Raw genomic sequence first — 237,755 nt, 5'->3', positions numbered from 1 at the left:
GCTACTTAAGCATCGATAAACCTCTTCTTTAATAAGTGACATTTTTTCCCCTGGCAGTTTCACATTCAGGAACAAATCCCAAGTTAATAGTATATGATAACTACATTTTCATTTTTGAGCTGTTGATCCTTTTCAGAAGTCATCTCTATAACTGAGAAATTAAAACATGATTATAGTCTCATTAATGAAAAAGTAGTATGATGAAGAGTCCTTTCCAGTGGTGTACAGGTTCAAGTTTTAGACAGCAATAGTATTTAACCGGGAGAGCATACTGAATATTTAAAGATGTAGTGTAATAGAAACACTTGTTTAACATGTAGACTGACGTGTTCAAGGTCACATTTACAAAGCTAAATAATTTAGTAGCTCTTGAAATAAAATTTTTATAGCTTTCTTTTCTACTGGAAAAGTTATTAATTAGATGTATGCCACCCCATTAGGCTGACTTCCAAAAGGAATGAATACAGGTCCACTTGTAAAATTTGTCCATTAAAGTTCCTTTTTGGTGGATTAGGGCTTAACTCTTAGATATTTATCCCTATTCACTTTAATGCTGCCAAAGATCAGTACTTGCCGTTCAGGAATTTGCTGTTTAGCCTGTCCGTAGTTTCCTAAAGATGGGAGATTATGTAGATTACTACTTAAAAATATATTTTTCTAAGTGTGAAAAAGTTTAAGATGCGCTACTGGTCCTATGAATTTTTATTTCAATGTGTTAATTATCTCTATAGCATAACAGACCCCTCGCAGGTTTCTGAAAATCTCAGTCTGGTTCAACCTGACGTGAAGACTCCTGACACCTATTTTTAATGCCCAACACGTTGTAAATACTGAAAACAGAAAATGGCTGAACTGTATCACAGAAAGCCTAACCAGTGATTGAACATGGTCAGTTTTAAAGCTCTGAATAGTACCTGTGTCTGAAGACTGATTAAGGCATTAAGAAGCTTGATACATAAGATCATATTCACATCAATGGATTCTCCTAAATTAAGCCCAATTTTAGAATATACTAATATTAAATGTCTATTCATGTGTAATAGAAAGAGCCATTCAATAAATTAAAGAAATTCCCCTGAACCACCACTCCCACTCACCCCTTCCACCTTTGAACCTGTTGCAGTTTCAAATCTTCCTTCTGAGCCAAAGCTTCCCAGCTTTTGGCTAAAGAGAAATTACATTTCTATTACAGTACATGTAGAAACACTAATTACAGCCTTAGGTAAGTGATACAGATATAGGACAAAAATGCCTCTGCTGAATTCTCCAAGTAGCCAGCGTTAATGTCTGGTCAGCTTCACAACTAAAACTCGCATTGATCTGAAGTAGTTCTCCCGCCACCCGCCTTGTTTATTCCAGCCATCAGCTAAGGGAAGGTGAATAACCATGACAGGTTATGAAGATTTTGACACAGAGAAATACTTTCGTGTGCAGTATTTTAAGCTCCTGAATTTGTCACCTGAGGCTCTGGCCCCTTCAGTCCTGTTTTTGTACAGAAATACGTGACAAGAGTGCACCACACCTGGTAGCCACCTTGTTCCTTCCCTCGTTACAATGCTTTTTTGATGGTGGTTCATTTTAAAAATTTGTTGGGTAACTTGGTCTAGAGTTAACGTTAGCTTGCCCATAAACCACAGCAGCTAAAAGGTAACACTGAACTCTTAAATGTGTTTCCAGGCAGTGTTTATTAAATGGTAAAACATATCTGACTTTAGCATGTAACTGACTTGTAAAATGGCTGAACCAAACCACTTAGGCCCCATTTCCCATTTATGTTCTTTGTAATGGAATTAGGAATGTCATTTATAGTGATACTAGAAGTCTGAATTTCTAGAAATACACCGTAAGATGCTTTACTTCTTTGTAGAAGGAATTTAAGTAGCACTGGAATGAACAAATGCCTTAAATTCAGAGGAGTCCACTTTTTAGAATGAAGCAGAATGGTCATTTCACCCCAGCCTAACTTCGTGAGAGCTCTGTGTTCTCCTGTGCACTGTCTTTCCTCTTTCAATGTTTCAAGTTTTTTCTTAGGAACTGGCTCAGCAAAGTGCAACTTACAAATGGTTTAATAACTGGTTAATTCTTTCTTCCCCCAGTGGAAAAGCAATGACCACAAAAACAACTGCTCGTTTATATGCTCTTAATCATGGACTTTTTTACACATGTTATCCCTCAGACACATAACTTACAAGTCAATGAACTTTTTTTTCCACAGTTAATTTGATCATGAGAGTGTTTGAGTCTTTATCTCTTTTGCATTAATTCGATCTGTTCTAACCAACTTCTAGCTTATTTTTTAAAAAACTGCTGTACATCAAGTCCTTAAGATCAGTGATCCATTGGTTATTTAATTCTAAAGCATCTGACACTTTTGCCTTAACTATTTCAAAAATCACACACAGAAGACTATGTATTGATTCAGTAGTCCAAAAGTTTAGTCCTGTTTTGCAGTTTACCCATCAGATTTCTGTAATTAGTCATTTAAAATATACTATTTGAATCTAATTTTTACATTTAAAAATTTCCTGTGGTTCTGAAAATGTTATTTTTCAGAATGTGAGATATATGTACAGTTATGATCTTGTGAGCTCAAAGTATGTTTTCTGATACCTTCTGTATATAGCATTGTAAAAAAAAAATTTTGTATAATTTTGTGATAATGCAGCCCCAAAATATTTATTTAAAAAGTGTATGTTAATAGTAAATGAAAGCATTTTAAGGAACTGTTCGATCTTTTTTGCATTTGTCATTCCATTTTAACCCAACCCATCCTATCCCAGAAGGTAAGAACCAACCATCCATTGAAGCAGCACTCAACCCAAGACACCTGTATGATCATGCTTTCAAACTCAATTCACTTAAAATTAAAAAGCAGGACTGAATGACTATTTTATGCTGCCTCCACACTTTGGGCCGCCACTCTGTTTTCACAGTGGATAATCCTTGGGAAAAGGGAACAAAATCCAGTGTTTTAGAATAAGGATGCTCCTCTCTCTCAACACAGAGCAAACTACAGCCCCGCACTGCCACTGTCACCACGGGGTAAATGCGGATACTTGAAATAGCAGTCAGGGTGCAAACACGCCTCCAATGTTTTAATAGAATGTAGCTTTTCCTTGAACGGTCTTTCCACAGTCAAATAACACCCAATGTTAAAACCACTTAATAAACTTACAAACTTGAAAAATTAGACACTTCAGATAGGCAATAAACTTCATATTATGAAAGCAATATATTCCAAGTTTCAAAGGTTTGACAAGTTTTGCAGAATATGTTCACCAGTAGATGGAAATTCCAGTCTTCTGCCAAGTAGGACAGTCATTCACTGAGTAAACAAAAAATTTTAATTAACTGCTTTATGTTCATACATACCCAGCTAAGGAGTATTTTCACACAATATTTGTTCTACAGATTACAATATGTAAATACCAGATTTTTAAAAAATTATATAAAAGCTACATAAAAGATAATGATGGCATGTATTTAAATTTATAGGCCATACTAAAGCTTTCTGAAACTCTCTTCCAATGATTGATATTACTAATGCCAAGAAAACTGACGTGAGATTTGTAAGCAGTGTATATACAGAAGGTAAATCTGATCTGGAGATACCTAGGTGGATAAGCAATCACTGGTAAAACGGAAGTTGGAAACATTTTCCAAGGACCCTGTATAATTGAAACAGGTGAGAAAAATCAAAGTGATCATTTCCCCCTAATCTGTAGACTTACAAATCTAAGAAACCATTAGAAAGACTTTTAATTTTTACCTGGTTTGAGGTCGAATCCATTTCAAGGCATGTCGTGGTGGCACAGTAATGGTGGGATGATAAAATGTGCAGTCGGGTCTTGTACACTGAGTGTTAAACCTGCAGTGCTAAATACAAACAACAATCTCAACATCTGCAAAGCTAATACCAGTAAAAACAGGGCAACACGAGAGAAACATTTAATGGGGCAAGAGATACAGATATTTTAATACTAAAACCCTGACAAATGACCCCCTTCTCCAACACAAAATTCTAGTCAAAGATTTCAAAAGGAACCTCAGGATACAATACAGACTTCTAATCACCCCGCACACTGGCCCAACATCCCTTCCATCCATCGTACCCCGGACGCCTTCATGCACAGCCGGCCGCAGCCGGGGGAAACGATGGCCAGGGCGCGCATTCCCGCTGACCGCCCGGACAGGGGGAGACATGCCGATCGTCACACACAGAACATTACAGCCATCAGCGGAAGTACTACTGGACCTCATCATCTCAGTTTCTGACACGAGGTGGAATGTTTTAGAATAAGGATGCTCCTCTCTCTCAAAAAAACCCCACCCACATGCTTAAGCGTAGAGCAGAACGGAAACTAAGCAAAGGGAAGCTTCCCCCCGAAAGCCTAGAATATTAACCTCTGTTTCAGACCTCTTATCTTAAGGGACCAGCTGGGGGCTCATACAACTAAGAACCTCAACGTCTTAAAGACCATAACATTAACTCTAACAAAAACAGAGACTGGGAGATGGGGGGTAGGGGGCAGGGGAAGACCATGGACATACAAGATACCCAATTTGCTAGTGCTTTTACAGGCCTCAGAATGGAAAAGTTCCCACTAAATCATTTTTGGGAAAATGAAAATTCTTACTTTTGGATGATAGAAGGGACATTCCATTTTCTTACAAGCAGGGAAATAACGGCACAGTTGACTACTAGAAGGTGATGCTGGTGTTGCAACTGCTGACAAAAATAAGAAGATTGATCAAATTTGGCAAAATAATTTGTAATGCAATATACTGATGTTTTTATGAAAACCATTTTAAAAATATGAGAAGATTTATATATTCATAAGATAAAATACTTCAGAATGGTACCAAATAGGCACATTTGCTCTTTAAAAAGACTGGTTAGGTTAATGGATTCTGGCATGATAATTTATAAAACTCTTACCTTTTTTTTTCTTTAAAACAGTTTATAATCACAAAATATTTTCCATTTTTTACCTACTAGAGTAGTGCACAATGTCACTAACCTGGTTTTGGAGGCAGTACTGGAATTCTTCTACTCATGTGAGTGAAGGGACAATCTGGCTTAGTACATTTTGCATCATATTTACAATTTGGATGAACAAATAAACATTTTTCAGCAAATTTACAATTGGGGAAGGCTCTATAAAACAAAAACATTTTTCACATTTATTCTCAGTGCATGATTAGTTTTGTTTTTCGGTTTTTTGTTGGTTTTTTTTTTTTGTAGAGGCTCCTTACTCTCTCTCACTACTTGTTTTGAGAAACAGAACAGAAACGAGGGAAACTCAATTTTTTCTTAAACTAAGCTCTATGTTCAACTTGGGACTTGAAATCACAACCCAGAAATCAAGAACTGCATGCTCTACCGACTGAGCCAAACAGATGTCCAGGAAGCTCAATTTTTAAATGAGGCCAGGGCGCCTGGGTGGCTCAGTGGGTTAAAGCCTCTGCCTTCAGGTCGGGTCATGATCCCATGATCAGGGTCCTGGGATCGAGCCCCCATCGGGCTCTCTGCTCAGCAGGTAGTCTGCTTCCCCCTCTCTCTCTGCCTACTTGTAATCTCCATCTGTCAAATAAATAAAAAAAATCTTAAAAAAAAAAAATGAGGCCAGGTTTGGGGTGCCTCGGTGGCTCAGTCAGTTAAGCTTCTGCTTTTGGCTCAGTTCAAGATCCCAGGGTCCTAGGATCAACCCCTGCATCAGGCTCCCTGCTCAATAGGGAGTCTGCTTCTCCCTCTCCCTCTGCCCTTTCTCAAATGAATAAATAAAAAATTAAGAATTAAAAAAAAAGTAAAAAGAAAAAATGAGGCCAGATTTCAAAAAAGGACACAGTAATCTATTCCGAAGTCTAAGGCAGTAACAGATTTTCAACTCAAACCATGACCCTGAAAGACAAAAGGGTTTTTTGTGTTAAAAATCAGACCATTTCCCCTGTTAGATACTTTATGAAGTGAACTCAATCTACTGAGCATAATATATGTACAACGCACTGCTCCAAAAAGACTCATTCTGTGGTCTCCCTCCATGTACATCCATATTATTCTTACACCCAAACTCCCTTAAAGGAGTCAAAACATGGAGTTCTGTTTTGTTTTTATCTAAAAGCCATCCTCAAAGGTCATGCCATCAAGTCCAAAATGTTCTGTCATTAACTGTAACTAATTTTGTCCCCAGTGCCTTGGCAGTTGTGGATATGGACATGGACGTGAACACGATGCACTCAAACCAGCGCAGTTAGAGAACTCTCTCCTTAAATGTACAGAAGCCTTCTCTCATCTCCCTGCTCCCCTAAACACACACACATGTATTACACATGGATGCTATTCTGGGAGGGCAACCATGAAGTGTCATTGCATTTAGTTATACGAATCAACCATGTCCACAGAAAAGAAAAACAAACAGAATAAGATCTAAGATCTAGAAATTAACCCAAAGATCAGAATCAGCTTGCTGCAGCTACTACTCACTTGCACGGTGAAACAGGATGATGGTAAGCACACTCATCCCCATTTTTACAGGCAGGCCAGTACTTGCAACGCTCCAGAAGTTTTTCGGGTTTCTGGACCACACTCAGTTCACTCATCTCAGCTAAAAAGGGGAAAAAAGTTAAAAGTATCTCATTAATTAAGATCAATTCAGTACATGGCACCTTTAATACATTTCCCTCAAAACCCAGTCTTAAAATCTTATGTTCTTCTATGTCACAATCATACAAAACAGTTCAATATTCTAGTTAACGGAGGTAAGAGCCTGCTAGAAAAGGTCAGCAGGAAGGGGACTGCAGTTCTCACTGTGAGAGGCAAACCAGATAGAGACACTGCAACTACAGCCAGAGTTCTCACCCTAAACTCCAATGCTCAATATTATTTCAGAGATGAATTAAAATATGAGAGAGAAGGTGAGAGAGAGGAAAGAACGTCCAAGTAGGGAACCAATAAAATGAAATGAAAACTGCAAACACAAGGTGAAAAACAATGTGAACCAGGGCACCTGGGTGACTCAGTCAGTTAAGCATCCAACTTTGGCTCAGGTCATGATCTTGGGGTCCTGGAATCAAGCCTACCAGGGAGTTGGATTGAGGATTATTTCTCCCTCTCCACCTGCCCCTCCCCCTCCTCATATTCTCTCAAATAAATCAAACTTAAAAAAAAAAAAAAAAGAATGTGAACAAATACAAATATGTTCAGACATTGTAAGAGATACATACACAAAAGTATTCGCACTCACTGAGGTATACACAGTTTGTTGTTAAGTCCACGTGGTAAACTCACATCAGTATGAGGAAAAGTTTTTTGCTTACAGTGGGTTACAATGGGCCATTACCTACAGCGACCCACTAGATCACCCATCAGTGAGTCTGGCTGGGTGTGAGATGACTGGTGACCGACAGCCTTGGTGAGGGGAAGTAAAGGCAGGTAAAAGCAAGAGGAGAGCAAGTGTATGCATCATCCATAGGGCTCACTGCCTGCTACTCCCTTGCGAGGTCATGTCCAATGACAATGTCAATTACTAGAGTGTGGGAAAGTGGGCCCCATGTTGCCAGACTGTTTCCTGATTCAGAGAAAGCAAAAAACCATTTCATATGACATACAAAGTTTAAATCCGGGCAACTAATGCCCATGTAAAATGTAAAAAAGCCTAATAAATTCACACCCAAAGGCGATAATGACCTGCCAACTTCTGGACCAAGACATCCTAGCTTAAAAAGAACAAAAAAGAAAAAGAAAGGAAAAAAAAACAAGCATCATGGGTGTTACAAATTAGGATTCACATTCCTAATTATAAAAGCAAATATCACTTCAACCACATTGCTCTAGTCCTCTTGCCTGAGCTCAGGCCAGTTCAAATTTGGCTCTGTAACTTAGCTGAGCTAGAGACTTTGGACAAGTCTCACCTAGTACCTCAACTTCAGTTTCCTTATCAAAGCAAAAAGAAAATAATGTCTTCCTTAGAGTCTTGTAATTGAATGGAAACAAAAATACAAAGTAGGCAACCAATCAAAACGTAACAGGGCAGCAGCTTACTGAGAACTTACTGATCTAGTGACCCAACCTCAGTCCTCATCACAGGAGAACATCCTGGATCCCAGACAGGAGGACCATCAAAGAGGCACCTGGGTGGCCCAGTCAGTTAAGTGTCTGCCTTCAGCTCATGTCATGATCCCAGGGTCTGGGGAATCGAGCCCTGCACCAGGCTTCCTGCTTAGTGGGGAGTCTGCTTCTGCCTCTGCCCCTCCCCTCTGCTCATGCTGTCTCAAATAAATAAAATCTTGAAAATAAAATTTTAAAAAACCCACAACTATGTCTAATATATAGCTTTCCATGCTACTTTTAAAATAGTAAATAGCTCCAGGATATAAAGGCATCCTTAGTCTCCAATAAAATCCTTGCATGCAGTTTTCTCCAGTTTTAAGTCTTTCTGATATCCTGCCTACAGGAAATGTGTCTTACCCTCCTCCTAAAGAACATACTTTAGACTATGATATACACGTGGAAACCCACGCCAAATGAAAGAAGTTAACAGAATACCCAAGAGCAGATTGGCTGGAAAATGAGGTAGATAGATACTCGTGGGCAGTATTAAAGAAGTTAAATACTTCATAAGGAAACATGATCTTCCTAATGGAAATGTCATATAATCAGAGGTCTTGATTCTGGTTTACCCCCAACATTATAACCTCATAAGCCATTAAAACTTTTCCTGTTTTAAGTTTTAAGATGAGGCAAATTCACTTTTTATTCCAAGCTATAAACTTGCACTGCCATTCGGGGGGGAGGGGGAGTGCTGTTGTTAGCATCCTTGAAACACTGGACAAAAACTCAGCAAAAGCAATCACCAAGTTTCAAATTCCCTGGATGGAGGGGAAGAGTAAGAAAGACCAGAGCCTCTCTGTGACTGTTATTCAGTCTCTTGGGCCTCACTTACATTCTAACCACTACAAAGCTTCATTCTTGAGCAGCAGCTAAACGCTGAGAGTCCCAGATCAAAGCACTGGCACAGGAGGCTCCCCGCTCATCCGCCTGGCCTCCAGAAGGGCTAAGGCACTTGTGAAACCAAGACAAGAAGTCTAATGTGTTATTTACTGGGGGCACTGCAAGGACATATACACCAATAAAGCCTAATATGGACATCTGCATTTAAACAAAGTACGACCCTAACTTCTTCTCTCACGTGAGACAAAATATACAGGGTCAGAAATCTATACTGCATAACTATGGTAATTCTTTTTTTTTTTTTTTTAAAGATTTTATTTATTTATTTGACAGAGAGAAATCACAAGTAGATGGAGAGGCAGGCAGAGAGAGAGAGAGAGGGAAGCAGGCTCTCTGCTGAGCAGGGAGCCCGATGCGGGACTCCAACCCAGGACTCTGAGATCATGACCTAAGCCGAAGGCAGCAGCTTAACCCACTGAGCCACCCAGGCGCCCAATTATGGTAATTCTTAACCACCTCTGTTACCATTTACAAATTTTTTCTTCCTTTTTATAGGGTCAGACTTCCAATTCCCTCCACCAACCCAAACTAGGACATTTGGGGATGCCTGGGTGGCTCAGTGGGTCAAGCCTCTGCCTTCGGCTCAGGTCATGATCACAGGGTCCTGGGATCAAGCCCTGCATCGGGCTCTCTGCTCAGCAGGGAACCTGCTTCCCCCCACTCCGCCTGCCTCTCTGCCTACTTGTGATCTGTCAAATAAAATCTTAAAAACAAAACAACAGCAAAAAAACCTAGGACATTACATTATTAACTCAGCCTAAAAGTATTCAGCTCAACAGCAGTATCTCCTCACTCACTCATGATCTCCCTCTAAAGGCTATTATCTTTTTAGGACCTGAAAAAGGTACTGACTGCATCTTCATGTCTCTGCCAAGACTGACTTGGAAAAATACCAAAACGCATTACTGTTTTTTCTTTTGATACTATTCTTTTTTAAGTTTTAATAATTGTCTCCCCTCCCAATGAAGGAGTTTTTCAACATTTTACAAGGTACAAGGAACGTGACTACCATTCTCTTGTCACAAATGAAAAGGTCCAGCAGTATGTGCACCTGACAGTAGGTCTGGGGAGAGAACGATCCATCTGCCTAAAAGCAGGCTGTTATCTGAGGAGTTCATCTCGTTCCTACTAAATACTATTAATTAATTTAAACATAAGGCTTTGCTAAACTTCCAAGCAGTATCTTGATAGATTAGGTGAGAAACTCCTTTTAAGGGAATTTCAAAGAGGTATGAACAGAATCAAAATGCAAATTCATTTTTCTGCCAATTATAAGAGACTATTACTGTTACAACAAAAGGAAAGTAACAAGTGTAGTTTCTAAAGGGAGAAAGGAAGCAAGGTATGAAGAATGACGGCTGAGCCTTTCATAAGCATGGTTCCGAGGTACTTTGGCTCTCAGGGCTAAAGCCGACCGTAGCACGGGAGCCGGGAGCCCATACAGAACACACGGACGACAGTCTCACATGAACTCATTTTGTCTGAGAGAAGAAAAAAGGCCGCTACTGAATTATGAGAAAGAGCAAGGCCTCTACCCAGAATGCATCCCAGGTAGAGAGACCGGGCCCAGATTCCCTGCACAATGACAGCACCCTGGAAAGGGAAAATCTGAGCTCTCAACACACCATTTGGAAAGCTACCATCTGGGTCATCGAGCTGCCTGCTCGTCAAGTGCAAGTGCTGTGGGTGGAGGAGACCTCTGAGTCCCTTGTTTGAGGCTGCAGTTTGGTTTACAGGTTTCACTCCTTCAAAGCACATGTCCTCCTCTTGATCTGACATGTATCCTGGGGGGCTGGGGACACCATCCAGCGTCACTATAAACTTGGGACTTGCAGGTTTATCTGGTTGTACAAGATCTCTGCCAGACAGATAGAAAATACCATAGAATTAGGGAAACAAACACAAAACGCTGAGCCTCCTACAGTGCTCTTCAGCAGAACTATCGCTCCCTTACTTGGTGGTGGTCTCTTCAGTAGGAAAAAACCAAACACACAAACTCGGTAGGCCTTCCAGGAATGGCCTGCTTGGCTCCCGCCAACACACCACGGCGATGGCCAGTTGCTGTGGCGGCATCACCAGTGACCCTCCAGGCTGCACTAAGGACAATCTCCCCTCCACCCTGAACATCATCATCCACTGGATCTCCATAGGGTCACATGGAAATAAACTGGAAAATCCGCATCTACGCTCAGATCACATAGCCAGCAGTTCCGTATTTACACTGATTTTATTATCGGTACATCTGTTCCTTCATAGAATATTTAGTCCATTTTCTAAGGGAGGCATCACCCCAACCCAATCTGCTAATTCTCTGCGCAGAGATTTCCTGATGTGATCACGTGACTTTTAAATTTCATTTCCTGAATGTGCTTTAAGGAAAGAATCTTATTTACAAAGCTAAATCATACATGGACTTCTTTGCAAGTTAACGGATTTCTGAACAAGAAAGAGGAACTGGGATTTCTGAAAACTGAATGGGCTTACTATTTATGCATGGCCTAATGACTGACCCAATAAAAGCACTCTGCACTGGGGGCAAGGACGGGAGGAGGGGAGCTGGGAACGAACAGTTAAGCTGCACTATCTCATCAACACAAAAAAGCTACACAAGAAAAAGAAACCATCTACCGTGTCTGCATAAGGTGTCCTGAAAGTACCCGAAGGGTATCTGCAGTCTTCATCCCCGACTCTTGGTTTGGTGCCACTACTATTTCCTCAGACAGCTTTGGCTTCTTCAGAATAAATGATCTTGTGTCTGCATGGACCATGGATTCCATGTCATAGTAATCTGAGCCAAAAAAATTGGCCATAAATGTTTACTTCTGAATATACCTTGCATTCCCAACATCACACATGTGAGAAGAACGTCAACCTTTTATATAATTTGTAATATTTTCAAAGGAAAATCACAATAGTTCTACCCAGGAATAGCGCTACAATTCTGTGCCAAACACCTTTTCAAGAAGTATTCCTTTCCTCATAACAGCCCATTACATAAGCCTTCTAATCAATACTCCCTGCCTACAGTACAGAACGGTTTTTATGTGAGACATCTAATGGGATATGAACAATATAAACTTACTCTAAGTACAACAGTATCTTCTAAAATTATAAACAAAACCCCTCATATTCCCTCAAACCATGATACTGAGGCTGCTTAAAAATTTTTCTCAAAATTTTCTTTTGTTCATTTTGCACAGTACCACTGAGAGAGAACACGTTCTGACGAAAACAATTCATCAGGTGTAATTTCTGTCTGGTTGTACTGAGAAGACTGTATTGGAAAGGAATTAAGATGAATGGGCATTTTAAAAAAATACAGCAAAGCAAACAATGACCTTCAGGGCAAATAGCCACAGTTCATGCCATCTATAATATGCTTCTTAACCCTATTTCATAAAATATGCCAAGAGCCCAGACTGGAGACAGCTGACCTATCGATATATGCCATCAATTGACAAGTTAATGAGTTGCACTTCTCTTAAGGTTAATAGGCAAATAAGAGATGAAAATCCACAGGATGTCCATTCATGTTCATTCAACTGAACAAATCCAAAACCTGAGAACTGAACACTGAGCTGGGTACAAAGAAGAAAAAAGTAGAAAGGTAGATGTGCAAACAATTTCAAAACAGCACACCCAAAAAGCTAATCCTAAGAGAGTAAGTACAAGGTTTTGGCAAGAATACAGGAAACCACTCCAGCTGAGCAATCAAGACAAAGGCTACAGACGAAGGACAATTGAAGACGTTGAAGTAAATGAGCAGGAGTAACCAGAGCGGGGAGCGAGGAGCCAGACAATAAACAGAGCGTTGCAGGCAAAGAAAACCGCATGGAAAAAGGCAAAGGCTTTCATGAGACACAAGGAATCTAAGACCTGCTGAGACACAAGGAATCTAAGACCTGCTGAGAAATGTGGTGTGGCTGAGGGCTGTGGCTGGGGTGGGGTGAGTGGCAGGGAAGGCTGAGGCATAAAGGATCTTGTATGTGTGTCAATGGCTTTGGATTCTGATCTAGAAGTGTTCAAGAATTATGAGAGGTTTCTAAGGAGGGAAATGATACAATCAGACTGGTTTTTAGAACAGGCAGAATTAAGAATGGACTGTAGTCCGAGAACTCAATTACCAGGCAGTTGCCCAGAGGAGACAGTGAGGCTCCAAATTAAGATTCTCAACTCTGCCCTCCTGGAACCCACACACAAGGGAGAGAAGATACACCGCACACACCTCAGCAGCACCAGCACCTCACAGCAGCTGCATGTCCAAGTCCCAGCCTAGGAATGAGGCTGAGCATGCCGGCCCCTGTGAGGGCCGGAGAGCATGAAGACGCAGATGGAGCAGAGTGGTAGACGAGAAAGCGGACACAGGAGAGAGAGGACAGGAGAAAGAACAGATTTAAAAGGGGGCAGGATAAATTTCAATTTTATATTTATTTAGTATGAAGTCTTTGTGGGGCTCTCAGATGTTTAGAAGTTGAAATGAGAGAGAAATAAGAGAAGCGCTGAAGGTAAAAGAAGTGTTCCATCAAAGCACATATATAGCGCTGCCACGTCTCACGAAGAGCCTGAAAAGGATACTTCCCTCCTCTGACCAACATGCAACTCGCTGTTCTTCAGTGACTCTCAGAGGGCTCCCAGCTAGCAAAGGTAGACTCGACAATTTAGTCCAAGGCTGCTGCCCTCCTTCTTACCATCCAGCCCTTTACGAGGCAAAGCAGTTCTACCAGTTTGTATCTTGGGAGAATATAAAAAGATGAAAATAATGCTAAGGGTAGGACACACGATGAAATGATCATTTTAAGCGTTAATAGAGGAGGAGAAGAGATGCTACAGGAGAATGACATGGAATTACAGAAGAGACATCATGAAGTCCTGGAAGCCAAACAAAGACTTAAGAAAACATGGGAACGACATGTCATATGCTATAGAGTTTAGCAAAGTGGGCACTGAAAACAGCTTTTCATTCCACTAAGCCACTAGTCACCTCTGCAAGATTTACGTTATCACCTGGGTCAAAGAGAAGCAGACAGATGTGAGAGTTAGTGACATCTTCTGGGTACAGACCACAGGCTGAATCCATGCATTTGGTTTCCTCCTAAAACCCCACTAAAATGTCAACAAAGGGTTAATTTATTGGAAGATAAACTCACAAAGAAAATAACTGTTTAAGAGCAGACATCCAGATTTTCAAAGTGAAAAACTAAGATCTTCAAAAGCCAAGTCTTAAGCCAATAATGAAGTAATTCAGTGTGGATCCGAAGATTCTCCAAAGGCTGGGTAACCAACCGGCAGCACAGGGGACCTTGGAAAAAAGGGGAAGTCAAGGCCGAACCAGGTGTGTTCAAGTGTCCATTCCAGAAGCAATTATGTCTTCTTAAACTCAGAATCTGTTTTCTTCATTTCTGATCCCTATCACACCCATTCCCCAACCTATCTATATTCAAGTCTTTTGGAATAACTGGGAGACATGCTTTCCCATTGGTCAATGTTGGAGAGGCCTACAAATGAAGCATCATGGTCTTTGACAGAATAGTGCTACAACAAAACAAGCTAAATGTATACTATTAAAATTTTTAAAAGCATTTAGATTTCCTGATAACCCTTTGACTATTTTCTCCCTTGGAGAAGAGTGGAGCTTAAGACTCCTGAAAAGGTCAAAACAGAGAGTCTTTGGAACAAGGAATGCCAGCCACACAGAAAGAAGTACCATTTTGAAAACAGGGAGGCGGTCTTAAGCAAACATCACATGGTAACTGAAGTTGAAGTGCCTCCCCCAGCCCCTTTTCCTCACCTAGCTCCCAGAACACTGGCAGCCAATCCACTACTTTGAAAGATCTTTCTTTGGAGAAGCGAACCACTGCAAGAGGAAAAGCCTAAAGACAGTAACCTCGGGGTGCTCCTGTATTAGACAAGAAAAATGACTTTCCATTGTAGAATCTATATTCAAATGTGAAGTCAAAAGCCCACCACCCTGACTAATGAACCCAGAATGCCAATTAGCTTTCCCACTCATAAATATAAGACAATCAAGGATCCTCAGACACCTGAGGAAAACCTATCACAAAAGACAGCAACTGAAACAAACAACTTGGAGAAAATAAGACTAAGAAGGGAGGGGAAAAAATACCCCAAAATATCTTTAATATCCTCAGAGAAATAAGAGCGTTGCATACATATGAAACAAAGTCAGTATGTGAAAAATAAAAGGAATATGCAGAAACAAGAGGGCTCTCACAAATAAAAACCATCACAAGAGGTAAGCCAAGAAAGCAGTACATGCAGTACCTCATAAGCCTCATAGAACTAGATGCTTCAAACTGTACATGCACCATGGAAAAAAAGAAAAGTTAAAGAAACAAAAAAAGAATGTGCAAGTCCCAATGAAATGGATACAACATACACAGAGCCTAGCTGCCAAACATTTTGAAATACCCTAATGTGGGAAGCAGAATGGAATGTGGAGAGATGACAGGGCAAAATCAAGGATGGAGAGTATCTAACACTTTGACAGAAGAAAGGAGAAGCCAGGAGAGAGGCAAAGACTGAAACTATAGGAGTGTGGGGCTACTCCAGTCTTCAACAACTGGGGAGGATCTGGTGTCTAGGTGGAACCCTGAGAGAGGACAAGTTCCTCTTTCTGAGACAGAGCTAGGTGGGGTAAGGGGATATACCTACTGACTCTGGAGGCCTGACCAAAGGAGTAGAAGAGCCACAGGGAGGGGTCAAGGCACCAGAAATTCCAACAACGGGTAGGGATAGGGGAAACAGAAAAAAAGAAGGTTTCCAAATTTAAGATCGCAGGTACCCAATGACTCCCTTCATGTAGGCAACGAACATTTACTGGGGACTGTACATGCATCTGGCAGAGGCTGGGCACTGGAGAATGTGGAGAATGCAGAGATAAGTAAGGCAATCACCCCCTGTCCTGAAGTAGGCCCTGGCATATATGTCTAGGCTGGGCAAAGGGGGGGGGCAGGCAAAAAATTAAGCTACGGGGGCTCTAAGAACAACATGTTCTTGGTGTGGCCCTGGTAAGGAGATTCTAAAGTGAAATAAGTGAGAATAAGGCTGAAAAGACAACAGGACAGTAAAGCAGGGCAAAACATTGTAAAGTAGGGTAGAAAGGAGAGAGGGTAGGGATTTGAGTTGTCTCTAAAGCAGGGGAGTGACAGCCAGAAAATTCCAGAGACTCAGGTGAAACGGCACCAAAGCAAGAAAGTTTTTGAATGAGACGAAAAATACAAACACCATAAAACATGAAGAAAATGCAGATCTTGTCTCCTGGCCCTAAAATATTTTTCACAATCTAAATATAGCATCTTAGGGCAGGATCTAAGATATACAAGATACATTAAATGAAGTGTAAGAAATGGAAACAGCAACTGAAAAATGCTAGATTACAACGAAAATTTACGATTATTACCAACCTTGACTGATCTGTAGAGTTTCTGCCATTACTGGGTCAATTTGCAGTCGGGATAACAACTGCCTCTGTTGAGTTCCTAGAATAACAGATTTTAAAACGTAATTTACTAAACTTAAAAAACAATCCCAGCATGTGTGTTTCCCAAATACGAAGCCTGAAATAATCTTTATGGGTTTTTAACTTAAAAATAATTTATTAGCTTCAACAATGCAATTTAATAATACTTATAGACCAAAGGTCTGTAAGAGAAAAACCTATACTCCGAGTTAAACCAAAAACGGCAATGCAGGGCATTCCTAGTTCTCCCTTTGTCTGGAAGCTAGTTTTCCTGGACTGGAACAAAGCCTGGGAATAAAGGTAAAAGGCTGGAAAAACCAGGAGGTGGTGCTGTGTGGACCCAGAGCTTGAGCCATAACTGACAGGTGACAGCCAAGTGCAGTATCAAAATGAGAAAACTCTCCCTTCACCATCTGGCCGCGCACCATTACAACTCATCCCCAACCCTAGAATTGCAAAGCGAAACACAGCGGAGTTATCTGTGCGGAGTTATCTGATCATAGAATTCCCAAAAGACAAACTAGAAGCTTAGATAGACAAAGAAAATTATAAATAAGTATGACATTTAAAAGGTCTGGAGTCTAGGTCCTACATGAGCAAGAAAACAATCATCTGGGTGGTTGAGTGGGTTATGCATCTGCCTTTGGGTCAGGTCATGATCCCAACATTCTAGAATCAAGCCCTACACTGGGCTCCCTGCTCAGCAGGGAGTCTGCTTCTCCCCATCTGTGTTCTCTCACTCACTGTCAAATAAATAAGTAAAATCTTAAAAAGAAAATAATCTGAATCTCCTGTAAGATATTCGCTAGAGTATTTATGATGTCTTTAAAAAGTTCATAACTTCCTCAGTTACACTGCAAATTAAAACAAAACAGTGACACAGAACTGATCTTCTCTATCTTCAATATGAAGGCTGGGAGGATGTCGTATTTCTCCAAACATCCCCTCCTCCACAGTGCTTAGGAGGTATTAGGTACTCACTTGCAGATTTATTTATTTAAGATTTTACTGGGGGGTTGAGGGAAGCAAGAGAGAGAGAACATAAGCAGGAAGAAGGGGCAAAGGGAGAGGGAGAAGAAGGCTCCCTGCCTGACCTGAAGACAGATGCTTAACGGACTGAGCCACCCAAGCACCCCTCACTTGCAGATTTTAAAAAAGTGTTATTAAAAAAAAAAAATTAAGTCCTATCAACAATGCATTAAAATAATTATTCACCATGATCAAGTGGCATTTATTCCACAGATACAATGATGATTCAATATCCGCAAATCAATCAACACGGCACACCAAATTAACAAAATAAAAGGCTAAGTAAGAACTGCGAATTCTTGGTGGTTCAGTCGTTAAGGTCTGCCTTCAGCTTAGGTCATGATTTCAGGGTCCTGGGATTGAGGCCCACACTGGGCTTCCTGCTTATCTCTCTCCCACTGCCTCTGCTTGAGTTCCCTCTCTCTCTGTGTCTCTCTGTCAAATAAATAAATAAAATCTTTGTAAAAAGAAAAAATGAGGATTCTTTCGATACACGCAGAAAGAGCATTTGACAAAATTCAACACCCATTTAAACTCTCAATAAAGCGGGTTTAGAGGGAACATACCTCAACATAATGTAAGACACATATAATAAAACCACAGCTAACATCATACTCATAACATCGTAAGATCAGGAACAAGACAAGGATGTTCATTCTCGCCACCTTTATTCAATATAGTACTGGAAGTCCCAGCCACAGCAATCAGACAAGAAATAAAAGGCATCCAAATTGGAAAGGAAATTAAGAAACAGAAAAAACCAAAACAACAACAACAAAACCCCCCAGAGATGACATATATACGCAAAACCCCTAAAGACTCCACCAAAAAACTATCAGAAGAAATGAATTCACTCAAGTTGCAGGAAGGACACAAAATTGAAATATAGAAATATGTTGTGTATAGAAATACACAAATAACAAAGTAGCAGAAACAGAAATTAAGAAAAGGAGATAAAAGAAACTGGAGAGGACACAAATAAATGAAAAGATACAACATGCTCATGGACTGGAAAAAATAATACTGTTAAAACGTGCATATTAACCGAATAACCTATGATTAAAAAAAAAAAAGGCATGAGGGACGCCTGGCTGGGTGTGTAGGAAGAGCATGTAACTCTGAATCTTGGGGTTGTGGATTCAAGCTCCATTTTGGGTATAAGGACTACTTAAAAAAATAAGAACTTTAAAAGAAAGGCAGGAATCTACAGCAGGAGAGAGTCTCTTTGATAAATGGTATTGAAAATATGGACAGCTACATGAGAGAATTAATTAAACTGGACCATTTTCTCACGCCATATGCAAAAATAAACTCAAAATGAATTAATGTAATGTAAAATTTAAGACCTGAAATCATAAAACTCCTCAACAAAAATACAGGTAGTAAACTCTTGGCTATCACTCTCAGCAGTATTTCTCTAAATTAGTCAACTTAGGCAAGAACAACAAAAGGAAAGCAAACTAAAATAACTTCTGCATAGTGAAGGAAACCATCAATACAATAAATAGGTAACTTACTGAATGGAGGGAGATATTTCCAAATGATATATCCAATAAGGAATTAATATTCAAAATATAAAAAGAACTCATAAAATACTTAAAAAAAAACAAAAAAAACAAAAAACAAACAACAAACAAACAAACAAACACAATCAGATCTAAAATGGGCAGAGGGGGTGCCTAGGTCGCTAAGTTGGTTAAGTGTCTTGTCTGTGACTCCGGTTAGGATCTTTCTGTTCATCCCTCTCCCGCTGCCCCCCCCCCCCAACCTCATGCAAGCACACGTGCACACACACACTCTCAAATAGATATAATCTTGGGGGGAAAAAAGGGGAAGAGCAAAGGACTTGAAAAATTCGACATTTCTGAAGATTTTACTTATTTATTTAAGAGAACAAGAGAGAGCGCACACTGCAAGTAGTGGGTAAAAACAGAGGAGAAGCACTGGAGCAGGGGGAGGAAGGAGGAAAGAATCTCAAGCAGACTCCACACTCTCCCCATGCTGGGCACAGAACCTGACTCCGGGCTTGACCCTAACTGAGATCATGACCTGAGCCAAAACGAAGAGTCGGATGCTTAACTGACTGAGCCACCCAGGCGCCCCACTGACATTTTTAAAAAGAGAATGAGATAGGTAACACATGAAAAAATGTTCAATATTTTTTATTCATCAAAAAATTCAAAAAATAAATAAATTAATTAATTAATTTAAAAAAATTCAAATTAATGGCCTTGGGTGGCTCAGTCGATAAAGTGTCTGACTTCAGCTTAGGTCATGATTTTGTAGTCTTGGGATAAAGCTCCAGGTAAGGCTTCCTGCTCAGCAGGAAGGCTAAAGCTCCTTCCCCCTCTGGCCCTTCCCCAACTTATGCTTGCGCTTGCTCGCTCTCAAATAAATATTTTTTAAACTGCAAATTACCATAATGAGGTATCACTTCACACCTGTAAAAATGGCTAGTATCCCTAATACAAAAAAAAAAACAAGTCTTGGCAAGAATTTTAATTAAGTCTTTCTTAACAAGAAAAGGGAACTCTTATGCACTGTTTTTGGGAACATAAGTTGATGCAGCCACCTGGAAAACAATAAGGAAGTTACTAAAAAAGTTAAAATAGAATACCATAGGATCCAGTAATTCCACTTCTGGGTATTTGCTCCAAGAAAATTAAAACACAAATTTTAAAAGATATACACACCCTTATGTCTACTATGGTATTAATTATAATAACCAAGATACAGAAGCAATCTCAGTGTGCACTGAGAGATGAATAAAGATATGATACACACAAGGAGTATTACTCAACCATAAAAAGAATAAAATCTTGCCATTTGCAACAACACAGATCAACTTAGAGGCAGGGTACTATGCTACTATGAAAGAAGAGAAAAACAAGTATCATGTTATTTCTACTGATATGTGGCATCTAAAAAATAATAAAAATGAACACAAGACAAAAACAGACTCATAAATACAGAGAACTAGTGGTTGCAGTGGAGAGGAGCAAATAGATTAAGAGAACTAAGAGGAACAAACTTCTGGTTATAGTCAGAGATGTAAAGCACAGCATAGGGAATGTAGTAAAATATTTTAATAACTTCATATGGGGGGAGCGCCTGGGTAGCTCAGTCCATGATCCCAGGGTCCTAGGACCAAGCCCTGCATCAGGGTCTCTGCTCAGAAAGAGTCCTGCTTTTCCTTTCCCACCCACCCTTATGTTCCCTCTTGCTATCTCTGTCAAATAAATAAATAAAATCTTTAAAAATAATTACTTTGTATGGTAACAGATGGTAAACTATACTCAGCGTGAGAACTTCATAATGTGTATATAAATGTTGAATAACTATACACACCTAAAACTAATATAATACTGTCACCTACACTTCAGTTTAGAATAAACTTTTAAAAAGTAGGGACACCTCAGCACAGTCGGTTAAATCTCCAACTCTTGGTTTCAGCTCAGGTCATCATCTCAGGGTCATGGGATCAAGCCCCAAATCAGGCTTTGCACTCAGTGCAGAGTCGGCTTGGGATTCTCTCTGTCCCTCTCCTGCTATCTCGCTCTCCAAAATAAATCTTTTAAAAAAAATCTTAAAAAGTAAAACAAAAGTGGTACGGTACAGTGCAGAAAGGGATGTGACTGATAGGGTTCCAAATACTGAAATGTTAGGAGGATGCCAGAATACTAATTTTTAGTGTACTTATTACTAGTAGTTCCATGAGAACAGCCTTTGCTCACTCAGTACATTAGCTGGCAATCAAATGCCATGTTTCATTAAAAGGGGTTTTTCAACTTTATTTTTAAAATTTTAATTTTAAGTAATCTCTACATACAATGTGGGGCTAAACATATGACCCCCAAATCTAGAGTCACATGCTTAACCAACTGAGCCAACCAAGGTACCTGGGGTTTTCAATTTTAAATGCTCAATTCAAAATTCTATCAATTATTTTCTTTTAAAATATGTTATATTGGGGCGCCTGGGTGGCTCAGTGGGTTAAAGCCTCTGCCTTCAGCGCAGGTCATGATCCCAGGGTCCTGGGATCGAGCCCCACATCGGGCTCTCTGCTCGGCCGGGAGCCTGCTTCTCCTTCTTTATCTCTTTGCCTGCCTCTCTGCCTACTTGTGATCTGCCTGTCAAATAAATAAATAAAATCCTTAAAAAAATAAAAAGATAGGGCGCCTGGGTGGCTCAGTGGGTTAAGCCGCTGCCTTCGGCTCAGGTCATGATCTCAGGGTCCTGGGATCGAGTCCCGCATCGGGCTCTCTGCTCAGCAGGGAGCCTGCTTCCTCCTCTCTCTCTCTGCCTGCCTCTCTGCCTACTTGTAATCTCTCTCTGTCAAATAAATAAATAAATCTTAAAAAAAAAATAAATAAAAATAAAAAATAAAAAGATAAAAAAAAAATACATTACTCTTAAATGGTATGTCAAAAAAGGTTAATCCTTGCAAATTATCGTGGTAAAAACACAGTAAATCCCAATGAACTGATCTGAAATGAAGGAGTCATTTGGTCAGGTTGTACTCCTGTAAGACAGCTTGGAAAACTAACACATATTAGGATTACTGGAAGAAGCTCTTTCAATTCTAATACTACAATAGGTCTCTTTAATACAATGAATAATGAAAGAATTACACATTTTAAAAATACTTTGATGAAACAGATACATGAAAGAGGACCATTCTCTCCCATTTCAAGTTTTGCTTCTCTTTGTTCACCTCTCCCTTTAAAACATAATTTTAAAGAGATCCACTAAAGAGAATTATGGTAATTTCTAAGCTTCTAAGTTAATCACGTGGACTCCAAATTTGTCATTAGAGATACATCAGAAATTCAGGTTTTGTGACTTGCTGCCTCCATATGTGAACTAATCAAGTCACATAAAAAGACACAGATCCAAGGGTGAGTTACCTAGAAGATATCAAATACTAAACATTTACCTTTCTCAATGTTTCTAAGGAAGCCAATTATTTTTACATCAGTAGTCCTTGACTGTGATTCAAAATCTACTTCTTCTTGAAGATCTTCGAACTGTTTATTGCACTCAGATGTTGATGTTGAACATTCATTCATTTTAACCTCCAAAGATGAAATTTTTGCTTCATTCTGTGACACTCTAACATTTAGATCAAAAAGATTTGCTTCTACTGTCAAAATTGCGGCTTTCATTCCCTTAATTTCATTGATATCAGTTGATATTTTCCTTAAAAGATGGGAAATATTGTCTAGCTCATTCAGTGAACAAGAACTTGTTACAGAACCTAAGTCAATTGGCCCAGGTGAGAAGAAAATCGGTAAAGATGGTGATGGAAACCTTGAAGACATTTTCTCAAAATTCTCTCTCCCTCTTAATATTTCATAACTTTTCCTTCACAGCCCATTAAATTGTCTCATCAAAAATAAAAACAGTGATTAAGGCTTCTAATTTAAAAAGTATTAAGAGTTAGTAACATTTTAAAACCTACAAGTAAAAAGATAGGATTGTACATTTCTGGAGTCAGAACGCAAACTAAATTTGAAAATGCTAAACAAGCCAGACCAATGTTCTCTTTGCTACAACTAAGAAGCCTTAATTAATATGAAGCCCCCTATATCCTGTAAGTCCTACTTAATGCTCCTCTCCAAACAATAAACCCTATTATTGCATAAGAAATAATTCTGGCTTCTGATTGGCTGAAAGCAGACAAGTGGACACAAAGAATTTTCTATTATTTACCTCACATGACAAGAAGCACTGAAGATCTGAAGTAAAAATTAATAAAATGACATTAAGTACCTTATACCTGGATATGATGTGAAATTTAATGGACTTTTTGTCCCTTCATCTATTAAACCATAATTTTCAGGCTTCTATTATTTTTAAATTGTTTTATCTAGAACCCAGAGTTTCATTTACCCTTGAAAATAGTATACAGCTGTTATTTAGCACTTCCTTTCTAGGGGAAGGGTAGGGGGATAACTGGACCCACAATCACAGACAAATCTCTTTTAAAATACATGGAAATAATGCAATTCTGCTGCATGGATACGGTATGTTAGGAATTTACAGATAAGAGAAATGAGGACTTGACCTTGTTCAGTGATAGACTATTATTAGGTAAGTGATTTTCTCCACAGTGAGAGTTATCTTTTAATTTTTAGAGTATACTCTGAAACACCAAATTTTTAATTTAATGTCCTATTTATCTTTATTTTTTTTTAATTTTTAAAAAATTTTTTTACTTGACATAGGACAGAGCACGAGAGAGGAATCACAAGTAAAAGAAGTGGGAGAGGGAGTAGCAGGCTTCCCGCTGAGCAGGGAACCTGATGTGGGACTCATCCCAGGATCCCGGGATCATGACCTGAGCCAAAAACAGATACCCAAGGACTGAGCAACCCAGGCACCCCTAAATTATCTTTTTCTTTGGATGCTTGTGCTTTTGGTCTCATAATCTAAGAAACCATTGCCTAATCCAAGCTCATTTAGGTTTACACCTATTTCTTCCCTAAGAGTTTTATGAAATTAGCTCTTACACGTAAGCCTTTGATCCATTTTTTAGTTTATGTAAAGTGAGGGTCCAACTTCATTCTCTGCATGTGGATATTCAGTTGTCCAATGCTTTTTGCTGAAAAGCCAATCTATTCCCCACTGAACTGTCTTGGCAACCTTACTGAAAACCAACTTAATCAGGGCACCTCGGTGGCTCAGTCGTTAAGCGTCTGCCTTTGGCTCGGTTATGATCCCAGGGTCCTTGAACTGAGACCCGCATCAGGCTCCTTGCTCTGAGGGAAGCCTTACTTTTCCCTCTCCCACTCTCCCTGCTTGTGTTCTCTCTCTCGCTGTGTCTCTCACTGTCAAATAAATAAATAAAATGTAAAAAAACAAAAACAAAAACAAAAACAAAACTTAAGATAAACGTGTTGGTTTATTACCAGATGCTCAATTTGATTTTACAGATCTGTCTGTATATCCTTATGCTAGTACCAGTCAATTATAGCTTTGTAGGAAGTTTTGCAGTTAGAAAATTTAAGTCCTCTAATTTTCTTTTTCAGTGGTTTTGGCTATTCCAGGTCCTTTTCATTTCTATATGTATCTTAGGATCACTTTGCCAATTTCTGTGAAAGCCCCAGAAGGATTTCAACATGGACTGAGTTGAACTCATAAATCAATTTGGAGAGGACCACCATCTTTTTTATCTTTTTAAATATTTTTTTTTATTTGAGAGAGAGATCACAAGTAGGCAGAGAAGCAGGCAGAGGGGTAAGGGGAAGTAGCCCCCTGCCGCTGAGCAGAGAGCCCAATGCAAAGCTCAATCCCAGGACCCCGGGATCATGACCTGAACCAAAGGTAGAGGCTTAACCCACTAAGACACCCAGCCGCCCCAAGGAGCACCATCTTAACAATATTAAAGTCTTCCGGTTCATGAATTTTCATGAAAGGTCTCTTTCCATGGCTTTAGTTAAAGAAAGGTCATTTTTACTTTGGTTTACTAGCTGCAAAAAAGCTGCAAAGTATAAGCATGTAAGATGGGGGACATGACTCCCAACAGCCCTACAGAAGAATTCTTATAATGAATTTTTTTTTGTTTGTTTTTTTTGGTTTCCCAGTTAAATAGATGTTTATAGTAACAGGAAAAAGAAAAACTGCTGAAACTTACAAAAGAATCTTTATTCACTACTCCACTGTATCTATAAATTTAACCTGATTTTTTAAGATCTTTAGAAAAAAATATTTTTCAAAATTTACAAGGCTTTGGATTCATATAGAATTAAGAGCCCTAGCTGCCAGACAAGACATCTACAGCATAAACCATAAGAAGGAGCAGCACATCCTCAGCCAAAAGCCACCTGAAAACCAGCAGGTTCACTAGAGGGCAGCAAACAACACATCAAAGAGAAAAGCAGGACTGGAGTCTTAGCAGCAGATGAGTAACAACAAGGCTACAAAAAAACTCATTTGGTTTCTGTCATCACCCTCTATACCCAGCCCAACATTAGAATGCAGAAAAAGATCCCTTCATGGATTCCAATGTAAATATCTATCAGCAGAAGACAATTACATATTTTAAGGAAATCGGAGTACAAAAAGGTTAAGGTCACTTAGTAAGTGGCATAGCCTGGATTAATAACACTGAAGCAGTCGGACTCCCTCAGTCCATACTAATAATCACGCCATTATACTTTTCTCCATTACATATTAAGTGAAATAAAACATGTCACAGAGAAATTCATGTGATGCTATTTTATATGTACATATATGGTAGGTGCATATAAATATACATATAATTGTACTTTACAGAGAACGGACATACATGTACATACATATAAAAAAAATGCCAAGGAGACTACAGATATACACCAAACTGGTCTTTTTTTAAGATTTTATTTATTTATTTGATAGAAAGGGAGAGGAGAAGCAGGCTCCCCGCCAAGCAGAGAGCCCGATGCAGAGACTGATCCCAGGGCCCTGGGATCATGGATCATGACCTGAGCTGAAGGCAGATGCTTAACCAACTGAGTCACCCAGTGCCCCTACACCAAACTGTTTTAAGTGAAGTGCTTATCTCCGAGGAAGGCAAGGGACAGAACCAAAGGGAGATTTTCATTTTTCTGAATACAAAAACTCCTCTCTTTATTAAGACTCCTTCACAAAAAGCTTCCAGTCCAGCAGGACACACTGAGCATATGTATACACACCTCATTCTGCATAGTCCATAAAAATGAAGTAAAGAACTTAAAAATTACAATCTCCTAATACATACAACAGTGACTCCAAACTGGGTTTCTAACATTACCCACTAAGGTACAGGAAGAAAATAGCCAAATAACCAAATATTTTAGAAATATTTTTATCTCTATCCTTAGAATCCTATTTTTACACATTCTTACATACCAGTAACAGCGTAGACATATTTAAGTCAAATACATACAGAGTGTAGTAGCAATAAATGATTCCAGTACACAAAAAATTATATCATCAGAAAAAGCAGATCACTGATTTAGAGGTGTGAATTAGGAAGGGGATCATAGATGAGTTTTCAACAATCTCTGGAAAACAGAAAATATATGGACAAATACTGCCTGTGAGGCAGAGCAGAAAAGCCAAAATGAGATGCTGGGAAAGCTGCAACTGAGATAGATGCAAGGCCGACTGACACATTCATTAAGACAAAAGGATTTAGGGGAGCCTGGTAGGGATGTGTGGATGGCTCAGTTGGTGAAACATCTGCCTTCAGCTCAGGTCATGATCCCAGAGTCCTGAGATCCAGCCCTACATCGGGCTCCCTGCTCAGTGGGGAGTCTGCTTCTCCCTCTCCTTCTGCTTCTGCTCTCCGCTTGTGCTTGGTCTCAAACAAAAAAATAAAATCTTTAAAAAAAAAAAAAAGACAAAAGGATTCAGTGAGCTCCTACTATATGTCAGGCACTGTTTTAGCCACTCAATCACAGCAATGAGTAACACATAAATCCCTGGTCAGAGAACTTGTACTCTGGTGGGGAGGGGAAGGAGACGGGAGCTCAAAAACAAACAAAAAAAGCCCTCAAAATGTATGTAAAGCAGAACATGTTTTGTATTGATGATCTGAGGGGATAAAAATATCTAAACTATGAAAACACAAAATACGTATAACATAAGAAGTGCTGTGGCAAAAATAAAGATTTAGAAGAGTGGGTAAAGGAGTAGGGGGCTAGGGAAGGCTTCACGAAGACAACTTTTGAGTGAGTTATGTGGACCTATGGAAAAAAATATTCCAGGGAAAGGGTGAAAGCATCTCAGACATGCTCTTCTTTGAACGCTCTGAAAGAGAAATACAGCAAGTATGTCCGGGGGATATCAAGGAGAAGCAAATGGAGGGAAGGAAAAGGCTAATAGGTGATAAGATCAGGGAGGAATCTTACTTTTAGTTGGAGTGTAATGGGGAGCACCAGTAGGTTCTGAGAAGGGGAGCAGCATGATCTCACTTACAGTTTAAAAGGATCACTTGCCAATCGGAGAAAGACAGCTATCATACGATCTCCCTGATATGAGGAAGTGGAGATACAACGTTGGGGGTTTGGGGGGTAGGAAAAGAATAAATGAAACAAGATGGGATCAGGAGGGAGACAAAACACAAGAGACTCTTAATCTCAGAAAAGTGTGCAAACCTGGCGATTCACAGACCTTGTACACCTGGGACTAATAATACATTATATGTTTATTAAAAAAAAAAAAAAAAGGATCACTTGCTACTGTGTGGAACAAACTGTAGGAGGACAAGTTTGAAAGCAGACAGACCAGTAAGGACACTATTCCAATAATCCAGGTAAGTCATGGATGATGGCTTAACCTAGGGTAGAGGGAGAGGCAATGAGAAACAGTGAATTTAAATATACTCTGAAGGTAGAAGCAGACAGAATTTGCTAAAGGTGGAGGGAAGAAGGAAGGTAAAAGAAGAAAGACAAAGAGGAAAGCAAAGACAGAGGCAAGGAAGAATGGCCTTAAGTTTCAAAGAAAGAACAGCATTAAGTTTCTGGCCTGATCAACTGGAAAGGTGGTGCTGTGCTGTTAACTAAAATGAGGAAGACTGTAGGAAAAACAGAATGGAAGAAAAAATTGTTAGTAGTTATGTTTTAGACAAGTTTAATTTATTACATATCCAAAAAAAAAAAAAAAGTAGAATAAGCAGCTGGAGGAGAATTAGGAATTCAGATGCAAAGCCCTGGCTGGAGATACCCACTTGGGAATCAACAATCTGGAGATACTTAACCTGGATGAAATGAACAAAGAGGGGCATCCAAGACTGTGAGAAGTGAGGAGCAAAGAAGACTACAAAGGATGTTCAATAGAAAACAAGGGTTTGCAAATGAGACGGCCACGCATTTTCTAAAAATTCAAACGTTTTGGGGTGGTTCCCTGACTCAGTCAGTAGAGTGTAAGACTCCTGCTCTCCGGGTCAGGAGTTCAAGGCTCATTTTGGGCATGGAGCCTACTTTAAAGAAATTTTTTTCAAATGTTTTAAGAACAAGGAACTCGGAAAATTATCTGGGGAGAATCTTAGATAGCTATTGGGAGGGTAAGAACCTCCAGATCTGCTTCTAATTTCAAGGCCACCTGCAGGTCCTTGTCTGCTTTATTTAAAATAAAACATGCCCACAGCAAAGCTTGGCCCACACAATTCCAGGTAAGCCTCTTTACTGACTTTTCTTAAATGAGGAACTCACATGTTTACAAACATTTTTGAAAAGAGCCTGCAAATAAAAGGGAAAAACAAAAAAACAAAAAACAAAAACTGACTCTGGAAAACCATCAATTAGGACACAAAATATAATTCTTTAAAAAGAAAAAAAAATCCTGTAATTATATTCTTTTGACAAATTTGAAATATTATATCCACAAAACAAGATACATAAACAGACCAAGAAAGACCTTGCAGACATTTTTAAAATATAATTTTAAAAACTTAAATTCATTTAAAAAAGGAAACCAAAAACAAAAATGGGGGAGGGGCACCTGGGTGGCTCAGTGGGTTAAGCCTCTGCATTCAGCTCAGGTCATGATCCCAGGGTTCTGGGATCGAGCCCCGCATCCGGCTCTCTGCTCAGCAGGGAGACTGCTTTCTCATCTCTCTCTGCCTGCCTCTGCCTACTTGTGATATCTCTCTCTGTCAAATAAATAAATAAAATCTTAAAAAAAAAACAAAAAACGGGGGAGAGGCAAAAGTCAAGTCAATAAAATATGCCAAAGAAGAATAAGATCAGACAAAAATGAGGAGAAAATAAAAGCAGGAATTTAATTTCCAAAAGAGAAAAAAATTTTAAAGAAATAATTTAAAGAGAATTTCCCACACTAAAAACACGAATTTTCAAATTTAAGAAGTGCACAAAGTATTTGGCCCGAAAGTGACTAAATAGCATCTTTTTTTTTTGAAGTTTACCACAGTAAAAAAAACACACAGAAACACACAGAAAATCCTAAAACCCTCCAGAAAAATAAATCCCTCGTATTCTATAATGGAATAAGAATCACATGGGCAACCAACTCCTCAGCATAAACATTAGAAGCTTCAAGATAATGAACCCATGTCTTCAAAGTTTTGAGAAAAATTCAACTTAGAATTTTGTACCTATCCAAAGTATCAAGTAAAAGGGTATCTTTAGATTTCTAAGTACTCATACTTTTTAAGTTTCTTCATGATGTGATAACAGAATGAGAATATACTGAGAAGACAGTGGGATCCAGAAAATGCAGAGCAAACTCAGGGGAGGAGTTAAGTCCTGGAATGACAGTCTTGAAGCAGATCTAGAGAGCAACCAGTTAGATGAGCGAGAGGACAGACGCTCTGGAATGAAGGTACCTAAGAAAAAAGTGGAACTCAAAGACTTAGTATAAAATGACAAATTTTTAGACCATAATGAAGGTAGGCAATACAATACAAAAAGGGGGGGGGGTAGGGGAAAGAACTTCAGGAAAACAAAAAATTGTTCAAGAGCAGAAAAATTAAACTTATCTAAGGAATCCCTAGCAAACAGCTATAGACAAAAATGTAAATCTGGCCCTCTAATGAATTCGTTTTTTTTAAAAGAAGATTTTCATTTATTTATTTAGAGAGAGTAAGAATGCATGCTCACACTTGAGCAGGGTGACAGGCAAAGGGAGATGAGAAAATCTTTTTTTTTTTTTTAAAGATTTTATTTATTTATTTGACAGAGAGAGATCACAAGTAGGCAGAGAGGCAGGCAGAGAGAGAGAGGAGGAAGCAGGCTCCTGCTGAGCAGAGAGCCCGATGCGGGACTCGATCCCAGGACCCTGAGATCATGACCTGAGCCGAAGGCAGCGGCTTACCCACCGAGCCACCCAGGCGCCCGAGATGAGAAAATCTTAAGCAGGTTTCCTGCCTAGTATGGAGCCTGATGCGGGGTTTGACCTCATGACCCTGAGATCACGCCGTGAGTGTAAATTTAGAGTCTGATGCTTAATCGACTAGCCACCCAGGCACCCCTTTATTTAGTCCTAATAATGTAAATACACTCTTTATTGGTCTCAACTTTTACTTTGTTATTTTTTCTTTTCAGTGTTCCAGAATTTATTGTTTATGCACCACACCCAGTGCTCCATGCGATATGTGCCCTCCATAATACCCACCACCAGGCTCACCCAACTCCCCACCCCCTGGTTCTCAACTTTTAGAGCCAACTTACAAAGCATAGTAGTCTTAACGAGGAAAGCAAAACAAAAGGTGTACTTGATCATCTTTGGCAATATAAAAGTACAGAGTTTAGAGCACCTGGGTGGCTCAGCTGGTTAAGCATCTGACTCCTGATTTTGACTCAGGCTACCATCTCAGGGTCGTGAGATAGAGCCCCACTATGCGGGGTGTGGAACCTGCTTAAGATTCTCTCTGTTCCTCCCTCTGCACACCCCCCAAAAAAGTACAGAATTTAGAAGGTGTGGTAAGGAAAGATGTATTAAGAGTTTAAAAAGGGGGGTGCCTGGGTGGCTCAGTGGGTTAAGCCTCTGCCTTCGGCTCAGGTTATAATCCCAGGGTCATGGTATCAAGCCCTGAATCCAGCTCTCTGCTCAGCAAGGAGCCTACTTCCCCCTCTCTCTCTGCCTGCCTCTCTGCCTACTTGTGCTCTCTGTCAAATAAATAAATAAAATCGTAAAAAAAAAAAAAAAAAAAAAAAAGTTTAAAAAGGGACATAAATATCCTTATCTTTTGGAAATCAAAGTATACTGAAACAGGGGCATCTGGGTGGCTCAGCTAAGCATCCAACTCTTAATTTCACCTCAGATCATAATCTCAGGGTCATGAGATTGAGTCCTTATGTTGGACTCCGAGCTCAGCACAGAGTCTGCTTGTCCCTCTCTCTCCCTCTGCTTGCATTTTCTCTCCTAAAATAAATAAATAAAATCTAAAAACTAAAACAAACAAACAAACAAAAAACCAAAGCATACTGAATTATAGTAATCACACAAAAAGTAAATATTTAGATATATTATTTAAAATGACAAAACCAGGGACGCCTGCATGGCTCAGTTGGTTAAGCAGCTGCCTTCGGCTGGGGTCGTGATCCCAGTATCCTGGGATCGAGTCCCACATCGGGACTCGATGCAGGGAGCCTGCTTCTCCCTCTGCCTGCCACTCTGCCTGCCTGTGCTCATCCTCTCTGACAAATAAATAAATAAAATCTTAAAAAAAATAAAATAAAATGACAAAAACAGGGACACCTGGGTGGCTCAGTGGGTTAAAGCCTCTGCCTTTGGCTCGGGTCATGATCCCAGGGTCCTGGGATCGAGACCCACATCAGGCTCTCTGCTCTGCGGGGAGCCTGCTTCCTCCCCTCTCTCTGCCTGCCTCTCTGCCTACTTGAGATCTCTGTCAAATAAATAAAATCTTAAAAAAAAAATGACAAAAATAAGTAAATGAACCAAAAATACTGATTTTACTTTATGAGCTTGAAAAGCAGGGAAAAGTGTGAGTTAAATCCTGATACACCATAGCAAAAAAACAAGAAATATCATCTACTGTTAGTGAATGAAAAAAATTGTTATAAAGCATATTATGGGATATGGAGAAAATTAAAGACATAAACACAAGCATTTAAAAGTGGCAGCCATCTGGGAAGAACCAATGTAGAGAAGAATGAAGCAAAGAACGATGCTTTTTATTTTTAAATTTCCTACACTATTTGATGAGTTTCTAATCTATCAACAAGCATTACAAAGATTTGTTTTTCCAATTTTTCTATGGTAAACATATATTTCATATGTAAAATATTTTATTTAAATGTTTTTTATACAACATATACAAAATAGGAAAACCAAAGGAAATCCATGCCTAGATACATCGTAGTGAAACTGCAGAACATCAAAGACAAAGAGAAGATCTTGAAAGCAGCCAGAGAAAGGACAGATCACCTACAAAGGAACGACAGACAATTAGAATGACAGAAGTCCATTCAACAATAATGGAAGCCAGAAGACAATGGCATAATACATACAAGGTGCTGAGAACAAAGAACTGTTGTTATCCAGCAAAATTACTGCACAAGAACAAGGAGGGAAAAAACACAGATAAATAGCCTCTTGGCAAATTTAGAGCAAAAGACCTATTCTTAAAGCAACTGTCAAAGAATACACTTCAAAAATACTTCAAAACATTGAAGATGATGATCCTCAAGTAACATTCAAGGTGTGAGAACAAAAACTGATAAACATGTAGGTAAAATCAGAATAAACACTGGGTGAGTAAAATAATAATAGTGCCCAACTTGTGCATTTAAAAAATAACAAAAATGAAAAACTGGAAACATAATGTAAGCCAGAAAGGTAAAGCCTGGAGCTAAGGTATTCTACAGTTAATTTACTTTGGAAATCGGGTCAGAACATTAGCTTCTGGAATATGCAATTAAATTTACATGGTAAGATTTTGGTGCTAACCACTGGATAAACAGAAATGGAGTGTTTAAACTAGTTAAAAAAAAAATACAGAGCTGAGGCAATCAATAATAGTTACTAATGAATCTTAAAGGCAATGAGGAGGAAAAAACAAAAGGCCAATATGAATCAAAAAAGAAGGGTGCCTGGGTGGCTCAGTTGGTTAAGCTTCTGCTTTCAGCTCAGGTCGTAATCCCAGGGTCCTGGGATCAAGCCTCTATCGGGGGTCCCTGCTCACTAGGGAGCCTGCATCCTCTCTCTGCCTGTCACTCCCCCTGCTTGAGCTCTCATTCTGTCAAATAAATCAATCAATCTTTGGCAAAAAAAGAAAAAAAAAAGAAAGAAAAGATGACAGAACTATGAATGGTTTAAACTTTCCAGTAACAGGCAAACTCAGATTGGGTTAAAAAAAAGACAAAAAAAAAATCTAGGGGCGCCTTGGTGGTTCAGTCAGTTAAGGGTCTGACTCTTGATTCTGGCTTAGGTCATGACCTCAGGGTCCTGAGATCAAGCCACATATTGGGTTCCACACTCAGCACAGAGTCTGCTTGTCCCTCTCCCTCGGCTCCCCCCAGAATAAATAAAATCTTTACAAACAAACAAACAACAAGCTAGCTTTGTAATATTTAAGAGATATATATGCCTAAAGCATTAAAGGTCTGAAAAAACCTGACAACTAAGGCATGGAAAACACTGATAGAAATATAACGAAATTAAAATAAATTTGTCCTCATAAGACAATCTCAAGACCTTCTCTCAATTATTGTTAAGTCAAGCAAATCAAAAACTCATTAAGGTCGAGATTTGAACAACATAACCACAGAGCTGTATCTATTCAATGCAAAATTCTGAATCCAACAATTACAGCCCACTTTCTTTCAAAATGCAATGGAAGAAGTGCAAAATTAATTCTTAACAATTTTCAAAAAATATGCATTACACAGATCACACTGAAACAATTCAATCAAATCAAGAATATATAATAAAAGAGCGAAAGTCAGAAACAAATCCTCCATATACTGTAAATTACAAACACTTTCAAATAGCTCATGGGTCAAAGGTGAAGATCATATTAGGAATTAAAGATACTCTGATTGATAATGAAAACATTATATATCAGAATTTGTGATTTGCAACAGAAGTGGCACCTCAAGAAAAATTTACAGCTTAAATGTTTACATCTGAAAAGACAAGCAGAGATAAATTAATAATTAAAAATATAGGTGGATATATTAAAAATAAGAACAGAACCAAAGAAACAGAAAACCAAGGCATCAAAGGAGAATCGATAAAGCCAGAATTATCACTGTTAAGTCTTAGAACGCATTAGCAAAATAAACTTCTGGTGACAGACTAATCCAAGACAGAAAGAGAAATAGCATGAATACTGTGAGGTCGGTAGGCTAATAAAAGTAGAGACCAGAGAGAGGAAAAAAACACTAACTCATGCCAATACATGTATACATATTTAGATTTTAAAAAACATGTTACAAAGCTGTAAAACACAAAGCTTTAAAAACATGTCACAAAACTGTAATAGTAAGTATGGTAATTAATTGCTATTTGCAGAATGTCACTTTGTACTTGCGAATAAACCAATTCACTAAGAGCAGTAAGTCCTCATGAGATGTACTTGATACCATTTCAAATTTTTAACCTTTTACTTTAAAACAAAACAGAGAACAATACAGAGAACGACACAAAACAAACAGTAGCTTAATGAATTTTATAAGGCAAAACATCCTTACAGCCACCATTCAGGTCTAGAAAATAGAACTGTGCCGCCCACCCCAGAAACTGTCCCATATATGCTCCGTCTCAATCAGTCCTTCCCTAAAGGGGAAGGACTTTTTATGCCTTTTATAATAACCTAAAATTTCTTTGCGGCTCATAAATATGCATCCCTAGACACTACAGTTTAACCTTGCTTATTTTGTCTCTTAATGCAGAATTCTCAGGCTATTTGACCTATATGGCATCCCAGATACTGTTCTTTGCCTGTTGCACACTCATGATGACAAGCAACATATTCCTCTGGCCTCTGTACTTCCTGCAAGCTGAATGCCAGATCAGAACCCTGATCACCCAAGTTCAAATCCTCTGGCAAGTAGACTAAGGTAGTTTGGGGTTTTTTGGTGCAAAAATGGTGATTTTATTACAGCATGGGGAAAGGACCTGTGGGCAGAAAGAGATGCTGCCAAGACTGAGGTAGTTTTATTCTTTCCTCTGGAGGCATGAAATAACTGTTTTTCACTTTTTTAGTAGCCATTAATGATCAGTGCCTAGATTAATTCACTGACTTGGGGGGAGAACCCCAACAAGCTATAATTCTATCATTCTGTTTTCACTTATTAGCTGGAGGAATTTCTTTAAAAATCCTTTTTCTAGGGGTACCTGGTTGGCTCAGTCTGAAGAATGCAACTCTTGATCTCAGGGTCATGAGTTCAAGCTCCACTTTGGGCACAGTATATTTAAAACAACAACAACAACAACAAAAACCTTCCTCACTAACTACATAAATGATTGCAAATGTCTGCTTTTGGTTGCAGCTATTCAACTCTGAATATAGTACAAAAGCAGCCACAGACAATATATACATGAATGGGCAAGGGTTGGTCCAATAACTATTCACAAAAGCAGATGTTAACTCCTATACTATTTGACTATACAGGGACACCATTCTTTAACACAAAAACAGCATAAATGCTCAATAATTTACCCAGTTTTCAAGACAATGAATTAGTATCTATTATCCTCCAGAAGGTGACCAATGAAAGGTCTACTTTTTTTTTTAAAGATTTTATTTATTTATTTGACAGAGAGAGATCACAAGTAAGCAGAGAGGCAGGCAGAGAGTGAGGAAGGGAAGCAGGCTCCCTGCTGAGCAGAGAGCCCGATGCGGGACTCGATACCAGGACCCTGAGGACTGGAGCCAAAGGCAGCGGCTTAACCCTACTTTAAAAAAAATATGAAATCATGGGGGCTCACCTGATCAAGCATCTGCCTTCAGCTCAAGGCATGATCCCAGAGTCCTGGGATCAAGTCCCACATCAGGCTCTCTGCTTAGCAGGGAGTCTGCTTATCCCTCTAACCCTCCTTCTGCTCATACTCTCTAAAATACATAAAATATATTAAAAAATATATATGAAATCAAGTTTGATGTACTTCATGATGTTTGATGGACTTCAACACACTGCAATTCTTACCCTTACTGAAGCTCAAATGCTTTCTAGTTGCTCTTTACAAAATACTGATCGGCTCATTTATACTTTCTAGTTAATGTATTTGGCTGTTTTGGAATTTTCCTGTTCTCATGTCCATCATTTATTGGATTTGCACATAATGCTGCATGGCAAAATGCAAAATACAAGGATCTTTTTTTTTTAAAGAGAGAATGAAGGGACACACAGAAGGGAATCATTAAGGCCTCATGAAACAGATTTGAAATGAACCTGAAACAGTTTCAAGAACATAGTTAAGAAGGAATGAAAAAATGTATGCCAGCATTAGAAAAGTGTGAGTCAGAAATAACATGACAAGCATTCAGTTTTGGCGAGGTTTTTTAAAATTTAGATCTCAATAGAAAAGAAACAGATGTAAACAAGGACCTTTCTTGATAGAACAGAAGAGGTTCTTGACTGGAAAGGCCCAGAGACCAGCTATCCAAACTGACTAAAGGCCAAGCTGATGGCATCAGTCCCAGATAATGCATGAGATGGAAACATCATAATGCTCTCAAGAAGAAATCACATGATTAAAGCACACCTTGACATGACAGGAAAAGTGTCTGTACTGAAGATGGGGTAGTGTGGTTGAGAGAAAGGAAGTAGAAAGATCAGCTGAAAGCTAACTGCAGTTAACCAGCAACAAAAGAATAAAGTAGGGCCACTGGGACAACTGGCCAGGTGAAAGAAAGGATGCTAAGAAGTGTCCCAGTTCAGGAGAACAGGGGTACAATTAAACAAAAAGAAGAAAAAATGCAGATATCTATGTATCTCTAAGTAGAAACTTTCTCAGGACCAGCAAAACACTGGTAATTATTAAGGCTAGATAACTGGGTTCATGGGAATTCATCGCACTGTTCTTCCCACTTTTAATAACATTAAAAATTTCTGGGGCGCCTGGATGGCTCAGCGGGTTAAGCCTCTAAGCCTTTGGCCCAGGTCATGATCTCAGGATCCTGGGATCGAGCCCTGCATCAGGCTCTCTGCTCAACAGGGAGCCTACCTCCCCCTCTCTCTCTCTGCCTGCCTCTCTGCCCACTTATGATCTATCTCTGTCAAATAAATAAATAAAATCTTAAAAAAAAAATTAAAAATTTCTGTAATAAAAAGACTTAAGATCCTAAAATGTGCAGGCTTATTAGACTTTTCTCTCAGCCCCTCCTCCTTCTCTCTTTGGGCCTAACGAGCACTTTTCTCACACAACTAACATTTCACAAACACCCACTGGCAAATCTTTAGTGCCTCATGAAAAAAAAAAAAGTGTAGTAACAGAGAATGACATATCATTTAAATTATTACCTTGGTTCTTTTCTATATTATCTCCCTTTGTCTCCTCTTCTTTAATGGGGGTACTTATTCTGGGGGTCCTGCTTTGGCCCTGGACCATTTCTGCCAGCAATTCTTCTTGAGAAGTTCGAGTTCTGGGAGCAACTGGAAGTGTCTGTTTCTGTGAGACTTTTTAAAAGGAAAAAAGATGGGAAATGTAGATGCAATAATACATCAAAACTGAGCAGTGAATATATCCTATTAAATATAAATGCCTCCTTGGGTTTAGAACAAATGAAAAATTTGAAATGGTTCACAGGTAACATCTTTTTTTCTTCTAATATTCCAGAGAGATATATACCTGACTTCATCTATACATTTTAAACCACATGCCATAAATACACTGCCAGACATTTTTAACCAAATGTAATTTAAATTTTGCTTCATTATCACATAACAACTTCAAATTATAATTTACATACTACAGGTCAAAAATGAATATCAATGTTATTTCTCAAAAGTACATGAGCAATCTCCCACTATTATAAAAACAGGGGGGTGCCGGGTGGCTTAGTCGGTTAAGCATCTGACTCGATTCTGGCTTAGGTCATGATCCCAGGGTCCTGGGATCAAGACCAACATAAAGGTTTTTGCTCAGTGGACAGCTTGTTTCTCCCACTCCCCTCTCTCCCTGCTCATGCTCTCTAATAAAATCTGGAAAAAAAAAAAAAAAAGAAATTTATTTAGGTTAGGTCTAGTTTTGGCCTTAGCCGGATAGTCCTCATATGCAAAAGCTGTTTATGTTCAAAGTTAAGTTAGAAATGAGAAGAGGACAGATACCTATGAGGTTCAAAAGCTGGTAACTTAAAATCTACTTCACTTTAGGAAAGGGTGACATAAAGAGATACAAAAGAAACAGCAGAAAAATGCTAAACAAATGGTCATCAAATCCATAGCAAAAACAAAATAAAAATTTTTAGAGGGGGCAAGTATCAATTTTTATTAATTGAAAGTTTTGCACACTAGCTTCAGCACATTGGGCAGAACAGAATTTATGACAATATGGCACCCATCATTTAGTTTGCATTTCGGAACAAGTTTTCTGTAAGATCAGACTATATGTGACTTATCTCCTTTTCTTATCCTTTAAAAACATGCAATACCTTTACATTCTCATAAAATAATTCAGTACTTCCACTAGGACTGGGGCAGGAACATCACAAATGAGTCAATTCTCTGCCTTATATTCCATTAATGGGGAAAAAAAAGCCAATCTGCTCATGCACTAGCCAAATTTGTCTAACTCTGACTCTTAATATCCAACTGCGCTCCCTTTTATACGTCATAAATCCTATCAAATGTTGACTCCAATGACATGAATATGAAAGTCCCACCTTTATCAAAACTCCCTATAAAAATTTTATTAAATATTTCACACATAATATGAAGGGAATAAAAGGCACTACACAGTTGATCAAAGAACTAAATTACACTGACAACTGGGGTTTCTCAAAATGATCTGTTAAAACCATTCTTCTCCGAAACTTCTTGGTTCTGACATCTGGCAAGTGTCTTTATTATACAACTTGGGAAGCAATCAATGCAAGCTTCAAGAGTCAAAGAAAACTCAATGTAAACATAATACATTTGAAATTACCTGTAGAATAGTTAGTTGTTTTTGTTACAGATTCTTGAGCTTCAGATATAGCCTTCAAAATTAGGTTCTTGTTAGCTTGTTTAGAAGGTGGGAGTGAAGGTCTAAAAAACAGAAGTATATTAAATTTTAGATATGAGTTCTTTTATGCTAGCCATCCGTTGGGCCTTTACTACAGCCTTCCCTTAGATTCTGTACAGAACAGCTGTACATTTTTAAGAAATGTCAACTAGACTGGAACATTTTAACCTTTTAAAATAATGAATCTGGATCACCCCCTCACCAGCCCCACCATATTACAGTTTTTATTCTCTGTAATCTTCTCCAATTTTAAGCAATTTCTCTTTTATTAATCTGCTTCTCAAAAACCAATAGAAAAGTCTTACATACTATTAAAATTTTATTTTTATGATATCCTCTTCAAGAAAACCAGAAGATTCCATCAGGCAATTAAAAATTAATTTACAGACAATGGTCAAGGTACCTCCTTTCAGGCTTTGCTGGCACTGACACACTGCTGGAGATGCTTCCTGTACGAGACCCACAATCATCATCTTCCTCCTCCTCTTCTCCATCATGATTGAATTTTTTTACTTTAACAACTGAACTTACCACAGGCAACTTTCTCTTGCGAAAGTTTTCTTCCTGCAAGCAGATAAATTTACGCTTACCTAGTCTCAGAAAAAAAAACAAAGTTCCATCACAGTGTTTTTTTTTTCCCTCAAGAAAAAGCCAATCATGGGGCGCCTGGGTGGCTCAGTGGGTTAATGCCTCTGCCTTCGGCTCAGGTCATGATCCCAGGGTCCTGGGATCGAGCCCCGCATCGGGCTCTTTGCTCAGCCAGGAGCCTGCTTCCTCCTCTCTCTGCCTGCCTCTCTGCTTACTTGTGATCTCTCTCTGTCAAATAAATAAATAAAATCTTTAAAATAAATAAATAAATAAATAAAAATAAAAAGCCAATCATACTGAGAATTCACAAGCTACTTCCTGGTTTCTTATAAAAATGTAACTATTATCCTAAGAGCCAATCATTAGCTGTAACAAAAAATAACGCTTTACATTCATGCATAAACAGCAGCATATAGCACTGTTGAAACTAATAAAATGGAATTACTTCATTGTTCCTAAGTAACTGCCATGGAAAATCTAAAATTGACCTAAAATTCCCCCGAAATTATAAGGTAAGGTTATAGCTATCTCAAATGCTGGCATCCCAGGAAAGTAAACAAGATGTAAACTATCTGTAGAAGCCAATCGTGAAGAGGAAAATCTGGTGTAGTATGTTAAGTAGCACAGAAATCAGTCTAAAATAAACTTGCAATATTTGTTTAGTTATTTCACATATATTCAGTACTAAGAAACACCAATTTTCAGTCTAAGAAGCCAGAATTTAAAAGTATATGCAGGGGTGCCTCGCCAGATCAGTTAGCAGAGCATGTGATTCTTGATCTCAGGGTTTTGAGAGTTCAAGCCCCATGATGGGAATGCAGCCTAACTTCAAAAAATAAAAAAACTTTTAAAATGTAATAACAACAAAAAAAGTATATACAAACCTCAATACTCATTTTTTCTGAGTTGTTTCTGAAAAAGGGACTGTAAGTCTCTTCTAAACTGTTAAGCACTTCCGGTTCACACAAACGTCCAGTTTCATATACCCGGCTGTTCTGTATATCAGATTGCTTGGCAGCATGAATACTGTTTTGCTGCTGCTGAAATTGCAACCTGTTTAAATGAGCACCACTATCTGCATTTCGACTTGCAGGTGGTCGATAAATTTCAATAGAAGGGCGAGAAGAACCATATGTAAGTGTCACTGTAGGTTTTTTCTGAGATAAGGGATTCTCCTGCACAAAATTGAGGTCTTCATCAATGAGATCATCTGGTTCTGGTTTAATATCAATCACATCTTCAGAGGGTGCTGGCTCCCTCAGAGGCTTCACAGTTGACATTAATCGGGTTGCAGCTCCATCATCATAAGTCTGTCTATTTTTAAAAACACACACACACAAAATTATAACCAACTTAGAGCAGTAACTTCAAATACTTAAATTTTAATGAAAAAGTTTACTCTTTATGTACTCCATTAAAAACTACTTCTTTTTTTTTAAGATTTTATTTATTTATTTGACAGAGAGAACACAAGTAGGCAGAGCAGCAGGCAGAGGAAGAGGGAAAAGCAGGCTCTCCGCTGAGCAGGGAACCTGATGTGGGGCTTGATCCCAGGACCCTGGCATCATGACCTGAGCTGAAGGCAGATGCTTAACCGACTGAGCCACCCAGGCGCCCCTAAAAACTACTTTAAAAGTACTTTTTAAAAAAAACCTTACATATTTGAGGTAAAAGACAATCATACGTAGGTCTTAACCATTACCTTATTTAAAAAAAAAAAAGGGCGCCTGGGTAGCTCAGTGGGTTAAAGCCTCTGCCTTCAGCTCAGGTCATGATCCCAGGGTCCTGGGATTGAGTCCTGAGTCAGGCTCTCTGCTCAGCGGGGAGCCTGATTCCTCCTCTCTCTCTGTCTGCCTCTCTGCCTACTTGTGATCTCTGTCAAATAAATAAATTAAAAAATCTTTAAAAAAAAAAAAAGAAAGAAAGAAACAAAGAAAAAAATTGCTTACAACCACCTCAGTATTTCCAAAAATTTCTGAAAACAAAAATTGAAAGATCTAAACACTAATATCAAGGTCACATACACATACTTACCTACCCACAGCAGGTCTACACAGGACTCTTACCTGACAGTAGTGGTTTTCTGCTCTTGTGAACTAGTAGAAACCCTGGAATCTCTTTTTTCAGGTCTACTGCTAGCAACTGCAAGAGGTGGCACTGCAGCTTCATGCCTTCTCTCATCTCCCCGACTGAAACAGCTCTTGTTTGAAGACACATTATTGTCAAAGATGTTAGTATCAGAAGACTTAAGACTGGAAGGGTCTGGAAAGAGAAATACATGGTCCTTTTAAGCTGTTTTTATTACTTTACTTTGAACCTTTCCCCTGTTCATCACCAATTTAAAAGCAGTATGTGTTCTTCCACAATGTTTTTAATGGCTGAACATTACTCCACAGATAATCAGTATAATAATTAATTCAATTTACTATTACTGAATTTCTCAGTAATTTTCCATTATAAAACATTAAAACATCCTTGGGGCACCTGGGCAGCTCAGTCAGTTGAGCAACCAAGTAGTGATTTCAGCTCAGGTCTTGATCTCATGGGCAGTGGGACTGAGCCCTATGTCAGACTCTGTGCTTATTAGCACAGTCTGCTTGAGATCCTCTCCCTCTGCACTCCCCCACATTATCATGCATGCACACTCTCTCTTTTTCAAATAAATAAATAAATCTTTAAAACTAAATAAATCAAAGGTGCCTGCATGGCTCAGTTGGTTAAGCATCTGCCTTCAGCTCAGGTCATGATCCCAGGGTTCTGGGATCCAGGCCTGCATCTGTCTTCTTGCTCAGTGGGGAGCCTGCTTCTCTCTCTCCCTCTGCCTGCTGCTCGCCTTACTTGTGCGCTCGCTGTCAAATAAATACATAAAATCTTAAAAAAAAAGTAAATAAACCAATAAAAACATCCTTGAAGCTGAAACACTGCACAAATTCACAATTCTTTCCTTAATTTTCCTTCCCTTGTTTAATTATCTTTAAGTTATATTCAATTTCTTGCTCTTGAATTCACCGTTCATGCACCTCCTAAGAAAGTCCCAAGAAACTATTATTTTCAAATTTATGGAATTTTTTCCAATGCAGCATTAAATGACTTTAGAAAATAAACATTAGCACCTGGGTGCCTCAGTCAACTGGTTAACTGTCCACTTTCAGCTGAGGTCACAATCTGAGACCCCCCCCCCACATCAGGCTCCCTGCCCAGCAGAGTCTACTTCTCCCTCTCCCACTCCCTCCCTGCTCATGCTCTCACTCTCTCTCAAATAAATAAGATCTTTAAAAAAAAAAAAAAAACACAAAAAATGCTATAGTAAATTCCAAAAACTTTTTTTAAAGATTTTTATTTATTTATTTGGCAGAGAGAGACACAGTGAGAGAGGGAACACAAGCAGGGGGAGAGGGAGAAGCAGGCTTCCCACCAAGCAGGGAGCCTGATGGGGGGCTCAGTTCCAGGACCCTGGGATCATGACCTGAGCCAAAGGCAGATACTTAATGACTAAGCCACCCAGGTGCCCCAAATTCCAAATGTTTTAATGAATCTTACCAGTTGTCACAGAGCGAAGTTTATCTAACACACCATGAAGCCTAAAATTAAAAAAAATATATATATTAAATCTTCATCTAATCAAGAAAAGATTTTATTTCAACGATCACTTGAAATTTGATGACATTACAGACTCTACCTTCAGATACAAATATTGATAAATGGTACTAAACTGTATTTAATGGACAAAGTTAAAGAAATGCCACATTTTTAAAAAAGGCTTATATGAGTATTCTAGAAGTAAATTAAAAAATCATATTTTTTATCATTGTTTTGAACATCTATCTTCTGTCCAAATAAGGGAAAAGATATTATTTGACCAGTCTTCATCTACAAAGAATGTAATTTTGTTTTAAAGATTCCATGTAGCTTATGGTAAAAGACGAAGTAACACAGATATGTAATATAGCTTATTGTTACAATTCCTTAAGCAGAGTTTAAGTTTATTTTATTTATTTATATGGTTTCTGAAAACAGCTTAATTCTGAGAAATAAAAAACTTGAAAATAATATCAAAACATATCACCTCATTACTAATGCTGTAAACAAGCACAGGTTACAACCTTGTTTATAACACAGACTATCTTAGTAGTTTATGTACAAAGTAATTTTGCCTTACAATCCCTTCCAAGAGGCCATTCCTTCTGAAAATACCAGAAATATCTATCTCATTATAATGTTTCACCCAGCACCCAGTCACATGCTACTGTCCCCTTGGACACAATTACTACAAGGCTCCAAACAATCATGATGGTCCATTTCAGGCTGATGTCAATGAAACTTAACCAGGGAAATAAAGTGCCCAAATAGAGACAAGTTAACTTGCATCAGTATACATTATGGAATTTATGGCAAGATGAGAAAACTGAGTTTGATTTTAAATTCAAATTCATTCAGTCCTTTATGTAAGAAATTAATCCAAAGTGTTCCATCAAGTTATCTGAGAAAGGATCTCTATCTAGGTCAATCTTCCACAGTATACTACTGGGACTCAAACCCAAAGCGATGCCAAGGCTGAACCAAAAGTCAAGTCATAAAACACGTATACAAAACAAAACAAACACCTGGAGTGCAGAACAGCTTTTTTAAAAAAAGGTACTCATGCTAACTTCATGATAACTTCCCCAGTCAAAAGTACCACGGCACCATGGTCTGCGCTCACTCTCTCTCTCTCTCTCTCTCTCTTTTTTTTTTAATAACTTCTGGGGACTAAGTGTAAAGAGTGGGTTAGGGAACCACTCTGCAGTAGTTGGCTATACCAAAAAATTTTGAGGATCAACCACTGAACTTAATGTCATACAAAACTATGTAATCTAAACACAGAGAATTCTGCATGGAATTTCAAGAAAACTTCACAAGACCTGCAAAGCATATAGTGGCCCACAGGGGCAAAAACAACTTTTAGATAAATTTTAGCTTAAAAATAAGAAGCTTCATATGCCTCTTTAGTGTGTCCTACTATCTCTCCCAGTCTCTTGACATTCAAAATAAGCAGGCCACTCTGCTCACTCAATTTTTGCTCCATTATCAACCTGTGCTGTAACTGGTGGTTCCCAGAGTGAGGGCACTTATAGGAGAACTTCCTGATCTATTCTCAGTCACACATTATCCTCCCCTCCACCCTCACTCTACCTCAAACCTGCCTTCTTAAATTGAATCTTGTGCTTTTAGTCAGTATTCTCAACTAAGAGGCACTATTTGGTTTGAAAAAGAACACTGAAAATTATAACATGAATTTATATTTGAACATAAAATTTTCTTTTTAAAATTCCAAAACTTTAGAAAGTTCCAAATTTTTAAAAATGATTTGAAATTTTGTCCAAAAACTTCGCCCCCTAAAGCAATTTAGGAAGTCAACCCAGCCCCCAAAATATATGCAACTGGTTTTGGTTGGGGGAAGGGAGTAAGATGCAAAAGAATACAAAAGAACCATAGTAACTACAGTTAACATTGACTAAGGACTTGCTGTGGGACAGGCACACAGCTACAAGTACATTACCATGTATTATTTCATTTAATCCTTGCAACAGTCCTATAAACGGGATTTATTAATCCCATTTTACAAACTGAAAAACCAAGGCAAAAGGCAGATTCAGGATTTAACCTCAGGAGTCTGGCTGCAGAAGCTGTGCTCTCCTGGCTCACTATCTGCCTCTCCACAGTGAATCTGACTCTCCTGTCAAGAACCTCTTTTCAGACAATACGTATTCTGACTTGTGCCAAACTTTGGTCTAAGGGGTAAAAATTCAGAAACATACCATACGGTGAATCGAACTGTGTTGTTCCCTAGAAATAGGGACAGGTCCTCTGTCATTTGGTCCTGACTTTTCTTGTTGGCCACCATCACCATAATGTAATCAGGAAGTTCTTCATCTAGTTAAAAGGAAAAGTATATAAAAACTTTTTTATGTTTTCCTCAACATTGTCTTCTACTTAAAAGTTATGCTCTTGAAAATATAGATATAGCTCTAAAAATTAATATCTCAGCTCTACTAGAATTATGTTGGACAACAAAGTATAGTCTTTTTCCCCTCTTCATTACATAGGTATTTTAATTACTAGAAGAATGGGAATTAGGAATAACTAACAAATACTTACAAAACTAGGTATTCTGAATTACAGTATCAAACTTGAGTGTATTCATTGCCTTTTAATCCTTTTAATAATGCTTATCAATTTCAGAGCTTTTAAAAAGCATATGGACATGCCTCAAGAGTAACTGAGTTTGTCTAGTTTTGTGTTTATGTTTCAAAATGATATTCATTTCTCAAGAGAACATCTTCATCTTCAGTGAAGGCAGATTTCTATTATCTCAGGGTAACCAATTTGCACCAACAGCCAATAAACTAAAACCACCCAAAAACTCTACAACATTCAAAAAATTTAATCTTAGGGGCCCCTAGGTGGATCAGTCATTAAGTGTCTGCCTTCAGCTCAGGTCATGATCCTAGGATTCTGGGATGGAGCCCCGCACCGCATCAGACTCTGATGGGAAGCCTGTGGGAAGCCTGCTTCTCCCTCTCCCACTCCCCCTGCTTGTGCTCCCTCTCTCACTGTGTCTCTGTCGAATAAATAAGATATTTTAAAAACTTAATCTTAAATTTAAATAATTTCAACTTCATTTACTGTTTTACCCTCACATACACTCCTAACACAATGATTATGAAGGTGAGGTCTAGGACCAAAAACAAAACCAACACAGTAAGAAGGTAAGGAAGCAAAAGCGATTATCAAGAACTCCAATCCCCACCAAAAAAATTCCTTCAGATTTCTTCAATACCTTAAAGATTCATATTTCTAAGTAAGCAGAAAGGTTCAATTCAGAAGTACTATCAGACCAAAAAGAGTACTATCAGACATTTGTTTCAAGGAGAATTATCAAAAATCCAGTTAAAGAAAAGCACAAATATACTCAGCCCAATACAGAAATGGAGAGAGAAATCTTTATTTTTTACTGCTCTAATAGTATGAATATACAATTTACTTACTCATTTTATGTCTTTGGATATTTAGATCTCTTGCAATTTTACTAACAACAACAACAACAACAACAAAATGTTGCAAATAAATTTTAGAAGTCTAGGTGGCAACCCTGCCTCTGAAGAGTTAAAAAAAATCCAGGGGCTATGGGCTATGAAAGCTGCTCTGTTTTACATCATGACATACCTAGAGAACGGTAATATTTGTAGGGTGCACTGGAGTGAAGAAGAAAATTACTCACAGACAGTCAAAGTAAACCAGCCACTTCTGCCTCACCAAACATACCCAGCCACCCCAAGTGCTAAGAAAAATCTAATCTCAACAGACTGAAAAGTTTTCCTGATGTCCAGTATACTAATGTGCAGGTAACACTAGATAAGCAGCTGCTATAGGGGAGAGATTCTCAAATTTAGTTGCACATCAGAATCTACTGGGAGCTTTAAATAATCTGCTTATATCCAAGCTGCACCCCAATTAAATTAGAATATTGGACAGGAGGATCAAGACATCAGTGCTTTTTATTTATTTTATTGAGGTACAATTAACATACAATATTTTATTAGTTTCAGGTGTACAACATAGTGATTGGACACTCTGTATGTCACTCAAAGCTCACCACAGTAAGTGCAGTTACCATCTGTCACCATACAATATTATTACAAAACTGATTATACTCCCTGTACTGTACTTTTCATCTTTGACTTATTTTATAACTAGATCTCTTAATCCCCTTTATCTAGTTCACCCATCCCTGACCTACCTCCCCTCTGATAACCACCAATTTGTTCTGTGGATCTTTGAAACTGGGTTGGTTTTAGTTTAGTTTAGTTTTTTAACAGATTTTATTTATTTATTTGACACACAGAGAGATCACAAGAAGGCAGAGAGGCAGGCAGAAGAGAGGGGGAAGCAGGCTCCTTGCCAAGCAGAGAGCCCAATGTGGGGCTCAATCCCAGGACCCTGGGATCATGACCTAAGCTGAAGGCGGAGGCTTAACCCACTAAGCCAACCAGGCACCCCTTAGTTTTGTTTTTTACTTTATTTTTTATTTAAGTACTCTCTACACCCAACGGGGGGCTTGAACTCATGACCCTGAGATCAAGAATCACATGCTCTACGGACTCAACCAGCCAGGTGCCCATTTTGTTTTTCAGATTCTACATTTAAGAAAATCATATGAGGGCGCTTGGGTGGCTCAGTGGCTTAAGCCGCTGCCTTCGGCTCAGGTCATGATCTCAGGGTCCTGGGATCGAGTCCCGCATAGGGCTCTCTGCTCAGCGGGGAGCCTGCTTCCCTCTCTCTCTCTCTCTGCCTGCCTCTCTGTCTGCTTGTGATCTCTGTCAAATAAACAAATAAAATCTTTAAAAAAAGAAAATCATATGGTATTTGTCTTTCTGTGTGGTTTATTTCACTCAGAAAGTGAAATATATTTATATATTATATTTATATTATATATTTATTATATATATAAAACATATTTATATTAATAAATATAATACTCTCTAGGTCCATCCATGTTGTTGTAAACAGTTAAGATCTCATTGTTTTTTTATAGCTGAGTAACGTTCCATTATAAACACACACACACACACACACACACACATATCTTATCTTCTTTATACAGCCACCTATCACTGGGCTGCACTTGGGCTGCTTCCATATCTTGGCTATTGTAAATAATGCTACAATTTAACATAGAAGAGCATATTATCTTTTTGAATCAGTGGTTTTGTTTTCTTTGGGTAAATACCCAATAGTGGAATTACTGGATATGGTACTTATATTTTTAATTTTTTATTTTATTTTTATTTATTTTTTTTTGCCCCCCCCCGTTTCTATTTATTTTTTTTTTAAGATTTTATTTATTTATTTGACAGAGAGAGAGATCACAAGTAGGCAGAGAGGCAGGCAGAAAGAGAGGAGGAAGCAGGCTCCCCGCTGAGTAGAGAGCCCGATGCAGGGCTTGATCCCAGTACCCCGAGATCATGACCTGAGCCGAAGGGAGCGGCTCAACCCAATGTGCCAGCCAGGCGCCCCTATTTTTAATTTTTTAAAAGATTTTTTTTAATTTATTTGACAGAGAGAAGTAACACAAGCAGAGGGAGAGGGAGAAGGGGAAGCAGGCTCTCTGCTGAGCAGGAAGCCCAATGCGGGGCTTGATCCCACAACCCCGGATAATGACCTGAGCTGAAGGCAGACACTTAATGACTGAGCCACCCAAGTGCCCCATTTTTAATTTTTTAAAAAGATTTTATTTAGGGGTGCCTGGGTGGTTCTTTTTTTTTTTTTTTTTTTAAAGATTTTATTTACTTATCTAACAGAGAGAGAGAAAGTACAAGCAGGGGGAGCAGCAGGGAGAATACAACATGGGGCTCAATCCCAGGACCCTAGATCATGACCTGAGCTGAAGCAGATGCTCAACCAACTAAGCCACCCAGGCATGCCTATTTTTAATTTTTCGAGGAACCTCCATATTGTTTTCCATAGTGGCTGCACCAGTTTACAATGGAAAGAGGGTCCCCTTTTCTCTACATTCTTGCTATGTTCTTGTCTCTTTGATTCCACCAACCATTTTGACAGGTGTAAAGTGATATATGTAGATTTGATTTGCATTTCCCTGATGATTACTATGTAGCATCCTTTCATGTATCTGTTGGCCATCTGTTTATCTTCTTTGGAAAAATGTTCAGGTCCTCTATCCATTTTTTAAAAAGATTTTTTTTCTTTTTGGTGTGAAGTTGTATAAGTTGTTTATACATTTTGGATATGGACCCCTTATAAGATGTATTATTCACAAATATCTTCTCAGATTCAGTAGGCTGCTTTTTTGTTTTGTTGGAGAAATCTGAATATTTAATAAAATCATGCAATATGTTGTGAGGGAATGTAAGTGAGAACAAGAAGCCAGTCATTTATTTTTTTGTAGAGTATCAAAAGGTTCCCACTGTTTCTGGCAATTGTAGCAAGTAAACCTGGCAGCTTATTTATGCAAAGTGTACCTAATATGGACTACTATTGGTTAACTAAGGAAAGGTCAACAAAAAAAGTTAGAATGCTTTGCCAGCCTTCACAGATTTTCTCTCTCACAATGTCAATGATGAAAATGTGCTTTCCTGGGTGCCTCCGTCAGTTAAACATCAGCCTTCAGCTCAGGTCTTGATCCCAGGGTCCTGGGACCAAGTACTGCATCTGGCTTCCTGCTCAGCTGGGAACCTGCTTCTCCCTTTTCACCCTGCTGCTCCTGGTGCTGGTGCATGCCCTCTATTTTTCTGTCAAATAAACAGATAAAATCAAGAAAGAAAGAAGAGAGGAGAGAGAAAGACAGACCAAAAAAAAAAAGGAAAGGAAAGGAGAAGAGAAAAGAAAATGTGCTTTCTTGTCACTATTTTCTAACATTCTATTGTGAGATCAGTGGCTGTTCCCATACAGAGTCAAGGCAGCAAAAGTTGGGAAGGAGGGATAAAAAGGAGCCCTAGGGAACTTCTGGGAGTAATGAATATGTTCATTAATCTGATTATCATGTGTATTTGTCAAGACTTAGCAAACTGTACACTTTAAATTTGCAGTTTAATATGCCAGTAATAATGTACCAATTATATCTCAACAAAGCCACTGGAAATTCATATACTATTTCCTCAGTATACAAAACAGAAAAAAAATAATCTAATGAAAAATTAATGCATTCATGATACACTTCCACAGAATTCAGATTTCTCAATTTTATTTGAAATCTATACTGGGGGGAAAAGTGTTTTGGAGATTTATGTAAGTTCAGTCTTCTAAAATGTGAATGAAATTGTCAACTATACTCAAAAACATTTTTTAAATAAAAAATAACAGGAATGAAAGACTGCTGTGAATCATAATCACCTTCCCACTGAAGTGCTCCATTTTAAGCAAACAACAAATGAGAAGTTATCACTATTAAGAGTTGTTTCACCTTTGCATCCCACCCAATACTGTGAAAAGATATCCAAGTGTTCATTAAATACTTAGTGCTTCCATAACCTTAAGTTTTCAGGACTCTTTCTTATGCAAAGAGAAAGATTAGAAAATCATCCTTTTCAAAAAGACAATGATGTATGTATATACAATTAGGTAGCTAATTGTAAACCTAAATTCATAAGATATGCTTTTATTTCAAACACAGTAATTGTAACCAGTTTTTCTACTTAATCAACACTTAACAAAAAAAAAGGGGGGGGGGTCGCGCCTGGGTGGCTCAGTGGGTTAAAGCCTCTGCCTTCGGCTCAGGTCATGATCCCAGGGTTCTGGGATTGAGCCCCGAATCGGGCTCTCTGCTCAGCAGGGAGCCTGCTTTCCTTCCTCTCTCTCTGCCTGCCTCTCTGCCTACTGGTGATCTGTCAAGTAAATTTAAAAAAAAAGAATCACTTTCTGCTAGGCTTTTGGGACATCACAAATACTAAAGTCTCGGCCCTCAAGAAATGTCCAGGCAAGAAGCAGACACAAGTTGAAAAGTCATGCTCATGTGTCAATCACTGGAACAGATTTCATGGAGTTCTGGAGGAGCACCAAGGGAGTGACTCCTATGCCTTTATCAGCATCAAGGACACAGAAGACCTGAGTTCTTTGGTATTAATTCTGCTACTGACCAGCTCTACTACTCCTGACTCCATTTTTTTTTTTTTTAAAGATTTTATTTATTTATTTGACAGAGAGAAATCACAAGTAGATGGAGAGGCAGGCAGAGAGAGAGGGAAGCAGGCTCTCCACCGAGCAGAGAGCCCGATGTGGGACTCGATCCCAGGACTCTGAGATCATGACCTGAGCCGAAGGCAGCGGCTTAACCCACTGAGCCACCCAGGCGCCCCCATTTTTTTTTTTTTTTAAATAAAAGATCTTATTTTGACAGAGACAGAGAGAGCGCGCGCATGCGTTCGCACGCACACAAGGAGGGGCGTCAGCAGAGGGAGAGGGAGAAGCAGTTTCCCACTGAGCAGGGAGCCCGCTAGGATCCATCACAGAAGCTAGGATCCATCACAGAACGTTGGAATTATGACCTGAGCTGAAGGTAGACATTTAACTGACTGAGCCACCCAGGCGTCCCTCCACCTGTTCAGTTGTAAAGGGAGTAACACTACCTGCCATTCTCACTTAGCACTGTGTTCAGTTACAAGTGGAATTATATGAAAATATCCTAAAAATCATATACTTTTTAAAAACTATTTATATTTTTGCTATAATTTCATTTCATATTAAACAACATTAAGCTTATAAACCAATTTTCAATAGACTCATAATTCTTGGTTTGAGATTTTTGATAAACGATAGGAATCATCAGTAAGACTGAACTTAGACTCAATTAACACATGTTTGTTTCATGTGTTAAAACTAAAAAGTTTACACTAGATGTTTTCTGTAGATTTCTTTTTGAACCAAACAAGTTTCTGACACATAGCTGGTATCCAGTAAGTGCTGAACAAATAAAAGAATAAATCAATTCTGATTCAGCTTCAGCTTTACTTCTGAGCCTCAATTCTCTTACCTGTAAAAGACTTTAGAAGAATCTTGACAACAAATAATTTATAAAAAGTGCCCAGCATGTGGTAAATAAGTAATTCTCAAACTGCTGGGTCTCAGGTTCACTTTCTGCTCTGATGACCCATGGCAGGTCAGTCAGTTAAGCTTCCAGCTCTTAATTTCGGCTCAGGTCATGATCTCAAGGTCCTTAGATTGAGCCCTTTATTTGGCTCCATACTGAATGCTTGGGATTCTCTCTCTCCTGCCTCTGCTCCTTCCCCAGCTCACACATACAAGCTCGCTCATTCTCTCTCTCAAAATAAGTACATAATATCTTAAAAAATACTGATGATCCCAAAGAGCGTTCATGTAAACTATATACTGATAATTACCATGCTAGAAAAACTGAGAATGTTAAAGTCTTATTTAAAATAACATACCTAGGGGCGCCTGGGTGGCTCAGTGGGTTAAAGCCTCTGCCTTTGGCTCAAGTCATGATCTCAGGGTCCTGGGATAGAGTCCTGCATCGGGCTCTTTGCTTAGCAGGGAGCCTGTTCCCCCACCCCTCACCCCGGCCTGCCTCTCTGCCTACTTGTGATCTGTCAAATATATAAATAAAATCCTTTAAAAAAATAAAATAAAAAATAACATACCTCTCACATGTTAATAAACCCATGTATAATGACATGTTTTTATAAAAAATAACTAAATTTTCCAAAAAATTAAAGTAAAACTAGTTATATTTTTTAACTTTCTTAATATGTGGTTTTTAAAGACAGCTAAATTCAGTTTCCACTTCTGCATTTAATCTGTTATGATATGCTGCTCTAACTGAAGAATATGACAAAAATCTAGCCTCAAAAATACACAGTTGGAAAAGGAAGTATAGCTGACCCGTGAACATGGGAGTTCGAACTGACTGGGTCCAATTATACCTGGAATTTTCTCTTCCTTATGACTTGTGCTATCTTCTTTTTTCTAGCTTACTTTCTATAAAAATACAGCATAGAACATACATAACATAAAAAATATGTGTAAATGGACTATTTACGATACCAGTAAGACTTCTCTGATTATCAGTAGGCTATTAGTAGGCAATGTGGAGGGCAGTCAAAAGTTATACTCATATTTTCAGTTGTGCCAGGGAGAAGAGTGTCCAGCAGCCATAACCCCTAAGTTGTTCAAGGGTCAACTGTATTTTAAAAGCATTTTCAGATAATGTGGACATTCTTCTGGGATACTACATCAAAACTTAACAAGTGGTAGTTTCTTAAAGGTCAGCAGCAATATGGAAATTAAAACTCTACCTATCGGGGCCCCTGGGTGGCTCAGTGGGTTAAGCATCTGCCTTTGGCTCAGGTCATGATCCCAGGGTCCTGGGACCAAGTCCCGCATTGGGCTCCCTCTGTCTGCCTCTCCCCCTTATTGTATTCTTTCTCTATTTCAAAGAAATAAAGAAAATCAATTTTTTTAAAAAAAGCTTCCTTTAAAAAAAAGAAAAACTCTACCAATCACCTTTTTGTACCTTCTTACGTGAAAATTCATCCTCTACTTTTAATCTTTCTCCCTTGTATAATTTTGTAACATAGTGCATTGATCATTTGAAAAAATACTGGTTCAGGGAGCTATACAAATCCCTAGCATGCTGATACAATTCATTACAAGATACAAAAGAATCATTTGTTAATGTCATCATCAGATTCTTTTTAAGTACTCTGAAGCTTTCAAGTTCATGAAGGCAGACACAAACTTTTCAAAATTCCAATTTTATTTGAAAGCTCAACTCTTGTCGTTTGTAACAAAGTGTCCCAGTTCTTTTCCTCTGTTCACTTAAAAGAAAATGTCTGCCAAATATACAAGTGTATGTCTAGCTAGCTTGTCAGTGTTAGGAGATAAAAATGATGTTCCAAGAAAAAGGTGTTTAATTCAATCACACAAATCCTTCCCCTTTAGAATAACCAACCCGTTTTAATATACAGAAGTACTTCATGAGTGACTCCTATTTTCTCACATCACACATTTAAAAGATGTAGTCAAGGACCAAGATTTTAAAAAATATTTTTACTGCTTTACTAATTATATTAAGTGAAACTGGCTTTTTAAAATAATTCCCAGGGGAGGAGGTGATAGAGTTCAGCGTGAGATCGCCATTCACACTAAGGTACCATCAGTTTAACTCACCACTGCTTTTGCATAATCCAAATCGCAGCCCAGTGAAAACAGCAAACACCCTTTCAGTATTAAAAAAAAAAACAGTTTTGACTTCAGAGACCCTTGGCATCTCTCAACACCTTGAGAACCACTGCAGTAAATTTTTACAGGAGGCACCAGCTTTGGAGCCAAACAGATCCAAATCTCAATCCATAAAGCACTGCTCAAGTGAGCACTCCAAGTCTCAGCTTCCTTGCTTGTACAAGTTGGGGTATTACCGCTCACCACCTTCCAGTGTTCTCCTGGATATCATCAGGACCTAACTAACGCATAGACAGTGGTTAAGCACGGTGCCTGACCCAAAGTAAACACTCAAATTAGAAATCATAAAAGCATCAAGAGAGAACACATTACTGTGCGTGGTAAGAGAAAAAAGAAACGGACAGGAAAAAAGAAACGTGGAAAAAAAAAAAAAACTCACTGAACTGTGACAGAGGCACATGCCGGGTAATACTCATATACAAAATAAGTTCTGAAACAAGAACATCAAGAGAAAAGGAAAAACAGTAGGAATCAGATAAACATTATGGAAAACAGGGCAGAGCCTCAACAATCTTAAAAGCACCATATAAAAAGGCGGGGGTGGGGGGCAAGGTTGCACACAGAGCTTTCAAGAAAAGACGGTAAGGAAAAGAACCGCAGAGAATCCGATCTGAAAGGAAAACCGCGTCTCTCCAAAGTACGAAGGGGGAAAAAAATGCATTCACTAAAATTCATTTAGCAGCAAAGTGTAAATTCTATTACGCTGACGACAACAACAAAACTTACCAACGTAAGCTCCTAATTCTTGTAATTTCCCCTTAATGGCACTCTGAGGGAAGAGAAAGAAACGTGCGTTGTGAGGAAGGCGGAAAACCACCCGGCTCCGTAACGCCGAGGGAACTTGGCAGCTGCGCGCACCTCCCGCCCCCTCGTCGCCCAGGTGGGGGCGGGGAGGCGCCCGGGTCCCCGCCCCCGCCCCCGTCCCCCGTCCCCGCGGCGCCCCTCCGGCCGCGGCCGAGCGCGCCTCTCGCCCGGCGCTCCACGCCTCCTTCCGCTGCCGGCGGCTTACTCCAGCCGCGGCCCCGCTCTTCCGCCGCGCTCTCGGAGGCCCGTCTGCCCGAGGCGCCCCAGGCCGAGGAGGAGCCGTTCGCCCACCCCGCGGCTCGCAGTAGAGCCCCCGCCGGCGACTAGGCCGCGGCGTCCAGGCCGGGCCCACAGTCCCCGTTACTCCTGACAACCGTGCGCCCGCCCGCCCGCTGAGGCCCGGCTTCCCGCCCCCGCCCGACGCGGGCCTCACCCGGATCTTGCGGCTGATCTCGGTGCCGATTTCCATGGCTCCCCGACGGGCGGCGGGCTCAGCACTGCGCGGCGCTTCGCTTACCCAGAGCCCCGCGCCCGCCCCCAGTCCGCAGTTTCGCCGCCGCAGCCGCCAGCCGCCAGCGCAGCTCCGGGCCGCGCGATCTGCGTGACCCGCCCCCACCGGCCCGGCGCGCCAGAGCGAGCGGAGCCGAGCGCGCCTGCGCCTGGGCCTGCGCCTGCGCGCACCTGGGCCCACGGAAACTGTCTCGGGCGGCCTCTGCTGGCGGCAGGGAGAGCAGCGGCGGAAGGATTCCCAGCGTTTCTCACCGCGGCTCCCCGCACCTGAGCAGCTCTCCCTTTTCCTCGCCCCCACTTACTCATTTTAAGCTCTGTGGAAAATAAAGAAGAAGTAAACCTAGCGTGAAGATCCCTGGCTTTGCTATGGTATCTGAGTTAGAATCCGGCTTTCACTTGCTTTTAGTGTGTTAATGGTCTACATTTAAATCTTTAAATCTTAAACATTTAAATCTTAAATCTTAGTCCTTAGTTTTCTTAGCTGTAAGATAGACAGTCTCCTAGCGGTTGCACTATACTTACACTTGGAGGGAACCGACTATCCAGCTCAAGAGAACCTATTATTCAGTCCTCTTTTTTTCTTTTTGAAAAGATTTTATTTACTTATTTGAGTGTGTGTGTGTGAGAGAGAGAGCGCGCGCGAGAGCAGAGGGGAGGGCAGAAAGAGAGGGAGAGAGAGAATCTCAAGCCAACTCCACTGAGCAGGGAGCTGGCGTCGAGCTTCATTCCAGCACCGGAGATGAAACCCAGAGCTGAATGCCCAACCGAGTCACCAGAGCACCCCAGTCACAGCCCTTTCTAATGATTCCACAAGTACTGCTTCCCTTCAATCTGGTTCTTCCTTCCCACCCCCCACCCTCTCCAACCCTTCAAACCCCCTCCCACTCCCCAAGTTCTACAGTCACTCTCCTGCTCCTTCCTTTCTGACATCCTTCCTTTAGCAATGCTCATTATTCTCGGGATTTCAGCTGTCATCTCTGTGCTGAGAACAACCAAATCTTCTGTCAGACCTGACTTTTCCCCTAAACCCCACTCCCAAATTCCAGATGACTCCAGGCATTTGTATTTCCCCCAAATTCAGCACATCAAAACTTATATCTTCATTATCTCCTGTCCCCCACTCATATTAGTTTATATTCCTGACATCCCCGTTTCTATCAATAACAGCTTGTTATCACCTGTCCGTGATCACAAAATCTCGGAATAACCAGAGAGATCTCCCTTCTCCCCCATATCCACTGAATCTGCAAATGGTCCCTATAAGCTATCCATTGCTTAATGGATAAACTAAACTAAACTTAGCAGCTTAAAACACACGAATTTATCATCTCATGCTTTCAATGAGTCAGGAATGTGAGCACAGTCTGAGTCCTCAAGTCCGGCTCTCACAAGGCTGCTGTTGAGGTGTCAGTCTCATTTGGAGGCTTGACAGAGGAAAACTCCACTTTTAAGCTCATTGGTGGTGTTAGCAGAATTCTCTTGCAACTTTACCAGGGAGGGACCCAGGTTTTCCTGTTTGTCTTCAGGCTACTCTCAGGCCATAGAGGTTGCCCACAGTTCCTTTTCTTGTGCTTCAACATCGCTACTTACTTAAGTTCTCCAAGACAGTCTCTCAGCTCAGGGAAGGAGGGCCCAGTTCCTCTTCTTCTTAGGGCTTTCACTCTATTTTGTACCTTAGGGCCACCCAGGGCCTGACCCCCCAAGTCAAGTGATTCAGGGGCTAATTGCATGTGCAACCCCACCCCCCTTTTCTTTTTAGGATATTCATTAACTAAAAGCAAGTCACAGGTGCTGCCCACTCTCAGGGGGAGGGGATTATAGAGGCTGTGAACAGCAGGGGCAGGAATCATGTAGCCACCTAGGCTCTGTCAGTCACATGGCCCTTTATCACATAATCATTTTTTTTTTCTTCTGAATTCCTATAGCATCTATGTAGGAGCTACTAGTATGACACTTAATATACCCTCTGTAATATTAATTGTGTGTATGTCCTCTCTAACAAAATGACAAACTCTTGTAGTTCTGCATTTCTCCAAAATTTCTTTAGGATGCTAGGCACATAGGAAACACTTATGAAAGATTTGTAGGATAAAATAAATGACCTAAATTAACAAAAACATTCCTCATGGATTAATCCAACCATCATGCCCTCATCCAACATTGATGAGAAGCAGTGGAGCAAAGTGACTGAGTACAAGGACACCGGAGCCAGCCTGTCTAGGTTTGAATCCCAGCCCTGCTACTCCCTCCTAAACCTTAGGCAAGTTGCTTAGCCTCTCTGTGTCTCAGTTTCCTCACCTGTGACATGCGTATGATAGCAGTTTCTCCTTCATAAGGTTATGAGAATGAAATAAATTAATATTTGCATTTTAAACTACTTGGCTCACAGCAGCACTGTTTGTTGATTAAAAATTAAATGCCTTCTAAGAGCCAGATACTGTGCTGGGAGCCAGAGCACAAAGATGAGCAAGACAGAATCCCTGTTTTCATGACACTCACGATCCAAAAGCTAGTACATTATTTCTATTTCTTTATCCAGCATTTCAGAACTAAGAATGAAGAAAACACAGGTTTTTGAATCCATTACTGATTACAAAATCCTTAGTCAATATTTAGATAATATTGAAAGAACATTTTACAGAGAATAGAAAATGTTTTCATTAAAAATGTATTTGGAACAGGGAAACTTTTATTAAAATGTATTCAAGGGCACTTGGGGGGCTCAGTGTGTTGAGTGGTTAAGTGTCTGCCTTCTTTTGGCTCAGGTCATGATCCCAGAGTCTGGGGATTGAGCCCTGAGAGCCCTCAGCAGGGAGCCTGCTTCTCCCTCTCCCTCTGTCTTCCCCACACCCCTTATGCGTGGGCGCCCTCTTTCTCTCTCTCTCAAATAAGGAAATCCTTTAAAAATGTACTCAAGAAAGGGTTGACTTTCAGAGCAATACATTTAAAACTATGGAAGAAGAGATTTGCAAGCTGCTTAAGAATGCAGACATTTATAATAAGAAAAGAAGTTGAAAAGAAATTCTTTTACTTAAAAAAAAAAAAGTTGCGGGGTGGGGGCGGGGAGCACCTGTTTGGCTCAGTCAGTAGAACATGTGATTCTTGATCTCTGGGTTATAAGTTCAAGCCCCACTTTGGACCTAAAGCTCACTTTAAAAAAAAAAAAAATAGAATTCACCCCCTCTGCCTCTTCCTCATGGTCTCTTTTCTGGCTTGTGTTCTCTCTCCCTATCTCTCTCAAATAAATAAAAACTAAAACAAGCGGGGGGCGAGTGGTGGCTCCGCGGGCGAATCCTCTGCTTTCCGCTCAGGTTATGATCTCAGGATCCTCGGATCTAGCCCTGCATCAGGCTCTCTGCTCAGCAGGGAGCCTACCTCCCCTTCTCCCTCTGCCTGACTCTCTGCCTACTTCTGATCTCTCTCTCTTTGTCAAATAAATAAATAAAATATTAAAAAAAAAATCCACACATTCGGATCTCAGGAGGAGTTACAGTGTCTGGATCACAGGGGGCAACCTGCTAAACCAATGGTTTTCAGTGGTCCAGCACTATTCAAGGTGCTTCTCTGGAAGATGCAGTTTCATAAACCACATCATATCCAGAAGAAGATGATCATGATGATGACCAGAAAGAAACAATTAAAGGAACTAAGGGTATTTAGCTTGAAAAAGACTAAGCTGAACCAGGAGAATTCTTCTCTGGCATGGAAAGGCTCTCCAGTTCAGGAGGAATGACCTATTTTTCTAAAGGGGATAGAATGAAGATTAGAGGGACCCTGGGTGGCCCATTGGATTAAACATCTCCCTTTGGCTCAGGTCGTGATCCCAGGGTTCTGGGATGGAGTCCCTTGTCAGGCTCCCTGCTCAATGGAGAGCCTGGTTCTCCCTGCCCTCTGCCTTCCTCTATTTGTGTGCACACACTCTCGCTCCTGCACTATCTCAAATAAATAAAATCTTTTTTTTTTTTTAAGATTTTATTTATTTATTTGACAGAGATCACAAGTAGGCAGAGAGGCAGGCAGAGAGAGAGAGAAGGAAGCAGGCTCCCTGCTGAGCAGAGAGCCCGATGTGGGACTCTGAGATCATGACCTGAGCCGAAGGCAGAGGCTTTAACCCACTGAGCCACCCAGGCGCCCCACAAATAAATAAAATCTTAAAAAAATAAAAAAGAATTTAAAAAATGTGGACTAGATTTCAACAAACCACAATGCAGGCTAAGAGGGTTCTGGGTTGTCTTTTAAAGAGAGAAGATGACTAATAAGAGTATTAGTTTTGAAGTGAAAGGGGCCTGAGCCCAACTTCATGGAGCCTTGAGTCCTCTAACATTGGCCTCTTTGTATCTCCAGCCTCCTCTCAGGGCAGCATCCCAGCTGGACGTTGCACATGCACATCCTTGCAAGCCTGTGCGTGTGTGTGTGTATGTGTGTGTGTGCACGTGCGCAAGGCAGAGCAGAGGCAGGGTTTGGGGGTGGGTTCCTTCAGCCTGAAATGCTTTTCTCTTCTTTTCCTTGAGTTCTTAGTGAGCTTTTTCATCTGTCCTTCCAGAGTCAGTTAGAAGCTGATCACAGTCATAAACCAGACACGACTATCTCCCTTAAAATATTAATATATTAAAATATTAATATATTTTAATTAACATATTAATATATTCCCCTACTGTAATACGTATGCATATATATATATATATATATATATACACACACACACATATATATGTAGTATTAGAATGTGTGTGTGTGTGCGTGCGCACGCTCATGCGCCACACACTAAGTCTCCGAGGACAGAGCCATGCATCTCATTTGTCTTTTGCTCTTCCTATCCCTTCCCTCTGGGAATCACTATCTCTATGTGGTGGGAGGAGGGGGTCAGTCATTCAGTTCAGGTTCTTGCATAAAATGATAATTTGCATAGGTAGACTACTCACCAAGCTATCAAAGGAGATTAATTTCTTTTTTAAGATTTTATTTTTTTAAGTAATCTGTACACCCAATGCAGGAGCTCAAACTCACAACCCCAAGACGGGGTCACATGCTCTACCAACTGAGCCAGTCAGGTGCACCCTGAATTTCCTAACTCCTAAGAAAATATTAGTCAGTGCACCACTAAGATCACAATTTCCTTTCCTTTTATTGATTATCTTATTTAGTTCAGGACTTTCTTTCTTGAATTTTATTTTTTAGGATTTTATTTTTAACTAATCTCTACACCCAGCTTGGAGCTCAAACTTATAACCCTGAGATCAAGAGTCTCATGCTCTACCAATGACTGAGACAGGCACCCCTTAAATTCTAATTTATTTATTTTATTAAAAATTATCTTTATGTGGATAAATATTTAAACTATGCCACTTTCTAGGTAACAAGAGGAGGTAAAGATACAGATATCTAATGGCTTATTTATCTACAGAGTATCTCTAAATAGATACAGAAGGTTTTGGTAAACCCTGGTTACTGGTAAGAGGAGAGCTGCCTGTCCAGCAGTGGGGGCAGGAAGGAGATTTTCTCTTATACCTACCTTTTTATACCTTTTGGGGTTGAACCTTACAAATTCCTTCTCTTCATTCAGACATAAATCAATAATTTTAAGTCTGATGCTTTGAAGGGGCTGTTCATGAGGCTTATTATGGGGGGGTTAATGTCAAATTAACATGGTTGAGGGAAAATAGAGTTTAAGTCCTTGTTTAGCAAATGACACTGGAGCAGTGTGAGTGAGGAAGTTCAAATTTGTTGTCTAATATCCCTTGGGTTTTATGATCACTTTCTATTTTTAAAATTCTTTTATATTCTTCCCGATTCAATTAACACATTTTTATTTAGTGCCTACTCTCTGCCAGTAGTTGTCCTAGGAATTCTAGGAGATATAAAAGAAGCCTGCATGAAATAGTTTTTAAAGCTCTTGCCAAGTGTGGAGATCACTGTGGGATGGTGTGGCTAGGAAGCTGTCTTGAAAGCAGAGAGTCTTGAATTGACACTTGGAGAACAGAGACTCAGACAAATGAAGTGTGGGGGAGGGGAAGGAGCAGGGAGTGCTATGGGCCAGAGAAATAGCTTGACTGGGGCATTCAAGGGGAAGAGAGGAATTGAGGATGGCCAGAGAGGCTAGAGCAGCTTAGAAAGGCCCTAAAGGACTGGCAGAAAAGCTAGCCTTGGGGGTCCATTGGGAGTGATAGACCGAGACAGAGAGAGAGGTAAGCTTGGTATTTGCATGTAAAGGAGAGAGAACTGAGAAACCAGATGCAAGACCACCCTTGTTGCAATAATCCGGATGTAAAATGATGAAGGTTTGGATTAGAATTGTGGGAAGGGGGTAGGAGGCAGAGAGGAAAGAAACCCTGCAAAGGAGGAAATACCAGTCCTTGATGGTAGGCTGGAGATGAGAAAGGGAGAGGGGTCTCAAATCATTTCAATTTTTCTAGCCCAGGAGACCAGAACAGTGACTCTTTCCTTTCTTCACACGCAACTTGACCCCTCATGGTGTCCTATTGAAATATCAATTACAAACAGAATTAATTTAATTTTTCTATCAGAAACACGTGTAGTCTTACTTGCTTTTAGCTCCATCACCTGCCTTGAATCTTGGCGGGCTTTGTTCTCCCAGAGCACTCATACCTGTGGGACGCATGTGTGGTGTGTAGGTGAGTGCATCTTCCGGTTGACCAGAAGTCCTCTGTGTGCAGGGCCCATGACCTAAGCAGAGTAAGTACTCAATCAGTGGCTGCTGTTGATGAAAATGAGAGAGTTAAATAAAAATCTAACACCAAAAAGCTTTCCAGAAACGGTATTTTTAAAAAATCATTTAAATTAAAATTTGCCAAATAAAAGCTTCCCTGCTCCAAACACTCAAACCACATCCCAGGGATCAAACAACCCTATTGCGATGCTGTTAGGGTCACACAGTTTCATTCCTCCCCCTAAGGGCTGCTGCAATTCAGTAATAATAATGCAGCTTAAAAATACAGTATCGTGGGGCGCCTGGGTGGCTCAGTTGGTTAAAGCCTCTACCTTTGGCTCAGGTCATGATCTCAGGGTCCTGGGATGGAGCCCCGCATCGGGCTCTCTTGGCTTGGCGGGGAGCCTACGCGCCCCCCCGCCCCCGCCGTCTACTTGTGATCTCTCTCTCTCTGTGTCAAATAAATAAAATCTTTAAAAAAACAAATACAGTATCGTGTAATAATAAACACTGCTAATGGGGTCTAGAGTTAAATGAAACACTTCACATATATCTTACAGTTAATAGACAGTGATTATTACTATTTTCCCCTTTAGAAAAGAGGAAGCAGGCACAGAGAGGTTGGCGCGTTTACCCAGCTAGAAATTGTTGGCGCTGAGATTCGAACCTGGACAACTTGACCACGGAGTCTCCATCTCTAATAAGCTCTACTCTGTACTGCATATGCATACACTTACAGAGACCGAGAGATTATTTGAGGCAGATCAGCCTTTGGGGGGGGGGGGGAGAAGGGGACTTTCCCACCCAGCACTTAAGAGTGTTTTTCTTTTTTCGGGGTATATCTTCAGATGTAAGCATGGAAGTAAGAAATAGAATATGCGAATTGTTTTCAGAAAGGTACAAGAGTAAAGGAATAACTCCAGCAATAATAGCAGTTTACCGACCCTTTACCTGGAACCGAAATAATATCCCCCTCCCCTCCTTTTTATTAAGAGCCTTGCTTTATTTGGAAACTCTTAAAATAAGTGGTCATATGATTAAAAAAAGCAGCGGCGCGCCCCCTCCCCGGCGGCCGGGCGCAGCTGTCCGCACCTCCCCCGCGCCCCGCCGCTCGCATTCCAACTCTCTGAGGTCACGGGCCGCCGCCGCCTCCCCGGATCCGCCCGCCTGCCCGCCCGGCCCAGGGGGAGGGACGCACGGCCCCGGCCGCTCCGCTGCTCCGGCCGCGCGTCCCGTGCTTGTCTGTTCGTCGGTCCGTCCGTCTGTCCTCCTGCCGCTCCGGCCCCCGCCCGGTTCCTTTGTGCGGCGCTCCCGACCGGTCCCACCTCCAGGCCTCTCCCGTCACCACCGCCGCCGCCGCCGGACTCTGCCCAGGGGAATGGTCTGCGGGCCGAGGTTTTGGAGACAGGAAGTGAGGCGCGCGAGCCCCATGAGCGCGTCGCGGCGCGGGCTGGCGTGCGGGCGCGGCTGTGGCTGCCGCGCGGCGGGACCCCGGGAGGCGGGCCGCTGAGCGGGGCGCGCGGCCCCGAGGATGCGGGAGCGGGAGCAGGTGAGGGCGTGGGGCCCCGGCCGGCGGGCGGGCGCTGGGGCCGAGCGGTGGGGTGTGTCCGCCTGCGGGGACCCCGGAGCGCGTCGGCCAGCCCTGGAGTCCCGGAGGATGGGTCCCGGCTTCCAGACCCGTGGCAGGAGCGTAACAAAGAGAAAAGTCTTCCTTTCCAGGTTCTCCGTCATCTAGTTGAGGTCCTTTCTAAAGGGGGTCTTGAACTTCTATTCTGAACTCCTTGGCTGATGGTTGCGGCTTAATTCTGGATCAGGGGTTTAACACTCTTAGGCATATTTGTGCCTCTCGGTATATTAAATGCGAAATTGGGCAGATAACTTTGGCGAGAAGGCAAGCAGGGAAGGATTGTTTGGTGATGACTTGTTTTTGGAGTAAAGAGTGTTTACTCTGGAAAAAAAAGAATTCTTGGGTCTACAAATTCCGACTTGTGATTTCTGCAAATCCTGAATAGATTGGCCGCTCTTGGCGTGCACGTCTTCTTTTTTGCTGAGAAAGCCTTATAATAATAGCGTATACTCGCACACACACTGAAAACACTCCGTGTTTTCTGACAACCGCTGTATGTCTAATGAGTTGCTGACAGATTTTTTTTTTTTTAACTTTGGGATATGACAATAATTTTACTGATAGTAGTTGTCTGTCTTGTTTCTAGGGTATTTTATTCTTGAGTATCTACGCATATTGTCCGTGAGAAATATATTTGATACTATAGATCTATATATTACTCTAAAGATGTCATATACTCTGTGATTATTTTAAACTATCACTGGCAAGATTACAAGTGGGGGAGGATCTTGGCATTAAGGAGGGAAATGACAGGATTCAGAGTTACAGTGTATTTTGAGAAACTTTTGAAAGGGGATGTGAAAACATTAAAATGAATTAACAAGTGTCTCAGACTACCTTTTGAAAAGTGGAACAGAATTTAACATGTATCTCTTATTGCATAACTGAATGGTTTTGTAGAGAAAGTATTTGGTAGTTTTTTCCTTCAAAAGCGAATTATGAATTACCTGTTTAGTAGACAAGTTATAATTTCAGAACTTTCAAATTATTCCAGACCCCCCTAAAAGGCAACTTCTATTTCTACTCCATTTGAACATTAGCAATTTTGGCATGATTTGATAGTGAAAACTACATAACAAAATTAAAAGGTATAAATCATTGATAATTTTTCTAAATTATTAAACAGTATTATATTAACACAGTAGGTTTTATATAAATAAGCAAAAAGCAAGCTGTTCTAGTGCACAGATCTTGGGGGGAAAATGCATCCTGATATCCACACCCACATTCACACCCCAACTTTTTCTATTATATTATAAAATACCTAAATAAAGAGAAAACATTGGCTTTTCTTTATCTCTGATGCAGTAAAACATTTCAAATCTCAGAAACTGAAAGTTTTACTCTGCATTTGCTTAATCAGAGCTTAAGTTAATAATTAAGTTATATAGTATAATACTTACTGCCTTCAAGGCATCGGTCTATCTTTGTAATGAAGAGTCTACCATACCTGAACATTTAATACAATTACTCATCTTTCCTCTGTAGAAATGCAGTATCTTGTCTCTTCGTCACACTAATTTTGTTACCATAACTTGTATGTAAAATTGGAATCCACCACCTCATCTCATGGAAGGTATTTAATAGAATATGCGGTGTGGTATGTTATATACATATAATCTTTTAACATTTGTATTATACAAACCCTGATAGCTTATTAGACAATTTTCTAGTCAAAAGCTTATTAAAGTTCTCATTTCTTTTTCTTTTGTTTTTTTAGAAAGATTTTATTTATTTGACAGAGATCAGAAGTAGGCAGAGAGAGGGGGAAGCGGGCTTCCTGATGAGCAGAGCCTGGTATAGGGCTACATCCCAGGGTCATGCGATCATGACCTGAGCTGAAGGCAGAGGCTTAACTCACTGAGCCACCCAGGCACCCTATCTCATTTCTTGATTTTTTTTTTTTTTTCCATTTTGCCTCAACTAATTTATAAACTGACAGAGCAAAGAGCATTGGAAACTGCAGGTGGAGACCATATCTTTTAAAGATATTTATATTACCTCCTTTATGCTTTTACTTATAGAAGGTACTCAGCAAAAATGCTGTTTAGAACAGCAATTTAAGTAGTCCTAGTTTTTTTCCTTTGGCCTTCTTCCTCTGGTCCTTGTTTTTAACTTTTACTTTTCTGGCTATCAGGGCATAACCAGAACCCCAAAGGCAAAAAAAACCCAAACCAAAACACAAACAACAAAAGCAAGGAACACAGAAACAGAGAAAACCCTGGTGCGGTCCTTACTAGAGATAACAGCCGTGTATGTAATTATAGCATGCATGTAATCTCCTTAAGGACAGCGACGGCTTAGGGTTCGTCTTAGATTTCTCGCACTGCCCGCTACGCTGCCTTGTACTCAGAGACACAAATACACTTTTGTGGAATGGAGCTACAAAATGTTAACTTTGGCAAAGCCTAGTGAAATGGCTACACGCAATTCTCTAGCTCTACCTACTCCAGCCCTGTGTGCCCCATCATCTCTGAAACCGAGACGCAGTCAGGAGAGCGGAACAGAGCGGAGGACCGGGAACGAGGCCCCCGGGATCCATTTCCCAGCTCAGCCCAGCCCCGCGTGAGGCTGAGAAAGCCGCTTCTTTCGAGGCCTGGGTTCTGGGTTTCCCAGACGAGAGGGCAGGGGGTAGACCCGGCCCCTCCGCGCGGTTCCCCGCCCAAGTTCAGGGTAGTCAGCCTCCGCCGAGCCTCGCTCAACGATACGTCTTCTGGGGCAGCCTCTATTCAGAAACAACAAAAACGAAAAAAACCCGAATGGGTGGGAACCCTCCCGGGATTTTGTTGACTCGTTAAGGGCGGGGGGGGGCGTGGGGGAACCACCCAGTGTAAAAACCTCCAGCCGCCGCTCACGCTCAGTTTGCTCCAGCCCAGGAGTTACCATCAGCACGTGTGTTTAAAAACGTTGTGAATCACGCATGGGCGGGAGTGGGTGGGGAGGGGGTCCTGAGGTTCCAAACCGGGAGCCAAACGGACGCCGCCCAGACCCCTCCACCTCCCGTAGGTCTCGAGCTGGGTTCTTTAAACAGTCCCTCCGGGGGCAGCGGGGGGCAGCGGGGGGCCAGTCCTTGGCTAGCGCGTCCGTCCGGAAACGCGGCGGCGAACGAACGAGAGTTCCGGGATATCTGAGGCTGCGCGTTGGCCCGGCAACGCCGCGGGCTTTTCGGCCGGGAGGACGCTGGGGGGGGGGGGGGGGAGTCGGAGCCCGAGTTCTCTGCTGTTCCCTGGCTTCATGGGCTTGCTGAGCCCGGTCCGCCCCTTGTTAATCCGGAATGGCGTTTAAGTCTTCGCCCGCCTCGGCCTCTGGGCCGCGGCCCTCCGTAGGTGAAGGCCCACCGCCTCTTAGGCGTCCCCACCCGTTGGCAAACCGGGCCACCCTTTTCAGAATTTCCCTGCTTTTGGTGGTAATCGGGTAACAAGCACTTGTAGGGTCTTTATGATTTGTTAATCAGCCCATCAATTTGGTGATGTTAATGTTTCTAAAGCAGAAACGGCCCTACACGTGCTTGTTAAGCGTTTCACCCCGCTTGAACCCCACAGCTGCCATATGTTCCCGGGGATGATTCCTCCCCTGTGGGGTCAGGGTTCATGGGTCTAATGGGGTTTGGACTTTTACCGAGCGCTTCTCGAGGTGTTTTGCAGTTATCGCCCTTAAGGACTGAAGAACCCCGACAGTTGGCGTCTTAGGGAGCCAAAAAGTTCACTGTAAAAACCAAAACTTCAGCGTCGAAGCTCTAATGCCAGCTACTAAGTTTGGCGGTTGGGCAGTGCCAGCCGCTGTCCTGTCCGGTTTAATCCCGAAGATGGCTGTAGGTGGTGATCGCTATTTGTAGGGTTCAATGAGGGGTGGAGTCTGGCCCAGGGGCTAAGGCAGTGCCATGATAAACTTCCTCACTGCCTCCCAGATCCTGTTCCTGCCCTCTTTTTCCAGGAGAGAGGGAGAGCTTCGTCTTTGGGTACCTCTTTCCTGATTTTTATTTTTAAAAAAACTCAGGCGGCGGGGGGTGGGGTGGAGTAAAAATAAAAACTCCGTTTGGGAAGTTGCTATTGCCCCTGTAACTGGTGTTCCTCTTTTCCTCAGCACTGGCGTGGATGCTCCCTTCACCCGGCCTTCGGGGACTCCGTTGCTGTTTGATGGCGGCAGCCGCTGCTGGGTGAGCAGCCGGAGACTGTACCGTACTCCTCCCGTGGGGACAGGATCGCTTTCTCCCGCCGTCGCCACCGCCGCACGGGTGGCGGTGCTTTTCCCTCTTGACCTCTCCGCCACGCTCCAAGGGACAAGAAGATGCCACTGCCGTTTGGATTGAAACTAAAACGCACCCGGCGCTACACGGTGTCCAGCAAGAGCTGCTTGGTTGCCCGGATCCAGCTGCTCAATAACGAGTTTGTGGAGTTCACGCTGTCTGTGGAGAGCACTGGCCAGGAGAGCCTGGAAGCTGTGGCCCAAAGACTGGAGCTGCGGGAGGTGAGCCCCTCTCAAAAGGCTGCAGGCTTCTCTAGTCTGCCTTCGTGCCTTCTTCCTTCCCATTTTTTTCTTTTTAAGACTTTATTTATTTGACAGAGAGATCACAAGTAGGCAGAGAGGCAGGCAGAGAGAGAGAGGGGGAAGCAGGCTCCCCGCTGAGCAGAGAGCCCCATGCAGGCCTCGATCTCAGGACCCTGGCATCATGACCTGAGCCGAATGCAGAGGCTTTAACCCACTGAGCCACCCAGGCGCCCCTTCCCAGATATTTTAATGCATGCTGGCTCTTTGTTTTCCAAGTAGGTCCCTGGCGGTGATGTCTGAGTCTGCAAGCCTCTCTCTGTGAAGAAGGAATTCAGAGCAAAGGGTCTTTCTTTGGGTGTGCCCCTTAAGATCCCTACTAGTGCTTGAGTTTTGAAAGTGCTTATATTTGTTCCCTTAAACTATAATCCAAAATCAAATAGTAATGCATTTTTTTTTAAAGATTTTTATTTATTTATTTGAAAGAGAGAGAGAAACATGAGCAGAGGGAAGGGGCAGAGGGAGAGGGAGAAACAGACTCCAGTGGGGAGCCTGATCTCAGGCTTGATCCTAGGACCTTGAGATCTGACCTGAGCTGAAGGCAGACGCCTAACTAACTGAGCCACCCAGGTGCCCCCCAAGTTTTCCTTTTTTAATATAATCCCGAATGTGTCATCCTGATCTAGTACAGTTTACTGATTTCAATTATTCATTCAACATTCATTGACTGTTTTGCACAGACCAGCAAGCCAAGATTGTAAAGACTTATTGTCTGAGTTTGAATTCTGGTTTCCTCACCAACTGGTTGTTTAACCTTGGATGAGTTATGTGACTCTCTGGGCTGCAGTTTCCTCATCTGAATCATGGGGATAACAGTGGTGCCTGATGCTCAAGAGTGGTTGTGTGATTTAAAGTGCATGTAAAACCAACAAACCAACACCTTTTTTTTTTTTTTTTTTAAAGATTATGTATTATTTTAGTAGTCTTTGTACCCAGGGTGAAGCTTGAAACCACAACCCTAAGATCAAGAGTCTCATGCTCTTCTCTCTGAACCAGCTATGTGCCCCAAAGCCAAAGCTTCTAAGAACAGACTGTTATAGTTATCATAGGGAGGTTTGCCCTGGAAAAACCCCTAATCTCATTTGTAGGATGTTGTAGAATCCTCAAGGACCCAAATAATGTCTTAAATTTAAAATGCTGTATAAGGCCTGTGAAGAAAAGGGCTCTAATTAAATGTTAGGGCCCTTCCTATCTTTGGCTACTTGACTCTGGGGTAAGAGAAAGATGGAGGAACTGGTTATTCCCTGTAAATGCCTACGTCGTATTCCTAACTGGAAGTCCCATTATTGTAGTTCAAAGAAAGTCAGAAATAGATAAACTGTATCCCTGGTGACTATTCAGAATCATTTGATTATTTGATATTAAAGACCTGTTAAGTGCCAAGGACATATGTAGGAGGCGCTTATGCTAATTGACACCAGTAAGGAGACAGGCTGATTCATGCTGCGATAGGGAAAGTAGAGGGTGCCATAGACAATAGGGACAGGTAGCAGAGGGGAAAGGGATGGTGCACGGTAGTCTTGCCCAAGGGTGGAAAAGACTGTTCTGATAAAGGAGCTGCAGACATGAGGCCAGCGATCTACCTGGAGCTTTAGGTGGGGAGAGGAAAGGCTGAGAACAGGGCCACATAATGCCAGGTTTGGGGTTTGTCCTGAAAGTAGTAGGGAAGTTAGTGAAGGATTTTACTTTATCTTATTTATTTTATTTATTTTTAAGTAATCTCTACACCCGACGTGGGGCTTGAACGCATGACCCCAAAGTGAAGAGTTTCATGCTTCTCTGACTGAGCCAGCCAGGTGCCCCATTAGTGAAGGATTTTAAGCAGGAGGTTTGGTATGATTGTTTTTGTGAAGAGTAGGTCTTCTGGAGAATGAGTAGAAAGGAGTAGTTGTTGTGCTGCAAATGGTAGTCCCTTGGATCTGGATGGGGATGGAGAGAAGTAGCTGGAATCTGCAGCAATTTAGGACCTACCTGCCAAGTGTGTAGAAACACTAGCCAGAGGGTCCAAGCTGATACTCAGGTTTCCAGTAAATGGTGGAGCCTGTAACTCAGAGAGGAAGCATAAAAGGAAGAGCAGGTTTGAAGGGGTAGGGAGAGTTGTGTGGTGAGATCAGTTCTGGAAGTGCACAGAGATGCCTTTTGGAGATGTTGAGCAGGCAGAGGCCTATGTGGGCTTGGAGCTCAGCTGGGGGGAAGGATTTGGGAATCATCAGCCTAGGTCAGTTCATCAAAGCTGGGAGAGGGCATGAGGCTGTCTAGGAAAGAGAAAGAAGATGTAGCAGACCCCTGGGTTTGAATAGAGGAGGCTGAGCCTTAGGAAGGAGCTGGAATAATGGAGCACCAAGGAGAAAGTAAACCAGGAGAGCCGGCCTCAGTGACCAGCCCTGCCTGTTCTGCTTCCATCACCAATTTTCCTTTTTTAAAATATTGGTTCTTTTTTCATGTTCATTTCTTCTTTCTTCACATACCAGGTCTGCGTACAGACACTGTAGAATCAACTCCTTGAGGAACTGTCATTAATTTATTTTTGTACCCAGGGTACCAGGCCTGGAATGTGCTCAATAAATACAGGCTGGACTGAACCCACAAGCATTGCTTTCCTTCTCTGTTAGTCAATAAGTCCAGAGAAGTGAGGCGCCTGGGTGGCTCAGTGGGTTAAAGCCTCTGCCTTCGGCTCAGGTCATGATCCCAGGGTCCTGGGATGGAGCCCCACATCAGGCTCTCTGCTCAGCGGAGAGCCTGCTTCCCCCACCCCTCTCTCTGCCTGCCTCTATGCCTACTTGTGATCTCTGCCTGTCAAATAAATAAGTAAAATCTTAAAAAAAAAAAGTCCAGAGAAGTTATCATCGCTTGTTTGAGGTTACTCTCACCAGGAACAAGCACCTTCATAAAGCTGTGGGTATCTAATGAGACTGATTTTTTTTTTTTTTAAGATTTTATTTATTTATTTGACAGAGAGAGAGAGATCACAAGTAGGCAGAGCAGCAGGCAGAGAGAGAGGGGAAAGCAGGCTCCCTACTGAACAGAGAGCCAGATGTGAAGGTCTGGGGCTCGATGCTAGGACCCTGAGATCACGACCTGAGCGGGTGGCAGAGACTCAACCCAGTGAGCCACCCAGGTGCCCCATGAGACTGATTTTTAACCAAAGAGTAGAGTGCTTTGAGATGGGATAGGCGTGAACTGTGGGAAGTGTCCTGCCCTTGGACAGATTATCCCAGCATTTCCAGTATTTAATGACAGTCATGGTTAGGAAGTTAGTCTATATAGCAGACTCTTCCTTGTAAAGCTCTAGAAGCTCTGCTCTGTCGCATATAAACAGATGGCTCAAGCCCCAGGCCTAATCTAACCGAATGACCCAATGACGATTCAGAACATCTCTGAGTCAGGGTGACACCTGTTCTGCCTTTGTGGCCACACATACGAGATTCATACCAAGAGCTGTTGGTATGTTGTTATCTTGCTCTCTTCTCTCATCAGTCAGACTCAGAATCATCATAGTATGTAAATTTGGCTGATAGGCTCTGCTGCTTGCCCACATTTCAGTTGGGGTAGAAAAAGTCTTTATTGGCTTAATCGATTCCTATTTTAGTTCTGTAATAAAAATTATAAAGGCTATACATAACCCTTCACAGCAGTGCCCAGAGGCTTTAGCTAGTATTATATCCCTAGTATTTTATTTCTTAAGCTGGTTGTGTGAGTGTATGTTTGTTAGTCTTCATATTTTTTTTGAATGTCTAAGATATTTTATGATACATTAAGAAACTACAAACTGGTTATTGTACTTATATCCAATTTAGTTAACTTAGATGAACTTTTTTTTTTAAGATTTTATTTATTTGAGAGACAGAGTGCACGTGAGAGCTCACAAACTGGGGAGCAGCAGAGGGAGAGAGAGAAGCAGGCTCCCTGCTGAGAAGGGAGCCTGATGCAGGACTTGATCCCAGGACCCTGAGATCATGACCTGAGCCAAAGGCTGATGCTTAACCAAATGAGGCACCCAGGTGTGCCTGTATGAACTTTTTCTAAATTCACCATAGTTGAGTGGTGAAGAGTAACTTTCAAAAATGAAGGAACGTTACCCCCACAGAAAAATATTGCTGTTCATTATAACAACAGCCTCAGAGCTGTTGAAATTCTCTGCATATTATTCATTCTGAGTTTCATGACACGTTTTCAAGAGAGATTGTGAAAGCCTTTGTAGAATTTAAGGAGAATTAGAAAATTTTCTCTCCAGTTTGGAAGGTATATGTTACAGAGCTTGATGGCGGTAGTGAGACCAGAGGGTGTCAGCTGGGCAGGGTCACCTTGATGTAATCAACACAGTTTAGAGTGAGGTGCTTCAACTTAAAAACCAGTCCCGGTGGGAAGCCTGGGTGGTTCAGTTGGTTAACTGTCTGCTCTTGTCTGCCTTCGGTTCAGGTCAAATTGATCCCTGCATCAGACTGCTTGCTTCTCCCTCTCCCTGCCGCTCTGCCTACCTTTGCACACACATGCTCGCTCACTTTCTCTGTCAAATAAATAAATAAATAATCTTGGAGCTCCTGGGTGGCTCAGTGGGTTAAAGCCTCTGTCTTTGGCTCAGGTCACGATCCCAGGGTCCTGGTATCGAGCCCTGCATCGGGCTCTCTGCTTAGCAGGGAGCCTGCTACCTCCTCTCTCTCTGCCTGCCTCTCTGCCTACTCTCTCTCTGTCAAATAAAATCTTTAAAAAAGAAAAATAAATAAGTAAATAAATAATCCTAAAAAAAGAAAAACCAACAAATAAAAACCTATTGTCTTTGGGAGTAAGACCTGTGCTACCCCAGCTGACTGAGAAAGATTTATAAAAGCAGGATGCCATTTAATAATTTGCAATGAGAAATGGAACCACCAAGGACCCCAAGTATATGTGTTCCCTGGCCAGGCCATGTTCTCCCTGTAGGCAGGCCACATGGGAGCCAGAGCTAACTAGAAGTTGCTTGGTGAGCATGGACCCAGAGAGTGAAGCTGCTCTGAAAACTTTCCTTCTCTTCTTAAGGGGAAGGGTGTTGCCTCCAGGACCAGACAAGTTCCTTTGAGTTTGGGTATCCTTTCTGGGCAGTCCTTAGTTGGGTACTGCTTGTATTTGCCTCTTGAGAAGAATCTTTAATAGAGTGGTTAAGACATTTGTAAGTTGAAACAGAAAAACTTGAGTTTGGACCCTAGTGCTGCCATTTATCAGTTATGCGACCGATTAGCTATGTGATCCAGTCCAAGTGATACACAGCATCATCACATAATTCATAAATCAACCATATCAACCATCCTGTCCACTTTATGCACATCTCTCCTTCATTTATAACAGTTCACATAGGTAGAGATTTTTTATCTGCAAAAAACCAACATGAGACTGAAAAAGGAACTTTTACAATAAAAACATTTTTTTTCCCCCAAAGATTTTATTTATTGGAGAGAGAGAGAAAGAGTGAGAGCATGGGCGGTGGGGGAGAGTCAGAAGGAGAAGCACACTCCCTACTGAGCAGGGAGACCACTGCTGGCCTCAGTCTGATCCCGGGACTCCAGAATCATCACCTGAGCTGAAGGCAGTTGCTTAACCAACTGAGCCACCCAGGTGTCCCAGGAAAAACATTTTTTAAAAAGTGATTTTGTTCAATTACATTTGGAATTGAATTTTTCAGGTCCACTGTTTTTCATCTGTGGACTGGGGATAATAGTAATAGAGGTACCTACCTGGTGGTGGCTGTGAGGATTCAGTATTACATGAAAAACATTTAGTGGAGGACTTGGTATGTGAAAAGCTCTCAGCAAGGGTGACTGTTCATTTCTGTTGCTGTAATTCGTGACTCCCATTTCCATGTTGTGGTAACTGACTAACTTCTCTTCAGACTGATTCTTTTGTAAATATCTTGTGTTCTCTTAGTAAATGGAAAAAGCAGTGTTTGTTCATAAAATGTTCTTAGAGTAAAAACAAGTATAGTGGCCATTGGTAATTGCAATTTTCATGTTACTAAACAGTTAAAATTTTAGTGTACCATTGTAATTTAGCATCATATTTGAACGTCTTTTTCATGCCACTTGATATTGATTTGTATGGGGTCACTGCCTCAATGCCCTCCCCCTCAAAAACAACAGAACTTTAGTAGGTTTTTACTTCGCTATTAGCCTATTTCTTCCCACTTATTGTCAGCCTATGATTAGAAACAAACAAAACAAGACTTATGAAATTTTGTATTAAGGTTTTTTTTTTCTCTAGGGTATGTCTTTCTGAAGGATTCTTTATATATATATATATATATATATTTTTTTTTTTAAGATTTTATTTATTTGACAGAGAGAGACATAGCGAGAGAGGGAACATAAGCAGGGAGAGAGGGAGAGGAAGAAGCAGACTTTCTGCCGACCAAGGAGTCTGATGTGGGGCTCGATTCCAGGACCCTGGAATCATGACCTGAGCCGAAGGCAGACACTTAACAACTGAGCCACTCAGGTGCCCCATTATTTTATTTTATTTTTTAAAGTAAGCTCCATGCTGGGCCTGGAGACCAATGCAGGGCTTGAACTCAAAATGCTGAGATTGAGTCAGATGCTTAACCAGCTGAGCCACCCACGTGTCCCTAAGCATTCTTATTTTTACCCTAAGCATTCTCTTTAAATCTTGTATTACATTTGATAATCATATTTTTGTCATGTTGTCATGGGTCTTAATTAGATTCATTGCAAATTATTATTTCTTGTACAGAGTAACTTCCTTTATCATAAAGTCTTTCTTTATGCAGCTTAATTCACATGTGGTTGGTGGGTTTTTTTTTTTTTTTTAAATTTTTTAAGATTTTAAATGTCCAGTTAGGAAATGGAACTTAAAACACCCTGGAAGCTTTTTTTTTTTTTCTCTAAAATCATCTCTATGCCCAACATGGAGCTCAAACTGAGGACTTGAGATCAAGAGTCACATACCTTAGGACTGAACCAGCCAGGTGCCCCAAGCCTAGAGGCTTTTAAAACAAAAACACAAACTTTATTTATTAGGTAATCCCTATCCCCAAAATGGGGCTTGGACTCATGACCCTACGATCACGACTCACCTGGTCTACCTACTGAGCCAGGCAGGAGCCTCTTCTAAAAGTCTTCTGAAGATGACTTTCATGTTTTTGCTGTGATACATTATGTGTTAGTTTTATAACACACTGGCTACTTCTGAGTGTTGTGTGTGTGTATAGGGAAAGGGGGATTCTCACTGGCTGCATAAGTAGTGCACATACATAACTACAGTTTTATCTTTTTTTTTTTTTTTAAAGATTTCATTGATTTATTTATTTGACAGAGGGAGAGAGAGCACAAGTAGGCAGAGAGGCCAGCAGAGAGAGGGGTGGGGGAACAGACTCCCTGCTGAGCAGAGTCAGATGCAGGGCCCAATCCCAGGACCCTGAGATCAACACCTGAGCTGAAGGCAGAGACTTAACCCACTGAGCCACCCAGGTACCCCCATAACTACAGTTTTAAAGTTGAGATCAATACTAAGCCATTTGGTAGAAAATCAAGCAAAATTTACAAGTTTTTCCTGTGGCCTCTCATTTTAAGATTATAATTAGGCTTTAATATTTGGTTGTTCTGTGGTGGTTTATCACAGATGTTCAGAAAAAATTTTTTAATTGTATTTGAATTGTATCACACATATGTCAAGATTTTATTCTTTAGAATGTAAGCTCTATCAGAGTAGGACTGTTTCAACACCTGTGTCTGTAATAGTGCCTTGTACCTTACAGTACGTTGTTGCTGAATAAATGTCTACTTAGTTTAAAAACTAAGGTTCTTGTTTTGAATTTACATTGATAAGCATAGGCAGCCACTCAGTTAAGTCAGCCTTTATTTGTTGTATGATTTTATTTGCTGCAGAGAGTTGAACATTTACAAAGCTTTAACCATAGGTAGAAAAGTACCTTTTTCTTGAGAATTTTCTTTCTTTTTCACTTTGTGGTTTCTTCTGAAACACTTAGAAAATGATCAGGTTTTAGGGACTCACTGAGGTAACATTGCTATATGAAGGGAGTGTTAACTTCTTTTGAATAGAGTGTTCCTGTAATGTTTTCTGGCTGATGGGGAAACTTTTTGGCTAAGGGACTTGTTGGTGTAGAGAGAGATCAAGTATATAATGCAAACCATTACTCTAAAGCACAACTTTAGAAAGTGTTCTTGGCCATCAGAGTGTTTTATTTTAAATTAGTGTCTTAGGTATTCCAAATATCCACTGACCTTATCTTGACTGTTATCTGAGTAGACCTCAAGAATTTCATGCGTATTTCCTTTTGCACTAGTTGTTTTCAGTTGGTCTCTAAAAATAAACTGGAGTATGTGTATGGTGAAAAAGTACAATACCTGCAAACTTTTCAGCCTTTTGGGCTGAATATTTATTTATTCAGGTATGTAGGTTATAAATCAGATAAAATTGGTGTGTAGATAAGTATCAGTAAATATCTCTGGTTAGATCTGTTGGACCATCTGAAGCAAATGTAAATTTTAGATTGACCTCTTCACCTAGATAAAGAAAGCTTTCCAAAATCCAAAACTGATTAAAATGAGCAAGGGTTGGGGGGCCTGGGTGGCTCAACTGGTTAAGCCTCTGCCTTCGGCTTGGGTCGTGATCTCAGGGTCCTGGGATCGAGCCCTGCGTCTGGCTCTCTGCTCAGCAGGGAGCCTGCTTCCTCCCCTCTCTTTCTCTCTGCCTGCCTCTCTGCCTACTTGTGATGTCTCTCTATGTCAAATAAATAAATGAAATCTTTTTAAAAAAATGAGCAAGGATTTTTCTTGATTTTTAGGTTTTCTGTTACTTTTTTTTTTTAAAGATTTATTTATTTTAAGGAGAATGTGACTTAGTGGGCGGAAGCAAAGAGGGGCAGAGGGAGAAAGAGAATCTCAAGCAGACTCTCCACTGAGTGTGGAGCCCAACACATGGGCTCAGTCTCACAGCCCTGAGATCATGACCCAGGCCAAACTCAAGAGTCTCTTCCTTAACAGACGGAGCCACTCAGGTGCTCCAGATTCTCTGTTACTTTTTTCATCTGGTCATGATATTTAAGACCTGATGAAAGGGGTCTAATATAAGGGTGCCTGGCTGGCTCAGTTGGAAGAAGATATGACTCTTTTTTTTTTTTTTTTTAATTTTTATTTATTTATTTGACAGAAAGAGATCACAAGTAGGCAGAGAGAGAGGGAAGCAGGCTCCCTGCTGAGCAGAGAGCCCGATGTGGGACTCGATCCCAGGACCCTGAGATCATGACCTGAGCTGAAGGCAGCAGCTTAACCCACTGAGCCACCCAGGCGCCCCAAGATGTGACTCTTGATCTTGGGGTCATGGGTTTGAGCCCCATGTTGGGTGTAGAGATTAATAAAAAAAAAAGAAAGAAAGTTAAGAAAAAGCCCAACTATATAAATAAGTAGAGGAATTATTAATACAAACATGTAAATGTTACCTATTTTAATACAAGTAGCATCACACAAGTTATTATGGAATTTAGAAACCTGTTTACTTAAAGTGGATTAACCTGTTTACTTAAAGTGGTTATTATAATAACCAACTTTATTTCTAATAAATTTAAGGGCTGATAGTCTGTGATTTTTTCTCCCAGTATTGGATTTTTCACTTCAGAGATGTTAGAGAGGCCCTTGAGTCTGCCACATTCATGTAGTCTCATCACCATATAGAATTAAGCATAAATTTACTCTTGTGCAGAGTTTTGTGAGTTGAATTATAAAATGGTGGACCTAGGGAACTGATGGTGTTTTGGGGGCTCTCACTAAGTTCTGTCATTGCCTTTCATGTATAAAGTTTCAGATTTCATTCCTTATAATACCGAAAGTTTTAGTGGCTTTCTGCTGCTCTCCTTCTGGATGGATAAACATTATTGTGCTGGAAGCTTAATATGCCTTATCGCATTTAATCCTCACATGGAATTAGGCATTACCTTCCCATTTTAAAATGTAGAAACAGAAGTTCTGAAAAATTGAATGATTGTTTTGCTAATCTGGGTTATCACACAGCTAATAAGTAAAAGAGTCAGAATTTGAGTTTGTATCTATCAGAATGCTTGAACTTTGACTTTTAAAGTTATAGTGGTCTTGGACTCCTTTAGAATCTGACAAAAATGCAGAGTTTTGCATACAGTTTCAGGTGGTTCATGGATACCCTCTCTACCAGTTAACTTATGAGCCAAGCTGTGGGCCTAAAAGCCTCTCATAGATGAAGCAGTCTTTCCCCTGCTCTCAGTTTAACAGGACCTTTCTTCTCTGATCTTTCCTTCTCCAGATGAAGGTGCTGGAAGAATAGAACATTTTTGAACAATTCAAGACCTTCGTATTTTGAGGGAGAATAATTTGCCTCTTAAGTATCCTTCTCCCCACCTGCACCCACAAATGTCCTTTTTGAATGGTCTTGATCTTCAAATCTCAGGAAAGGACATTTGAGGTATTTGTTTCCTCACTGGGACATCTTACTCCTTTTTTTTTTCTTTTTAAGATTTTATTTTTAGGTCATCTCTACACCCAACACGGGGTTTGAACTTACAACCCCACGATCAAGAGTTGCATGCTCCCACCAACTGAGCCAGCCAGGCACTCCAGGGACACCTTATTCTTGAGGGAAAATCTCCTTTCAAGGAGGAAAAGGAGGAGGTTGTGAGTGGGAATGCCTTCCTTATATCTCTTATGGTAGATCCACACCCGTCTTCCTTACCAGGTAGTACCTTTGTGCCCAAGTAATAGGTGTGTGATAGTTTTTATTGAACAGGATGACTCATACTAATACTTCTACTTATGCATTAGCCAAATTCACTGGCCAGTCGTTGAGCCCTGTATTTCATTCTTCTTATCAGAAACATACCTTGTGTTGTGGGGTTTTTTTTTTCCCCTATTAAGAAGTCCTTTGTTCATATCACTTTTTTTTTTTTTTTTTTTTAAAAGTAACTCCATGCCCAGCGTGGAACTCAGTGCAGGTCTTGAACTCCTGACCCTGAAATCAAGACTTGAGCTGAGGTCAAGAGTCAGACGCTTAACCAACTGTACCACCCAGGCACTCCTCATATCACTTTTTTAACAGTATGTTGGTTTAGCAAATATTTTCCTGTTTGGTTCTCCACAGTTTGTTCATAAATAAATATCACTTACATTTATTTTTTGATGGACTGACAGAATATCCAGAGGCAATTTAAATTCTCATGACTTAGCCTAAAATGCTAATTTCACTAGAAGAAACGATGTATGTCGCAAATCATATATGAGAAGTAGCAACGTGTATTAGGCATAACTTTTCCATGCAGGGTTTGTGTACCTTTCTGTAGTAGATTGCCCTGGTGAGATCACTAAAATGAATGTAGGGCTTAGACTTATAACTAGGACAGCGTAATTACATCATTTTGAATGAGCTTTAACTGAGCAGGCAAAGAAAGTGTACAAGGATTTAATGCTGGTTGGTAGCAGCTCATTTTCTTTGTGAATATAAAAACAATTTGCCTTTGTTCAGCTGTGTTATGGTTGGCTTAGACTTTGACTTGACAAATTCATTTTGATGTCAAGTGAATTTTCAGCCAATTGAACTTTGTACCATTAGATTCAATTGTAGTTGGCAAAGTGAGGTTATGTGGGCAACAAGGAGGACTTTTGGTGCCACATGAACTTGGGTTCAGATCCCTGTACACTACCTGTGTGAACCAAGCAAACCAACTTAACGTCTCTGGATTTTGTTTCTTCTGTGTGTGAGATGGTAACACATTAATAGTAAGAATGATAGCTGTTTACTGGGTACTGACTAGATGCCAGGCACTGTACTAGATGCTTTACCTATGTTTACTTTATCCCGGAGTATAATGGACTTCCTTCCTTCTCCCACCATCTCAGAGATGGAGTGGGCCAAAGATGGACAGCATCCAGACCAAGGGGGGAGGTCCTGATGAGGACATTTATTAACTGGCAACTCTGAGAGTTAGGATATCCATTATAATATTCTTTCTTTTCTTCCCAGAGTTTGGTGTGAATCATCTAGAAAAGAACCTTAATTATCATTCACCCCTGTTTCACACTTACAGATAATATTTAATCAGATACGTATTTGACTTGTTTTTAATTTAATGACTGGTACTTGTTTTGAAGTTAGATTTATGTTTGAATGGCAATGTAAGGAAAATAACACATAAATTCTGTATTACACTATGATAACATAGAGAAAAATGAATCCTGTTTAATAATGAAGACTACATCTAAAATTATACAGTGTTTGTGGGCGCCTGGGTGGCTCAGTGGGTTAAGCCGCTGCCTTCAGCTCAGGTCATGATCTCAGGGTCCTGTGATGGAGTCCCGCATCTAGGCTCTCTGCTTAGCCTGCTTCTCTGTCTACTTGTGATCTCTCTCTGTAAAATAAATAAATAAAATTAAAAAAAAATTATACAGTATTTGTATAATACATCACCCACTACTAGAATGCAGACTTCACTGTATACTACTCTTAGTCTTAGTCCCTGGCTGGGGCAACTAGCAGTAACAGTCCCAACTAGAGTTCAGGTCTTCCACCCCTGGTTTAGCATTTTTCCATCAACATTGCACTGCATTTCCATTAAGCCATTGTCATTTTCCTAAAGAAAAGCAATCCGTGTTGGCATTTTCTTTCTTTCTTTTTTAAAGATTTTATTTATTCAAGAGAGAATGAGAAAGAGAGAGAGTGCACACATGAGGGGGAAAGGTCAGAGGGAGATGCACTCTCCCTGCTGAGCAGGGAGCCCAATGTGGGACTCCATTCTGGGACTCCAAGATCATGACCTGAGCTGAAGGCAGTTGCTTAACCGACTGAACCACCCAGGCGCCCTCTTTATTTATTTGAGAGAGAGCGAGGGTGAGAGAGCATAAGCAGGGAGAGTGGCAGAGGGAGTAGCAGAGGGAGAGGGAGAAGTCTCCCCTGAGCAGGGAGCTGATGTAGGGCTAGATCGTAGGACCCCGAAATCGTGTCTTGGGCCAAAGGCAGAGGCTTAACTGACTGAGTTACCCAGGAGCCCGAAGTGTTGGTATTTTCTAATAACTTACTTACTTACTTTATTTTATTTTATTTTTTTTTATAGTTTTTTTTTTTTTAAAGATTTTATTTATTTATTTGACAGAGAGAAATCACAAGTAGATGGAGAGGCAGGCAGAGAGAGAGAGAGGAGGAAGCAGGCTCCATGCCAAGCAGAGAGCCCGATGCGGGACTCGATCCCAGGACCCTGAGATCATGACCCGAGCCGAAGGCAGCGGCTTAACCCACTGAGCCACCCAGGCGCCCCTACTTACTTTATTTTAAAAAATATTTTATTTATTTGTTTGACAGAGAAAGATCACAAGTAGGCAGAGAGGCAGGCAGAGAGAGAGGAGGAAGCAGGCTCCCCGATGAGCAGAGAGCCTGATGCAGGGCTCGATCCCAGGACCCTGAGATCATGACCCAAGCCGAAGGCAGAGGCTTAACCCACTGAGCCACCCAGGTGCCCCACTAATAACTTATTTTGACAGGAAATAATTTATTTTAAAATTTTAAAAAATTGTTTCTAATTATTTTTTAAAAATTTTTAAAAGGATTTTATTTATTTGTCAGAGAGAAAGAGAGAGCACACAAGCAAGGGGAGAGACAGGCAGAGGGAGAAGCAGTCTCCCCACTGAGCAATAAGCCTGATGTGGGAATTGATCCCAGGAACATGGGATCATGACCTGAGCCAAAGGCAGTTACTAAACTGACCCACCCAGACATCCCATCTAATAATTCATTTTAAAAGGAAAGAAAGAAACGGGGCGCCTGGGTGGCTCAGTGGGTTAAGCCTCTGCCTTCAGCCCAGGTCATGATCCCGGGGTCCTGGGATCGAGCCCCGCATCGGGCTCTCTGCTCAGCATGGAGCCTGCTTCCTCCTCCTTCTCTGCCTGCCTCCCTGTCTACTTGTGATCTCTCTCTCCCTCTGTCAAATAAATAAATAAGACCTTTAAAAAAAAAAAAAAAGAAAGAAAAAGAACAAGAAAAGTTACCAAAAACAAAACCTAGTTAGTGAAGGAAATAGTTAAGTATAGAATTTCCTATACTAAAGAAGATGTAATACGAAATTTTCTACTGTTTAAGGGAGCTTGCACACTGTGGTAAGAGGAGCTAATATTACTTGAGCCCTTGTTTTGTGTGAAACATTTTTTAAGTGTTTTGAATATTTTTGCTTATTTTGGTCCTCAGCAATCCTTTGAGGGAGGCATTATTACATTCCTCTCCACTTTCCAAATGGTAACACAGGTGTTAAGTAACTTTGCTCATGCTTCCAGGGCAGAAACCACAACTGGAGTAGCTCTTCTGGCTCCTCTTTGATCAGCAGCTTTCTTCCCAGCCTGTTACTGGGCAAGTGACAGGTGGCCTGCCATGGAGTTCGTGCTTCTAAGGACAGCTTGGCATAGGGCAGCCTCCCAAATCTGATGGAGACTGCCTTGAGATATTTGTTATCATTTATTTTAATTACTACAATTTTCTCTTTTGCTGAAAATATGTTTTTGAAGTTACATCAGGCACAGAAAGATAAGCCTGAGAACAAACACACATCTTATAATTAGGCCAGCGAGACACCGTGGGGAATGCCTGAAGTGCTGAGGGCAGAGCTGTTTGATAGGGAGCCTTCCGTGAACCTGTTCCCTGGCAGAGCCGGCAGTATCAGGCTGATGAAATGGACCCCAGGAGAATTCTCTGCTGAGTGATTTTCCAAAGCAGTAGCTGGTTGCTCTGCTGTTGTTGGAACTGGGGGGGCTTCTTGAGTCTGAATCTGCATCCAAACAAGAAAAAGTGGAAGAAGCAGTGGGCCTGTCGCCATGCTTGCTGCATTCTCTGATGGAGCTGAATCGCTGTGATTTAGCCGCTGTGCATGCAGGTGTGGTTCCACCTGTTCAAAGCATCTCACACCACCCAAGCATTTCCACTCTATTTGTGAATCGTGAGCACTGTAAATTGTTACTCCATTTTAATTCCTCTTCTGCAGGTCATGATTATCTTTATTGTCTGTCTTTCCATTGAGACTTTTATTATTTCTTAAGTATAAAATAATTGGACATGGGATAATGAATAGAGAAACTCCATTATCCTTAATACCACATACATATTTATAGCCAGATCATTCTCTTCTACAATAACAAAAGTATCTTACTTCATGCATATTAAATAGCACTTCTCAGAATAAAATGTAACCGGCATGATGGTATTTAAACAACTTAAAAATATAGAGTGTATATTTATGAGTTATATACCTTTACTTAGTGCCTTGGTCCTCAATGAAGAACATAATTTAAAAGGAAATCCATTAAATCCTTAAGTGTGGCCTTTGTTAAGGGGAACCTTATAAATAAAAAAGGGGAAAAAATCACTTTCTATGTCAAAAAAAGGAAATGGTTTTGCTCTTGGAGCATTTGTTTAAATGGAAGAAGTATTTGCTGTAACTAGAAAATCACCTTATAAAATATGTTATTTCATGTATGATGAACAATTATTTCATGTATGATGAAGGCATGAGTTTTGAACTTTGATTAATGAAGAAAACAAGTAGAGTTTTTAAGAAGCCTGGGAGTTTATTCATGTGTATCTGTTTAGGATTTTAACCACAAGAGCAATTTTCTTGATTTTATAATCTTCAGATCTTTCATGGTAATACTAATTAAGCACAGTGGAACTGTTGTGCATTTTATTTTATTTTTTAAGGTAGTGGAAAATTGTTGGCAAATATTCTGTCAGGCAATACAAATGAACATTGATTTGATTCTTCATTAAAATGTATTTAGGCCCATACTCATTTATAGTTCTAAAATCGAATTCCCTTTATCTCTCTATGGTTCTACCTTCCCCACATCACAACCATATCTAGAAAACAGGATACAACAATAATTTCAACCTGATGAAAGTGAATGTTAGAAAAATAAGCAGCTATTTCAGTTTCAGTTCTTCCTTTTTTTCAGTTCTTCCTTTTCACTTTTATATTGTACAGTTACAACTTCTAGAAATATTGCTCACAGTACTCACTGTCTGGCAAGACAAGATAGAAAAAATAAGAGGAGTTCAGGAAAATATTAAAAACATTTTTAGGGTGCCTGGGTGGCTCAGTGGGTTAAGCTGCTGCCTTCGGCTCAGGTCATGATCTCAGGTGTCCTGGGATCGAGTCCCGCATGGGGCTCTCTGCTCATCAGGGAGCCTGCTTCCTCCTCTCTCTCTCTCTCTCTGCCTGCCTCTTCGACTACTTGTGATTTCTCTCTGTCAAATAAATAAATAAAATTAAAAAAAAAAAACATTTTTAATCCCCTGGGAATTAGTTGGGATAAGATATAGATATAGATATAGATCAGATCATTCTTTCTCTCTTTCTCACTCTCAAATAAATTAAAAAAATTCTTTTAAGATTTTTATTTATTTATTTGACAGCAGGATAGCGCAGGCAGGGGGAGCAGCAGAGGGAGAGGGGGAAGCAGGCCCTGTGCTGAGCAGGGAGCTTGATGTGGGGCTTGATCCAGGACTCTGGGATCATGACCTGAGCTGAAGGCAGTCGCTTAACCAACTGAGCCACCCAGGCACCCCTAAATGAATTAAATCTTAAGAAAAAAAGACAGTCCATTTTTTTAGAAAGTATAGTATGATATATTTTTCAAAGTTTGTTTGTTTGCTTTTTGTAATCTCTACATCCAAATTCAGGACCCTGAGATCAAGAGTCACATGCTCACTCTTCTGACTGAGCCAGCGAGTTGCCTCACAGTATAACATAATTTTAGAAGAATGATTTTACTGTATTTGGGGATCACTATATTCTTCCTAGCATCTCATTGCCCAGGATAGTAAATAGAAAATATATGAGAGGTCATCTATGTAAATAGTGATTCCATTTCATGCTTTAGACTTTCTTTCATTATATCCCTAAAATTAGCTTATCATTTAACTCTTTTCCTAAAAGTTAGATGCTGCAATAACAACAAAGATCTGGCCATTCGAGGAATTCAGTTACTTGAACTTCAGTTTAGTAAAAATTTGAGTGTAATGAGAAGACCAAAATGTACTTTTGATTGTTCTTTTTTTTAGTCCTCATATGTGCTAGAGTATAGTGATCTTGTGTGTTATCACCTTAACCATAAAAATAGATAATATGTTATTTGACTAAGGACAGAAGAAAATGGAAGAAAATTAAACAGACAAGGGAAAAAACACTGTCTGTTTATGGCACCGTGACCACCATACTCTGTCAAAAGGAAGAGGTACAATGCTTCATTATTTATGGCACACTCAGCGTAGAGGTAAGCTCCAGGCTTGAATTAGGTTAATACTTGTTAACTACCCTTGTTAGATGATCTCTACCTCGGACAGGCTTTATCTAGATCTATCTCCTCTCATCACTTTCCTGATGAAAAGTCTTCTGACTTCTGCCTAGTCTAAGAAAAGCATCAGGATAAAATTATAGTTGCAATTTTATATGGGATTAACTTTTATCAAACTTAGTGCATCAGTGGCTTAAAAAACCTTCCAGCTAAATCGTGTGTCCCTTTGCTCTGCTTTAAAAATAGTACAACTAAAAGACTCTTAAAATAATTAGACAAGAAATGACTGGAGGATTAGAAAAGGGTTTACATTCTGACAAGATGTGGACCTGCTTATAATAGCTTGGGTCTCTTTAGATGACTGTGATTTGGGGGACACCTTTTACCCAAGCTCAAAAATGTGTAAACTGTCTTTCCCTCTGAACAAAAAGCTTAATTATCAAATCACCTTGTTCTCAGGGTAAATATTTGGTCATTTAAAGGAAGTCAGCCATATAGTGTCTGAAAAGATGGCAAGTTTTGTAAATGTAACTTTTGTTTTTACTGTAATTTACACAGCAGACACAAGTATCTGTATCATTTTAGGGGAGTAGCTGTGAAAACTTTTAAATAACAAGGGATTATTGCTGACATGTTCAGAACAAAATAGGAAAGAAAGGGTGAGGGTAAAAGTATTCGACAGTGGAGAAGTTTTACAAAAATCTGTTTGGTGGGGCACCTGGGTGGCTCAGTGGTTTAAGCCTCTGCCTTCGGCTCAGGTCATGATCTCAGGGTCCTGGAATTGAGCCCCGTGTTGGGCTATCTGCTCAGCGGAGAGCCTGCTTCCCCCTCCCTTTCTCTGCCTGCCTCTCAGCCTACTTATGATCTCTGTCTGTCAAATAAATAAATAAAATATTAAAAAAAACCAAACCTGTTCAGTGATAATTGAGCATTGATCTAGAGGATGCAAGAATGCTTTACTGGAATTCAGTGGTTTAGGATCTTTACTGGAAAGAGTTTGCCAAAGGTTAGATCAGCTTCCTCTGTCAACAGTGAGAGTAGAGAGAGCTGTGGAGAGACACTACGTGGAGGTGAAGTTTCTTATCAAGGCAAGGTACCGGGAAGTAAGATAAGGAGCCTGTGTGAGGCTTGAACCAAAAGCCAATAATTAAAGACTGGTTTATGAGGAAATTTTTATTATAATTAAACCAAGCCTATTAATAAGACAGGGCATGGATAACCCGAAGATTTGGACTCAACAGAAGACACATGATTCTGGGAAAGTATCCTAGACCAAGAAACAATTGGTAATAATAGTTGAAATTCAAGGCACATGGGGCTTGTCTGTACTAAGGTTATATTTCTTTTAATAAAGGAAAAAAAGAACTAAAAAACATGTCTTAACTTTAAATTAAGGAAGTAAATTAAGGAAGAAGGGGGCCTGGATGGCTCATTTAAGTGTCTGCCTTTGACTCAGGTCATGATCTCAGGGTTGTGGGATGAAGACCTACTTTCTGGTCTGTGCTCAGCTGGGAGTCTGCTTGAAGATTTCCTCTCCCTCTGCCCCCCCCCCCCCACCCAACTCATGCTTGTGCGCTCTCTCTCTCAAATCTTTTTTTTTCCCCTCAAATAAATCTTTTTAAAAAGATAAATAAAGGAAGAAATTTGGCAATTATTTGGTCAGTCATATTTTCAAGGAAGAAGCATGCTTGACTCAAGTTTTGTTTTATTTTCTCAGTCACACCTGGAGAGATCCTATCTGCTGAGTTAATGTACTCAGAGCAAATGTAACAGGAATGCTTTTAACTTTTATCAGTACAGTGATAACAGCAAAGTTCACCACTATTTTCTGAAGAAGGCAGGGCACATGTTATTTTCCCTATGAAGAAACAGACTCAGGGACTGGCTCACTCAGGAGGGGGTAAGGGGCGGAGCCAGGACTTGGAGGTGGAGCCTTGTGACATAAGTAGAGCGCTCTTGGCGTTATGTGGAGCTAGTGGCTGCTATTGGAATTGCAGGCATAGCCCATTAGAGAAAATCTAAATAACCACAGGTACCAAAACAGCAAAAGTTGAAATCTCTTTCATGGCTTTGGAAAATGCAGTTGCACTTATAAGTGAAGTAATAAAATTGCAATTAATTGGCTAAAGTCTGTGAAGTTGTAACATACAATAAATTATTTTTCTAATCACTTTTGGGAAATAAAGCAATCTTCATAACTTTGCCCCAAAACCAAGATTTATTTTTTCGCTCAAACAACTTTTTTAAAAAGATTTATTTTCTAGAGAAAGCATGAGTGGGGGAGGGGGAATGTGTTGGCAAAGAGAGAATCCTCAAGGAGACTCCCTTTTGAGCATGGGAACTGGTGGAAGGCACTATCCTAGGACCCTGAGATCAGTACCTGAGCCGAAATGGAGAGTCAGCTGTCCCACCGACTGAGCCACCCAGGTGCCCCCAAACAACTATTTTTAATGCCAGTCTTTGGAAGGATTTATAAACTTCTCTATTCATCTTAAAAGAAAAACTGTGGGGCGCCTGGGTGGCTCAGTGGGTTAAGCCTCTGCCTTCGGCTCAGGTCATGATCTTAGGGTCCTGGGATCGAGCCCCACATCGGGCTCTCTGCTCAGCAGGGAGCCTGCTTCCCCCCTCTCTCTGCCTGCCTCTTTGCTTCCTTGTGATCTTTCTCTCTCACATAAATGAATAAAATCTTAAAAAAAAAAAAAGAAAAACTGTGGTTGTGGTTAAATACATGACTAATGTTTACAATTTGTTCCTTTGATAAATAATTCCAGACTACAATGCTTTTGTGATTCTTTATAACTTCTCTTTAAAGGTTTTTTGTTGGTATGTATGCGCTCTCTCTTGCTGGAGAAGGTATTACCCATCATTTCCTGCTGCTGTCAACATGCTATTTAATTAACCCTTTTTCCTTTAATTTATCATCTTTTAACCTACTTTGAATTGGATAACCAGTTCACTTAACTAATTGAAAACATGGAATAAGAAAAAGAAAAGTTCATAAAGGAGAACAGAAATTTCTTTTCTGTTGGGGACATATACTTAATAATTGACTCTTGTCATTACACACTTTTTTGCCTATTCTTTGTTAATTCAGTTATGTTCAGAGAGTTGGTGTTTCCAGATATTGTCTAAAATCTACAAAATCTTGACCTAAGTATTGGTATTGGGAAATAGGAAATATTAACTCCTGGCTAGAGCCATCTGTTTCTGGCTCATTTTTTTCCTTAGACTTTTTCAAGTGAAATGAATTTGATATATTTGAAGATTTAAAAAGTAAGGTTTTAAAATTCTGTACTTGATTTTAATTGAGTATATCTTAACTTTAAAAAAAATTTTGTGGGAAAAAAAAAAAAAACTTTTGTGGGGGCGCCTAGGTTGCTCAGTGGGTCCTGGGATCGAGCCCCACATCAGGCTCTCTGCTCAGCGGGGAGCCTGCTTCCCTTCCTCTCTCTCTGCCTGCCTCTCTGCCTACTTGTGATCTCTCGCTGTCAAATAAATAAATAAAATCTTAAAAAAAAATTTTTTTGTGGACTGAAATTCACATAACAGAAAATTCACCACTTTAAATAATTCAGTGACATTGAATACATTCACAGCACCTCTATCTAGTTCCAAAACATTTTCATTACCTTAAAAGGAAACCCTGTACCTATTAAACAGTGAATTCCCTCCCCTTCTATCAACCACCAGTTAACTTTCTGTGACTGTGGATTTATCTATTCTGTATATTTCATTTAAATGGAATCATAAAGTAGGACGCCTGGCTGCCTTAGTAGAGCATGTGACTCCTGATCTTGGGTCATGAGTTCAAGCCCCATGTTGGGTACAGCATACTTTAAAAATAAATAAATAAATAAATAAATAAATAAATAAATAACAAGCCTACATCTTTAAAAATAAATAAGTAATTGGAATCATACAATGCGACCTTATATGCCTGGTTTCTTCCACTTAATGTTTTTGAGGTTCATCCATATGGTAGCATGCATCCACTTCAGTTTTTTTTTTTTTTGGCTGAATAATATTCCACTGTATGTCTGTTGCACAATTCATTTATCCTTTCTTCTGTGGGTGGACATTAGGTTGTTTCCACTTTTTGGCTATTTCTTATATTCCTAGTATGAATATGCATGTGCCTGTTTTCATTCCTTTTTGGTTTATATCTAGGAGTGAGATTGCTGGGTCATATGATGATGATGATTGCATGTTTACCTTTTGAGGACTGCATGTTTTCCATAGTGGCTGAACCCACTAGCAATGTATAAGTTCTCCAATTTCTCCACAGTCTCACCAACACTTTGTATTTTTTAAATTATAGCCAGCCTAATGGGTATGGAGTAGTATCTTATTGTGGTTCTAAACTGCATTTTCCCAGTGACTAAGAATGTTGAACATCTTTTCATGTACTTACTGGCTATTTGCTTATGTTCTTTGGAGAAGTATCTTCACATCATTCGCCTATTTTATAATTGAGTCGTCTGGCTTTTTTTTTTTTTTTTAAGATTTTATTTATTTATTTAACAGTGAGACAGAGAGAGAACATGAGAGGGGAGAACGTCAGAGGGAGACGCAGACTCCTTGCGGAGCAGGGAGCCTGATGCAGGACTCGCTCCCGGGACTCTGGGATCATGACCTGAGCCGAAGGCAGTCACTTAACCAACTGAGCCACCCAGGCACCTGAGTTGTCTGGCTTCTTATTGTAGAAGAGTTCTTCATCTATCCAGATACTAGACCCTTAATCAAATATGATTTGCAAATATTTTCTCCCATTCTGTAGTTGTCTTTTTACTTTCTTGATTTGGTTCTTTGATAAACATAGTCTTAAATTTTGAAAAAGTCAGATTTATCCATTTTTTTCCTTTTTTGCTCATACTTTTGGTGTCATATATAAGAATCCATTCCCAAATTCAAGATCATGAAGATTTACCTCTGTTTTCTTCTAAAGAATTTTACAGTTTTGTTCTTATTATTTATGTTATTGGTTCAGTTTGATTAATTTTTTATATACTGTGTGAAGTAGGGTCTAACTTCATTGTTTTGCATTTTTTGTTTGTTTTGAGGGAGAAAATGTGTACCTGTGAGTAGGAGAGGGACAGAGAGAGAGGGAGAGAATCCCGAGCAGGCTCCGTTTCCAGCATAGAGCTTGATGCAGGGCTTGACCTCATCACCCCAAGACCATGACCTGAGCCGAAATCAAAGAGTTGGCTGCTCAACCTACTGAGCCACGCAGGCACCCCTTTTGTTTTACATGTTGATCTTTGGTTGTCTTAAAACCATTTGTTGAAGAGATTCTTCTTTCTCCACTGAATGGTCTTAGCATTCTTGCTGAAAATCTGTTGACCATGGATGCACAGGTTTATTTCTGGACTCAATTTTATAACATTTATCTTTGTGTCTCTATTATACCAGTACCTCACTATTTTGATTAAGGTAGCTTTATAGTAACTTTTAAAATCAGAAAATAGGAGTTTTCCAGCTTTATTCTTTTTCATTATTGGTTTGGCTACTCAAGGCCCCTGGTAATTCCATATGAGCTCGAGAATTGGCTTTCTCTGAAAAAAGGGCTTGCATTTGAATCTGTAGATCACTTTGGATAGTTTTGCCATCTTAACAATATTAAGTGTTACAGTTTATGAACACAGGATGTCTTTTCATTTAATTTCTTTCAGCAGTGAAGGGGTGCTTGGCTGGCTCAGTCAGGAAAGCATGTGACTCTTGATCTCAGGCTCATGAGTTCAAGCCCCACATTGGACATGGAGCCTTCCTAAAAAACAATAGCAATAATTTCTTTCAGCCACGTTTTATATTGTTCAGTATACAAACTTTCTCACTTCATTTATTTTTAGATTTTTTATTCCTTTGGATGCTATTATAAATGAAATCTTTTTTTTTTCATTTAACCAATAACTCTTAAAAGCTTTATTGAAATAGAATTCACATAGCATACAATTCGCCCCTTAAAGCATGCAATTCGGTGGTTTTTTGCATATTCAGAGTTGTGTATCCATCACCACCATCAGTTTTAGAATGTTAAATGAAATCATTTTTTTGAATTTCTCTTTAAATTTTGCAATTCCTGATGTGTAGAATCCATACTGATTTGTACATGTTGGTTTTGTACCCTTCAGCTTTGCTGAGTTTATTAGTTCTAGTTTTTTTTTTAATATTTTATTTATTTGACAGAGAGAGAGAGATCACAAGTAGGCAGAGAGGCAGACAGAGAGAGAGGGAGAAACAGGCTCCCTGCTGAGCAGAGAGCCTGATGTGGGGCTCGATCCTAGGACCCCAAGATTGTGACCTGAGCTGAAGGGAGAGGTTTAACCCTCTAAGCCACCAAGGTGCCCCAGCTCTAGTCTTTTTTGTGTCAATTCAGAAAACTATGTATTTTCCCTTCATATTAATAATATGTTACATTGATTCTTTTGTATGTTGAACTACTCTTGCATTTCTGGGATAAATCCCACTTGTTTGTGGTATATGATCATTTTGATATGTTGTTTAATTCAGTTCATGTCTATTACATCTGTATTTATAAAAGATACTAGCCTATAGTTTTCTAATGGTGTCTTTTTTTTTTTTTTTAGATTTTATTTATTTATTTGACAGACAGAGATCACAAGTAGGCAGAGAGAGGAGGAAGTAGTCTCCCTGCCAAGCAGAGAGCCCGATGCGAGGCTCGATCCCAGGACCCTGGGATCATGACCTGAGCCGAAGGCAGAGGCTTTAACCCACTGAGCCACCCAGGCACCCTCTAATGGTGTCTTTTGTCTATCTGGGGCATGAGGATAATGCTGTCCTATAGATGAGGTAGGGAGTATTCTCCCCTCTTCTTTGATCCCCCCACTTTGTTTATTGGATGGATTTTAAATTATTTTGGAAAACTAATTATCCAGATGCTCAAGATTGTTATCTGAGACAAAGACCCCAAAATGGACTTGTACAGAAAATGTTATGCCTGATGAGAATTTAATGACATTTTGTTGCTCAAACTCTACCTATCCATCTTAGAAACAAACTGTATTGTAGTCATAAAATCTCAGGCAATCAGTTCATTATATATGTGTAGAAATTGTAAGGAAGCACTGAATCCAAGGATTATGGTGTTATGAGATTTTAGTTACCCATATGTATGTACACATTTCTAGTGACAATTTTATTAATTCATTATTTTTTAAAAATAAGTTATTTATTTGAGAACGAGCGAAAGCAAGAAAGATCACAGAGGGAGAGGGAGATGCAGACTCACCACTGAGTAGAGAGCCCAAAGTGGGGCTCGATCCTAGGACCCTGGGACCATGACCTGAGCCAAAGGCAGACACTTTGACTGAGCCACCCAGGCATCCCTCTAGTGGCAATTTTAGAAATATAATACCTCCTTGGAATATTTAACAAGATATAAACGTGATTTTGGCTAGGCTTAACTACTTCTTTTTTTTTTTTTTTTAAGATTTTATTTATTTATTTGACAGAGAGAGATTACAAGCAGGCAGAGAGAGAGAGGAGGAAGCAGGCTCCCTGCTGAGCAGAGAGCCCGATGCAGGACTCGATCCCAACTACTTCTTAAATAGAACTTGAACACAGGAGCAAGTATCAAAGCAAATACTTTACTACATATAATCAGTTAATGTTCAAATGTCCAAAATCTTAGACTTTCCACAAATATAATAGCTGATCAGCAAATAATTTGGTATATCTATTATTTTCAGCCATTTGTACAATTAGATAAAGTCCTTGCTACTCTTTCATAAGATATATACTTCATAAAAAACTAATTATGGTGTAATTTTACAAATGTATTTCCCTTTCTATTTGATTTTCTATCTATATGTGACATGAGTATAAATGCATTGCTAAAATAAACTTTTAGCATATTTTAAGAATTAGTTTCTTTTAGAAGGTACTTTTTTAGAATGCCACTAGATCATTCAGGTTTTCTTCTTTTAATTATCTCATGATTGGTTCACAAGGAACAACAACAAATTATATAGTGAACCTATAGTGTTTTTGCCTGTGTTGTTTTTTAAGTAGGTTCCATGCCCAATGTGGGGCTTGAACTCATGATCCTGAGATCAAGAGCCACATGCCTACCAACTGAGCTAGCCAGGCACCTCTATAGTAAACTTACAGTTTTATAACTATTTAGATATTTGTGTTTGGAGCATTGAAGTCCAACTATATTTTAGGGGAAAGGGAATATATACAAAGAGTATTTTTAAGACGTTTTAATTTTGGTTAAAAGTGACATACCATTGTGACCCAAATAGTTTTAGATCCTAAGGGATGCCCAGCTTTCTGGTTTAATGGCAAAAAATAAGTATTTGTAGAATTAAGTTCATGGCAATAGTATGTGTTATAGACCGAACAAAGTACATTCAATCCAATTCTTTTTTTTTTTTTAAGTTTTTATTTATTTATTTGGCAGAGAGACACAGAGCAAGAGAGAGAGCACAAGCGGGGAGACTGGGAGAGGAAACAGACTCTCCGCTGAGCAGGAAGCCGGATGTGGGGCTCGATCCCAGCCGAAGGCAGAAGCCCAACAACTGAGCCATGCAGGCACCCTACATTCAATCCAATTCTAAGATGAAACACAAAACATAAATACAATTAACAAAATGTGTTGTAATCAGTCCATATAAATGGAAGTAATTAGAAAATTATTTTGGGGGGGTGTATAATTTATTTTGCTGATGTTTAGTGGAGTGGGTAAAACTAAATAATCATTGGAAAATACGGTGGCTTTTCGGGGCACCTGGGTGGCTCAGTTGGTTAAGTGTCTAACTCTCGATTTCAGCTCAGGAGGTGATCTCAGGGCTGTGAGACTGCTTCCTGTGTTGACTCCGCACTCAGCAGGGAGTCTGGTGGAGATTCTTTCTCTCCCTCTCCCTGTAATGCTCTGCCCCTGCTCTCTCTCTCTCTCTCTAAAATAAATAAGTAAAATCTTTTTAGGGATGCGTCGGTGGCTCAGTTCGTTAAGTGTCTGCCTTCAGCTCAGGTCATGATCCTTAGGGTCCTGGGATTGAGACAGGCGTTGGGCTCGCTGCCCAGGGGGGAGCCTCCTTCTCCCTCTCTTCCCCATTTGTGCTCTCTCTTGCTATCTCTGTCTCTCTCTCCCTCAAATAAATAAATAAAAACCTAAAAAAAATAGTGGTTTTCTAGTGGCAAACACATTCATTTAAGTTTGGTATTGTGTTCCCACGATGGAAGTGTGAAGGAGATATTACTTACACTTATTATTACCCCCTTTTACATTTGGGAAAATGGAATTGGTCTGATTGACTTTTCTACCTCCCAGTTTAGCAAGTGACAATTAGTAATTAAACCCAGGACTTCAGACTTTAAGTATCAGTTTTTTTGTTAAATGAGACTTTCTTTTCTTTAAGTTGCAGTTAAAAGAAAGAAGTAATCGTATCCATTTTCTATAAATGTAATAGATACTCTGTCCTTACAGATAACATGTAATTCATTTTATAAACACAATTATAACTTCAGAAAATAGTTCACAGTAAGAGGCAGACTTTCTGCTGTATTAAAGTGTGTGTGGCTTTTCAAAAGTTGACTTCTGTGCAGCTTCTCAAGGATAGGTTGTTCATACACCAGTTCCTGTATAACTCGAGGGGGGCAGTGTGCTGTAGTGCAATGGTTTTCACCCACCAATGGGCATAGGAATTACTTGGGAGTTGAATAGCTCTGGAGAGCTCAAGAAGCTCTCCAGGTAGTTCTGATAGAAGTGGTCCAGGGACAATCCTTAGACAAACACTGGCTTTAGAGTTTCACACACACATATCTGTTTCATGAGGTAGTGGTGGTGATTTGATATATGATATTATTGTCCTTCTTGGGACAAAACCTGGTACATAGGAAATGTTCAGAATATTTCATTCATATATATGGCTTGGGTGACAACTAGGAAGCCAGGGAATACTCGTTCTTTCAGCAAAATTTACTGAATTCCTGCACCATTCTGGGTCTTTGGTTACAAAGGGGGAATGGACACATTCCTCACTTTCGTCGAGTTTGTTTGATTAAGAGACTCATTTTAAAGCTATAGTTCTTCCTTTGTAAAAAGTTGTAAGATGAAATGAATATTAAGAATGTTTGTATACTCTTTTGACCTGTAAATTAAAAAAGTCATTTTTTATTTTAATGAGGATTATAGGTTAAAAATATAGCCTGAATATTATTTCTTGTTTTATTGTTGCTCTAAAGCTGTATTTTCCAATACAGTGCCACTAGAGACTTGCAGCTATTTAATTTAAGTCAATTAAAATTAAATAACATTAAATATTTATTTCCTCAGCTGCACTAACCACATTCCAGGTGCTCGATAGCCACAGGCAGCTAGTGGCTGCTATATTGGGAGACAGAATATTTCCATCATCATAGAAAGTTCTGTTTGGCTGTGTTGCTCTAGAGTCTAGAACAAAGTAGGGAATTTTTCCAGTTGCCTTGATCTGTAAACTGATTTTGAGATAAATATTAGCAGTGTCCTGAGGCTGTCATTTTAATGCTTAAGTGCATTAATAACCTTTTCAGCTTGACCAAGCCCAGAGCTAGTATCAATTTCCCTGAACAGTTTCATTATACAGCAAGTGCAATCTAAGTGCTAATATCTGGGCATTTTTTTAAACCTTCAAGTGATATCTTATTGCTCTATGTAGAGCTTTTTGTGTATTTTTGTATATGTGAGAATTTACCACTGTAAAGTTATGATTGCGTTAAATTTGTATCTAATAAATTTGGGGGGGCAAAGAAGAGTTGCATTTGTACCTATATTTCTAGAATTTACAATATTTACATGAAATAATTTATGTATAGAAGCCAAATTCAAGAGTAGTAAGAAGTTGGATTAACACTATCTGATCAGTATTCTATATAAAACCCCACTTGTACTTATAAAATACCAATTATGATACATTTAGTATTTTGACAATTTTAAAACTAAACATTTATTCAGTATATGTTATTTTTTTGTTGTTAAAACTCTGTAAAATGGTGTAGCACCTGCTACATTCTGATGTCTAGGCATCATTTTTCTAATGCATTTTTCTGTGCAGAGTTCAAAAAACAGTCTGCAAGAGTAGTTGACTTTTCACCTCTTTTTCCTGCATGTATCTAGATATATATGGGGGTGTGTGTATGTCTTGTGTCTTTCTTTGGGTTTTGGTATTGTCCCTTTTTAAGAAGAGAAGGAATAGGAGACTGATGTCATTTGGTCCCAGGTCACGGACCAGAGCAGTGAGAATAGGCATTCTCTCGTACACGTCTGCCTCCATCAGTGACTCTCCCTCTTTCCAGATCACTTACTTCAGCCTCTGGTACCACAACAAGCAAAACCAGCGCCGGTGGGTAGATCTGGAAAAACCTCTCAAGAAGCAGCTGGATAAACACGCCGTGGAACCGACCGTCTATTTTGGAGTGGTGTTTTATGTGCCTTCGGTTTCTCAGCTGCAGCAGGAGATTACCAGGTGAGAAATTCTCTGTTTTTAGGAAACATTCTTAATGAGATGAAAAAAGGGACACCGAGGGACACTGAGGTTAAGGTCAGGAGATCAGACTAACCGTGGCCTCCAGCGCCCATGTGCAGCCACATGATTAAATGGCGGCCACGGTCTGTGGTTGTCTGAGGGCTTCCTTGCGCAGAGCAAGAGTTTCAGTTTCGCACAGACTGGCCATTAAAGGGGAAGATGATGTTTTTCTCTGGGCTGTGCACTCCTCTTGTAGTGCTGTCCTCTTCAAATTTGTTCGTTTGTTTGTTTCTGGTCTTCGTAATGCTGAAACGAGAGGAGATTTTAGAAAGTTTCAGAATCTGTATTCTTTCCTCAGGGAAGTGTGCAGAAGGGTTCTTAAAGTTCTCCGACTGCAGGTGCTGTGTATTTTGTAGATAGTTGGGAGGGTACAAGAAGAGGCCAGTAAGTGCACTTAGAAGGGATCAAGGCAGAAACGGAAGAGCATATTCAGGAGTGGGATAGAGGAACGAAATGTTTGTTTTTTTCTTGAAGACAAACCAAAAAACAAGGAATAAAATTTGGGATCCATGAGTTTTTCTTTCAAGTTCTCCCAAATCCACCACTACCTTATCTTTGGAACCCTATTTAATATTACTTTTCAGCCAAGCTGGGCTACTTTCAGTGCCCTGAACATGCCGCATGCCTTTTCATCTTTGGGTTCTAGATCTTTTGTATTTATGTACTGGAATCCTACTCATCCTCTGAATTTTAGTTTAAAAGGCACCTCCTCCCTGAAGTTTCTGTGGTCCCTAGGCTGGAATGAGCTTTGCCTTCTCTGGACTGCCCTACAGTTGGCTTGTACTTGTGTTAGATGGAAGTTGTTACAGCCTTTTGTTATAGTTATTTGTGTACATATGTTATCTTTTTCTTGGATTTTAAACCTCTGTTTTCTTTAGCTTTACCTTTCGTACAGTATCTAACACAGTGCCGTGTAGATAGTGAGAACCTGGTACTGCCCTGTGTTTGTGTAATGTTCTTTTGGAGTACTGAGTTTGCCAGTTAATTATTGCAAGAAGATAGAAAACCAAAGAAGCAAGAATCAGGTAGTAGGGATAAATATGCACTGACTATAAAATTGAGATGGGATAAAAATATTGATGAGAGAAGTAGAACCAAGGAGGAAAAATAACTGATCACTGACTCATTTATTTAAACATTCATTGAGTATATAATATGGTGTGATGTTAAGAACTAGCTTCCTTACCTGGGAGATGAATATACAAGTGAATAGGCTTTAATCCTACCCTGGAGGAGTCACTCAGAGTCCTGTGGAACTGACAGCCCATGTAGATAAACAATTACAGTTTATTATGATGATAAATGCTTTAATTAACGCTAGATTCCTAGGGGTGGGGCAGGTGGGGGGAACAAGAACTTCAAGAGGAATTTTCTAGTTAGAGGGATTAGCTTGTGCAGAGTAGGGGAGAGAATGAAAGTCACTGATGTTTTCCAGAAATTTCAGATATTACCTGGAACAGGGAGAGGAGATTTGAAAAATAGGTATGTCCTAGTCATAAAGTCATGGTACTCTGAGGAAAGACATTTTTGAATTTTAATGGAATGGAAAGATGACATTTGTGTTTTACCAATGTCACCCATCATGGAAGGCAGCTTAGAGGTGGCAATATAGTTAGGAGACCAGTTAGGTAGGTACATGCTATAAACTAGACAGGAAGGAGAGGGAGGGCCTGGTAGATGCAGTCAGTAGGAGTGCACAGCGATGAGGTGGAAGAGAGCCTGTTAGAGAAGTTGTTGATGAAGTTTGGCTGCATGTAACAAAAGCCGTAAATATCTTTCATTTCTTAAAGGAAGTCCAGGGGTCAGCCACACCGAGCTTATACTGCTCCACAAAGTCTTCAGGGACCCATGTTCTTTCTTACTGTTCTGCGTTGCTCAGCATGTTCTTTCCATTCGCTACGGAATCTCGTCAGAGAATTCTAGAGAAGGTCTAGCTCTCACATTCGTACTCCAGGCAGCAAAAGGATAAAATGGGTTCTACTCTCAGCTAAGTCATGTTCCTTTAAGACGCCTTCTCAGTTCCTCAGTCACACTAGCCACATTTTAATCCTCAGTAGCCACATGTGGCTAATGGCTCCCATATTGGACAGGACAGATAGACATCACTTTTATCACTGCAGGAAGTTCCTTAGACAACACTGCCCTGAACCTAACAGTTCACAGGAAAAATCAGAGACCAGATGAACATGTTAAATAATTCTACAAGAGTGCAATCAGACAAATCCAGAATGTAGGGAATTCTATATGACCCATCACACTATTTTGAATACAAATGACATGAACATAAAGAGGAGGAATTTTTCTTTTCAAAATTAAGAGAGAACTGTCAATCGAATGTGGCCTGTGGAACTTTTTTTTTTTTTTAAAGATTGTATTTATTTATTTGAGAGAGAGACAGAGAGAGCATGAGAGGGAAGGTCAGAGGGAGAAGCAGACTCCTGGTGGAGCTGGGAGCCTAATGTGGGACTCGATCCCAGGACTCTGGGATCATGACCTGAGCCAAAGGCAGTCGCTCCACCAACTGAGCCACCCAGGTGCCCTGGAACTTGTTTAGATACTGATTTTTTTTTTTTTTTTAGCTGTAAAAATAGATTTTTGAAGGGCGCCTGGCTGGCTCATCCAGTAGAGCATGTATGTGACTCTTGACCTCAGGGTTATAAGTTCAAGCTCCATGTTGAGTGTAGAGATTACTTAAAAATAAAATATTTAAAAAATGCATTTTTGAGGCAATCACAACAATTGCATATGGACCAGGTACTGGGTAACTTTAGGACATTGTTGCCCATTTTATTGGACATGTTAAAAACGTGTGTGTGTGTGTGTGTGTGTTCTTTTTAAAAGCTTACCTTTTACGGATATCTACTAAAATATTTTAAGTACGTGCTGTGATATCTGAGATTTGATGTAAAACGCTTGGGTGGGGAAGGGGAGACGGTAGAAGAACAGGGCATGGGTCAAGTTGATGTTTGAGGCTGTGTGATAAGGATGTGTGGGTTCACTCTATATGTTTCCAAAATTCCATAATAAAACTTAAAACATAAAACCTTCACATTAGCCTTCTAATACTAGCCTAAGAAAAACAAGTGAAGGAAAAAGACTACATTTCTATATATATTATTTGAAATTTCTATTGGGGAGAATGGGGCAACCTATTTATTATAATTACTCAATGTAATATTTCTTGTGTAAAAATATTTTATATTAGAAAGTTGATAATTTGGTAAGATTTAGATAAAACATCTATTTAGTTTTAATCAGCATTTGACTTTGGGCAAATTTATGGAATGCTTGCTTAGAATTAAGATGTGCAGTTTCTTGAATTCAGAACTTTTTGTAAGGAATAAAAGTTTGCATGTTACATTTTATTGCTGCGCTGTATTTTAATTCTTTTTATGATAAACATTGAAAAAATATATTTGTAAACCATCCTTAGCCTCACCAACATATTATCATTTTAACAAAAAGTGTTCACAGAAACTGATAATGCTTTTGAAGTAAAATTTCTTGGCCCTTTCATGTAAATACTTAAATATATACATACCTGTATGCATATACACATACATGTATATAAACATATATAGAGATATATGCATATCCATATATATCATATACCCTGCTTGCTTCCATTAAAGGATTTTGGGAACAAAACAATGAGATAATAATAAAAGCAACCATTTCCCTTTCTTACTCAATGTCAGGCATTGTTCTAAGCCCTTTATATTTAATCATTCACTTAATCCTCACGAGTCCTACAAAGTAGGTATTATTGTCCAGTTTGTAGTTGAAGAAACCAAGACACAGAAAGGCTAAATATTTTGCCCAGGGTTATACTGCCAGTATGGAGCTGGGATTTAATTTAATTTAATTTAATTTTTTAAGTTTTTTTTTTATTTATTTACTTGACAGACAGATCACAGGCAGGCAGAGAGAGAGGGGAAAGCAGGCTCCCCGCTGAGCAGAGAGCCCGATGTGGGGCTCAATCCCAGGACCCTGGGATCATGCTTTAACCCACTGAGCCACCCAGGCGCCCCTGGAGCTGGGATTTTAAACTCAAGAAGGCTGCCTTCTGAGTCTTTGCTCTCAAGCATTGTATTCATATGGACTCCAGGATAAAAAAAAAACCTAAAGAAATGTAATAAAAATACTAGAAAAGTCCTTAACTGGAGATTTGTGACAGTTAAAGACATGCACTTTGAGGCCGTCCTGACCTGGATTCAAACTGCAGCTGAGGCTACCTTTGCGGATGTGAGCATATCCCTTCATGTCTGAGCTTTGGCACAAATAGCTGCCATTATATGGTGGAGCTGGTAGTTAAGAGGGTAATGAGAGGGGAAGCAGTGTGCCTGTGCCTGGGTTCTAACTCCGAGCTTCATGGCAGTCAAGGCAAAAGAAGGAATATTCTGAGTCCCATCATCCTTTATCTGATAAAAAGCATATCAGTTTGCAAACATGACAGATTTTCTTTTTTTTTCTTCTTTTTTTAAAAATTAACATATAATGTATTATTTGCCTCAGGGGTACATGTCCATGAATCATCAGTCTTATACACTTCATGGCACTCACCATAGCACATACCCTTCCCAATGTCCATCACCTAGCTACCCCATCCCTAACCCCCACACCCCCAGCAACTCTCAGTTTGTTTCCTGAGATTAAGAGTCTGTTACGGTTTGAATGTGACAGATTTTCTTGGTGTATCACTCAAAAGGAAATTTCAGGTGGGATTTTATAGAAAAGACATTGAACCGGCAATGAACATTTGAGAGTAAATGGAATCAACTCTTATAATAAAAAATTGTAATACAAGGCAAAAACAAAAAACAACAACAAAAAAAACACACCAAAAAATAGCACATGTCTGTGGGAGACTAAATAAATTTGGTCCAGGTATGTTGCTTCCCATGATTTGGTTTAAGGAAAGAACCTGGATTATTTAGAGTGGTGTATGTTCAAGAGATAGACTTCTCTCAGTACAATCTTCTTTAAATAGGCTTCTGGAAGGAGCTGCTTCATAGAAGGTGTGAAGTTTTCTTCTTTGACAAGATCCCAGAGCTATCAGCGTTCTGCTTCTCAGTTGAGGGAAATGGATCGATTCTGCTACTAGCAGGCAGAAGGGGATCAGTTGGATCCATATTCTTATCTGAATGGATGGTGTTTTGGTGAGGTTTTTGGGTAACAAAGAATGGAGACCTCAGAGCTAGCTAAAATAAAAGAAGATGATAGTATGATAAAAGGAGATGAAATGATGAAAGGGGAATTCTAGTACCAACAGCGACTAGGTTGTACTTCACAGATGCCAAATCTGGGAGACATCCTGGATTCAAGATGGCTCTACTGTACAGGCAGAGCATTGGTGGATCTTCATCCACCATTGTACCCCAGCATCTAGAACAATGCTTGACGTGTAGTAGGCCCTAGGAATTACAGGTTAAATGAATACATAAAAGGAAGGCAGCATAAGTCACTGTAGAACTTTGTCAGAATAGAGTCGTGATACAGATGAAACACTGCTGACCCTGCGAAGGGGTGACCATACCCCTTTTTTACTGGTGATCATTAAAACCACAGATTTGCCCAACTTCATTCAACATGCTACACTGGGGAGCTGGAATTTCACTAGATCTGCTTGACTAAACTTGTGCTGGTGATTTGTGCCCCAGAGGTTGAAAGTGTAAACAGAAGTAAACCCACATTACAAGAATATTAAGAAAGCATCATAGCAGCTGTTCTTTTGGAGAGTCCATCAAAAAATATTTTAATAAGAGCCTGATCTGAAATATCAGGAAGCATTTTCTCTTGGTTTTACTATTTAGGGCTAGGGAACCTCTATCAGAACAAGTAATTTCTATCAGAGTCTTGTATTACTGCGTTACTAGTCAGAGTTTTTAAAGTAAAGATTGGCCATGGATTGTCTGTGTCTCCAACTAAACAGAGCAAAATGTAGGAACTGTCTTACAGGGCATTAGAAAGGAGACCAATTGTCTTCTGGGTGGTTGTAGCTTTGAAATAACTACAGTTAAGCATAAGGGACTCAAGAAATTGCTTACATTGTGTGTGTGTATGTGCCCACATGCATGCCCGTGTATGTGTGTGTAGGTATAGATATGGTCAGCGGTATTCTTGCCATTTTTTGAAGCCATCTGGGGTTAAGGTTTTCTTTGACTAGTTTATGATCCTCTACCAAATTACTGTAGAATGCATTGCCTCTCCACTGGAGGTCATATTGATATTGACTTTTTAAAATTGACTTTTTTGTAGGTATCAGTATTATCTGCAGCTGAAGAAAGATATCTTGGAAGGAAACATTCCTTGTACATTAGAACAAGCAATTCAGCTAGCAGGCTTGGCTGTTCAAGGTAAATAATGACAGTTGATGATGTAATACATATATCAGATTAAGATGTGTGTTATAACCAGGGCGCGTGGCTGCCTTAGTCAGTGGAGCACGGGACTCTTGATCTCAGAGTTGTAAGTTAAAGCCCCATGTTGGGTGTGGACATTACTTTAAAAAAAAAAGATCTTTAAAGAAAAAAATGTGTGTTGGGGCGCCTGGGTGGCTCAGTCAGTTAAGCGTCTGCCTTTAGCTCGGGTCATGATCCTGGAGTCCTGGGAGATGTGGCCCCTTGTCTGGCTCCAGGCTTAGCAGGAAGTCTGCTTCTCCCTCTCCCTGTGCCCCATCCAACTGCTCATGTCCTCTCGCGCACTCTCTCTCTCCCTTGCTCTCTCTCTCAAATGGATAAATAAAATCCTTTAAAAAATGTGTGTTATAACAAAACCAGCAAGGGATTCTTAAAGTTACTGACTTCCTATAGTAGTGTTTATGTATTGGTGAAATCAGTTTTCTTGCAGGAAAAAATGAATTTGGGTTACTTCTGTGAAATAAGAGACTTTGGAAGGGTAAGCCTGGTAGCATATGTCAACAGTGCAAACAGACCACCATTAGAGAAACACACACACACAGTTCAAGGATTTTTTTTTTTTTAAGATTTTATTTATTTATTCGACAGAGAGATTACAAGTAGGCAGAGAGGCAGGCAGAGAGAGAGGAGGAAGCAGGCTCCCTGCTGAGCAGAGAGCCCGTTGCGGGACTCGATCCCAGGACCCTGAGATCATGACCTGAGCCGAAGGCAGCGGCTTAACCCACTGAGCCACCCAGGCGCCCCACAGTTCAAGGATTTGATCTAAAGCTAACTAATATTTAGTTCAAGGGCTTGATCTATATCTAACTAGTATTTTAGGAAGTGAGATTGATGAAGTTATGTTTACTTACACTTTTTTTCTTTAAAGATACGTATATTAATTTTTTCTGAGAGAGAGGTGAGGGGGGCAGAGGGAGAGAATCCTCAAACAGATTCCCTGCTTAGTGAGGAGCCTGATGCAGGGCTCAATCTTAGGGCTCCGAGATCATGACCTGAGCTGAAATCAACAATTGGGTGCTTAACTGACGAGCCACCTGGGACCCTTCTGTTCACTTATACTCTAAGTATACCTCATTTATTGGGTTTCTTTCTTATGCACTTGTCCTGGATTATAGGGCATTATCAATCATAATAGATAAAGTTTTGCATTTCACAAACAATTTTGAATTGTTTGGTTCTGTTATTTTTCATGTCTAGTCAATATGTATTGACCTGTATTATATATACTTTGGGAAGACTTATCATGGGGCATTATTTCAAATGATAACTGGCATTTAATCTTGGAAACTAAAACTTAATCAGAATAATCACTGGCTTTAAGAGTTTTTCATAAGCTCTTTGCTGAGCTGTCTTTTTTTTTTTTTTAAATAACAAACAATCTCTAAATAAATACATCTGAAGTGATACATCTTGAAGTGATGTGATTCCATTCCCTAGAGGTGATCATTGCTATGAACAGTTTGGTTTCTTTCTGACATCTTTCTATGCATAAATAAGTAAGCACATGTGATTATAGGGCAGATTTTGTTTCTTTGTTAATTATTAGAAATGAGATCATAATACATGCAGTTTGTAACTTATTTTTTCATTTTATTAGTAGGCATTTTTCCAAGTCAAACACAGGAATCTACCTAATTAATATTTTTTAAAAAGATTTTTAAAATACACACTTTATATAGCTGTAAGGCATATTTGACCTCTAAATCATAAGTGTACTATCTATATTCTGCATATTGAATTTAGTTGTGCATGCTTCCTGTGCAAATTAAATGTAATTGACATGAATATTTGTCATTTTGTATAGCTGATTTTGGTGACTTTGATCAATATGAATCCCAGGACTTTCTTCAGAAATTTGCCTTGTTTCCAGTGGTAAGAACTTCTTTTGACACTGGGGTTTTTATAAATAGTTTATTTCCATTTCCTTAATAACCCCTGAAATGAAGTCCGTATGGTAGACTGGCTAGGCTGGAATAGGGCTAAAACAGTTGACTCTTATAAACAACTCAAGTGTAAATGCTTCCCTTGTTGTAGTCACCAGTCTTTGTAAACCCACAGAGAGGGAAGGTGTGCATTCCCTGGGCTGCAGCCAGAGAGATTTGTTTTGTGCTTGGGTGTGAGTCTAAGAGAGAGATTCCCTTCCACCTTCTGAGGAACCACGCAGAGGTTTTGCTTTTTCCTGAAGGCTCAAGACCTCACAGTTCTGTGGCAATGAGTGTGGCTTCTCAGTAGCAGTGTAAAAAGTAGACGGCAGGGAGACAGCGCTGTCTACTTTTTAAAGGCACGACGGATGTGACCGACAGGAGAACCGCATTGGAACAACCAAGGGAGGTGGCACATGCTCTTCTGAGCATTCACACAGCCAGCCAGGGAGTGCCCAGGCTGTGCGGGGCTCGCAACTGGCCGATGGGCATTGCCAGCCTGAAAGAACGCAGCTGGAACCTCTCCGGGAGGAACTGGGAGGGCACGGCGGGCAGGGCGGGTGTTTGGCTCCTGAGCAGAAGCTGCTTCGCTCCTTAGCAAGATCATGAGCACCGGCTTCAGCAGAGCCCCCCACAGACCGACACTAGTCCGACTGCTGCCCGAGAGCGAGGAGAGCCACGAACAGTCAGTGGCTCGTTCACACACTTCACATACTTACGGCTGTGTGTTCTCTTCAGGGGTGGCTACAAGATGAAAAAGTATTGGAAGAAGCAACCCAAAAAGTGGCCTTACTGCATCAGAAATACAGGTAACGCTAAGAAATAAGAAATGGCGAGCGTCCGGAAGCACAGCGGGGCTGCGGGTGAACTCGGTGTTGGCACAGGGACCCTTGGCGCTTTACCGCTGCTGCCGCCGGGACTGCGATGCGGGGGTGGGGCGCGGGGGGGGGGGGCTGCCCCGAGCAGGTCCGGGCATCAGCTCGCCTAGTAGCGGTGTTTACCGGCGAGGATGCGGGGAGAAGTGGAAGCCGTAGTCGGCTTCACTCCCTGTGGTGAAGGGTTTGGTGGTAACATAGTCCATGTGGGTTAGTGCAATCCAGGGAGGCTTGTTTCCTTTGATGGTGCAGCACCCATGGGGTCTTTCTCCTCCGTCCCCCACCGCACCCGTTCCCGACCCCCCCCCCCCCCCCCCCCCCCGCCCACCTTGGAAGCTTATCGCCCTGACCCGCGCTTCTGGGTCGGTAAGGACTTTCTTTGGTCATGCATCTGGGTGTGTCGTCTATGAGAAAAAGCCTCCCCCCAGAGAATGCTAGTCTTTGTCTGAACCAAGTACCACACAGTTCCATTCCATTCCATTCCTATAACCATTCTTTAAGGTAAATGATACTCTTCTTACAGATTGGAGAAACCAAGCTCAAAAAGACTAGATCACTTGCCCACAGTTACATGGGGTAGAGATGGGATTTGAACCTAGGTCTGTCTGATTATATCCTATTGTTTATCCCCTTGCATTAAAAATAACCTTTGGATGGGGCACCTGGGTGCCTCCGTGGGTTAAAGCCTTTGCCTTCGGCTCAGGTCATGATCCCAGAGTCCTGGGATCAAGCCCCACATTGGGCTCTCTGCTTGGCAGGAAGCCTGCTTCTCTCTCTCTCTCTCTCTGCCTGCCTCTCTGCCTACTTGTGATCTCTGTCTGTCAAATAAATAAATAAAATCTTAAAAAAAAGGATAACCTATGGTCTTTAGTCTCTCGCCCCTCAAATCTATATAGTTGCTCACTAAAGATTAATCTTAAAATATCACTTTCTTTTCATCTCCCTTCCTTTCCTTCCCAAGTGTTCATGACTCTTCTCTGGCTTTCCCCTAGCCTGAGTTCATTAGCGCTGCAATTAAAGGCTTCCCCCAAGTTGGTCACATCCTGCCTTTCTAGCTTCGTTTTTTGCTGTCCCAAATGAACCTTTTTTTCCCCTGACTAGTATAATAGATCCTTCAGGCACACATCACCCTATCTCTTGTTACTTGCATGTACTCATTTGTGCATCTTTTTAAAAAAGAAGTTTAGGAGGTGCCTGGGTGGCTCAGGCGGTTAAGCAACTATCTTTCATGCTCATGTTGTGATCCTAGGGTTCTGGGATTGAACCTTGCCTCCAGCTCCCTGCTCAGCAGGGAACCTGCTTCCTCCCCTCCCCCCTGCTCGTTCACAGACTCTGTCTGAAAAAAATAAATAAAACCTTAAAAAAAAATAAAAAGATAGCTTAGTACTATTGCTCTGTATGAGGCAGGATGCTGTGGCATGAAGATAAATAGAATTCCCTGCCATCATAGAATGTATCCCTGCTTTGGAGTTTAAGGGGTGGGCTGGACGACCTAGCGGGATAGTAATTATAAACTAACAATGTGATATGAGCGCAGTGGGGAAAGTATGCATAGAATGTGCTGGGTCTGCACTGAGCAGGGGCATCTGACTTAGACCCAGGGAAATCATGGGGGCTGACAGAGGAGTGATACACAGGTCAACTCTTCCATGATAATTAGGGATTGATCAGGTGCACGGGTGAATGACAGGTGTGCTGGAAAGAGGGATGCGTGTGCGCAGAGGTCAGGAGGCATGAGGGAGCACCATGGCTTGGTTGCCATGTGGGCTGCCTTGTGGATGTGGAGGAGCAGCAGAGTGAGGCCGGGAAGGTGAGTCTCTGTCTCTGTATAGTTGAGCCCCACGTGGCCTTCCTGCCTATCCTTGTCATTTATAGTCTTTTAACCCTTATTTCCTGGATCAGTCATTTGGCATTTAGCACATGAGGCTTAGTATTGCCTAATATTTTGGATAATGAGCAGTTACTGAATGGTTTAGAATGAATTCCAGCTTTCAGTGAAGATTTTTGCGGAGTTTTATTCCCTGTGTCCCCCTTGCCTGCCTGAAGTACAGGAAGAGGATCTTTATGACTAACCCTTAGCAGGCAGCACTGTGCTATGCACGTAGCTGGTTTTCAGTCGATGTTGACGGATTGGTATAACGAATTTCAGATGCCTAAAAACCAAAATGTTTGTGGAGGTCTAATGCAAAATTGGTATGTAGCCTTTTAGAATTGCCTTTTGTTCTTTTTTCCATTTTTGGTTTGGTGATTGATCTCACATCTTTTGGGTTGCAGGAGGCTCACTGCTCCTGATGCAGAAATGCTGTACATGCAGGAGGTAGAGAGAATGGACGGCTATGGAGAAGAGAGTTACCCCGCGAAGGTGAGCATAGCCCGGAGGCCGGGCCTCTCCAGATTAATGTTGAGAGCTTTGAGAGGATAGCGGGGAGGCCCGGGGACACCCTTCCGTGCAGAGGCTGGAGATGTGCAGAAGCCTGCATACTTGAAAGCGAGATCCTGTGACCAAAATGTCACAGTGAAACACATTCCTGTTTGGCAGTTTGTTCTTTGAAATGCTCTTGAAGTAGAGTTCCTTAAGGAGCCCAGGGCTTTCTATTTTCATATCTATTGACAAGGTGATGCCTTGATTTCTTTCAGACTTTGCCCTCCAGGGTAGGTCTTCTGAGCATCTTCTGTCTGGGAAACCAGCCCAGGGAGCTGGGCGTGGTTGTCACAGCTGTTGTGCGGCTGGTGCCGGACTGCTGCTTTCTGTGCTTTCTCCTTCCAGGATAGCCAAGGCAGTGACATATGCATTGGAGCGTGTCTTGAAGGGATCTTTGTGAAACACAAGAACGGAAGGCCTCCTGTGGTATTTAGGTACTTTTCTTATGTCCTTCTGTGCGCGGTGCGTGGCTCCTCCTGGTGACAGGTTTTAGTACCTCAACTAGTAATGGCCCACAAGTCTCTCCCCGAGTCTCACTAGGAAATGGAAAGATGCCCTTCCGAGAATAAAATAACCCCCGACTGCAGTGGTCCTTTCATGAGCCACTTTATTGAAAATCAAATGTGTGGAAAACTGCTTGTGAGGATGGCCTGCTTATGAAATGCTTTAGGTGTCTGACCCTTTTCTTACCATATGGAGGCCATTCTTTGTTTCGATGTGAGTTTTTAATTCCAGCTCCAGCTTCTAGGACTGTCTGTTTGTGGAAATCTGGGCCTTTTTCTGACTCTAGTTATGTACCAAAAATTCCTTAAATATCAACTTTTAAGAAAATTTCTTTCTTTCTTTCTTTTTTTTTTTTTTTTTTTTGGTTAAGCTAAGTTCAAATACTTTTGTATAATGTTCTTTTTTTCCCCCTGATTGTAAAAATGTGATACTAGTCATTTGTGGAAATCTTAGAATGTATGTAGTGAGAAAGAAGAAAAGGAGGTTCTACGGAAATATGCCAATAGTGGCTGACCCCAAAAGTGAAATTTCAGGGGCGCCTGGGTGGCTCAGGGGTTAAGCCGCTGCCTTCGGCTCAGGTCATGATCCCAGGGTCCTAGGATCGAGCCCCGCATCGGGCTCTCTGCTCAGCAGGGAGCCTGCTTCCTCCTCTCTCTCTCTGCCTGCCTCTCTGCCTACTTACGATCTCTGTCTGTCAAATAAATAAATAAAATCTTTAAAAAAAAAAAAAAAGTGAAATTTCAGGTGGTTTAAATTTCTGGGTTCCAAATTATATCTTAAAGATAGCAAATTGGATCATGTTGCTCAGTCCCTCCTTTTTCATTCCTTAAAGTCCATCCCCTAGAAGATCCAAAGTGTCATTTCACAGAAATAGTTCCAATTTTACTCTGAGAGCCTGTTTATTTTGATTCTATTCCTGATGAAAAATTAAAAGTTTATATTGTTTTTGTAGAGCAGTAAAATATTATACCCTTTTTGGTTCTGAGTTCCTTTATATTTAACGATTTACTGAGTGCTCGTGCTAAGTGCTCTCTGTGTGTTTTCTCATGTGGTCTTCACAGCGCTGAGCAGAGGATAATTGAGACTTGGAAAACTAAGTGATTTGCTTCAGGTCACCCAGTTACTAACTGGCAGTTAAAAAACTCCAGTTTTCCACTTCGGGTGGCTCTTAACCACTGTGTTAAATGGCTTCTTTTATGAAAAAGAACTTAATTCCCCACAACTCAAGCTCTCTAAAAACCATCCTGACTGTTTCTTCTTGAGAACTGGTTTTTTCCTTTGAAGATTTTTTTTTTTTCCTAAGCTGACATTTTTTATTTCTTTTGCTTTACTGCTGGCTTTGGGGCTCAGAATTCTCCATAGCAATTATGACCATGGAGAGTGTACCTGGCTTGAGGAGCAGACACCCAGTCCTAGACCATCTTGCCCTGGGTTGGGCAGTACTCCTCATTTAAGTCTTCCCAACTTGTGACTTGGGGACAGGGGCCAGAGAAGGATCTGGACTACACCAGATTGGGCAGGACTAATGAAAACTGAAGCCAATCAGCCAACTTCTATCTCACTGGATAGGAGTTTTTAAAATTGCCTTCTTTTGTGTGATGCCAAAAACCTTTAGGTTTAACAATTAAACATTGAGGGGCACCTGGCTGGTTCAGTCGGTAGAACATGTGACTCGTGATCTCGGGCTGTAAGCTCGAGTCCCATGTTGGATATAGATATTACTTAAAAATAAAATCTTAAAAAAAACCACAACGAACATTGGATCACTGCAAATTAATTTTATTTATTTAAATAAATTTAGAAGAAATAAACCCAATGTAATGGAGAAGGATAAAGAAGAGTAAATTTTTTGTTTCAGACACATTTTTCCCTTTCATAAAATCATATAGTTATGTAATAAAATATTAACATGTAAAATCTAAATGTCAAATACAGTTAAAAAATATAAGACAGGAGTTTGAATCCCAGTAAACTCATCCAGAGCAGTTCATGCTTTGGGTTCTTGGCATTTGAACTTTTCACCTTCAGGCTTTTAGAGCCCCAGTCCTCCACCTTTGTGCCTCACTTTTGCCTTGTATACCTGCAGAACTTAATGATGCTTGCTTGCCTCTCTCTTCTCTCTCACCCACCCTCCAACTGTGTCCATTTGAGGGAAGCCCTGTACTGCACCTCACTGATCTTAGTATCCTGGGGACCTAACACAGTTTCTGGCATTGCCTATAATGGGTGCCCTTGAAGATGTTTGTTGAATGAATGAAGGAGGCATTGACAACCAGATAAGATAGGGACCTTTGATCCAACTAATCTGGTAAATGAGGATAAAGAGATCTTACATATTTAAGTACTCTTTGCCTTTACTTAGTCTACGTATATTTACTTTTTGCTATTGTCACTTCAGTGAGAAGATGCATGTTAGCTGATTAAAACAACTGTTTTCTTTCTAAAATCATTAACAAATGTTAGCTTGACAACCTCAAGCTTGAAAAGGAAAATCATATATGCTATCTTCCAGGTAGAACTCACATTGCTGTTTTCAATTTGTTGTTCTTTAGGTGGCATGATATTGCTAACATGTCCCACAATAAGTCCTTCTTTGCATTAGAGCTGGCCAATAAAGAGGAGACCATCCAGTTTCAAACTGTGAGTAAACATTAAGAATCTATGTGGAATGTTCTTCCTAAAAGTTAACAGGTTAGCATTTCTTTGTGTGTGTTGGGGGAGGGAGGTGACATTAAAATTGTAATACATAATACTTACATAAAATGTAAAATTTTATAGCATTTTGCTTAATAGCCCTTGGAAAAAGTAGTTGCTTAGTCAATACTATTGAATGAATGAGTCCTTGGATAAATACTATCTAGTATGATGATTTTTAAATTAAACGTAAGGGACTAAATAGGTGAGAAAGTAAGCACTGATACCTTAATTTCCATTGCTAAGCGAAGGGCTCTGTAGAAATACTATTTCACAGTTACTCAGTTTTGCTCTTGACAAAAGCAGTATTAAGTCACTGACTCAAATATCTTGTTTCAAATTGTCTTTGCCTATCTTTGTCAAAATAAAAGTTGATTATTTTCATAATTTTAAAATTTCGACGTTACTTTCAAACAGTTTCATGGAAGAGTCAAACCTTAGAATGGTGTTCTTTGTTTTTGTTTTTGTTTTCGGTCTTCTTATTTTAAATTCCAAGTATGGCATTTGTATGTTAGGCACAGCATTGGAAAATGAAAGAACCACAATGTGTTTAAAGTGACTTCGATATACTATATCCCGCAATTATGTCTTGTCCTCAAACTCTGCATCAAGTCATAAATGTGTTCTCATTTACTTTGTGCAATATTTCCTTTGCTAGGAAGACATGGAAACCGCCAAGTACGTGTGGAGACTCTGTGTTGCACGACACAAATTCTACAGACTGAATCAGTGCAGCCTGTGAGTAGAGTCTATCCGTGGAAATGGTAGGAAATAAGGAGGTTAGGCATTTTTAACTCGAGCTTATGGTATCCTCTCGAAAAGCAAATTTTGTAGAAAAGAATAGTTTTATGACATTACTAACACAAACTCGGCTTTTTCCTGTTAAAATAACTCTCAAAAACATTTTCGTTTTACCTTCAGAATTGCTTCTAATAACAACAGATACATGCCTCTAAGATCTTCACCTGTTTACTAACATCACTAATCCTTGATAGTTAAAAAGAGAATGTTCTTTTTTTTAATCGGCATTTTGAGTAATTAAAGATTATTCAGCTTGTCAAGCTGTTTGAAGAATTTATACCTTTTCTTCCTAATGTGCCTTGTTCTTGGTCCCCATGGGTTTTCCCCTTTGTGCTGGGTCGTTCCGATCAGCATGCAGTCCTGCTGTACTAAGTCGCCCATTAAAAACACTGTCCATTCCACGTGCCATTGAGCCACGGCTGCATAGCTCTGCTCTCCCGTAGGGCACATTTCTGCATAGGGGTCGTTCGCGTATGCTTACTTTCTCCCACCTTGCTTCCCCTAGCTGCCACATACTGACATTGCTTGTCATAGTGTCAGTGGCTTTCATCCTGTGGTCCTTTCAGCACTTAACCCCCGGCCACCCCTTCCTTCCTGCTGCACCCTGCCCCTCGTCGGCTGCCAGGACCCCACCTCTCTTGCTTTTCCTCTTTCTAGGCTGTTCCTTCTCAGCTTTGCTGGTTTAATCCTCAGACTACTTCCACGCCTTCCTCCTTCCCCTTGTACAGGCTTACAAGTAGTGCATCTGGTTTTATTTCTAGCTCAGTCTTCTCCCTGAGCACAGCTGACTGCCTGTTGACCTCTCCACTTGGGGACCTAAGAGGCATCTCAGACGTGATAATGTCTCAACCCAAACTTGATGCCCTTTTCCTCTTCCTGGCCCCAAATCTGCTTCTTCCCTACTCTTTCCCATTCCATAAATGGCAGCACTCCATATTCACTCCACTAAGTAGGCCCTAAACCTACTTAATTCCATCGTGACTTCTGTTTCCTTCATCCCACATCCAGTTTATCAGCAAACTCTGCCTTCGAAATGTATCTGAAATCTGACCACTTTTACCACCTCCTCTGCTAACAATGTGATGCGAAGCCGCCAGTGTTTCTCCTCTGTAGGATTGCTGGAGCCTTCTGACGCTCTTCCCATGTCTGCGCCTGCCCTGCCTACAGCTTGTTTCCAGATGTCAGCCAGACTGGTCTTAGTTGAATATGGGTCAGATCTCTCACCCTTAAAACCCTACACTGGCAAGACCATCTGAGATCTGGTCCCTGCCTGGTTCCCACCTTGTTTCCTTTATACCCTCCTCCTGCTCACCCTCTGCCAGCCACATTAGGATCCTTTCAGGTCTGTGAACATGTTTTGTCCTCAGGGACACTGTGCTTGCCCCTTCCTCAGCCTGAAATGCTCTTCCTTCCCATGCCTCATTCTCCCACTGTGTCCGTCGTCGTGTGATCAGAGGGAGCCTGGCTGCCCCAGGTACTCCCTCCCTGCCCGCTGCCTGTCTCTGTCCTTCCCCTTGCCCTGATTTATTCTTCCTAGTACTTGTATATTTGCTTGCTTACTTGTTTATTGCCTGACTCTCTTCTCAGCAGGTAAGCCCCACAGCAATGCGGGGGGCAGGCACTCTGGTTAGTCCCTGTGTTCCCAGTGCTGAGCAAGGGGCTGGCCTGCAGTAGGCCTTGGTGAATTTGTTGAAGAAATGCATGTTAAGAGATCTGATTGGGGATGTCCGTGGTGCTGGAGAAGCCCTTAGAAGAAGGGCTCCTAACCCAGAACTGCCAAGCTAGGAAAGGCTTCCCAGTAGATGGCATCTACCTTGAGATGTGGAAAGTTTCACTCCATATCCACAACCTTCCTTTAAGCTGCTCTCTCCCCCCTGGTGCATTGTGGCGGCCTCCTGTCTGGCTCCCCTACCCCATCTCCCCTGACTCCAGCCAGTTTTCTTGATGGATGAGCAAAAGAAACTTCACCGAAGTTCTAGCTCAGAACCACATCTGAGCCTGTCCCCTTCCGCACCCTTCCTTAGCTGTGGCGTGAAGTGCAAGAGTCCTGTGATCCTCCCCTGGGCTCATCTGCCCAGCTGACCCCTGGCCCCAGCCCCGGCGCCCACAGTCCTTACAACGCGATGTCTTGCTGGAATGCGCTCTCCCCCCTTCTCTGGCAGACTTTTTGTGGTTTGTCGTGATCGGTGCAAGTGGGGCTGTCCTGGAGGCCACCAGCATATAGTTTGCTTCATTCTTTGTCCCATTCTCAAAGTACTGGTGGTTTCCTACCACTTCCATAACAATGATCTGATTCCCTGGATACTTTCTCTGGGCCAAGCATTATGCGGAGAGCTTTTATCTCCTTTCCTCTTTATAGTTGCCTGATTTGTACAGTTACTACTGCCATTTTGTAGACCAAGGTATGGGGGTGTAGAGGCCTGCAATGTCATGGCCGCTGTGCAGCCGGCGCTCCCCGCACCACATGGGGCTGCGGGCGTGGCACATGCCTGCTGTCCTGTGTGGACCAGGCATTTGTGTCTGCCAGTGTCCCAGTGGCCACCAGGGCACCTGGCACCTAAGGCTTAGTGAGTGATGGAAGCCTGAGACGGTGCTGGGTGTCAGAGGGGAGGAGAGAGAGCCGTTTGCTCCTTGTTGATTTCCTTTTACCACTGATTGTAAATTGAGGAAAAAAAACATCTGAACAGGACATTTGTCCCTTCAGGCCAAGAAGGAAGAGGAAAGGCTGTGGGAATACTTTCTATTTTATAAGTACCAAAGGTGTGAAGAAAACTTGGTTAAGAATAACCGTGCAAAGGGCAGGCCTATTTTTGGGACTCAGGAAGGAAAAGAAATAATCCGGGATGACCCTATGGGAGAACAAGCCAGCAATCAGCCTCTAGCCCCAGTCCTCCTTTTCCCTTTGAAAACTTCCTCCCCCAACTGTGCTTTCCTCTGGGTCGGCTGCTGGTCTGCGGATGGGATTTGGGAGCGCACTACCCAACAGGGAGGAGGAGCCCTGCTTTCTTTGTGGGTGTGGGAAGCCCTCTCTGAGGGTGGCGCTCTCAGGTCAGAGTGCCTTTGTGTGTGAACGCGCTTCCCCTGGGGGCCAGATTCCGTGGTGCTAGGAGTCCAGGCCAGTCACATTTGGGGCTCTCCTGGGCTGGCCTGGTTATCTGAGAACGTGTGACACTATTCTTAGGCAGAAGCGGTGTTCTGAGGTTCAGGCAGTCCATAGCACTCTGGAGGGGCACGGCCTTTCCTAAGTGTGAGGATCTTCGTAGTGTTGGACCCTTAGAACCTCAGTTACCTCTTCTGAAAAAGAATGGGGTATCAAAGCAATCATTTTGAATAGACCCAAAATATCATCTCTTGCCAGTAGGCATCCATATTGATTAGTGGTTAACGCCTTTTTTTTTTTTCTTAGGATTTTATTTATTTGAGAGAGCTAGAGGCAGCATAAGCAGGGGGAGAAGCAGAGGGAGAGAGAGAGGGGGATATGCAGACTCTCTGCTGAGCAGGGAGCCTGACGAGGGGCACGATCCCAGGACCCTGGGATCGTGACCTGAGCCGAAGGTCAAAGCTTAACCAACTGAGCCACCCAGGCGTCCCCTCAATGCCTTTTTTTTTTTACAGATTTTTCTTTTCTTTTCTTTTCTTTTTTTTTTTAAAGATTTTATTTATTTATTTGACAGACAAAGATCACAAGCAGGCAGAGAGGCAGGCAGAGAGAGAGAGAGAGAGGGAAACAAGCTCCCTGCTGAGCAGAGAGCCCGACGCGGGACTCGATCCCAGGACCCCGAGATCACGACCCGAGCCGAAGGCAGCGGCTTAACTGAGCCACCCAGGCGCCCCCCTCAATGCCTTTTTTAAAGGAGTTTTTTGTTTGTTTGTTTGTTTTTTGCAAATCACCACTTGCCAATGATTATAAAGTTCAGATGGAAAAGAAATCAATTCACTTATAGAAGTCTAAGCTTTGTAATATTGCTGTTTCTTGCTAAATAAGAATATAACCACATTATTATGATCTTCAGCTTCATTATTATGGTCTATATAAAGAAAACACAAGGGCCTCCTGGGTGGCTCAGTCAGTTAAGCAGCTGACTGAGCTTAGGTTGTGATATGGGTCCTGGGATTGAGCTGCACTTGGCCTGTGTGTTCCAATTTTATGATCTTTTTTTTAAGGCTCTCAACCTAGACTGTTCAGTCACATTTAGTATAACGATCCTGGAATATTAGTAGATTTGTTCTCATGGTCCAGATGGGTCATTTTAGAGTGTGATGGGCATTTAATGAAACTGTAGCAAGCCTGAAATTGGATAGTAGATTCTGGATAGCTGGATCAGCCTGGGGTACCTGGTGGCCTAGGAGATGGTTCTACTTGTATAGAAGACTTTGTTCCTAGAGTGTCCGTTTCCACACCCCCTCAGTCCTGACATATAATTCAGTGGTGTTTGGGATGGCCTTGGTGTGACTCATCCAAACTTCACCCAGATGACCATATTTTAGAATTTATAAAATGACATGATCCATCATAAATCTTGCCCCCTCCCTCCACTTTTTTAAAGAAGGTACTTTATGTTTTTAATTTTTTTAAAGATTTTATTTATTTGACAGACAGAGATCACAAGTAGGCAGAGAGGCAGGCAGAGAGGAGGAAGCAGGCTCCCTACTGAGCAGAGAGCCCGATTCAGGGCTCCATCCCAGGACCCTGGGATCATGACCTGAGCCGAAGGCAGAGGCTTTAACCCAATGAGCCACCCAGGCGCCCCGAGAAGGTCCTTTAAATAACAGTATCATCTTATGTCACCCAAGCCTTACAAATGTGAGAAGAAAAATATTAATATTCCTTTAGAGTTGGCTTAGGAATCACAGGTGATAAGTTCAGTTTGTTTGATCAGATAATGTCTTCCAAACCTTAGAATTGGTCCTGCTGTAATCAGCTTCTCTAACATATATGAGAAAAAGACTAGGAGAGAAAGTGAATCTTGGGGAGGAATGTACCCCCCCAATCTGCAAAGCCATGTGATCAAGGTTTCAGGAGACTTTATCTAGAGGGAAAGCTGAATTTCAGTCACTAGCAGGTGAGAGGGTTGGTGTGTGCCCACGCTGGAGGAGGCCCTTCATGGAGGGAGAATGGGGCTGCCCCTTCTTGTAGGCCCACCGCAGCGTTTAAAGAGACTAGAGGAGGGGCGCCTGGGTGGCTCAGTTGGTTGAGCGTCTGGCTCTTGATTTTGGCTCAGGTCATGATCTCAGGGTTCTGGGATGGAGCCCGTCTTGGGGGTAGGGGTGGGGAGGTGTCCCTGCTCAGTGGCGAGTCTGCTTGTCTCCCTCTGCTCCTACCCCCCCCCACTCTTTCGCTTGTACTGTCTCTCTAATAAATAAATAAATAAATCTTTAAAAAGAAAATAAACGGACAGGAGAAGGCCTGGGAGGAAATAGAGTAGCCCCTATCCCATCAGAGAAGGTCGCTGAGACTAATGTTTTCTAGGTATTTCCACCATCCAATACATTTTTTTGTTGATCAGAATCTCTTCACTAGCTATAAATCTGTGAGAAAAGAAGCTCACAAAACAAAGTTGAAACAACTCTTAGAAATAGCTTCACTATAGGGGCGCATGGGTGGCTCAGGGCGTTAAGCCTCTGCCTTTGGCTTAGGTCATGATCTCAGGGTCCTGGGATCGAGTCCTGCATCGGGCTCTCTGCTCGGTGGGGAGCCTGTTCCCCCCTCCCCCTCTGCCTTCCTCTCTGCCTACTTGTGATCTCTCTCTCTGTCAAATAAATAAAATCTTTAAAAAAAAAAAAAAAGAAAAAGAAATAGCTTCACTGTAAATGCTCAGTAATTAGCATCCACTTCCGTCGTCACTCACTGTATCACTTGTTTGCTCAACAGACATTCGAGGCCTTCCTTGTGTGCCGGGCACCAGTGATACCATTATATCCTCTTTTTTTTCTCCTTCAAGATTTTATTTATCTATATGACAGACTGAGATCACAAGTAGGCAGAGGGGGGTCAGACAAATAACAGACTGCTGGGAGCCTGTGCTTGGTTAATCTGACACACAGGCCTGGTTCAAGTGCTCATTCCTGTACTCCCTGGTCACGTGACCAAGAGTCCTTTCCTTAGCCTAAGTATTGGTTTCCTCATCTGGAAAACCAGGATAGTAACTGGCATCCCTTCTGGTGTGTTCAGATTCTGTGAGATCATCATGTTCCATCCTTAGCCCTGTTTAAGTAGAAGTCATACTTAACTCTGCTGGGGCTAGCCACCTTTAGCCCTTGTCTTCTCCAGGGCGCACATTCCAGTGATTTTTGTGCCTACGAGTTCTTCAGCTGTCTCATTTTTAGCAGCACCCGTCGACACAGTAACTGCCCAGAAAGTCTGGAAAACACCCACCAGCGGTTAGACTGTGTGGTCTTAGAGGCTCAGATTAGAAGTGCTGGTCTCCCCTAAGCTGCAGTTACAAGAACAGCGGCAGGAAGAAGGAGGAGGCAGGTATTAGAACCGATGGCGAGGCTGCTGAGCTGAGCAGTCTGGCAGGAGAAAAAGGTGTTTGTGTTTAGTAAGACGTGGCTCTGCCGTGGACAGTGTCGCCCCTGCACTTCCGGCTCGGGCGCCAAAATAGATGACGTGTGTGGGAGATACTGCCTTTGCTTCCAAGCTCTGCATCTTTGCATTCTGAGCTCAACACATTTAAGTTTTATTTTTGCCCCAGGCTGGGCAGGTCTGGACATGTTGATGGGGTATTATTTTGTTGACAGCCCTTCCTTCTCATTTCTGAATTTTGAATGTATAGTACTTTTTTATTTTTTATTTTTAGAGAGAGAGCATGTGTGAGTAGGAGGTGGGGAGGCTCAGAGAGGGGAAGGAGAGAGAGACTCTTAAGCAGGCCCTCTGCCCAGCACGGAGCCTGACGCGGGGCTTGATCTCACGACGCTGAGCTCATGAACTGAGCTGAAATCAAGAGTTGGCCGCCCAACGGACTGACCCACTCAGGCACCCAGGTTGAGTTTATAGTAATTTAGAAGTTCAGTCCGTTTGGACTAAATATAAACTTCAAAGAACTCAGTTTTGCCTAAACCTAGCCCTGACCTGGAGAATAAGCAGCAGCAAAGGAAACCTCAAGGCTGCAAAATGATGCCTTCAGATTCTGGGCATTGATTTTAAGAACTATTTTTAATGTACAGTTAAGGAGCAGTTAACAAAACAAAACGCAGTGCCTGGGTGCACCGTCCCACCTCCCACCACTAAGGAGGCCTCAGTTAGGACCCACAGAGCTTTACCGATGGATACAGGTGTTTTTGCAGCCTAATAGAATTAACATCCATTTTGTTATTGTTGAGTGACATAAATTCTGGCAGATGGAATGTTCTTTGGAAAAGAGACACTTACTCTTGAGCAACAGCCTCAACACATTATGATGATGATGAAAGGAAATTATTACAAAAAGCTTTGAATTAGAAAAGGTCACCTAATAAAACAAATTGTAGTCAGCTGATGTTAAGTTCCTGATAAATACTCAGTTTTGTTTTTTCCTTTGTAATTTCTATTACTGCTTTTGAGTTTAGATATATCTTCAGCCTATGATATATAATAGAATTCACTTATATTTTCTGTAAGTTTACTTATGACTTCATATTTAAATTTTTAGTTTTTAAATCCATCTGCTATGTGTTTTCTTATGTAGCATTATATGAAACTTGAACTTCTTATAGATGGTCCATTGTACCAATAACCTGTCTTTCTCTCTGCTAAGCTGGAAGATCACCTTTATCACATAATCAGTTTTTATTTTGGGGTAGACCATTTTTCAGATGGCTCTTCTGTTCCCTTATTCTAACACTTTGTTACTGAGTCAGTACCAACTGAGTTTCATTCCAGCCCAATATTTTGTGATCATTTAAAATTTTTTATTTTTTAAAGATTTTACTTATTTATTTGACAGAGATCACAAGTAGGCAGAGAAAGAGGAAGGGAAGCAGGCACCCCGCGGAGCAGAGAGCCCGATGAGGGACTCAATCCCAAGACCCCGGGATCATGACCCGAGCCAAAGGCAGAGGCTTTAACCCACTGAGCCACCCAGGCACCCCTGGTGATCATTTTTAATCAGAGATGATAAGCACTAGTTTTATTTTGTCTTAAGTCTTCTCAAAATAAGCTAATTTTCAGGTTTTGAATATAAGGTACTAGTGGGAAACTCCTGGGTGGCTCAGTCGGTTAAGCGTCCGCCTTCACCTCAGGTCATGATCCCAGGGTGCTGGGATCAAGCCCCACATCGGCTTCCTGTGCAGGAAGCCTGCTTCTCCCTCTGCCCACCCCCTACCTCACTGGCTTGTGTTCCCTCTCTCTCTGACAAATAAATAAAATCTTAAAAAATAATCATAATAAGGTACTAGTGGTTAGAATGCTAAGAATCATGTTAATTTAGGAGGTGTAAGGCTTGATTAATATTATAGTTCATTTGCTGATTAAACAGGTTGAGTGTTCACTTTATGAGTATGGGTTTTTTAGTAATCAGTCCTTAGAAGACTATAACCAAAAGTCACCCAAAAAAAGCACTTGGGGAAAATACAAAGTCATCAACAAAGCCAAGAATCCTATGTGTTTAAGTTCAAGATTTTATATGAAATAAACTGCACACAAGAACAACAAAATCCTGTCTCTGTTTAAAAATGGTTAAAATAGGGGCGCCTGGGTGGCTCAGTGGGCTAAAGCCTCTGCCTTCAGTTCAGGTCGTGATCCCAGGGTCATGGGATCGGGCCCGCGTCAGGCTCTCTGCTCAACGGGGAAGCTGTTTCCCCCTCTCTCTCTCTGCCTGTCTCTCTGCCTGCTTGTGATCTCTGCCTGTCAAATAAATAAATAAATTCAAAAATGGTTAAAATTACACATGAGCTATTTTGTCTCTTGTTCCTTTTTTATGTAATTATTTATTCAAAGATGAAACTTGATGGGAGTCGTTTAAAATCTCAAATTATCTGATAAATGTCAGTCCACACTTCTTAATAGCCTCCTTGCTTTCTTTATTGTTGTTTATTGTTGTTACTGTTGTTTTTTAAGTCAGCTCCATGGGAAGCATGGAGCCCAGGGCAGGACCTGAACTCATGACCAACTGAGCCACCTACAGGCCCCTCATTGCTTTCTAAAAAATACATTTAAAACCAATCAGAGAGAAGTTCTTGCAAAGAAAAGTAAATTGGTTTATCATTGGCCCACTGAACCAAATCTACTTTTTTGCTTTCTCTTAGTTCCTTACAGGAAATCTAGTTTCTTAAGTTACCGAAGTTATAAATTTTTTTTTTAAGATTTAATTTATTTATTTGACAGAGAGAGATCACAAGTAGGCAGAGAGGCAGGTGGGGGGGTGCAGGGAAGCAGGCTCCCCACTGAGCAGAGAGCCCGATGTAGGGGCTTGATCCCAGGACCTTGAGATCATGACGGGGGCCGAAGGCAGAGGCTTAACCCATTGAGCCATCCAGGCGCCCCTATAAATTTCTTTCTTTTTTTTTTTTTTAAGATTTTATTTATTTGTCAGAGAGAGAGTGCGAGCGAAAGTGAGCACAGGCAGACAGAGTGGAAGGCAGAGTCAGAGGGAGAAGCAGGCTCCCTGCCGAGCAAGGAGCCCGATGTGGGACTCGATCCCAGGACGCTGGGATCATGACCTGAGCCGAAGGCAGCTGCTTAACCAACTGAGCCACCCAGGCGTCCCCTATAAATTTATTTCTTGATTATGTTTGTAGTGTGTAGTAATGAGGATTTTTTTTTTTTAAGATTTTTTTATTTATTTATTTGACAGAGAGAGATCACAAGTAGGCAGAGAGGCAGGCAGAGAGAGAGAGAGAGAGAGAGAGGAGGAAGCAGGCTCCCTGCTGAGCAGAGAGCCCGATGCGGGTCTCGATCCCAGGACCCTGAGATCATGACCTGAGCCGAAGGCAGCGGCTTAACCCACTGAGCCACCCAGGCGCCCATGAGGATTTTAACTAAAGGCATTTCCCATTGCTTCAGGCTTCTGGCAGTGGATGGTCACCCCTCAGGACTGTTAATAGAGGTGGTCAGTGCTGACCAAGCCCCCAGGAGAGACACATTTGCACTGAGTCTTACTTCCCTGGGATGTTTGCCCCTTTTCCTCTCTGCATATGCTCATTCTGAGGTTTTACCTGGATAGACCAGGAAAAGGTAAACCTGCCCATCCTCTGCTTGTCCAGGCAGAGTTTGCAGGGTCAGACCCTGGAGAGTGGGCGGAAGGGGTCTGGGCAGCCACTAAGGGTGGAGGCCCCAAGTGAGGACAGAGTCTCCTTTTCTCTAATTCATGACTGGATTAGTTTGCCGTCTACTTGGTTTAACAGATTTATTATTTTACCTTCTTATTAATTTATTTTGGCAGAATTAGGAAAACTACATGTATGTATGTCTCAATGACATGTCTTATTTTTATAGGCAAACTCAGACTGTCACAGTGAACCCAATTAGGAGGAGGTCGTCTTCAAGGGTGTCCCTGGTAAGAAAGAAGGAAAAATGTAATTGCTTTTTTTCTTTTAGTGTTATCTTCCTTAATAAGAGATACTTTTGATAGTACTAATTTTTAGTTTGGACCACAAAAGTGTGCCTGGTATTTGATTGTCTTTATCCAAAGAAATGGTTAGAAATTAACCAATTTTCTATAGGCTGACCCTAATATTTATGTAATAATTTATTTTATTATTCATATTTAAATATTAGGTCCAACCTAATGCTTAAATTTTTTGACTATTAGTGAAGAGCAATCAGAAGGTAGTAGATATGTAAAATGCTAGCTAATTTTGCCTGGCTAAATTAAATACACTACATAAAAGCTTTTCATATTCTTATGTTTACATAAGAATTCAGGAAACTTTGTCTATTCCTTCTCGCTCTTAACTTTTTGGGTACAGCTTGTTTTCTTGTGATCTCTGTTGTCTGATACTAGTGCGTAGGCCTTGGCATTGTCATTCTGGGAGACACTGAAAGTGACAGATATCGTAAGAGCTGTAGGGTCTTCATGTTTATTTTCTATATAATGTATTTAACTTCCCGAGGAGTTTTTTAATGGACAGAAAGAAACCAGCAGAGACTTACTTTACATATATTATGTAGGCAGCAATGTGTTTTAACCCTGTTTCCAACTTTCCATTCCTTAGCCTAAGCCCCAGCCCTATGTGATGCCTCCCCCACCCCAGCGGCATTATAATGGACATTATACAGAACCATACACTTCCTCCCAAGGTAAAGTACACTATTTCTGAAATGCCGTACAAAATTATTACAATTTGAATAAACCTATGAAGACTAGGAAATCTTGGAGCCAGGATAGTTTTTGGCTGATTACAACCAAATCGCTTTCATGATTATAGCCATCCTGGATCCACAGAAGCAGCAGCCGTTAGATTCCATTCCTCGAAAATGTGTAGCAATATTCAGTATCAAATTCTGATGCTCAGATGATCCCAAGTTTGGCCCTCCTTTTCAGCCAACTCCTTTGTCCTGCTGGCACTCCCCCATTAGCCTTTGAATGTTTCCTTGCTTTCCAGTGCAAGATATCCCAGGCTCGTTTTGGTTTTTTTTTTTTTTTAAAGATTTTATTTATTTGTTAGAGAGAGAGATACAGAGCGCAAGCACAGGCAGACAGAGTGGCAGGCTAGAGACAGAGGGAGAAGCAGGCTCCCTGCCGAGCAAGGAGCCTGATGTGGGACTCGATCCCAGGATGCTGGGATCATGACCTGAGCCGAAAGCAGCCGCTTAACCAACTGAGCCACCCAGGCGTCCCTCGTTTTGGTTTTTTTCCTGCACGAGAACTTCCCATTGTAAGGGTTTAAACATTCCGTTTTTATTTTTCGCTCGGTTAGTGTAGGGAGCTGTATTTAAGACCATGCCTCCCCAGCTGAACCTCAAGCATTCGTTCCACAAACATTTACTCTCTCCTCTACGGGCAAATCCTTGCTGCAGAGGCCAAGGAGATTTAATGTTGAGAAGTAGTTGCACATCTTAAGAAGCTTAGCAGCTAATAGGTGGGGGATAAGACTAGCACACAAATAACTTAAATGCAAAGAGAACATGATTGTTTTGAGGAGAGAGAGCCAGCAGTTATGTGACAAAAGACCCTCATGTTGAGAAGGGCTTTCTAGAAAGAGGAGAGGGAGGCGGGCAGTTGATGGGGATTGCTGCCCCTGGTTTTGGGAGACAGTGAACGCGACGGCACAGATTGAGGAAGGGGCATTAGGGAGGGGCGTGGTACAGTTGGACTTCACGTAAGGAACTGGGAGAAGCCATGTGTGAAGGACCAGAGGTGGTTTGTGACATCATGCTCTGGGCCTTCCGTGCACAGATGAGAATTTCCATGCAATGGGGTCGGCAGGTGGGCAGTAGGGGAGCCATGCTTCAGGGTGTGGGTCCCCTGAGGGTGCACCGTGGGGTGGGGGTGTTTTCTTGCTTCATCACAGCAGGCTCGCTGTGCCCCGTGATTGCCTCCTTCTGCGCCCCAAGCCCCACGCGCCGCTGGGTAAAGGCTATTCTCTCTGCCGTGTTAGTCTGCACGTATCCTAAGACTTTTTCCTTGGCTCTCTCTTCCAACTATGGCTTGCGTTCATTTTCCCTTCCCTTTTCCAGCTGCTGCTTCTGAGAGTAGTGCCCGTGTGGGTGGTGACCTGCTCACTCCCTCTGACTGTGCTTTGCTGCCCCAGCTGCCCTCTCAATCCCTGGCACCCCCCACATCCTCTTCACTTTTGAAAAATCTCTTGTCAGCGCCCTGGTTCTCCTCCCCCTGTGCTGTCAGTGGCGGTCCCTGTCTGGGGAAGTCTGCCTGGTGTCCTTCTTCCCTCCCTTCGCAGGCTCCCACAGCAGTCCCGTCCACATTTCGGGTTTCGGCAGGGGTGGCTGTCACATCTGTGTTTCCCATGTGTCGTCACTCCTGGGCTGCAGCCTCACATCGCCATCTGTCCCACAGGTGACAGGTTAGGGAGCCACTGTACCGAAAGCCCTCGGCGGGGGTCCTGGCTTATGGTGTTAGCTATTAGAGCTTGCTGAAAATGAAAATGTTAGATTTGCGCTCATGCTGTGCTCCACAAGCCCGTCCCTTTCCCCTTCGTCCTTATTTCATCTTTGCAGTGACGTCACTCCCCTGGTCACTTGGATTCCAAAGTGCATGCAATTTTGCTTTTCTTTGCTTTTTCCCCCCTCAGCACACAGTCAGTCACACGTGCTCTTGCCTCTAACTCCATATAATATGCCTTCCGTCTGTCCCGCTGCTCCTGGTTCAGTCCAGCCTTACCGACTAGCGGTGGCTCCACATCTTGCACCCCGCCCTCCCCGGTTTACCTGATACGTGGGTGCCAGGCTCTTCCCCTCTCCCCGATGACTATTCCCTTGCCTGGTGTTGCACACTCTCCACAGTGCTTCCCAATGCTCCTCTTCCAGTCTTCCTTCCCACTGCTCTCTTACCCGTCTCCAGCTCCCCGACACTCCAGCCAAACCGAGGAAGCCCTCCAGAAGTCCCACCAGAAGCGTCTCCTGTCCCGGCCAGTGCTGCCCTGTCACCCAGAATGCCCTTTGTCCTTATAGACGCCACGGCGCACTCCCGCCAGCGTGCTTCCGTCCCATCCAGGTGGGCTGGATTGGGCTGTGGGGACGCTCAGCAGCTCACGTGGCAAAGGTGACTTCTGCTCAGATCCCTGGCCACCCTGGACTGGCAGGAGGGCTCTGCTCCACATCTGCCTGCCTTGGGCGTTCTGGCTAGAGGAGCCTCTTCCATCTGGAATGTTGGTCAGGGTGGGAGTGAGGAGGGAGCATGGAAACTGGTTGGCAACCCTCTGCTGTCTTTCCCTTGACCGCTGCTAGTCAGTGACTATGCCTGACTGACACCCGGGGGTGCAGATGGGTAATCCTGTGCACACTGGCTACTGCCGAAGCTGGTCATGCCTTCCCCACCCCCACAGACTGCCTGAATGCTGTGTCCTCCGTGGGCTTGTTCTTGACCCCATCGACCTAGCCCAAGCTGGAAGTAATCCTTCCCTCCTCCCCTGTGGGCTCTTGTCACACTGAGTTTCATAGTGTAACTTGTCCTTGAACTGTGGTGGTGGTATACATCTCACTGGATTCCAGTCATCTTTTCCTCCCATCAACAGTCTTTCTCACACATGGGCTCACAAAGGGATGGTTTACTGGGTGTAGGGAGGAGCCAGGAGGGGCGGGTACTATGCCTGTGCCAATAGGCCGGGGTCAGGACCTGAGCTGTGGTGGCAGTGAGAAGGGGGAACTCCAGGGACTCCGAGATAGCCGAGCCTTCCAGGTGTGGGAGCAGTACCAGGACCAGGAAGCTTCAGGGTCTGCAGGAACAATGCAGTAATGCACTGAGCCCCGTTTATTCCTGGCTTGCGTGCCGCCTGCATAACATCCACACGCTCAGCCGTGATATATTCACTTTGATCATCACTAGTCACGTAAACCATTACATGGCTCTTGAATCCCAGAAAGAATACTTTTGAAAGGCAGCTGATCTCTGAAGGACCTGACTGCTGCTCTTTGAGGTGTCAGGAATCACCCTCAGTAGTGATGGTGTTTCTGGTGAACTACAGATCCGACAGAAGAAATGCGCCTCCTTCCAGCCCCACCAGGCACACAGGCAGCCACTGTACATTAGACGGTGCTCCCAGTTCTGCTGCCTGGGGATCCCCATCCCACTGGAGTGTGGGGGCCAGAGTGGAGGGGGGCAGGTGTGAATGGTTTCTGGCCTTGGTAAGGTTTACGGCAACTGATGATATCGTTGGACCTAGGGAAGTAGAGCCTGTGGAGCTATTGTTTTTGTCTTCACCCTAGAAGAACCGGTACGGAAAACCCAGAATCCTAGTTAAGGAGGTTTTTGCAGGTGGTTGGTGCTTGAACTAGCTCAGCACCAGCAAGTCCCACATCTGTACCAGGGGAGAGAGCAGTTCGTGGTCCAATGCCTTGAACAGTATCTCTGCCTCCAGCCACCCAGATTTCCAGAAAGTGTTTCAATTCTACCAAAACACATGTTTTTGATTTTCAAAAAAAGACAATATTTTATAATCATCTGTACTCTTAATATTGGATTTTGATTTGGTTAATCTTTATTGGGGCCCAAATCCCGAATACCAGCTTTAGGGTAGGCAAACTATCACCATGCTATAGATGCGGAAGCCAGGACTCTGGGAAATGATATGCCCAGTCATTCAGGGAGTCTGGGTAAGGCCAGGTCATTTCTGCATGGATTTTTGTAAGCTACACTGAAAGTGTGATCAACATTCAGGGCCTGTCTCAGTATTTGCCTAGAGTCATTGGTGCGATTTATACATCTTAAAATCTCATTTTAAAATACATTTTAAATGTGCTTGATTCCCAGATAACCTCTTTGCCACCAATCAGAATGGATACTATTGTCATTCTCTGACAAGTCTGGATCGAGCCCAGATTGACCTCAATGGTCGGATCCGAAACGGCAGTGTATACAGTGCGCACAGCACGAACTCCCTGAACAACCCGCAGCCCTACCTGCAGCCCTCCCCCATGTCCTCTAACCCGAGCATCACCGGCAGTGACGTCATGAGACCCGACTACGTGCCGTCACACCGGCACAGCGCCCTGATCCCCCCGTCCTACCGCCCAACCCCAGATTACGAGACGGTGATGAAGCAGCTCAACAGAGGAATGGTGCACGCCGAGAGACAGAGCCACTCGCTGCGAAACCTCAACATCGGCAGCTCGTACGCCTACAGTAGGCCCGACGCGCTGGTCTACAGCCAGCCGGAGATTCGGGAGCATGCCCACTTCGCCTCCCCGCAGTCGGCCCACTACCCGTTCAGCCTGAACTACAGCTTCCACAGCCCGTCTCCATACCCGCACCCCGCTGAGCGGCGGCCCGTAGTGGGTGCCGTCAGTGTGCCCGAGCTGACCAACGTGCAGCTGCAGGCGCAGGACTACCCGGCCCCCAACATCATGCGGACGCAGGTGTATCGCCCACCCCCGCCCTACCCGCCCCCGCGGCCTGCCAACAGCACCCCGGACCTGTCCCGCCACCTGTACATCAGCAGCAGCAACCCCGACCTCATCACCCGGCGCGTGCACCACTCGGTGCAGACGTTCCAGGAGGCCAGCCTGCCCGTGGCGCACTCCCTGCAGGAGGTCAGCGAGCCGCTCACGGCCGCCCGGCGCGCGCACCTGCACAAGAGGAACAGCATCGAGGTGGCCGGACTGGCGCACAGCCTCGAAGGCCTGAGGCTCAAGGAGCGCACCCTGTCGGCGTCGGCCGCGGACCCGCCACCCAGGCCCGTCTCGGCTGGCTCCCAGCACGGCGGCTGCCCCGACAGGGCTGAGCGGCGTCCAGCGGACGAGCGGGGAGGCCTGGGCTATGGCCACAAGAAGTCTCTCTCTGACGCCACCATGCTGATCCACAGCAGCGAGGACGAGGAGGACCTGGACGAGGAGATGGCCTCGCTGGCGGTGCCCTTTCCCCACGCCCGTGTGCCCCGGGGCCACCACTCCCCGGAGCCCCCGCCGGGCCCCTCCCGCGGCCCCTGTGCTCTCACCCCTTCCGCGCCAGGCCCGGGCCCCGTGCATGGCCGCGAGCCTGTGCCCCAGCTTGGGGAGGCCGGCGGGCCCCGCAGAGAGGGGCTGCTCACGCCCTCCATGTCCGAGTCCGACCTCACCACGTCGGGGCGCTACCGAGCCAGGAGAGACTCCCTGAAGCAGCGGCCGGTATCCGACCTCCTCTCGGGGAAGAAGAACGTCGTGGAAGGCCTTCCGCCGCTAGGGGTAAGCCGTGCGCCGCTGTGCGCCATCGGGCCGCGGGGGGCCTCCCAGCGTCTTCCCTCTGACTCTTGTTTCTTCCAGCTTTTCACCCCCCCCCCCCCCCACCCCGCCATTCTCTCTATTGTATTTGGAACACTTTAATTATCCACGGAAATAAGGGGGATCGATTAGAATTGTAGCTTGTTTGCTGGAGTGAAGAAGTGGACTGGGGAGGGCCCGGCGGGCTGGAGTGGGAGGAAGGAAGGAGGGGTTTAGCAAGCTGCCTTAAGGAAAAGGAGGTGAGGTTTGGCGGGTTTGAGGTCAGGTGGTTTTGTTAGCCCCGCGTTAGAACCGCCGGTGTGGTGAGTGGTGATGCCGGTGCCGGGCGTTGTTCCGTTTGCCGTGTGGTGTCAGAGTGAAGCCTCCCCCGACGGAGGTGTTGCTGATGTCGGAGTGTGTGGCTCCAGCTCCAGTGGCCGGCCATGATCTCTGAGGGCCGCGGGGCAATTCTGGAGTTGGGAAGGTGGCACTTTGTCAAGACAAACACTCCAGAGCTCCGGGTCTCTTTAAAAGAAAGATTAAGTGAATTGAGAGCCCAAAGCCCAGAGTTCCTTGTAGAAAATGCAACTCTTTGATGCTCATTATAGTAAATAACCATGAGTTGCACTCTTATTTATTTGAAGCAAAACATAAAAGAACATAATATCATCTCTAGCGGCCGGCCATTCCTTGAGGATTTACAGAGTTCCGAGGTGTATCCAGCATACAACAGGCCTATTGTTCCTTCAGAAGAGAAAGCAGACTCTGAGATGTTAAGTAACTTTTCCAAGGTCACACAGCTAGTGGTTGACTGAACTGGAAATTTAAACCCATGTTTATCCCTGCAAACTACTCTCTTATCTTCTACACTGTATTGCATTGAGGTATATTGTATATATTATTTTATTAAGTAGTTTTTGCTTGTCTAGCTGTTTTCTGTCTTTTCACTGAAACTTTTAAAGTCCCCAAGCACTGGCCACACGTTTGTGCCTTTACCATTTCAGTATGGCCACTGTCCTCTTTCGGCATTGCTCAGGTTTCTAGCTCCTCCTTTACCCAAGTCTCCTTGCCTGGAGCCCTGCCCTCTGATTGAGCTAAAGTGATTAATCAGTCTCTGCATTCTGTCTCCACCTTACTCTCAGCACCCTAGGAGCTAGAACTCCTCATCTCTGAGAGTCTGCATACTCAGACTTGAGGACCCATCACAACTATAGTATTATCTTCATAAACTGGAATAAAATTCATGCAGTTTTACAGTGTGTATGAAATTGATTAGTAGATGTACACTGAAACCACTTACAATAGTGCTGTCGATTTAAGTGTGTTTGCTTTTAGTGAATCTGGGGTTTGCATTTTAAGCTTAATTTTTCTTGGGCTTATATTCTGACCTACCTGAACAGTAAAGACCAGTGTCCTCTGGAGTGGAAGGTGTGGACTCATGATCAATGATTCAGGGTGGGAACAGGGTACGGATATGTTTCTGAAAAGGTAATTCTATCTGAGTCCCTGTCCAGGTGGTTCTTTTCATAGTTAATACTCTTTTCCTAATTACATCAAGAACTGTCCATCTTTTTTTATTTTTTGTTTTTGGGAGAGAGAGAGTGTGTGCAGGGGGAGGGTCAGAGGGAGAGGGAGAGACATCTCCCCACCTTGAGATCATGACCTAAGCTGAAATCAAGAGTCAGATGCTTAACTGACTGAGCCACCCAAGTGCCCCAGAACTATCCACCATTTTTATATGACCCGAGTCTTCCCCAAATGATACTTGTTTTTTATATAGTCCACTATTTAAGCGTCTTGTCCCTGTACCTTTTGAATGGGATATAGCGAGATCCCCTAAATCTGAGGCTTTTGATGAGTTTGGTTCTCTAAAAATATAAGTTTTTCTCCCTCGCTGACTTTGAAAACCCATAGTATTAGTACAGTTTTGCTCCCTTTCTTTGGCATAATGGATTCTCCTTGCTTGAAGAGGAGCTGTGGCTTTGGGGAAAGGTCTAGGACCTAAGATTGGAAGAACCTGGGTCTCAGGCTAGACCCTCCTGTGGGCTGGACCTGGCAGCACCAGAACCTTATCTCCATCTGCGGCATGGGGACAGTCAGCCCTGCTCTGCCTGCTGTGGGAAGTCCCCCAGAAGGTTAGGCATGAAAAATGCTTTGTAAATTCTATGATGGGGCATAGCTGACTTTAAGGAGAGGTTTTTATTGTTTTGACACCGATTACTATTTATAACAAGGCAGCTGTGTGACCTTGGGCAAGCTGTCCCATCTCTCTGACTCTGCTTTCTCATCTGTAAAAGAAGCTGACCCCAGAGAGTTGTTGCGGGATAAGTGAGGTCCTGGCACATGGAAAATGCTCAGGCGAAGTTATCTTATTACCCTGAGGTTGCATCATCCTGGCTGCCGGAGAACTGAAGAGTCAACCCCCTGCTAAGCCCCTGGGTCTCCTCATAGTAACATGGGGTTGCTGTGACCTTCAGTGTCACCACTGACACTGAGTTCACATACTAACATGAATTCAGGTTATGAGAGTTTAGTATTTAAAACAGTGAACTAAATTGCAGACAAGCAGAAACATTTTCGAGTTCTCCACCCTTCTCCACCTCCAGGAGCTTGATTGTTATCTGAAAAAGAGTGGGCTGAGGTACAGATTTCCCGCCTGTGCATGCTTGAGCCCCGGCTGGGGGTTCTCACAGAAATCACTGTGGGGTGGTGCCCCGAAGTAGGTCCTGGTTTTGATAATATGTGTCTTTCTTCACATACTGGCTTTAGACCTGGACCTTCCAGCCAATCAGTTCCATGGGGCACGTGGCAGCCTGCTGACCTCATTCTCAGGCAGAGGAGAGCTGGAGCCACCCTGTCCTGGTGGGCCAGTTTTCAGGAGTCTTGTGAGCCCCTTGATGTCACACTAGCAGCTTAAAATTGGCCGTGGTGGGAGTATTCGCACCATGGCAACTGGACAACTTTGCTTGGCAGACCCCTCCCCCCCAGTCCCATCCTGCCCCAGTCAGTTGTTAAACAGCAGCAAACTGGAGTTTTCTGCACAGGTAACAATCATGAATGACATCGTAGCCTAGGCAGCAACCTTTCAGCCTCTCCCTCCCAGGCAGGTAGGGCTGGAGTAAAGCTGGTTTCATTTGGGAGACGGAACTGAGAAAACCATTGCTATCAAACAAGGGGGCTGCTGTCATAGTGAGTAAGGCTTCCAAGGAGGTGTAGAATGGCCGAGGAGACTTTGCCACCTTGGGCTTGTCTGCTGTAGAGAGAAAGATCATTACTTCAATAGTCATGTTAGGAGACTGTCCTGTATTGTCTTCTGGTGTCACTTTGGAGATATCAGTCCTGTTGTCTTTTCCCTGTTAAAAATGTGGCAGTTTTGAGATGTAGTTATCCAATCCAGGTCACCCCAGTCCGCAACAGAATGTTGGGAAAGTGACCCCAGAAAACATTTAATTTTTTCAGAATGATTTAAAGAACTAGTTTATATCTTAAAAAAAAAAAAAAAAAAAGCAAAAACAAAAACAGCCTATTGTAATCATGCAGTTGCTTTTAAAACCCTTTTTGTGGACTGCCACTGATTTTTGTGTGCGTGTCATGTTTTGAAATTTGGGAGTTCTGTGAAGGAATGCTGTCTGCCTGAAGCCTCACCTCTCTAATATTACAACAGAGACTTGAACCGAATTGCATTCAAAATCTTCTCTATCTGCAAGACTTATCAGGGCTTTGGCCTTGAAAGGAATGTCTTCCTCCCAGTGTTTGTTAAACAAATGTGTGTGTGGAGTGTAATCTCTCCTGTGGTGGTTGGTGAAGAAGAACACTCCACTCCTTCCCCTTGTTTCCAGTCTTCAGTCCACAGAAGTTTCTTTTCAAGGGAGCTGTATTTGTGTATATGTCATATATACATGTAAATATTTTTATAGGGAATGAGAAAGAGCCGGGTAGATGCAAAAAAAATTGGTCCTCTCAAATTGGCTGCCCTAAATGGACTTTCCCTATCTCGACTGCCTCTGCCTGATGAAGGAAAGGAAGTGCCTGCCAGAGCCACCAATGACGAGAGGGTATGTACCAGATGTATGGACCGAGCAGTGTGCTTTCTCTGCGACAGTCCATTGGATGCTACAAAAATGCCTTCTTCACCTTTTAATGAATTTTCTAATACATCTAATTATCATAAGAGAGTGTTAAGTATTTTATAATCTGGATGTCAAAATTGGGGCAAGTCTAATATGTTAATAGATCATTTTGAAGTAAATGCTGATTTTTTGTTTGTTCCTGACTGTTCTTACTGTTCTTTACCTTCTTCTGGTCATCCATAGCAGTCTTGATTTCTGATGGCTTTAAGTGAGAGGAATTCTGCAGGGCCATATGAGTACAAGACCAGTGCTCTAACCCCTGAGCTATAGACCCGGGAAGGGAGAACACATTGCCTGCTTTCATTGTCTCGAAAATTTATCTTAGGAGTCAACAGTTACTGAATATTTCATGACTTTCTTTGTGACCAACATATATTTGCTATGAGGTTTTACTATATCAAAATCAGACAGGCAAGAATTAATGCTAAGTAAAAATTAATTTGCTTACAATTTCCCACATTTTTCAGTTTTTCTATAGCACAGATGAGAAAATTGAAGCATTTGTTCATAGAAGTTGGAATTGATTCTCCTGCTCTAGGATTTACTCTTCTCCAGGAGAACTTTCTCTTCCTTAGGAGTCACAAAACCGACCACAGACTTAGAGAAAATGAATTCAAATTATTGTCAGTCAGTTTTCACCTTTAAACAGAACTCTGCCTTCTGCATCTTACCAACAACGTGGTTTTGTTACTTGAACTCTTCCCATTATGGCTTGTTAAAAATTTAGCTTTGGTTTCATCTAGAGTTTTCAATACTAGATAATTTCTAAACTTGAAGTGAAAACAAGATTTCAGATGTGCCTTCGGAATGCAGCTTGGACAGGTGACGATACTCATATTATACCATGTGTTCCATTTTACAGTGTAAAATTCTGGAACAGCGGTTAGAACAGGGAATGGTGTTCACAGAGTATGAAAAAATTCTTAAAAAACGGCTAGTTGACGGGGAGTGCTCAACAGCACGACTCCCTGAAAACGCAGAAAGAAATCGATTCCAAGATGTCCTTCCCTACGACGATGCCAGAGTGGAGCTTGTCCCAACTAAAGAAAACAACACTGGCTACATCAACGCGTCCCATATTAAGGTGAGAGGAGCGGGCGGGACGGTGAGGGCTGTGAAGTTGCCATTTCACTTACAGGAATAACTGTGTTCACATCTGTATTCTAAGAACAGCCTAGTTGGAGCCATTGTGACAAATCACGTTATAAACTGGGAAATATGTTGTACAACCTGGCTGGATAGGAAGTGTTTACCAACAGAGCCAAAGCTGTGTTCTCTCCCAAGTGCTAAGCTCCTCTGCCCCTGACACAGTGGCCGGGACTCAGAGAGGCCTCTTCGGCCTGACCTTAGGCCTTTGTTCTTCTAAATCTGAAGATCTCATCTGGCTCATAAATTCTCTCCAGAGTGGCAGAATTGCTAGTTTTCTGTTATCACATACCTGCACTGACTCTCTGTGACAAAGGTGTCTGGGATTGTTTATTTTAGAGAGAGAGCCGGGGAGGGGCTGAGGGAGAGGAAGAGGGTCCATCAGACTCCCAGTTTAGCACAGAGCCCGGTCTCACAACCCTGAGATCCTGACCTGAGCTCAGACCAAGAGTGGGAAGCTGAACCTGCTGAGCCACTCAGGTGCCTTGTCTGGGTTTTTTAATGGTGGTCACCAAAGCTCTTCCTTAAAACAGTGACATCTGGAGGCACCTGGGTGGCTCAGTGAGTTAAAGCCTCTGCCTTCAGCACAGGTCATGATCCCAGGGTCCTGGGATCGAGCCCCGCATCGGGCTCTCTGCTCAGCGAGGAGCCTGCTTCTTCCCACCCCCTCTCTTCCTGTCTCTCTGCCTACTTGTGATCTCTGTCTGTCAAAAAAATAAAAAAACAGGGGCACCTGGGTGGCTCAGTGGGTTAAAGCCTCTGCCTTCAGCTCAGGTCATGATCCCAGGACCCTGGGATCGAGCCCCACATCGGGCTCTCTGCTCTGCGGGGAGTCTGCTTCTTCCTCTCTCTGCCTGCCTCTCTGCCTACTTGTGATTTCTGTCAAATAAATAAAATCTTTAAAAAACAAAACAAAACAAACAAACAAACAAACAAATAAATAATATTTAAAACAAAAAACAAAAACAGTGACATCTGTTATTTTTGCTTTTTCCCTGTGATCACTTTTCAAGATTATTTGTCCTTTGGAGAAGCAGTGCACTTTTTCCCTAGAGTCAGTGTTATGCCATTTAACTGGGGTAATGTTCCACCCATTAAGATGGGGAAAGTGATGATGGGGGTGCCTCGGTGGCTCAGCAGGTTAAAGCCTCTGCCTTCGGCTCAGGTCATGATCCCAGGGTCCTGGGATTGAGCCCCACATCAGGCTCTCTGCTCAGCGGGGAGCCTGCTTCCCTCTCTCTCTGCCTGTCTCTCTGCCTACTTGTGATCTCTCTCTCTGTGAAATAAATAAATAAAATCTTAAAAAATAAAAGGGGTGGGAAGTGATGATGATTCCCACCTGGGCCACGAGGGAAGCAGGGTTTTGTCCCTTTTGTTTGTGCTGGCTGGAGATCACTGCTTTTATTTGGGGAAGGAGACGTTTTCTTACTGGGAGTCAATGAGGAAGTATCCACGTCAGGAATTTTTCTTCTTTCCCACATTTTATTTTGTGTGCAAGTGATATTTGATGAGTGCAGGTTCACGCTTGAGGCTTTCAGGGACCAGGCGGTCGGCCTGCTAAAGCCTTTGCCCTTGGTGGTATCAGGGAATAAGCACGTGGGCTTGTTGATGTAGGTATAATTAATTTAAAAGCTGAGCATTTCTGTGCAGTAACTCATCCAGCCTCTCATGACGGGATGGGTGAGTACTTAAGAAAGTCCTCCTCCTATGTAGGTATTGCAGAATCTTCAGGAGCCAGCTGAAGGCGGGGGTAGGCAGCTGAGCCTCCGAACTCCAGGGTCTGCCACTTAACCAGCGCAGGGCCTCCTCGTGCTTTCCTCGGAATAAAGCACTGACTCCTGCCCCTTGGGCCACAGACCCCAACCCCTTGCTGGCTGGAGCCCGCCCTCAGTGAGGGGGTCTAGCCGGGACTCCAGGGGGCAGCCGTGAGTGTGGCTGTGGGCCGAGCCGCGCAGGGCCCTTGGGAAGCGGCGCTGTGGTCTCGAATGTCAGTGGGCGTGGCCTTTAACCAGCTCTCCTGGCTACAGACCCAGACAGGGCTGGCAGCCGGTTCTCAAGTAGGTGCGGGCTCCGTTGGTAACTTAGTATCATTGGGGGGGGCGTATCTAGACTCAGAAGTTCAGAGGCGAGACCACTTTAAGCAGGAATATTTTTTTTCTGTCCTAGAAATCTGGTATTTAACCTCATTTTTTTTTAACCTCAGTTTTGACTTCATTGTTACTAGTTTTCCCAATGTTTAGTACTTCATGAGGGGAAACTATTTGTACTTTAGGATACTGTGATGTGGATATTTTTATATCAGCAGCAGTAAGAGCTATGTATTGAGAACCTATTATGCACAGGCACCAGATCAGATACATTGACTAATTTAATTCTGCCAGTGGTCCTATGCAGGCACATGGCATTTTTATTTTGCAGATGAGAGCAGAGAGGCAAAGAGGTTAAGCATATTGTCCCAAGTCACATACATATCATGTGCATTCACAGTGTGTAAGTTTATAAACAGGTAGTAATAGGAATTGTATTAACAGAGAAAAAGAGTAAGAGCTACACCTTTATTCTGAGTAATTCAGCTCATCTTTTAGTACTACCATAAACAAATACGCATACATTCATATATGCATACACATTAATTAATATTTAAAGATTTATTTAGAGAGAGCGGGAGAGGAGGGGCAGAGGGAGAGAGCGAGAATCCCAGGCCGACTCCCCACTGGCTGTGGCCCCCAACATGGGGCTCGATCCCACGACCCTGAGATCACGACCTGAGCGGAAACCAAGAGTTGGCCGCTTAACCGACTGAGCCGTGCAGGCGCCCCACACATTAATTTTTTAAAACCCGTTTTCTAATTTCAGGTCTCTGTCAGTGGAATTGAGTGGGATTATATTGCCACACAGGGGCCGCTGCAGAATACCTGTCAGGATTTTTGGCAGATGGTGTGGGAACAGGGAGTCGCCATCATAGCAATGGTGACTGTGGAAGAGGTGAGTGCTCCCGTCCCGTTGTTGATTTTCTCTGCCTGAGAACAGTTTCTTCGATGATGGGGCCCCGAGCTTTACCGCAGGAGGCAGGCCAGGTTGCCGTCCTGCTTCTCGGGTGCGCAGTCTGTATGAGGGGGTGCCTGCGGCTGGGCTGCTCTTGGCTTCTGACCGCCCGTGTCCTTCACAGGAGGGCGGGAGGGAGAAGAGCTTCAGGTACTGGCCTCGGCTGGGTTCCCGGCATAACACCGTCACCTACGGGAGATTTAAGATCACCACTCGCTTCCGCACTGACTCTGGCTGCTACGCTACCACGGGCCTGAAGATGAAGCACCTGCTCACGGGACAGGAGAGGACGGTCTGGCATCTCCAGTACACGGACTGGCCTGAGCACGGCTGTCCTGAGGACATCAAGGGATTTTTATGTAAGTGTCTACCTGGCATAGCCTCCGCTCTGGTCGTGTGCATGGAGCAAGACATCACTCCTCAAGTATTTCCTTTAGATGGCTAATAGAAGCTTTGGACTTGCTTTATTTTATTATTTTTTTAAAGATTTCATTTGTTTATTTGAGAGGGAGAGCACGAGCTGGGGGCTAGTGGCAGAGGCAGAAGCAGGCTCCTGGCTGGGCTCCATCCGGGACCCTGGGATCACAACCCTAGCCAGGGGCAGATGCTCAACATGCTGAGTCCCCTGGGCGCCCTGGACTAGCTTTAAAGTAAAGGCTTCAAGTGTTTAGAGGAAGCTTATCAGAGAAAAGTTTTTAGAGTATGATTTGGTGGTGAGTAGAAGGACTTTCAGAGACTGTCTCCTCCATCACATTTTGTAGTGGGGCAGAGGCAGTGACTCGCCCATGGTCACACTGTCAATTAGCTGTTGGGGCTGGTTAACTGGCACCCGGTGTTCTTTATCCAGAGTCCTTCCAATCAGTGATGATAATCTGAAAACTGTCAGTTTGATGGGCTTTAATCCTTGCCTATTTCTCTGTTCCACTGATATTTCATAGCATACCTTGAGGAGATCCAGTCTGTTCGACGTCATACAAATAGTACCAGTGAACCAAAGAGCCCCAACCCTCCGTTGCTGGTCCACTGCAGTGCTGGGGTGGGAAGGACTGGCGTCGTCATTCTGTCCGAGATCATGATCGCCTGCCTGGAACACAATGAGGTTTGTATGTCCTTGGTCGGGGGAGAAGCAGGCTGGGCACAAGGCTGGGGAAGAAAGGGGCTTAGTGGCCTACCAGTGCTCTTGGGGCACATTCCCCGGAGGCTTCTTCTAGAAGGCGCTGGGCTGGGACAGTGTGTGGGTCTTGACCAGACTTCTGCTAGGACTGCTCCTGTCTCTGCGGGGGCCTGCATCCGCTCACGGTTGTCTCTCCTTCCAGGTGCTGGACATCCCGAGGGGGCTGGACATGCTGAGGCAGCAGAGGATGATGATGGTGCAGACGCTGTGCCAGTACACGTTCGTGTACCGTGTCCTCATTCAGTTCCTCAAGAGCTCCAGGCTCATCTGAGCTCCCACAGCTCAGGACGGGGACTGATGGGGCGACACGCTGACAGCTGATGGGAGCGCCTGACCCAGACCTCCCCGCGGCTGCCAGGCTGGGCCATGAGTGGCACCTTGACGGCGCCTGGACAACGGTACCCGGAGGGAGACCTGCAGAGCCCAGGGCTGGGGAAGGGCTGACGGAGGAGGACGTGGTCCCTGGGGCCTTGCCCGCTCGCGTCTGTCCGATTGGCAGCGCTTGCATACTTTGTGGAGGTGGTTTTCCAGATAGTTCTCTGTTGTACTGAAGCTGTGCAGGGCAACTCTGGCAGTCAGGAAGGTGCATCAATTTCTAGCTTGGATGTCTTGGAATTTTATTTTATAATTAAAGTATTTGGGGCTTTTTGGTGAGAAACTTTCCACAGGATGGTCCACAGGTGTGAATAGTTCCCATGTAAGTTTGTATTTAAAACCATTCTATCTCTTGTTATTTTTTTAAAAACTTTAACAGTTTAGTTACCAAACCTAAAATTACAAGAAGAATCTAAAAGTGTTATTTTGAAACATAGAAAGCATTTTTATATTCAGAAAATTTTTTATTCTAGAATATTCTATATATTTGTACCTTCTCTATTTTGCAAACAAGAGTTCAACTCATTAAGGTACTGAAATGAACCCATTACTGTAAGAGAAAGTCGGGAATGAAGGCACATTATTGGAAATGTAAGACAATACTCAGAGTCACTATTTTTTTTAGTATTATTTGTAAACCTAAACCAGTTTGATCTGACTGGTTGAAACTGAAGTGAAAGACAGTTGCCTAGGTTGGTTTTAAGCACTTTGTTGTTAAAGACAAATCTGAATTTTAATATATGTGTTTCTTGATAGATGAGACACTAACAGTGGGTATCCAGAAGTGTTTGGATGTGAGAAGGGCTAAGCATACGTGGGTGGTCAGGGCAGGGTAAGTGCGGTATAATTGCGGGACGGCAGGCGTGAGATGCCTTTGACAGAAGTGCAGTATTAACTCTGCTCCCCCTGAGAGGCTGGGGTGGAGAGTGGGGGCTGGGCGGTGGGTAGGTACCTGCTGGGAAGTTCAGGTCACTCTCTGTGACTCACTGTTTCCTTGGAATTCTTACACCTGAACTTCTGTTCTTTTTTGATAAAGAAAGTCAGGTTTATTTTATCATTAAAAGAAGCCTGGAAGAGGTTTTATCTGCTGACTGAAAGAAGGGAAGAGTTAGTAATAGTTTCACCTCAGTTCCCAAAACTACAGCCCAGACTACTTGTGGCTCCCATAGATTGCTGTTCTAGTCAAGAGATGCTGGGGTTTTAGTTCCCCGAGCCCCTAACTTCACCGCTGAGGTCAGTGTTAGCTTCTCGGTTCCTCCTCCCTCCATCGATCGCATCCTGATGGCTGAGCTAGAGAAGGAGAAGGTGGCCTTTGGTCGGGGCTAGGATGGCCTTGTCACAGAGGGACTTGAGTATAAGGACTTAATGGGTATGTTTCACTGAGGAACCATCTCATTTTTCCTTTTGAGGTTGCTTCTCTAAAATGCAGAGCTTCCAAAATGCCACATCTGGGGCTGTTCCCCTAATGACAGTGTCCTAGGGACGGTTCTGATCTCCACGTTCACTCTGAAAGCAGTTTCACTCACAGTTGAACGTGACCACTGACTGTGTGTTGTCCACTGTGAGACAGGATTTGCTGCATACAGTGTGGATTGGCCTGTCTCTGGGTTACCCAGAAACCAGCGCTTAAGTTGGTAATTCAGGAGACAGTAGTGAAAACGAATACTGGAAGTGGGCACACTGCTCACTTTGGGATAAAATGTTAATTTTAACCTGAAATTGTTTTAAGAGTCAGGTTTAAATAACAGTGGACCCAAGTGTAAATATTGAGAAAGAGCTTCCGGAGGAATGAGATGAGAGGTTTTTATGATCATATTTCCCATCTCCACATCGTGTAAAGGATGGGAGTATTTTCAGTGTTGTTTTTTTTTTTCTTCCATGGTACGTTTTTTTTAAGAAATACTATTCTGTCAAGTTTAAACATTTTGAAGTGTCCCATTGACAAGAACATACTGTAAAACAAAAATCTAAAGAGTAATATATGGTATATTTGTGTTCCAGTTGTAATAATTACAAGTAGATTACTTCTGAGGGCTTACTTACAGTATTTAAATGTCACTCTTAAAATGTTGCATGTTTGACCCTTGTGAATATTTAAACTTTTTCAGTTAGTGAATATGGAAGTATTTCTGAATAAAAATCGACATTACTGGACTTTGAAATAATGTGATCTTCAAGAACAAACTGTACAACGTTTAGGCTTCATAGGTTTGCCACATCTGAACCGAGGATGTTGCTTTCTGCCAAACTTACGTAGTGCTTTGCTGTCCCAGTATCTCTTAGTTACTTGAGATTCTAAATTTCATAGCAAAATTACCAAAATGTACATTTTCACAAAAAGTAAGTTACAAGCCAGTGTTTTCCAATGGATTGATTTTGGCATCTCTGTATCAGTCTTCCTGATGAGTGGGGTCTTTTGAGGACATATTCTAGCTGAGAGTTTTGAGCACAGAAAGTACTCCTTAGGAATGTCAAGTGCAATCATTATTACTTACTTTCCTATGGAACACCTGCTGTGAAGTATTCTGAAAACCCTAGTATTTAGCCTTTAAGACCCTTTGGCAGAATTAAAACAGAAGGTGGACGGACTTATGCTTCCTTGGAAGCTTCCAGAAAGAGGAAGGTCTAGGCAAAAATGCAGAGGAGGAGTATGTGTCAGGGTGGAGGACTGAGTGAGGACAGCAGGCAGGCCAACTTTTCTGTGAAGCTTTCGTCGTCAGAAGAAAACAGCCCCTTCCGGATGGGTTGATATGTTAATATTCACAACATTAAGAAAATATATATGTATATGTTACATATATATAATATAAAACCTCACGTTTTAAAATGTGCAGTTGGAGGTCAGTGGCACCGTAGGAGCGGGTTGGAAATTTGCATGAACAAATGGAAGCAAGAATTACTGTTTATTGTAAATTGTTTTTAAGATCTGACTTTTTAAGTTTTAATTTAGTTATTCATTTTAAGCAATCTCTGCCCCCAACATGGGGCTCAAACTCACGACCCCGAGATCTGGAGTCACATACTCCTCCCACTGAGCCAGTCAGGTGCCCCTGAAATTGGACATTTTAAAGGAGCTCTTTGGGATATAAATTTAGGGAACTTGTTTCCCAGCAAGATTTCATGTGGAACAAGCTAGAACTGTCTTTTTTCCAGTTAAAAGTTTATTTTAAAAAGAACCCTAAATTGGAGGGGACTCATTATTGAGGTGAGAGATATTTCAAAAATAGAGGAATAGGTACATTAGGAATTTGCCTGGAAAAACATTTCTCGAAACATGAGTTTTTCAAATTCATCTAGGTAAGGGCTCCGTTCCAGTATCTACAATTATAGAGAAATGAGGAAAATTCAGAAAGCCCAGTTGTTTGAAGTTTGTATGCGTTGGGGATGAGTGGATAAAGGATTTTAGGCAGCAGTTGAAGGAGTCCTCAGGCGGTTAAAGTGGCATAGTTTTCCATATATTACAGGCAGTTCCCAAATAAAAATTATGCTCTAAAAATTCAGATGTGTGTGGAATTATTGAGAAAAACAGTAATATTTCCCCTTGTAAACAGTAGCCCAAGTGGGTGTTAACTCGCCTGGTTTGTCCTCTGAAAGCTTGTGTGGTGTAGAACCAAATCGTCAAAACCTGAGCAAGGGGCTGGTCAGGTAGAACAGCGTTTGCTTAGAGAACTCCACAGAAGGGAACATCCACCATGCTTACAGAAGCTTGAATGGCTCATGAAGGACAGGAATGGACCGGGACGTGGGATGAATGAGCGGGGATGCCACCTGTGAAAGCAGGCCGGGGGTGAGGGAGGGTGAATTGGCACTGCACTTGCCTGCCCTTCCTGTTTCCCCCTAAATACCCTCCCTTTCCTGTCCCTGGCAACAAATGGGAAGCAGAGGATGGGCCATGAAGGAAGTTCAAGGTCTGCAGCACCAGGCTGAGGAGGCATCAGTTCCAAGCAAATGTTCCCACGCAAAGGGTATGTAGGTCACATGTACATTACGTAGGGTCTGGCCACACAGCCTGTCTCCAGAAATGTTTACATTGCCCCACATACTTAAGAAATTAAAATAGTTCTCAAAAATCTAGAGTAAACCTAAACTTCTCCCAATATGTTGATGGGTTAAGGGATAGTGACTACTTACTGTAAATTACGCTTCAATAGTATCAATAAATACAGATGGATGACAAGAAAGGAATAATTGTCTTTGAATTTCTAACCATGGAACTAACAATATGGATGTTAATTTTTGAAAATAACTAGCTGTATAAGTCTTGATCATTATTCTTTAGTTTCCATTAAGCCATTTTGTGGCGCATCATATAAAAAGACAGTTAAAATCTCCAAAACCTGGGGTGCCTGGGTGGTTCAGTGGGTTAAATCCTCTGCCTTCAGCTCAGGTCATGATCCCAGAGTCCTGGAATGGAGCCCATATCACATAGTACTCTCTGCTCTGCAGGGAGCCTGCCTCCCTCTCTGCCTGTCTCTCTGCCTACTTGTGCTCTTTGTCCCTCTGTCAAATAAATAAAATCTTAAAAAAAAAAAATCTCCCAAATTCTCTGGCTTTGAATCTATAATTCCGTGTCCCCAAACTCGCTATAGCAGTAAACAATGCCACTGTAATAAAGCTACAATTTTAACTGAGTTGCTTGGTGTTTTACCTGTGTGAAAATATCAGTACTCTTAAGTTGTCAAATGTCCACACTATGGACATTTTAAGTGTGCATGTGTGTTTTAAAGTCACACTCAAAAACTTGTGGGAGAAAATATACAGTATTCACTCTTAGGAGCAGGTCTGTGCCAAAGAAATTCAGAAGGTGGGGTTATCTGTGTTAACCAGAACACGAATCTGACCTCGATTTGGGGGGTAGGTTGACCGGACTAGTACAGAGTTAATGACAACTGGCTTTCTGTTTCAACCTGCTCGTTCATCAGCTGAGAAAATCTGAACAAATGAATGAGGGATAGAAGCTCAGTCACTCATTTTTTTAGAAGAATGCAAATGTCATAAGTCATATATGATCAGTGCTAGGAGACTGTCCTAGAAGTTTATTAGAAATCACTTGCAGTTAATGGGCCACCGAGACAAGATCTTTTTCTTTATTCTGTCGTGGTATTTTTCAAAATGTAGTTTGATCTTAGAGTTAATTATCTCATAAGGGTCTAATGGTTTTGTGGTTTACTGGAATAAGTCTAGTGCAAATACTGGTTAAGCCCAAGTGGCTTGAAGAAGTAAATACTCTCCAGAGGTGAGTGACAAATTTGTTTCCAGAACAGATTTTTTTACGACAGTGTTAAAAATAGTACAAAACTCAGGTTAACCCTCTGAAGTTAAGAGATGAAAGAAAACAAACACAAACAGAAGAGAAAAGATACTAGAATTTGCAACAACTTTTAGACCAGAAGAGTTCTAATGGGTTTTATTTGCATAGTCTGGTTTTTATGGCAGGACAGAGAAATTGAAGCAGTAGTTAACTGTGCAAGGATGATTTTTAGTGCTTTTGAAACTTTTCTGTTACTATCAGCTTGGACGCCTTCATATTAGAGTTTCTCAATTCTATATTTGAGTAAGTAGCTTAATTTCTCATAGAATTGAGCTATTACACAATTATAAGTATATGCAATTTCTAAGCAATGCAAAATGAGGGGGAAAATAAAAATATTCGTTAGTATATCAAGCCTCTTTAAAAGCTCGGATACTTACTCAACAGATTGATTGGCACTGGGCCATTGGAATATATATATATATATTTTACTGTATTTTCATGTAATTTTTTACATTATGATATAAAACAGATTTTTATCATGGAAATGTTAAATATTTTCCTATGAAAACACCTCAATGTTTCATTCTATTGTGCTTAACTGGAGGAAATATTCTGAGATATAAAGATGCAGTTTGGCTCAGATGAAGAATTACAATGTAACGAATCAGAAATTTGTTGTATATTTCTGAATTATATAATTTGGTTAAAAACTGAAGCAATCTAAACCCTACCCATAGTGAATTTAGCAGAGCATCATTTAAAAATAAACATCTAGGGGTGCCTGGTGGCTCAGTGGGTTAAGCCTCTGCCTTGGGCTCAGGTCATGATCTCAGGGTCCTGGGATCCAGCCCCACATCAGGCTCTCGGCTCAGCAGGGAGCCTGCTTCTCACCCCCACCCCCACCTGCCTCTCTGCCTAATTGGGATCCCTCTCTCACTCTGTGTCAAGTAAATAAAATCTTAAAAAAAAAAAATCTAGATAGCAAGCCGATTTAAGTAAAAATTCCAACAGAAGTTAATATGATTTAACAGATCTAATAAACCCAAAATTTGGAGAAAATTTATATGAAATACATTTTCTTAGAAAACGGCCCTATAATTCAAACAATACACTATAACAATACACAATAACTTTTCAACATGCTAGTATAAAGAATTGTCTAGTATTATTTTATAGTTTAAAAAGCAATAAAAAAAAGCAATTTTAAGTGCTATCTGGAGATTAATGTAAAAATGTATAAGCAGAAGAACTTAATTCTTTTAAACCATCATTGGTTTGTAAAATTGTGTATTTTTAATGGGCAAAAAAGTTTGAATGACTGTAATATATGTGAAATGAATGTATTAGTTTTTGCCATGAAAATAAATATTGAAGCTGTAATTCATGTGTGAATGTATTAGTACAATTAAAGCTATTTTGCTTGTGTTTTTTTCACTCTAGATCTTATTGCATGGAAGCATATAATTAGTCCCATTTCCCTCTGGATTATTCTTTATTTATACTATTTAATTACTTTTTAGAGTGCACATAATGCAGGCACACAGGGGAGGAGGGAGAGGGAGAGAGAAAATGTTAAGCAGAGCCCCACACCTAGCATACAGCCCCATCTCATCACGAGCTGAGCTGAAATCAAAAGTTTAATTTTGGTTAACCAGCTCAGCTGCCCAGCATCCCCTCTGCTGGATTAGCTGGATTATTTTAGTATTAATTTTAATTCATTTATTTTATTTTATTTTTTTAAACATTTTATTTATTCATTTGACAGAGAGATCACAAGTAGGCAGAGAGGCAGGCAGAGAGAGAGGAGGAAGCAGGCTCTCCACAGAGCAGAGAGCTGGATGCGGGGCTCGATCCCAGGACCCTGGGATCATGACCCGAGCCGAAGGCAGAGGCTTTAACCCACTGAGCCACTCAGGCGCCCCTAATTCATTTATTTTAAAATATTTTATTCATTCATTTGACAGCGAGAGAGCAAGAGCGGGGGAAGGGGGCGTGGAGGCGGAGGGAGAAGCAGGCTCCCCGCTGAGCAAGGAGCTCAAAGAGGGGCTCCATCCCAGGACCCCCGAGACCGTGACCTGAGCTGAAGGCAGGTGTTTAACCAACCAAATCACCCAGGTGCCCCAGATTATTTTAAAGATTTTTTTTTAATCTTTTATTTATTTGACAGAGAGAGGGATCACAAGTAGGCAGAGAGGCAGGTTGGGCGGGCGGGGTGGTGGGGGGGAGGCAGGCTCCCTGTTGAGCGGGGCTCGATCCCAGGACCCTGGGATCATGACCTGAGCCCAAGGCAGAGGCTTTAACCCACTGAGCCACCCAGGCGCCCCCCACACCACCCCAGATTATTTTAAATAATGTACCGAACCATCGGGTGTTTCTTCTAGTCGTTGCCGGACGTCAGGCATCTCCGCGGTGACGGGCTGTGTAGACGTTGGAGTGCATCAGGACAAACAGGCCGCTTCACTAACGAGGACACCGGCGGAACCATTCGGTGTCCTTCCAGGACCAGCATCGCCGACGCACTTCCCAGCGGGCCGTCGGAGCTCCTCCCACCCCCAGCCCCGCAGGGAGCTTTTTGTCGCCAAGTGGTCGCCTCATTTTTTGGCGAGGCTTCTTCTAGACCAGCAGCAGCGGCCCTGGAAACTTGGTAGAAATTCAGACTCTCCGGGGCCATCCGGAGCTGGCGGGCTGGGGGCCCGGACATCGGCCTCCACGGGTTCTCCGGGCGATTCTGACGTGCCTTCCCGCGGGAGAACCACCGCCTAAGTCGCTTAAAGAGCCCCAGGTGTCCCACGGAGATCTCAAGTTGGGATTCCTTCCACAGCCAAGTGTGACCGTCCCCTCGCACGGCCAGAGGGGGCTTTGCGGCCAAATGAGGTGGGGGACTGTGTGCTGGGTCCGGGGTGGGGGGTGGGGGGGGCGCAAATGAACCTCAAGGGGCCCCGAGGGAGGCAGGAAGGCTCCTGCTCCCGAGCAGACCGGCTGATGGAAGCCGAGGTGGGGAGAGAGTTGAAGGTGCTGCCCAGCTGACCCCCATGAAGGAGGCGGCCGCCGGGGAAGGGTCGCGGGCGGCCTCTAGAAGCGGGAGAAGCCGAGGCCACGGTCTCCCCCAGAGCCTGCAAGAGGGCAGCCCTAGCGCGATTTGGATTTTAGGGCGTCTGACTTCCAGAACACTAATAAAGGCTTTCTTTAAGTCCCTAAGTGCGCGGCAACTTGTTACAGCGGCAAAGGAAAACCCGCGCAACAGTGTATTCGTCCTGTCGGCGGAGCCGGGAGGTCAGCTCCGTGACCCGAACGTGTTCGCGGAACCAGCGCCGTCGGGCAGCCGCGCTTGCAGGGCAGCTGGGCGGGCGCCGCCGTCTGCTAACCTGGATGCTCATCCCAGACGCAATTCCTGAGGCAAAGGTTGGTTTTGGAGCAGAACGTCCCTTAGGTCAATTCAACTCTCCTCTTCCTCGCGTATAGATGAAGCATGGATTTGTTCTTTGGGGCTGGGCCATTAGAGGTCCGTCTGCCGCTTTTATTTATTTATTTATAAAGATTTTTTTATTTGACAAAGAGCACAAGTAGGGGGAAGAGCAGGGAGAGGGGGAGGGAGAAGCAGGCTCCTCTCTGACCAAGAAGCCCTACGCAGTACTCGATCCTAGAACTCTGGGGTCATGACCTGAGCTGAAGGCAGATGCTTAACAGACTGAGCCACCCAGGCGCCCCTATCTGCTGCTTTTAAAAGGTCTGGGAAAGCCGCTGATTAGGTGGCATCCTCTATCACCGCAGTGTGATGGGCCCAGCAGGTGCCTCCCACAGCGCGGTGGCAGCACTTGAAGGGCAACCAGCTACTCCGATCTTCGTTACCTCAATGATATTTTCTAAAGCCCCGAGGAAGTAAGCCAAGGCTAACTTTGGTATATTAAAACTAAAATCTTGGGGTGCCTGGGTGGCACGGTTGGTTGGGCGTCTGCCTTTGACTCAGGTCATGATCCCAGGGTCCTGTTGGCATTCTCCGCCCCACCCCCACTCAGCAGGGAGCCTGCTTCTCCCTCTCCCCCTGCTGCTCCCCTGCGCATGCTCTCTTGCTCATTCTCTCCTTCTCTCGCTCAAATAAATAAAATCTGAAGGGAAAAAAAAAAAAACCTAAAATCTTTGGATCATCTAGGCCAAATTAAACCAGGGCCCAGGGCAAATTAAAAATTGATAGGCAACCTTGAAGCTAACCGATCCATTTGGCAAATTGTCTTGCCCTGTAAAAGCTGTTCTGATCTTTGCTGATTGGCTTCACTGGGAAACAACAACAACAACACCCACCCACACACACACACACACACACACACACACCTGTGAGTTTTAGAAGAAAAATCTCAGGAAGATGCTAATTTATGTTTTACACCATGTGAAACGTGAGCAAATGAGGAAATTTTCTTGTAATTTAGCAATTTGCTACATTCTCCCTTCCGTGGGTGATTTGTCCTTCCTATAAAGACAGGAAAAGTCTGTCCTGTTTCCCGCTAAAGTCGCCTGTGCCTAAGCCTCTCCACTAGCTTCAACTGTCTCCCTCCGTGAACAAATACATTCATTCTCAAGCAGACAATGACCTGGAATCCAAAGAGAAATAAGTCTTTCCTTTTTTTTCTTTTTAATTTTTTAAAAAATTTTATTTATTTGAAAGAGAGAGAGAGATCACAAGCAGGCAGAGAATGGGGTTGGGGGGGGGGGAAGCAGGCTCCCTGCCAAGCAGAGAGCCCGATGTGGGGCTTGATCCCAGGCCCCTGAGATCATACCTGAGTCAGAGGCAGAGGCTTAGCCCACAGAGCCACCCAGGTGCCCGAGAAATGTCTTTCATCTTAAGAAGCCCATAGTCTAGACAGGAGAGAAACTAGGCACATAAACAATATTGTAATTCATATTATGGATCTGAGTTATACCGGATCCCAGAGCAAGTGGGACAAATGTTGGGGCAATCAGATAAGGTCTCATGATGTTACAGTCTGGGCTGTTGGCGAAGGCCCAAGAGGGCAGCACAGGGGAAATGATAATCTGAGCTGTTAGCAAGTACGAAGGGGGGGTGGGCAGGGGTATGGAGTGGGGGAACCTCTGCCATGCTTAAGGAACAAGTAAAATTCGAAGTGCTAGACACTTAGGATGCTTGGGGGTTGGATGGCTAGAGATGAACTGGGAAGGAAAACATGACTTGATGAAAAAATGCAAAGGGACCTGGACTTTGTCAGTAAGAGGAAACTCTCAAAGGTTTTTAAAAAAATTTTATTTATTTATTTGTCAGAGAGAGAGCACAAGCAGGCAGTGTGGCAGACAGAGGCAGAGAGAGAAGCAGGCTCCCTGCTGGACAAGGAGCCCGATGCAGGACTCAATCCTAGGACTCTGGGATCAGGACCTGAGCCAAAGGCAGTGGCTTAACCGACTGAGCCACCCAGGCATCCCAAAGGTTTTTGTTTTTGAACAGAATGGTGACATGGTGTTAGAATAGCAGCTGTGAATATTTAATTCACACACAACCTATTTAGTTCTTAGAGCCCAGCAGTGAAGGCTTTTTAAGTTCCTTGCCACCCACAGAGGCTGGTAACCCAGCTGCTGGTCCCAGCTCAAAAGGATCAAGTTCAGGCAGTCTGTCTCAAAGGCTCACTCATCACTCCTCCAGAGAGCAGAGTGGAGGATGCTGTGGGAAGGGGTAGAAGGAGAGGGAGAAACTGAGATGCTGCTGGAAGACCCTAAGCCAGTGTTTCCCAACATTCACTTCCCACCTTTGCACAACTTTGCCAGAATCAAGAACCAACACATCTAAGCTTGAATTTTATATTTGATATTTCTTTAAACCAACACATCTAAGCTTGAATTTTAAAGGGAATCCTGAGGACAACAACAACAAAGTACCCTAAAAGATACAAAATGAGGGTGGGTCATGGTCCTGGAGACAAAAAGCTGTACCCTGGGGTGGAGGTCGGAGAAGGCAGACATGGCAAAGCAGGCAGTGGCAGATCTGAGGCTGGGCCCAAAGGGTGGAGAACCAGCAAGAAGCCAGTTACTGAGAATGCCGTAAGCAAGATGGCTGCTCCAGGAAAGGGAGGAAACTTGGAGCCAGCGCAGAGACTGAGGCAGTTGCATGGATAATGGGGCAAGGGCTTTGTGGAAGAGTGAGGTTGGGACTGAAAAAAGGAGCCCTGGGGGCTGAGAGAAGGATGGAGCCCATGAACAGATGGGGTGAAGGATGACTGATGGGGAGACCCAGGCTGGGAGCCAAGCATAGATAGGGTTGAGGATCTTTTAGGAGGTTGAAGAGGATTGTAGGATGGAAAAGGCAGGAGTTGCTCAAAAAGTTAGGGCGGAGAATTCCACAGTTGGGAGCTGAGGAATAGGAGGGGCTGAGAAGGGCTGCAGCAGGGTGACTTGGGGCCCAAGACACTGGGGGAGGAGTGGGCTGGATGCTCAGCCCCACCATATTGTACTTTAGAGTTGTTCCTGAGCCTGAATCCTGAACACAGTGGTGCCAGTCATCTTCCCATGAGTGAGACAGATCTGTCACCTATATTTGACCAGAAATCATCTCTAATACCTGCAGTGGTATACGCTACCTTTGTGAAAACCCTGGTGTGGGCCAGGGATGATAAAAGCCTGAGTTGAAGACTGGGATACTTGGGTGCCATTGCAAAGTTTCCTAGAACATCTGGGTTATCATTATTTTGTTTCATCTGTATATTCTTCATAGTCCCTAGGCATGAAACTGGGACTCAAATAGTCAATTACATTATTATAACCAGTTGAAAACATCAATAGCGGTAAGTCTTCTGAGACATATATTTTTTAAGGATTTTATTTATTTATTTGACAGAGATAGAGAGCACAAGCAGGGGCAGTGGCAGGCAGAGGGAGCCTCCAGAAGTAGGCTCCCTGCAGAGTAGGGGGAGCCCGATGTGGGACTTGATCCCAGGACCCTGGGATCATGGCCTGGGCTGAAGGCAGTTACTTAACCAACTGAGCCACCCAGATGCCCTTCTGAGACATATCTTAATAGAAAAATCCCACTCATGAACTACAAGGGCAAGAGGAGATTATCAAACTGGGTTGATAGAATGTTTGCCCTCATTAAGAAGGGACAATTTTTCAGAAAGCTGACAGTCTGCCCTAGCTCACTGGTCACTAGAAAGGCCTTGAAACTTCAGATATGCACAGAAGTGAGAAAGAAGAAATTAAAGATATGATAGATAGGGGCACCTGGGTGGCTCAGTGGATTAAGCCTCTGCCTTTGGCTCAGGTCATGATCCCAGGGTCCTGGGATGGAGCCCCACATCGGGCTCCCTGCTCAGTGGGGAGCCTGATTCCCCCTCTTTCTCTGCGTATTTGTGACCTCTGTCTATCAAACAAATAAATTAAAAAAAATATTCTTTAAAGATACTACAGATAAAGCTTAATGTTTCAAGATACATGCCAGGTCATAAATAATTTCCCATTGCATACAAAATCACTTATGTTTGGGTAAACTATTTTCCCCTGAAGAGCAATTTTAGAAATCATGGCCAATAGATCCTAGGGCGACCCTGTGATTCTCACCTTCTGGCATTCATACCCTTGTATAATATCTCCACTCATTAAGTGTGGGCAGGACCTGTGACTTGGTTGTAACTAAAAGAAGGTAGCAAAGGTGATGGAAAGTCATTCCTGTGATTGTTATATAATATGGGGCTTCATATCTCACTAGCCAAAGGGAAAGGAATTCCAACAACCTGAAGAGTTTGGAAGCAGATTCTTGCCCCAGTCAAGCCTCCAGATGAGACCATATCCCCAAGTAACACTTGGCTTGTAGGCTTGAGACTCAGACCAGACCCATTTAAGTTACACCCAGAACTCTTAACACACAGAAATTATAGGATAAATAATACATGTGTATAGTTTTAAGCTGCTAATTTAAGGTAATTTATTATAGAGCATAGAAAGCAAATACAGAAATCTTAATATATGAAAGAATAAAACAGAGGAAAAGGAATATTGAATTACTGGCCACTTGGGATATTTATTAATGAAGATCAAACATCCAAAGGTCAGTCCTCAATGCTCATTTCCATGATTTTAAGAGTTGGTCCTTCCATGTCATGGCTGTTGTTCTCTTGGATACTGTGAAATTGAAGAGCCGGGGAGAGTTCTGTGCTAAGACAACATAATTCATTCGAAGTCTCCACCTTTTCAGTGTCACTATCCCCTTCAATGACATTCACAGAAGTCTCCTGGTCTGCTAAGTTGTCAGAGACACTTGGATTTTTGTCATCCCAAACTGAAGGTCCAGGATTTGTTTCATCATTCACTTGCTGAATTATAACCCCTTCTGAGCACTTTGATTTATAGATGGGCAGGAAAAATTCATTTGGTGAAGAGAGTCTCTCATTCTCATCTTTTGGTATAGACAATAACATATCCAAAGCTTTTTGATATTCTTGACGTTCCTGTTGAATTGTGGTATCATGTTTGCTTTTATCTTCATCTTCTTCTGAATTCTCAGCCTGTTCAAAATCAAGTAAATTCAGCATATCAATATCATCCAGCTTTACTGAGTTTTCTCTGGATGTGCAGCCTAAGTCCATCTTCAGGATTTGCAGCAGATGGCGCATTTTTTCCTAGGATTAAAGACAAGACAAGAATAATTACATTAATTAATAAGCTAGTCAAACTGAATTACTTTTGTCTGCAGTGCTGCTCATCTCAGCAAGATTAACACTTCTTTCACCGCACCCCCCCCCCCGCAACTGCCCTCATACACACAAAAGGTGCAAGGGAAAAAAAGCATCTGCTTTAATGCATTCTTTGAGGCTGTGGAAAAGCTTTAAAATTCTTTCCATGTTAGAATTTTTTCTAATGAATGTCTAAAGAAAGACAAACCTCCTCCAAATGATGTTTATTTTGTTTTATGTGTCGCTCAAAAAGGCGTTCTAAAAACCTAAAATGATAAATAGAAATGTTAGTGTCTCAAAATCAGAAAAGCAACTAAATACAAAATAGCCATGCAACAACAAAACTACTAAAGGTTGGAAAATATTTTTTAGATTCTTCCTTTTCTTTCCAAAGCTAAACACGAATCCTTCCTTATTCTGTCAAGTTCTTCAATTTGGGAGCTAGTATGGCTTTTTTGTTTAAGTTTTATAACAGATGCCATTGTTTCTGAAACATTATATACCACTTACATTTCTGTGAAAATATTTTAAATGAGGTCCAATAATACCCCTGCCACATTCCAAAAGCATTCTTTTTTTTCCTCTCACACACATATGCAAACACCAAAAGCCTCTCCCTCTCCTTCTCTTTCACATACACACCACCCCCAAACCAAACCCTAAAGGAAATTCTCTTATAAAGAGTTATTTTATAATGCTTTCTCAATAATATTTGAAAAAAAGTTCCATTGATGGTAAATCCACATAATAACCTAAAAGCTATCACTTATTAAGTACCACTAAGGGCTAGACATTTGTGCTAGACACACAATCATTATACCTCTAATCATGATCAATATTTGGAGAGAAAGGTATTGTAAAGATAATTTTAAAGACGAGAAAATCCTCTAAGACGATGACTCCTTTCCCCTAAGGTCACAGGTCATTAAGAGAATTTAACCCAGATGTGTCTGGCTCAAGAGAAATTATTTTTTCAACTATGCTTGTCTTATTATCACATGAATGTTTCAATACCTTTATCGAAAACAACTCCTTTGTTACCATTTGTTATTTATCAATGAAGTGAGCCAATTTTAGATTTAGTAGTTCTACTTTAGTTGGCAATTTTTAAAAAATATTTATATATTTGTTTTAGAGAGAGAGAGAGGAGAGAGAGTGAGTGTACACAGTGGGAGGGTAGGGGCAGAAGCAGAGGGAGAGAGAGAATCTCAAGCAGACTTTCTGCTGAGTGGGGAGCCTGACACGGGGCTTGATCTCATGATCCATGAGATCATGACCTGCGCTAAAACCAAGAGTCAGATGCTTAACCAACTGGGCCACCCAGCTTGCCCCAACTTAGCAATTTTTTAAAAGAATTAAAAACAATACATACTATTTGGTTACTTAGTTGTTTTTTTTTCTTATCAACCATGTATTTTGAAATTTTTCTGTATAAATGAATTCATTTCTAAAACATCATTTGAGGTTCCTGAATAGAACTTGCTCTTGTAAATATTCAACAATTTATTCAACCTTTACTATTCGACATATGGGTCGGTTCCATTTTTTTTGGTGCCTTATAATAAATGCTGTAATAAATAGCCTTATAATCTAAAAGAAAAATTTAAGTTTTTTCTGCAATAAACACATGTCCTATGCAAATGTTTTTTGTTTTTATTTTTGCTTCTAACCTGTGCTTTACTTCTTTCTTTTATTAACATATAATGTATTATTTGCCCCAGTGGTATAGGTCGGTGAATTGTCAGACTTACATACTTCACATGTGTTTTACTTTTTGGTTTACAGTTGGGATCTTAATATTTTTGTTGTGATGAATCGAACTTTTTCGTCTTGCAAATTTGAAACTCTACAGCCATTACAAAAACATTTTTAACCAAAAGTAGTAAACAATTATTATTAAAAAAAACTTGGGTCTTTTTAGTATATCTTTTTTTATAGCAATAATACAAATGTTTAATTAAAAATCCACTTAAGAGTAGAATAATTCATTAGAAATGTACTTGACATATTACAACAGGGAAAGCATGTAGTATAAATAATGGCATTCCATAACACATGACATTAAGTGGGCCGTGGTGTCCAATGAACTTTAGATAATGTTCAAGCTGATTCAGGACCACATGGTTTCCTTAAGATATACAAATACCTAATCTGGTTTTGTAAACTTTCCGTTTCACTTACAATGTATAAACCTAGCTTTTAATTGGTTCTCACTTTACTAGTGACAGTTGTACCAGACATGCCTGCCTTGATTCTCCTGACAAGTTTCAAATAGTAAAATGAGATGATGGATCTTTGCAGATAAAAAAAATTTGATTCACTAGCCTATTATAACTAAGAGATAAAGTGGGGGTTTTTTTTGCATAATTTTTTTTTTTGTAGACTCTGTGGGATCTTTACATGGATGACAACATTACCTATGAATAAAGAGAGTTTCACATCTTTCTTTCAAATATGGATATCATTTTCTTCTTTCCTCTCTCTCTCTTTTTTTTTTTTTTTTAATATTTTATATATTTGTCAGAGAGAGTGAGCACAAGCAGGGGGAGTAGCAGAGGGGGAAGCAGGCTTCCTCCTGAGCAAGGAGCCCAATGCAGGACTCAATCCCAGGACCCTGGGATAATAACCTGAGCCAAAGGCAGATGCTTAACTGACTGAACCACCCAGGCATCCCTCATTTTCTTCTTTTCTTTTTTTGTGATGGATTTAGAAAAAAAGATTATTTTATTTTTAGAGAGAGAGAGAGAGGGCATGAGCTGGAGGGGAAGAGACGGAATCTCACGCACACTCCATGCCGGGTGGGGAGCTTGATACAAGGCTTGATTCCACAACACTGAGAATGCAACTTAAGCTGAAACCAAGAGTAAGATGCCCAACTGACGGCATCTTGTAAATATTCAACAGTTTATTCTGAGGCACCCCTGTGATCAATTTTTTAAATTCAGGTATAACTGACATACATTATATTAGTGTAAGGTATACAACATGGTTCAATATTTGTTTATATTGTAAAATAATCAACAAAGTCTAGTTAATATCCATCACCACACAGCTATATAATTTTTTTCTTGTAGTGAGCACTTTTAAGATCTACTCTCTCACAAAGTACTTTCAAATATGCAACTCAGTAGTACTTTTTTTTTTTTTAAGATTTTATTTATTTGGCAGAGAGAGACAGAGAGGGAACACAAGCGGGGGGGGGGGTGGGAGAGGGAGAAGTAGGCTTCCTGCTGAGCACAGAGCCTGATGTGGGCCTCGATCCCAGGACCCTGGGGTCATGACCTGAGCTGAATGCAGATACTCAACGTCTGAGCCACCAAGACGCCCAACCCAGTAGTACTATTAACTGTAGTCACTATGCTATACATTATATCCCCATGAGTTATTTATTTAATAACTGGGAGTTTTACCTTTTGACTACTTTTACCTTTTGCCTACCCCCTACCACTGACAACCACCAATCTGATCTCTGCATCTTAGAGAAATAACAGTATTTAAGTGAATAAAATCTCTATTCTTTTCTGTAACTCCCTCAAATTGTGAATTTGCCTTATATGGTAAGAATTAAACATTCTTTATAATTTGCTATCAATGATAAGACTATGTCCCCTAAGGGGCGCCTGGGTGACTCATTCAGTTAAGCATCTGACTTTTGATTTTGGTTCAGGTGACAGTCTCAGGGTTGTGAGACTGAGCCCTGCATCAAGTTCTGTGCTCAGTAAGAAGTCCGCTTGTCTCTCTCTCCCTCTACCCTTCCCTGCACTTGCATGCTCTCTCTCTCAAATAAATAAATAAATCTTAAAAAAAAAAAAATTAAGTGTGTAAGCCTGACGATTCACAGATCTGTACCCCTCGGGCAAATAATACATTATATGCTAATAAAAATAATTAACAAAAAAAGATTAATGGGAAAAATGTTATTCTTAGTAAAATCCTCCAGCAAAATTCATTAAAAAAAAATGTTCACCCTCCCCTTACAAGGAGAGCAACATAATTTTTCATTTCCTAGTATGTGGAACTAACTTAAAGGAATTAACATGATAAGGAAGAGTATTTAATATACTATTCAACCACCATAATAGAACTTAAAAAAACTAACCTGTTTGAAAATAAACCAAGTTTCAAAATTTCATCTGTTACATCTTCAATGAAACTCAGATATAACAGTTCTTCTTCACTGTGAAAACAAAGCAGTACACAGCATAAATATTATTTCCTACTTGCTTTGAAAACTAGAGGAAATATGAGTACCTAATGAGAAATATCTACCATTACTATGACAAATATACTGTTATTGCTCATTAAGAGAAATGTTATTAAAAAACTGTCTATATTCTTAAAATATGCAGATAAATTTATTTAAAGAGGAGAAAATGTTCCCTAATAAAGTAAAATTTTGTAGATATGGAGTGCATTCATCCAGCACGAACAGATAAGCAGGAATTAAAACAGCAAACAAACAAACAAAAACCAATAAAACAAAACAAAAAAAAACCCACACAAAACAAACAAAAAAACAAAACAAGGGCAAAAGGGGAACCAAATGTGAACCACTGGAGGTGTGTGTTCTTGACAAGCATTTTCTGGGTCCTCTGACTTCTAACCATGTCCAGCAGCAGAGGTGCGAGTCCTGTGGATGGCACTTAGAGGAGGGGAAAGAGGAAACTTATCCAGAAAAGAAAGAACTTCAACTGTGAAATCCTCTTCTGCTCCTAGAAGAGCATCTTGTTTGAATGCTGGGAAATTTATTCAGCAGAAAAAAAAATTATTTTTTTCAAAATTTACGGAGAGGAGAAAAAATATGATAGTAGGGAAATTTGTGTATATAATTGTAGTGATAATTTTAATTATGTGGATACATTTATCTTATAACATATTTTAATAGCTCATCAAGTAATCTGAATACTATTATAAATTTGATTTCAGTTAGCTGATATCAGTGATTTGATACAAAATATAAGTAGTAGGTAACCACTCAATTACTCAATAAGTAAATATAATGGGAAGAATTAATAAGAAAATGAGATAACAGAAGATTAAAATGTTACATAAAAAGTTACACTTTCAAACTGATTCTCAGGCTCTAATATTTACACAGCAAGTTTAAGAATAAATGGAACTCTATAAAATAGATGATATTTGGGGTGCCTGGGTGGCTCAGTGGGTTAAAGCCTCTGCCTTTGGCTCAGGTCATGATCCTGGAGTTCTAGGATCAAGCCCCGCATAGGGCTCTCTCAGCGAGGAGCCTGCTTCCTCCTCTCTGCCTGCCTCTCTGCCTACTTGTGATCTCTGTCTGTCAAATAAATAAAAATCTTTTTTTTTTTTAAAAGATGATATTCCCTGAAAAAGAATAGCTTGACTAAAACAACAATAAAACCTAGAAGTATGCTATCTGTAAAGACCTGGTGAGGTTAGAAACCTCCTGGAAGGGTATCCTGAGCTACCCAAAGTCTGTGTTTACTTAGGGACGAATTTCCCCTGGACATCAAGATGAAGTGACTGACAACTATCTCAGAAAATTCTGATCATTCTCAAATTGAGGGCATATTATATTGTCGGAGGCAGGCCCCTGGCCAGGGCGGCCTCCGCCATTAAAAGATGGCGCCTGGCTAGTTGCCAGGTTAGGATTGCCTCGTGAGACTAAGCGGAACGCCCAAAGAGGAAGTAAACAGCATTGGTTGCTAGCGAAGTTGTTCGTTTAGGTGCACAGCCTGATTTGCTACCTCCTGTACCCTGCTCGCTGATTGGTCATGTAAGCGTATATAAGTGTGTAGACTTGCGGAGGGGGGAGAGAGAAGATGCATCTGAACCAGGGCGTCTTGTCGCCCTTGCGGGGCGAGGGTGATATTATATGACTGAACTTCAAAGCTAGTTGTAAGAGAAATTAGAATTCAGTCCTGATTTATTTAATAATAGTTTGTGTGATCCCTTTTTTTCTTAAATTTTAAAGATTTTATTTATTTATTTGACAGAGATCACAAATAGGCAGAGAGGCAGGCAGAGAGAGAGGGGAAAGCAGGCTTCCCGCCAAGCAGAGAGCCCGATGCAGGGCTCGATCCCAGGACCCCAAGATCATGACCTGAGCTGAAGGCAGAGGCTTTAATCCACTGAGCCACCCAGGCAGCCCCTCTTTTTTTTTTTTTTTAAAGATTTTATTTATTTATTTGACAAAGAGAGATCACAAGTAGGCAGAGAGGCAGGTAGAGAGAGGGGGAAGCAGGCTCCCTGCTGAGCAGAGAGCCAGATATGGGGCTTGATCCCAGGACCCTGAAGACAGAGGCTTAACCCACTGAGCCACCCAGGTGCCCCAGTTTGTGTTTCTTAATTCTTGATTTCCGCTAAGCAAAATGAAGAGGTAAAAAAATCTTACCCAGAGTGGATTTTTCTCTCTGGAGGAAGCTGCAGGGAATATTGACATACTGCCCTGGAAAGAGAAAATTACAATATTTGAACAAAACAATGATTGGCATACAATAAGTTTTCAATAATATTATATTAGTAATAATGTATTTTAGAATTTTTAAAGTACTTTCATATCCATGATCTGATCTAATATTCAGAACAACCCTGACTGGTATATTAGGTAGGTATTATTTTTTCTACTGACTGATGAGTTCACCAGGGGCCAGAATGGTTGGGTAACTTGCCAAGGATGGGTGTAAGTAAGCAGCAAAGACATTTTTTTTTAAGATTTTATTTACTTATCTGACAGACAGAGATCACAGATAAGCAGAGAGGCAGGCAGAGGGTGGGTGGGGGGTGAAGTAGGCTCCCCGCTGAGCAGAGAGCCCGATGCGGGGCTCAATCCCAGGACTCCGGACCATGACCCGAGCCAAAGGCAGAGGCTTTAACCCACTGAGCCACCCAGGTGCCCCTAGCAAGGACATTTTTAATTAGTCTTTCTTCTGACTACAAATTCAGTGTATATACTGTATGTAAGTAAATATTTAGTAGGCTCCACGCCCAGTGTGGGGATTGAACTCACCAACCTGTGATCAAGACCCGAGCTGAGATCAAGAGCTGGATGCTTAACCGACTGAGCTACCCGGGTGCTTCCACAATCCTTTTCCAAACTGGGCTATATCACTTACCTAGTACACACAATTTCACTTTGACAAGGTTAACATATAAATAATGCTGGAAACAGATTTCCCTATGAAAAACTGTTTTAAGCTCATCATTATGATAAATTTTGTTAATATTTAGTCATGTCATAATTAGATAATTCTAATCTTTTATTCAGATACGCACAATTATAAATATTTTGCTTTACTTCTTTTAGATAGAAACTACTAGAAAAGATAAATGTTCCTTTCTTTTTTTTTTTTTTTAAAGATTTTATTTATTTATTTGACAGACAAGATCACAAGTAGGCAGAGAGGCAGGTAGAGAAAGAGAGAGAGAGGAAGCAGGCTCCCCGCTGAGCAGAGAGCCGGATGCGGGGCTTGATCCCAGGACCCTGAGATCATGACCTGAGCCGAAGGCAGAGGCTTTAACCCACTGAGCCACCCAGGCGCCCAAATGTTCCTTTCTTTAGGTCATTCTTCATATTCATTGCAGAGTGGCGCAAGGGTTAGCTTATAAATCTTGTTACGAGTACGGAAGCATCATGAATTTCAAGACAAGAGAGGTTAGGAATGAACCGCCCATAGCCCTGCCAGGTGCCATCTCCCTGGGAAGGGCATAAGGGAGGACCTGGGCTCTGAGGGATAACGTGTGCTTGGCCTTCTGGTCTGCTATATGACAACTCATTCTTGCCCTCTTTTTAATCTCTAGTCCTTTATTTCCACCTCCATCTCATATATAACATCTGATACTGGAAATATATTTGACAGCTATAACTATCAAAGGCATTTTTGCTAACCTATCATTTTTACTTAGGTGTAGTATTCCATAATTATGAAATATGATGTGTAGCTTTTAAAAACAATGCCAGTTACACAGCAGTGACAGATACCACACTAGCATATGGTAAATATTCAAAATCATGAATTATGAATCCTCAAATTGTGAGGTTCTTCAGTATTATTTCTGCCACAGGATTTGTCTTCAGGAAAATCCCTTTCTTTTCTTTCTTTCAAGATTGTGCATGTGTGCGGGGGCTGGGGGGCAGAGAGAGAGAATCTTAAGAGGCTCCACACCCAGCAGGAAGCCCAGTGCGGGGCTTAATTTCATGGCCCTGGGATCATGACCGAGCCAAAATCAAGAATTGGATACTTAACTGAGCCATCCAGGCGCCCCAGGAAAATCCCTTTTCATATGAACAGCAATGGCAAATAATACAAGCCAGTATTGCCTTTTTCTTTGTTAATGAATTAGCAAATGAATTTACTTAAACTTTTATTGAGTACCTACTTTGTAAAATTTCCTTAGTAAAACTAACACTGCCACTGAATTGTAGAACACCAAAAGAGATTAGAGTGCACGTAATTAGAATAGTACTTATGTTGCAAATATTATCTGTATATACAGGAAAACAGTTAAATAGACAGTGGTAATGACTTCTGTAAGCTGTTTACCTTGGTGAGGAACACTGGAGAGTGCCATCTTTAATCTCGTCCCATGGTAAGTCATGCCCTTGTAAAGGTAAAGGAGCTATTTTTTCTTTGATATCATATGTCATACAATTAGATGCCTGGGGATGTAATGAGAAGAATCAAACTTTATTTTGCTTCAACAATACATTATGAAAGCAGAAATAAAGCAAAATAGCAAATTTCAAAAAAGTCAAGGAGCTATCCCATAGGCAAAAGTGACTGATATACTATGACCAAGGCTGTTTTAAAATACATTTTCAGGGCGCCTGGGTGGCTCAGTGGGTTAAGCGTCTGCCTTCAGCTCAGGTCATGATCTCAGGGTCCTGGGATTGAGCCCCACATGGGGCTCTCAGGGAGCAGCCTGCTCCCCACCCCCCGCCTCTCTGTCTGTCTACTTATGATCTCTGTCAAATAAAAAGTAAAAAAAAATTTTTCTACCCAATCAAGGATTCCTTTTTTTTTTTTTTTAAGGATTTTAGTTATTTATTTGAGGGGGAAGGATGCAGAAAGAGCCAGGGCAGGGGAAGCACAGGGAGCCTGATGTGGGGCTTGATCCCAGAACCTTGAGATCATGACCTGAGCCACAGGCATATATATGTGTACCTGATTGAGCCACCCCGGCACCACTCAAGGACTTCTTTCTTAAATGTATTTAAAGCAAGGTAAAAATAGCTTCTTATTTCTTATATTTTAATAAGGGATATTTTAAATCCATTAAGGAATTACCATAAATAAACTACACAAAGAGAAAATGAAGTAAATTTGCAGGTTTTAAGTAACCCCTAAAAAATGTACAAAATATATCATTATAACAGAAATTCAAATAGCCCATTTGTTTTAAAAGCCAATATATCAAATATAGAGAAGCAGTGGTAGCTCTGACAGTACAATCAATAATATTAACAAACAAAAATAATGGCAGCTTACCTTTATGGAATCCTTACTATGCGCTGCTTACTGTGCCAAGCATTTACTTGCATTATTAGTTTAATCTTCACAATGCCAAATTATGTAAGGTGCTGTTAAAATCTGGTCTATTGTAGATTAATACTTACTAAGTTTCCCAAGTAGATTGCTGGTGGTACAGATTATGGAGTAAAGGACACATCATTTTCTTATAGGGTTATGGATAAGCATTTGGAGCACAATGTCATGAAAATGGGATTTCTGCTTTATTTAGTTATCTACAGAGCTAACTGTCTTCCTAAGTCTCAAGCTAGTCATAGCCATAATTTACGGAGCCCTTCTCAGGCTAGGCACTTTACCTATATCATTTACACTTTCCAGTGATCCTACACATTAAGTAGTTTTTCTAGTTGTAGAGCTCTCAGAGGATAAGTGATTGCCTTTGGGCTTTAAATGGCAGGGTCCCATGTCAAACAGGTATTTATGACCGAGATGGAAACTGACAATTATCTACCCATATCCAGAAGAGAAGATTATATTTTATTCTTTTATCCCCAAAATCTGTTTGACATTTTATTTTATTCAATACTTCTTTTTAAAAGATTTTTATTTATTCATGAGAGATAGAGGAAGGGAGAGAGTGTGCGCAGGTTGGGGGAGAAGCAGAGGGAGAGGCAGAAGCAGACTCCCCAGTGACCAGACAGCCTGACTGTGGGACTCGATCCCAGGACCCTGATATCATGACCTGAGCTGAAGTCTCATGCTTAACTGAATGAGTCACCCAGGCATCCCTGTGTTTGGCATTTTAATAGACAAACTGTTTTTTATAAAGAATAAATTTAAACTAGGACACAAGTGTATGATTAATACCCCTAAAATAAAAATAATCAGTTTATGAGAAAATTGACTTAAAGCTGTAATATTTTTTAAAAAATGACCAAGCACTCAAAAACATAAATGCTACTGAAAAGAGCCTTATGGTCTAGAAAAAAGTAAAAGCAAATATAAGAGAATGATATTCATCTATTCTTATACTATGTATAATTTCCAATAATCAGTGGCGATTTAAAAAAGTACTGGCATAGAAACTAAAATAACTTCTGTATTGCTTTTCTGGCTCCTTCAGTGATCCAAGTCTACATCTCTGAAAGCAACATTTAAGGTATCTTATTCATTTATTCATCTAGCCAGCCAGCCAACCAACCATCTAGAAAAAGTGCTAACAACAAATGATTTCCCAGACTGAGCAGGATCCATCTGGCCATTCAAAGAGAGCTATAGCCATGTATAAATAGTTAGTCCTTCTCTATACTGGTTACATCATCTACAAGAAGTGTCACCAAGAGATTACTCAAGTCCAAAGAGCTACACGTATTTTATTAAGTTAAAGCAGCTCTAATTCCAATGTGGCACACAAAGAGATCTCATTTTTATTACCTGTTCTGTGTTTTCTTCTGAATCTGTGAAGTTCTTGGTGTCAACTGTCTCAAAATCAGATTTAAAGCTGTAATATTTTAAAAGAAGTAACTGTCAAGCTTCGAAGTACAAATACCCTGATAACAAGTTTACTGTCTTAAAAAACCTCTCAGATATAAGAGATGAAATCCATCTATTCTTATGTGTGATTTCTAATTATATAATCAAGACATAGATATGGTTTGGATTACACAGCTTATTTTTCCCATTTTCTTTGAAAAGCAGCTAGATTTCAGCTGGATAGAATGGGGATAGGGAAATAGGATCTATTATCCTAAAAAGCTGTCAGACGTATAATAATAAAAAAAAAAGGATATAATATGCTTGCTTTTCTCATTTCTCCCCATTCCTTAATTCTTGAGGTTAAATGAACACAGACTCATCTGATATTATCGTACCTCTTCTCTATACACAGAGAAAAGAATATTAGTCCTAAATTGTTTTTTGCTTTCTAAAAATAGCTAAAACCTAGGACCAGGTAAATAGTTGTTTATGTAATTCCAGGAAAAAAAATCACAAATCAGTTATTAATACTTTGTAAGATTTGTTTTTCTTCAATCATTTGGCAGACTTTTACTGAATATTCATTTTGTGCCAGGCGCTATCAAATATGAAAACATTATTGAAGCAAATTATACTTAATTTCTAGAAATTATCCCACTTGGCTAAATTATTCCTGGGAGGAGTTGTTATATAAGAATGGGGTTGAATATTTGCAGGAAAGGAGCTCAGGGAGAGGCAGAGAAAGTGTTTTTTTCCTTGATAGCTCATTGTTTTGCCATTTTTAACACAAATCTATAGGCATAATTACACAATGCTGTTTGGTGACTTATTTTGAGGATTCTCTGAAAGTGTATTTAAAAGCCTATACCATGTTTGAAACAATAAATTAAAATATGTAACATCTCTGTTTATAAGGAGATTGACAAGTTTTATAGCTACTTTTCAACAATTACTTAGGTAGTTCCAGTGATACAAGCAAAAGGAAAAGTCCCATTAATCTCATCATTCAAAAGAGCACTACCCGACCTTAAGTCTGATGCATTAGATACATGATAAAAAATAAGGATTATTATTATTTAATTCTACAACACCCTGAAGGACTTACTAATGGCTGTGAATGTGCCATACCTGCTTAACTCAGTCTGAGTTTCAGCTTCTATCCGCTGATCTGTAAAATCCTTTTTTCTTTTGGCAGGCGTATAATATCGATAATGTGACAAGAAAGATTTTGCTTCTGTTTTTAAAGTGCGTGGAGTGAATGGCAAATGTCTGTTGGAAAAGAGTTCAGAATGTTTATCCAAAAGGTCCCCACTGGGTGCTTTTGATATAACTAACTGAAACCGATGGGTATTTGGGAATGTGCTCTTGGGCCCTCTGCCATATGAAGTTCCAGAGCACGCTTTCCTGGGCCCAGAGGCAGTGTAATCCATGTTGAACACAGAGGAACTAGAGTTCTTCTCAGTACCATTTGTGAAGACTTTATCAGGTTTAGGTAGAAGATTGAGGTGTAGTCTCTCTGAAGAAGTTACTGGTGACTTTGTAAAGGATGGAAATCCATTCACTTCTCTGATTAACATATCTTCATCTTCTGGTTCTCCTGAGGGCTGAGAACATTTGGTTTGATGGTCATCAATTATGTTTAAAAATTTACATAATTGGGGATCTCCACATTATACACCAAGAAAGAGCTGCCTTTGTGGGTTTGGAGATTATACATTCCTGAAGATGTTGGCATTGTATATGAAGTTTTTTTTTTTTTTTTTAAAGATTTTATTTATTTATTTGACAGACAGAGATCACAAGCAGGCAGAGAGGCAGGCAGAGAGAGAGGAAGAAGCAGGCTCCCTGCTGAGCGGGGCTCAATCCAAGGACCCTGAGACCATGACCCGAGCTGAAGGTAGAGGCTTTAACCCACTGAGCCCCGCAGGCGGCCCTATATATGAAGTCCTATTCAAGGTTTTGAATTATTAGTATAAAAAATATAATTCTAAACATAAGTAATATCCATCATTTTTCTTTTTTTTAAAGATTTATTTGACAGAGTGAATAAGAGAGACAGAGAGAGGGAGAGAACACGAGTCAGGGGTAGGGACAAAGGGAAAGAGAGAAGCAGACTCCCCGCTGAGCAGGGAGCCCAACATGGGGATCAAGACCTGAGCTGAAGCCAGACACTTAATCGACTGAGCCACCCTGGTGCCCCAGCAATCATTGTACTTTCTGAAACTAAAAAAAAAAAAAAAAAATTACTAACATCTACCTATATTTGTGGTCTTGAACTTGTATATTGAGATCTACAGGTAGATCTCAGTTTTATCTGACAATTTCCAAACCACTCGTGAATACCAATCCCCTCCTCAACCACTCTCTTGGTGGCAACATCCTTCCCTTCTCATCATGTCTTTCTGGAAATCTCCAGTGTCAGCAGTTCCTCAGACTTCAGGGCTTTGAAGAAATGAAAAGGAACTTCTCAACTTCTCATGAGAAGGGAAAGCTGAAAAGACTTTGAACTTTTGGACTGCTCTATTTCTTTTTGGTTTAATTTTGAAAGAACCATTTCTATAGGGTATCCACAAAGTCTTTTTTTTTTTTTTAACAATTTTTTTTAAAGGATTTTATTTACTTATTTGAGACAGAGTGATAGAGATAGAGAGATAGAGATAGAGAGAGAGAGAGAGAGAGAGAATGAACAGGGGGAAAGGCAGAAGGAGAGGGAGAAGCAGACTCCCTGCTGAGACAGGAGCCTGATGTGGGATGCTGGGATCATGACTTGGGCCGAAGGTAAACACTTAGCCATCTGAGCCACCCAGGTGCCCTGACACAAAGTCTTAAAACATAGATAATATTTTATTCTTTTACAGATTAGATGCCCAAGATGCCATGTCTATGATTCCAGACTTTATGGACACCTTTGTATCCTTTGTAAACTGTGAGGCACTTTATTAGGTAGAGGGGAAGTTACATGGAAGGCATAGATTCTGAGGGGACAATGGCTAGTAGTTAGCTGTTACTTCTGCCCTTCAAGCTCACAGAGAGAGAAAGAGAGGAAGATGGACAAGCTGAGTAAGAGAATAGCTGAGTGCTTCCTGTGTGCAAGGTACTATTCTTGCCATTGAGCAGGATAAAAGAGGACAATTAAGAACTTCTATCACTGCTACTCGTAAGTTACTATGCTGACTATCTATAAGGTACAGTTCTAAGTAATTTACATGCACAACTCATTTAATCCTCCCATCAACTTTTGGGTGGTGATACAAATACTACTTTTATTTCAGAGATGAAGAAACTCAGGTGGTGCAGGGTCTCATAGATTTAGACCCAGGCTAAGCCTATGCTCTACACCACTGTATCACATTGTCTATTAAAAATCTCATCCGAAAATTACATATTTTAGATTTTTTTTAAAGTAAATTCTACCCACAATGTGGGGGTCGAACTCGACCCCAAGATCAAGAGTCATATGCTTTACTGACCAAGCCAGCCAGGTGTTCCTGTATTTTAGACTTTTTACACCACGAGGAATTTGAAACTGATTTTAACTCTTTTCCTGGTGGTGAATCTGTCAGCTACCTACGTACTGATTTATCTAAGAAAATTGCAGATGACTGAATAATTTAATTGAAGCCTAAAACTGGTCAAGTCACCTGCCATTTCCTTTCCAAGTACTTTCTAACCTGATCTCAAATATAAGGCAAAATTAGTCAAGGCAAGGAAATATTTTTGCATTAAATTCTGAATCACTAGGGTACTTTTTAAAGGATTTCAATATATTAGTTTTAAAAAGTGCTCCCAGGGGCGCCTGGGTGGCTCAGTGGGTTAAAGCCTCTGCCTTCGGCTGGGGTCATGGTGTCAGGGTCCCGAGATCGAGCCCCACATCGGGCTCTCTGCTCATTGGGGAGCTTGCTTCCCCCTCTCTCTCCACCTGCCTCTCTACCTACTTGTGATCTCTGTCTGTCAAATAAATAAATAAAATCTTTAGAAAAAAAAAAAAAGAAAAAAAAAGTGCTTCCAAACAAGACTCATAGCTTATATACCACAAGACTTTGGCTCCCAGGGGAAAAGTTTCTAAGTAGGATCTGAAAAATCCTACAGGGTTTTAAAATAATAATCACAGGAATTACTTACACTTAGAGGAACAGTACAGGCTGAGATCAGAGCAGGCAGAAATGCACAAGGCATTAGACTGCCTGTAAGAAAATTCTCATCAGTAATGGTATTTTAGTAAACAAAATGAAACACCAAAAAAAGTCTTTAAAGGCAGAAATATACTCTCATCTATCTGAAATGAGCTGGAAAAATTGCTTTTGAACTGACTAAAAGCAAGAAGCTTTCCTGTATTTTTATGTCTCATAATTCCTACCTTGTATTCTACACTTTCTCTCTCTCTTTTTAAGATTTTATTTATTTGACACAGAGAGAGAGAGAGATCACAAGTAGGCAGAGAAGCAGGCAGAGAGAGAGGGGAAGCAAGCTCCCTGCTGAGCAGAAAGCCCGATGTGGGGCTTGATCCCAGGATCCTGAGATCATGACCTGAGCCAAAGGCAGAAGCTTAACCCACTGAGCCACCTAGGCACTCTACACTCTTTTTTTCTTTGGAAACCAGTAGAACATAGTATGAAATCAATTATACCTCTGCTTTTTTGAGATTATATTATAGTTTCCTGTAGCTATGAATATCAGAAAGCGTGGATATAATTTTCACAGAAAATATGCAACACACTGGTAAATTCACCAAAATCTGAAAAACAGATAACTGTTAGGTTCTAAAATCAGGAAAGGGTTTATCAATTACATGTGAATGGAACAAAAATTCTGGGGGTAATCTGACCATGTTGACTTTAAGTCAGCTTTACAGTTCAATGCAAGTTTTTTGTGAACTGTTTCTGTGATTTTAAAAATTCATACAAAGTGATAATTACTGCATAGTTTATATACTCAAAATGTTTTCATGTAAGAACACATATCAAAGTTTATAATCAGAACTGAGTACTAAATGTTTTCAGGGAAAATGTCAGATGAAATAGTATTCAAAGATTTTCCAATTGTCAGATTTTTAAAATTAATTAGCTAATTAATCTTAAAGGATTTTATTTATTTATTTGAGAGAACATGAGCCCCACACAGGGCTGCATGTGGGGCTTGATCCCAGGACCCTGAAACCATGCATGACCTGAGCTCAAAGGACACTCAACCAGAAGCTCCTCCAATTGTCGGATTTTAAAGCAGTTGAGAGATCAATCCAATTGCAGAAAAGGGTGGGTACAAATTATTTAAAAATTTAGTTAACACTTGTTTTGAAAAAAAGTTTCAGATTATATTTTATAAAAGAAATTGGTAGTTCTTGCTTTTCATTGTTTCATACTGCTTTAAACATGTTTCATAGATTTATTTAGGAATATGGGTCATGGGACACCTGGGTGGCTCAGTGGGTTAAGCCTCTGCCTTTGCTCAGGTCATGATGTGGGGGGTCCTGGGATCAAGCCCCGAGTCTGGCTCTCTGCTCGGTGGGGAACCTGCTTCCCCCGCCCCCGCCTCTCTGCCTGCCTCTCTGCCCATTTGTGATCTCTGTCTAATAAATAAATAAATAAAATCTTTAAAAAGAAAGGAATATGGGTCATATACACATATTCAGTTAATCATAATAGCAAGTAGTAAGTGATGTGTCAGAGATGTGAGTGAGTGGTGAATAATTGCGTGGAGGTTATAGGGTACAGACTGGAAGATACCAGAGGCTCCTGAGATGAGTCAAAGTGTGAGAGAAAAACAGCATGACTGTATAGGCAATTATGAGAAAAGGCTTTTGATTATATGATCTCATGTATATAAATGGCTAATATGTTCAGAGGGTAAAGTTAGCATTTCTTTCTTTCTTTCTTTTTTTTTAAGATTTTATTTATTTTTTTGGCAGAGAGAGAGAGACAGAGAGAGCACAAGCGGGCAGAGCATCAGGCAGAGGAAGAGGGAGAAGCAGGCTCCCACCGAGCAGAGACCCTGATGTGGGACCCTGGGATCCCAAGACCCTGGGATCCTGACTGGAGCTGAAGGCAGACGCTTAACCAACTGAGCCATCCAGGTGCCACTAAAGTTAGCATTTTCTTTTTATTTGTAGCAAAGTTCAGTAAATGCAGACTATAATTAAGATAGGTATCTATTAACCATAAAACCCAATTATTAAATATACCAAAAATAATAATTTGAATCTGAACTTGTCTAAATATTTATCAGCAAGGCTTAGAAAAAATGTAGGCAAGTTAAAAAAAATATATAATACACACACATATAAAACATAAATGAACTACTTTATGGAGTCAGAAAAAAGATTACAAAAGCTAAAGGAAAATGAAAGAAAGTACTCTTACATTTACAGATTTAATTATATATTTTTAACAAACTCTATTTTTATCCCCAAATATAATTATTAATTTATATTGATAGAAAAATATTTAAAATTTTCAGTTATAAAGTACAATCATTAAGGGGCACCTGGTTGGCTTAGTTGGTAGAGCATGTGACTCTTGATCTTGGGGTTGTGAGTTTGAGCCCACATTGGGTATAGAATTCATTAAAAACAAAATCTTTAGGGACACCTGGGTAGCTCAGTTGTTTAAGCATCTACCTTCAGCTTCAGGTCCTGGGACCCAGTCCTGCACTGGGCTCCTTGGATCAGCAGAGAGCCTGCTTCTCCCTCTGCCTGCTGTTCCCCCTGTGTGTGAGCTCTCTCTCTCACTCTCTAATAGATAAAATCTTAAAAAAAAAAAAAGTGCCTGGGTGTCTGCCTTCAGCTCCTGCTCTATGGGAAGCCTGCTTCTCCCTCTCTCACTCCCCCTGCTTGTGTTCCCTCTCTCCCTGTGTCTTTCTCTGTCAAGTAAATAAATAAAATCTAAAAAAAAAAAAAAAAAAATCTAAAAAACAAAACAAAACAAAACAACCCAAACCAAACTTTAGGATCCTCCTAAAATATTAGGATTAAGAAATGGAAAAAGATATATCAAGAAAGTACTAATCAAAAGAAAACTGGTTTAACTATATCATTATCAGAAAACACTTTAACACAAAAAACATTAAGACAAACTCAAAGCAGTGATAACAGGTTTGATTCACCAAGAAAATATATTATCTCTAAATCTGTATATGTAGAACAATAATATAGACTCATAATCTATAAAACAAAAATTGGCAGTACTATTTTTAAAAATATTTTATTTATTTGTTTGAGGGAAAGAGAAAGAGAGAGTATGAGAGCAGAGAAGGTCAGAGGGAGAAGCAGACTAACCATGGAGCTGGGAGCCCAACCCGGGACTTGGGATCGTGACTTAAGCTGAAGGCAGTCACTTAACCAACTGAGCCACCCAGGCACCATGGCAGTTCAATTTTTTAGAGAAATATCCTATAGAAGATTTCTCTTAATAAATGACAGACTGATCAGACAAATCAGTAAGATCTGAATGAATATGAAATTTAATCTAATGAATACATGGGATAGTAAATACTGTACACAACAGCTATAGAATATTTTCAAATACATCTTGACAGTGCATTTTAAGAAGTTTGTCTACCTACTGGGCCATAAAACAAATTTCTCAACAAATTTCAAGAGATCAGCATCATATAGTTATTCTATGATTAGGCTAGAAATCTGGAACAAGAGAAAACTTGTAGGGAAAAAAAAAAATAGACACAGATTAAGAAATACTCCTAAATGACTCGGGTTAAAAAAGAGATTATAATGGAAAATACTCTGAATTAAATCATAATAAAAATACCACATTAAAAACTTGTGGGATGCAGCTAAAGCAGCATGTGGAGGAAAATTTATAACCTTAAAAAATATGCTTATACTGTCCAGAAGTTAGCTGAAAATAAGCTAAGCAAAAGTAGGAAAGTAAGACAAAATAAATCCAAAGAAAACCAAAAGGGGAAAAGAAAGATAGGAGCAGACATTAAAAAACAAAATACAAAAACAAAAACAAACAAAAAAAACCCAACAAAATATAATAGGGAAGATTAATGAGGTAAAACAAAATGTCCTTTAGAAAGGTTAAAAAAAAAATGACAAATCTCTGGTGAGGAAAAAAAATCAAAGAAAGAAGAATAAAGGCACAAACAACATGAGGAATAAAAATGGGGAAATAATACTTATTCAGGAGAGATTAAGAGATTATATTTAAATAAATTTATGCCAAAAATTTGAAAATCTAGATGAAATGGACAACTTCCAGCATAAAAACAACAACAACAAAAAATAGTTCCATAATGATTCAAAAACTTGAATTAGTAAACAAAAAGCTTCTAACAAAGAAAAACTCTAGGCCCAGGTATTTTTAATGTTGAGCCACCAAATAAAAAGTCCAAACTTACAGAAACTATTCTAGAGCATGGAAAAAAAAAGGTAATAGCACCCAATTTATTTTATGAGGCTACTGTAACCATATATAGAGTAGAAAAAAAGGAAAATGACAAGTCAGTATCAATAATGTGGTAGATGGGGGTGCCTGGGTGGCTCAGTCGTTAAGCGTCTGCCTTAAGCTCAGGTCATGATCCCAAGGTCCTCGGATAGAGTCCTACATGGGGCTCCTTGCTCAGTGGGAAGCCTGCTTCTCCTTCTCCCACTACCCCACTTGTGTTCCCTCTCTCGCTGTGTCTCTGTCAAATAAATAAAATCTTAAAAAAAAATGGTGGTAGATGCTAAAATCCTAAACAAATATTAGTAACTGTATCCAGCAATGTATAAAAAAAGTATTGCATTATGACAAGATTGTGTTTATACTAGGAATGCAAAGTTGTTTTAACATTAGAAACTTGTCTATAATTCACTACATACACAAATTAAAAAGAAAATGATACTATGTTTTCAAAAAATGCAGAAAAAGCATTTTATAAAATTAACATCCATTCATGAGAAAGAAAAACAAATCCCCAAGCAAATGAAGAATAAGAGAACTTCCTCAATCAGATATTAAAGGGTATCACAAAACACCAAGAGCAGATGTCAGTAAACATTAGCCTGGAGGTCAAATCTGGCTTACTGTCTTTCTTAATAAAGTTTTACTGGAACTCAGCTATGACCATTCATTTACATCTTATCTGTGGCTACAGTCCAAGGGCACAAGAATTGTGAGAGACTGTGGCCCTGCAAAGCTTAAAATATTTACTACCTGGCTCTTTACATAAGAAGTTTACTGATTCTGACCTACAGTAAACATACCACCATGAAGTCAGGTTGTACCACTAATGAAATACCTTAGAAACATCTGCTTTTAACAGGCAAAAATACTATCTTACCTTTTGTAGAGTGTTAAATAATGACTTAGAATTATTTTTAGAATTGGCCTGCACTGCTGTTTTACTTAATTTCAACTCCCTTTCACATCGTGCTAATTCCTTTTTGAGTTTCTCTCTTCGTTGTTGGTCTGCATCTGATGGGGAAAACAAATCTTTTAAAATAAAGAACAAAACAAAAAAATTAAGGTTTTGGTCTTAGAAGACTAATAAAGGGCACATTTTTTTTTCTTGCTAAAAATGTTTATACTATTGATATATATAAATCAAAATCCATACACTCTTCTGTACAAAGGGAAGCTAACAAATATTTAATTTACAGAAACTTTAAGTGCATTATTTAAAAAAACATAAACAAGATGTGACAAACTAGCTAAGCCTAAGAGCTCAAGGAAGCAATTCCTAGCAGATATTCACAGCAATACTGAAGGTGAGAAATGCTCTATGTTTTGTTTGTGACTCTGTCATCACCAAATGCAGAGTCTGAATTAGTCCATACACTTTCCCCCAAAATGCAATATTATTGTCAATAACATCACATACCATATAAATTTAACTTTTATAGACTTCAAAAAGATAACATTATTTTCAATTAGGATAACTGATTTCTACTATCTCTTAAGCACTATTCATTTGGAAATATAAATGAAAAAAGTGTTTTTGCACTTTAGAATGCTTTAGGTCAGGCACTGAGTTATCAAAGATTTATCACTGTATGAAGGCTGAAAATGGTGAAATGAAAGCTAGTCAAATTTCAAAGTTAAATATAAGGTTAGCCATAATCAAAATGACTTATATTTTCATATAAAATTAAAAATTTATCATATACTTTTTAAATTGGAATTTATCCCAATTTAATGGACAAGATAATTTCAAGTTTCAAATCACTCTGATTTGAATTAATTTATAAAAATTTCTATAAGCTTAAAAAATAAACTAATTTTTAAAGTTTGAACTATATTTAAAAATAAGCATGATAAGGTAAATATATTTATTATTTTAAAAGGTAGACTGTAATATAGATGACTCTTGAACTGTATGGGTCCACTTATATGTGCATGTTTTGCAACACAGTACTGTAAATGTATTTTCTCTCCTTTTGATATTTTTCTAATTTTTAATTTTTGTTTTTTTTTAAGATTGTATTTATTTTTTTGACAGAGAGAGACACAGCAAAAGAGGGAACGCAAGCAGAGGTAGTGGGAGAGGGAGAACAGGTTTCCCTCAGAGCAGGGAGCCCAGTGGAAGCTCAATCCCAGGACCCTGGGATCATGACCTGAGCTGAAGGCAGACACTTAACAACGAGCTGCCCAGGCGCCCTGTGATTCTTTTTTAAAACCTTATTAGCAACTCGGCCATTTTTTTAAAAAGATTTTTTATTTTTAAGTATTCTCTACACCCAACATGGGACTCAATCTTACAACTCCTTGATCAAGTGTCCCATATTCTACCAAGTAAGCCAGCCAGGTGCCCCCCACCCTCTGTGATTTCCTTAATAACATTTTTTTCTCTAGTTTAATCTATTGTAACAACACAATATATATAATACATGTAACACACAAAGTATAAGTTAATTGACTATGTTATCAGTAAGGTCAATAGTAGGCTCTTAGTAATGAAGTTTTTGGAGTCAAAAACTATAGCTATTTTTGACTATGTGAGGGGGTTGGTACCCCAATTTTGTCAACTGTTGGTGTCAACTGTTTTACTTTCAGTTTATTCTATCCTCAAATGCCTGTTTAATTAACTATTATACATGTAATATATACTATATTATTATGTTATTATTACTAATGTATTAACTACATTATAGCAGATAATATCTGTGGAGTGAATTAATAGAATTTTCTCTGTCAAATCTATTATTTCACTTAAAAGTAAAACAAGTGAGTAAAAAAATCCTCAACAGAGTCCTCAACACTATCAATTTTAAAGTACTTCCATATTACCAAATCTGTCCAACCTATTCATTTAAGTAATACCTCCTCATACCATACATAAAAATCAACTCTAAATGTATCACAGACTTAAATGTGAGAGATTAAACTATAAAACTCTTAGAAGAAGGCAGAAGAGTAAATCTTTAGGACATTGGGTGAGGCAAAGATTTCTTAGGTACAAACAATTTAAAAAAATTACTTAAAATGAAAAACTTTTAAACATTTTTTAAAGATTTTATTTATTTATTTGACAGAGAGAGAGATTGGTCACAAGTAGGCAAGAGAGGCAGGCAGAGAGAGAGGGGGAAGCAGGCTCCCTGCTGAGCAGAGAGCCCAATGCGGGGCTCAATCCCAGGACCCTCAGGTCATGATCTCAGGGTCTCAGGACTGAGATGCACATCCAGCTCCACATCTGGGTGTGGAGCCTGCTTAAGACTCTCTCTCTCTCTTCCTCTTGCCAGCCCCATTCCCCCTAAAAAATATGGACAAAAGATTTGAATATTTATCAAAGACAAGCAAATGACCAATACACATATGAAAAAAATGCTCTACATCATTAGTCATGAGGAAAATGCAAATTGAATCCATAATGAGATACGACTTCACATCCACTAGAATGGCTGTAATCAAAATGAGAGTCAATAGAGGGGGAACCTGGCTGGCTCATTTGGAAGAGCACCCAACTCTTGATCTCAGGGTCAGGAGTTTGCACCCCACACTGGGTGCAGAGATTACTAAACAAACAAACAAAAAAAGGGAGTCAATAACAAGTGTTGGCAGGGATATGTTGGAGGCAAGAAGGTAAAATGGGGGCGCCTGGGTGGCTCAGCAGGGAGCCTGCTTCTTCCTCTCTCTCTGCCTACTTGTGATCTCTGCCTGTCAAATAAATAAATAAAATCTTTAAAAAAAAAGAAAAGAAGGTAAGATGGTACAGCCCCTTAGGAAAAGAACTTGGCAGTTTCTTAAAAAATTAAATATAATTTTGCCATAAGACTTAGCAGTTACATTCTTAGGAATATACCCAAAAGAAATGAAAACTTACATCTACACAAAAGACTTGTACTTGAATGTTCTTAGCAGCACTACTCATAATAGCCAAAAAACCCCAGCAATAATGCAAATATCCATCAACTGATGAACAGACAAAATATGGTATTATCCATACAATTTAATACTATTTAGCAAGTAAAAGGAATGAAATACTGACAAACTATGACACAGATTAATCTCAAAAAACAATATGCTAAGTGAAAAGTGTAATGCAAAAACCCCATATTTTTTAAATGAGATGTCCAGAAAAAGCAAATCTTTTTTTTTATAAAGATTTTTATTTATTTATTTGATAGACAAAGATCACAAGTAGACAGAGAGGCAGGCAGAGAGAGAGGGGGAAGCAGGCTCCCTGCTGAGCAGAGAGCCCGATGTGGGGCTCGATCCCAGGACCCTGACACCATGACCCTGAGATCATGACCCGAGCTGAAGGCAGAGGCTTAAACCACTGAGCCACCCAGGCGCCCCCAGAAAAAGCAAATCTAAAGAGAAAAAAAGTTGATCAGTAGTTGCCTGAAGCCAGGGGTGGGAATAGAGAACAGTTGCAAATGGGTATAAGGGATCTTTTGGGCCTGACACAAATGTTCTCAAATTGGTTTGTCATGATGTCTGTATAACTTTTAAACTTAGTAAAAATCAGTGAATCTTTTTTTTTTTTTTAAGATTTTATTTATTTATTTGACAGACAGAGATCAGAAGTACGCAGAGAGGCAGGCAGAGAGAGAGAGAGAGGGAAGCAGGCTTCCTGCGGAGCAGAGAGTCAGATGCGGGGCTCGATCCCAGGACCCTGAGATCATGACCTGAGCCGAAGGCAGCAGCCCAAACCACTGAGCCACCCAGGCGCCCCAATCAGTGAATCTTATTTACTTAAGTAAGTAAGCTCTATGCCCAATGTCAGGTTTGAACTCATGACTCTGAGATTGAGTCACATGTTCTACTGATAGGAGCCAGCCAGGAGCCCCTAAAATAATGAGGTAGGCAAATCATTTGTCAATAAAACTGCTATAAAAAGTAAAAAGTCTTTTAATGCAGTCAAATATGGGATTTTAAAAAAAGATTATTTGAGAGAGAGAGAAAGAGAGCGAGCGAGCGAGCGAGCAAAGGAACAGGTGCACATGAGCTGGGGGAGGGACAGAGGGAGAGAGAGAATCCTCAAGCCAACTCCCTGCTGAGCACAGAGCACAACACAGAGCTCCATCCCAAGACCCTGAAATCATGACCTGAGCCGAAACCAAGTCAGATGCTTAGCCCACGGAACCACGTAGGCACCCCTCGAATATGGGACTATTTAAACAATTCAACAAACTATGTAGAGCTATTCTAGCTTAGATACTATGAAGATTGAAATGACTGAGTCAGTAGTCTGTTAGAAGAGAGTATCTTAAAGAAACAGATGGCTCAAACCAAGAGATTTCTTTTTTTAAGTGTCTATAAAATCTGTTTCTAGGTTAGTTATATTAATTATAATGAACATCAGCTCTATAACACAAGAATAATGATTATTAATTACATTGGTTTGGTGATAACAATCTTTGTAATTCTTCTAGCCATCGCAATTTTCTTCATTTACATGGCAAAAAAGAGAACCTCTTGCCTCAACTGACTAAAAGCAGAAAGAACTCTGAGATAAATAAGCACTAGTTAAATCTAAATTCCAAAAACAAAAAAGAGGAGCAATTCTTTAAATACAATCTATATGCTGTCAATTCTCAAATTTTTTCTTCCTTTTTTTCTTTCTCTTTTCTTTCTTTTCCTTCCTTTCCTTTCCCTTCCCTTCCATTCTTTCTCTTTCTTTTTTAAATAAGCTCCGTGTGTTCGGGTTAGTTGGACACTTAGAGCCAGGGTCCCAAAGAAGAAAGAAAAGAACCAAGACAGCTAAGACAAAACTGCATTAGCACCCTGATTTGCAGCTGAGACAAGACCACAAGAGCACCCTGTCTAGCAGCTTTTGCAAAACATCCTGAAACAAAACAACTAACCATAGAGCATGGGTCACTATCACTTAGTCTCCAAATGTCAGTCCACAAGATCGCCAACACGTGAACAATAACCTAATGGGTGGATGGGTGCATGATCAAAGCCTGACTGGCACACCTTAGCAGCCAATCCACAGGGCTCCCCACTCAGGATGCTTAAGATAGTTTCATGAAAGAGTTAATAAAAACCCCCACACTTACAAGCTCAAAGGGCAACCCTCTTGGGTCCCCTCCCTCTTTGGGAGCTCTGTACTACTATTGTTCAATAAACTTTGCTGCCCACCACTCTGTCTGGTTTACCTCTTCATTCTTCAAAGTGGCAGGACCAAGAACCATGGGCACTAAGGGAATAAAAATCCTATAACATATGCTCAAAGTGGGGCTTGAACGAATGACCCCAAGATCAAGACACACATGCTCTGACTGAGTCAGCTGGGTGCCTCAAGTCACCGTTACTTCTTATCTGCATTCCTTTCTCTTAACTAGTCATTCTGCTTCTATCATTGCCCCTTATGGACTATTCTCAACTCAGTAGCCAGAGAGATGTTTGTAAAAGTTAAACTGGCTCTATTCCTCTTCTACTCAAGACCCTCCAATGGATTCCCACTCCATGCAGAGTGAAAGGCAAAGCACTTGCACTGGCTACAGCCCACCAAGTCTATTCTCTCTGTCCAACCTCAGTAACTTCTTTTCCTAACACCCTTCAAATGGCCCACTGCACATCGGCTAGATAGCTTTCTTTGCTGTTCCCTGAATACACCTATCACAATACCATTTAAAGGCTTTTGTACTTGCCATTTCCTTCGTCTTGATGGGTCCTCTTCCCCCATCTACCCATGTGCCTCTCCCTTAGTTCTTTCAGGTTTCTGCTCACTTTCTCTGTAGGCTTCTCTTCCAAGCAGACTCTCAATCTCCCTTATCCTGCTTGATTTTTTCCCCATTGTACTCATCACCCTCTGACATAGTCTGTATTTCCTTATCTTGTTAAAATTTTTCTTATCATTTGTCTCCTCCAACTAGAATGTAAGCTCTATAAAAGCAGGTTCTTTATTCACCTCCACCTCCTTTTGTTCCAAGGGCCCTTAGAACAATATCTAGCACATAGTAGGTACCTAATATTTGCTGAATTAATCAATGAATAAACTCTGGTGAACTAAACAAAATATTACACAAAATGCCTGATTATTTTAAATTGGTGAACATGAATGTTAGATCCCAGGGCTTGATTCAGTAAGAGGATTAATACATACATTCAGGCAGGCTTTTTAATGCTCAATCTAAATTTTTTATTTTTTATAAACATATATTTTTATCCCCCAGGGTACAGGTATGTGAATCACCAGGTTTACACACTTCACAGCACTCACCACAGCACATACCCTCCCCAATGTCCATACACCACCACCCCCGTCCCCCAATCCCCCTCCCCCCAGCAACCCTCAGTTTGTTTTGTAAGATTAAGAGTCACTTATGGGGGCACCTGGGTGGCTCAGTGGGTTAGGGCCTCTGCCTTCAGCTCGGGTCATGATCCCAGGGTCCTGGGATCGAGCCCCACGTCGGGCTCTCTGCTCCGCAGGGAACCTGCTTTCTCCCCTCTCTCTGCCTGCCTCTGCCTACTTGTGATATCTCTCTCTGTCAAATAAATAAAATCTTTAAAAAAAAAAAAAAGAGTCACTTATGGTTTGTCTCACTCAATCTAAATTTAAAAAGAGATAATCTTATTTACATGTTCAGGAAATTAATATCAGTATGAAAACTTAGCAAAACTTTCCCATTTAGAGGTGATCTTCGTTAAAGATTATCTGATAATGACAACTGGGTAAAAACATCTTCATTGAAATGATTCAGATTTTTTTTGAAGACTGCATTTTTAAAAAAGATTTTATTTATTTATTTGACAGACAGAGATCACAAGTAGGCAGAGAGGCAGGCAGAGAGAGGAAGGAAGCAGGCTCCCTGCTGAGCAGAGAGCCTGATGAGGGGCTTGATGCAGGGCTCGATCCCAGGACCCTGGGATCATGACCTGAGCGGAAGGCAGAGGCTTTAACCCACTGAGCCACCCAGGCACCCCTACTTATGGATAATCTTTAAAAGTTACAAAATACTTCCTCAAAAGGCAATATATCAACACCCATTAATAGGATGGCTACTAACAAAGACATAGAAAATAACAAATGTTGGGGAAGATGTGGAGAAACTGGAGCCCTTGCACACTATTGCTGGAAATGCAAAATGATGCAGCTGCTGTACAAAATACTATGGTGGTTTCTCAAAAAATTAAAAGTAGAATTGCTGTATGATCTAGCAATTCCACTTTTGGATATATACCCAAAAGAATGGAAGCCGGTCTCAAAAAGATATTTGTATATCCATGCCCACAGGAGAATTATTCACAACAAACAAAAGGTGGAAACAACCCAAGTGTTTACTGAAATATGACTGTATAAACAAAAAAGCCTTAAAAAGGAAGGAGATTCTGACATATGTTACAACATGGATGAAATTCAAGCACCTTATGTTAGGTAAATTAAGCCAGTCACACTGCGGGATGATTCCACTTACATGAGGTACCAGAGTGGTCAGAGTCAGAGACAGAAAACAGAATGATGGTTGCGAGGTAGTTATTGTTTAATGGGTATGAGTTTCAGTTTTGCAAGACAAAAAGGGTTCTAGAAATTGGCAGTAGTGACAGTTGTACCACAGTATGAACAGAGCCAATGTCAGTGAAATGGTTAAACTGGTTAGATGTACAAATGGTTACGATGGTAAATTTTATGTTATTTGTAGTTTACCGCAAGGTTTAAATATTTTTTATTTATATTTTAAGTTAGTTAGTATACCGTGAGATATTGCTTTCAGGAGCAGAGTTCAGTGATTCGTCGTAGATGACACCCAGTGCTCATCACAACTGCCCTCCTTAATCTCCATCACCCATCTAGCCATAAGTTTTTTTTAAAAGTCAGTATGTGAAAAATAACTTACATTTGATGCTGGCACTCATGCTTAATGGAACCGAGCAGTCTACTGCAGCTGAAAAAAAAATTAGTTGTTTAATAATATTCTTAATAGTTATAAATGACAACAAATATCAGATGTGGAAAGCACAAAAAGTTCCAGAATTTGCAGTTCCTTGTTTTGATTTTTATGGTACTTCTAGAGATGAAAAATATAATACCCTTAATAAAAAAATACATAGGTTGGGATTAATAGCTCATTGGATACTGCAGAAGGAAGTATTAGCAAACTTGAAAATATAGCAATATATTCAAATTGAATATGAGTATTCAAAATGAAACAGAGTAAATAAAGATTGGAAAATAAATGCATAGAGCATCACTGACTTACCTACCTCTATCCTGCACTTAGCATACCTATAATTGGAGTCCCCAGATAAGCACCCTCAAGACTTACTGTAATGCTACAGTAATTAAGGCAGTATGGTATTTTTTTCTTTTAAGATTTTATTTATTTATTTGACATGGGGGTTGGGAGAGAGAGGAAGCACAAGCAGGGGGAGTGGCAGGCAGAGGGAGAAACAGGCTCCCCACTGAGCAAGGAGCCAGATGTGGGGCTTGATCCTAGGACCCTGAGATGACAACCAGAGTCGAAGGCAGCTGCTTAACCAGCTGAACCACCCAGGTACCCAACGCAGCGTGGTATTATAATAAAGATAAACATTTAAGATCTAGAACAGAACCAAAAAGTCCAGAAATTTACCCTCAAATATGCATCAGCTGTCTTTCAAAAACTGCCAAGGCAATTCAACACAGAAAGGACAATCTTTTCAACAAATGGTACTGGGAATATCTGGATATTCATAGGCAAAAAACTGATACTTAAGTCATATATAAAAACTCATTCAAAATGGATCACAAACTTAAATGTAGGAGCTAAAACTTATACTTCTAGAAGAAAACACAAGAAAATCTTAGTGTCCTAAGATTAGGAAAAGATTTCTTTCTTTTTTTTTTTTTTTTTAAAGATTTTATTTATTTATTTGTCAGAGAGAGAGAGAGAGAGAGAGAGAGAGAGAGAGAGAGAGTGAGCACAGGCAGACAGGGTGGCAGGCAGAGGCAGAAGGAGAAGCAGGCTCCCTGCCGAGCAAGGAGCCCGATGTGGGACTCGATCCCAGGACACTGGGATCATGACCCGAGCCGAAGGCAGCCGCTCAACCAACTGAGCCACACAGGTGTCCCAGGAAAAGATTTCTTAAGCAGGATATGAAAAGTATAAACTATTAAAATAACTGAAAAGCTGAACTTGATTTTACATGTCACAAAATACAGTTTTTCTTTAGATTTTTCAGTCATTTAAAATATAAACTTCATAAAATGCGAACTACAATTTGAAAAACAGCTCTTGGGCGCCTGGGTGGCTCAGTGGGTTAAGCCTCTGCCTTTGGCCCAGGTCATGATCTCAGGGTCCTAGGATTGAGCCCCACATTGGGCTTTCTGCTCCGCAGGATGCCTGTTTTCCCCTCTCTCTCTGCCTGCCTCTCTGCCTACTTGTGATCTTTCTCTCTGTGTGTCAAATAAATAAATAAAATCTTAAAAAATAATAAAATAAATAAAAACAGCTCTTTAAATGAAAAAAACAAAAAATTTCTTGGAAGACATAGGTGAAAAACTGGTGAAATTCAAATAAGATCTGTAGTTAATAGTATTCTATTCAGTTGCTAGTTTTAATAATTGTACTGTAGTTACGTAAGATTTTGACACTAAGAGAAGCTGGATGAAGGGTTTCTGTGATACTATACTATTTTTGCTACATTTCTAGAAGTCTAAAACAATTTCATAATAAAAATTTTAAGAAAATAAAAAGATAAGCTCCCTGAGAAAATGTATCTGATATAGGATCTGTATTTAATATACAAAGAACTTTCACAATTTAGTATTAAGAAACAACTTATTTTAAAAAATGGGCAAAACATCTGAACAGATATTTCACCAAAAAAGATCTACAGCTAGAAAATAAGCACAAGGAAAGTTCCTCGACATCATTTGGCATTAGGGAAATACGAGCTAAAACCCTGATGAGTGACTTCAATCTCCACTAGAATGGCTGCAGAAGGATGGCCAAAAGGAAGTGCTAGTGAGAATGTGGAAGTGACAGAAACACACAATGTCACTACTCACTCTGGAAAATAGGTGGTTTCTTAAAAAGTTAAACATACTTAACATTTTACCCAACAATTCCACTCCGAGTGAATACATTTATCAGAGTAAAAAGGAAGCACATGTTCAAAGACTACACATGAATGTTTATAGCAGCTTTATTCTTAATGGCTAAAATTGAGTCAAAACAATCCAAATATCCACCAACTGATGAATTCATAAACTAACTGTGGTATATTCATTGAATGGAAAACTGCTTAACAATAAAAAGGAAGAATTAAGGATGTACATACCAACATGGATTAGTCTCCAGAGCATTAGCTAATTGAAAGGAGCCAGACACAAAATGATACACAGTGTATGATTCCATTTGTATGAAATTCTAGAAAAGGCAAAACTATAGTGATAGAAAGCAGATCAGTGGTTACTAGGGACTGGTGGAAGAGACTGATTGCAAAGGACTAGGGAGAACTTTTTAGGGTGACAGGAATGTCCTACATCAGGGGTCAGTGAATAGTTTTCTGCAAAGGGACAGATGGTAAATCCTTCAGGCTTTACGGAGTGATTATGGCCTCTATTACTACTAGTCCACTCTGCTCGTTAGTGCAAAAGCTACCATAGACAATATATCCAAGAATGAACATGATTATGTTTATTTATGGACAATGACATTTGAATTTCATGTGACTTTCACATGTTATGAAATATTGTTCTTTTGATTTTTTTCTGGCTGTTTAAAAACATAGATATAAATATCACTCTTAGCTCAAGAGCTGTACAAAAATATGTGGCAGGAGGATTTGACCTACAAGCTGTAGTTAGTCAATACCTGCTACAGAATGATTGTTGTGGTCATTATACAAATGTATAAATGTTCCAAAACACTTAACTATATGCTTAAAATTGGCTGATTTTATTGTCTATGTTATTATCTCAATAAAGCCACAAACAAGAAAAAAGTGGTAGCTGGCATCCTCTTTGTACAATTTCTATAGTAGATTCGAAAACAAAAGAGCAGATTACAAACTTTTATTATATTAAGATCAATATCTAACCACAAAAATATATTATGGATAACACAGGTAAAACCAGATAATATAGTTATTATACAGATATCAAATATAGTTAATAAAAATGGCATTCTGGATTTTCTACATATAAAAGTTAGAGTTAACAGTTGATATCTTACCACACCAAACGCAAATCCATTTATATATATTCATTTTTGCTACAGATCTACCCTAATTAGAAGTGAAGCTGAGGGTTTAAATTGGGTATAGAAAGTTCACATTTGCACATTTTTACCTTTGGCTGAAAGGATTTTATTATAGTGAACAGCCATGTGATTCTTGACCAGGTGGAGAGTACTTAGTCTGAGAGAGGAGGAGTCAGTGCAAAAAGCTAAAAATTAAAACATATTTAATAATTATATATTTAGAATTAATATAAAATTCATCATGAGATAAACAAGATACTGATTATTAAGCTCATTTTTACAAAATGTTCTGAAAATTAACCAACTGACATACTAACCTGTGATGCTGAATATGTTCTAGCCTTAATCTTGCACTGATAACTGATGTGCTATTGACTACTTGGGTTCAAACCTTTCTAAGACTGAGAGTTTGGGAAAAAAATGTAGAATATAATCTATCATTATATTTACAAAACTGTTTCTTATTGACAGGACTCAATCTCACAACTAAAAATGTCTAGCCACTTGGCTGATTATAAAATAATGTTAGCATTGTTAATAGTTGAATAAATTAAAGAAATTTGAAACTCAAATACTATACAAAGATTCTTTTCTGAGAGGCAACTTCTAATTTTACACCTGAAAACACCATCAGTTTACTGCACTCTTCTTCAAGTATTAGGACTATCTTAAGACAAATATAGTCACATAGAAATTCCAAGACATTAAACTTCTCAATCTCATCTAAACTGTTTAAAAGAAACCTTAGAAATTTATATTAGTATAAATGTATAAAATGTAAATAAATGTAGGCATAACTTTTAAACATTAAAAACAGACTTCAGAATACATACATATAGTTTTAAGAAATCAACAGCTAAAATGGCATATAAAGATTGAAAAATACGGGAACTTCCTGCCATGACCACTCCCTCCCCTCCCAGAAGCATAACTCTATTATTATTTTTATGCAACCTTCTAGGGAAATTCTATGCATAATATAAGGATATACAATAGTGATAAGCTCAATACTACTATTACTATTAAATTCATTGAATAGGTACCATGCATGCATTGTTCTAAGCTCTTTTTTTTTTTTTTAAGATTTTATTTATTTGTTTGACAGAGAGCTCACAAGCAGGCAGAGAGAGAGAGAAGGAAGCAGGCTCCTGGCTGAGCAGAGAGCCTGATGCCGGGCTCGATCCCAGGACCCCGGGATCATGACCCGAGCCGAAGGCAGCGGCCTAACCCACTGAGCCACCCAGGCGCCCCTGTTCTAAGCTCTTAACATGGAAACACTCATTTAGTTATTATTATCACCATTTAATAGAAATGGACACTAAGGCAGAGAGATGTGAATAAGGTCTTCAAGGTCCCACAGCTGATAAAGGGCACAATTTAGATGTGAACCCAGGCAGCCTCCAACTTAGACCCACTAAACCTTACCAGCTCTGCACATATATTTTTTTAAATTTTTATTTACTTTTTAAAATTTCTTTTCAGTGTTCCAGAATTCATTGTTTATGCACCACACTCAGTGCTTCATGTAATACGTGCCCTCCACAATACCCACCACCAGGCTCACCCAACCCACCCCCGACAAAACCCTCAGTTTGTTTCTCAGAGTCCACAGTTTCAGCTGTGCAGAGATTGTTAAAAAGTCAGCAAACTATTTATTGCTGTTCATTCTGCTTTTCTAATGTATGTATATTTTACATCTAGTTTTAGATTTTTATTATTTATTTATTTTAAAAATATTTTATTTATTTGACAGAGAGATCACAAGTAGGCAGAGAGAAAGGGGGAAGCAGGCTCCCTGCTGAGCAGAGAGCCTGATGTGGGGCTTGATCCCAGGACCCTGAAATCATGACCTGAGCCAAAGGCAGAGGCTTAACCCACTCAGCCACCCAGGCGCCCCAAGTTTTAGATTTTTAGTTAGAAATAATTTTTCAACATTTATGACTCTGATTTATGTGTACATATACTTTATTATAAGAAATAAGTTAACTGAAAATGTGATCCTCCTTTCACTTTTTTTTCTTCTTTCACTTTTACAGGAACCAGTATTAAAGATTTTTCATGAAAATAAGGAAAAAAAGACTTAAATCATTTTGCCTTAAAAAACCCAGAGTTTAAATTTTGAAGCTATAATTATAAAAATATATTTTAAGTTCACATTAAAAAGTTAAAGGCTTTAAAATGTGAAAATATAGATTTCTTTTTCATACAATCTAGAAATCCAGATGTAAAAATAAAATCATAGGTGTTTACTTCTGATACAAAATGCATTTTTCAAGTGCTCTTTTTATCTGTACAACTTTTCCTTTTCAGCGCCAGTGTCTTTACTAACCTCCAAATCACCCTTTTACCCAGGAAGGCGTGGGAAGCCAGGGAGGTCTGCCAGCCCGGAGGGAGGGGCTGGAGCCGCAGCAGGGAGCAGGCAGCAGCCAGGGCCACATCCTGGGCACCACACTAGTTTGAAAGGATGGCTTCCTAAATTCCTTCATCTCAAGAATTCCTATAATATTTAACTGTAATTAACCATATGAAGTCCAATACTGATTGAAGTAATTTTTCATCATGTCCTATAATTTATAAATAAAGTAAACAGTCAACTTTTTTTAACACTTAATCTTTTACCACCCAAATACCTCACTTACCATTACTTTTGGTGCTCAAGTGTCCTTTAAACAAGCATGGTGGACCGTATCTGGGAAGGACAGAGGTTGCTCTGACTTTTAACAAAAAAATGTAAATTAGGATAAATGAAACACAACTTGTACAACAACAATATTGAATGTTTAAAAATAATAAATATATCTTTGATTTTAACTTTCAGAGTTGTTTAAAATTTTATTCAATCATGATACTAATCAGCAATGATATATCAGACAGATAAAAATTCTACTGCTGTAGAAGATAAAAGGCTATCTCTTAAAAAAATAAGTTGTTTTCAGCTGTACCCTGAGACGTTAGTTTCACTGAATAAAATGATAAATGCCTCATTATGTTATTTGATATATATTAATTTTATTCAGATTTTTTAATGATTTGGAGATAAAATAGAAGTGAGATTTTGAGTTACTACCTAAATACTAACTATTTCAGTTAATCAAAAGTAAGTCTGTTCTTAAAAGTAATTTTAAGAAAGTAATCCTCTCACAAAGTAGTTTAATTAGAAATTATATAATGTTACTATGTATAACATAAATATATAAAAATGTCAGAATCAGAACTTAATTACTAAAAGATGTCTTAAGGTTCATCTTGTCCAACCCCCTTATGCTCTTGTTTGGATCCTCGCTATTTCCCCAAAGTCAGTGTCTCATCTTTCAGACCAAATGGAATGTCAGAAAATTAGACATATACCTCATCACAAAATTAATTTCTCTCTCCCAAAAGTGAATTGTGTTTTGAGGAGTAACCTTCAAGATAAAAAGGCTGAGTTATAGATTTTAATAGAATTTAAATATGAATTTAATATGAATAGTGTGTACCTAAGATGTGTTTTAAGAGAGTAAAATGGTCAGTCTGCTATCCGGTAGGCTGCTGTAAGCTAAAAAGGGATGGAAGGGACACAAAGTCTGGAAGAAATATGGATGAATGAAAATGGAAAGAGTGGTACTGAGATAGAACTAAAATCCAGGCCAGAGAACAAAGCCTACTAGAAAAGACTAAAATAAAAAATACTTGAGATCTGATTATCTGAGAAGATCCTTCTCTATTACAGGCCAGAGAGCAGGAAGGAAAAAATTAACTTATTATTTGGGACAAGAGAGGTCAAGGTGATACCATTTGAGTTGATAATGAAAGTCATGAAATTAGCATAGTTTGTTTCCATCAGGAAAGAAGGGGATCTGAGCCCTCAACACACAAAAAAAGCAACATGACCAACAAAAAACCTCTCTAGCAAATCTTGTTTCTCTGGAGGAAAACAAAGTGTTTCATGTTTTGCCTGCCTAGAATCCAATGTCCCTTTATCTGGAAATAGAACCTCAACTTGCACTTGGGTTGCCTTACTCTTGCCTTACTCTTATACCAAGTAATTCAAGTAGAGCTTATCTCACAGCTAAGTGGTGGGCATATAATCCAAATCTGACCAGTTATGTTCAGTGAATCAGGAATAACAATGTGATCCAAGTCCAGCCAATGACACACAATCCTGGGACTTTTACTGGAACTATTAGGAAAGAGATACTCTCTCTACTTGGCTGGAGCCCAGTATAAGACAGAAAGAAGTCTAGTTCTCCTGGTGGCCATCTTGTACCAGACAGGGAACCAGTTGGAGAATGAAGCCTAACAGAAAGAAATGGAAGACAGAAAGATTCCTGGTAATTTCATTTGAGTCCCTGGATCTAACCATGTTTGACAGTACTAGACATTACTAGCCATTTCTTTACAGAAACTGAAAATTCTCTAAACCAGTTTGAGTTGGGTTTCTTCACTTGTAGTCAAAAGCCAATATACTGAACACTAACTGTGCGAGGGAGAAACTGTTCTAAGCACTTGGTAACTATAAATTCATTTAATCCTTATAACAATCCTATGAGATAGGTATTATCATTACCCTCACTTGAAGCACAAAGATTTGCCCAAGTTTACACAATTTTCTGTAATAGACTCAGATTTTGGATCGGAATCAAGGGAGACTTGACAAATGTTGTATGTTCTGACTGCTCTACCAACCAGCCATTCCTCTACCTATCTTCACTTTCTTGGACTTCCCTATTCCCTGAGAAACAAAGATATTAAAATTAGGCCAATTAATGATCCTACAATGAGCTATAAGTGTTCAAGTGAAAGGAACAGAAGCATGCATCTCACTTTAAATCAACTTAGAAATAATTAAGCTTAGTGAGGAAGGCATGTTGAAAGTGGAGATAGGCCACATCTAGGCCTCTTGTGTCAAACATTTAGCCAAGTTATACACACAAAAGTAAAGTTCTTGAAGGAAATTAAAAGTGCTGCTCCAGGAAATACATAAGTGATAAGAAAGTGAAATAGCCTTATTGCTGACATGTAGAAAGTTTTAGTGGTCTGGATAAAAAATTAAACTAGCTACAATATTCCCTTTGACCAAAGCCTAATAAAAAAAACAACAACCCAAAACTAGAAAAAAAACAAAAATGCAAAGCCTAATCCAGAGCAAGTCCCCAATTCTCTTTTCTATGAAGGCTGAAACAGGTAAGGAAGCTGCAGAAGAGAAGTCTGAAGCTTGCTGGGGTTAGTTCATGAGGTTTAAGAAAAAAAAAAAAAAAAAAAAAAAAAAAAAAAACCACTTCTATAACATAGAAATATAAGGTGAAGGAGCAAGTTATCCGGAAGATCTAGCTAAGATCATTATTGAGGTGGCTACACTAAACAGACTTTCAACGTAGACGAAACAGCTTTATATTGGAAGATGTCATCTGGGACTTCCAGAGTCTCTGAGGAGAAGTCAATGCCTGGCTGTCATGCTTCAAAGGACAGGCTGACTCTCCTGCTAGGGGCTAATAATGCAGCTGGTGACTTTAAGTTGGAGCTAAAGCTCATTTACCATTTTGAAAATCCTAGGGTCCTTAAGAATTATGCTAAATCTACTGTGCCAGTGCTCTATACATGGAACAACAATGCCCACATGACAACACATCTGTTTACAACACAGTTTAATGAATACTTTAGGGTGGTTATGTGTGTGTGTGTGTGTGTGTGTGTGTGTGTGTGTGTGTCTCGGTGGGCTCAATAGATTAAAAATTTTTTAAAAAGATTTTATTTTTATTTATTTGACAGAGAGAGAGAAAGAGAGAGATAACACAAGCAGGGGAAGAGGAAAAGGGAGAAACGGGGTCCCTGCTGAGCAGGGAGCTTCATGGAGGGCTCCATCCCAGGACCCTGGGATCATAACTTGATCATAACCCTGGGACTGCCTTGAGACAAAGGCAGTCCCTTAACCAACTGAGACACCCAGGTGCCTCTCAATGGATAATTTAGGCTTACTCTTGAGGCCTATTCCCAGAAAAAGATTCCTTTCAAAATACACTGGTCATCGACAAGGTACCTGGTCACCCAAGAGTTCTGATGGAGATGTACAATGAGATTAATGTTTTCATGTCTGCTAACACAATATCCATTCTGCAGACCACAGATCAAGGAGTAATTTCAACTTTCCAAGTCTCATTATTTAAGGAACACATTTCTTAAGGCTACAGCTGCCATTCCACTGATGGATCAGAGCTAAGTAAATGGAAAACCTTCTGGAAAGGATTCACCATTCTAGATGCCATTAAGAATATTTCTGATTTGTAGGAAGAAGTCACAATATCAACATTAATATGAATTTGGAAGAAACTGATTCCAACCCTCATGGATGAGTAAGGGGCTCAAGACTTCAGGGGAGGAAGTACCTGCAGATGTGGCAGAAATAACGACAGAACTAGAATTAGAAGTAGAACCTTAAGATGTGACTGAATTGCTGCAATCTGACAATAAAACTTTAACAGATGAGGAGTGGCTTCTTAAAGACAAGCCAAGAAAGTGGCTTCTTGAGAATCTATTCCTGGTAAAGATGCTGGGAAGATCGTTGAAATGACAACAAAGGATTTAGAATACTACCTAAACTTAGCTCATAGAATTAACTCCAGTTTTGAAAGAAGCTGTACTATGGGTAAAACGCCATCAAAGGGCATCACAAGCTACAGAGAAATCATTCATTAAAGGAGGGGTCAACCAATGTGGCAAACTTAAAAGCTGTCTTTTCTTTTCCTTTTCTCCTTCTTCCTTCCTTCTTTTTTAAAAGATTTCATTTTTTAAAAAGTAATCTCTACACCCAGTGTGGGGCTCAAACTCATGATCCGTACATCAAGCATCACACGCTCCATTGGGCATCCCAGGCACCTCTAATGTTGTTTCATTTTAAGAAATACCACAGTCACCTCAGTGGTCAGCAACCACTACTCAGACCAGTCAGCAGCCATCACATTAATGCAAGACCTTTCACCAGCGAAAAGATTATGTACTTGCTGAAAGCTCAGATAATGGCTAGCAATTTTTTTAGCAATAAAGTATTTTTAAATCAGGGTACACATTGTTTTTTTAGACATAATGTTACAAATTGTTTTTTTTAGACATAATGTTACTGCATACTTTTTAAGATTTTATTTATTTATTTGACAGAGATCACAAGCAGGCCGAGAGAGGAGGAAGCAGGCTCCCTGCTGAGCAGAGAGCCCAATGCAATGCGGGCTCCATCCCAGGACCCGCTGAGCCGAAGGCAGAGGCTTTAACCCACTGAGCCACCCAGGTGTCCCTGTTACTGCATACTTAATAGACTGTAGTGTAGAGTAAACACAACTTTTATATACACTGGGAAAACAAAACATTCTTTTGACTCACTTTATTGAGATATTTGCTTTACTTCAATAGAACAGATTCTGCATTATCTCTGAGGTATGCCTGTATACTTAAAATTTTACATACATCTTTTCCCATACTTCCACCTCTGCCATGGGACAGTAAGTAAAACACAATAGCTCTAGGATTTCACATTCCTCTTCTGGATATAAAGACTGTTCTGCTGCTTACTGTGACCTTGGCAAGTTATTTATGATCTCTTAGTTTATTTGCTGTGAAATAAGGATAATACCTATCAAGAGATAGCTTGAGAATTATTTCTGGTACACAGCAAGGGTAGCTTATGTTGCAAAATTTCTAAAAACTATAAAGGCAAGTTAGTTAGCTTTTCCTGGAATTTAGATTGATAAGAGTGTCAGAATATACAGTTTGCTATCAATGGATAGTAATTTCCTATATTCAGAACAGCACTTATTTTGACCAATGATTACATAATAAAGGCACACTCATATTCAAAGCAAGACTTATTGCAAGGAACTATCTAGCAGCTTGCTTTAAAGATACTTTTAAAAGTGATAATTGGGAGGGAGGATCTGGAGATTACTTTATCTGGCTTGAGGCAAGAACTCTCTTTGCTCAGAAAATGTGAAAATGCAAATTATTTGGATTGAGTGAATTCATAGAGATTTAAAGTTATATGGCCCCAAGAGTTCTACCCTAAGAATAAAGTGCAGGTGTACACAGTGATTATGGATTAGTCTTTCGCCACTAAAACTGCAGCCGGCAACACTGTATCATTTGGAAGCTTAATTAGAAATGCACAATCTGGGGCACCTAGGTGGCTCAGTGGGTTTAAGCCTCTGCCTTCCGCTCAGGTCATGATTTCAGAGTCCTGGGACAGAGCCCCACATGGGGCTCTCTGCTCAGCAGGGAGCCTGCTTTCTCTCTCTCTGCCTGCCTCTCTGCCTACTTGTGATCTGTCTGTCAAATAAATAAAATCTTAAAAAAAAAAAAAAAAAAGAAAAGAAAAGATGCACAATCTCAGACCCCACCAGAGGTACTGACTCATAATCTACATTTTAACATGATTTCCAGGGGATTCCTTTTCACATTAAAGTTAGAGAATTCCTGGGTTACTTGTTTTGTGGGGAGGCAGGTGGTTACAGAAGAAAGATTTCATATTTACTGATTACTTAAAATATGCCAGGAGTTATATATTATTTGCATTTAATTTTCAAGAACTCGGACATGATTGTTTTACTGCCACCTTCCAGGGATCAGGAAAGTGGGTGTCGCCCCTTGCGTAGAGCGGGGGCTTTGATAGGGGCCTCTGGGAGGTCTGACTCTAAAGACCAAATTTAGCTCCTCTGACTCTGAGGCACCGAGGTGAAAAAGGCTGCATGCCCCGCAGTTCAGGTGACCAGGGTTCCAGGAGTCAGGGCCACAAACTCTGAGCAAGGAGGGCCTCCCTCCAGTGCGCGGGATAACACCTGGGCCAACAGTGGCGACTGAACAGAGGAGCGGCAGCCCCCAGGGCGCTCCCGCACCCGTGCACCCGCGACCCGCATCCCGGATCCCAGGCCCGGAGCTAGGACCGGCGTGAGGTGGCCGTCACTGCGAGAGCTCCCTTTACCTCTCCGGCTGCCATCCATGCTTAGATTCTCTTGCAGCCGCCGTGGGGACACGTTAGGACCCCTTCGGTCCTTCCCCGGGCCGGGCCTGGCCCCGCAGCAGAGGACTGGCGCGCAGGAGGCGGCGCGGGGCCGCAGCTGCCGGAGACCGTCGTCAGGCCGGTTGCTAAGGGCCGGGGCCGAGGCGCTAGGATTGTGACGTCACGGCGCAGGGACGTGCTCTCCCGCAGCCCCGCCCCCGGGAGTACCAGAAAAGGCGGGGAGCAGTTGAGGATGGGGGCACTGGGCGGGGAAAGTGCCTGAAACGCCTGTCTGTGGCTCTGGGTCACAGAGCGACCTCCTGTCAGGAGCCAAGTCACCAGCACCTGCCAGGTCTTGACCTGCGGGAAGAGCAGGCGACAAGGTGGTCTCATCTGGCATCCACGGCCCCTGGGTCCCAGGGAAAAAAAATTAAAAATAAAAATAAAAATAAAACGCAGATGTTGATTGAGGTCTGGGTAACATTTAACCAGGTCCAAATAGTTAAATTTCAAAGTAGCTCGTGAACACTTGGATTAGTGAAAATCCTGGGGATGAAAAAGTCTATATATTTACATCTTGATTTTTAACCTCAATAATCAGTTTGCATTTCCTTTCTGCGGACTGAGCTCTACTCCTCTTCTCTCCCCACAGCCAGTGTTTTCATTTTAAGGCTCCAATCTTTTTCTTTACGCTGAACAGAGTTGTAATATGAACGAGGCGTTCTGTGACTTTCTACACTTTAATTGTGAAGCAGACCTACCTTTGGATTCTTGGAAATAAGATCACAATAGGGCAGGGAGCATTCTGTAAGGTACCGCTCGCTTCTCATCAGGGGCACCACTGACATTTTGGGCTGGGTGCATAATTCTTTGTTGTGGGAGGTGCCCTGTACATGGTAGGACGTTTAGCAGCATCCGTGGCCTCAACTCACCAGAGGACAGTAGTAACCCACGCTTTCCACCTCTGGTTGTGGCAAAAATGCCAAATTTCCGGGGGGGGGGGCAAAATTGCACCTCCTTTGAGAACGGCTGGTGTGATGGAAAAAATACTGGCTTTGGAGTCAGGTATATGGAACTTTTCTGCCACTTGTCAGCTTGGGTCCTTGTTTGGAAACCTCTCTGAGCCTCAGGTCCTTGTTTTCTAAAATGTAAATGATGCTACTAACACTGGCAAGGATAAATATATACACTGCCTGGAAAATAAAACGAGGTTTTCAAGAAATAATAGTTTTTCTCTTTCCTAAGGAAAAATCCAGACATAAGGGAGTTATTCCCTTTCCCTTGTCATAGCAAGGGAAGGGGAATAAGCCAGAAATTCAGCTACAGTAACACCTGAACTCCTGGTTCTCTAAAACCAGGGAAAGGAGAAAATTAGACTAAAGATTTGAGGAATGTGTCAGTATGTGTGATAGCTCTGTGGCCCCAACAACAAAGGTCATTTAGAAGGATACAGGGGCAGAGTCAGATGTTGCCCAGAGAACGAAACTCACTTGCCTACCTATTCACTGATGCTTGAAATCCCTATCTAAGAACATGAAGCCTTTTGTTCCACTACTAGCATCTGGAAAATACCTTGCACATAATAGGCCTCCTGTAAACATTTGTTAAATTGAATTACAGCAAAAGCTTAACAGGCAAACACCCCTGGGAGAGGTAACACAGTGATTTGGTTCACCCAGGTAATGCCAGCTCCTCTGATGAAAGTAAAACTTAGGATGAAAAGTAGATAATGCTTTGAAATAGGAAAGAATCTCCAAGACTAGGAGAATGTACTTGGTATCCAACTTCAACTGAAGCCATCTCATTTCATTATTTAAGGATTTTGTTCCAATTCTTTCAAGAATTTACTTTTTCTCTCCAATTTTAGCAGCGAACATTATCATAAGTTCAATTCAGTTTGTCCTTGACTTTCAGTCGGTGTGTATAAAGAAGAAAGCGAGGGTCCTTTCCGGTTGCCATTCCCAGGAGGCAATTGTGATCATAGACAGATCCATGCAGCCAGTATGGGCTTATGGTAGAGTCAGTTCCCAGAAACATCCTTCCAGTGGCGGGGGGATCACTACCATAACTACCAGGTTGGAATCTTGGCATTCTTAAAAGCTTTTAATTGTATATTTAAATATGAATTTCATATTAAGAATTTATTCCAAAGGTATATATTTTTAAAAGATTTTATTTATTTATTTGACAGAGATCACAAGTAGGCAGAGAGGCAGGCAGAGAGAGAGGAGGAAACAGGCTTCCTCCCAGGACCCTGGGATCATGACCTGAGCCGAAGGCAGAGGCTTTAACCCACTGAGCTACCCAGGCGCCCCCAAAGGTATATTTTTTATTGATATCTAGAAATTTATATACTTTAGAAGGAAAATCTTTTTCTTCCCTAATTAATTGGCATACTTACTTTTATTATTGGGTTTCCCTTTTTGTCTTAGCTGACAGGAAGCTTAAAACTAAGATTTATGCTCAGTTACAATAATCATTCATAGTGTATTTTTCTATTTATCTCTAAATCCCTTTAATAGGTGGCTTTTTTAATGGCTCAGTTAAACCTATATTTTATAGGGGGAGCTCTAAACCCTTTGGAACTAGAGATCTGAATAAAATAAACTGTATGTCACACATACCATAATATATAGTCTAATACATATGCTATATAGTTTATTTATTACATTTTACTTTACATTTAAAAATCATATTATATTATCATTTATACATTTTAATCTGTATATTTATAGATAACCCTTAGTTTCATAATTCAGAGGATTCCTGGAACTCATGTTTGTCTGTTAGGACATGCTTAACACCATAGTGAAATTTATCCAATAAACGTAATAAAAGCAACAAGATGTAAAAGCCCAAGATAATCTTTTTCCATTCTTTGGGTTCTGATGAACATATTGTAATCCCTAAAGTCCCTGAAGCACAAAAACAAATATTTAGGAAAAAATTTTAAAGAAATAGATAACAGGGCAGAGTAAAAGAAGTAGAATTACAAGATGTGTGTGCACTTTGTGTTGACTTCAGATTCAAACCAAAATCCCTTAGATTTTGGTGACTAAAGAGTGTTTGAGATCATGAGTTATTGACAATCTCTTAATCATTCTCCAATCAAAATATTGTAACTATTGATTCATCTAATATTAAAAGAGAGAACAGAACTTGCAGCTTGGAAATATTAGCATGTTATTAACGGATTAATTTGGTTTTAGTCACTAGAGGGGGCTTTAAGAAAATTTTAAGCTGCTTCCCTGTTAGGAGAGCAGCCCAACTGAGGCAGTATTAACTTATAAATCTTACTCAAGGAGTATAAGGTCTAACTGAAAGACACTTTTTTTTTTTTTTTTTTTTTGAGAGAGAGAGAGCGCGCATTCATGAGGTGGGGATGGTTAGAGGAAGAGAGAGAATCTTAAGCAGGTTTCATGCCTAGTATGGAGCCTAATATCAGGCTCGATCTCACAACCCTGAGACCATGACCTGAGCCAAAAGCAAGAGTCGGGTACTCAACCAACTGTGCTACCTAGGTGTCCCCTGAAAGACATTTTTGAAAGTGACTCTCAGGTAGAGCTTTTCCAGTTATAGTTAGTGACATGCATGCTGAGTTCTTTTTTGAGCACAAGAAAAAAATGACTGTGTTACCTAAAGGTCCTTAATGGACCAAAGGGAAAAAAAAAATCATTGTCAACCTAGAACTTGGTTTTTCCTACTTTTATTGTCAAAGCTGGGGAGAACGGAATGACCATAATTCTCTATAAACCAACATGTGCCTAACAGACAAAAGGGAGTGGTAACAGGATATACTGACCCCAAATGACCATTCTGAGTTCTAGTAAAGAATAGAACTTTGATATCGGAGCACAAACATAATCTTGTACACAGGAAATGGTCACTCTCAGAACTATACTGCCACATGGAGTTTGCACTACACTTAATATGCTCCACTGCATACCTTATCTTCATTTTTCCTATAGGGGAGGGGAGCACAGAATTATGGTCTGTAGGCAGACTCGATGCTGCTTATTACTAACAAAGGATTCAATCCCATACTGTGGCCCTTAAGTGAAGGCTGCTAGAACTGCCAACATGAGGCCCACTGACGCCTGTCACAGTCCTCCGTGGCTCCAGTTTCTCTCCAGCTGTGTTCTTTAAATCTTTTCGTCCAATTAAGAGAACAAGTCTCTGTGAACAGAATTTAATCATTCTGTGGTTACTAGGTAACCTGTCCCCATAGCTTAGGAAGAGCATTTTATCTGTTCTTCCACTGCCAATCAGTTGCCACAATACATCAGGGGCAATGCTCAGCCTAAAGGTTGGATAATCTCCACCTAATGTGTTCCCTGTTTACAGGTGACTTCACCACTAAAAAACAAAGCAAAACAAAAAAGCGTAACTAAGTCGTTAGTCTATCCTGGTAATATTTGTTTCACAACGACGTGGATAGAACGAGAGGGTATTATGCTAAAAGAAATAAGTCAATCAGGGAAAGAAAATTAACATATGATCTTTCTGATATGAGGAATTTGAGAGGCAGGATGGGGGGGTCATGGGGGGAAAGGAGGGGAAAATGAAACAAGATGGGATTAGGAGGGAGACAAACCATAACAGAGTCTTAACCTCAGGAAACAAACTGAGGACTGCTGGAGGGGAGGGAGTGGGAGGGTTGGGGCTGCTGGTGATGGACATTGGGGAGGGTGTGGGCTATGGTGAGTGCTTTGAATTGTGTAAGACTGATGAATCACAGACCTGTACCCCTGGGAAAAAAATACATTGTATGTTAATAAAATTTAAAAAAAATTAAAGCAGAGTTTGGAGTTTTAACAATTAATAGATTTCTGGGACATTGCAGATTTCTGGGACAGGTTCTTCTAAGTGCATCTATGATTCACAAACTGCCACGCATAAACCAGTTAAAACAACAATAACAACAACAGCAGCAACTGGGTTTTAGAAGCCGCCAGTGAAAACCATCCTTTACTGATGCCCTATCCAGTTTTCCTTAGGGATTCAATCTCCTCTCCAGGCACCCTTTTGTGCTTTGTCTTTTAGGATATCTGTCTTCAATACACTCCTCTAACACTTTAGTATATGTGCTGCCAAAGTGAGCACCCCCTCAGACACTTTAAATTATTAGGGTGAATGACAAAAAATTGCTCTTTTATAAATCAAATACAGATTTATTCAATATGAATTGTTCATATTGAATAAAGGAATTCAATACAGACAATGCCACTTTTTTTTCTTTTAGTTTTATGGTTTTATTAACACAAATACGACATGCACACAAGCTGTCTATTCATTTTCTTCCCTGTGCAACCTGGCAATGGGACTGGCGACCCTGTGATGGCCAAACAGGCTGTTCTTGGGATTCTTGGAGGAGACGTTGTGAGCAATCTCTGCACGGTGAGATTTGTTGCACATCCGCCCACTCCTCAAGCTCCTTGATGTTGTGGACGAGGAACTTCCAGAAGCCACTGGGTAGCATGTGCTTTGTTTCCTTGTTGCTCCTGTAACTAAGTCTGGGCGTCAAGATCTGGTCCTTAAATCTTCTACGAACCCTATTGTCAGTGCCTCTGGGTTTCCGCCAGTTGCGCTTAATTTTGACATATCGCTCTGACTGGTCCCAGATGAACTTTGGGGTGGTCCCCTTTTTAATGAACTTGGGCTTCACTAGAGGCCTGATGCCAGTAGAAGAAGGCTTCCACCTTTGCGGACAGCACTGAAGAGAGAGGGCCATTTGGTTTGACGTGATAACCTAGTGTTTGGAGAGCACCATTGGAAACTCAGATGCAGATTTCTACTTCATTAATTATTTCTTTAGGGTATTTGAACAAGTAGGCTTAGACAATAAGAGTGGGGGGTTTCCTGACCCCCTCAAATATGCTCACTTTCTGATTTGATTTGGTTCAGATATGAGGTTTCTCTGACCTTGAGTCTTCCCGTTTCCTTGCCTGCAAACAATTATTCAGAGCTCATTGTGTTTCATATTTTTAAACAAAATCGAAATTGACCAACAGTATGAAAATGTGTTATGAAAATACCTTCTGTAACATTAAGTGTCCACTGACGTATATACCCATGGGTAACCTCAGATTAAAGAAAAACATTGTGAGTCAACAAGTAAGTTCAAGAGGCATTTCCCACAATGAGGACACAGTCTAGAAACTTTTATTGTGCTCTGGGCATAGAAGGACTTCTTCTGTTTTATTTATAACATATGGAGCGGATGCTTGTGTACGATAAACAGACAAGTAAGGTAGAGTGAGTGACTCTCCAAGCCTCCTTAATTTACTTTTTATTTTTTTTAAGATTTTATGTATTTGTTTGACAAAGAGATCACAAGTAGGCAGAGAGGCAGGCAGAGAGAGAGGAAAGGAAGCAGGGTCCCTGCTGAGCAGAGAGCCCTATGCGGGGCTCAATCCCAGGGGCTCAATCCCAGGACGCTGGGATCATGACCTGAGCCAAAGGCAGTGGCTTTAACCCACTGAGCCACCCAGGTGTCCTTTAATTTACTTTTTAAATAAGGTTGGCGGTGAACAAATATTTCTCTTTGCACATCAGAAAATTTGGGGGCTAGAAGGATGCCAGTGATCCCTAAACCAAAGCCCTCATCTAGTAGAAAAGACTACTGGAGCACAGAGAAGATAAATAATTAGCTCCCACAACTCAGCTTATGACTCTTGATTTAATGCTTATTCCACTAAGTCAGGAAATAGACAGCTAGACAATTATCTCAGTGACATTTCATTATGCCTGTTTGCACTTTTATGCACATGCTACCTAAAATAATGAAAAAATTATTTTCATGTGCAATCATGGACGTATAAAATGGAAAGGGTAAATGAGACTTTTCTCATATCCTTTTTCTTGGGCAAACCTGTGTCTCAGCTGCCTGAGATAAATGTATGTATATTTTAAAGTCATATTTTTTCCCTAAAAGACCAACATATATTATTCTCTCAAAATGAAATAGAGCTCAGTTGAGCCTGTTTTTTCTCCCACCCTGAAGATAATTACTTTGCCATAATCCAGAGAGACTATCACTGACATTAAGTTTAGGAACATTTTATACTGGAGAATTATTTCTGAGAAGGGGCAGCTTCTTTCTCAAGGATGGCAGAAAAGAACACATTAATAACATCCTGCAAACTAAAAACTGTCACCTGTTATTTCAACCATTAATTTATTAAGAAGTTATTCCAAGTAATTGATGAGCACCTACTCTGTGTAAGACCTGTGACCCTTCAGCTCACATTTCCCTTTTACTTACTTATTTAATTTTATTTATTTATTTTAAAATATTTTATTCATTTGAGGGAGAGAGAACGTTTGCACACCGGGGATGGGAGGGGCAAAGGGAGGAGAAGAGGCAGACTTCTGCTGAGCAGGGAGCCCAATGTGGGATTCAATTCCAGGACCCAGGGATCATGACCTGTGCCTAAGGCAGACACCCAACCGACTGAGCCACCCAGGCGCCCCATCCCATTTTCCTTTCGGAATCTACGGGATACAACCATATTTTCTCTGGATCATTTATAGTAATCCTGGAAGCTGGACAGGTAACATGGGGTAGCCATCAACTGTCTGTTGAACTCTACTTACTTTTGAATCCTGGCTTTGCTATTTCCTGTCTGACTTCAACCAAGGACCCTCTTTCTTTGAGGGTAAGATATAGTATAGGGAGTATAGCTCAGGGGTATAGCATTTGAATGCAGATATCACAGCATAATAATTGTGTCTATGTGATTCTTGTGGGAATGCTCAGAGGTACTATGAATAAATAGCTTACCAAATTCCTGCCCGGCTGCCAGAGTGTGGGCTCCCCAGAAGCAGACTCTGGGACAGGGATTCAAGTACAAGTTGTTTATTTAGGAGGTCATCCTAGTAAACCTCAGTAGGGAGTACATAAGTGAGACAGAGAAGGGAAGGAAGCTGTAAAGTGTTCCGTCAATTCATGCACAACTGAACCTCAGTGTCTGCAGGGAACTCTGGGAAACAAAACACAGTGGAGTTCCCCTACTCGAGGATGGGGAGCTGGGGTATTTATCGACCACCTGCCATCTAAGAGCTGTCAGGGGCAGGTGGTTAATTCCCAATGGGCAGGTAAAGTGGGCTGCAATGTTCAGAGAAACCTCGAGGCAGTAAGGTGTAGGGGCTCAGCATTAAAGTTGGGATCAGCAGGCGAAGAAGGGGCATTGACAGGGTCCACTTCTCTGGAGACAGTAACCATTCAACACACATTTACCCTTTGTATTTTTATTTATTTATTTTTTAATTTTTAAAAAAAGATTTTATTTATTTATTTGACAGAGAGAGATCACAAGTAGGCAAAGAGGCAGGCAGAGAGAGAGAGAGGGAGAAGCAGGCTTCCCGCCAAGCAGAGAGCCCGATGCGGGGCTCGGTCCCAGGACCCTGAGATCATGACCTGAGCCGCAGGCAGAAGCCTAACCCACTGAGCCACCCAGGCGCCCCTACCCTTTGTATTTTTAAATGTTAGTATCATTAAGTAGCTTCTTAAGTTCTTTTTGTATTGCTTACACTGGCACAGAGAAGGCGTCTGTTGCGAATACCTGTTATTTTTCGTCTGCCCAGCATTCTCTCCCTTGTCCTCCTGTGGGAAGCACATCCCTTGTCCTTTGGGTGATATTCTCCATCTTCCTCCTTCCCTGTCCCTTCTCTTCTCCTGCCCCTCCTTTATCACAGGAAGGGGAACGGTGACTCTGGCTTGGCCAGAATGTGTCCAGCCAACTGGCTATGGGGATTTATTCAAAGATGGGCACAGAAACCTAGTCAGCATCCCACTCTATCGGCATCCTCTTTGGGACCTGGCTTCTAGAGCTATTAACACTGACTCTTTCTGCTGGGTTTGCTGAGCTGGGAGGTAGAGGTCTGTGCTGCTGACAGCTATCTTGTTCTCTGTGGAGAGCACATATACAACAGATAAGGGGAAACAGAAACAGGGAGAGAGGGAGAGAGGTTGAAAGAGAGTGAAAGGGAGGATGGGAGGGGGAGGACAGTGGGAAGGAGAGGGGAGAGTCCCCCAGTACAGCTCTGGTGGAAGTATTTGAACGAGACCTTAAATTCTGTGCTCTCACTTGCAAGGAAAGAGTCCTAATGGGCACATTTATAGTGTTTCATGCTCTAAAATTCTAGGACGTCTTTTAACACCTCATCTTCGGTGTGAATTCCCAAGTAGTGGTAAAAGCTGCTAGTGAGATGGTGGAGGCAGGTGTGTGCCGATGGTATTTTTTTAAAAAAAGATTTTATTTATTTATTTCAGAAAGAGAGAGAGAGAAAGAGAGCATGAGCAGGGGTGGGACAGAGGGAGAGGGAGAAGCAGATCCTTGTGGAGCAGGGAGCCTGACACAGGGCTCCATCCCAGGACCCTGAGATCATGACCTGAGCTGAAAGGCAGATGCCCAACCAACTGAGCCACCTAGGTGACCCTGACGGTATCTTTATATTCTGGAATAACTTCCTCTCATTTGAAATTTTGGCATTCCATACCTTTCGGCTCAGTCACAGTGTTGAATAATTTCTGATTAGCCCGTGAGAAAGTTACTCCCTTTGCAATTCTCTCACTCTTAATTACAAGAGGTCTCATTGTGATCCTCCTATGGCATTGGGAAATTCACCTTCGCTAATTTTCCTCTTTAAACAGAAGCCAAAACTCAGTCTCAGGCCATAGTATTTGAGGGTATCCTTTTTCTTGTCTTTGTGGTGCTTATTTATGGCAATTACTACCATTCTTCCAATTATAATCGAGGCATAGTTTTTCTTTTAAAAATGTTTCATTTAAAAAGTGAGTAAATTCAAAAGAAAGCTGTAAAGGGAACAATAATGTTTACTGATTATCACAATATGGCAAACTTCATGTGGATGACACTTAAAAGACTGAAATTTGGAAAACACCTGCTTAGTACAACAGTATCCCTGCTTCCACAGGTTGGTCGGTGGGGTGTGGGGGTGGTACAGGTAAGGGACTAGGTAGACAAGGCCACACTCAGATTTGCAGAGGCTGGTGCTGATTAAAAGACAAAATGGTTTTAAAGAAAGTTTCAGTTTCAAGTGAGGCTAAAAACATAGAGCATTTTTTTTTCAACAATTTTTAAAAATTATTTATTTCTTTTCAGTGTAACAGTATTTATTGTTTTTGCACCACACCCAGTGCTCCATGCAACCTGTGCCCTCCCTAACACCCACCACCTGGTTCCCCCAACCTCCCATCCCCCGCCCCTTCAAAACCCTCAGGTTGTTTTTCAGAGTCCATAGTCTCTCATGGTTCACCTCCCCTTCCAATTTCCCTCAACTCCCTTCTCTCCATCTCCCCTTGTCCTCCATGTTATTTGTTAACATAGAGCTTTTATTTTTCCAGATCCCTGCTTCCACCTGTGCTCTAATGAAGTTCCATCTCACAGCGTCAGAGGGACTCTTAAGGACACCTTAGCCTGATTCTTTAGTTTTCTTGTCATTTTCCACAAATTAAAAAGCACCTTCAGTTGTTTTTAAGACTCAGTTCTGTTTATCTTAAAATGCAATCTTTTGTCAGACCTAAAGCTCTTCTCTTCTCCACCTGTAGCACTGGCCAGTCTAGTGGGTTCTGCTGGATGGTATTGGAGGTGCCTGGGATCAGGTTTCACACATTCCCCCCTCCCTACCTCCTTGTCCTGGCTCCTCTGTTGCTAAGATGGAGAGGAAGAAGGAATAAAATAGACAAGCTCCTTATTGGATTTGATGTCTTCACATATCTCTCCATGGGTGGTTGATGTTCTTCTAGCTCTTTAGTATGAACTCAGTCTGGAGGAATGCCCTTCTGATGGTGTCTCAGTGCCAAGCAGCTTCCCCAGACGTTGGTAATATGTTGCAATATTTGACTCCAAATGAACCCCACTGGCTGCTTTGCTCCCCACAGCTTTAATGGATCAGCCTGTCTGGCAACTGTAATCCCCAACCAGACTGTAGACCCCAGACTTATAGACTTGCAGGTATATAGGAAATTGTTTTCGGCGTTTTTGGGGACTGAGAACCATGGAGTGGTGCGGGGAAGGGGAGTGGCCTCTCTCTGTCTGACTACCCTCTACATTGTATTGTCTCCTTAATTCATTCCCTTCTGCCTGGATCACAGGTACAGGTGAGAAGAACCACTGGCTAACATAGACATGTATGTAACCAGGGAGTGGAATGAGAATTCCCCTTTTCGTAGGTACCTATGAATCCACCAATGAATGTTTCTCTTGGCATCTTCCTCCCTTGCTTTCCAGGAGGGGAAGCAGCTCTCCTCTTCCCCATGACAAAGAAGAGAGGCAGGAGATGAGATGGCTTCTCCTTGTAAGAAATGCCCTCCACCAAAAGGTGATGACTTCATTGTTTCCAGTCATCTTCACATTTTCTTATTGGTGGCTGCAGTACGCTGAATGTCGGCCACCCAAAGATATCAGATCCCAATCCCTGGATCCTAGAAATGTTATTTTATAAGGAAAAGGGGGTCTCTGTAGAGGTGGTTAAATGAAGGATCTTGAGAAGGGACAGTGATCCTGGCTTATTTGGGTGGGCCCTGAATACAACCACAACTACTTCTTATGAGAGGGAAGTAGAAGGAGGTCACACAGAAGGAAGAGAAGATGATGTGACTATAGAAGCAGAGACTGGAGTATGTGGTCATAAGCCAAGTGAGCGTCAGCAGCCACCATAAGCCAGAAGAGGCAAAGAATAGATTGTCCTATGGAACCACCAGAGGGAGAGAGAGACCCTGCTGACATTTTGATTTTGGCCCAGTGATACTGATCTCAGACTTCAGGCCTCCTGAGTTCTCAGAGAATAAACGTTTGTTGTTTTAAACTACCAGAATTGGTTATAGCAACCCTGGGAAACTAATACAGTGGATAGAATGCTTTTTGCTGAAATACTGTTTCTCCCAGTGACTATGTCCAAGACCAGCATTTCTCAGAAATAACAGTGCAATTGTCCATCTCTTTTTGTTCTGATTTTGGGTCTTGATTATAATGTAGGGAGCCCAGGGGAAAAAATCCCACTAAACACTGACCATCATCCTGTTCCAAAAAGGAACATCACTATTAACCACTAACATGGTCATTAAAAAAAAAAAAATCTTGCTTTCCAGACAGCTGAGAATGTTTGTTTTCATCTGTATCATTTGTATATAATAAACAAAAGATTTTCTCACAAGCTATGATAGAGACTACTACTTGCTCTCAATGTCTATTTTCCCTTAAGAAAATAATTGCACTCCCCATTTTTGGTTGAGTTATTGGGAATCAAAACATTTCTCATTCTCCTTTACAAGAAGCATTGATGTGTGACAACATTCTTGTTAATGTGTAAGATAGAAGAGATGTATGTAATATTAGGAATATGTCCATAAAGACGGGAGTATGCCTTTCTTTTTCCCTTTCTTTCTTTGTATTGGCTGGAATGTAGATGTGATGGCAGAACCTGGAGAAGCCATCTTGGCCCAGGAACTGGTCCTAAGAATGAAGGCCATGTTCAGTATAGTAACAAGCTAGAAGGAGCATGAGTCTCTGGAATTACTGCATTTATATGGATCCTGGAATAGACCTGGTAGAGATACCAATCCTTTGTCCGACTTTCATAAAAGAGAAAACTTCTGGGTTTTCTATTACTCAGTGTTATACATGATCTTAACCAATTATAGCTAGAATTTTTTTTTAATTTTATTTATTTATTTGACAGAGAGAAATCACAAGTAGATGGAGAGGCAGGCAGAGAGAGAGAGAGAGAGGGAAGCAGGCTCCCTGCCGAGCAGAGAGCCCGATGCGGGACTCGATCCCAGGACCCTGAGATCATGACCTGAGCCGAAGGCAGCGGCTTAACCACTGAGCCACCCAGGCGCCCGATAGCTAGAATTTTTATTATCTTCAAACTACACTACGGAAATGGATCCTCCTAAAAGTAACTTTATTGACCACTTGCAATAGAATGGTCAGAATAAAAATATAACAGTATCTTTACCTTTACATATGGGTATTTTAATAATTTCTAATCAGAGCAATTTGGGAACTGACTTGAAACAAATCTAACCTATCTTCAAATTTTAACTATGCCTCCATCAGAAAGGATGAATACCTAAATTCTGTATCAACATAGACGTGACTGGAGGAGATTATGCTGAGTGAAATAAGTCAAGCAGAGAGAGTCAATTATCATATGATTTCACTTTCTTGTAGAGCATAAGGAATAACATGGAGGACATTAGCAGAAGGAAAGGCAAAGTGAATTGGGAGAAAATTGGAGGGAGAGATGAACCATAAGATACTGTGGACTCTGAGAAACAAACTGAGGGTTTTGAAGCAGAGGGGCGTGGGGGGTTAGGTGAGCCTGATGGGGTGTATTAAGGAGGGCACGTATTGCATGGAGTACTGGGTGTGGTGCATAAACCATGAATCTTGGAACACTGAAAAAATAAAATTAAACTAAACCCCCCCCCAAACCCCCTATATTCAAATTTTATATAGAATTTCCCCACATATTCTCTACTCCTGGAGTTATCCTGAGTAATTTTTCTAACAATCTGAAGGCTTAGTTTATGAGAACATGGAAGCATTATAGAATGAAGACTTAATGAGATCAGAATCTTTGGACTTGGGGCGCCTGGGTGGCTCGGTGGGTTAAGCCTCTGCCTTCGGCTCAGGTCATGATCTCAGGGTCCTGGGATCGAGCCCGCATCAGGCTCTCTGCTCAGCGGGGAGACTGCTTCCCTCCCCTCTCTCTCTGCCTGCCTCTCTGCCTGCTTGTGATCTCTGTCTGTCAAATAAATAAATAAAATCTTAAAAAAAAAAAAGAATCTTTGGACTGTGTGGTCTTGACTAGGTGTGTGAACCTGAACAAAACACTTTTATAAGCTTCTTTCCTAACTTTTTTTTCCAAGATTTTATTTATTTATTTATTTATTTATTTATTTATTTATTTGAGAGAGAGAGAATGCATACTTACAAGCAAGGGGAGGGACAGAAGAAGAGAATCTTAAGCAAATTCCCTGCTGAGCGGGAGCCTGACTAAGGGCTCGATCTCACCACCCTTGAGATCATGACCTGAGCTGAAATCAAGAGTCAGTGCTTAACCAGCTGAGCCACCTGGATGCCCCTCAGTTTCCTAACCTTTAAAATAAGAGTCAGAATTCAATAAATGTTGCTTCTAGTCCCTCTTCTATGAAAAACTGGGTGTTTTTAAAGATAGCCTTTTCCTACTGTTCTGACAAAGGCCAAACCTCTAAACTTCAGAATTATTTTAGGACTCATGCTATCAAGCTGCTTATGGGAAATGACAGATTTAGTGCTAGTGATTTCACTGATATTTTGTTCTTGGAAAATTATTCACAGTCTTAAATCACGTCCAGACTCTCAGATTGTTGACACTACCGTCTATAAAAATTGAAGAGTTTCAGGGTGAGGACATAAATTAGTCTGCCTGGTCCTTCCTTGATGGATTGGAGGGAGGCATGTTATATCACACCTATAAGAAATTGATTTCTTTTACCCATTTCCATTAAACATGCTTTTACACATTCCTTGCACCATAATTCAGTGTCTTCTAATGGTTACAGTCTAAACCAGAAATTTCAAAAGCCTGCAGGGGATGGGCAGTGGACATAAATGTATGAGGATAATAGGTGCTCAGTCACTGGTACTGCTACCAAGTATAAGCACTGCTCATATACTTGGCCTTCTCAATGACAGATGTAATCAAACTCCTTCCCAGGCTATACATCACATATAAGCATTGGGTGGTAACACATGATCTTTGGGGATGGGTGGTCCAACCTGGCTGCTTACTAAGAATCTCTGGGAATTTTTGCCTTGCAGTCCCCCCTCAACCTACCACCCCAGATTCTGATTAAATTCATTTTTGAGGCTGGGGGGTGTGCCTGAGTGGCTTAGTCAGTTGAGTGTCCAACTCTTGATCTTGGCTCAGATCTTGATCTCAGGGTCATGCGTTCAGACCCTGTGTTGGGTTCCATGCTGGGCACGGATCCTACTTTAAAAACATTTTTTTTTTTTTCGGTTAAGCTTGGGATTGCTGTATTTTTCCACATCTCCTTAGTGATTCTCAGGTGTAACAGAGAATATACTGGGGATATACCTTTAGAAGTTCTTTATACACAAGTAAAGGGGTATAAGACATTTGCAAGTAGACTCTCACTAACTAAAGATGCGTATTGTAAATCTAGGGCATCCACCAAACATTTCATTCCATTTATTTATTTTTTAAGTAGGTTCTGTGCCCAGTGTGGAGCTTGAACTCACAATCCTGAGATCAAGGGTCAGATGCCAGGTGCCCCTCTACTAAACACTTAAAAAAAAAAACTGAAGTAAATAATATCTATAGAAGTGATCAAATGGAATTCTAAGAAATACTCAGTGAACCTGATAGTAGACAGAGAAAATGGAAAAAGAGGCAAATGATGGAACAAATAAATTATAGCTAGTAAGAAGGTAGATCTAATTTTTAAAAATTTTTATTTTTATTTAAGATTTATTTTAGAGAGAGAGTATGAGCAGGAGGGGTGGAGGAGAAGAGAGAGAGAATCTCAAGCAGATTTGAGCATGGAGCCTGATGTGGGGCTCTGTCCCAGGACCCTGAGGTCACAACCCGAGCTGACACCAAAAGTTGGAGGCTTAACCAACTGAACCATCCAGGTGCCCCAGAAGGTAGATTTTAATCCATTTTACATGTGACCTATACACTAATTAAAAGACAGATTATCAGAATTGTTAGGAAATAAGATCTAACTAAATGCCTCTTTTCTGATCTCAACAAGCTGATTCTGAAATTTATATGAAAAAGTGAAGGAACTAGAATAGCTAAAAGAGTTTTATAAAATAAAAACAAAGTTGAAAACCTCATTACCTCATTTCACAACTTGCTGTAAAGCTCCTATAATCAAGCCAAAGTGGTGTTGGTGAAATTTAGAACAGATAAACACAACAGCAGAGAGTCCAGAAATAGACTCATCCAAATACAATCGCTGCATTTTTTTATAAAGCTGCAAAGACAATTCAATGTAGAAAGAATCGTCCTTTCAACAAATGGTGGTGGAACAACTGAACGTCCCTCTGTAAAAATATTAACCTAGACATTTATATCAGACCTTTTACAAAAATTAATTCAAAATGAATTACAGACCTAAGTGCAAAGCCAGAAGATATAGAACCTCGAGAAGAAAACATAGGAGGAAACTTGCCTGCTGTGGGTTTTGACAGAGCATGATATTAAAAGTATGGTCCATAAAAGGAAAAATATTGATGAATTACAATTTATTAAAATTAAAAACATTTGGTCTGTAAGAGACATTCTTAGGAAAAGGCAAAGATAAGCCATGGACTTGGAAAAAATATTTTCTTTCCTTTTTTTTTTTTAAAGATTTTTAAAATTTATCTGACAAACAGAGATCACAAGTAGGCAGAGAGGCAGGTGGAGAGAGAGGGGGAAGCAGGCTCCCTGCTAAGCAGAGAGCCCGATGCGGGGCTCAATCCCAGGACCCTGAGATCATGACCTTAGGTGAAGGCAGAGGCCTCAACCCACTGAGCCACCCAGGTTCCCTAGAAAAATTATTTTCAAATAACATATCTGATAATGTTTTTATACACAGAATGTACAAAGAATTCTTAAAACTAAGCAATAAGAAGACAACCTGATTTTTTTAGATGGGTAAAAGTTCTGAATATACACCTTACCAAAGAATGTATAAGGGCAACTCACTTCCGTTGAATGGGGAAAATAGTGATTTTACTGTGGGGAAATCTTTCAGATGCCACCTCAACCAACTGCTCACCAGTCGTAAGTAGTAAATAACCAAGTGATTATGTCAGTAATAAGTTATGTCAATGCCTTCTACTTCCCGAAAAGACGCAATTTGCCTCTATGATATTTTCCCCTTGAATCTATAACCTTAGTCTAGTCAGGGGGAAACCCTAGGCAAACTTAAATTGAGAGAGGTTCTACAAAATGTGTGACCGGTACTCTTCCAAACTGGTAAGGTCAGGAACTCCAAGGAAAACAAGGAAACTATATCTTAAAGGAAGCTGAGGACACTGATGATTACATGGAAGCATCTTCAGGTGGATCTGGGAATTGGATCCTGAAACAGAGAAAGGACGTTAGTGGGGGGAAAAAAAAATCGAAAACAAAAACAAAAAAACTGGAGAAATTCTAATAAAGCCTGTCATTCAGCTATTTGTTCTGTACCAATGTTTATTTCCTAGTTTTGAAAATTATATGATAGTTATGCAGATTGTTGACATTAGGGGAAGTTCGGAAAAAAATAGAGGGGAATTCATGTATCCCTTCTCCAAGTTGAAAAATTATCTCCAAATAAAAAGCTAAAAAAGCTTAACTCTGTTTAGTAGGTATTATCCTAGTTCAAAGATGAAGATACAGAGGCATAGAGTGATTAAGTGACTTTCCATAAATTTATTAAGTTCCACATCTAGTGTTTCTGGTCTAATGGTAAAGCATGTTTTCTTTCATTACCCAACAATTTTTAAAAAATTTTTTATTTTTACCAACTAACTTTTTTTTTTTTTAAAGATTTATTGGGACAATAAATGGGTGGCTCAGTCAGTTAAGCCACTGCCTTTGGCTCAGGTCATGATCCCAGGGTCCTAGAATAGAGTCCTGCAGTCCTGCATTGGGCTCCTTGCTCAGGGCGGAGCCTGCTTCTCTCTCTGCCTCTACCTGCCACTTTGCCTGCTTGTGCTCTCTCTCTCTCTCTCTCTCTGACAAATAAATAAAGGAAATCTTTTTTTTTTTTTTTAAATTTTTAAAAAAGATTTATTTACTTTAAGAGATAGAGCAAGTGAGAGAGAGTGTGCATGCACGGGGGTAGGGCAGAGGGAGAGGGAGAAAGATCTCAAGCAGATTCCACGCTGAGCACAGAACTGAGGTGGGGCTCAATCCCTCACAACCCTAAGATCACAACCTGAGCTGAAACCAAGGGTTGGATACTTATCTGATTCTGTCACCCAAGTGCCTCCCAGCTATCTTTTAAATCATGTTTTCTAAACAGTTTGCAAGCTGTTGAAGGATAGAATTGTATCTTTTTTGTTTTGTTTTAATTCCAAGGTAGAGGTGAAGTTTGACACCTTTGTATTCTCAGCACCTAGAAAAATGATTTCTTCCCTATCTTCACAGAGTCTTTTCGGAAGTCATACCTACGAGCTTGAGTGTAATGACTCAGTGTTTTCCTTCATCATTCCCCAGCTCAGGGTCCATTGTAAAGGGGTAAGCAGAGGGGGAGGTCAAGGGCAAGGTGATCAGAAAAGCAGCCAGCAGTAGCACATTCAGAATGACCACCACCCATTCTTTCCCTGGGCTCTTAGCACGTTCTCTTGGTCAGCGTGGGCTAACTGCTGGAACTACCCTCCCCCAACTCCCCACCCACATTTTAGGAGCCTGATACTATAGATGTTTATATTTTCTTTTCATAAATTCCAATTAACAGGAGTATTGGTATTGGCAAGCTTAGCGTCACACAGTCATTCAAGGATCTGGTGGTGGAGGCTCCTCCATTCTTCAAACATGATTTCATGGTTAGCTGGGCATGGACATCCAGCTAGCAGATGAGGGGATAAAGGGGAGGACTACCCATGGATATCTTAATGGGTCAGATGCGGAAGTGGCCCACATCGCTTCTGCGTGCATTCATTCCATTAGCTCTGTTCTCCAGGGAGGTTGAGAAGTAGAGTCTAGTTATGTGCACAAGAGAAAGAGGTTATGGGTTTGGTTGTACACATGCTGGTTGATACCCAAACATGAAGTCATCTGTAGGGACAGACTGGACTCAGTACTCAGCACCATGGCAGCAACTACTAAAAATAGACTCGTGACAGCCAGTCCCTCCTCCTCAGCATTAGTGGGACAAAATCTCCCACTTCTTTGCTGTGCTCTGTCGTATCATCTTCTGCTTTGCCCTGTGCGGGAGCAGCTACTGACTACAAGTGCAGGGGAACAAATGGACATAAAAGAGAACAAAGCCGCCCTTGTTCCAATAAAACCCAGCTGTCAGGGCCCATTTCTAATTCCTCAAGTACCGATTCCAAGTGTTTCTTGGAAGTGATCTCTTTAAATCAAATCAAGCCAGAATGCACTTAACATTCATCATCTCCTACTTTTATGTAGCTCGATACTATGAGGTCTGTGGCATCTTGTCAGGCCCTTTGTTGTTGGGCAATAATAGATTTGTTTGAAAACAAAGGGAAAGATAGCACGTCAGACGGAAGAGCATGATTCTATGGCAGCAAATGTAATAGACCCACTCTTCTTCCTGAGAATGGGCTGTCATGTAGGCTCCAATGTCCTTGCCCAGGGCCATTGTTTGTCCCTACAGAGAAGCTAGTCTTAGAGAGAGGAAGGCCACAGTGGAGACTTGTCCCATCCAAGAGCCTGGAAAAATCAAAGACATGGATCAAAATAAACATTTTCTTGCTGTATTTTAGGAAGAGAATTCTTTTTTTGCAGTGAACTGGATACTCATTCATCTACCAAATAGATGATTTGGACAAATCACTTTATCTCTCTTTGCCTCAATCCCTTTTGCTATAAAATGGTATATGAATATTACCTGCCATATAAGGCTACTGTATGGAATAATTTGGATTATCTTTATAAAATACTTAGAAAAGTGTCTGGCACATTGCAAACACTCAGTAATTATTAACAATTTTTATTATTACTTCTCTCATTTCTGTTGGTAGTGGTATTGGAGGTATTTTAAAAATGCAGAGGCAAGAAGATTAGTTAGAACACTACTTCAGTAGTCTAATAATAAAGTCATGAAATTAAATGTAGGGGCACCTGGGTATCTCAGTAGGTTAGGAGTCTGACTTCTGATCTCAGCTCAGGTCTTGATCTTGGTCGTGAATTCGAGTCCCATGGTGGGCTCCATGCTGGGTGTGGAGTCCACTTAAAAAAAAAAGTAAAAAAAAAAAAAAATCAATGTAAAGTTGTAGTGGTGCCATAAGATAATAAAGATGTATTGTTTGAATATAAGAAAAAAAAATACTTTCTTAGCTTAACCCAAAGCACCTGAAATACTTAGTCATTCCATACATGTAACCCAGCTTTACATTCAAGGTGAGGTTTACAGGAATTTTCTAATGTAGATGTACATTCTTTCCAGCTGTTTTCTCAAAGGTATTTCATCTACAGGAAGTGTTGAATTGCAGCTTGTCCTATATTTACACAAACCCAGTTAAAAAGCTATGTGAAATATAAAAAGCACATTATATGAGTTCTTTGCAAGAGTGGTTATGTGGAGTCTGGATCCTAGATACTGTGAACGCACATCAACAGCAGCTTTTGGACCTGTTGACGCAGGCGTTGACTTGCTGACCACAACCAATCAGAATCCAGTACCTTCCGGTCCCGAGCTTTTGCTTATACAATGTGCCAGCTCTCAGAGCTCAGTAGCTAAGCTAGAATAGTAGTAGTTGAGAAGTGCTATTTTAAATCACCACTGAACCATGGAAAACATGAGTTAACAATGTTTAGTGACTGATAGCAATAATGCTAATGATGATAATAATCTTTTAAAAAATTTTAATTGTCATAGGTATGTATGTATTATTTTAAACCTTTTAGTTTAATTCCAGTTAGTTAATATGTACAGCATGTCTTGGTTTTCCTTTCTCCTTTTCCCCCTATGATCATTTGTTTTGTTTCTTAAATTCCAGATATGACTGAAATCCTATGGCATTTGTCTTTTGCTGACTGAGTTATTTTGCCTAGCATAATACTCTCTAGTTCCATACACATCATTGCGAACAGCAAGATCTCATTCTTTTTATGGTGAAATAATATTCTATTGCATATAAATTCTACGTCGTCTTTATCCATTCTTCCGTCCATGAATACGTGGGTTAGTTCCATAGTTTGGTTATTGTTGATAATGCTACTGTAAACATCGGGGTGAATGTGTCTCTTTGAATTCCAAAGAGGACCTACAGATGGCCAACAGACACGTGAAAAGATGCTTATCATCACTCATCATCAAGGAAATACAAATCAAAACTATAATAAGATATCACCTCCCACCAGTCAGAATGGTTTAAATTAGGAACACAGGAAACAACAGGTGCTGGCCAGGATGCAGAGAAAGGGAACCCTCTTTTGCTGTTGGTGGGATTGCAAACTGTACAGCCACTGTGGACAACAATATGGAGGTTCCTCAAAAAGTTAAAAATAGAAATGCCCTACAATCCAGCAGTTGCACCACAAGAATTATAGAATGTTAAAACTGGAAAGAGCCTTTCAAAATCAGGGAGTTCAACTATTTCATTCCATTTAATTATATTGCTCTTTTCCTTGGAGTTATGAATTGATGGGAGAAGACATACTACCATCAAAACATAATGACAACTTGTCTACTTGACAAAAAAAGATATAAAAGAATGAGATACCAGATATTGGTAAGCATGTGAAGAAACTTTATGCACATTTCTAACAAGCACGTATCTACATTAGCTAATTTTTCTGGGGAGTTGTGCAGACGATACAGACCAAAGATTTAAATATATATCCCCTTTGAGTTAGCAATCTCACATTTAGGAATTTATCCTGTGGAGGTAATTGACCAATTAAACAAAGATATGTTTGTAAAAGGATCTTCATCCTATTGTTGTTCACAATAGCGAGATGCTGGAAACACTCTTAATATTCCTAAATAGCCGGTTAATTAAATAAATTATGGAACCTCTATGTAGTAGAGTGTAAAACCATTCTATATTAATTGGTATGGAAAGATTTTCACAATGAGTCGAATGGGAGAAAAGCAGGTCACAGAACATTATGCGGGGTATGGCTGCATTTATACACATTTACTAAAGCATGCATTACTGTGCACAGAGAGATGTTGGGAGGATGGTCACCACGATTGTAACTGTTGCTTCTGGGTGATCTGGGGCAATTTTTACTTCCTTCTTAATGTCCTTCTCAAATGAGTTGATGGTCTGCTTGAGCATGTGCTGATATTATCAGAAGAAAATCAGAAAGCTATTTTCAGTTTTAAGCAAATTAGAAAAAGAAGGATCCCTCCATATTTGCCCCTTGGGTGCCTGCTACTTGGGTAGTATCACTGTGCAGAAATCCCATTTTACTTTTATTACTTAACCTCACTTCCGAACCAGTTGTGCACACGGTCCTAAGTATAGAAAGCCCACAGCCCAGAGATTTTTCTCACTTTTGCCATCTTCCCTTGGGGTTTTTGGGAGTTACCACAGGTCTCTTTCTGAAATAAGGAGGTGGAGATAGAAACACATAAACAAATAATGAAAATTATTCCTGTCTTTCCCTAATTGTAAAGCTTAGAGCATCATGAATCCATTTCTTTCCTAAGTAGAAGCAAAAGGTTAGCCATTCTATAGTGTAAATCTGTCCTTAAATGACAACCAAACAAAACAGATTTCCTGTCTTGTGATGAAAGAATGTTAAGGACTACCGGGCAAGACCGGCAAGATGTAGGATGTGTGCTGTGTACTGGTTGCCATGGTTTTGGCTGAGGATGGGCTATTTAAGCTTATCCTTAATCTGGATAGGCATGAGTCTCAGCTTTGCAGGGTTAAAAATGGTGCAGAAGGCATGGCTGTTTTTAGCTGAATGGGAGTCTGGCTATAGTAACAGCTAAAAATAGAAGGGGGCCTTCTCTTTAATTAACCCCTTAGCTACCAAATTGGATAAAAAATTAATTTCAGTGTCTTCTCTTTAGAAAATACAGCTGGCATGACATGGAGAAAGCTGGCATCTAATTATATAGCATTTTTGAACAAACTTCCTGATATTAAAAAAAAACAAACCCTGATTTACATGTGTAAGTATATGTATATGTAAAAGGCCTGTTTTAAGCTTAAAAATCAGCTAGTCAGTTCCCATGGCAGCTTTAGGCTGTTGAAGGATTCCAGATTATAACCAAAGTAACATTTTTAGCAGCTAATTTCTTTTTCCATTTTCAAATAGCACTTTGGAGTAAACAGTGGACTTTCATCCTTGTTTCTGTTGTTTGTATTATTTCATGTGGCATGCTATGCATTATTTAAAAAATGCAGATGGCCTCTCCAACTTTGACTCTGAAAATAGAAAAATTTGTAAGGGCTGGATAAATAAGCATATGCTATTTCCACTTAAGATTTCCAACCCCTCTTTTTTGGAAACTGTGGAAGCTCTGTGATGGACCCTTGGTGGTTTGGAAAATCCGTTTAAACCAGAATTAGAAAACAAAAGGCCAGCTCCTGTCGTGCCCCTGACGAGCTCTGGGATCTGGGGCAAATTGCTTAATCTGCTTGGGTCTCCTTTTCCTTTTTGTAAAATCTTCAGTTTTCAGGATATTTGGACCAGCTGAGTTGTCTACTTTAAAAACTTTCATATTTCTTATTTTTAAAAATTATTTAAAAATATTTAAAAAATATTTTTCTTTTAAAAAAATTTATTTATTTGAGAAAGAGAGAGTGCACAAGGAGGGTGATGGGCAGAGGAAGAAGCACACTTCCCCCTGAGCAGGGAGCCTCACACAGGGCTTGATCCCAGGAGTCTGGGATCACGACCTGAGCCGAAGGCAGACACTTAACTAAGCCACCCAGACAGTCCTATTTCTTATTTGTGAAGAGTTGAATGCTTTCTTCAAATAAAGCCCAGTAATGCCTGGATGGCTCAGTGGGTTGGGTAGCTGACTCTTGATTTCAACTCAGGTCATGATCTCAGGGTCCTGAAATCTGAACCCCTAGTAGGATTCAGTGCTCAGCAGGGAGTCTGCTTCAGGATTCTCTCTCTCCACTCTGTCCCTCTCCCTGCTTGCTCCCCACTCTCTCTAATAACTAAACAAATCTTAAAGTCAAAACAAGACAGTATGGAGGTTCCTCAAAAAGTTGAAAATCGAGCTTCCCTATGACCCAGCAATCACACTACTGGGTATTTACCCTGAAGACACAAATGTAGTGATCCGAAGGGGCACATGCACCCAAATGTTTATAGCAGCAATGTCCACAATAGCCAAACTATGGAAAGAACCTAGATGTCCATCAACAGATGAACAGATAAAGAAATGCATATATATACACACAATGGAATACTATGCAGCCATCAAGAGAAACGGAATCTTGCCATTTGCAACGACGTGAATGGAACTAGAGGGTATTATGCTGAGCGAAATAAGTCAATCAGAGAGAGAGAATTATCATATGACCTCTCTGATATGAGGAATTTGAGAGGCAGAGTAGGGGGTCATGGCAGGTAAAAAGGGAAAAAATGAAACAAGATGGGATCAGGAGGAAGAGAAAGTATAAGAGACTCTTAATCTCATGAAACAAACTGAGGGTTACTGGGGGGTGGGGAGGTAGGGAGAGGGTGGCTGGGTTATGGACATGGGGGAGGCTGTGTGCTATGGTGAGGGCTGTGAAATGTATAAGCCTGATGATTCACAGACCTGTATCCCTGAAGCAAATAATACATTATATGTTAATAAAGAAAACAAAACAAAACAAAACAAAACAAACAAAACAGGGGCCCCTGGGTGGCTCAGTAGGTTAAGCCGCCTCTGCCTTTGGCTCAGGACATGATCTCAGGGTCCTGGGATTGAGCCCTGCATCAGGCTCTCTGCTTAGCAGAGAGCCTGCTTCCCCCCCACCCCACCCCCCGCCTGCTGCTCTGCCTACTTGTGATCTCTCTCTCTCTGTCAAATAAATAAATAAAATATTAAAAAAAAAAAAACCAAAAAACCAAAAAATGTGGAAGCCTGTTATGGAAACAAAAAATGTAGAGTTCTACTTGTTAAAGCTGGCCCAGGGTTGGGAGAGTCCTGAATATTTCTCTCCTGGTCCTTATCCAACCAATTCCTGGGTATCCTTGACATATCAAGTAGGATGCCCCAGGGCTCCTCAGGGGCATGATTTGAGGACCATTGGGTTAGGTAACATTTCACGTCTCATTCAGTTTTAGAAGTCACTCTAAACTTATAAGAAATCTCAAAAAATAGTATCCTAAGAATAAGTCCCCATATTATACCAACAAAAATTAAGTAGAGCAACTTCCAAAAGATAGTAGTTATTATTTTCAAAATTATGAGTTAGAAAAACTGTTGCCTTGGGGTTCCTGGCTGGGTCAGTCTGTAGAGTGTGAGACTCTTGATCTTAGGATCATAAGCTCAAGCCCCACTTTGAGTGTAGAGCTTAAGAAAAAAAGGCCTGTTGCCTTGATTTTCCTAATATTTGACCCAATATTTGATCTCCTCACCTGGAGCCCCACTTGGGGTGTGGAGCTTACGAAAAAAAAAATTGTGGACTGATTTTCCTAGTATTTGACCTCGAGGGATACTAGTGTGAATCCTCTTCTGCTGCCTATTTGTTAATGAGACTTCACAGTAAAATGATTTATTGCTTGATGCATCCCTTTTGTTATTTTGTCTGTTTCCAAATGTCTACCCATTAACTCATCATTTCACAATTAAAACATTTTTATCTTCTTTTTGATTTTTTATGATGTTAGATAGCCCACAAACTCCATTATCTTGAATAACAGAGTGTTGCTTATAAGGATCACTTGTTTATTGTCAATGTTAATTCAGCCTCTACCTTTACTTATGCAGAACTCTTCTGCTTTTATTTACAGAAGAAGTTGTAACAGTGAGAAGAGCTCTGGTTGGATCAATGACATGTGGGTTCATGTGCAGAAAGCTAGGGAAATGAAGATTTTTCTTAAAGGTTTTATTTATTTGGGAAAGAGAGAGATAGAGTGAGTTGGGGGGGGGCAGAGGGAGCCTTAGAGAGAGTATTCTGAGGCAGGCTCCACACTAAGTTCTGAGCCCAACATGGGACTTAATCTTATGGACTCTGAGATCATGACTTGAGCCGAAATTGAGAGTTGGAAGCTTAACCAACTGAGTCATGCAGGTGCCTGGAGAAATGAAGATTTTGTTGAAAACCTGACCATTAATTATTCTGTGTGTACAAGATACAGGACAACTGATGGGAAGTAGCAATAAAATGAAGAAGACAACAAATCTCAGATTTTCTTCATTATCTCAAACAAGATTCAACAGGATCAACCATGAAGGCATTCTCTGACTCTTTCCTTGATTTCACGCCCCTAATATCTGTGATCTGCATAGAACCAAGTGTGGTGTCTTCTGCAGCTGGAAATCATGGATGCTTCTGGGTGTGCTGCAGCACAGAAAAAATAAAGGTGAGTAAAAGTACTAGCACTTAATAGTGTGATCTTTATGGGAACAAAATATTGTGTACATCCCCAGATACTTAAAACTAACATTTATGTTGTACTTCCCAACATTTATAACTCTTATAGTGATTATAAATAGTTTCTCTACAAACTATTTATAGAGAAATCACATCAACCACCCACCACATGTTAAAACAGAGCAAGTATTTTAACACAAAAGCAACTTTACAGAACAGCAAGGGAATTGGTAACAGAAAGAAAAGATAGGCTGGAAATAACAGGCTGGAGACTTAACTGATTCCTTCCTTTTCTATTTTTAACCTTTAGAGTATAATATATGTTCAGAGAAATGTAGGTGCATTTCAGCAGAATTTTTACAAACTTAACACACTCATGTAGCTAGCAGCCACATCAAGAAACAGTATTCCAAAACCTCCAACTCTTCAGGTCACTGTCCTCCTGAGCTTACCTGGTGTCTTGTCTTCTTCTTCTTCTTTTTTTTAATATTTTATTTATTTATTTGACAGAGATCACAATTAGTCAGAGAAGCAGGCAGAGAGAGAGGAGAAAGCAGGCTGCCCGAGGAGCAGAGAGCCCGATGTGGGGCTCAATCCCAGGACCCTGAGATCATGTCCTGAGCCAAAGGCAGAGGCGGCTTAACCCACTGAGCCACCCAGGCTCCCTGGTGTTTTGTCTTCTAATAGCACAGATTAATTTAGTCTGTTCTTAATTTTTATATAAGTGGAGTGCTACCGTATGTATTCTTTTATGGCTGGTTTCTTATATTTAATCTTTTTTTTAAAAATATTTTATTTATTTATTTGACAGGGAGAAATCACAAGTAGATGGAGAGGCAAGCAGAGAGAGAGAGAGAGAGAGAGAGAGGGAAGCAGGCTCCCTGCCGAGCAGAGAGCCCGATGCGGGACTCGATCCCAGGACGCTGAGATAATGACCTGAGCCGAAGGCTGCGGTTTAACCCACTGAGCCACCCAGGCGCCCCTCTTATATTTAATCTTATGTTTGTAAGACTAATCCATGTTGTCCGTTCATTCTGCTACACAGTACCCAGTGATGCAACTGTAATACAATTTATTGATCCGTTCCACTGTTGATGGGCCTTTGATAGCTTTTGGCATTTGACTGCTATGAATTGGGCTTCTAATGAACCTCCTTGGTCATGTCTTTGGGTATATTTTTAGGAGTGAATTTACTGGCAAAGTATAAGCACATGTCCACATGAATAGCTTCTGCCAGTTTCCCAAATGGTTGTATCAATTTACACCCTCAACAGTGAAGGATGAGAATCATGGTTGACATATGTAATTTCCAACATTTGCTATTTTCTAGTGGGTGGGTAATGTTATCGCATTATGCTTTAAATTTACATTTCCTTGATGACAAAGAAAGTTGAGCACCTTTTCATACATGTATTCGTTATTTGGATAGCTCCTTTTGTGAAGCGTGTCTGTTCAGGGTTTTTGCCCAAATTTCTGTTGGCTATCTTTTTCTTATTGATTTGTAGGTGTTCTTTATATAGACTAGATAATTTCTTAATTTTCTTATGTATGATATGATTTCAAGTGTTTCTGTTTGAGCTAGGTATGTTTTCATGTTTTCAGCCATTCTGTTTATGCAAAATATGCATCTATCATCTATATGCATCTTGGATCACTGTATATTCAGGGCTGAAAAGCTTCTAATGACACTTAGGCGGAAAAAGTAACCTTATTCCAGAATTGAAAGTACTGCATGCAAACAGCTACCACAAAATGCATCATTATTTAATGACATTTTAGATTCGTGATCTATTTTTTTTAGCTTTTTCATATTGTTTGATTCATTGCTTAAAGTTGAATATAGAGATAAGAAAGACAACCCTTCCCCCTGAAATATGAAGGGATAACGATCTTGCTTTGACTTTGTTAAAATAGACCACGACATCTCATTTTGGGAAATATCTATGATGAAGTTCAGAAAAAGATTAAAAATTTTGGTTTGGGTTTCAATTTTGCAACCTACCAGTGTTTCTTACATTAGTCAAAATAGTCTCAAAATCATCATATATTTAGAAGGACATTTGCCATTTTTGGCTGTCCAGTATCCTTTTGGTAATAGCACCCAGTATCTTTTTGGAGAGCTACCCTGATCACAGTTGGTCCGTTTGTGTTGACTCTACAACCAGCTTCTGCAGAGAGCAGGTGCCACTGACTCAGACCTGGCCAAATGTGTACCACATTCCTCAGAGCACAGTCATTGGTTCCAGGATGTCTGTGTGACTCATTAGAGCCAATGGCATATAATGAGATCAGTTCTGGGACAACAGAGGGAAAAGGAAGCCTCTTCCTTGCTGGACTTGACTCCAGGAGGATGTGAAGTGGAGCTGCTGTGACCATCTTGCAAACTTAAGGAGATATTCTGTTGAAATCAGAGCCAGACCAGAAGCAGCAAAGCTAAGGAATAAAGAGAAATGGAGTTGAAATAATATTTTGAACCCCTGGTCTGAAATCCAGCATGGCTGTGCTCCCTCCGGGACACTAGGGGGAGAATCCAGTTTTGTGTCTTCCAGCTTCTAGTGGTACTGACATTGCTTGACTTGGAATTGCCTCACTCCAGCTCCTGGCTCCATGGTCACACTGTCTTCTCTTCTGTCTGTAATCTCTGTCTCACTCTTTTTTTTTTTTTTAAAGATTTTATTTATTTATTTGATAGAGAGAGGCACAGCGAGAGAGGGAACAAAAGCAGGGGGAGTGGTAGAGGGAGAAGCAGGCTTCCCACTGAGCAGGGAGCTGGATGCAGGGCTCCATCCCAGGACCCCGGGATCATGACCTGAGCTGAAGGCAGACACTTAAGGACTGAGCCACCCAGGTGCTCCTGTCTCACTCTTATGAGGACACTGGTCATTAGATTTAGGGCCTCGAATAATCGTGGGTGATCCTTAATTAATTATTAAGGTTTTTATTTAAATTTCAGTTAGCTAACATACAGTGTAATATTAGTTTCATGTTGCAATATAGTGACTCAACAGCTCCATACAGCACCTGGTGTTCATCACAAGAAGTCCACTCCTTAATTCCTGTCACCTATTCCACTCATCGCCCCTCCCCCTAACCACTGGTTTGTTTTTTATAGTTAAGTGTCTGTTTCTTGATTTGCCTCTCTCTTTCTTTCCACTCCCCCCTTTGTTCATTTGTTTTGTTTCTTAAATTCTACATAGGAGTGAAATAATATGGTATTTAATTGTATCTGCAAACACCCTTTCCCCAAATAAGATAATATTCACAAATTACTAAGATTAGGACATGGACTTACCTTTTTGGTGGTCAACTTTCAACCCCCTACAATAACAGATTTCAATAAGAAGATTTGAAAACTAATAACCAAAAAGAATGGTTTAGTTTTTCTAAATTTGATATTAAAGGATAAGTTTCAGAAGGCCCCAGGCTGGCTCAGTCAGTAGAGTATGTGACTTGGTGTTTTAAGTTTGAGCCCCAGGTTGGATGTAGAGATCACTTAAAAAATAACCATCAGAGTTATCCCTAATTCCAAATATGTGAGGTATCCCTGATTTCTTCCTATGTACCTTACCACATAGGCAAGTATTATGAGTTGTAATCCCAAAATTTAAATAAAATCTATTTCATTTTTTCAATTTCAATGTCTATCCTTGCATCTGCTATATTCTGCAATGGTCTTCTTACTATAGAAATGATCCCTGAAAATATAGCCTTTACTATGCTCTTCTTACTGATCTTCCTGGCTTTTAATCTTGTCTCACTTCATTCCATTCTTCATGAAGAAGCCAGAGTAGTTAAAAACAAATAAAACAAAAACTTCATAGATCTAACCATTGCTCTTTCCTTGCTCAGTACCTGAAATAGCGGTCCATTGCTTCCAGAATAAAACTCAAATTCTGCACCATAGCTTCAAAGCTGGGAATAATTCAGACCACAGCTCTTTGTCTACATTTATTTTGGAACATTCGCTTTCTTACTCACGACTCTCCACCCTGCTGACTTCCCTTAAATATGCCAAATCCAATCTGACCGAATGTAGTTTCTAAAAAGGGGAAACCAGGCAGGCTTTACCTCTAGAATCCTGTTGACAATTGGGTAAATTATTGTTTTAGAAATTCATTTTTTAAAAAAGATTTATTTATTATTTTAGAGAGAGAGAAAGAGAGTGCATGAGTAGAAGGGGCAGAGGGAGAGGGAGAGAGAATCCCAAGTAGATTCTGTGCTGAGTGCAGAGCCGACATGGGGTTTGATTTCACCACCCTGACTGAGATGACTACCTGAGCCAAACTGAGTCAGATGCTCAACCGACTGCACCACTGAGGCTCCCAAATTGTTGTTTTATAAACAGAAACAGTAATCTATATGGAAAACTGATACATTAGAAAACATGTAAACAAAATGTAAATGTTCTCACTCCCACCCCATCTTACTCCAAGATAATGACATTTTGGGTTATATCCTTTCAGAATATATGTTTAAATATCATAAGTATATATTTTTATAACTTGGTTACCTGTTTTTTTCTACTTAACAGTGAATTGAAAATCTGTTTTCATCTTATTACATGTATAGCTGTATCACTATTTAGGCTTTTGATCCATACTTCTACATCACCCCAAACAAAGACTTGTACCAATTTGCATTCTCACCAGCAGTGCATGAACATGCTCGTTTCCCTACATCCCTGGAGATTTTTGTGATCTCTGCCAATCTGAGAGATGAAATGTCACACCTTATTGTTTTAATTTGCATTTCTTGGATGGTCGTGAGGTTGAAGTTTTTCGTTTCTGATACTGCTCTCCTGTAGCTCTTCATAAATTGTGTAATTAAAAATGTTTGCTTACATTCTAAAAAGAAATAGCAAACTATCTAAGGAAGAGTCATGGAAGCCACTCAGCACTGCTTTGTAGAGACCCCATCACCATGCCCTGGCATTAGCATTCCATCAATGCCTTTGAACTGTTCATGCTTCTGTGTCTGAGCATATAGCCTGGGTTTTATTGTTTTCGTTGGGTAAGTCTTTATTTTGTTATTGCACCATATGTCAGATAAAAAAAATCATTCATGGTATTTCAAGGTCCTGTGTCTGATATGTTGCTGTAGATTTTCAAATGTACCACAAGCTTGCTTATGCTATGAAGGCAGAGATCACAGCCAGAATACATTTAACTGTCCAAGGTCCTGAAGTCCCGCATATTTTTAATCTGCAATCTTGTGTGTTAATTTTGAACTCCGAGTGACTTTCTTTCATGTCCTATTTCTTTGTGTCCTCTTTCATGTATGTTTTTCTAAGGTTAGTACATTTGAATGTGGATCAGTTGACTGAATAGAGAAATTTTACATGTGGGAGAGTGCCATATATTTTAAGAAATACTTAAAAAGCAAAGCAAAACAAATAAACATGCTTATGGTTCTGATTGTGAGACCAAGTAGCTTCAAACATAAACGAACATGACCAAAGTCAAAGCAGAATAGAGACCTAATTACAAATAGAAATTTTAAAGAAAGAGGTGAGCAGACCAGGTCATCAGGAATATAAATAAATGTTATAGTAAACTCAAAATACAAGAGTGCTATACTTAAAATTAAAAAGAACCTGTAAGATAAGAGGGACAGGTGGAAATAATGTTTTGTTCTCACAGAAAATATGGAGAGCCAAGGAACAGAATGTGCCATTTCATGAAAAGGAATGGTGGCACTGGAAAGACATACAGTTTGTACTATTTTTAAAAAATCCAGTCCTTACCAAACACAAAGGTCAGCTGTGATCAGATATGTGGCTCATACACCATCTGTGATGGGAGGAGGAAAGTCAAACCAGCTCAAGGAAGGAAGTGTCAGCATTTATTGAATGAGTGAGCACTCTATGTAGCTTTACAAAAATAGGTGCAGTGCAAAGAGAAAAATAAATGAGAAAAGATAGCTCCTTTCTCCCTTAAAGTGAAAGGACAGGCACAGAAGGAGATGACTCAGAATCTCAGGGTTTAATCCTTTCATTGAACAATATCTCAGAAAGGCTAAGTGACTTGCTTAAAGTCACACAGCTTATCAGTGGAAGAGCTGGGACTAGGAATAAGTAGTTCCAATATTTGTCATGGTGGTCTTCCCACTCTGACAGCTTTCTCTTTGCAAAAAAGTGTAACATTCATATGAACAAACATTCACTAAAGTTAGAGGCAGAAATAGGCAATAAAATGGAAGGATGATAGAGTGAATTGTATGGGAAATAATTTTGCAGTGTGAGTCAGGGAAGACATGTCTGGTTTGATAAAAGTTTTAAGGATGACAATGAAGAAGACAGATGTGATGATAGGTCTAAGGTCACTGTAGAAAGCCCCCCAAACCATATGCAGGTCAAATCAGAGAAAAGGTTGGAGGAATGTAAACAGGAAATAAAGGACAAGAGTGTCATAAATGCTCAATTAACCAGAATGCATCTGAAGCAAGGAGATTCAGATAACTTAAATTTCTGATTATGTACCTCTGGTTCCCCCCGCACCCCCCCCCCCCAGCCACAACCTCTACCGTGGTTGAAAATGTCTCTCAAACACATTATTCCATTTTATGAAGACTTGAGGCCTCTTGGGATTATTTCTCTTCCAGTCCTGACTCTGTCATGGACCAACGGTTTCACGTTGGGAAAATCACCTTACCTCTCAAGACTTCACTGGCTCTAGTGCAGGGAGGTTCCCAGACTTTGCATGAAAGAATCACCTGGGGCTTTTGTTGAAGTAAATCCGAAGACAGCCTTCTTAGATCTATTGAAACAGGATCTCCAGACCGTGGAATCTGCTTTTGGTTACCAGGAAAGTCTGGAATGCCCTCACTACCTGATCTCTGAAGTTGCTTCTACTAATGATTACCTTTTATGATTTAGTTTTCTCACTGAGTAAGCTCAGAGTTTCTTTCTTTAAAAAAAAATTTTTTTTTAAAGCTCAGAATTTCTAAAGCAACTACATCCCTGTTTGATGGACTAGGGGTCACTGCCAATATAAACATTTTAAGGATCTTTAGCTTTGCATGGAGAGAGGGCAGAAAAATGGATAAGTACTCTAAACCCCAGTTACCCTTTTTGAATACAACATTTAATAAATGAGCTCTCTGATGTCAGCTTTTAAAATTATACTTGCCAGAAAAAAATGCTTTATATCCAGTGTGCCTGCCTTACCAGTAAAGCTCAGCATCAAAGACAGAATATAGCAGGTGGCGCTTTCTCCTAGGGATAAAGTAGAAGAAAGCAAAACATCTCTGTAAGTTTCAGATTCTCTCAGTAGTTTTTCTAATACAATAACAAATTATCCAGCTGGTCAGAGGTAGAAGGTGATACTTGAGAATTAAATTATATTTGATATTAATATTTTAGAATTAAATTTGTTTCCATCATGCATGGCTCAGAATCAGTGGAGGCATCATACCATATTAAGTTCGAGCTTAATGTTTTGGAATTCATGAAAGAACTTGGCTAGGATGTTACAGAGTTATGATAATTTGATCTTCTACTAACTGAGAAAAATGATGAAAACAAGAGAACCTAAACATGTCCAGAAATGACAAACATAATAATAAGATAATAAATAATAATGATAGATTCTTTTAAAATTAATTTGGGGGCACCTGGGTGGCTCAGTCAGTTAAGCATCCAACTCTTGATTTTGGCTCAGGTTATGATCTCAGATTGTGAGATCAAGCCCAGAGTCGGGCTCCACACTCCGCTTCTCTCCCTGCTTGTTCTCAGTCACTCACATGCTCGTGTGCTCTCTCTCTCAAAATAAATAAATAAATTCTTTTAAAACCATTTTGAATTCGTGTATGGTATAAAGTACTAAATATTGGTTTTTCAGAAATCTGACCTTGAATAATTGGAACCCATCATGTACTCTTGCTGAATGTATCCATTTGTATATCTTATATAAGGGGCCAGAGCATATAGTTACAAAGTTTCTGCCTTGCACCAAGCTGAAGGGATGAATGAGAACTAAAGTCCATTCCAAGTGTTGGACATGCTGCTGTGTTTCCTGATACCCTACCCTCCATCCCCAAAGAGTGTCTTCTGGTTTGAACAAAGACACTGTCTACAAATCAAGCCAGGGCCATGGTGCTTTTTCCACTGGAGGGAGTGCCATTTTCTAATTGTCATATAAGCTAGGAGGAACATTGTTAATATTATCATATAGAACAGCAGTGGCCATCTAAACTTGCAGTGACCTTGTTTATACCCTAGTAAATATAGTATTTGACCCTTCCAAGATGTTGCTGAGGGCAGATTTAATTTGGTGGGTTCTTATGAGCCAAAATTTTAGTAGGATGCAGTGGATGATGGGGTAATAATTGATGGTGGTTTTCTAAAAATGTTGGGTTCTTTCTAACTGAAGGTTATGGTCACTTACAACTTTTGGAACCCAAGGATATGGCTCTTTGGAAACTTCTTGAAAAACAGTGCCCCATGTCGAACCCCGGATGGAGCCCCGCATGGGGCTCTCTGCTTGGCAGGGAGCCTGCTTCCTCCTCTCTCTCTGCCTGCCTCTCTGCCTACTTTTGATCTCTCTCTGTCAAATAAATAAATAAAATATTTAAAAAAATAGTGCCCCATGTTTGAAAAAAATGAAAAAGAATTATCTTCCATAAGATATGGAATATAAATATAAATATAAAACATAATAAGACTCCTAGAAATCATAGTCGTCAGCTTAACTTTGATTCCTGATGAAGAGTGGTACATTTCAGTAATTATTTTGCAAGTCTGAGTGCATCCATATTTCAATATGTATCAGTAACATTGCATAACTATTTTTAAAACACAGTATCAGAATCTAAATATAGAAGTATTACATAAACTGGAAGGAGATCCTCTTTCTATAATCAGCATTATTAATCGACCACTGGAAGAGCAGAGCAGGCCTAACAACATAATGCAGTTGTGCAGAAGTGAGTAAGACCTGGAAAAGTCAAAGTAATTCCACCAAGACTGCTTCTCTGACTACCTACTTTAAGATGGTGGCACATTTGGTTTGATTTGGTGTGACTTTTGGGACCCTAAGCAGGCTTTTGCACTGCTTTTCCTGCTCACCTCTTTCTTAATATTTTACTTGTTTGATAATGCCTGATGGTCTAAGATTCATATTCACTTTGCCAGGAGGAAGAATATAAGGAACCCCAGAAGGTGGGGAGATGCCAATGTAACAGGAAAAGGGTACAGATGGTTTAGGTTGCAGTTTTCCATGAAACTACTACTCCATAGATCAAGATAACTTTATGCAATTAGCTCTGGGTAAGGAATGGTATTTTAATCTAGAGATGAGTGGGGGCCTGATTTGATTTCTACTTTCATCCCTAACTAGCCATGTTTATTTAGACAATCCATCAGCCTCTCCAAGCTCCAATTTCTCCCTTAATAAATATTTAGGAGCCTAATATATGTCAGGGATTGTTTTAAATGAAATCATGATGATAATAATACCCATCTTACAGGATTGTTATGAGAAATAAATGGGGGTATTCTTAAAAAGTGCTTGCTATGTGCCTGGCAGAGTAAGAAAGAAATCCTAATCCATCAGGATTAAGTAATAATGATCTCTTAAATCTGCACAATTTACAAAGCACTTTCACAAAGCACTATTGTCTCCTTAGGCACAGTTTACAAAGCACTTTCACAAAGCACCATTGTTTCCTTAGGCAACCCTGGAGGTACAAGTAGCCAGATATTTAGTACCCCATTTTGCAGATGAAGAAATTGAGTGAAGCTTGGCACAATTCACCTGCTTGGTTGCACTTCCTTCTGAAGAGGATGGCTGGCTAAAATACGTGTAAGTTGGTCAAATACTCTGTACTTATTGCTTATCTTTATTTTAAAAAAAGATTTTATTTATTTATTTGTCAGAGACAGAGAGAGAAAGCACAAGCAGGGGAGCAGCAGGCAAAGGGAGAAGCAGGCTCCCCGCTAAGCAAGAAGCCTGATGTGGGACTCAATCCCAGGGCCTTGGGATCATGACCTGAGCCAAAGGCAGATGCTTAACTGATTGAACCACCCAGGTGCCCGAAAGAGATGCCTTTTTTTTTTTTTTTAAAGATTTTTATTTATTTATTTGACAGAGATCACAAGTAGGCAGAGAGACAGGCAGAGAGACAGGGGCGGGGGGGGGGGGAGCAGGCTCCCCACTGAGCAGAGAGCCAGATGCCGCTTGATCCCAGGACCCTAGGATCATGATCTGAGCCAAAGAAGGCAGAGGCCCAACCCACTGAGCCACCCAGGCTCCCCTGAATGAGATGCTTTTAAGAAAAGTATGGATAGGCCAAATTCTTGTACCTATTGACAAAAGTGTAGAAAAAGTTACCTGACATGAAGAAGAAGATGTTGGACAATTTAATCCTTAATAGGTCATGGTATTGCTGCTCTTCATCGCCGTATGTAAGTATTGAAAAATTTAAGGAAGGAAAAGATTTAGACCAGAAGTTAAAAAAAAAAAAAAAATCTGAGCTTCGCAAAGTTTCTTAAATTTCGAAAAAGCCCATCAATACAGGATTTATAATCTCTTTCACTAGATGTGTTTACTTTTTTTTTTTGTATTTAGTATTTTAAAAAATTATTTATTTAAATTCGATTTAGTTAACATATACTGTATTGTTAATTCCAGGGGTAAATTTAGTGATTCCTCAGTTGTATATCACACCCAGGGCTCATCACATCATGTGCCCTCTTTAATGCCCATCACCCAATCCCCCCTCCTCCCCATTTCCCTCCAGCAAACCTCAGCTTGTTTCCTAGAGTCTCTTGCACTCAGTATTCTTGAATGGTCATATAAACTGGAACCCTTTGCAGAGGTGGAAAACCGAACCAGGAAGTACCTTGAGATGACATGTTCCAAATATCATTCTATGATTCAGCAAACATTTAGATGGCTTAATGGTAGAGAGGAAAGTTCTACCACTACATTTGTTATAATCATTTTCGACCAGACAAATATTTGCTTTAAAGCAGCAAAAATTAAATGAATATATTTCAAACATTCCCATTGGATGCTGAGACTCTGTCCCACCCCATAGTGAGCAAAAGCTTTTCTATTGGCCAGGTTTTCCTAGGACTTTCATTGGCTGCTTGAGAGAAGCACCTGTCAATATGCCGAGACAGTAGGTCCCTCTAAAGGAATTTCAATTCTTTGCAAGCAGAGAGACTTCAGGAATTAGACTCACCCATAAATAAATAGGTTATTGAAACCATGCATGACTTCTACAAGTCTTAAAGTTTTGGTTCAAGTTAAAACCTTCCACAATGATATGAAAATCTGAGCTCAGGTATAATGGTGTGTAGCCTGGGTGAATTCTTATTTTGAAATTTAATAAAATAACCATATGCACTTGTCCAATTGGTGTGCAAATGGGAAAGTGCTCATTCAACCCCAAAAGGATGGCCTTTTGGGGGATAAGAAACAAAAATAAGTTATTTGACTAAGGCTAGGACTAAGTCTGCGGAGAAACTTGAGTGAGCAGGGATACAATTGCCTTCTATCCTGTGGATATTGTCATGGACACTGAATTTATAGAAAGTGTTGAGTGTTGAGTTCTTTTAATGATCTTCTGTGATCAGGAAATCATTTTCTTCTCTTTGGCTCATGACATTAAACATTATGAGAAAGCAAATGAATTTGGATTCTTGAAAAAGTCACTGTCATGAAAAAATGAAGACACTTTTCTAGAATAAAATACACTACATAAAAATAAGAAAGAAATGCAATATTTGCATCCTGGTTATTAACCAAACAACTATAACTTTTCTCTGTGTTTGAAAGCTTTAAAAATAAAAAAGTTGAGGGGAAAGCCAATAAAATTCAGCTCCATCTCTTAAAAGAAAAAAAAACCCCTAGGATTATGTTTTGGTGGTAAATCAGAGGGAATCACCCTAAAACGTGTCCTATAAGAAGCAGGATTACAGCTTTGCATATATTTGGTAAAATGTTGGGTGCAGTGCCTTATGGGAGCTTAAATACTATTTTCTTAAGGACTGAAATTTAACATAGAGAAACTTACAAGGGAAGAGGAATGCAGTTCCTTCCTATGAAACATGTTCATCAGCCTGATGCTTTAAGCACAATTTCTCTGGAGGTCATAAATGTTGTCTTCATTCATGGGTAACCAGAGGCTTGAGTCACCAAAATAAATCTTCAGGGTTCAGCACACAGAGTTTGCTATTGAGTAGTGTGACATATGACACCCTCTGCCCTTTAGCTACTGATGTGTCTCTGGCTTTTCCAAGCCAAAAGCAGAACCCGGGATTAGAGCAACATATATTTAAGGGTGTGTTTTGCAGATGCTGGTTGGGACATGAAGCAAGGGAGGAGTGATTAAACGCTGAGAACAAAGTGGGAACTTCGCTGGGGAAAACGTTTCTCGGAGAAGAAATTCAAGTTAACTTGAAGGCATAAGCTCATCAATTCTATCACAGAGTGGGTCCACAGGGGGTGCGTGTGTGGGGATATCTCACAGAAGGACAGGGACCCCTCTCTGCGGTTCTTTGGAGGGGAGGGCCTGGAGGTATCTTGGAGATGGGGAAGCTCTTGGAAGGCGAGGATTTCTTCTGGACTTCAGGGAGAAATGATGAAACCAAAGGGAAAAATTCAAAGCAGGTTAATGAATTCATTCCGGTATTCCTGAATTCAAAGCAGAGTCTCATCCTCCCGCCTCTGTTTGCCGAACCAGCACTAAGCAGGATTCCCCAAGCTGCTTCATCACTCCCTGCTATTCTGGGTCCAGGACGTTCTCCGGCCTCGCGCCGGACTCCGGGTTCCCCTCTCTGGCTGAGCTGTTCTTTGCCAGCCACTCGGAGAGATCGACTCCTCGCGCGGCAGGCAGCACCCCTCGCTCTCACACTCGTCCCGGACTGCGACGTGGGGAAGGGGTAGGGGACCCACTAACTCGCGGAAAACTTCCTCTCGGTCAGTGGCTGGGGTTTTCCGGCTTCCCCCAGCCCTCCCGCGCTGGGCCACACGGCGGTCGTTAAAGCGGTGCGGCGACTAGTGCAGGTTCTGAGCTGCAGAGACCCGGGGCGCCCCACTGCAAAGCTTCCCCGGCAAGGACCGGCGCCCTCTGCCACCGAATGCGCCCAGGACGCGGCCGCCGCCGGCCCGGGGCTGCTGGCGGGGCACCGTCAGTGCAGGCTGACTTTGCGCCACGATGCTTTGTTTTCCTGCCGCAGGAACCCGAGGCGGTCTCTATCCACCAGACTTAACCCGCCCGCAGCAATAGCCATGGAACTTGCGGCTGCACGGAGGGAGAGAGAACCGCTTGGCGCGGCATCTTTTTTGGATGTTTTTTCTCAACACAGTCCACTTCTTTCCTCGTTCTTGGGGTAAGTGGAATCTAGTGCGTAATAACGAAGGGGAAGAACTGACGATGGTGGAGTGGGATTGCAGTAACACAAAGGGTTAATGTGCCAAGTTGTTTTTCTTGGGGCGTTTGTTGGGGGGGGGGCTCTCCCTTTATAACCCCATCCCCCGCAGTTCATTCCATAAACGCAGTTTAGGAGTTGGGACTTGATTTCAGGTGCGTTAGCGGAGGGGGTGCAGAAATGACTTACTTAATTTTTGGTGGATCCCTCCCTACTCGTGTTGTCCACATACTAAGAGAGAATGGAAGTGGAGGAAAGAGAAAGCCCTAGAGGTTAGGGCTGGGGGTGTGGGGCAAGTGATTTAGCAGAGGATCCTAAGGGCTTTGACTAGGGCAAGTCCTCAACGCACATCAGGGATTCCAGACCCCTGATCCCGCTCCCTCATCCTAGTAGGTCCATCCCGAGACTTCCTAAAACCATCCTGCTGATGCTTTTCTTGGGGGAAGGTTCTCCACGGGCCCAGTGTAACTTCTGACGAAAACCTACAATCATCTCATCCGCAAGACCTGCTCAATACATGTTTGCTGATTGACTGAATGATGTACCCAAAGGCTACATGTTGTGCCATGGGAATTTACCTCTGATAGTGAACTAATTCCCTGAGGGAGGCCTCAGGGCACCAGGGTAGCCCAATTCATTCAGCAAAAGAGGAAGGGGTGGAGTCCTAGATAATACAGTATTTAGATCATCATGACCCCAAAGAAGCCATCTGACAGTTTCAGGGTCAAGATTCAGGGACCGAGGGACCAGATGAGCTGAGTTTGACTCTCTGTGTTGTGACCTTGGGTGTGTTCCTTTACCTCTCTGAGCCTTGATCTTCTCATCTGTAAAATGAGGCCGGTGAGAGCTTCTTCAGTGTGACATAGGGAAGATAAGTGGCGAGAAGTATGAGGCTCTGAGGGGCCAGTCTTGCTCCCCTGACCTCAGAGGCTTTGGGAGAGAGGGTATCTTTCCTAGGGGGCAGCTCTCTCTGACTCAGATGCAAGTAAAAACATTGCATTGCAGTGATGGGGTGGAGCCCTCCTGCCTGTGAGCAGTTGAGGAGAGGGCACAGTGAGGCTCTGAAGACTGTCTCAGGAGCTTAAAAACAGTTCCCTTTGGGTTGGGGGGGGCAGAATTGAGGCGTTACGAGTGTCTCTGAGGGCATGGCTGGAGAAGCAGAAATTCCTTGTTTGTCTCATTTCCATGTCTCATCCGTCCTCTCAGCCTTCTAGTAGAGGGAAACCAAGTGTGGAAGTGGAGTCCCAGAGAGGGTGGCAGTCAGGTGTCTTGGGAATCTGTGTCTGCAGGGTTGAGGGAGTCCAGAGCAGCGCCATCAGATTGGTACCAGGTGTGCCTGACTGGGGTCTGCAGAGACTTCAGTGCTCTGGTCCCAGCAGCCTGCAGGGTTAGTGACAAAGCACTTAGCAACCCTTCTTGCAGAGGACAGTGGACCTCTTGTAGCTCTTGCTCTGGGACTCAGAAACCTGGATGTGACGGTGGGGGGAGATGATAAGAAAGATGCCGCTGTACCAGGGCTCCCAGAAGCCTCAAGGTGCCCTAGAGTGGCATGCACCCAGAGCGCAACTGCCAGCGTAGGGTTTTAGGGCCACAGCGGGCAGGCTGGGCGATAAGCCAGTCACTTACTCTTTCATAAGTGAGGGCAGAGAGAAATCTAGCCGGACCTCCTGAGCACTAGACAGCAAGAGCCATGAAAGCAAGGTCCATATCTATGTCGTTCCTTGCTCTACCACCAGCACCTGGCACAGTGATGGCATGGGGAAGGGGGTTCAAGATACACGTCAAGTGGACAGTGAACGGACAGTAATTTAAACTACTTTCTGTCCAACACTGCTTCATGCAGCTTATGCTTTCATTTAGCAAGTATTTCTTGAACATCTACTATGTGCAAGTCTTTGTTGCTAGGAGCTGAAGTAATTTGTAAGCATCTTTCGTATCAGTACTTCGAGTGGCCCATTCAAGAGCATCTCAGCACCACCTGGATCTTCTGGAGATCGAGGCCTCCGTGGGGGTAGGGGAAAGGCGCCAGGTTCAGCTTCTTTCCGGGAACATGTGTGCGGTCCCTTCGCATTTGCCCTTGCAGGGCTCCCGGGCTCTCGGGGCCGCTAGGTCTTGGCAACTCCACTTTCCTCTGGGCCCGTGGCGTGTCTCTCTCCATCCGCCTCCAGGGCCTCCGAGCAGCGGCCCCAGCCGGGCGGCAGGTAGCTGGGGAAGGGACCGGGCTGCGCCTGGGGAGTGAGCTTCCCCGGGCGGGGAAAGCGCGGCCAACGCGGAGCGGTCCCAGAACAAAAGGCTCATGGCTGGCACCGGCCTTCTCCGAGTGCGCTGGGGACGCGGGTTCGGGGCGCAGGCGGGAGAACCGGGCGCGGGAGGGGGCTGGAGTGGAAAAATGAAGTGAGAAAAGAAGGGTGTGTGTGTGTGTAGGCCCAGGGTGGGAGCTGTGAACAAGAGGTCATCCCCGAGGCCGAGGTCTGCGGCGGGGCCGCCGAGGCTCTTCCTCCGCCTCCTGCAGCGCCTTCCAGGCAGCCAAGCGTGTCTCCGGCTGCAACTCCGCCGAGCGCGCCGCGGCCGCCTCCACGCCTGCCCGCCCGCCGGCCCGCGGAGCCAGTAAGTAGCGGCGCGCCCGGCGCCGGCTCCCCGCCCCGCCGCGCCCGCCGCCGCGCGCCGCCCCGGCCGCCCCGCCGGCGAGTCCACTGCAGGTCGCGGTTCCCGGCCCGACGCCCCGAGCCCCGCGCGCCTCCGTGGCCCCGCGCCTCCACCCGCCGCGCGCTCTCCCGCCGTGGCGCGGCGTCTGCGGCGCGCTGCGGGGAGGGTCCCTCTCACCGCGCGCTCCCCGGGTGCCGCGCCACTCCCGCGTCCAATGGCTTTCGGGGGGTGGGGAGTGGGGGGCGTCGCCCGGGGGCGAGGAGCCGCGGCCGGGGTGGGGCGTGTGCTCTGTGCGCGGCCGAGAGAGGCTGACGTGCCTGCCGGAGCGCGCGCCCGGGCGAGTGTGTGTGTGCGGGAGTGTGTGCGCACACGCCTTCGGGGGCTGGAGTGACACTGCAGTGGGTTTCTCCCTCGCGCCGGCCCTCCGGCTGCTCAGCCCCCCACCTGCCGCCACCGCGTTTGGGAAGCAGCTTGGCTCTTTTATCTTCCCGAGCCTCCCTCTCCATCCACCCCTCGCCAGTCTTACTTTTCCTTCCACCCAGGGGGCTGCAGCTGGCCTCCCCTCAACCGTTGCCAACACCTAAGCTGTTTCCAGCCTCTCCTTTTAGCCAGTCTTTCCCACTTATATTTCTCTGGGGTTCCTCCACGAGCCAGTCCGAGGCTCCCCCATCCTTGGAAATTGTTTTGTTGGACTGCTGTACCGAGGCGTGTAAAGCTTGAGGACTTTATTATTATTTTGATTCTTTTCATTTCCTCCCCTCTGGGCAACGGAGCAATGAAATTTCCAATCGAGACTCCAAGAAAACAGGTGAACTGGGATCCTAAAGGTTGGTATTTCCTACTTTTGGCGGCCCTCGCCCTGCCTCCATCTCCTGCGCGCGCGCGCTTCCGTGAGTGGAAGCACTCTTGCTCCTGGCGGCGTGTGTCCTGAGGCTGGAAAATGCGCCTGGGAACCGCAGCGCGGGTGGGAGGAGGGCGGAGGCAGCGTGGGTTCCAAACCCAGATAGTGCCTGTCATTACCACATAATCATTGTCCCTCCTGGATTGTTTCAAAAACCTATTTAAAGATACACAAGCCGGCTGTTTGGCTTGAAATCACACCAAGTGTCGGTATTTGCTTTTGACTTTCTGTGTGCGAGTGTGTGTGTGTGTGTGTGTGTGTGTGTGTCTGTGTCCTTTGTTTCTGGTGATCTTTGTCTCTCTGGCAGATGGGTGGGGTGCCTCCCCTTGGATCTGGAGCTGCGCCGCCTGCCCAGGGTGTCCTCAGTGGGAAAGGTTTCCTGGCAGCAAGTGGGGCTCAGATCTGCGGCAATGGTCCCTGGAGGTGGCCCTTCTCAGAGGGCATGTGGAATAATGGAGCCCAGGGGGCCTTTGAAGTCTTCCCTCAATCTTATTACCAAACCAGGCAGCTAGTTTGGCTCATAT

General features: G+C 41.1%; 5 protein-coding genes and 2 long non-coding RNA genes across 26 annotated transcripts in view; 2 read left to right on the top strand and 5 right to left on the bottom strand.

Annotated features, from left to right (window-relative positions):
* Positions 1-2,123: 2,123 nt before the first annotated feature.
* Positions 2,124-55,954, bottom strand: ZC3H14 (zinc finger CCCH-type containing 14; the record flags this gene model as incomplete). 10 transcript variants are annotated; one of them, XM_082733873.1, is made up of 17 exons in its annotated part: positions 55,717-55,933; positions 55,206-55,248; positions 45,524-45,638; positions 43,266-43,306; positions 41,792-41,987; positions 40,610-41,039; positions 39,541-39,701; positions 39,060-39,160; positions 37,436-37,591; positions 16,435-16,509; positions 11,639-11,798; positions 10,636-10,868; positions 6,485-6,605; positions 5,022-5,158; positions 4,638-4,729; positions 3,770-3,876; positions 2,124-3,325 (listed from the first exon to the last, which is right to left on the bottom strand). In XM_082733873.1, exons 1-17 carry the CDS (start codon positions 55,750-55,752, stop codon positions 3,319-3,321), a joined length of 2,211 nt encoding a protein of 736 aa, XP_082589999.1. In that variant the 5' UTR covers positions 55,753-55,933. The 10 variants fall into 10 exon arrangements, with proteins under 10 accessions (XP_082589999.1, XP_082589994.1, XP_082589997.1 ...); XM_082733868.1 differs by having other exon boundaries at positions 4,638-4,726; positions 55,717-55,932; XM_082733871.1 differs by lacking the exon at positions 16,435-16,509 and having other exon boundaries at positions 55,717-55,932.
* A 5,146-nt stretch (positions 55,955-61,100) lies between these two features.
* LOC309866572 (uncharacterized protein) lies at positions 61,101-64,701 on the bottom strand (the record flags this gene model as incomplete). The annotated part of the gene is made up of 4 exons (XM_082734415.1): positions 61,101-62,269; positions 62,400-62,477; positions 63,659-64,203; positions 64,698-64,701. 4 exons carry the CDS (start codon positions 64,699-64,701, stop codon positions 62,189-62,191), a joined length of 708 nt encoding a protein of 235 aa, XP_082590541.1. The 3' UTR covers positions 61,101-62,188.
* Positions 63,580-143,229, top strand: PTPN21 (protein tyrosine phosphatase non-receptor type 21). Of its 3 annotated transcripts, none has more exons than XM_082734896.1 (19): positions 63,580-64,009; positions 68,171-68,554; positions 97,222-97,391; positions 103,710-103,807; positions 105,675-105,742; positions 106,531-106,601; positions 108,942-109,029; positions 109,435-109,523; positions 112,146-112,233; positions 112,946-113,025; positions 123,503-123,563; positions 124,222-124,306; positions 128,436-129,844; positions 133,777-133,914; positions 134,852-135,073; positions 137,992-138,120; positions 138,305-138,539; positions 139,119-139,279; positions 139,497-143,229. In XM_082734896.1, exons 2-19 carry the CDS (start codon positions 68,375-68,377, stop codon positions 139,623-139,625), a joined length of 3,501 nt encoding a protein of 1,166 aa, XP_082591022.1. In that variant the 5' UTR covers positions 63,580-64,009; positions 68,171-68,374; the 3' UTR covers positions 139,626-143,229. The 3 variants fall into 3 exon arrangements, with proteins under 3 accessions (XP_082591022.1, XP_082591024.1, XP_082591023.1); XM_082734898.1 differs by lacking the exon at positions 63,580-64,009 and adding an exon at positions 66,952-67,409; XM_082734897.1 differs by lacking the exon at positions 63,580-64,009 and adding an exon at positions 66,952-67,413.
* LOC309866867 lies at positions 66,615-67,023 on the bottom strand. The gene is made up of 2 exons (XR_014312844.1): positions 66,943-67,023; positions 66,615-66,812 (listed from the first exon to the last, which is right to left on the bottom strand). It is a non-coding gene; the product is annotated as an uncharacterized lncRNA (long non-coding RNA).
* LOC309866866 lies at positions 137,502-139,489 on the bottom strand. Its single transcript, XR_014312843.1, has 3 exons — positions 139,353-139,489; positions 139,124-139,264; positions 137,502-138,369 (listed from the first exon to the last, which is right to left on the bottom strand). It is a non-coding gene; the product is annotated as an uncharacterized lncRNA (long non-coding RNA).
* A 9,644-nt stretch (positions 143,230-152,873) lies between the features above and the next one.
* SPATA7 (spermatogenesis associated 7) lies at positions 152,874-194,282 on the bottom strand. Of its 3 annotated transcripts, none has more exons than XM_082734899.1 (12): positions 194,085-194,282; positions 187,783-187,857; positions 185,233-185,328; positions 181,796-181,843; positions 173,851-173,984; positions 165,700-166,175; positions 164,530-164,596; positions 162,169-162,284; positions 160,020-160,073; positions 157,749-157,826; positions 153,858-153,915; positions 152,874-153,595 (listed from the first exon to the last, which is right to left on the bottom strand). In XM_082734899.1, the coding sequence occupies exons 1-12, from the start codon at positions 194,101-194,103 to the stop codon at positions 153,026-153,028; spliced, it is 1,791 nt and encodes a 596-aa protein (XP_082591025.1). In that variant the 5' UTR covers positions 194,104-194,282; the 3' UTR covers positions 152,874-153,025. The 3 variants fall into 3 exon arrangements, with proteins under 3 accessions (XP_082591025.1, XP_082591027.1, XP_082591026.1); XM_082734901.1 differs by having other exon boundaries at positions 173,851-174,002; positions 194,085-194,280; XM_082734900.1 differs by lacking the exon at positions 185,233-185,328.
* A 35,774-nt stretch (positions 194,283-230,056) lies between these two features.
* Positions 230,057-237,755, top strand: part of KCNK10 (potassium two pore domain channel subfamily K member 10) — a 138,106-nt gene continuing 130,407 nt past the window's right edge. The window contains exons 1-2 of one of the 7 annotated variants that reach the window (XM_082736316.1): positions 230,057-230,109; positions 233,493-233,645. In XM_082736316.1, the coding sequence (XP_082592442.1) occupies positions 233,603-233,645 (43 nt within the window). In that variant the 5' untranslated portion in view covers positions 230,057-230,109; positions 233,493-233,602. The other 6 variants (XM_082736315.1, XM_082736317.1, XM_082736318.1 and 3 more) reach the window with 6 other exon arrangements.

Source organism: Mustela nivalis (genome assembly GCF_964662115.1).
Source record: "Mustela nivalis genome assembly, chromosome: 6".
Lineage (NCBI taxonomy): Eukaryota > Metazoa > Chordata > Mammalia > Carnivora > Mustelidae > Mustela > Mustela nivalis.
This window is presented reverse-complemented; position numbering and strand designations above follow the sequence as displayed.

Excerpts from the sequence above, each read along its gene's own strand:
- PTPN21 (XM_082734896.1), top strand. The coding sequence starts at position 68,375 with ATGCCACTGCCGTTTGGATTGAAACTAAAACGCACCCGGCGCTACACG. Across the intron at positions 105,743-106,530 it reads AATTTGCCTTGTTTCCAGTG|GGGTGGCTACAAGATGAAAA; the intron begins GTAAGAACTTCT and ends TGTTCTCTTCAG. Across the intron at positions 129,845-133,776 it reads AAGGCCTTCCGCCGCTAGGG|GGAATGAGAAAGAGCCGGGT; the intron begins GTAAGCCGTGCG and ends ATATTTTTATAG.
- SPATA7 (XM_082734901.1), bottom strand. Across the intron at positions 164,597-165,699 it reads ACTCAGACTGAGTTAAGCAG|CTTTAAATCTGATTTTGAGA; the intron begins GTATGGCACATT and ends AAAATATTACAG. Across the intron at positions 153,916-157,748 it reads CTTGGTTTATTTTCAAACAG|GTTTTTAGAACGCCTTTTTG; the intron begins GTTAGTTTTTTT and ends TTATCATTTTAG.